At 41.9% G+C, this 246,444-nt stretch overlaps 7 protein-coding genes and 1 long non-coding RNA gene across 11 annotated transcripts; 6 read left to right on the forward strand and 2 right to left on the reverse strand.

Annotated features, from left to right (window-relative positions):
- Positions 1-13,989: 13,989 nt before the first annotated feature.
- On the forward strand, positions 13,990-32,532 carry LOC116318452 (sodium- and chloride-dependent transporter XTRP3A). The gene is made up of 11 exons (XM_031737458.2): positions 13,990-14,197; positions 16,174-16,314; positions 16,751-16,842; positions 16,955-17,182; positions 18,706-18,816; positions 18,917-19,158; positions 21,812-21,980; positions 26,707-26,908; positions 28,340-28,499; positions 28,630-28,795; positions 30,554-32,532. Exons 1-11 carry the CDS (start codon positions 14,074-14,076, stop codon positions 30,722-30,724), a joined length of 1,806 nt encoding a protein of 601 aa, XP_031593318.1. The 5' UTR covers positions 13,990-14,073; the 3' UTR covers positions 30,725-32,532.
- A 9,407-nt stretch (positions 32,533-41,939) lies between these two features.
- LOC116318448 (phosphatidylinositol-3-phosphatase SAC1-B) lies at positions 41,940-96,115 on the reverse strand. 2 transcript variants are annotated; one of them, XM_031737451.2, is made up of 21 exons: positions 95,736-96,115; positions 78,189-78,344; positions 77,662-77,759; positions 73,391-73,465; positions 73,166-73,248; positions 72,460-72,609; positions 64,648-64,707; positions 63,798-63,831; positions 63,304-63,405; positions 58,320-58,405; positions 56,443-56,529; positions 56,280-56,348; positions 56,029-56,108; positions 55,832-55,930; positions 55,610-55,748; positions 49,977-50,046; positions 49,375-49,447; positions 45,704-45,797; positions 43,986-44,078; positions 43,846-43,903; positions 41,940-43,768 (listed from the first exon to the last, which is right to left on the reverse strand). In XM_031737451.2, the coding sequence occupies exons 2-21, from the start codon at positions 78,215-78,217 to the stop codon at positions 43,632-43,634; spliced, it is 1,716 nt and encodes a 571-aa protein (XP_031593311.1). In that variant the 5' UTR covers positions 78,218-78,344; positions 95,736-96,115; the 3' UTR covers positions 41,940-43,631. The 2 variants fall into 2 exon arrangements, with proteins under 2 accessions (XP_031593311.1, XP_031593310.1); XM_031737450.2 differs by having other exon boundaries at positions 73,121-73,248.
- On the forward strand, positions 85,116-94,752 carry fbl (fibrillarin). The gene is made up of 9 exons (XM_031737465.2): positions 85,116-85,271; positions 86,935-87,051; positions 89,744-89,896; positions 90,069-90,163; positions 90,280-90,450; positions 90,934-91,066; positions 91,222-91,334; positions 92,179-92,324; positions 94,202-94,752. Exons 1-9 carry the CDS (start codon positions 85,262-85,264, stop codon positions 94,224-94,226), a joined length of 963 nt encoding a protein of 320 aa, XP_031593325.1. The 5' UTR covers positions 85,116-85,261; the 3' UTR covers positions 94,227-94,752.
- Positions 96,116-96,524: 409 nt separating the features above from the next.
- dyrk1b (dual-specificity tyrosine-(Y)-phosphorylation regulated kinase 1B) lies at positions 96,525-155,915 on the forward strand. Of its 2 annotated transcripts, none has more exons than XM_031737468.2 (13): positions 96,525-97,176; positions 141,676-141,842; positions 146,058-146,177; positions 146,969-147,157; positions 147,670-147,817; positions 148,505-148,654; positions 149,416-149,552; positions 150,240-150,386; positions 150,698-150,838; positions 152,325-152,445; positions 153,269-153,451; positions 154,114-154,217; positions 155,130-155,915. In XM_031737468.2, exons 2-13 carry the CDS (start codon positions 141,774-141,776, stop codon positions 155,643-155,645), a joined length of 2,025 nt encoding a protein of 674 aa, XP_031593328.1. In that variant the 5' UTR covers positions 96,525-97,176; positions 141,676-141,773; the 3' UTR covers positions 155,646-155,915. The 2 variants fall into 2 exon arrangements, with proteins under 2 accessions (XP_031593328.1, XP_031593327.1); XM_031737467.2 differs by lacking the exon at positions 96,525-97,176 and adding an exon at positions 127,484-129,542.
- Positions 155,916-166,404: 10,489 nt separating this feature from the next.
- On the forward strand, positions 166,405-199,538 carry ppox (protoporphyrinogen oxidase). Its single transcript, XM_031737459.2, has 13 exons — positions 166,405-166,489; positions 172,258-172,348; positions 175,106-175,240; positions 175,402-175,517; positions 175,694-175,826; positions 176,596-176,740; positions 177,561-177,754; positions 178,436-178,496; positions 195,339-195,457; positions 195,698-195,811; positions 196,651-196,800; positions 198,818-198,860; positions 198,942-199,538. The coding sequence occupies exons 2-13, from the start codon at positions 172,265-172,267 to the stop codon at positions 199,076-199,078; spliced, it is 1,431 nt and encodes a 476-aa protein (XP_031593319.1). The 5' UTR covers positions 166,405-166,489; positions 172,258-172,264; the 3' UTR covers positions 199,079-199,538.
- A 448-nt stretch (positions 199,539-199,986) lies between these two features.
- Positions 199,987-207,163, reverse strand: rbm42 (RNA binding motif protein 42). 2 transcript variants are annotated; one of them, XM_031737460.2, is made up of 12 exons: positions 206,905-207,163; positions 206,751-206,807; positions 205,215-205,350; positions 205,059-205,128; positions 204,561-204,629; positions 204,063-204,217; positions 203,785-203,955; positions 203,555-203,689; positions 201,903-202,020; positions 201,580-201,677; positions 200,370-200,466; positions 199,987-200,211 (listed from the first exon to the last, which is right to left on the reverse strand). In XM_031737460.2, exons 2-12 carry the CDS (start codon positions 206,804-206,806, stop codon positions 200,099-200,101), a joined length of 1,218 nt encoding a protein of 405 aa, XP_031593320.1. In that variant the 5' UTR covers position 206,807; positions 206,905-207,163; the 3' UTR covers positions 199,987-200,098. The 2 variants fall into 2 exon arrangements, with proteins under 2 accessions (XP_031593320.1, XP_031593321.1); XM_031737461.2 differs by lacking the exons at positions 206,751-206,807; positions 206,905-207,163 and adding an exon at positions 205,528-206,711.
- A 1,884-nt stretch (positions 207,164-209,047) lies between these two features.
- LOC116318447 (aldehyde dehydrogenase, mitochondrial-like) lies at positions 209,048-234,276 on the forward strand. The gene is made up of 13 exons (XM_031737449.2): positions 209,048-209,249; positions 211,669-211,773; positions 215,336-215,476; positions 216,595-216,674; positions 216,861-216,972; positions 218,081-218,209; positions 219,688-219,801; positions 228,863-228,965; positions 229,233-229,417; positions 229,510-229,674; positions 230,502-230,659; positions 231,027-231,141; positions 233,926-234,276. The coding sequence occupies exons 1-13, from the start codon at positions 209,133-209,135 to the stop codon at positions 233,956-233,958; spliced, it is 1,557 nt and encodes a 518-aa protein (XP_031593309.1). The 5' UTR covers positions 209,048-209,132; the 3' UTR covers positions 233,959-234,276.
- A 6,375-nt stretch (positions 234,277-240,651) lies between these two features.
- Positions 240,652-242,306, forward strand: LOC120442573. The gene is made up of 3 exons (XR_005614778.1): positions 240,652-240,833; positions 242,122-242,166; positions 242,259-242,306. It is a non-coding gene; the product is annotated as an uncharacterized LOC120442573 (long non-coding RNA).
- The last annotated feature ends 4,138 nt before the right edge of the window (positions 242,307-246,444 follow it).

Raw genomic sequence — 246,444 nt, forward strand, 5'->3', positions numbered from 1 at the left:
TTACACGTGTTTAATTAACCTTCAGCTTTTTTCTCCTCAACTTCTAGCCTTATAGAAATCTGTTTGTAGGAGGAATATTCTAGTTTAAATGAGTCAGTAATAATCTAAAGACATCGACAGAGTTTGAATACATTTGAATACCAGACTTAGCCTTTTATTTGTTGTTATTGATCATCTGTTTAGCCCTTACTCATAGTGTCTATTCAATTCAATTCAATTCAATTTTATTTATATAGCGCCAAATCACAACAAAAGTCGCCTCAAGGTGCTTTATATTGTACAGTAGATCGCACAATAATAAATACAGAGAAAAACCCAACAATCATATGACCCCCTATGAGCAAGCACTTTGGCGACAGTGGGAAGGAAAAACTCCCTTTTAACAGGAAGAAACCTCCGGCAGAACCAGGCTCAGGGAGGGGCGGGGCCATCTGCTGCGACTGGTTGGGGTGAGAGAAGGAAGACAGGATAAAGACATGCTGTGGGAGAGAGACAGAGATTAATAACAGATATGATTCTGTGCAGAGAGGTCTATTAACACATAGTGAGTGAGAAAGGTGACTGGAAAGGAAAAACTCAATGCATCATGGGAATCCATGAATCCTGATTTTTATGAGCTATAAACTTTAACAGTAAAGTATAAGTCTTGGAATATTTCACTTACATGTAAATGAATTTAGATTATTAAAGTTTACATTTTGAATGAACAAATAAAATGTTGTTTCATCTTATTCTTCAGACATGTCTCTTAGAAAATAGTAACATTGTAACAGAGATACTGAAATCATCACAATAAAATCACCTGAAGGATCATTACAATACCATATAATCATACACACACACACACACACACACTACAAACCTACACTGGAATGTTTTATATATGACGATCACTATGTTAAGCATGTAACCTATGCAGTTAAGTATTATTCACATGTATAGTATAAGATTATGCCACTCGCTGACTGCTTGTTGTAAGATTTAATAATTAGGAATAATGTGCGATGTTTGACCGTGTTGTGACTTATTGTGATAAGCAAAAGGAAAGGGTAGCCAGAGTCCTGATTGGCCCCTGACCAGGACCTTGGCCGGTACCTGAGCCTGTAGCTGCTGTTTTTGGTTGGAGGACCAGGGGAAAGTTACTCAGCAGCTGGGGGCGGGGCTACTGGTATTAGGGGACCAGAGGACACCTCAGCTTTTTTCCTGCTGCTTCTTTCTGTCTGTCTCTGTGTTGCCCTGCTGTCTGTGCTTAGGGCATGCATTTTCTTGCTGTTCGTATGATTCAGTGTATTCAACTCTTTTCCAAGAATTCTACTCTTTTCCAGAGGATCGTTTTGAGTGCATTGATTTTAACTGGATCTAAAAAAGTTGGATCTCCAAATCATTGGTCTGATAAGGTTATCATGATGGCCTCAAAATTTGCGACCAGAACAGACTTCTTAACAATGCATAGGTTGGTGAGAACTATGTGGGCTTTATTCATCTCTGTAGTAACATAACAAGCAAACTAGAGAAGAGGCTGGAATGTTACATTTTAGACACTTTATTAATCGTCACACATCCAGCACCAAAACCTATGAATTGGTGGACAGAACCAAAGAGCGTGGATGTAATTGTCAGGTGTATTGCCTTGACAGTGTGAGCAGTTGTTAGAAGATGTAAAACCCATCCTGAACATCCATTAACCTGTATGTGGGGAATTATAGTTTCCAAAACCAAAGGGAAAACCAAATTTATGTAAAGTTGCAAATAAAAATTTCCAGTTTACTCTGTCAAACACTTTTTCTGTATCTAGAGACAATTGTAGTTTGTAGAGACAATTATTGTAGTTTCAATGTTTTTACTACATAAGTAGTCTATTAAATTAAGTAATCTACGTGTGTTTGTTAATGAGTGCCTACCTTTGATGAAACCAGTTTGGTCAGGATGAATTAAAAGGGGGGTTATCTTCTCTAATCTCTTTGAGAGAGTTTTGCAGATTATTTTGAGGTCAACATTAACAAGGGATATTGGACGATAGCTTGAAGGATATACAGGGTCTTTGCCTGGCTTTAGCAGGAGAATAATGTTGGGAGAATTCATATTTGCTCATAGTCTGCCATTTTCCTTGATTTCCTGCCACACTCTGTGAAAAGCTGGTTCCAGAACTGTCCAGAATTCTGCTGGAAAGCCATCTGGACCTGGAGCCTTATTATTGGGCATACTTATCAGAGCTATCAGAGCTTTGGAAGAGTTATGTTGTCAAGAAACTGATTAATTTCATTTTTATATGGGGTTATCTGTGGGGAATATAAAGTTTCATAGAAATTCCTAAAAATGTTGTTTATTCTTTCAGGGTCATATATTGTGTTCCCAGATAAATCTTTAACAGCACATATAGTTGTTAATTAATTTATTTAATTTTAACTGGTTAGCTAGAAATCGACCAGATTTGTTCCCGGGTTCAAAATTCTGCAAGCGAAGTCTTTGTACTGAGAATTCATTTTTTTATATTATTAATTTCATTTAGTTCTGTTTTTTTTACTTATTTAATTCAGTATTTCCTGTTCCTGGGAGGACATGTAGGCATCTTCTAAGGATTTGATGGGGTTTTTTTACAATTCCTGAATATTTTTGTTTTTTCTTCTCTTTTTATGTGATGAGAAAGAAATTATTTTACCTCTCATCACAGCTTTCCTGCTTCCCAGAGAACAGACACTGATCCTGGTCATTACAGGCTAAATATAAAGTCCACTCTTTATTAAAATATTTAATTCTTCATCTTTAAGCAGTGATGTATTAAATCTCCAGTTTTTACTTGGTATAGTGTTCTTCTTATGTATTAGTAGTAGATCGCTGACAGCTATGGGGTGTGTCTCAGTGTCTGAAATATCACTCAGCAGTGAGCTGCTGATAGGAAATAATCCAGACAAGAGTAGGAGTGATGGACATGTGAGAAAAGGTATATTCCTTACGGCTGGTGTGAAGGAAGCGCCATGCGTGGCAAAGTCCAAAATTGCTCATGTACTGTTTAACTATATTTGTGGACTGCCAGTTGTGCTACATTCCTGCTGTACTGAGCCTGTCCATTTCTTCAATTAGTTCAAATTTGAGGTCGCCCACAAGAACAAGTGACCAATCTAGGTGTTCACTAAAGACAGAGCACAAAAAAACGTGGAAGAATGAGGGTTCATCAACATTTGGGCCATATACTTATAATACACTACTTAATGATTAGAAATCTACCCTCTGGATCTATAACTGCATTGAGTTCTGTGAAATTAATATTTTTATGTATTACAATTGCTCCTCCCCTTTGCCTAGAGATAGAGCAGGCTCAGGTGTTTCATCTGTAGCTGTGGCAGGTCTATGAGTGTCTTTGCCATGGTCTGGGCGGGTCTGAGTGACTTTCCACTGCATTGGCTCCCCTCCTCTGGGTGGAGTCGTTGTTGTTCCTCATTTGATGACAATCACACCAGCAGTATTTATGACCAGCACGCACAACTACTCTTCACCAGATTATTGGCATCTGGAGCTCACCTACCAAGCCGCCAGTAACTTCTTTCCTCCCAAAACTGCCAGCCTCTCCTGCCTGCAGCCCTGCATCGCACTCAGTACTCACCTGGACCTTTGCCTCATGCCTTCCCCTCCAAACAATCTCCACCTGCAAGCACGTAAGGTGGCTCAATGTTATAATTATCGGATTAACTTACAACTGTCTTTTGGACCCCTCTGATAGCTCTCTCCTCTGTTTCAGTGCCCTGGTCTACCATAGTTCCCCCCACCCAGCCGTCACAGTGATCTGTCATAGTCTTAGTCTCTCCTGTCTCAGAAGTCTAGTTTATGTTCCTCACCAAATATAGTCTGAGTTTTTAGTTTGCTTACCACTACAGACGTTGTGAATAAAGATTCTTTTTGTCACACCGCACTTCAAGCCTCCAGTTTTGATTCTGCGCTTGAGTACATCCCATTTTCACGAGCCACTGTGCCATGACATTCTTGTAATAAAACAACGCCTGCCTGCAGTTTGTTAAGCTGGTTAACAGTGTTGGGGAGGAATACATGTACCGGCGTTATGTATTTAAAATACAAACTGTATTCCGTTACTGATGTTTCCCCTGTTTGTGTCAGTACGCTAAGCAGGAGTTACACAGAGCCAGACAGATACACACATTAGCAGTCTTCTTTTTTATTATATAGCACTCAGGAAGTTACACACACACATGGTGTGGTGCCCACTACTGGCGATAGGTTGTATAACACACAATATGTCTCGGCTCATGCATAACATCTTCTCCCCACTAAGCTATGCGACCGTGGCACCACCCACAGAAATATTTCCCCTAACCTAAGTGGTGCTTCTTTCTTTTCTTCTTTCTTTTTTTTACAATATTCCTGAAAACTGGGAATTAATGTTGCTTACTTACTAATGTCTCACAGTCTGTGTAACCTGCATACACTCAGATGGTGGTGGTTTTACAGACTGGTGTGTTTCTGGAGGTGTTGTGGTTCCCAGAACTCGTTCAACAGTCTTTTCCCGATGAGATGTCCAAGTGTGAAGCATGGTGTCACTGGCACTCTGGGCTGGTGATGAAGCTTGTTGGAGGATCCACTGCAACCTGCTGAGACACTGGCTCAGGACGTGTCAGCATCTGATCTACATGACGTTTCCAAACTCCTTATGCTCCCACATTCACCTTGTATGACACTGGCCCGGTCTTTTCCAATACGACACCTACTTGTCCTCTCCTTTCCTATAATCACGCACCAGGACAGGCTCGCCAACAGTGAACCGACTGTCCATCGAGTGTTGTTGTTGGCACTGTTGTTGAGCGTCCTGTGACCGACGCACTGCTCCGGCCACACTGGGCTTCAGAAAATCCAGATGAACGTCCTATGAACAGCATAGCTGGCATTTCTCTGGTTGTTGCATGGGGGGTGTTGCAGTACATCAAGAGGAACGTGTCAAGGCATTTGTTGCACAGGTACTGTACCCCAGGAAGCTTTCAATGCATGCTTGAATGTCTGCACAAAACGCTCAGCCAAACCATTAGTGGCAGCATGATACAGCGCGGAGCGGATGTGTTTGACTCCATTTGCTTTCAGGAACACCCTGAATTCCTCAGAACAGAACTGCGGTCCGTTACCACTCACCAGGACATGAGGAATGCCATGGCAACTAAAAAAAACCCTGAGCACTTGTATGGTTTTACCAGCCGTGGTGCTATCCATAATATGCACCTCGGGCCACTTGGAATGTGCATATATATGGAATATGACCTTCAAATGGACCCGCAAAATCCACATGGATTCTTTCCCACAGACCGGAAGGCCACAGGTGCAAGGGTGCTAACTCTTTTTGCACATGCTGACAAGAGTGGCAGGCTTTAGCTTGATGCTCAATTTGCGAATCAATGCTAGGTCACCAAACATAACTGCAAGCTAAGCTCTTCATCCTCACCACCCCTGGATGTGCTGTGTGAGGTGGCACAACCACTCTCCTGCCCCACATAAGGCATCCCTGCAGTATCGTGAGATTCTGCTGCGCAGCAGATAGGGTGACAGCTCATGATCTGCATCCTTCGCAGCTGGTAAACATTGAGTTATGACAAAGGGACATCAGACATAGTGTGATGTCTGAGCTCGGCGACACTGACTGGTAACGTGTCCAGTTGTGATGCGTAGAACACCTCTACTGCTCCCCGTTTCTCCTTCTGTGCAAGAGGCAGAGGTAACCATGACAGTCCGTCAGCATTGGCAAGACACGCACCTTTCCGTTGCTGCAAGGTGTAATTATGTGCTGACAGAAGAAGCACCCAACGCTGCATTCGCGCTGCGGCCATTGACGGTACAACTTTCAATGGACTCAAAATGGAGGTCAGTGGGCAATGACCAGTGAGTAAGGTGAACTTCCTATTATGAAGATTCTGGTGAAACTTGCGTACTCGTATAAACTATTGCCAATGCGTCCTTCTCGATCTGCGCATAGTTTTGTTCTGCTTTGCTGAGAGTGGGTTCAAAAACATAAACAGCTGTGGGATACTGTTTGTCCGTGATTTGAACCGGGGGAACAAATTACGGCAGGATCAGCCTGATATTATTTGTATCCCACTGTAACTTTACTGCATAAAGAGCTAACATGTCCAAAATGTCAGGAGTAGTTAGTTATTACAAGAAGTGTTTGTGAACTAAAAATCAAGAATGTGGGATCCTGTTTGTCCGTGATTTGGAGAGCCCAGCGCTGCTCCTGACGCAGGGAAACTAATTTTGCAGGGGAGACCTACCTCGGCACTTGTGCAGGTGAAGCCAAAGGGAAGATATGCTTCACCATATTTTCTAGTCTTTGGCTTGGAAGGAAGTTGGTTTGGAAACATATTTGGCGATGCTTCATCTCCTGCTTTGCGTTTGTGTGGGAGCCCCGTCAAAAACCTGTCCACAGTGTCCAAGTCCAAGCTTTTTTTTTTTTTTTTTCTTTTCATACCGCGCCCCCTGCAATGGCTCTGCGCCCCCCCTAGGGGGCGGGCCCCACACTTTGGGAACCTCTGCACTACAGACTAGACACTTAGTTCAGTGTCTAGTCTGTGCTTGTCATGTTTCCTGTTTTACTTTGAAGGTCCGTGTGTTAGGGTCCTGTGTTGTCATTATGTTTCATTCGAGTCAGCTGTGTCCTCATGTGTCGCCACTTCTCCTGATCACCTCATGTATGATTTAAGTCCTCAGTCTTCCTCTGTTCAGCGTTGCATCATCTGTGTTACCTCGTTTCATGTATTCATAGTTTTCAGAATTCCTCTGTTGGCTCACTTATCTTAGTTTTTCCCAGTGTAGGTTTTCAGTTAGTTCTCTCCCATGTTTGCCTTCATTTGAGTTGTATTCATGTTATCAGCCACAATAAAGGCTCGTTTTTGGTTTGCAACTTCAGTCTCCTGTCCTCTGTCTGCTCCTGGGTCCACTTCACTCACTCCACTCAGTCTGCCCCGCGGACCGTGACATAATTACCTTTTGACCTAATCTATTTGCAGTGTTGGGAAAGTTACTTTTAAAATGTATTCCACTACAGATTACAGATTACATGCCCCAAAATGTATTTTGTAACGTATTTTGAATACTTTGGATTACTTAATATATTATCATGGTTTTTACAACTACATGAATGTACTATTGCTGTGTGTTTTATTACTATTACTGAAGGTTACTCGCCATACCAATACCAACTAGATGTTTAAATCTTAATATAAATGAGTAACAGTAGGTGGACATTAGGTAAGGCTGCACTTTTTGCAGCGATCTCGTATAGAAAACTATTCCGCGTGTATATAAAACAGGTCCGCAGCTCTGAACCATAGTAAAGGGACCTCTGACTAATACGTCGGGTTCGTGTCGGGCTCGTAGCAGAAAACTAGCTTTACTTTGTTGTCTGGATCAACTTTGCTAGCGAGAGACAGAGAGAGGCGTTGAAAGGCTCCAACGGAACTTATTGTTTCAGAGGAAAACACGAACACAGCGTACAGTCGAGTCTTAATAGCTTACTTACAGCTGGGCTCGTCAGGCACTGTTTTTGGCTGCTGTGGTTATTATTATATTTACATGCTTCCAGCTCCTGTTTCTGCTCGGTGACAGCTCGGACTTTTCCTTTCTCTCCCTCCCTCGCTCACAGACACATCACGGGTACAGCAGTCCATTCTCCCTGCAGCACGGACTACACTGCCCATGATGTTACATTCTTTAGGGCCATGCCTGTAAAACTCTGCCTGTTGCCTTCATATTAAATCATTTTTTGAACAATAATTTTTAAAAATATTTCTTCACGTCATTATGCGGCCGCAAGTAGAGGTGACATAGGCCGTGACATTGAGACACAGACATGAGAGCCTCATAATGTGTGTTTTGTTTGAGTTTCCACCGGCGTGGAATTACTAAAAATAGAGAGGGGACAGCCGAACATATGAAACAGGAAAAGACCACCGTGTAATCCCTTTATTACAACAAAGTAACTGTATTCTGAATACCACCTTTTTAAACGGTAACTGTAACGGAATACAGTTACTCATATTTTGTATTTTAAATATGTATGTATGTATGTATGTATGTATCCCGTTACTCCCCAACACTGGTGGTGAGAACCCACACAGACATGGGGAGAAAATCCAAACCCCACACAGCAAGGTCACAGCTCACCAGTGGGTTCACACCCAGGTCCTTCTCACTTTGAGGCAAAAATACTAACCGCTACATTCTGGCGCTGCCCGGCTACGCATCTGGGAATAGATTTTTTTGGGCACATTTTTCTGAAAATACAGTAAAAATAGGAGGCTTTGCATCACTTTACTAAAATTGATGGAACACATTAAAATGGACATGTATATTGCACTTTTCTACTAAAATGCTTACACAGTTGCATTACACAATTTCTTTTGACACCAGATGCTGCTAGTGTAGCACTGTTTGTGGACACAGACCCTGAAACCAAACCCATCACAATTAACCGACTGCCTCTGGGGGAATGGTCCATGTTTTGAGGCACCCTGTTGTCAGCAGTGTCAGTGTTTATCTGCATGCAGCCTATATGTTTGCTTAGTACTAAAGAGGTTCTGGTACTAAAAACTGAGGCTGCATAATTATCTACAGATACCCTTGTAGAGTTTATTTTTAAAAAAAAGCTAATACCAGAGTTCAACAGTGGTCTGCATTATTTTCAAGTTAAAATGGTCTCAGCTCTCTCTCTTTTCAAGATTAAGTGTGCATGAAAGGCACATGACAAACTGTTCAGGACAAAACACTGCTCTTTGTTTTCTTCTGTTCAGTTACCAAAACACGCTCCCTGAGTCCTGCTGGTCACACTGACCGGTCCCTTTTCAGAAAAAGTCTGAAACTACACATATTTGCACCATGACATACATATTGTTGTGAGGTGATGTTGAATTTAATTAAATAAACTGAATTTTCTGTTTGTTTGGCCTCATAAACACCCGAGAAGAGTTGTGAGGAAACAATAAATAAACAAAGTTTATTTACATAAAGCTGTGCTGTCTGTGGGGAACAGGCAAAACATATTCTTCTCTGGTTTGCAGCTGTAGTTTCTATTCACAGAATCACATGGCTTCTTTTCACGCAGACCTACAGTGAAGTCAGAGACCCTCGAGTGTGAAATTTACAAAGTACTTCTCAGAAACACATAATCAATATAATAAACAATCAAACTAGGAAGAAATTGTAAAAGCAGTTTTCATATCATTTAAAATTGGCCATGCCAGATTCAAGTTAATGTCAAATTAAGAAGATGATACCTTTATTCCATTCTTTATAATAGAATTACATGTAACATGAAAAATCCAAAACTTAGATAAAAAAGGATCGAGTTAAGGTAAGATTGTCAAACACATTAAAAGTATAGTAATATTTACAAAAAAGACATTACCAAAGCTGACTGTGTATATTCTGTATACTCTGAATATTCACAATATATAAACAATCTCAAAGTATTTTGCAGTGTAGATTCATTCAGACTGGAGTCATTTTTTCACTTTTCCTTGTTCTTGTAAGAAGCCTTGCTTCTTACTTCTTCCAACAGAAATAACAGATTTTTCTGATATCTGTAAAACGCCAACAATGATTGATTGATTACAACAATCAAACCAACAGGAAATAAAAGCATAAATCGTACTCAGAGTGTCACTAAAACTGAGTGACCTGCTCAGACCCGATACTGACACAGATCAGTGGGAACACAGAACCAAAACCTAAGAACTAACAGAGACGTTAAGAAATCAAAGATTAATAATACATAACAGAAAACACTGGATCACTGACCCAGGACGGTGACAGGATGAGTATGTTAGTTTAAATGAATCAACACCCCCGAGTCATTCTAACTACCAGAAATCCCGAAGCACAGGCCGAGGGGGCGGTGTGGCAGCAATTTTTCACACCAGCCTATTAATTAACGAAAGACCAAGACAGACTTTTAATTCATTTGAAAGCCTGATGCTTAGCCTCGTCCACCCCAGCTGTAAAACTCAGAAACCAGTCTTACTTGTTATCATCTATCGTCCACCTGGGCCTTACACAGAGTTTCTCTCTGATTTCTCAGACTTTTTATCTGATTTAGTGCTCAGCTCAGATAAAATAATTATTGTGGGTGATTTTAACATCCATGTAGATGCTAAAAATGACAGCCTCAACATGGCATTTAATCTGTTATTAGACTCAATTGGCTTCTCTCAAAATGTAAAAGAACCCACCCACCACTTTAATCACACTCTAGATCTTGTTTTAACATATGGAATAGAAACTGAACATTTAACAGTGTTTCCTGAAAACCCTCTGCTGTCTGATCATTTCCTGATAACATTTACATTTACAATAATTGATTACACAGCAGTGGAGAGTAGACTTTATCAAAGTAGATGTCTTTCTGAAAGTGCTGTAACTAAGTTTAAGAATATAATCCACCCACTGTTATCATCTTCAATGCCCTGTACCAACACAGAGCAGAGCAGCTATCTGAACGCTACTCCAACAGAGGTCGATTATCTTGTTAATAATTTTACCTCCTCACTACGTACGACTCTGGATACTGTAGCTCCTGTGAAAACTAAGGCCTCAAATCCAAAGTCCCTGACTCCGTGGTATAATTCTCAAACACGTAGCCTAAAGCAGATAACTCGTAAGCTGGAGGCGACTGTTGTTCTGATTTGGCGCTGTGTAAATAAAATTGAAAAAATCCATAGTAAACAAATAAAAGTAATTTTAAAAGTATGTTCTTTTACTAACATAATGTTGAATGAGAACTGAAGAAGCCTCTTGGATGAGAAGTGAAACGTCCTTATAAAACTTTCCAAGCTCATTAGACAATAATCTTGAATGAATTGAATAAATATGGCTGATATAGCTCCATCAGTTCATCCACCTTATGTTTTGTTTTTATAATTTTAAATGAAAATTAAACTCAGTGGATACACAAAATACTACATCTGGAAAATGTTCTTAAAAACTCACAAATGCAGTTAAATGTTGTGTAAATGTATACAATCACATAACTGCCCAATATTTGCAGAGCTGTTGGAATCTTTTGTAAAGCTGTCAAATCTATAGCGTTGGTTCTGAGCACCTGGTCCTCATAGTCATAATAGTCAAAACTGTGCCTGGCTGTCAAGATGTGTTTGTCCCAAATGGAATCAAACAGCAGAGTCTGTCAGCTGTTATTACTAAAACATAGACTAATTGAATTCTTTCAGAGCTGGCTCCTTATGGTCTTATTCACTGGCAGAGTCTGTGGACTCCAAAGTCACCTTTAATCTCTTGAACCCTGATTTCTTTTTCATAGATTATGTAAGAACTGTGTTGTCCATGGTGTATACAACATATTGTGCTTGTTCATGGAGTTGGTTTCATTATTTTGATGAGTATCCTGTTGTGTCACAGCCCATAGTCCTAAATGTCGAGTCCATTGTCACCCCACATTCCCTGACGCATATGCATGTGGGGTGGCCTCAAACAGTTAAGTGGGACACAGCAAGAAACTGCACGTGGGCCATTACACAATCAGCTGCATCACCATCTGATAATCATGGGGACCTGCAAGGAAAAGATTCACTTTTTTCTTTGGAGCAGCGTCTTTAAAAGAGAGCTCAAAGATCTCTTAAACAGTCGACAGAAGCTTTTGAGTTTAAAGCACTGGGGAGACAGTTTTCAAATAATGTGCAAAAGAACTAACAGCAGGCTTTGAAAATACTCAGATAAATAAAGATACTAAAGATACTTAAGCCATTTCGTACCAAGCTGCAAGTATGGTTTTTAATTTTGCAGAGCTGGAAATTTTTAACATGGGTGTCTATAGGGACCGACCTCCCTCTGAAACCAGCTTCAAGCAGCATTTATGGATCTGCAGTTTTTGATACTTCCTTGTTGGCCTCATTTTCCATCTACAGAGATTGTCACTCGGGGACTGCACAGCATTTTTAAACTTTTTCCATCAACTCACAAATTGAAACAATGCCCCCAAACTCGATCAGCTTTAGTTTACAAAAGTTCAAACAGCAGAAAAGATACTTTTCTATGCAACTGTCACTTTTATCAGTTGTGTTAGCAAACAAAAGAGCAGCTATAGCAAACATGGGCATGTACGACTAAGGATGTCCTTATTGAGGTAACTGAGAAAGTTACATTCAGATTAAAAGGTTTTCACTGACTTCCTTAATTTCTATTTTATGTCTGCTTATCTTTCTTTTAATTTAAAAATGTCAAACTCTCACAGGGGTGGTACGTGCCGATTGTTCCTGGGAAACAGACTCTTTCTGTGTCTTCATTGTTGTTCTTTGCTGAAAATAGTAACATTTTCTTTGTATCTATTAGTCTTTACATCAGCTGACAGCTGACAGGCATTTACTGCACACCGCCATTTTCACATTTTGTCGTGTTACAGCCTTATTCCAAAACATTAAATTAATTTTTCACCTCAAAATTCTGCACAATACTAAATGAAGAAAAGTTTGCTTCACATTCTTACAAATGTATTAACATTTTTACAAAATGTTACATGTTACAGAATGTTACATGTATTTACAGGCTTTGCTCAGTGGCACAATGATTAGCACTGTTGCCTCACAGCAAGAAGGTCCTGAGTTCAGTTCCACTATGTGGCTGGTCCATCTTGTGTGGAGTTTGCATGTTCTCTCTGTGTTTGTGTGGGTTCACTCCGGCTAAGAATTTACAAAAGCCTTGATATAAATATGGTCTTCTAAACCCCATGCCCCCCTTTGATTCATCACTGCAATAGAAAGTGGAAGGCTGCCTGCAGTTAGCTGCCTGATTCATTGCTTCCAGCTCTGCCTCCTGTTTTTTTGTTTGTTGGTTAGTTGTTAGCACCACCATCTACAATCCAGCATCTTGTAGACCTGCTAACCAGCCATCAACCCTGACACCCAGTTCCACCCACTCTACTCTGCCTGCACACTCTTCTTCACCTCTCTTATCTACTGTCAGTTGTTTTGAATGGTTGACCCCAGGTATTTAAACTCATCTGGTTTCACTAGCTCTACTTGCAGATTTGCTGTTACACCTCTCTCCCTCTCATTCACACACATTTATTCAGTCTTACTAGTATTGTGCTTCTTAAGGACTTTGTTTTTTCTTTGTCCCTGTCTCTGTGTGTCGCCCTCTTTCTGCAGTATGTACAGTTAAGCCCATAATTATTCATACCCCTCAAATTTTGACTTAAAGTTACTTTTGTTCAACTAGTTCTTTTTGAGCAGAAATACACAGGTGTCTCCCCAAAGATAATAAGACGATGTACAAGAGGCATCATTGTGGAAAAAAAATATTTCTCAGGTTTTATTTATACATCAATAGAAAAGTATCATGTCTCTCTCCCTCTCAATTCAACACATTGGCTATTATTCAGTCTTACTAGTATTGCATTTTTGCTTCTTAAGGACTTTGTTGGAGGGTTTTTCATTGTCCCTGTCTCTCAGTTTCATCTTAACACTGAAGAAACCACTGTGAAACCTTCTTCTTTGCAAAAGGCTGTGTCGCCCTCTTTTTTCATGGTGCTGTTTACTGTTCCATGGTCCATTGGCTAAAAACACCCCCAAAGCATTAGGTTCCCACCACCATGTTTGACAGTGGGGATGGTGTTCTTTGGGTTGCTTCTCCATTTTTATGCCAAATGAAGGCAACATTGTGACCAAATAATTCAATTTTTGTTTCATCTGACCATAACACTGAAGACCAGAAACCTTCTTCTTTGTCCAGATGAGCATTTGCAAAGGCCAAATGAAATCCATCCACCTGTCCGTTGGTTCTGCCTTGAGACATTTTCCATGCCCCATTCTCCTGGCCAGCACAGGTTTCACTTTTGGCCATCTTTATTTTTAATAATACTTTGCACTGTAGCCACTGGAACTTGAAAACATTTGGATATGGCCTTTTGGCGCAGCCACAGGTCCTCCTGAGTTCCTTTTCTTAGCCATGAATGTCCACAGTCGCAGAGGCTGCTGTTGAGTTGATTAAACCAGGCTCAGGTTGAGCACAACTTCATCCACACAGCAGACACTTATTCTTTTGCAGGCTCGCTGACACTACACACAGGACTGAGTCATGGAAAAAGATGGAAGACCCAACTGGGACAGCCCCATGCAATTTGTGCTGGCATGTGTATCATATGCAGTCGGACTGGGAAACGTATGGCGGTTTCCATACCTCTGTCAATTGCACGGTGGGGGTAAGTCCGTGTGAACCTCTTACAAGTCATGAGCAGCCCTTTCTTGTGCCTTTAACTACGGAGGTTATCAGGTTTACGGAGATTATGTTTTATCCGCACAGAGTGTATTTTGATTGAAATGAAAAATCATCCCAATACACACTCTCTCTCTCTTCAAAGATTCAGTTGAAAGCAGTGATGTTGTACATAACGGGTTTTACTCACCTCTTCACTCGAGAAATCATGTTACGGCATCAGTGCAGATGGTAAACGACAGTTATTACAGTCATGTGTCATGTAAACGTGCGTTTATAATTTCCTCAATACCATTGATTGAATTGTAAGCAAGTAACGTAATATTCTTTAATTGGTGTGAAGAGTTGTTCGAATAAACGGAAGATTTTATAAAGGGGGCGGGGCGTTCTCGTGGTAAATTTCCTATGGAATCCTTATCTGACTCATTGAGCTATTGTTAGCTGTCTCACTGCTGAAAACAACAATAAAAGTACATGACGGTCATTAACGAGCGAAAAGCAAATAATCCAAATAAATCAGAAGCGGTTTCGAAGTAGGCTTGTTTAAACAGACTCCTGTAGCACCGTTTAAGTGATGGAAGTGCGCAATTTAAAGACGAACTAAAATAAAATCAACGCAAACATTCAGACATTAAAAAAAGAAAAAATGTTGTCGCTTCTTCCCTGAATATGTTTCCAACATATGGCACTTTATGCCGGGGGTGTTTTTCCCGATGTTTCTCTCCCACTGCCAGAATTTGACTTTGTGCGTCACCCTTCATTTACTGTGTGGATGTGGAATTTTTCAGTGTACTTATACGTACGACAGTCCTGTGCTAGTGACCGACACCATAACACTTTTTTTCTTGACAACAAATCACCTTTGTGAGTGTAATTACAAACTCAGTGCACTGTGGATTATGAATGGCAGAAGGAACAGGGTGAAAAGATGTTTCGCACATACATTGTTCAAAGGTTGACCATAAGCAAGCACAGATAAATAATGGTCTTCTTCTAAGTAGGGAGACTGGTGGCAGTTGGGTCAGGGGTTTGTTGGCACACTGTAATTCTCCAGACTGCTAAGAAGGGTATCACTGTAAAAATCTAATTCAGAAATGCTTGTCCTCAGCCACTCATGCAAAACACCCGAAGGTCACAAGAGTGTGAGGTGAGGACAATTCAGTTTTGCTATGTGAAAACAAAAGCCCCCCCACCCCCCCCCTTCTAAAACGTTAAACTACAGACATAAATAAAGTTTATACATTTTTGGTTGATAGAGATAACATTCAGCTATATGTGGAAAATGATGCAGACTGATATATATCATTTTGGTACAGACGTTAAAGTGAGTCAGGCTGGTAGGTTAACTTTATGAATTAATTTATAGTAAATGAATATAACGTTTTCTTAGTGGTGGGTTCTATTTTAATAAATTGTGCTCTATTGTTCATTAAAATAAATATATACACTTATACAAATTTTGGTGTCCGTTAATCAATAAAGACATCCCAGAATATCTGTTTATATTTTATATACATTTCACATATGCAAATATATGTGCTCAAATATATTAATTGCCTCCCAGATGGAGCCATAAATATAGCAGTACAGGTGGGAATAGACAAGGACAGAAAGTGTTGTAAAACATGTCCACAGATTAGATATGGTGCAATAAGCACACATCAGCTCTAATTACTCTCTGATGTGGAAATTCAAAGCTAGAAACCAGAGCTAAAGGTAAGTTAGGGACCCTTAAACACATTTTTGGTTTAAAAACAGATCTTACAAAGTAATAATTTTGTAGTATTCAGCATCTTTAATGGCTCCTATCAGCTTAGAAAGTGTGCTTCTGGTTTACACTCATGGGAGTCTTAAAATGCTATGGTTGCATATTTTTTTAATAATTATAATTGTGGTGATGTTTATATAGCAAATGTGTCCACTGCATAACATCTGTACTGTATTCACCCTTTTTACTTTCAGGGGGGTTCTTAATCCCGTATCTCATCATGTTGCTTTTGGAGGGGTTGCCCTTATTCTACATGGAGCTCGCCATTGGTCAGAAGATGCGTTTAGGTAGCATCGGGGCATGGACTTCGATAAGCCCGTATTTGGGGGGATTGGGTAAGTGCTTGATTAAAATGAAGTCACAATGCAGTTACTCCACAGCTGTAGCTACTAGACACTACTAGAGGTGTTATAATAGCGTACCAAGGAGCACCAAGGAGAGGCTTTCTGGTGACAAAACAGTAAGCAGTTTAAATGTTGCATTAGAAGAAGCTAAAAAAGAGTCTGTGCAAAGGAGCTACAGACAGAACTTTGTAGAGTGCTGTTAATGGAAAACCCCTGGGCTTTGTTTAAGTTTTAATTTTTCAAATTAACAGTTTAATTTTATGTAGGCAATTTTATTTTATTTTATTTTATTTATATAGCATCAAATTACAATAACAGGTGCCTCAAGGTGCTTTATATGCAGGTACCCTACAATAATACAGCAGGTATAAGTAACAGGTGTCAATGTGAGATTGGTGATTTTATTTGCTGTTCTTCTCTGTTTTAGGGCTTGCTAGCGTTGTGACATCCTTGTATCTCTGTCTCTATTACAACGTCATCAATGCATGGAGTTTCTGGTACCTCTTTCATTCATTTCAAGTGAGCTGCTAATTTTCAAACTACTGCAGTTTTTTCAAACACATGCTACATTGTTGTAACTCATTTGAACATAACACATCTCTGCTGCTCTTCATGTTTATGTCAATTGCAGTCAGTCCTGCCCTGGGGGGTATGCCCCATAAATTCAAACCGAACGGGACCTACAGAGGAGTGTGAGGTGGCTACACCCACCCAATATTTCTTCTATAGGGAAACACTGAACATCTCTTCTTCTATTGAAGAGCATGGAGGCATTCATACAGGACAGGCACTGTGTCTCGTGCTTGCCTGGGCAATAACCTACCTGTTCATTGTGCGAGGAGTAAAGTCAACAGGAAAGGTAAGGAGACTAATGAGTTTGTGTGATACATATCAGAAGTGGATATGAGCCACTTCAAAAATTTGGATACCAAGTAACATATCCCGAAATGCATTGTCACATAATTAAATGGTAAGCAAACCGGTTCTTATATACCGCTTTTCAACTCTGCCTGAGAACTCAAAGTGCTTTATACAATATAACAAGTTAACAGTATAAATCTTAGGCTGCAGACCCACAGACTGACAAAATTCCCAATCCTAATGAGGACACACATCTTTTTTTTTTTTTTTTTTTTTTTTTAAGTCGTATCAACACAAAACCAAAAACAAGAAGCAAAAAGCTGAAAACCACTCAAAGCAGTCTTACATATTTGTTTAATATGTGCATTGAAGGACATGTCCTGGTCAAAAATGACTCCAAGGTTCCTCACAGCATTACTGGAGGCCAAGGTAATGCCATCCAGAGTAAGAATCTGCTTAGATACCATATTTCTAAGATTTTCAGGGCCGAGTACAATAACCTCAGTTTGATCTGAATTAAGAAGCAGAAAGTTAGCGGCCATCCAGGTCTTTATGTCTTTAAGACATTCCTGCAGTTTAACTAATTGGTGTGTGTTACCTGGCTTCATGGATAGATAGAGCTGCGTGTCGTCTGCATAGCAGTGAAAATGTATCCTATGTCTTCTAATAAGGGAAGCATGTATAATGTAAACAGAATTGGTCCTAGCACTGAACCCTGTGGAACTCCATAATTGACCTTAGTGTGTGAAGAGGACTCTCCATTTACATGCACAAATTGGAGTCTATTAGATAGATATGATACAAACCACTGCAGTGCAGTACCATTAGATGAGTCCACTGTCAGAGGCCATAAGAAGATCATTTGTAACCTTCACTAAAGCTGTTTCTGTGCTGTGATGAGCTCTGAAACCTGACTGAAACTCTTCAAATAAACCATTTGTCTTTTAAAATCACTCTTTCAAGATTTTTTGAGATAAAAGGAAGGTTGGAGATTGGCCCTATAATTGGCTAAGACTGATGGGTCAAGTGATGGATTTTTAAGTAACAGTAACCTGTTTTAAGTTTAATATCAGTGGTATAAAAAGTGGCTGTACAGAATGTTCCATCTGTGAGATGGTTATGAGTAATTTGTTCTCTCAGTTCACTGTACTTAATATGAATCTAGCACAGTTCTTTGAGGTGTGGTGGAAGTGGAGATGTTCCTAGATATGGACCAACAGCAGCAACTGTTTGATGTTATGTCAATATCCACCAAAATCTCTGAGCAATATTAACAGGCCTTCTATACCACACAGCATATGGGGGTATAACCCATTACTAGCAATGTGTAACTAATAGAGGTTTTGGTGAATGTAATTTACACATATTTTTTTAAACCAGCAGACCCTAGTGCCTAACTAAAAATGTTCATTAAAAATACTGTAACACAAAGTTACAAAGTTATGATAAAATTCATTAACATTCCATCATCACACTTTCACATTTGAACTTTTCTATAATCATGCTGTTTGGCTTCTACAGGTGGTGTATTTCACAGCTACATTTCCTTATCTGGTCCTGTTTATCTACTTGATTCGGGGTGTCACTCTTTATGGTGCCATCAATGGCCTCAAATACATGTTCACACCCAAGGTAAGAGCGTCTAGGAAATGTGCTACGCAGATAAGGCTCTTCAGGTTTCATACTTAGAATGGTTTATTTTTTATGTGTATGTGCATTTGTCTGCTTTTAGATGGCTGAACTTGCCAATCCTAGAGCGTGGATCAATGCAGCCACTCAGATCTTTTTCTCCCTTGGTTTGGGTTTTGGCTCACTAATAGCCTTTGCTAGCTACAACCAGTACAACAACAACTTTCAGAACCAGGCCATCGTTGTCTCACTTATCAACAGTGGAACCTCTATCTTTGCCAGCATCGTCACCTTTGCCATCTATGGCTTCAAGGCTACTCTCAACTACGAGGACTGCCTGGACAGGTATGTATGATTTGTGCTAATGCAGGGTTCCCGCTACACATGCAACCATGCCTGTAAATCTACAGGTGTGTCCCTATATATTATATTATATATAATAATATATTATACGGAATATATTTTATGGTTTAACAAGTTATTACAAATCCCAGCATGCATACTTCAATTTCCAAAATTCAGAATACCACACATGGTTTGTAACATGCTCTTATAGGTCATTTTTAAAGAGGCTCTTTGTGGCCTCAAATCCAACTGAGTAACAGAAAAAAATACCACAAACTTTATCTTTGAACCAGTATTTTATATGTAAAAACAGACAAACTTTGTATGTTGTGATATGATGTTACAATTATAAAATCAGGATTGTAACAATGTAAAACACTGGCATGGAAAATGACTTGTAAATGACTTCTGGTTAACAACACAGGCTGCAAAAGACAATATTTAAGGCAGAATGAGTAATGAGTTGGCCTTAATTGGCATCAAAATATCTTGAATAAATCTTTTTTCTGATCTTAGAGAAAATAAGACATGGGGAATTTTTTTTCTTTTATGATATTTGTGAAAATAACGTGTGTCAGCTATTATTCACCAAGCTAATCCCATATCAATACTATCCACATCAGCACAGTAGGGTCAGCAACACTCATTTTTTGTGCAGGAAAAGTTTTAAATTCAGCATAATTCAGCATTCCCGGACCATGAAACTGCCCACGCATTTGTATGGAGGTCAAACAAGGCAGTCCACATCAGCTTTTTGGACTAGCCGTGTACATTTTACATTAGCTTGTTGGAGATGATACCAAGGACGAGTTTGTTTTCAGGTTATATAAAAAATCAAAACATCTGGTGCCCCAAACCCGGAAGCATTTGAGGTTTTAGTTTTGTTTTTCTTGGGTTTTCTTTTCATTCAGAATGGTCTTAAATAAGTCATAGAAATGTTAAATCTGACTGACTTTAAGCCATAGAAACCCTGCATGAGCTTTATTAAAATGAAATAAAACAAAACAAACAGTATAAGTGAGCGTAGAGAGATATAAATCTGTTTGGTTTGTTTTTTCACTTGGACCCTAGACTACAGTTTAAACATAGCTCTGGCCTGTGGGCATAAAATCAAAGCTAACAGTCACATTAGCCACATTAGCCATTAGCCAAACACAATGGATTTTCCTATTGTTGTGGGGACATTGCATCAAAATAAAAGTAATCCACTGGGTCTTCAGTTCCTCAGATGCCGGGAGTGCGTGAAGACGTCTGTGTTTGCGCTCGCAGCCAACAACTGAACATTTGGTGAGTTTTGTTTGTCGCTGAGACATTTTAGTGTTAGTTAGCTAAAGCGACTCTAGCAAGAAGTTAATAGCAGTCGGTGATGCAGCTGCTCAGGGATGGAGAGTGGGTCCTGGTTGGCCAATGTCTGAGACCAGTGGCTGCAAAGTTGTGAGATCACAAGCTTATGGAAGTGCAACAAGGGCTCCAAATGAACAGTGTTTATTACTGTAATCTAAACATGTTCATGCAAGTGCTTCTGAAATGACATGTATTAGTGCTTTTACATTGAAACCATTTTAAGTCTTCTTTAGGATGAAAGTGAGGTGGTACAAACACATCAATCGTTCAACCAGGATGCTCGAGTAATGCCTGGACCAGTTGTTTGGGACCATTTTAAAACTGCGGTTTACTCATTGTTTGGTTAGGTTGATGAACCGAAACTACTTGGTTATGTTTAGATTTAGAGGTTAGCATAAGGCTTGGAGAACAAAAACTACCTGGTGAGGATGAGGAAAGAATATGGTTTTGATTCTGTTACATTATTAACAAAGTTACAGACAAGCTCAATAAAACGTATCTAAAAATGACGACACCAGTGTACATGTTGCACTTATTCAATAAAGATTACATTGAAATGAAGCTGTATGTTGTGATAACAGCTTACACCATGTTCATCGAGAGGATAGTCTCTTACAGGTGTAGTTTCTGAAAACAGGCTGTGTGCATTTCTCTGTCAGTTGAGTAATTTGGTACTTTAACAACATAGCATGTTGCTTTGAAGGAAGAAGAAAAACCCAGAAATGTTCTTTCTTTCACAGAATAGGACTTTGGACCTAGAATCTGGTATGCAGAACATGTGTCCAGTGTTAGATCACTTAATAACAAGACATAACGACTCAGAACAAATATGTGGGGTGTGGTGGAGGGTTGGGTGGATGGAGGGATTGGGGTTGGCAGTAGTTGGGGGTTGGTGGTGGGGTGGGGGGCTGGTATGTGGTAGGGGTCAAAGTACCATCCACATGAATGCCAAAACCCAACAGAACATTGTATTTCATTAACATAAGTGCCATTCACTACACCTGCCGGGGGTTGGTAGCAAAAAGTAAAATGACTGAATGCAATGATTTTACAAAAGTAATACAAAAAAGTAAGAACGAAATGGTTGGTTTGCAGTTGAAACAAATAAGAACAAAAACAGTTAAAACTGTCTCTCATCTGCCCCAAAAACAAAAGTGGACTGTAAACTTAGTTCAGTATCACATCAATTCCCAGTCTAATAAAGGAAACAATTTGTGGAATACGTCTAAGTTCAACAGGTTGCAAAATGGCCTGTGCAATTATTGTGGAAGGTCAGGGTTAATTTGTGCTCCTTTTTCTTCGTTTTCAGAATGCGCATTCTGCTGCTAAATACCTTTGATCTAGCAGAAGACGCCATCAGCATGGACAGCGTTCTTGAGTGGATTGAGAAGCTGAACACAACATATCCAGAGCAGTTTGCCCAAATTGCTGACAAAGTAAGAGAGGGAGAGTGCAACCTGGAAAAGGAACTAGACACAGTGAGTTACACTCATCTACATACAGTAACCACACTGGAAACACTATTCAGTTATAAAATAATGGAAAGTTGGAAGTTATTTAAATCGGGAAGAAAAAGAGAAACGATAGATGATCAACGTTTGTCATCCAGAGTCTGATCGTACAGTTAGGTCCTTATGTTTCTGGACCATGACACAATTTCTGTAATTGTGCCTGTGTACACAGTACATTTTAAATAAAACAGTCAAGATGTGATTGACATGCATATACCACTGCAATTTAAAAAAGCTTAAGATCATGAGCTGTTCCTTTTGTCTGTCCAAGAACAGCACGCGCTTTTTATATGATTCCTGACAAAATCTAATCTGCCCTTTCTGTTTTGAGGGTAACCACTACCGTATTTTCTGCACTATAAGGCGCATTTGAAATCCTTTAATTTTCTCAAAAATCGACAGTGTGCCCGTATAATCCGGTGCGCCTTATGTATGAATTCTGGTTGTGCTGACCTTGAACCGATTTTATGTGGTACACGGCGCTCAAAAATCTGTCAAAAATGTTTTAGTATGACTTTGGTAAGCTACGAAGCCGCACTGCTTGTTGGATTGTCGGAGCATTATGGCTACCATAGTCGGGAGCCTCGCGGAGTAATCTGGGTCCTAAACTCCGTCTTCTTCAGGTCCCAAAGTCAAACGAATACTGCGGCATCACTGAGAGTTACAAACTGTCTAAATTCTTTCATCTTTAATAAAATGATCAGCGTTGCTGCTTTACCAGGTGTAACAAATAAGTTTAACATCCAGGCATCCATGAAAACAGGATTTATTAAATTTAACAGAGTTAGAAGTTAGCAGGAAGTTAGCTCGCTAGCTTCCACCTAAACATGATATAGCATGTTCTGACTGAGAGATTTCTGAAACATTCAAACGTACAGCTCTGCTATCACTTCCAACATAAATGAAGACAGAAAACTAAACAGCAGTGACGTTTGTAGGGTTACTGAAGTTGGGCTAGCTGGTATATAATGATGTGCTATGTGATCGCTAGCGACACAGCTATGTTAGCATAACATAAACACAGTGAAGCTGGAGGATGAACGCTAACACTTTTCCACTCGATAAAAGTTAACGTGAGGGTTCCTGATGGTTAGGGACAAATGCAAGGAGAACAAGGAGAACAAGGAGAACAAGGAGAACAACTGATAATCCATCCACAATACGAGGTTAGTCATTCATATACTGCAACAACATGAGAACAGAGCAGCTGTCAGTGAGTTCAGTAAAGTTTGACTTATCTGACTGTTTTGTTTCGATTAATGCGCCTTATAATCCGGTGCGCCTTATGGTCTCAAAAATACGGTAGTTTGCACCTTGTTATAAAGCCTCTGTACATGCATTGATTAAGGCAGTGGTTCCCAAACTTTTTTTGCTGGGCCCCCCTTGTTTAACAAGAAAAATGTTCGCGCCCCCCCCCCTCACAGTGCACGCACAAGACGCACACGCACAAACACATCCTTTAACCACACACACCCATATTTTGCTCCATTGCGGTTTATTTCACACCTCAAACATTTATTAAACAATTAACAAATACAAATAATCTGCAATAAATTACAGGTAGTAAGAAAATAAACTACCAACTCTTTTACGCCCGTCCGCACCTACACGGGTATTTTTGAACGCCGCAGCTGTTTCGGGCAGATGTAAACGGCGATCGAATCACCGAGAACGGAGATTTTTAAAACTCCTTTTTTTGCATTTACGTGTGGACAAGGAATACAGAGTTTGTCACGCAATGTCAAAGGTATGTGCCTTTTTCACGCCACACTGTGCGCCACGTTATTGTTTACATGAGATGAATGGCAGATAGAGACAAAATACTGTTAATCTGACTGCAGGTTTTACAGGCTTACATATACAGGCCATTACTGTCCCTGCATTTAGAAAGGCAGAGGCATCACGGTGTAATTATTTTACATGTAGTTGTTTTTTTCCTGTGTAATAATGTTCAACATTGCTATCAATACATTTTTCAAAAAAACCCTCTACAAAATGGGTTCAAAAACATAAACAACTGTGGGATACTGTTTGTCCGTGATTTGAGAGCCCCAGCTGCTCCCGATGCAGGAAAACTAATTCTGCAGGGAGACCTACCTCAGCACTTGTGCAGGTGAAACCAAAGGAAGATATGCTTCACCATATTTTCTAGTCTTTGGCTTAGAATGAAGTTGGTTTGAAACATATTCAGCGATGCTTCATCTCCTGCTTTGCGTTTGTGTGGGCGCCTCGTGCTAGCAATGTCCAAGCGTTGTTTTTGTTTTTGTTTTTTTTCCCTTTTCATGCCGCGCCCCCCCTGCAATAGCTCTGCGCCCCCCCCCTAGGGGGCGGGCCCCACACTTTGGGAACCACTGGATTAAGGTAACCAGGTGTACCAGATTGCTGATTTGACCACTCCTAGGTTTTTGCTGTCTCTCTTACAGTTTTATTTTAGTTCTTCATCTTAATGATCGCCTCCTTTACTTTGGAGTTTAAGTTAAATCAAATAAAATTTGTTCTTGCAAGGTATTAACTACACTACAAAAACACTATGCACCCTCTAGTGTCCAGATGTGGAATAGCATTTTACTACCTGAAACTGCCACAATCCCACAAGAACATTTAAATGACAGATTAACAAATACAAACATAAACAAACAAACAAAAAACTTTAGGGTTGGCAGTTTTTCTGTTTGTTTTCAATGCCATGTTTTAACAGACAGCTATTTATAACTCTTTACATGGACACTAGGGAGAAATGCAAAAATAGAGCACACAACATGAAGGGATGTATGACAACGATGTGACACTGGACACTTAAAGACACGAGATAATTAGGGAGATTGAACACAGCAGGGAACACAGATGAACTAAAACTGAATAAAGAGACAGACATAAGTACAAATAAGGACATAGGGACAAATAACACGGGAAGCAACACACACTGAGACCCAGACTAAGACATGTGAACTAGACACTGGGACTAGGGATAAACAGATACATGACAGACTGGGGAGACAAAAGATGAAACAAGACAAGAGAGGAAACATAGACAGGTAGACAGAACACAGACCAGACAGAAACATGACTGAGCTGAGGGAGAGAGACAGACACAGAGACATGAAATAGATGGGTAAATAAACATGGAGACAAGACTGAATTTCACAGGAGACGCTGAGGACTAAAAAACAAAGGCGAGACAAAGACACAGAAGGAACCTAATAATATCAAACAAGAGACCATGAACCAGAAAGACCAATAAACCCAGAAAAGCTAAAATAACTAAACTCAAGACTAAACCATACGAAGCTTGAACTTCAATCATCTTCTGATTGTAAAGGAAAGAATCATGAATCCAAAATAAAACTCTAAACACTGTGTCAAAGACCCACGTCTGCCTGCAGAGTGACCAGCACGACCACACTGGCCCACTTGTGACAGATCCTGGTTGAAAGTTTGGATGCTATCCAACAGCAGTGTTCCACCAAGCTGATGGAAAGAATAATAATTTATAATAATTATAATAATAATAAAATAATAACATGCTACTGAGGCCCCTGTTTGTTAACTGTCAGTATGTGTTGTTTCTTTAATCATCCGTCCATCCAACAAACAACACCGAACAACTCAATTCAACGTGACTGCTTAAACCACAAATGTATTATTTTAGACTTGGTCTCTCTGTGGTATTATATCACTTCCTGTTTCTGTTACAATACGCAATGGTTTTTTGTGTAGCCCATTTAATTAAAAACCTGTAGCTAAGGACTAAAACATACCGCTTGTGCTGCCTGTCTGTACAACCCAATATCAAACACCCCGATCCAGTGTCCATTTCACGCTTTGCCTCCAAAACGTAAAATCTACACGTTGCATTAAGTTGCAGTAAGCTGCAGAACCAGCAGAGGGAAATATTTGATTTCAAGCCAACATGAAAATAATAACAGGAAAGCGTTTAAACAGATAATATTAACACATTCACATGTATATCCATACTAGCCGCTTAATCGGGACCCTGACGATGCTGGGATGTACTTTGTACGTTACGATTTTGTGGCTTTAAATATATTTTCTCCCCCTGCTGGTAATGCAATTTCTGCATGCAGTAATGCAACTCATGCATTTTTGTCCCTCTCACGTTTTAGAGAGGCAAAGTGTGAAGTGCACACGGTGGAACAGCGTGTCTATTACACGTTTTGCTATGATACCGGGTTGGTACTTTACATATTTACACTCCATCCTGGCTGAATTGTAAAATATTATTACTTATTTAGGTGAAAAAAATATTTACTATATTACCAAAAATTGTTTAATATTAGCTGAAAATGACAAGTGGTTGAAGAAATTTACAGACCAAGCAATAAAACACCAGAAAACACCTCAGTGTATTTTTGGAAAACTGTGCATAATATTTCTGCAGGAAATATGTTCCCCATCAGTATGATATATGATACAGTACATCGTCTCCATTTCCACAGACATGAAACCTCTTTACTGTAACTATAATTATTGAAATAAGGTTGTGGCATGTGCATCCATTTATAGGTATTTTATAAGAATGAATGATCTCTGTGAAATGTGTGTCTGTATAAATAATACTTCATAAAGAGAGATTTTGAAGTCATTTTATTTGACAAAGCTAATATGAATGTAAAACACTGACACTAAATTCACTTTGTATCTCAACTATAAACTCCCTTTATTTTTGTTTCAGGCAGTAGAGGGGACAGGCCTGGCCTTCATAGTGTACAGTGAGGCCATTAAGAACATGCCTTTGCCCCAGCTGTGGTCTGTACTGTACTTCTTCATGCTCCTGCTGTTAGGAATAGGCAGCATGTTGGGAAACGTTACAGCCATCATCACCCCGTTACGTGATTTGAAGATTATGTCCCGCATGAGCAACGAGTTGTTCAGTGGTAAGATCCGTACTCATGTTGGTGGAGAAAGTCTTCGTAGTTTCTGCTGCTATGTATTGTCACTTAACTATTGCCACACTTTTCCTTCTGTCTGGTTGGGTTACAAACAAACTGACTGTGGTAAAGATCAGCATTAATGTTTATTGCAGCCTATAAACTAGTTTTCAGCTGAGTGCACAAAGTTAAATAGAATTCAAAGTAGTAACTTGTGATGCTCCTACTTCCTACGAGAGAGAACAGACAGCCCTTGCAGATATTATCAAAGTCATTCTTTATGGTCCTACCATTCTGAGAAGGCAGATGTCCTGCTGTTTTTGTTTTTTGTTGTTTTTTGTTGTTGTTGTTGTTGTTGTTGTTGTTGTTGTTGTTGTTGGGTTTTGGGGGTTTTTTTTAAAGCAGGCAGAGTTTTCAACTTTAAGGCCTCTGTTGAACCAGGTCGCTCTCTAGGCTTAAATCCTTCCATTTCAATAAAATATATAGTTTGGGCTGCTGGACCGAGTGATCCTGAATCCCCTCTTAGTCTGCATTTAATCAGTAGACGTTATTGTTAGGGTGCCTGGGTCGTCAACCCAGTGTTTGTGTTCTAGGTTCTTTGATTTTCTTCATTTCATTATGTTCTAGCTTTCTTTGTCTAATGGGTTAGAGGAATGTTCTAAGTTTAGGTTCTCTGTGTGGTTTATGTTAGAGTTTTAGTCCCCAGCTGTGTTTCCCTCCTGTCTCACTTTCCCCGATTGCTTTCCCTGTGTATTTAATCCCTGTGTCTTCCTCTGTCTGTGTTGTGATCTCCCTAATTCCATGCTGTGTGTTCTGCCTGTCTGATTGGTTAAGTTGTTAGTTTTCTAGTATATTTAGCTTTTTCTTCTTTTTTGCCATCCAGCAATAAAAGCTGAGTTTTGTGTTCACGTTTGCCTCTGTGAGTCTGCACTTTGGCTCCACCGTTCCTGCCTGCACACAGCCTTCACTCGACAGTTATTAATCTTTGTCTCTCTTCTACAGTGTGTCCTTTGTCCTGTTTTTCTCCCTTCATCTTCAGTTGGTTTTGGTAGATGGCCCCGCCCCTCCCTGACCCTGGTTCTCCCAGAGGGTTCTTCCTGTTAAAAGGGAGTTTTTTCTTCCCACTGTATCCAAGTGCTTGCTCTTAAGAGGTCGTTAGACTGTTAGGATTTTCTCTATATTAGTGTAAGGTCTTTACCTTAGATACTATGTATTATCACCTAATATAAAGCTATGGAAGAGGATTAGGGCCACTGGGGGGGGAAAGTGGTCAGAATTCTGGAAAAGAAGGAAAAACAAAAAAAGACGTGCCCACTTTTTTTTTTTTTTTTTTTTTTTCCAGTGGCCCTAATCCTCTTCCGTATAAAGCAAATCATTGTGACTGGTGTTGTAATTTGGTGCCAACACCAGTGACTAAGGTGTGAGGATTTCTTGCAGGTTTGGTGTGTGTGTTTTGTCTGCTGCTGGGCCTGGGCTTCACCACCACGTCAGGGAATTACTGGTTTACCATATTCAACGACTACGCAGCCACTTTCTCTCTGCTGTTCATCGTCCTCATTGAGGTCATAGCTGTTAGTTACATCTATGGAATTAAGAGGTCTGTGTTGTCATTGTGATTTGTTACATTTCTTACTGTAGATGAAAACTTTTTTGTTCTCCATTAGAAGAGTTCTCATCTACTGCTATAAAATTCAATAATCGATACGAACATGTTTTGTACTCTTTAGGTTTGAAAAAGACATAGAAGACATGCTTGGTCATCGTCCCAACTGGTACTGGAAAATCATGTGGGCAGTAACCAGTCCCTTGCTCCTTATTGGCCTCTTTATATTTTACATCATTAGCTACATCCAAGGAGGGACACCCACTTACCAAGCATGGAATAAAGAGCTGGTGAGTTCTGGTTTCAATATTCCTGACGTGTAGACTTTTTTTTGTTTTTTGTTTCTGAAATTGTGTACAATGTAGTAAATCCTTCAACCAAGCATTACTTTTGTATGTATTTTAGTGAGCATTTAAATTCTCCTCAACAGACAGTATGGATTGGCATTATTGAGGTTTAGGGTTAGGATATGTTTAACAAAGTCTCCTGTAATACCGTGCACTCCAAAAAGGTAATGAGTGGAAAAATCTGGCAGAAAATGGCAAAAAAGATGGTGTAGTGCACTATTAAATAGGATCGTTTGGATTTAAATGATGCTGTGAATCGACGACTTCCAAATAGCTCTCAAATCAAGAAGCAAAAGTAAAGGAAACATTGTTTTCATTGGCTCATCCAGCCAAAGGACCGAAGTCCGTCTGCCATCCAACCAGAATCTGTACCCGCAGTATTGATCAGAAGTTTAAATTTGCACATAATTATCATGTAATAGGTTTTTTTACCCAAACTGGGCTCAAGATCAGGATCTGTTGTTTCATGAGCAAGAATGGATCGCTCTCAAGAGCTCTGTGAATTCCAGTGTGAAGTATTCCACAGTAAACTGTTTGTGCGATTATAACAAAGTGGAAGCGATTGGGAATGGCAGCAGCTTAACCACCAAGTGGTACGCAACGTAAAATCACAAAGCGCATGCTGAGGTGCAAAGTCAATCTCAACAGACCTCCAAATATCACATAGCCTTTAGACTAACTCAAGAACATTGAGAGAGCTTCATGGAAGGAGTTTCCACGGCCGAGCAGCTGCATCCAAGCGCAGTGCAAAGTGTCTGAAGCAGTGATCTCAAAGCTAGCTGCCACTGAACTCCAGAGGAGTGCAGACGTGTTCTCTTGAGTGACAGAATGTCTGGCAATCCAATGGACCAGTCTGGGTTTGGTGGTTGCTAGGAGAAAGGTACAGTGTAATGTTTGGATGGGGGGGTGGTTATGGTGTGGGGTTGTTTCTCAGGAGCTGGGCTCAGCCCCTTAGTTCCAGTGAAAGGAACCATTAATGCTTCAGCATACCAAGACAATTTTATGCTCCCAACTTTGTGGGAACAGTTTGGGGATTTTCAAATGAAGAACAAGTATCTATCAAAGACTGATCTTGAGTTTATCGTGGTACAAACAAGATTTGCAAAACTTTCTGAAGAGTTTCTTTCCGAGATGCTCCTCAGACGGAAGCAAATCTATCATTTAAGAGTTTGAATTCCACCAAAGTCATAATCAGACAGAATTCTTGGAAGCACGGAGATATTTTGACATAGGCAAGGAAGTTTGATGTCATCCATGTACACAGGGATCAAACTGAAAATTATAATTAAAAGATGAATTAGAAACAGGAGAAACACCCTTCTGACACGATGTTAGTGTTGACACTGGATACTACTCTGCTAGTAAAAACAAGATCAGTGCAGAGTTGGCTGCAGTGTAAATGAGTAATCCAGTGTAACAGCAAATGTATTTTTAAACTTGCACTGTCATATTATCTTTTATCTTCTAGACATGTGACAATACTGTACTATATACACTCATCAAACTGAACATCAGTGATGGCATTTTTATTTAGCCATGCATCACGTAGTTATGAGTCCTTACCAAGATTAGGATCTGGATATGTTTGCAACTGTACCGCTCTACAGACTGATGCCATTATAATCAGATTGAAAAGCAAAGTAAATATTGTGAGTTGATAACAATTTCTGCTAATGGTGAACTGTATGTGTGGTTTCCCAGGGTGAATCAGTGGTGACGGAGTACCCGGTCTTTGGTCAGGTTTTCATCGTGCTGCTGCTGGTGTCGTCAGTCAGCTGTGTTCCCCTCACAGCTCTGTATGCCTTCTGCAGGAAGAGGAAAGAGCGAGCCTATGAAAAGCGTCCATCTCCTGTGAGTACAGTATCAGTGTAGGGACCAAACCTCCTGGCATTTCCTGCTTCCTGGACCTCTCCATATCTGCTCTTCAGCTGAACAGCAGGACTACAGTATTTCGTACCTAACCCAGGGTGGGTCGGTGGTATTTGATGGTTTGAGTTTTGCCTTAGCGACAGCCCTTTTGAACTGTTTGTCTGCAAAAATGACATCACTTCAGTGTTGCTGTAGTAACAGAGTAGACGACATCAAACACAGGTGTTCTTTGTTCAGAATATTCTCCATATTTCCTTTGAATCGACTGTTGTATTATTTCTCTCACTATTAAAGTCAGACGTCTGTCAGTAATCAAGTCTACAACATTGAGAAGAATATCCTCTAAATTTCACCTGTGGAACACATTATTGCTCATATTATCAGATGAAGGTTGTCTGTCAGATATTTAAATATAGTTGTAATTTGGTATTTTGTTTGTCATTATTTTTCTAAATAGTAGTACGGTATTATGAATTTATGTACATAAGCTACTATGAGTTTTAAATGTATTGTTTTAATCATTTATTCCCATCTTACACACTGTAAACATGTTTTAAAGCAGTAGTGCACAGAAGTGAGCACTAAAATATCGTAGGCATCAAAAAAGGAAGTCCTGTCCTTTCACACTGTAACATCGCACTATAGTGGACTCGCCTGTTTCTGTCTAATAAGTTAAATTCTCACACACATGCTAGATTAGAGCCTGTGACAACAATCTCATTATAGAGGTTCACTTTCTGTTTTGAAGTATTTTTGAGCAAAGGGGCGTTTTTGTATCACTGCCAAAAATGACACTTGATTCAAGACTCGAGTTGGAGCTGTTTTCCTGTCATCTAATTATAGCTGGCACTGATGTGTCAGACAGAATTATATGTGTGTATGAATGATCTGCTTTCTACATAAGTATTTTTGATAACTAGTTTTTTATTCATTTTAAAAGGGCTGGCAGCTCATTATGAACCAAAATAGCTGTATGAGCCAATACTGCTGTGCCAAAACACAATTGTAATAAAAATATTTGCTTTGTAGATTCCCAAATATGTCAAATGTGTATATACTGTTGGGTATGTGTCATCGAATGACCAAATAATTGGACTAATGAAAAATGTGATTTTTGCTTTTTGTGCCAGTGAGTTAATAAACGATGAACTGTCAGTAAAAAGTAGTTTGTCAGTTTTCTTGAACATAAAGCATCTTGTAAGTCACTGTGTTGTCTTTCAGCTTCATCTGAATTTTATTTGGTTTTTTTTATTAAAGAAGTAAGACATTTATGTGCGTGTGTGTCTTTTAGAAGACAGGTGTCTTTTTTTCTTGATGGATTCTGTCCCTGTACATCTGTAAACACTGAGTTTGAAATCTTGAACTGCTTTTTATATAAAACCAGCTAACGTTTAACCATTACAAACATCAATGGAGTGATGTTTGTAATAATTTGGACACGGTTTTTGCATACTGCCACCTGCAGGTGTTCATAACTGACTGTAGGAGTCAAATGTAAATTCCATAATAAACTCCTGACCTTACATTAAAATGACTTGTGTGTTCCTGTGTCTTGTTTTTGTTGACCTTGTTGCATCTAAATGTTCATGCAGATTTCATATGCGTCCTTGTTATGGAATACATTTTTATGTACTTCAGTAACAGGTGGTTTCATAGGTCAGGGAGGCATTAACCTGTCAATGTTAAAAGGGAGTTTTTCCTTCCCACTGTAAGTGTTTGCTCTTGTGTGGTCGTCTGACTGTTGGAGTTTTCTTTGTACAATCTTTCACTTATAATGTAAAGTGCCTTCAGACAACTGTTGTACTGATTTTGCTCTATATAAATAAAACTGAGTTAAACCTTGACTTTGTAGTTCAATTCAGGCAAAGCTTTTTGGTAAAGTATTCACTGTGAGTAAAGGCTTGGCCAAAGTACTCACCTTACCTTTGCAAGACGTTAGAAATATGCTGAAAACTAAATATCAGCAGTTCTATGAAATGATGCTGACATTCTAAACAGATCACACCAGTTTTACTTACCAGAGACACGGGGCAGCTGTGGCTCATAAGCTGGGTTGTCTACCAGTTGGAAAGTTGGTAGTTTGCTTCTCGGTTGGACGTGCAGACTGGAATAGCTATCCTTGGGCAAGATACTAAAGCCTGAGCTGTTCCTGACACACAGTGAATTGTGTGAATGTGAAACAAGATGCATATACAGAAAAAAGCACTTGTTTGAAAACGAGATTGAGGCTTATAGAGAAGGCATGCCCAGCTAGAATAGAAAAGCACCATGTGAATATGCTTAGCAGTCAGTTTTACTTCATGAGTCCTTGTGATGCATTTGTCAAAGGATTTTTGTATTTTCTCTTACTTTCTTCTTTGGCAAACATGGATGTGATGATATACATTTGCTTTTCAATACTGCAGAATCACTGTACTATCATACCACCTGTAATATCTTGTACCATGACAGTATCATTGTGCAGAGTCACACTGCGTGGGGATGTGACAAATGCCAGCTGTAAAAACAAAGTGTGATCTGGCTCACTGAATCCCAATGTGTTTGTATTTATAACTGAAAACTGATTACACTGCTAATTATGTGGTTAGATTTCTAATTACAATTCACAGTGGCAGATGGACACATTTATTTTTTAATGTTTCACCTTGTCTCACCTTTCTCACTCACTATGTGTTAATAGACCTCTCTGCATTGAATCATATCTGTTATTAATCTCTGTCTCTCTTCCACAGCATGTCTTTCATCCTGTTTTCCTTCTTCACCCCAACCAATCACAGCAGATGGCCCCGCCTCCCTGAGCCTGGTTCTGCGGAGGTTTCTTCCTGTTAAAGGAGTTTTCCTTCCCACTCTCGCCAAAGTGCTTGTTCATAGGGGGTCATATGATTGTTGGGTTTTTCTCTGTATGTATTATTGTGCTATCTACTGTACAATATAAAGCACCTTGAGGCGACTGTTGTTGTGATTTGGCGCTATATAAATAAAACTGAATTGAATTGAATTGAATTGAATTGAATGTACTGTTTTTGGTGTGCTGAAACTATTTAGCAGCTACAATACTTTATACATACAATACTTAAAAGCTGTTTCTCTGAAGTGAAAAACTGTCTTTACCCATATAAAGACAGTGGGAAGCTGTATTTTGTTCTTGGTGTTTTGCAGGTTTGACCTGTGGGAAGTCGCCCAGCATGTTTCCCTTCTTGAACATTGAAGTTAATCTGATTTGGTATTTTAAGCTTCCTTGTTTCGTCATCAACTGATCCTCATCACAGCAAATGAGTCCTTGAGTACACTGAGGTAATTGTTGTTATGAAATGACACTGTATACAGAAACCAAAATTTAATTCAATGTAAACAGTATGGTATTGCTGTGACTCCTAAAATCATTTTGTTAAACAGAAGAGTGAAATCTTTGATTAATTAATAATTAATCAGAAATGTTCACAAATTAATTATTCCAGGTCAAACAGTATGAAATGGAATCTGACACGCGGACATCGACAGGAAGATTATTCCAGAGTTTGGGTGCTACAATTGCAAAAGCTCGGTCCGCTCTAGTCTTTCGTCGGGGCCTTTGTTGCACTAAGAGCAGTTGGTTAGAGGATTAGAGGATCTGAGCGCTCTCTTGGGGCTATACACATCGAGAAGGTCTGTTAGGTAACTGGGCACCAGGTTATTCAAATTTTTAAAAGTATACAAAAGGATTTTTAAAAACAATACGGTATTTAACAGGGAGCCAGTGTAGATTGGCTAGAACAGGGGTGATGTGATCATGCCCTCTGGTGTCAGTTAAGAGGCATGCTGCGGCATTGTGAACTAATTATCATTATTATTATTATTAATTGCAAACCCTGGAGGAGAGAGAATTGGAGGCCGATGTACAGAGAACTGCAATAGTCTAGTCTCGAAGTAAAGAAGGCATGGATAAGCTTTTCAAGCTCTTTATGTGGAATATAGGGCTTAGCCTTGGAGATTTGGCGTAGCTGGTAAAAACTCGTTTTCACAATTGAGGACACTTGTTTGTCTGAGTGAGCTGTCCAGGACCACTCCAAGATTTCTAACAGTATAAGAGAGATGGCTGGCATAGGATCCCAGTGTATTAGTTAGATGGTCCAGGGGAATGGGACTATCAAAAACAATAATTTCCGTTTTACTTTCATTTAGAGTTAGAGAGTTTTGTAATAGCCAGTCTTTAACTTCCCGCAGACAGTTGAACAAAGGCACTAATGGGGACTGGACATCCTGATTCAGGGGGAAGTAGATTTGGACGTCGTCAGCATAGCAATGAAACGAGATATTATGATTTTTGAAAATGAGTCCCAAGGGCGGACAGCACGGTGGTTAGCACTGTTGCTGCACAGCAAGAAGGTCCTGAGTTCAATTCCACCATCAGGCCGGGGTCTTTCTGTGTGGAGTTTGCATGTTCTCCCCGTGTTTGCGTGGGTTCCCTCTAGGTACCCTGGTTTCCTCCCACCGTCCAAAGACATGCAGCTTGTGGGGATAGGTTAATTGGATAATCAAAATTGTCACTAGGTGTGAATGTGAGTGCGAATGGTTGTCTGCCCCTGTGTGTTAGACTGGCGACCTGTCCAGGGTGTACCCCGCCTCTCGCCCTATGACAGCTGGGATAGGCTCCAGCACCCCCCGCGACCCTGAAAAGGATAAGCGGAAGCGAATGGATGGATGGATGGAGTCCCAAGGGCAGCACGTACAAAGAAATTAACGTAGGACACACCACAACGGAAAGGGGCGGAGGAGGAGTATTTCCCCATTGTGACAGAGAAAGATCTCTCAGATAAGTATGATTTAAACCATGAAACGCCATTACCTTTAAGTCCGACTACATGTTCTAGCCTTGCCAGAAGAATATTGTGATCAACCGTATGAAAAGCCGACGTTAAGTCTAATAAAACTAAGACCACTGAGCACCCTGAATCAGCAGTTAAAAGGAGGTCATTAAAAACTCTTAACAGTGCTGTCTGGGTACTGTGACGCGGTTTAAACCCAGACTGGAATTTTTCACTATTTTCTCCAAGATTTTGGCCATAAAAGGAAGTTTAGAGAACGGCCTATAGTTTGAAAGAACATTAGGATCAAGGTTACTTTTCTTGATAACAGGTTGCACAACAGCATGGTTGAAGGCAGTCAGAACGCAGCCTGATAACAGTGATGAGCTCATTAGGAGTAAGATACAGGGTCCAATGATGTTCAGAGCATCTTTAATAATACGGGAAGGAAGAATGTCGTGGCGGGAGTTAGAACTTTTCAACTGGTTTATTATTTCCTTAAGAGTTGGGAGAGTCACAGGCTCAAACTGTTGAAAGACTGTTGAGCATTCAGAAATTTGAGTTTGGTTTGCTGCTGATGGATTTGGGGCCCTTAGTGCTGAGATTTTATCTATAAAAAAATTTGGGAATTTTACACAGAGCCTGAGAGGCCTCCGTCAAAGTGGCAGAGGAAGGGTTAATCACTGAATTAAAAATCCTAAACAGGACTTGGGGTTTGTGGCTATTAGTCACAATGATTTCCGACAGGAAAGAAGCTGTTGCGATTTTAACAGCCTTCTGATATTTCAAATGGCAGTTCTGCAGAATGTCCAAGGAAATCTGGAGTTTGTCTTTTTTCCATCTCCTTTCGGCTCGGCGACATTCACGTCTGAGAGTGTGGTTAGAGTCATTCAGCCAGGGTTGGCGATTACGTTTAAAGCGTTTAGTCTTTATGGGAGCCACAGTGTCCAAGATAGAGGTACATGTAGCGATAAAGGAATTAGCGAGTTCATTTACCGGTGTAGCTGTCTTACAATTAGCATCATAAAAGGCAGAGTTAGTCAAGGCTGTGGAAAAATGGGCGATTGCTTCAGGATCAATCTTGCGTACTTGGTACAGAGAGTCCTCACAGTTCAACTCCACATTACATATTTCAACATTAAACATAACCAGGAAGTGGTCCGAAATCTCAGCATTGCTGATATCCGTAATGCAAATGTCCAAGCCATATGACAGTACCAGATCAAGCGTGTGGCCTTTAATGTGCGTTGCTTTGCTTACCCACTGAGTGAGACTAAAAGAGTCAATGAGGATTTATTCGCCAGTGACCTGGTGTTTAGCAGAGCCATCTGGATCGTGGTCTAATTGTTTCCCGGAGCACGCCTCAGCAGGCGTAGATTGCTGTGGTTCACGCCACCTCCACAGGCCCGCATCCAGGTCCGAGCAGGTGGAAACTCGACTGGTAAGTCCAAGTGAGCATGCTGTCCGACATGGTGGGTCCATTGATGGCGAAACACTCTGAAGGTAGACTGATCCTGGGAGGAAAGTAGGGGGCATAAGATATCCGAGATGCCGGAGTAGTTAATCACTTCGTATGATTTTAGGTTGGCCTTGATACCGGCATGGATGCTGCTCCGTTTACCCCGTCTTCTAGGTTGTTTCTTATATGGAGGGGAAAAAGGTAAGTAGCGTATGCAAACAGGAATGTCCGTGTGAAATGGGGGAGAGTTCTCTGGTTTCCAGTGTGGGTCCGATGTTAGATGATTCAGTGGACGGAGGCTCAGCAGAGTTTGACAGTCATAGGCAATTAGTGCAGTAACATCCAGAAAGCACACAGAAAACAAAATAGCAAACAATAAACAGAGTTCAGAGAGACAGAGACGGCTTGCTGTGCACACTGGCACCATCTTGGTTGATTACTGTTACTTATTAATTACTCTGTCATTAATATGCAACATGAACGCTACAAGAAAGGACATCAAGGCAACGATATAGCTGCTGCTCACTCTGTGGCTTTTCTTCACACTCGGGGGAACACAGAGTTGGTTCTTGTAGCCATTTCAAAGTTTCAGCGTTTCAAAAATGGCAGGTTTGACACTATTGTGACTAATCGAGTGCCAACGCTGACCAACCAATGGGTGGCACGCAGCCTGATGACGTCACATTTTAGTACTTTTTTTTTTTTTTTTTTTTTTTAACCTGTCCCGTTTGGTTCTTTTGCCATCAGAATTATTGTCTAAAGGTGAAGAAAGATGCCCAACGGATTTACTTTTACAAATGGACCATCCCAGCCTTGCCGTAATGGTCCATTTGATTCACCTTTATTGTTTATTTTATTTTCACTTGCTGAATACGGGACAGACTTGACTGGTGGAAAGAAAGGGGAGAAAGAAAGAGGAAAGAAAAACAGCTGAGAAGAGGGACGGGAAAAAGGGCAAAACCAAAACCAACAGAATAAGCAGACAAAAAATACATATATCGATCACCTGGATCACCTGTTGAGAAAGAAAGAAGAAAGCAAGCAGAAGAAAACGAGAGTAATAAACATCATCACAATGATCTATGGGAATATGACAGTAAATACTAAATATTAAACATTATTGTGCAGCACGTGAGATCGACAGCGCACAGTGTGCTTTGAGGTAGGAGCCAAAAGGGTGTAGTTTGTGTGTGTGATCACCCGTGTGTGCACCTGTGAGCATGAACGCCGCTTGTTTTTAAAAAGGTTCCTTCATGTAATGATCTGCTAGAGGGTGGGGGCCACTGCCCCATCCTCCAGGGCATGAAGCAGGTATGGAGGAGATCAAAACTCCAGACATCCAGAGGCCCCCAGAACACAAGAGACCAAGGAAGACCAACAGAGGGCAGCCGCGCCACTATCCCAGAAAGAGCTGAGGAGAGTCCCAGATGAGGGGTCACTCAGCAGCCGCAGGGGCAGAAGCCAGGGGGTTGCAGTGACGTGCCCGTGAGCTCCGCCCGGCAGCCAGCTGTGCCTGAGTGACCGAGCCCCGGGCCGAGAGGCCGAGGGCACCCCATCCCGGTGGCCCGAGCGAGCCCCAGGCTCCAGGCCCGATAAGCAGCCGCCAAGGAGTGAGCCGGTGGGTACCTGGGCGCCCACCCCGGACACAAAGAACCACCAATGCACCGAAGTCTGAGGGCGTCTGCCACCGGCAGGGGAAGTGGTGGGGAGATGGGCCTCAAACCTTGAGGGCCTGAGATCCCAGAGAGGTGGGGTCTGATACCCAACCTGACATATAGACACAGACAAACAGGCACACACAGATACAAACATCTATTCCCACCCTCATGCTCTCATATACAATTACTCAACACTCACCCAACGTGGAGACAGACATAGAGAGACACTGTACACACAATCACACTCCCCAAGCGTACTCTAAGCCCCGGGTCTAGGTAACCTTGCCCCTGGAGGGGGAAACTGCGCCCAGACCCAGGTGGTGTTACCCTTTTAGTACCTGCTCAGATCACTTGGAACCCCGGCCGAGAAGGTACTAAAAAGTACCTGGTACCTGTTTTGTCAGGTTACAGCCTTAATTCAAAACTGGATTAACTTCATTTTTCACTGCAGCATGGTGGCACAGTGGTTAGCGCAGTGGCACTGTTGCCTCACAGCAAAAAGGTCCTGAGTTCAAGTCCACCATCAGTTTCTGTGTGAATGTTCTCCCCATGTTTGCACGGGTTCTCCTGGGTACTCCGGCTTCCTCCCACAGTCTAAAGACACATCATTAGTGGGCTCAGGTTTAATTAATGTCTACCCATAGGTGTGAATGTGAGTTGTCTGTCTCTATCATGTGTTAGCTCTGCAACAGACTGGCAGCCTGTCCAGGGTGTACCCTGCCTCTTGCCCTAAGTTACTTGGGATAGGCTCCACTCTCCCCCCGTGACCCTGAATTGGATAAACGGAAGAGAATGCATGGACCTCAAAAATCTAGCCACAAGAGCAGTGGTTGAGCAGGTGAACATGTATCACGTGGCCCAGGTTTGAGTCTGACCTGTGGCTCTCTGCTCTGTGTCCCCCTTCTCTCTTCAAACTTCCCTCTCTGTCTTCAGTGCTCAATTATCCAACAAAGGCTCAAAAAAATCTACACACAATACCCAACAATGAAATTCTTATAATAAACACCTTCATTTAGAAACTGCATTTTGTGTTTACTTGTGTTATCTTTGTCTAATATTTAAATTTGTTTAATAATGTGTGTAATAAAGTGTAAATCTTAATAAGACATACAGCTGTCTTATTAAGGTCTGCAGCATCGAGGGTCCCCACAGTGGGCTCCATCATACATAAATGAAAGAAATTTAGTATCAGCATGATTCTTCCTGGAGCTGAGCACCTGTCCAATCTGAGCAATCAGGGCTGAAGGACCTTAGTCGGGGAGGTGAGCAAGAACCCGATGGTCACTCTGGCAGAGCCCCAGCATTGTTCTGTGGAGAGAACCTTCCAGAAGAACAAGCATTTCTGGAGCACTCGAGCAATCAGGCCTGTATGGTAGAGTGGCCATTTCGCAGTTTAAAGCATGTGGCAGAGCAGAGGCCTGGAGGAAACTGCCCAAATATGTGTGCCAAGCTTGTAGCATCATAGTCAAAATGACTTCAAGCTGTAATTGCTGCCAAACGCCTCAACAAAGTACTGAGTAAAGACTATAAATGCCCGTGTACGTTATATTTTTGTTTTAAAGTTTTAGTTGCAAAGATTTCAAGCAAACCTTTTTCACTTTGTCATTATGGGATATTGCGTGTAGTACTGTCCAGTACATTACATTGGTTTATTTACAAAACACACGTGTAATGCATTGTTATGCTTTTTAAATCTAAAGATCTAAACGTTTTTATTTCAATCATCTGTAACATGTAATTTGTGGTCCCAGTCACACGGCCAACCAATATGTTTAACATGATACCAGAGAACAAATGAAACTGCAAAAGCCCCATAAAACAATCAAGTCCCCAGCCTAGATATAAAAATGAAAACTCAGAAGCTAAAAACAATAAAACGATAAATGCGGAAACACTTTCGTGCATCAAATGCTATAAAATCAAAGTTCAAAGTAGTTCAGTCATTACTCTGATATATGACAGTAGTTAAGATCACATCTAATCAAACCTGATAAAGCCATCCTGAAATAGTCTTCAGCAGTAAACATGAGTCGCTGCGAGGAGGAAACAGATATTTTGCAGCATTCAAGGAGGTGAAGAAATATATAAAAATATTATTATGCTCTCACACACATTCTTAGTCAGCCACACTCATCACAGGAGAAAACCCTTCAGCTTAGACTGTCTAAACTGGAGCTGACAGGAGTGGAGCCTGCGGCTTAATTTGACCCAACACGGGAAACCTCACCCGGCCCGGACATGGAAAGGATTGACAGATTGATAGCTCTACAATTAACTAATTGTAGTATAATCTGAATTAGGCATAGGTGTCTTCACAGTAGATTTCCCCCAGCAGGTGCACAGGTTTTGCAGGCATCTATCTGACAAATACCACCAGCATCGAACTAAAGTTTACTTACAGACTGCACAACAATATGATTTCATTTGCCTGCAAACATGTGAGTGACACAGTTTTATGGGGTTCCACTTCTCAGCTGTTTTCTATAAACCTTTACATTAAATCAACAAATGATTTGCACTTCTTATTAACATAACCACAGACCAAATTCCAATCCCCTCTGAGATCCAAAGACGATAACAGCAATTCTTTGCTGCTGTGTTGGACGTTCCAGAGGTACAAATTAAATGTTGAAAACTCGGCGTTCTTGTTCATCTCTGAGCCGATTTTGAGAACAGAAGTACAAAAAGGCTCATCTGCATTGTTTGATACTGCGACTCTACGACAAATGTAAAGGAAGAATTCTTTTAGTAACAAAAAGATCATCAAAGACGGGCACACCTATAATTACATAGCTGCTTCAGGCAGTCTCAGTTCAGTAGAGTTCATCTTGACAATAAAGAAGAGATAAACAGTTAATGATTATGTACAGTTAGACAAGTAGGCCACCATTAAACACTACAGTAAGGTGTGACTTAATGATAAAGGGTAAAATCAAAGCTGAAGAGGCAGCAAGTGTTTGCACACACATACAGTTCCTTCTGCAGCAGTCACAGCTGAGCCCTGTCAAACTGATTCAGCTTTCTATAAATAAATCTCTATTTTTACCTTGTTTGGCTTTTCTACTTTCATGCTTGCTTTTTAAAAAAAATTTTACTCACCTTGTTTTTATTTTTTGTACTACTTTAAGATTACCTTGAGGGTCTTTAAAGGTGCCTATAAATAAAATGTATCATTATTATTATCCAAGTACATAGGGAGCACGAGCTCTGTGGCTATTGTTTCACCATTTAGTTTTACAGACTGGACTTCACGAAAACACTTCAACAACTTCGATAGTGTTTAAAAACGGGAAAAATGAATTTGAAACCAAACAAATAAATTTGAAGCTCAGAAAACCCAATTTATTCAAAATAAAATCATTCATTAGTTTAAACACATTTTTTTAAAAACTTTTAAATAGCAAAACTTAGAATTTCATTTTCAAATGACTTTTTCCAACCCCGACGTAGCTCCACACGCCGTCTGCCAGCTGAGCCCGCCTTTATCACAGCTCTGTCTGTTAAAAGGGAGTTTGTTCTTCACACGGTCACAACAGTGCTGATTTTTGGGATTTCATCTTTTATATTGTAGATATTTGTCTTAATAATAATAATGATGATAATATAAAGCACATATAAAGCATTTGAATTGAAATGAAGTGAAATTGAAGACTCCAGGCATGTTTTCCGAACACATGAAGATGCACAGACCTAGAGGAAGAACATTGTTATAAATGTAATTTTTAAATTCCTCTAACGTCAGTACACTGTCAGCCACGATGGTGTCCCTGTGAAGAGAATACTGTTTCACATAAACTTTGTAGATTTATCCTTTAGTACCACAGTAAAACAGATTTATTCAGATTAGGATTTCAAGTCAAAGGAGTATTTTTTCTCTGGTGAAGTGACATGCAAAAATAGTTCACTCAAGGTAATACAAGAAAACGAGTTAATGACACAACTTTCTTTCTCCAGGGTTTCCAGAATAAATCCCCTTCTTAAAAGGTCCTTTTGAGTAATCTTCATCAACGGACCATTTTTAACTCCACAACCATAAATCATGTTCTAGCTGACTGGATTCTGAAGGACGAGCACACTTGGATACCTCCTTGCAAAAAATCCAGAAAAGAAAACACTCTGCAGGCCTCCTGTGTATGCAACACTGAGATCCTCTGTGCAGCTGCTTTGTTCCCCAGCAGGCTGCTGAGGCTGTCCACAGATACAACCCGACTTCTTTGGAGGAACGTCTCCTGGAGACGGATGATGCCCAGGCGGTCACCAAGCTGTCTCTCGAATGAGGCCGTAGATACTTTAGCTGTTACTGCAGCTGCTACATCGTTATTATTATTAAGAGTCTGGAAATCTTTTTTCTTTTTTTTTAAATTGGGTTCATTTATGACTGATGACCTAATCACAAACACCTGTTGAGTATTACATGAAATGATAAAGACCCCTCATGCAGATTTATACAGCAAAAATAGTTGTTGGAGCAGGAGAGCCTTTAAAGCTAATGCTGATCTTAAAATGCAGAGTATGAAACACAGGCAGTGTCTAATCTAGGACACACCAGTTCTACATGAGAATGTGAATCGACATATGTACATCTGCAAAACTAAGAAAGGAGAATTGAGAGGAATATCTTCACAGCTATGCTGTTTGAAGTCTGATCCCCATGTTTTCATAAAAGGAATGAGGTGGAGAACAACAAGGAATACATTTAAACAGGTCCACAGCATTCCAGTTAAATGAGGAACAAAGACATCGGGTCAGAACAAACTCCTGAGGTTCAGTGTCAACTTCAACCTGTGGACAGACCGTCCAGTCACCTACAGTGTGGAGAGCAGCGGGCCTGTGCACTCTTCAGTCTCTCCTGCTGTCGGGCACAAAGCCACCCTCGCTGCCCACCGACCTCCTCACTCCAGCATGCGTTAGTAAAGGCTCCAGGCCTGCTGATGCAGATAAAGTGATGACGAGGTAGAGGATGAGGTGGTGAGTTCGCGAGGGCCCAGCTGCTTTCCACACACACACATTCAGTCCAGCTTCTCCTTCTGCACCAGCTTAGGAGCGTCTACAAAGTCCCGTCCATAGAAGAGGATAAGCCCACCGGTTACTGCACTGGCTGTTCCCCAGAACAGGACGTAAGCCAGCGTCTCGGTCCACGTGTCACCTGACAGGAGACAACAGGTCAAACTGCATCAGTGGAGGAAATTTATTTTACATTCAGTTTACTGCAGTTAGTCTTACCGGCCATTAGAAGGCAGATTATACACATGGAAAAGGCAACCACCATGATGATGGGCAACTAGAAGAAAGAAAAGCAGCGTCACATTAAAGACATCAGAAAAAGAAAATGTTCTGAGTCAAGCTTCTTAAACTCTTCTTACTGTCAGAAACTTCCAGTCCTTGGGGTCTTGCAGTGGAGTGGTCCAGTCAGCTTCATCAACAACATAGTTCCCCAGAAATAAATCGATGGAATCCTGCAGGAAAAACAGCCCACCTGAACTCTTCTTTGCAGTGACATCATTACAGGTACGCTCTTCTATATGAATTACAGTTTTCACTGCTGGATTGTGTTCTGTTGCAAAAGATTTTGCAGTGACTTTAAAATATTTTTGTATGCAGGTTTAATATTTTACTGATGTCATTGCTGATCTGTAGAATGCAGCAAAGCAATGAGGTGCACACTGAACACAGTTTAACAGTTTTTGTCTCTGCTTAAAAAAGAGCAGGTTTACAATCAGTGTAAAAGAGTGAGACTGGACTGGTTTGAAGACTTTTCACCTCTCATCCAAGAGGCTTCTACTTCATTCTGGACTGTTGTTAAAAGAAGAGGGAATGCTACACAGTGGGAAACACGGCCCTGTCGCTGAGCTTTTCTGAGCTCATAGCTCGTATTTTTCTCAGTTTAAACATTTTTCTATGTTTCATTTAGAATAAAAATATGGCTTAATGAGCAAATCACTGCATTCTGTTTTTATTTACATTTCACAGTCTTGTCTAAATCTCCACACCATCAGTGCTGAGCATGCTGCTCATGACCTGATTTTAAAAGAATACATGCCTGTAAAGAAAAGTCTACCTGCAACGGTCTGATTACTCATAACATAATAATTATGTAAGAGTCATTAGTAGCTTGTATTATTGTGATATTGTTGTAGTATCTGATGGAACAGATTCATTTCACTTTGCAATATGGCATTCATAGTATTCATAAGATTAATAACTGTAAAAAATCACAAGTCCACACTAATAAAGTAGCATATAAAGGATGACAACCTGAACCCACCAGTGACGTGGTCAGCAGAGGTCATCATAAAAAAATATAATAATCAAATAAATGAACTATTTTTTATTAAAAATTCTGATTGCACACACTCACACAAATGGTGCCCTGCCATGCAACAAGGCACTAATAGGGGGCGCTCGTGAGTCCATGGTGCAAAAAAGGGACAATCATTTTGGTCCAGAAGGATCGGCGTGTGGACTTCATTTATAAGTAAAGGTTAGGTTTTTTTAAACAGTTTGTATGTGTAAAGAACGCTGATATGAAACTGCTGCCAATCAAATGGGAGGAAGGACTGGCCCAATTTGTGGCAGCAGCAGGTAGCAGCGGCGCTTCTGGTCTGCAGCAACTCCTGCTGCTGTGATCATGTGTTTCTATTTGATGACGCAGTCGTCATTGCTGTGTTAGACTCCATGGAGCATTTCCATCTGGTCATTTCTGCAGCAATTTGCAAGGTTTTCATAATTAATCTCTCAACATCTGTCTCCAGCTGCCACTGTGTGGGGCACTGAGGCAACTACCACTGACTTCCCACTGTGTGTCCGTGAGGTAGACACCAGCAACTGAGAGATTAATGAAGAAAACCAAATGAATGCAGAAATCACGTAACAAAATGCAACTAAAAAATAATATCGAATGTCCAGAACAGCAGCAGCTGCCTCAGACACCGGCAACACGAATGGAAGGCAGGAACAGGAAGTGCCTCTACTAGCTGACTTGAGCCAAATGGTGAATAATTTACTCTGTTGGGTTCATATATTTGTAACTCTGATTCTGATGGATCAGCCATGAAGCTCAGCGCACGTCTCTGGTACCCACCTGTCTAAAGCCATCAGAGAAGTTGTTTTTGTAATATCGGATCATTGAGTTCCAGCCGTCCATCAGCAGTCCCCAGTGTGTTCTCTTTCCTGTCCTGAAATATGAACATGAAATTCAGCAGCAAGAAAAGCAGCAGCATTTACAACTACTTTACCATTTTAATAACTGCTAAAGTACAGAACTCAAAGTAAAATTAAGGAGCTCATGAACGGTCCGCAGAGGAGAACCTATCGCCATTTAGAAACTTTAAGAGTATTTCTTTAAGAGCAAGATCCAATTCGGGTTTTTGGTTTTGCCCTCGCAAACAAAAGTAACTAAAGTTTATTTATATAGCACCTTTCACAGACATGTGTCACAAAGTGCTTTACAAGGTAAAAACACAATACAGTCATAAATACATCATAAAAACGCTGGTCTAATTAAAAGCTTTTTGAAATAAAAATGTCTTTAGCTGCTTTTTGAAGGTCTCCACTGAGTCCAAACCCCGTAGAAATGGGGGAAGTGCATTCCACAGTCTGGGTGCAACAGCTTGGAAAGATCGGTCCCCTCAGGCTTTAAAACGAGTGTGGGGGACCACTAAAAGGTTTTGGTTTGATGACCTCAGGTTACGAGTGGGGGTATGTGTACGAATCAAATCGGCAACGTGGGGGGGGCCTTTCCCTGTAATGCTCTAAAAGTTAAAACTAGAATTTTAAAATGGAACCTAAATCTGACTGGTAGCCAGTGCAGCGACTTTAAAACAGGAGTCATATGAGCTCCCTTGTTCGAGCGGGTCAGTAGCCTCACTGCAGAGTTTTGAACAACCTGTAGACGAGCTAGCCCTTTCTTGTTTAGACAAGTAAACAGGCTGTTACAGTAATCGAGTCTTGTAGAGACAAAAGCATGTATTATCATCTCGAGTTCACTTGTTGACACGATGGATCTAAGTTTTGAAATGTTCCTCAAGTGAAAAAAGCAGGTTCTTACTATCGGATTTAAATGTCCCTCCAAAGAAAAAGCTTCATCAAAAATAACACCCAGGTTTCTAAGGTTATGTTTCTGTGAGGAACCGAAGTCACCCAGTCGCCGTTTAATATCGGGTATTGCACCGTCTGGTGCAATAATCAAAGTTTCTGTTTTGTTTTAGCTGTAAGCAATTATTGTTCAACCATTGTTTAATGTTGGTTAAACAGTCAAAGATCAGTCAATCAGACTTAAAAGAATAATATAGCTATATATTAAAAGATGATAAGATATATATTATATTTATATTAAAAACAGAATAGGTCCCAGCACAGAGCCCTGAGGAACTCCACACAACAACTCTGTGGATTCCGACATGATCTGGTTTGCAGACACACTAAAACTCCTTTCAGATATATAAAACAAACTGTAATATTCTGATGATGTGTGGCTGTAGTGATCTTTAAATATTAGACTTCTCAGCAGGCTAGAACCAGGTATAACCACCAACACTAATCAGCAACAGTTGCAAAGACCAGGCAGGACGCTCTTCCCAATCACATCGCTCTAGGTCTCGCTGTCACTGCCCTCGTGAGCACTGAAGTCTCCCAGCAGGACAACAGAGTCAGCAGAATGAACACCCTCGAGGACCCCGCCCAGTGACTCCAAGAAGACTGGATACTCTTAACCGCTGTTCAGGCTACTTCCCCACCAGAGAGGTGATATACCATGTCCCGGGAGCCAGCCTCGATAGCCGGGGATCAGTTCACACACAATGCACCCAACCCCTACGACATCTCCTGTGGGTGTTGAACCTACAAGGCGGCGGGTCATTTTCCTTCTTCAGGGAACAATGGCCCGGCCACCAGGCGTTCTCCTTCAAGCTCCCTCCCCAGGTCCCCTTCTGTCACTTATAAGAATCAGTACAATTTACTGTTCGACATATGTCTCTGCCCTCACCTATGGTGACAAGATCCGGTAGTAAATCACAGCAAAAAATCCTGGCACAACTTCACCTGCTTCAAGGTATGGAAGATGAAAAGAATTAAAAACAGGAAAGATCCCTGCTTTTTAGATCGGTAGTAACCAGAAGAATGAAATCACGGATACAAGCGGTGGAAATGAGCTTTCTCTGAAGGGTGGCTGGCCTCTCCCTTTGAGATAGGGTGAGGAGTTCAGCCCTCCCGGAGGGTCTCAGAGTACTGTTGCTTCCCCTCCACATTAAAAGAGCCAAATGAGGTGGTTTGGGCATCTTGCAAGGATGCCTCTGGGGTGAGATGTTTCAGGCATGTCCCACCAGGAGGAGGCCCCCTGGAGGAGGTGGCTGGAAAGAGGGAGGTCCTAGCATTCTTGCTTAGGCTGCTGCACCCACGACCCCGCCACGGATTACCAGAAAAAAATGGATGAATGGAAGGAACAGTTGTACAAGGCTAACTCACATATCATTACAAAGAGACCCACAGTACAATGTTTTTATTCTTCAAAGCCAGGGTTTTAAAAAAAAGAGGTGTCCCTGCAGGCACTCCCAGTGATGAAGCCATTACTTCATACCTGTGCAACACCCTCAGGTGTCTCTGTCACTTACTCCTCTGCATTTTTAGACACAGGCTACGGCGCTAAATTTGAATGAAAACATTAGTTTTAGAATTAACAAAATTTCTCCTTTATGACGAAAAACTGCACGTCAGTTTGACTGAACAGCCTCTCTGATATCTTTACTGTAAAATGTTTCGATACAGCTTCAGCAAAACACAGTTAAACTGCTCCACCTGTCTTGGTGCGCAGCGTTCATTCTACCCATGGCGCTAAAAGTTCAACACGCGTGAACCACAAAGCACTTTCAGAAAGATTTCCTGCCTTTGTGTTGCTCTTCCTTTAACATCAACACCGACTTACTCTGAGCTGAAATGCGACGAGTACAAAGAAGCTTCATGAATAACACCAACACATTTTATTTAATATTTCATCTCTCGGCCTCTTATCATTCATGATTGTCTTACTAACAAATGTTTTTTTGAAAAACACATTTGTTAGTAAGTAAGTAAGTAACATTACTTACTACTTACTTACTAGTTAGTAAGTAACATTTATATTTTTTAGTTAAATTTATTTTTTACATTTTATTTTTAAGTAGGAAAACAGCCTTTACGTTGGGTCTGATGTTGCTAGTGTCTTCCTCACAGTGAGACATAACATGTTCATTAATTACTGGTACTGTTCTCAATAATACTCAAACCAACATATTGGTATCGTATTGGAAGTGGAAAAGGTTTGATCTGTGCATCTCGATCTACAATCCATACTGCAAATCTCTGCAGTAGCTTTTGAAGACATCATTTAGTTTGGCTTTTCTGGGAGCTTTTACTCTGTGTGTTCAATGAAGACATGCACACCAAGACAGGTGGAGGTTTTTTTATTGCAACTCTAAAGACTGCTCATATTTTAGCTGAGTACAAGCGACTGGATACATCAGTCAATAGTGATCAGATTGATGATTGAAATGGACACGACTGTAGCACAAAAGTCAGAAACAAAACGCTAAAAAAGAAATAGCTACTCCAAAGTCATGGGTGTTTGGTTCCACCTCATTATGGAAGTGAAGGCTATCTGTTCTGATGGCAGAACTTGAAGACAGGTATGGATAAAAGGAAAACTTGGTCTGACAAATATGCAGGTAAGTTATCATGTATTGTAGATAAAATTGAGGTGTTTGCTGTGTGAACACTCACCTAGTGAAGTCAGTCTTTAAGGCACCAGTTCCAGCATACTGCTTGGCACATGCATCAGCATTGTCTGCCCAGGCTGTGTGTGAAACACAGAAGGGGAGGCAGAGCAGGTCATTTACTAATCAGAGAGTTCGTCGTTCAATCCCTGGCTACTCCAGTCTACACATCAAAGTATTCTTGAACGAGACACTGAACCCTGAGACGCTCTCTGATGCATTCATTGGAGTATGAATGTGTGGGAATGTTCTACAACTAAATGTTGTATAAAGTTGAATAGTTATTGTGTATCCATGAAGCAAACATGTAAAAGAGTGCAATAAGTGCTAAGTCTTCTGCTCAGTGTGTGTGTAGGGGTGTAAAACTGTGACACAGACTAAATCATGCAGGCCAGATAGTAGCTGGGACAGAGCATATCAAACTGAAGCAGTGTTGGTGCCGTTTACCACACAATGCCCTTTAGAAGTATTGTAAAAATCAATGGATCCAAAAGGTTTTGCGAGCATGCAAAGGACCAGTTGCATATTAGGCAGGATTTAGTTATAAAAAACAATAAACTCTGATTAGTTGTTACTACTCAGGCTACAGCTGTGTGAGGGAACACCCACCATTCTTGTACATCTTCTCAAAGTCTGTCTGCTCTTCAATCCGCTGGCCTATGTGGAGAACTCCCATCCTCTAAAGACACACACACACACCTTTTGTCAAAGGCTCTCAAGTCTAAATGTTTTCTAATACAGCCCTGTTTTAACTTGTTTATGCAAACTCTGAACATTTTCCTTGTTTACCTGCTGCCTTCATTTAGAAGAATTAAAGCAAATATAATCCCACTGCAAAATGGTATGGAGTTAATTTCAGTGCATTTGAAGACAGTAGTGGGACTATGCTTTTGACTGTAAGGTGCCAGGAGGACCACCCAGATCTGAAGAATAATCATAGACAAAACAGGGTTTCAAAAACCCACTCAGCAACAAGTCTGCTATTCTCAGAGGAACAGGTGACCTTGGAGTGATGTGGCTTCTGTCCCTGGGGACACAGCTGCAGATACTACAGTGCAAAGCAGTACAAATAGAACGTTTTGTTTTCATTGGTTGGCTTTAATGCACGAACTAAGGCCAAGAAGAATCGCAAACAGTCATACCTAGGGCAAATTAATCACATATCATGAGAGGAGATGTACTCCTGATCATGATCAATGACCAGTTTATTGACATCAACAGAATACTGCTCCATATAAGCTCAACAGTCCTTCAGCTAGATGAACTAACTGATGAACTATGTGCTCAGATACTTTTATTTGCTCTTTGATGTCATATTTATAATTTGGACAGAAGCAGATGTTCGCACGATGGTGAAAGTGTAAAGAAAAATACCAACATAAAGGCCTGGGACTGATTCAGTTCTATTTAATTTATTTATATAGCACCAACTGACAACAACAATCACCTCAAGGTGCTTTACAAAGTAAGACAACAACCCTACAATCACACGACCCCCATGAGCAATTACTTGGTGACAGTGGGAAGGAAAAACTCCCTTTTTACAGGAAGAAACCTGCAGCAGAACCAGGCTCAGGGAGGGGCGGGGCCATGTTGGGGGAGAGAGGAAAGAGACGAGAGTGACTGCTGCAAGCGGTAAGCAGAAAGGAGGGGGGCTTGCTGTTCTTGTAACAAACGGTTGTGTAACTCTGCTCATATAACAATCAAGGAGCAGATTTGTTGCCCAGACATTGAACTGTGCGCTGTTGGAGACAGGCTGTATTATTTTCCCAGGAAATGTACCCATGTGACTTTGGTGACTGTTAATGTTCCTCCCTCTGCTAACTTCACAGCTGCATGTGACATTATTCACTCTGCCATTGGCCGGTTACAGACTCAGCTTACAGCCTCTCGGGTGACTTCAACCATGTCACCTTGGACACTACACTGCCAACTTTCTCACAGTATGTGGTCTGTCCCACCAGGGGGGAGAGACTGTTAGACCTACTGTATGTTAATGTAAAGGACTCATACAGTTCCTCCTCTGTACCCCCACTGGGTGGGTCAGACCATAAGATGATTCAGGCTACGTCCACACGAGCCCGGATAGATTTGAAAACGGCGTTTTGGTCTGAAAACGCTCCGCGTCCACACTAGCGTTTTCAGTCATTTTCACGGAGTTGTGCGTCCACATTGAAACGGCCGAAAATGCTTACGTTCCAGTCCTGCACATGCGCAAAAGCGAGTGAGAGGCTGTCTGGAGCATGTACAAACTGATAATAATCGTTTTTAGGGCTGTCAAAATTGAGAGCCAACAAAACAACTGCTGTATAATGCCCTCCGCTATCTTTGTTTAAGTGGTCACATGACTGCATCACATGACTAAAATGCGTCATCGTTTTAGAAAGTCTGCGTTTTCGAGCGTCCACACTGCGACGGGACAGCTCTGTTTTGAAATGTATGCGTTTTCGAGAGCGGTTCCAAATCGCTGCGTTTTTCCTTGAGGAAAACGCCGTCTCAGTGTGGACGGGAGGCCAAAACGGAGAGAGAAAACGTAGCCTCAGTTCTCCACTATGTTTTCAAACATGAACGCAGTTAGTGTGGACGTCACTCATAGACCTCAGTTCACCACTATGTTTGCCAAACCTTTAAACAGTACATTTGCACAATGACTGAAACCAGCCCACTGAAGGAACAATAGGCTGGGAGGTCAGGTCAATGGTACTCATGGCCATTGATTAGTGGTTGTTGATCAATGGTCATGATAATTTGCATAATTATGATTAAGGAACTGACCTCACAGCCCATTGTTCCTTCAGTGGGCTGGTTTCAGTCATTATGCAAATGTACTGTTTATAAGATTGGGGAAACCTGCAGTCAGCTGAGACTGAAGAAGTCACTTGGATGAGTGACAAAACATTTCTCTCACTGAAAACGTTACGTCCAGATGAACAAAATCAATTTTTGGAGATTTACTTACCTGGATGATTGAGCATGCATCAAGACGTTATGTGCCTGTTGTGAAGAGGGAGCCTGTGACCACCGGTAGTATTAGGAGGTGATCTGAGGAGGCCTTAGTGGAACTACAGGGCTGTTTTGTGACAGACTGGGAGACTCTCTGTGAACCTCAAGGTGAGGATATCGATGGGCTTACTGAGTGTTTTACCAACTACACCTTCCACACCGACTCCATTGTCCCAGATCAGACATTGTTATCCAAATAACAAGCTGTGGGTGACAAGGACATCAAAACCTTCCTCAATGACAAGAAGAGGGCCTTCAGAGTGGACAATAGAGAGGAGGTGAGCATGGTTCAGGCGTTACTGAAAGGCAACATCAGAGAGGCTAATAATTACCGGAGAAAGCTGGAGTGGAAAACAGTATGAGAGAGGTGTGAAGTGGCATGGAGACAATCACCGGATTCAGGCCATCCAACAGCAAAGAGCTGGGGGGCGGTGAGGGCAGAGCCAATAGCCTCCTTTCTATTAGTTTAATTTCTATAGTTTTCCACTAGATCATAGTACTTGGTATCAGGTACTAAAATATTACCTAGTACACCGGGGTTCCAAGCGATCTAAGCAGGCGACATCGTCAGACTGCATCTCAGCGATTGGCTGGTCAGTAGCGTCACTCGATGAGTCATGAGAGCATCTCATTCATGAAAATCAAAACTGCCGTTCTTGTAACCCGGCAATGAGGGAAATACAAAACAAAGCCATGGTCCCTGAGTTTGACGAAAAGCCAGAGAGCGAGCAGCAGGTATATCGACGCCTCCACTTCCATCTTTTTTGTACCATTGTACCATTTTTGTACCATTTTGGATGCTAATTACGTTACAGGATGCTAGGCAGTGTTGCTATGACAACAGCTATGACAACAACCAGGCAGATTAGGTGGTACTCAATTGTAATGGAAAACCAGTTGTGGTGAGCCATGGCAAGCTGATCAAAGTAGGTACTAATGGAAAAGGGGCTAATGTGTTTAATGTGTTTTTCAACAGACTTGACACTGTCGTAAATGCCCAGCCCCTACAAGCAGAGTCTGAGTCTGCAGAGGTTCCCAGTGCTGAAGAAGACGTCATGCCTCGTTCTTCTACCAAAGTTGCCACATTCCAGTGACCCCAGGATTGCAGACGTGTGGCACTGACTTCCCACATCAGGATCCCCTTCAGTTTGCTTACTAGCCCAGCCGAGAAGCAGACGACGCCATCATCTACCTGCTCAATGGTGTCTATGCGAGCACTGTGAGGATCATACTTTTTGACTTTTCCAGTGCATTCAACACCATCAGGCCGACCCTCCTGGGTGATAAGCTGACAGCGATGCAGGTGGATGCCTCTCTGGTGTCCTGGATTGTTGATTACCTGACAGGAAGTCCACAAAATGCGCGTCTTCAACATTGTGTGTCAGGTGATCAGCAACACAGGGACTGTCCTCTTTCCTCTTCACCGTCTACACCACAGACTTCAGCCACTGCGCAGAAGCCTGCCATCAGAGGTTTTCTGATCACGAATGCATCAGTGAGAGTGAAGAGGCAGAGCACTGGGGGAAGTGGGTTGAAGTGGACATTGTAGAAGACTATAAATCCCTTGGAGTACATAGATAATAAACTGGACTGGATTAAAAACAACACTGCACTCTACAGGAAGAGTCGTCTCTATTTTCTGAAGCGGTTAAGGTCTTTTAACATCTGTCAGACGATGCTGTCTGTTGTGGCAGTGCCATCCTCTATGCTGCTGCATGCTGGGGGAGCAGATGCCAACAGACTCAATAAACTGATCCGTAAGGCCAGTAATGCTGTGGGGACGGAGCTGGACTCCCTTAAGGTGGTGTTGGAGAGGCGGATGTTGTCAAAGATGAGGCTGGATAATACCTCCATGACATGCTGGCCAGTCACAGGAGCCCGTTCACTGAGAGGCTGAGATTATCTATAATGCACCACTGAACGCCACAGGAAATCATTCCTGTCTGAGGCCATCTCCCTGTACAACTCCTCCATCAATACAATAGTACAATAGCGCACATCCTCTGCAGTGAAAGTAACAAAGTTTCATAGTTTACAGTTTAGAGTAAAATTTAGATGATATATATTTAATCTGTGTAATATTCTGGATATTTAGACTTGAGCTATTTCTTATATTTTGTAACTTTGTAATATATTGTATTATTTAATTAGTTCAGTCTGTTACTGTTCTTATTGTCTCTAACCACATAATGTTGTTAGAGATCAATGAAGTATTCTGATTTGAGGGGAAATCCCCAAAGCAGACCAACAACCTGAAAGCAGCATTAAAGCAGAAACTGCCCACGTCAAGGCTGTTCAGATTAAGGAAAGCACAGTGCAAACAGGTTACAGAGATCTGAAGCTTTACCTTTAAAAAAGTAAAGACTTTGTATCAAAGTGTAATGTGCACTATTAATCATCACCAGTTAAATAAAGCAGTATGAGGCTCTCTGTGCTAATGTCTCCATCTAAAATATGCTGTTTGTTTATTTGTGGATTCTCTCTGTTTAAACATGTTTGGACAATGAAAGCATTTTTGTAATTTGGCCTCGGCACACTTACCATGTTAGATTTTAAACCAAATAATGACTTTCAGCTTAGATGTAAGGAGTTTAGCAAAATTATTTCATGAACTGATTTGCAGTTAATGAAAAATGAATTATAGCAATCTAAAAGGAATTACGGTCCAAGGAGATTTCAATGAAAGCGAGGAGGCCACAAGGATAGGTCGAAAACCCAAAATACACCACAGAGCTAACCAAACCTTTAGGGTAAGTAGCTCAGCCATTAATAGGATTCATAATTTAGCTTGCAGGGGAAAAAAGTCCAACCCAGCTCAAGAGCACTATATGAAAAACATGGTTGTGCGTTGCTCTACCTAAAAAAATTTGGGGGTCTTTCCACTGCACCAGAAAAACTTCCTAAAACAGGCTGGGATTCCTGTTTTTTGTTAAACCCTTGAATTAAAGCTAAAAGGCTGCACTTTAGTCACATATTGACTGTTTGATTTAAAATCCACTGTGGTGGTGAACAGAAACAGAAAACATTTAAGACTCATAGGCCTAAATGTGTGTAAATGTTGCTCGCACTGTAAAGTACTTCAAGGTTTTTCGATGGTGTTGAATGATAAGCAAAGTCTTGCATGCGAGAACCATTACAGCTTTTTTTTTAGTTCAGCAGGCTGAGGCATCCCCAACAGTGCCCAGAGTTGAGTTATCCATTATTTTTAGTATTATTATATGTGACTATGCATTTAATACCTGCAGCTGTGACTGAAGAGAGCGTCGGGCCAGCAGGCTCTGGATGACATTTGTACGATCCAAACAGTCCATGCAGTTGCTCCGAAAAGTTCCCTCCTGATTTAACAGCACCTTTCCATCTGCATCCACTAGGAAATATCTGAATCCATATGCACACCATTACTTCTTATGAAGAGTGTATTGCTATTGGACAGACACCAGCTAGTACACTAACTCACTGACCCAAAGTCATCCTGCATTTCAGCAACCATGTCCAGTAAGATCTGAAGGCGGTGCCACCTCATGTGACTGCACTCCTTATGAAAGTCAAAAGCTATGTACCTAGACAAAAACAAGGCTTTAATTACCTGAGGAAAACTGGATGTCGAGTAAATGCCAGACACAGATGAAGCCTTAGGCTGAATTAGTGGTAATCTTACTTGATCATGCCATTACCCAAGTTTGTGACCATCTTGTCAAATGCCAGCTCCAATGGCTTTTCTGAGCCTTTTTGGTTTATCTGTGAAAAAAACAGAACAAGTAAAACAAAGAGGCTTTGGGGTTTTTTTTAATAAATCAAACGATTGCATATGGGTATTTGTGCTTCTACTGTTATTTCATTTGACTGTTAAGGTTATATCATGGTCTTGTAAATGTGCTATGTAGCAATCATCTAATGGATTTTTCTTACCAAGTTCAAAGTGACTTGTCTTCCATAGAGGATAATCTGGGAGTCAAAGTGTCTCTGAAATCCATCCAGCTACGACGAAAACAGGAACATTTCAGAAATGAAGATAAACACAACAGGCACAAGTATTTGTTGTGTCATTTGGATCTACATGTAAAAAACTTACATGGTTGACTGTTTTGCTGATCTGTGGTTTTGGTTTGTACCTGAGATTAGGCCTTTGGGACCAGTAGAAGGGGATGGAGCCTCTGGTCTGCAAACACACCATTAACAATGAGAATTTGAATAGAGAGATACATACATATACATACATATATACATATACACACACACACATACACATATATACATACATACAAAACACCCAGCACGCCCCTGCGGGCGGTTTATCCTTCAAGCTCGGGTCCTCTACCAGAGGCCTGGGAGCTTGAGGGTCCTGCGCAGTATCTTAGCTGTTCCCAGGACTGCGCTCTTCTGGACAGAGATCTCCGATGTTGTTCCCGGGATCTGCTGGAGCCACTCGCCTAGCTTGGGAGTCACCGCACCTAGTGCTCCGATTACCACACGGGACCACCGTTACCTTCACCCTCCACATCCTCTCGAGCTCTTCTCTGAGCCCTTGGTATTTCTCCAGCTTCTCGTGTTCCTTCTTCCTGATATTGCTGTCATTCGGAACCGCTACATCGATCACTACGGCCGTCTTCTTCTGTTTGTCTACCACCACTATGTCCGGTTGGTTAGCCACCACCATTTTGTCCGTCTGTATCTGGAAGTCCCACAGGATCTTAGCTCGGTCATTCTCCATCACCCTTGGGGCGTCTCCCATTTTGACCTCGGGACTTCCAGCCCATACTCGGCACAGATGTTTCTGTACACTATGCCGGCCACTTGGTTATGGCGTTCCATGTATGCCCTGCCTGCTAGCATCTTGCACCCTGCTGTTATGTGCTGGATTGTCTCTGGGGCATCTTTACACAGCCTGCACCTGGGGTCTTGCCTGGTGTGATAGACCCCAGCCTCTATGGATCTTGTACTCAGAGCTTGTTCTTGTGCTGCCATGATTAGTGCCTCTGTGCTGTCTTTCAGTCCACCTCTGTCCAGCCACTGGTAGGATTTCTGGATATCAGCCACCTCCTCTATCTGCCGGTGGTACATACCGTGCAGGGGCCTGTCCTTCCATGATGGTTCCTCGTCTCCCTCCTCTTTCTTAGGTTTCTGCTGCCTGAGGTATTCACTGAGCACGCTGTCAGTTGGGGCCATCTTCGTGATGTATTTGTGGATGTTTCTTGTCTCATCCTGGACTGTGGTGCTGACACTCACCAGTCCCCGGCCTCCTTCCTTCCGCTTAGCGTACAGCCTCAGGGTGCTGGACTTGGGGTGAAACCCTCCATGCATGGTAAGGAGCTTTCTTGTCTTTATGTCAGTGGTTTCTACCTCCTCCTTTGGCCAACTTATTACCCCAGCAGGGTACCTGATCACGGGCAGGGCGTAGGTGTTGATAGCCTGGATCTTGTTCTTACCGTTCAGCTGACTCCTCAGGACTTGCCTGACCCTCTGCAGGTACTTGGTGGTTGCAGCTTTCCTAGCGGCCTCTTCATGGTTCCCATTCGCCTGTGGGATCCCCAGGTACTTGTAGCTGTCCTCTATGTCTGCAATGTTGCCTTCTGGTAGTTCGATCCCCTCAGTTCTGACTACCTTCCCTCTCTTTGTTATCATCCGACTACACTTCTCCAGCCCGAATGACATCCCGATGTCATTGCTGTATAGCCTGGTGAAGTCACTTGGATGAGCGATGAAACGTTTCTTCCAGATGAACAGAATCAACTTTTTGGAATTTTTCTGTTTTTCTGTTTTTTCATCTTTTTACACTTTTTAGAGTAAACCTAATATTGTTTGCACCCTGAGAAGCCAACAGACTGAAGTTCTGAAGGAAGATTATGGACGTATGTTCCTTCACTTACTGACCATTTTCCTATTTGCTATCGTTGGTCTGAACAGCAGATTTCATTTAATCCCTGCTGGAGCATTACGTGTTTAGCTCACCTGAACAAATGAAGCCTTTGCACCGTTGTACTGCACTATCTGCTCTGTTTCCACATAGTTAGCAGCGTGTCCTTCTGAATCAATGCCTATGAACAAAAACACACAAACACACATAAAATTGTTGATATACTCGGATATCCAAATCCTTCAAAGTCATGAGGAGCTGATTAGCTTGTCACTGACTTGAGGTGCAAATGCACTGACTCACACCATGTTCAAATGACTCACTGCATCCTGTACCTACCTGCATTTAAGCAAAGTATGCGCTGGACCACTTGAACAGGTGGACCCAGGCTGTGCACGTCTGCTACACTGCTCAGGTGGATAGTACGTGTCAAACACAGCAGGATCCACATTCTCCCAGAACAACAATGTCATCAACTCACTTTCTCTGTAAATACTTTTAATCTTTTTAGTGTTGTTATAAAAACAGAACTAAATAAGACAAAAATGCATTTACTGAGAACACTTTTCATCATTCCAGCAGAAGACAGAAAGTGACCAGAACATTCAGGCTACGTCTACACTAATCCGGATAAATTTGAAAACGGCGTTTTCGTCTAAAAACGCTCCGCGTCCAAACTATTGTTTTCAAGTGTTTCCAACCAGTTGTTCATCCACACTGAAACGGCCGAAAACGCTTACGTTCCAGTCCTGCGCATGCGTGAAACACGAGACGATTCGTGCCGTTTATTTACTTTCCAGCTCTTTGAAACATCGCGGCAGAAAGTCGAGGAAAAGCACAGAGTTTTTTAAATGGACTAACAATGAGGTGGAGTTGTTGCTGCGAGTAACACAAAAGTCAGTGATTCCTGAGATTAGGGACAAAACAGGTTTTAATTTTCTAAAATATATTTTTTGATTTTTCAAAAACATATTTACATATAATTGTTACACAAAGTTTTGGCTGTCTCACCATGTTTTGGTACAATCTCCCAGGTGTAACATTTTTTAATAATTTATGTTTTTGCTGGAGAAGTGCAAGGTTTTTGTCAACACCGTCACAAAGACACAAAGAAATGCAAAAATATATATTTTAAATTAAGTTGTTTCAGCTATTTTGACTATTAGCAGCTTCTCTGTTCTACTGTTTATGCACATATGTTTTCAAACTAATTATACCACGTTTAAAAGTAAGATTGTTTTGGCTTTTTATTATTAGAGTTACAGTCATACATGTTTTCAGAAGCTTGTACTTAATCTCTATAAGAAACAATCATATTTAGCAGCATGCAAATTACACATTTATTGAGAAAATTACGTATTTTTGTTGGAAGATCACGAGGTAAGAAAATATATGGTTCTCCAAAAGAGAAAAATAAACAAAACTCCATATTATGGAGTTGACAAGGTGCTGACGGTGGTGACACACTAGTAGAAAACAAGATATTATTTCTTTCAAAATGACCATTAAACCTTAACAACCTTTGTAATATCACAAGACACATTATAACAATTCTGTTTTTGCTCATGTCAAGTTCTACATCTTAATAGTTCACCACCAAGTAGTTGCCTGCTCCTCCTTGATTCCTAAAGTTCTCTGTGGTTGCGTGATCCTGCTGTGCTTTCTCTCCTCATGTTTCTCTGTGCTTGTTTCCAAAACCTTCTCTTCTGCCTTTTTTCTCTTTCTTTCAGATCACTGATGTTCTTTATTTTTCCCTCTTTCACTCTGTTTCTCCATCTTTCCCTTTCCTTTATGAGAAACTCTTTCTTCAACTCAGGCTGGCTGTTAATTTTTTTTCTCCTTTTTTGATCCTCCCTGTTCCTTCTCTTTCATTCCTCTACTGACAGGTTCCACTTTGCCATTCTAGCCTGAAATGTGCCATTTTGTAATTACTATAATTTTTCTGAACCATATGCATTTATACAGATTAAGGATGAATATTCACAACACAATTATGTATTAAGCAATAGAGATGCTATCCGGTCTTTAAGTCTGATGTCCGTAGCCGTTTCCAGGTCCAAATTCCGCTGCAGATCCCAAAGTCAGAGGAACTCTGCAGCATCACTGAGAGTTACTGTCTAAATTCTTTCATCTTTAATAAAATGATCAGCGTGGCTGAGTTAGAAGTTAGCTCGCTGGTTTCCACCTACATTCCAACATAAATGAAGACAGAAAACTAAACAGCTGTGACTTTTTGTAGAGTAACTGAAGTTGGACTAGCATCATATAAGATGCTGGCTCTTGATGAAGGCAGTCGCACTTTTCTCCTCCTCTCCTCTCCCTTAGCTTCCCTGCTTAGCCTCTTGTGTCCTTGTCTAGTCTCGTGTTTTTTGTATTACTTTTCCCTGGAACACTCTCTCACAGTCTGTTCTCTAAAACCTAAAAGAGAATTATGGATTTGATCAACTGGTCCCTGAATGCTATTGACACCCTTTTCTCAACGAGAAGTTTGGGCTCGGGTGAGCCTGAGTGTTGAAGATATCTACCTATTCGGAACCATGGTAACGGGGTTCTTGCTGATCGGAGCTGGCTTGGCCCTGACTTATCGAAGAATTAAGGAAGCAGAACCGGCTGTTCAAACCCCCACAAGGCTGCCCGCTGGGATTGAAACGATGGGACAAGTGGTGAGTTCCATGCTGGGCTCATTGAGTGCAGCACGGATAAGATCTTGGAGAAGCTTACGGCTGCCATGAACACTCAGAATAAGATCTCTGAGCGAAAATTGGATCACATCTTGGAGAAGCTCACTGCGGTCGTGAATTCTCAGAATCGGCTCTTTGAGCACAAGAATGACAACATCACGTAGCGTACGTTTGATAACATCATGGAGAAGCTCACGGCTCTCCAACGGGAGATTGAGAGACCAGTGTCGGAGTGTTAGAGCAGCTTTAAAATTCATATGAGCTGTTCGCACTAAAGTTAAAACCACCATCACTCATGCGGATACCCCTTCGGCGCCAGCTGCGGTCTCAAGGCTGGAGCTGAACAACAACACCCTGATAACAGACTGTGCTTTGACTGTTCCTCCCCTATGCAAGGCCACCTGGGTTGGCTGGAAGACTGTTTACTTAGCCTGGCAGGGCGAAGGACACTGTCTCAGCTGAACTCTGGACACATACACACACACACACACACACACATCCCCCCTCCCTTTCCAAATGCCTTCGATGCTTGTCCCCTCCCGGGGAAGATGGCGGTCGACTGGACCAGCGCAGACATGCTGCAGGACCGGATGCGCTGTCTACACCGGCTCTCTATTGCCCTTTACCCACCCCTGTTGCTTGTCTTGTGTTTCTATGGTGTATTGATAGTCATGTGCTTTTTGTATGCGCTGAGGTGGGGTTTTTTGTTTCTGTTCTCAAACTGATCTCCCTGTTGGAGCTCAGTCTGGGGGGAGTTCTCTTTTCTCCTCGTCTTTCCTCATGTTGTGCTTTTCCATGTTACACCTCTCTGACCTGTCTTCCCCATGTGATGTTTGTGTAATGTATGTATGGTCGGACAGGTCGGACAACAGGCTTAATAAACACAGAGCAGTTTGGGCCCGGAAGCAGGATTCATACATCATCACCTAAAGACCAGCTGTCGGGGCAGAGATAGCTCAGTAGATGTCATATGATCGGAAGGTTGGGCGTTCAAATCCAACGAACAGCGGCTATCCTGGATTGGTAGCTGCCCATTGCATCACTGAGTGAACGGGTTAAATGCAGAGGACTAAGCATTTTCCTACAGGATTAATAATGTATACATAAACAATGAGATTCAAGATAAGGCAAATATTCGACACATCTGTAAAGCAGAAATATCAGTAAAATACAAAGGAAGTAATATGACTGAAATATTAATAAAAATAACTTAATATAATTGATGAATAGCAGACTTTTGTGGCATTTGGCAACACCATTAGAAAAAGGGTCAACACCGTCAGACAAAAATCCTGATGGTGTTGACAAAATGCCCTACTTTCTCTCATAACACATGTTTTTCTGACAGACGCCATCTTGTTTTTCATCAGATGCTTATGGCCTCTACAATCTACCTAAATGAAGCTCTGTTTACAAAAAAAAATAATTAAATCTTGCATTACATCGACTGTGGCGTTGACGCACTATGGTTGTGACAGAAAGGTATGCCATAAATGAAATAAAAATGAAAAAGATTATCACAGCAGTGACCTCATGGCATGTGTATCAAACAGGAAGTGGTAAAGGGGTCCTCAGAGTGTAAGCTACCCACAATAATTCCTGATTTTTTTGTACTTTAAAAAAAATCTGGTGGTGTTGACAAAAACTGGACACGATTTAAAACACTTAAAAAAATATGTAAAAATAAATTTTCAATTGCATATTTTGATTTTATATAAGGCATTGACTTAAATACTTGGTGACGAGAGCCATGATCTTTAATTTTACATTACTTTTAATTTTTTTTCTGTATTTTAATATTATCACACCTGCTTCTGGACAATGGATTTTTAAGGTACTGGTAATGTATTGTACCATTTAAAATAAATATATATGTATAAAAATGCAAAATCATACTTTTGTTGTATAAACATTGCCTTGGTTTGTCTTTTAGTCAGTTGGGTTAACACTTGTATGCATAAAACCCCAAAATTGGGTTTTATCTCGCGGACATGTTTTGTCCCTCAGCTCAAGAATCACTGAAGTACAAAGTTGCAAAAGCGAGTGAGAGTTAAAGATTTGAAGAAAAGCTGTCTGGAGCATCTACAGACTGATATTAATCTTTTTTAGGGCTGTCAAACAAAACAACTGCTGTGTGATGCCCTCCGCTATCTTAGTTTAATTGGTCACATGACTGCGAGACAAAAATAAAATACGTCATCGTTTTCGAAAAGGCTCCGGGTTCGCTGTCCACACTGCGACGCGAAAAGGGCGTTTTCAAAACGCTGCATTTTCCTTGTCCGAAAACGCTGTCTCGGTGTGGACGGGAGGCCAAAACGGAGAGAAAAAGATGCGTTTTCAAGCGAAAACGTATTAGTGTGGATGTAGCCTCAGTCAGGGCTAAAAGGACAAAAATTACCTCGGACATAGTAGCGGACGCCTGCTCTGAAACAGCTCCTCCTGGAGATAATGCTCCACTCAAACACCTTTCCACTGATGCAGCTTGACTTCACGGTGATGACTGATTAGCACGTGTTAAGGACACAACAGTGCTGACAGGAAACATTACCACATGTAGGGATATGATATTAAAGACTCATTGCCTTACACATAAAAAATAGAGTATGAAGAAACATTTACTCAAAGTGGAGAAGAGCTTTGTGTAGTGGTACGAAACATCTAAGCTGTGGTACATTTTTAAACAATGTACTGTATTATTCACCTGATAGTCTCATATCAAGAAGAAGAAAAAAGCACTCCAGTAATCACAACAATAAACCATTTAGAACACACAGACCAGTCTGCTTCAATGGTCATAAAATCTAAAAATAACACCATGAAGTTCCACTTTACACAGATAACATGTTGCCCAACATGAAAGACTCCATTCAATAAGGAAACAGAAAAGGATACAGCCGTGGACAACAGGAAACACAAACATGTGCAGCTGTAAAATGACAGCAGTGGTAAATTGCTAAATGTTATTCTCCTTTTATGTACAGCAGAAGTAGAATAGTGAAACATGCTGAAATAAAACTGTCTGCTACAGTCGGACCTTCTCCACAGTTACACATATTTTGGAAAATTAAAAATGGACAGTAAGCTCAGCAGCTTTGCTTTTGTATAGAACTGCAGGAGACAAGTTTATTATTAGGAGGTTCAGACACAGCTGAAGCCGTTTTGCAGCTACACATCTGCAGATGCTGTTTTTATTTTTCCTGATGACACGATTCACTGAAAACAGCATCAACTCCTCCTTAAGTCATCTCGCTGACTGACTTGGACATTTCAAAGCTTCTATGCCACAAGCTCTTTACTTTGGCTATATGTTTACCATCACTTTCCTGCTAAATCATAAAATGTTGCTGGAATGAATTCACATCTGCATTCACCCTGATGCTTCTGGCAGCAGTTAGTAATTAGTAAATGAGGAAGTTTCATGTCCATGTTTGTCAGATGAGAGGCTGCTGGAGCTCATTATCCTACCTTGTTTTCTGCCACTTTTCCTCACTCCGTCACTTTGATGGTTGTTGATGTTTTCCTCATCAAGTCGTATAAATACCTCTTCTAGTATGTTTTGGATTACTGCAGCTTTGCCTCTCCTTTTCTTAATTGCTCACAATGAAACAAACTCTATAGAGCCTTAAGGACTGAAGGGATTTTCTTCACCATACTAAATTTTTTCTTGTGTTTTTTATAAACTTGGAAGCATAAAAATAAATTGAAGTTATTTTTCCTTACTCACTAAATAATTGGATCTTACCTCTGGCTGTGCTATGAATTCTCTCAACAAGTGTCCGTTCCAAACAAATCGCTGATCTGCCTGAAACAAGAACAGTTACAGAATGGTAAATCAAGCCGAAGCTACTACTATTAAGTCAGATAACGTACAGTACTCTGTCCTAAACCACCCTGTTCTTTAGAAGAATAGAATAGAATAGAATAGAATAGAATAGAATAGAATAATCCTTTAATTGTCCCACAAGGGGAAATTTGGTTGTAACAGCAGCCAGAAAGACACATATACAAACAAACAGTACACAGGACACAGAACAGAAACATACACAATTTTTCTTACATATTTACATTAAGGACAATGGTTACTATAAACAGTACTGTACAGTTATTAAATTATATAAAAATAACTACAGATAAGAGGCAAACCCAGGTTGTAGTGCGAATCGGTTGATTAACTTATTGCAGTTACAGTGCTGATGTAAACATGTGATGTTGGGAGCAGTTCTGATTGTACAGTCTGACAGCTGCAGGGAGGAAGGACCTGCGGAAACACTCCTTCATGCATCGAGGATGCAGCAGTCTGTCACTGAAGGAGCTCTGCAGTTCAGCAACATTTACATGCATGGGGTGGGAGACTCTGTCCATCAGAGATGTTATTTTGGCCAGAGTCCTTCTGTCTCCCACCACCTGCACTGGGTCCAGGGTGCATCCCAGAACAGAGCTGGCCTTCCTGATGAGTTTATCCAACCTCTTCCTCTCAGCTGCCGATAAACTGCTGCTCCAACATACAACACTGTAAAAATGACAGATGCCACCACAGAGTCATAGAAGGTCTTTAAAAGCGCTCCCTGTACTCCCAAATGACCTCAGCCGCCTCAGCAGGTAGAGTCTGCTCTGACCCTTCCTGTAAAGAGCATCAGTGTTGTGGCTCCAGTCCAGTTTATTATTCAGGTGAACACCCAGGTACCTATAAGAGTCCACTATCTCAATGTCCACTCCCTGGATGTTCACCGGTGTCAGTGTGGTGGGTCTGCGTCTCCAGAAGTCCACCACCAACTCCTTGGTTTTCCCGGCGTTGATCAGCAGGTGGTTCTGCTGACACCAGTCCCAAGTCCAGAGTCCACTGTCTGTACTCTGAGTCGCCCTCACCTGTGATGAGGCCGACTATGGCAGAGTCGTCAGAAAACTTCTGCAGGTGGCAGCGTGGGGAGTTGATGGAGAAGTCTGCAGTGTAGAGGGTGAAGAGGAACGGTGCCAGCACAGTTCCCTGTGGGGCCCCCCTGCACTGCAGACCAGTGTGTCAGAGACACAGCCCTGTGACCTCACATACTGTGGGCGTTCTGTGAGGTAGTCCAGTATCCACTGGGACATGTGGTGGTCCACTCCCGATAGCTCCAGCTTGTCTCTCAGAAGTCGTGGCTGGATGGTGTTGAAAGCACTGGAGAAATCAAAGAACATGATCCTCACAGTGCTTCCAGGCTTCTCCAGGTGAGTCAGAGCTTGGTGCAGGAGGTAGATGATGGCGTCCTCCACCCCAATGCCAGGCTGGTAAGCAAACTGCAGCGGATCCAATGAAGACCTCACCAGGGGGCGCAGATGGTTTAGAACCAACCTCTCGAGGGTCTTCATCAGATGGGATGTCAGGGCTACCGACCTGTAGCTGCTGAGGTCCTTGGGATGGGAGGTCTTTGGTACCGGTACCACACAGGAGGTCTTCCACAGCTGTGGTACTTTCCCCAGTGACAGGCTCAGGTTGAACAGATATCCTAGGATGCCACACAGTTCATCTGCGCAGCATCTCAGGAGCCTGGAGCTGATGCCATCTGGACCTGCAGCCTTCCACACCTTGATCTTGCGAGCTCGTTCCTCACTTGAAGTGCTGAGATAGAAAGAGTGGATTTGGGGAGGGTGTATGTTGGAGTCCACAGAAGCCGGGGAGGTGTGATGACTGGGAGCTGGGAGGTGTGAAGCTGAGAGGTGTGAAGTCCTGAGATGAAGGACAGGCAGTCCCTGAAGATGAAGGAGATTGCAGCAGGGGGACGATGCTGGGGAGGGGTGGGTGGTTGATCAAACCTATTAAAATATTTATTTAGGTCATTCACCCACCCCAAGTCTCCTGCAGCCTGGGGGTTGGTTTTGTCCTGAGATTGTCTTCAGGCTGTTCCAAACCCCTCTGATGTTGTCCTGTTGCAGCTGCTCTTCCATCTTCCTCCTGTAGTTTTCCTTTCCTTGCCTTATCTTCCATTTCAGCTTCTTCTGAACAACTCTCAGCTCCTGTTTGTCTCCAGATCTAAAGACTCTCTTCTTCTCCTTGAGGAGAGCCTTAATTTCAGGATTTATCCATGGCTTGTTGTTAGAAAAACACCGTACCTTTTTGATGGGTACGGTGTTGTCCCACAGAAGTTCATGTAATCCGTAATGCAGTCTGTGATGCTGTTGAGGTCATCCTCCAGGGGCTGCAGAGGTTGTCCCACAGTAGAACAGAAACAGTCCCTCAGGGCCTCTTCAGTCTCTGCCAACCATTTCCTTACTGTGCGTTTCACTACTGGTTCTCTGTGTACTAGAGGTTTATACACAGGCTGGAGATGAACCAGATTGTGATCTGAGCCCCCCAGGGGAGGGAGAGGTGATGAGCTGTATGCCTCCTTGGTGTTGGCATACAATAAGTCCAATGTTTTATTGTCTCTGGTGTGGCAGGTAACATACTGGGTGAAGGTGGGGAGAGTGGAGGACAGGGAGATGTGATTAAAGTCCCCAGAGATCAGGAAAAGGGCCTGAGGGTGCTGTGTTTGGAGTCTGCTGGTTACAGTGTGCAGGACCTCACAGGCTGCTGCAGCGCTAGCAGAGGGCGGGACATACACATCTATCATAATCACGTGTGTAAACTCTCGCGGTAGATAGTACGGTCTCATGCTAACTGCTAGCAGCTCGATGTCCTTACAGCATAGCGTCTCTTTGATAGATAAATGCCCAGAGTTACACCATCTATCGTTCACAAACACAGCCAGACCCCCTCCTCTCTTCTTACCACTCTCTGTTGTTCTGTCGGCCCGGATCAGATGAAAACCATCCATGTTTACGTGAGTCCGGAGTTAGTGCAGTTAGCCACGACTCAGTGAAGCACATCAGGCTGCACTCGCTGTAGCTCCTCTGATGTCGGGTAAGAGCCGCCAGCTCGTCTACTTTATTGGGGAGAGATCTCACATTCCCCATAATAATAGATGGAATCGCTGGCCGGTACCTCCGAACTTTACTGCGACCAGGGGCGGATCTAGAAGGGTGGCATGGGGTGGCAAGTGCCACCCTAAAATGATCCCTTGCCACCCCAAGTGCCACCCCAGTTTTGCATATGACAGTGTTGTTTATTAAAACAAGATAGCATTAACAGTTTGAGCGTAGTTACAGTCAACAGTGAATATAAATGCTAAAACTGAATATATTGCATAGTGTTCCCCCCTGCACCATTAACAAATGGTTCAGCCCATAGCAGGACCGGCTTTTTTCTTGTTTTCAGTAGCAAGCGATGCTTCTGATTGTGCCAGAGCACATTTTGAACAACACCATGGGAATTTCAGATTTTACACAGGTGGTTGGATGTTACACTCTGGAAATGGAAGGAAGGTGAGTGTTATTAACCCTCTGTGGTCCACGGACACGCTGCACCTCCAAATCACATGACTATTTTAAGATGACATAGCAACAAGCTGCAGCCACGCTGAGTCTCTGTTTCAGCCCACATTGAAAGTTCGGACTTCAAAGTATATACATTTTAATTACAGGCCAGTAAATCCAGAGTTATGATAATATATATAAGCCACGCTTTTTTCTAAATACTGTCGTCACGTTTTTGTGTGTGTGTGTTTTAAGCGTTTTCTAAGGAAAGCGAAAACAGTAAAGAAAGAAAAAAAGCCACCTCTTTCCTATCGGTGGAAAAATGCACCATGTCGACCAATTAAAAAAAGTCAACATGTGGGATTTGGTTGTTTAGGAAGAGGGGAGAGAGTGACGGTAACGGCAGCGAGACAGAGCGAGCGAGTGAGAGAGAGAGAGAGAGAGAGAGAGAGAGAGTTTTTAGATGTGGGAGATTTGTGACGTTCAGTGTGGAGTGTATACTTAGTGTGTTGTGCTGTCTTGTGTAGTTGTTCTGTTGTGTAGTCGTTGTTTTGTTTTGTGTGTCAGTGAGGGCACTAACAAATGTGACAAAGGCACATTTGCAACGTAAACACTGTCACTAAGTAGAAAACCAGCGGAGTGATACACCTGCTGTTGTCAGGCCTGCAGGTTTATCCCTGTGCTCCTCTGTCTTTTGGTGGACAAACCTTTTTTTACTGGCACACATCATTTGTGGGGCATCTTATTGCGACACCTGATTGTTCTCTCATTAAAAAAATGGCAGGTGTATTGGCTGCATTTTTAGATAAATAGTTGTATATGTTTACAAAATGTACATTTTATATTTACTCAACATATCTATGGGTTGTTTTACAGTAAAAAATACTAAGATTTTAAGTTCTTTGTGTGATTTCAGATCAGTGATACTAATGCAGTATGTCAGTGAAAAAAACAACTAAATTCAGTTGAGCTGAAACGATACCAAACAAGGCAAGGGGGGAAAATAAAATGAAACAATGAGGGTGAAATACAAACGTAAACTCAAAAGGAGTCAAAAGTGGCTGTTTTATTTCAGACCTCTGAGGGTTAATCCAACAAATCATGAAAAATTAGGTTTAAATTTTTGTCCATGACAGTGCAGATTTCTGACATTTTGTATAATTTAAGCATCAAACAATCTGATTGTTTTCTAATAAAAAACAGTGAAACTTAAGTTAGACGTGTGTTTGTAAATGAACCGCCCCATGTTGTGTAGTTTTATGGATTTTATACTTATTGGGCTACATATTTATTTATTATACAGGCTATACAGTACATAACATCAAAACTCACATGTTTTATGTAACTAAAGTGTGTAATTATGTGGGCTACAGATAATAACTGAGTTATAGACTATATTTATATGAAAAACGTGTATACTTACTGCATTTGAATCATTTTAACCATATGTAACCACCTGCATATGTGTTTGGGGGGAAAAAAGGCTTTGATTTTGCCACCCTCATATCACCCAAAGAAAATCTCTCTAGATCCGCCCCTGACTGCGACACCCGATCCCGGCCCGAGTGCCGCGTCTCTTCCTCCTCACCTCGCGGGGGATGTTGGCTTGCTCGGCGGTAGGCAGGGCAGCGGAGGCTCTGAGGGCTAACAGCTGATCCCTGCTGTAAACAATTGGAGGTCGGACCTCCACGCGCTCTCCGGACACAGATGCCGTAAAAAATGTAATAAAGAACACGATTGTCCATAAAATTCTGAGCTCCATTGTGGGGGACAGCAGTCCACAATAGAAAAACAAGAACAAGAAACACAAAAACAACAGAGAAACATATATTAAAGAGAAAAAAGGACTCGGTCAGGTCGGAGCTGCTGATACTGGCTGCCAGCTCGGAGCAGCGCCGGTTTTGTTAAGAAAACAGGAAACAGGTGCAGCAATTTATTGAAACATAATCTAACATAAATGATAATACAGCTCATACTGAGTTCTTACAGTCCTAACAAACTTGACAGTTAATATTTGGTATGACCAGCTTTACTTATCAACACAGTCTTAATTCTCTTCAGCAGCTTCATTCCTCCTCAGTGTCCCAGCACGTGGGACAGGTATCTGCTCAGGACACGTTAGAGCAGATCCAGCACATTCCCTCAGTAAACTATTAATGTTTCATTTCAGGCCCCTCTTCTGTGGAACCAGCTTCCAGTTTGGATTCGGGAGACAGACACTATCTCTACTTTCAAGATTAGGCTTCAAACTTTCCTTTTTGCTAAAGCATATAGTTAGGGCTGGACCAGGTGACCCTGAATCCTCCCTTAGTTATGCTGCAATAGACGTGAGGCTGCCGGGGACTCCCATGATGCACTGGGTGTTTCCAGTCTTCTTCACTCACTGTGTGTTAATAGACCTCTCTGCATTCAATCATATCTGTTATTAATCTCTGTCTCTCTTCCACAGCATGTCTTTATCCTGTCTTCCTTCTCTCACCCCAACCAATCACAGCAGATGGCCCCGCCTCCTGAGCCTGGTTCTGCTGGAGGTTTCTTCCTGTTAAAGGGAGTTTTTCCTTCCCACTGTCGCCAAAGTGCTTGCTCATAGGGGTCATATGATTGTTGGGTTTTCTCTGTATGTATTATTGTAGGGTCTACCTTACAATATAAAGCACCTTGAGGCAACTGTTGTTGTGATTTTGGGCTGTATAAATAAAATTGAATTGAGTAGTTCTCCAGGCATCTGGGAGGACATTCAGAGATCTTCTTTGGATGTTTTGCTGTCTTTTACACTGCTCCAATAATGTTGAGGTCTGAGCTCTTCAAAGCCCAATCCATGACTGACAGTGTTTCGTGACGTTTTCAGGTATGATTCTCCTGGACTGGAATCATGTTTGGGGTCAAATGTAAAATGCTGCTGCCAATAAGATGCTTTCCAGATGTTTTTATATAGTGGACCAAAATCTGATGGAGCTTTTCCCCATTCATAATGCCATTAGTTTTGATAAGACTGCTGTAGACATTCACTGTGGGACCTCTCTTCTGACCTTCTTGTGCACAGAGAAGATAATATGAATCAAAAATTTGGATTCATCACTTGAGACTTGTTGCCACAGATTTTCAGTCCTGTTCTTGTGTAATTTGGCATACCTCAGCATTTTCTCCCTGCTTCCCTTCCTAACAATAAATTCTTAACTGCCACTCTGCTATCATTTCTGAGGAGGCTTTGATAAACAGGCTCAACGGAAGATCCAGATGCATCTCTCATGTCCTGTAGCTGTAGCTTTTACTCTTTCCTCTATTTGGCCTCTTATTTTTTAAAGACACACCAAACAGTATACCAAGATACGTTTAATAGCTCTTTGGCAATCAACTTGCTGGTGCAAAAACACTAAACTGTTATCTTTGCCATATTCAAGTAGAAATGGGAACAAATGATGTTGTTTTATGACAGGCTGCCTAAAGAGACTTTAATTTAAAACTGGTTCTCCGCTTAGTTGCCTTTTTGTGTGTAGACACAACACAGGTTCATCCCGTGAGTTAGGAGCCTGAACTATTGCTCAAGAGCACTTTTAACGCAAAAAAAAGAAAAGAAAAGAAAAACAGAGTCTGGCTCATTGGAAGCAAAATACATAGAATTTTGTTGGATTTCCATATTATGATCATTTATCACTTTATGTCCAACATGTTTAACCATGATTTGATGGTCTCTCATATATATATATATATCCTACTTTACTTCACAGGTCAGAGATACAAGCTCTTCCTCACTCTTTTTCCCCTCTCAGTTGGATTAATTAATCAAGTGCAGCATTAAAAAGCTTAACTTTTCTGGTCAACACCCTGTTAGTGATAACTGGCACATGTGGAGTTAGTGACTGAGACACTTGCATACTTTAACAAAAAAACAACCTCTAAACCAGGGGTGTCCAACTCCAGGCCTCGAGGGCTGGTGTCCTGCAGGTTTTAGATCTCACCCTGGGTCAGCACACCTGAATCACATGATTAGTTCATTACCAGGCCTCTGGAGAACTGCAAGACATGTTGAGGAGGTCATTTGGCATTTAAATCAGCTGTGTTGGATCAAGGACACATCTATAACCTGCAGGACACCGGCCCTCGTGGACAGATTGAGGACCCCTGCTCTAAACCATTATTTAAAAAAAGAAATGCTTCCAGCTAAGCCCTGAATTGTAGCCACACAGTCTTCCAAATACACAAGTTTACATTAGAAATATCTTACCCTCTCCAGAAGGCTCATCTCCTGAAACTCTGGGCTGGTGTTTGCCAGGCGCTGCAGAGTGTGTGTCAGATCATAGTCGGTTGCAAAGTAGAAACCGTCTGAATGAAGCATGCTGTTAATCATGGACAGGAAGGTCTTGTTGTCTTGCATCTGCAACAAGAAATAAATCCAGCAACAAAGCAAGAGATACACCCAAGACACACACATTAGCAAAATACTTCAGGAGTCATTTGGACTTGTTTTCTATCCACAGGACACGGGGACCTCGCAGTCACTGAGTGGACCATGAAGTCATGAGCATACCAAAGTATCTACCATCAAATGTGGGGCCAACACATATGCTCCACAGCAAAGCCTAGCTAAAACTGGGTCATGCAACAGCACATCGATCTCAAGCACAAATCTGTAACACAATGGCTGAAAAAAAGATAAAGAAGGTGATGCAGTTGTTGTATTTAAAGTTCAAAACTCTCTGGACTTTTAGCTATCTGTGTATAAACAGATGCCTGCAAACCTCAGTGAACTGAAGGAACTCTGTAAAGAAGACTTTACAAAAGTCCTCCACAATGATGTGTGAAAATGTTTACTTTGTGTTACTGCTGTTGAAGGTTGTTCTGATTCTACTAAGGCGCAGAATCAGAAGACATGCAGGAGACACTACCTGGTTGTCTGTGAGGTGCAGTATTGTTTTTTTATAGGAGATTACGTCAAAGTCCAGAGCCTTCCACACAGCATGACCCAGCAGATCTCCCACCTTCCTCTTCTTTGTGATGACAACCAGGTACATGCCTTCAAGAAAAAGAAAGGAGAAAGCAGAGCAACAATGCACTGGATTATCCAACTTCAACTAAATCACCATTCCAATATTTCACAGTGAAAAAAAAAAAAAAAAAAAAAATGTAACTACACACTGTGTGCATGCTGAACTTACCTGCCACTAAGCGTATAGTTCCCATCAGTCCACATATTGGCCTGGTCTCAGCTGATGCAGGGACATCCTTTCTCACTGAGAAGGGCAACAAGGACACAACAATGGTTTTTATGGACACAAGAAATATAGCTGTAACATCACTGAAACTGGGATTATAACTAAGGAGGGCATCTATTATTGTTTCATTATCTACTCTCCAGACTTATTGCAGCCCAACAGGTAATCTCAGTCTTTCACTGAATGTACTATTGTGACTGACCAGCATGTCACGGAGTGGGTGGGAGGACTTGTCTAGCATTGTCCTTATGTCGGACAACATCCACCTTTAGAGAATCCAACACCATCCCCACAACTGACCCTGTGGATCAGTTTATTGAGTCTGTTGGTCCTTAGGCTGCTGCCCCAGCATGCAAGAGCAGGCCTCGAGGGCCGGTGTCCTGCAGGTTTAGATATGGCCTTGATCCAACACAGCTGATTTAAATGAAAAATGACCTCCTCAACATGTCTTGACGTTCTCCAGAGGCCTGGTAATGAACTAATCATTTGATACAGGTGTGCTGACCCAGGGTGAGATCTAAAACCTGCAGCACACCGGCCCTCATGGACTGGGAATGCCCACCCCTAGCATAGAAGATGGTACTGGCCACAACAAAACCCTGAGCAATGTCTGACAGATGTGGTACAGCGCAGTAGTCTTTCTGTCAGGTAATCTATAATCAAGAAAACAAGAGAGGAGCATAGGCCTAATGGTACTAAATGCACTGGAAAACTCGCCGCCTTTTCCAGAGACACGATTGAACAGGAAGATGATGATGTCCTCAGCTCTGAGGCTGGTAAGTGAACTGAAGGGGGCCCAAATGTGGAAGAAACGCTTCGTCACTCATCCGACTGACTTCTTCAGTCTCAGCTGACTGCAGGTTTCCAACCTTGTAAAGACTACATTTGCATAATGACCGAAACTAGCACCACTGATTAACAATGGCTGTGAGATCTATTTCATAATCGTCAATATGCAAATTGTCATGACAATTGGTCAATGGCCATGAGTCCCATTCACAGAGAGTTGGGGGATGGCTGCAATCACAGCATTGTAAGATGGTGACAGATGTACCCTTAGGCCCCCTCCTCGATTCAGAGATGGTCTTTCCCTTTTCACGTAAATGGCCTCCTTGACTCCGCCCTCAAACCAGTGCTCCTCCCTGTCCAGGATGTGTACATCCTCATCATTGAAAGAGTGTCCACTGGCCTGTAGGTGTAAATAGACTGCACCAAGATATTTTGGACAATTCAATGTTCCCAACTTGGGAATGGCCCGCTTCTGTTGGTGTGGGAGAACTCAACTGTGAAAAGGTCTTGAGCAACCCATAATTTCTCTATATTTTACATAAGAGGACAGACTTTCACCTAGTTTCTCTTTTTTTAAATGCTCTCCGTGCTGTATGAAGTCATTTCAAAGTTGTTCTTCGGACACTGGCAGCTTTTACTCAAAATATTTTTATTGAGTGATTGTGGATACAGTTTAGGGCACTGGTTACACTGAATACAAAACAGAGCTTCTCATATTAGAACATAGGTAAAGAAAAAAAACACAACCCAGGAGGGGCGATTAATCCTAACAAACCCCACAGAAGTGAGCTGTGACACTGGCAGCTTTGACTGTTGGCTGTTTTTATAACAGTGTTCTGTAAATACTTTCTGTCAGTGAAATACTGTTTCCATGTATTAAAATCACAGCCGGCATACAGAGGATATTTGGGCTGGGGTCTGGAAGTCATTGGCCTCCCACTTTTGGAGAACTGTTTGAAGACGTCACCAATTGTCTAAAAGTGCTACTGACATGAAATTCACATCAGATGTTGGTAATAACCCAATCCATTCCACACATGCAAAGAAATCAAACCACAGATGTGGGTATGTTAAATTAAGTTATGTGTAATAATGAGAAATGAAATGACACAGGGAAAAAAGTATTTAAGACGTAAAGAAGAAAGGGAGGTGCAAAAAGGAACGTCGTCACAGCAGCTGTAATCTATCAGTAATTAGAAAATAATCCTGCCACGTAGTGCAAATTAATCTCAGCTGGTTCAGTCCCAACTGATGGCCCATAAATATGTGTGTAATTACCAAGAAACATCTAATGATGGATAAAACTAATAAGCTCTCTCAAGACCTTCACAACTGTTGGAAAGCGTACTGATGGCATTGGTTACAAAAGAATTTCTAAACTACTAAAGGTTCCAGTGAACACTGCTGAGGCAATCATCATCAAGTGGAAATAATTTCACCATAAACCGACCACGACCAGGTGCTCCCTGCAAGATTTCAGACAGAGGAGTAAGAAACAAGAGTTGTCTAAGAGCCAAGGACAACTTGTGGAGAGCAGAGAGACGAGGAATCAGCAGGTACAATAGTTTCAAAGAAAACAATTAGTAATGGGCTGTATGCACACTGACCACAGCAGATTCCATTGCTGAAGAAAAAACACACTGGGAGAATATACTCTGGCCACATGATATCAAAACTGAACTCTCTGGATACCACAGTACACACCATGTTTGGAGGTCAAAAGGCACTGCATGTAACCCCAAAACCACCATACCAACAGTGAGGTTTCAGCATATGGCACTGGCACATTTCATACAATTTAAAGAAAGATGAATGGAAAAATGTACAGAGACATTCTTGATAAAAATCTGCTGCCATCTGCCAGGATGATGAAGATGAAACGAGGGCAGACTTTTCACCAATGCGATGATCCCAAACTCACAGGATTGGTTGGTTACACAGAAAGAAAGTAAAGCTGCTAGAATGGCCCACACAATCACCTGACCTGAATCCAAATGAAAATCCATGGACAGCTCAGAGTCCATAGAAGAGGCCCACAGAGCCTTCGGGATTTAAGACTGTGATTGGGCCAAAATCACACCTGAGCCATGCATGTGACTGCTTTCTCCATACAAGAGATGGAGCTTGGAGCTGTCACACCAACAAAGGCTTTTGTACAAAGTATTAAATACATTTCAGTAAGCATGTTCAATACTATTTCCCTGTGTCATTTCTCATTATTACACATGATTTATGGTTTGATTTCTTTGCATGCATGGATTGGATGGCGTGTCACTGACATCTGGTGAGAATTTTATGTCATTAAATTTACTTATTTTACACACAGTAATTAAATACTCCTGTTTATTCTTTATTCTTCTAAATTTAAATGTTATTAAAAATGAAACAAAATATAGCTGTTATAACAATGTATACAGTTTGAATATCAAGGGGACGTAAGTAATGTTTGAAAACTGTTTCATAGTACTTCCAAACATATATACACACACAAGCTCCCAGGCCTCTGGTAGAGGACCCAAGTTTGAGGGGTAGACCGCCCACAGGGGGCGAGCAGGGAATTTTTTTAATATGATGCTTTTGTACCTTTACACAACATGCTTCATTCACCCATTTATACAAGCGCTTTTAACTAAAGGGAGGGTTTAAATCAAACATTCACACTCTAATTGATAGATCAGAGAGTAACTTGAGGTTAGTATAGTGCTCAAGGATATTTGGCATGCAGACGAGAGCAGCCAGGGATCAAACCACCAACCTTCCAGTTAGAAGATGACCTGCTCTACCTCCTGAGCTACACCCTAAATCTAAATCACTATCTGCCAAACCAACTAAAGACATAAAGTATTTAATTGAATTTAATGGGGGATTTTTTGTTTTGTTTTTTTAAAGGCTCTTGAAACACAATTTCCTATTTTAATGTTCAAACAAAATTCAATTTAGCTAGATATATGTAAACTGAAATGTTACTTAAAGTGTCTATCAACACTGGCAAAAAAAAAACCTCTCAAATTGTATATACTTTCTTTAATTCCATATTTAAATAATAATAAATTTAAATGCCATTTTGAGGTGTAGCTCAGCAAGTAGAGCCGATCATCTGCTAATCAGAAGGTCTGTGGTTCAATCCTTGGGCGCTTCAGTCTACATGCCAAATATCCTTAGGCAAGATACCGACCCCAAGTTGGAGTGTGAATGTTAGATAGAAAGCACTTACATGGAAGCAGCTGCTTATGTGAAATGGTGAATGAGTGCTTTGATTGCTCAGGCAGAGCAGAGAAGCTGTCCATTCACCAAAACGAGCAGAGATTTTCTTTGGGCTATTCACTGAAAGCTTTAAATGATCTCAGTCGTTTGTTTGAGGTTGTTTTCTTCTACATTTTTAGACAGCATCCCGACCTTTGGCAGGGGCGTGTCTATTTGCTTACCTGTTAGAGTCATCTCAGTTGACACCCTGTCAATAGCCAGGACATCCACGGAGCCATCATCACAAGCTTCTATGTAAAACTTCTCTGGTGTGATGTGCCTGATGCAAAAGACAAGACCAGGTTTAAAAGCCAACATGAGCCCATGGGCAGCTCACATTAACACCGACGGCGCTGAAGGAGCCGGTTACTGCTGGAGATTCTGAAACATGGCCTCATCACATCTTCTAACCTCGCTTAGAAGCTCAGTTACTAAGTGTTGCGTTTGCTCACATCCATATTTAAATGTGTTATTTAAATGTGATTATAAACAACTGAATGGAAATTGTTTAAAAAAACGAAACAAGTTGGGATAAAATGGACGTTAGCATCAGTTCCTCGACAATTAACGAGAAGCTAACGTTCACAGAATGTAACTCAAACGTGTGTCGTTGTAGTTACACGCCTACTAAAGCCTGGCACGCCTCTTCATTCAGCGTGGACGGTAAATAAGGCTGTGTGATGTTACTGTTTCATTCTGCAGCACTTACAAGCTGAAACTCTGGAAGGTGTTCGCCATCTTTGCTCCCGTAATCTCAGTGACGTGTCAGGCTACTTCCGTCGTCAGCTGTGAGCGCGCGAGCGTTTGTTCCACCAGCAGGGGTGAGCGAGCTCCACGCGCGGCCGGACACCGGAACAACACGGTTCTGTAGAAAAATAAGCAGCAGTGATTAAAATGCCATCTTTACATTTTCAGTAAGGCGTTAATGTAACGCATTGCCGTACTACATTTAGTTACATCGCAGGTACAATTATATGTGTAGTTGCGTTACAAAGGTTCTTCAGGCGGATAGAAAGAGAAAATTTCAAACGTTATTTTTCCTTCTGCACATCAGAGCAAAGCATAAGCAGATTTTAATTTCTTTGTAATATCTCGAGCATTAAGGAATAACAGAGACGGCTTCGACCTCACAGCCATCGCTTAATTTCCGAAACTGGACATAAACACAAACACCGGCACAGCAATCAAAACACTGCTGCCCCCTGGTGGTCAAAACCGTGTCCACCAACTGTTACTTCATTAACAATCCTCCCCCCTTAACTGAAACTACTGTGTAGTTTAATAGCTTAACTATTGAACTATTGAGTTCCTGTTTCTCTTTATTCTTTATACTTTATTCTTCAAGTTGCTCCGTTCTTTGTCCGTTAACTACTTCCACAATTTTTGTGCAATTTTCACCATTCAAATTTCACAATATTCTGCTATTTCTGCTCATTCCTGCTATATCTTTTTGTACTTTGAACTATTATACTTTTTAAAATATTAAGCTTTTTATGCAATATTTTCGCCCATTGAAATGAATGGAACACATTATCAATGTGGTCACTTATTTCTGGCCGGGCTGAGCTGTGTTTTAGCTCAGTGAGATGAGCAGCCGTTCTCAGACTGGGAGGCCTGGATTCAAATCCCGCTTATGGTAACATTTTTTTCAGTTAACAGTTAAACTTTTTTTTACTCTTTTCAACACAAATTTTATGTTCTTCACCCCTTTATAGCAGAATTTTCATTTTTTTTCACCCCTTTTCAGCAGAAATTCTGCTGATTCACCTCTTTTCTGCAGAATTTTCAGCTTTTTCACCTGTTTTCAGTGGAATTTTCAGTTTTTCACCTCTTTTTAGCAGAATTTTAAGCCTTTTCACCACTTATCAGCACAAATCTCAGCATCTTCTGCTCATTTCACCAGAATTGTCAGTCTCTCCATCTCTTTTTGTCTTGAGAACCAGTTTGGCTCACTGAGATGAGTAACTGCCTTGAGACCAGGAGGCCCAGATTCGAATTCTGCTCGTGGCAACAATTCTTTTCACCTCTTTTCAGTACAAATTTCAGCTTCTTTACCCCTTTTCAGTAGAATTTTTTGCTTTTCACAACTTTTCAGCAAAGATTTCTGCTTCTGCACCTTTTTTATAGCAGAATTTTCCATTTCTTCACCACCATACAATTTTTGCAACTTTTCATTTTTTTCAGCTAGTTTCAGCAGACAGCTTCAGCGTTACAGCATCCACACAGCATTTTCGCAGGAAATGCAAATTTTTCTAGTTACTAAATAAAATGCCCATATAAAAACTTAACCTTAAATTAAAATATAAAACAAACCCCACAAAATTTACTCAAATTTCACTCACTACTAATTAACCAGCAATCCGACAGACTTAGGTTCACTATAACAGTAAGATCCTGTCAGTGCCCCTTCTTGTTATCAGTCAGTGCACAAAGTCTCTCATATGCTCCAGAGGTCTCCTGCTTCTTTGTAATCGTCGCAACTCTGTGGCTGGCAACTCCTGTGAGGCACTATTCTCTGTTGTGGGCTCGTCCTGGCGGCCCTCAGGCATTCCTGCTGGTAAGTAAGGCTCAAGGTGGGCCAACAGCTGATCTATGTGCCGCTTCACCACCTTTCCATTGCCCAACATCACTGTGTAGAAAACAGGCCCGTCATCTCCTGTATAAGCCCTGGTATCCATTTGTATAGTTTCTGGTATACACTGCGTCTCCAATAACAAGTGCGCTTCTTGGCATGTCTGTCATGGAACCATCTTTGGATATCTTGTTTGATGCCACGTTCTGTTTCAAGTCGGGGTGCATAAGATCAAGTGTACACCTCAACTTCCTGCCCATCATCAACTCGGCGGGAGACCTACCTGTTGTTGATTGTGGTGTGATTCAGTAACTAAACAGACCCCTGTTTAACAGTGTGTGTCCGGTACTCGTTTTTTCCTTGAAAGTTTGCACCGCTCACCACTCTCAGGGGTGTAGCAGGCCTGTGTCTGTGTTCTTGACAAGTAATGCAGGACTGTACCTCATGCTCAATGTCAGTCTCCATGTGTGGCCACCACAGGTAACTTCTGGCCAGGCCCTTCATGTGGCTCATTCCCGACTGTGATGTAGCTGTTCCAGCATGGGGCATCAACCTCGTTCTGGTATCACCACCTTCATCTCGTGAAACAAACTTATCAGTGCCTTATGATCCATGATAATCATAAACTTCCTGCCGTACAAGTACTCATGAAAATACTGTACACCAAATATTACAGCTAATCCTTCTGTATCCAGTTCTAAGTAGTTCTTTTCTCCTACACTCAGTGTATGTGATACAAACACAGTGGGTTTCTCCTCACCATCTAGCATGCAGTGAGGACTCCAGTGCAGAAAGACACAATTTGTGTCCCAGTGGCCGTTCCTTATGGGAATAATTTATACTGGGACCTGGAGGGGAAGAGAATTTGACCTTTCCATCGAAATTCCTGTTAACCAACAAAGTAAAGAAAATATCTTTTAAAATCATTCATTGTTTTTACCCCACCAGAACTTTTCTTGTATGATATAAAAAAGACACTGATGTTAACGGTTCATTTTGTTACTGTCTCACTTATTTTGGTCCTGCTCCAGCTATAATCTTTTCTGGACAGATTTTTGTACTTTTGTTGTTTCTTTTATCTATTCTGACTTCTCTCTCTGTTATGGGAAATATTTTTTGATTAATCTGCAAATAGGGCAATTTGATTAATTAACTCATTTTACTGGCTAAAATTCATAGATATAAAACCAAATTTTCCAATGGAAAACCGTCTTTTCAATGCTGTATAAATGAAACCATACAATATTTTAAAACAATACAACATTTCCATAATGTAAAAGCAATTAAAATAAACCTATGCTCCTTCTGTGATATCGTGTGATTCAACCCCTTAGCCTGTGTCTAACTGTTATTACATGAAACTCCCTGAAAGTGTCTTTGGCTTATTTAACTCTGTAATGTTTGACTTGCTAAAAAGTGCCTGGGCCTCGACTGATGGCCATGAGACTGTAACCTTCTTCTTCTTTTCAGTTTAATGGCGGTTGGTAAACCAGCTTAGATGCGCATTACCGCCGCCTGCTGGACTGGAGTGTGGATCTGGAAAACATCACAGATTTCAACAGTTGGCCATAAACTTGAGACAGTGCCCTTCCGAGCAGGTTTTCTAATGTCAAATTTATCTTCAGCTCCTCAGAGATTGCTATTAATGCCTTCGTGTCCTAAACACAGACCAGCATCCTAACAGTACATGTTGAACACATCCCAGTTATTTGCAGTGCTCACACAGTTCCATTGGGTGCTTGACTATTAGCTGTAGTGTTTTATTACTACCGGTTGAAAGTTTGGACACACCTTCTCATTTAATGGTTTCTCATTATTTTCATGACTATTTACATTGTAGATTCTCACTCAAGGCATCAACACTATGGATGAACATGTATGGTTCAGTAAAAGGACTAGATGTTACTGTCCCTGATATCGCATTGCTTTAAATGGAGAGCATCTTGAGGGATGGCTGTTATGAGGAAAGACAGCCCAGAAACTTTACCAGCAGCACACATCGTAGTGTGCTGTATCAAACAAAAAAGTGTGAAATAACTCCAAACATGTTTTATAATTTAGATTCTTCCAAATATCCGCCCTTTGCTTTGATTACTGCTTTGCACCCTCTTGTCATTCTCTCCATGAGCTTCATGAGGTCGTCACCTGAAATGGTTTCCAACAGTCTTGAAGGCGTTCCCAGAGATGCTGAGCACTTGGCTTGTTTGCCTTCACTCTGCGCTCCATCTCATCCCAAACCATCTCATTTGGGTTTAGGTCAGGTGACTGTGGAGCCCAGGGTGTAGTCGTTGCAAGTGTCTTCAAGGTGCAGGTTTATTGAAATGGCCATAGTGAGTCCTTGAATATAGTAGGCTACTGTGAACTCTTAAGTGTTAGGTCATGTTTTTTGCACTGATCGCACTTCTATGTACACCCAAACACTAATGATAGCTAATTTCACCTCGTGTTTGTTTCATGATAGGTTTTCTTTTTCATTTAAATCAATGCTGCCAGCATCTCTGGATGGTCTCTGCCTCAGCAGCAACACAGATTTACATAAAATTGATCATTGATAAATTGTGTTAATTCATCCGTTTTTGTGTGTGTAAAAACTGTAAACTTATAATGAGTTTGTTCATTTTAACATTTTAAACTTGCATTAATGTGACACTGGAACTCACTGTTGTTGGAAATGGGCCTAATATTTGACTTGTTCAGTTTTATTTATAGATTTTTTATAGTTTAATCAAGGTGCCATCAATCAGAGATCCCCTCTGAACAGCTCTTTGAAAGAGTAACAAGGAGGAGAAACCAGGGTCATGAAAGGGCAGCCACTGTGAAAATACAAATATTGTACAGTTAAATTTGTACAGACTATATCACTGTGGGTCAACCGTATTTTTCATTGTTCACTCTTATATACAGTCTTGGATATACTATGTACTATATTTTATTTATTTATTTAGTTTATTTTTATTTTTGTATTGTTATTTATTGTATATATATTCTTCTTTTTTTTCTTAACGGTGTGCTCTTTTCACTTACACTGAGTGGCAGGGGCGATTTTAGCCCATTTTTGGGGGGTGCTTCAACCCTCAATTTATTCGTAATAACTTATTCTGTTTTGGGAGTATTTTTATGTATCTGTGTTATATTATACATACACATTAAAAGTGAATCTCTGTCCAAAAAATGCACTCAGTTTACTTTTTACTCACTATGATCATCATTCATTATTCTCCCCCAGTAATTAAGGTTAGGATATGTATTTTTTTATATTCCAATCCATTCTTCTTTTGTGGTATTTAAATAAACTTTATCAGATTTATGATTTTGTTACAGACTTTTCAAAAAAGTGTTTTGCTTTTCTTTCACAAATGTGGGGATTAAATTGTGTTAAAATGTACAAAACAGTGATGTCATGTTTTGTGACGAGGACCCAGGCACAGAGAGACTTGATGAATTTAAGAATCTTCTGATTTAAGAAAGAAATTTGCAGACTTGCACAGAGATGGTAAAATTCTGATGACTGATACGGAGATGAAGACAACAGATGACGAGGACAGGGAACAACAGGGTTTAAATGCACCAAGGAGACAGTCAGAGAGAACTCGGGACAACTGGAGACATTTAAGGATGCAGGGACTGACAGTCTCTGTCGTGACGTGTAAAGTTTATTTTGCCTGGATGGGCAGCTCTCTGGGTGCTCAGCACCCCCAAAGCTCTGATCCTAGAATCGCCCCTGCTGAGCGGGTTTGCATACAATTTCCGTTGTTCTTAAAGCACACTGACAATAAAGATTCTAATTCAGCCGTCTGCGTTCAGATGAGGGTGAAGAAAAGAGGAACTAAGATGTATGTTAATGACATGCAGTAGTGGCATATAAACACATGGGGAGTGAAAAGGGGTGTGGGGGATTCCCATGATGCTCTGAGCCTATATCAGAATGACAAATGACTCAGTAATTATTCACTGTGATTTCCAACATTTCTGCTCAATAGAAATGAATCTGAATCTGATTTCCTTTCAAAAACAGTTATACCCTGCTCCTCTGAGCAGCAGTGATGTGCTTGTACGGTCTGTGTGTTCTGATCATTTAGCTAACATCAGTACAAAGACTTTCTTGTTATTTTGAAGTGGTCTTTTAATAGTTGTCTCATCCAGGGAGCTTGGAGAAAAACAACTGGACTTCTTTAAGTTTCTTGAAGATGTTTCACCTCTCATCAAGCTTCTTCACTTCTAAAACCAAAGGGTGCAGAATCCTGGGTATGTAATCCCATGTGGGAGCTGGCCCTCAAGAGGACCAACAATATTGATCACATGTACCAAGGTGTGAAAAAGAGTGTGGGGTCATTATTAGCAGAGGTTTTGGGTGAAACTATTGTGAGACCTTATGCGACCCATTGAGATCACCTGACGCATGATATGAGTGGGGGTAAGGGTCTGTTAAGCGTCTGGGAAGGGATCTCAAACTGCCTTGTAGATGGCAGACAGATGGTGTCAAAGATGGCTGCTCACAGTGGACATAGGTGGTTCTCAAGTCAAGTCAAGTGGCTTTATTATCATTCCAACCATGTGCAGTGGTACAGTACACAGTGAAACGGAGCAACGTTCCTCTGAGACCACGCTGCTACATATAACAGACAATCAACACAGGATTACATAAAGTGCAACAAAACCAAAACAAAGCGAGTGCAACACCAGACAGAACAGAATAATGCAGACACAAGACAGTGCAATAGAAAAGTGCAACAACGACAGCGGGTTGTGCACAAGAGTGAGCATTGTGCAAAAAGTAACTTGGTGTGTGTGTATGAGATTGTGCAGATAAGTGCTGCTTTGACTCTCTTTCAAACCATGTGAAATGTGAACACTAGCATCCTCGAAAGAGTGACCGTTATCGTTTAGATGCAGATATCAATCAGAAATCAAAGACGGATTCCGGCTTCAACATTGTGACAGGAAGGTTGTTTTGGCACAACATCCGGCAGCTGAGAGCAGCTGTCGTCTGTTTGAAAACAAGATTTCCGTCTGTGTCCAGTTGGTGGCGGTAATGCGCCATTTTGCTTGCTAAGCAGCAGTAGATTAGATAGAAGAAGAAAGTTTGTGCTCGGTCTCACAGCTGCACGTGGGACGTGATCACACCGTGTCTGTTCACTGAGGATCAACACAGAAGAGAAGCGATTCGACTCCGCGGGCTGCGTTCATTTCAGTAGTTTACGCCAGAAACGATGAAGCCAGGTACAGTAAGATTACATGTGCTTATACTCGGTAATGCGGGCGGATGTCTGATCGTGTATTTAATGAGCCTGTACAGTTAGATACACTGCGTGGACGGCCTACACGGCCACGTTGTCCGTGAAAACTACAGCAGACTTGGGCGAACAGTGGCTGCCTGAGCGCGTGTTTTGTTCACGGTGAGACGTTCATGTGTCCGCGCAGTCTGAGTTGAACACGCGCTGTGTGCTCCCCGCACGTGTCTGGGACTCAGTGGGGCCCACACAGCGACCTCCGTTACAACCAGAGTTACGGTTTTACTCAAAGTCGGGTCGTGCCGTCTGTAACCCGCTCGAACTGTTTACAGCTCCACGAGACGTAGCTCGCGCTAACGTTAGCCCGGCCGGAACTTTGTGTGTTTGCGGTTCGGTGAAAGTGTCCAAACATCACGGCGACGGCCACGCTGAGCACGCCGACACAGAAGTCAGTGAGTCGAGTCTTAGCCCGTGTTCCTCCCTGTTACTTCTTATTAAGGATGTTTCTGAGTGTGGGGCGTGTTTGAAGAACCACGTTATGTGCGTGTTATGCTGCGTCCCTCAGCTAGTCGGAAGTCGGTGTTTAAATCCGGAGCGCCACCTCAAGTCGCGTTTCGCACTCGAAAATCCCGAGCAGCCCCAGCGACCCGGGTTAACGATCCAAGATGGCGGCACTGACGTAGGCAGCCATGTACTGTAAAAGGTTGCTTTGGCTCATCTGGGATTTGGGAAAAACGTCAGGTCCCACCTTCATGCTGGCACCAGCTGTCTGACCTGCAGGGGCCGTCTGTTTCACTAGTGCCTGCTTGGCTCTGCTTTTAGGGTTTCCAGTAGGTGTTTGTACCTGATACAGGGAACCTGCTCGTCTGGGGTTGTAAGTGAGCTGAGTGGGGTCAAAAATGTGACACCAGTGGAATGGTTGGCCCATCGGTGGCATCACTTAGTGAGTCTTGAGAGTAACTCATTCACAAAAATCTAAATTACCTTTTTAAAAAAAAAAAAAAAAAAAAAAAAACCCCCAAACACAGCTAGACAAAGAACAACACCGTGGTCTCTGAGCCCGACAAGAAGCCATACACCGAGCAACAGGGATACCATCATCTTGATTTCCTCCTCTGTTTGGTGTTTGTGGCATACAAATGAGATCACGGGTCTTTTAGCCACATCGCTATAACGCCCACACCCACATGGAGGTGTTACTCGGCCGTAATGGAAAACGACCAAAACAGAATCTTTTGAAGACGAGTAGCTATGAGCGTAAAAGCGGCACCATCGTCCCTGACTCTCAGTGGTCTGGTTGCCACGTTACTGTGGATAACTTCAAGTTTGAACGTGTTGTTCCAACATTGCTAGTTTTGAAGAGGTGGATATAGTGTGTGTTTGAAGTTTCTGTTGGTATTTCACAACCTCCAGATCCACATGTGGGGCAGCTGTGGCTCAGGCTCCTCTATCAAGGTTGATGGACTGACTCACACCGACTCCAGTCTGCATCTTTGTGCAACATATTGAACCCAGAGTTCCTCCAATGCACTCAATGTGATGTGTGTGTGAATGTCAATGGATAAAAGTGCTTAAGAGAAGATGATTGGGTGAATAAGTGTTATAGATGTGTCCGTCTATTTACACATATAATAAATGATTCATGGTTTCAGGTTTCAGTCCTCGCATGGACAGAGGAGGAAGAGGTGGAGGACGCGGTGGAGGCAGAGGAGGGTTTGGTGATCGCGGAGGACGAGGAGGATTCCGGGGAGGATTCCGGGGAGGAAGAGGTGAGACTGGAAACGTGTCGTTTGTATCATCACATCGTGGATGTCATCCTCAAATGCCAGGATGATGACTTGAAGCAGTTACAGAACAAAATATTTTTATTCAGGTATCTGCTAATAATATAATATTATAGGCTGTTAAGTTCAAATGGTAACAGTTTTGGTGTTTTGAACACACTTTCGGAGTTAAAGCAGCTTCCAAAACATTGGGTGCTCCACTTGATCACAAACAGCAGATGAAGTGTTGCTTTGTATTTCTGCTTCTCTAATTACCCGAGCAATCTTTAAACGCCGCCGCTTTCACCAGACCACCGCATTTTAACCAAGCATTGAGCGCTCCACTTGTTTCTTAACCCTTTAAGACCTACCATAGAACCAAGTCCGCCAGAGTTTCTTTACATTTTACATGCTGTAGTGCCATTTTTAGGAGCATTTCAAGTTGCTATACATCAATACAACTGTTATATCCCAAATTTTAATAATATGTATGCATTAAGTCCACAGTAACTACATAAATTGCAAAAAAGTGCAATAAACTACAAAAAAAGAAAATCGTTTTTGTTTTTTTAACATATATTTCTACTTAGAGAAATTTAAGAGGCTTATCCCTCAAAACTGTAAATACAAAAAAGTTGCACAAAATAGTTTCCAACAACAGGAAATTTATTTTGAGTGTCTTCAGTTTTATTTTTGAGATACACCAATTTTTATATACTGCAGGAAAAACGAAAATAAGTATTATAATCCAAATTTGCAAAGAAAACCGCATGTGCATCAAAATAAACTATTTCCAGCAGTGCAATTTGAGTTCTAAGCATCCCAGAAACTATTCAGAAAAGCATAGAGTCAAACATGACTTTTAAAAACACCAGTATAGGCTTATAAGGCCCCGAAGGTTAAAAAACCCCTACATTTTCCACGAATATGACGTCACTTCCGGCAAGTAATGGTGGACATGCGATAGTTCGCGCTGACGTCTATTCCAACGTAGGAAGTGTTTTGAACAGCTGATCGTATTTGCAAAGCGTGTTTCTGGAATAATGTTTTTCATGCTGCAAGTGCTTTTTATGCAATTTTACAAAGCTATATGTGGAAGGAAACCGTGACCTAGGACAAGCTGATGGCATAAGATTGAAGTACAACTCCTCCAGCTGCATATGCAAAAAACATTATTGCGCTAGCTTACGTGGTTCCGGTTCTACAGTGATTTAAAAATAATTATGCAAAACGGAGCGTGCCCGCTCCGACCGGCTTTAAAGGGTTAACATTATTGCAAATGTGTTGGTCTCGGCGCCAGAGCAGTTCCACCTACATTTATAAGTGTTAATGCCTGCTAACCCACAGCACTGTGGATTTATTTCCATAACTGTGAGAATCTGAGCTGAGACTGAGGGGGTCCTGGACTAAACGAACATGATGGCAAAAGAAACTCCTGAACACTCAGCATTCATAACTGTTTGTAACAGAGCCTTTCGAATGACCACAAAGTGGATTTCAGATACAAGGCCCACAGAGTTTCTGTCCTGCGTTCAAGTGCAACGCTTGTCCACAGAGGTGTGTGTTGGCTCACGGTTTTCCCGTGTAACTCATACATGCCCTGTAGTCTTACAGACAGCTGTGCAGCTGACATATGAAAGATTCAGTGGAAAAGAAAAATGAGACCATCAGACGGAGATGGTGATGAAGAGGTCCAGTTGCACTGGTTATGACTTGCACAGCTGGATCTCTGCTACAAAATCCACCTGTCCCCACCTTCAGCAAACACTGGAGGTTAGACCAAAGTCTTACAGTGCTGTGATTGCAGCCATTCCCCAACTCTGTCAATGGTACTCATGACCATTGATCAACACTGATCAATGGACATGAGAATTTGCATATCAGTGATCAAGGAACTGACCTCACAGCCCATTGTTCCTTCAGTGGGCTGGTTTCACTCATTGTGCAAATGTCCTGTTTATAAGGTTGTAGACCTGCAGTCAGCTGAGACTGAAGACGTCACCTGGTGATGATGAAACGTTTCTCCCACTGAAAACGTCCAGATGAACAGAATCAACCTTCTGGGTTTTACCTGCCTGGATGATTAAAAATGCTTCTAGACAAAAGTTGCTACTAATTATACAAACAGTGAACTAACAGTAGTTAGCAGTCTTCAGTTCGTCTGTCCTCATTTTGGGAAGAAAACGTCAGTTTTCATGTAAGTTTCACTTTGGCCATTACTGGACAAGTTGTTAAAAGCCATCATGGCAGTAGTGTGTACCAAGCTCGGACCGTCTGCAGCTGTTAGCAGTGCACCTGTGAAAGGACTTGGTTGGTAACACTGAGCAGCTGCTTTGCCTTTAAAATTATTCTGTATCTTTAATAAATAGTTATTTCTGTGTTAGTTGATTGGTACTTGTGGTCATTCTGAATGAATTGTTCTAGTCTAAAGCAGGGGTGGGGAACCTTTTTCATATGATGGGCCATGTAAAGTTTTAGCTCGCTCTCCGAGGGCCATGCTGTTATGAATGCACACCTGGGAGAGACAAAAAAAAGTGTATAACTACTTTTTTGTTCTTTAAACAAAACAGTTACTTGTGTATTTAATGTATCAACAAAAGCTGTCCAGCAAACATCCCAGTGAAGGACAGAAATGCATCACTCAGCGATGTGCTGATCGAGGTTTTGGAACTTTCTCTTGTGTGCGGCTGTTTTTCAGGTGGAGGCTTCCAGTCCCCAGACGGTGGAGGATTTCGGGGCCGTGGTGGTGGCAGAGGAACCCCAAGAGGGAGAGGGGGTAGAGGAGGGAGGGGTGGCCGAGGTGGTTTCGGAGGAGGGAAGAAGGTCCTGATTGAGCCTCACAGACATGAAGGTAATTGTTCGTATTTTAGAGGACTGAGGAATTTTCTGCACTGAAGGCTGGACTGTTCTGAGCCTCGGCTACAGTTTGTCACACATTTTACTCATCCTTTCAGCATTTGCCTTCATTTGGAAGCTTTTTCCACTTTGTAATTCTACTCTGTGTGTTTTTGTGTGTGTGTCAGGAGTGTTCATCTGCAGGGGAAAGGAGGATGCCCTGGTGACAAAAAACATGGTGGTAGGAGAGTCTGTGTATGGAGAGAAGAGGATCAGTGTGGAAGTGAGTCCAGCTTAGTTGTTCCAGTCTAGATCCTGCAGCTATGTCAAATATAAAAACATGTAGCTTCCTGCTGTTGTGACCAGACTTTGAGTCGATGTTTGCTTCGGTTTTGGTAGGAAGGAGAGACTAAGATTGAATACAGAGCATGGAATCCATTCCGCTCCAAGCTGGCTGCGGCCATCTTGGGAGGGGTTGACCAGATCCACATCAAGCCTGGAGCCAAGGTCATGTACCTGGGAGCTGCCTCTGGCACCACAGTGTCCCACGTTTCTGACATCGTTGGACCCGTGAGTACCGCACACTTTCTCTTTGCAGCTGCCAAACAGGCAGAGAAGTGGCGAGTGAGGAAACTAGCAGACTGCTGCCAGCCCGTAGTGTTTGACCACAAGGGAAATGTCAGGAGGTGGCAAAGCAATCAAATACACAATAATTAAAAATACAATCCTCATTCCTCCATCAAAAACTGGGGGAACTGAACGGTGGGAAATCCCTATGTCATGGGGATATTCCTAAAACGAAAGACTCTTACAAACACGGGTCACTGGAGTTTCTCTTCCAGTGGATTAAAAAATGGTGACAGAATTGGTTGGAAATGAAGTAATGAGTGGGCCAATGGGCTGCATCAGTGCAAGTTTTCTAAGGTGGTGTAGATCAAGTTAGGGCGTAGGGTCTCAGCAGAGTGTAGTGCTGTTAAAGTGTACATACAGCGTAGATTTAACACGGGAAACAAAAGAAGGTTGCATTGACATAATGGGTGTCTTGTGTGACAGGAAGGGCTGGTCTATGCAGTGGAGTTTTCCCATCGGTCGGGTCGGGACCTTCTCAACGTGGCGAAAAAACGCACCAACATCATTCCAATCATCGAAGACGCTCGGCACCCGCACAAATACAGAATGCTTGTTGGTAAGTAGTTGTGTCTGACGGAGCCAGAGCGGGTGAAATACTAACAGGTTTGTTTGTAATCTGCTCCTTGAAATGAAGGTCAGCCATCGTCTGGCCTCAGGAACCTGCACAGTAAACACATGGAGAGTACTCACATGCCTTCTGTCCCTCTGCAGGCATGGTGGATGTGATTTTTGCTGATGTTGCCCAGCCTGACCAGACGAGGATCGTTGCTTTGAACGCTCACAACTTTTTAAAGAACGGCGGCCACTTTGTTATCTCAATCAAGGTACGCTGATAACTGCCGTAACAGGTAACGGCTCCCTGAACTAATTGGTGTTTAAGGAGGAACGCTGGACTTCGCAGGTTTTAACGTTGTCTTATGCAAAAGTTCTCCAGGCTTTCTGAAGGTCTTTCACGGTCCCTCTTTGGCCAGTGGCTGCTGACCATTTTCACACAAATGTTTTAGCTTAAGCTTTGTTTAATCTCAAAACTAATAAAGGCATTTTATGAGTCAGTTATCTCAGGATAACGTGTTACTGAAGCACAAACATGAGTACATTTCTCACCATAGTGTGATTTCTAATAGGAAATGTTGCTAAAGCTAAACAGAATAAAAGGACTAACGTCTCCTGCTTTACTACAGAATGATGACTGTGGTGTTCATAGCAAACAGCTGTGATATAAACATTTAACTATGTCATGTTCTCCAGTGTCAGTTCAAATCTTTGTAAGTGCTCTTTGGCGATCACATCAGCACGTTGATCGTGTGTCAAGTACCAGTGCAGCCTTCACCTGACACGCTGTGAGTGTGGCTCCTGCACCAAAGACTGTTCGGAGTCACACCGGCAGTGATCCTGGGCAGGAAGCCTGGGTTGTCCCGGGTTTGTTTAACAGATTCTCACAGACTGTCACCACAGGGCTGCGTCTAAGCTCCCTGATGACACCATAAAGGCGTGTTAATGGTCAGATGGCTGCTAAATCAGGTCATTTGTGACTGAATCCTTGATTTAGACTAGTTTTAGTCGTATAATACTCGGTGTGATGGTGAGAAATGTCTAGCTGTTGGGGATTTGCAGGACTTGTTTTGGTTGTTCGTACGTCTGATTTCAGCTGTGCTCTTTTTCCTTAAGGCTAACTGTATAGACTCGACAGCAGCTCCAGAGGCAGTGTTTGCCTCAGAAGTGAAGAAGATGAGTGCAGAGAACATGAAACCACAGGAACAGCTCACACTGGAACCCTATGAGAGAGACCACGCTGTGGTGGTGGGCATCTACAGGTAAAGCGACCTCGGTCTACTCAGTCATGACCAGCTCAGTATTGGTGCTGCTTAGCAACTCACCAAGCTGGAAACCAGTGTTTCCTTTGCATGTTCACATGAAGGGTCAAGGGTCGTTACTGCCTGTATGGGTTATCAGACCTGACACGCTGCCCAGAGGGCAACAGGTAAAATAGGTGAAGGCTCACTCATCATTTTCATCCTCCTGCTGAGGTGGTGTTTCTCTGGGATTTTTTTTTTTTTTTTTTTAAACTGTGTTTGCAAAACACACTGTGACGTGACAGCAGGGAGGAGTGGTGAGACACCAGCAGCTCCGTCTACAACCCGTTTGTCCTCAGATCTCTCAGGAAGCGTAGGTGCTGCTGACCTTTCTTCACGGCGGCGGTGCTGTGGGCAGTCCACACAGTGTTTTCTGTGGGAAATCCTGGATCGTGTCCACACAGTCTGCTCTGCACTTCCCAAAACCCACGATGACTTCTTTTGTTTTCTTGCTGTTCAGGGCACCAGGTGAACCTCGTCTCCCGTTGAGATGAGTCCAGCTATGCCAACTGTAACATGATTATTTTTATTAAAGAGTTAGAGGGAATGAGTTTGTAGTGAGTGTAGAACCGGGATCAGTACAGTCTTGTGGGGAGCCGTTACAAAGTGTGAGTGTGGAGGAGAGATGTGGGCCAAGCTTTACTGTCTGTGAGCGATCTGTGAGGATGATTTTAATCCACATGCAGGTGTGATTAAGGAAGCCGAAGGCAGTTTGAGTATGTCTGGGGTTACTGTGTTAAAGGCAGAGCTGTAGTTGATGGGCAGCATTGGCAGGTAGTTTCCGCTGCACTGCCCAGATGTTGCAGGGCAGCATGAAGAGCCACACTGATGGTGTCCCTGCCTCTAAGTGAACTGGTGTGAATGAGGGGATGCTGGCTGAGTTTGAATACCAGAAAAACAAAAAAACCCACTTGATGACAGCAGGCAGGCGTGCGACCAGTCTGTCAGTCGGGCAGCCATGGCTGCAGCTGCTGAACCTCCAGGTCAAAGGTTACATTTTCTCAAAGCTTTCTTTGAAGTGGATCGAACCTAGTTGGACTCGAACAGTTGCCGAGTAACCTTTAACTGTTTATCAGAGTAACCATGTAATGTTTTAATTTTTAAAGAACACGCAGCCCTAACATTACCATTATTATCAGAAAGGCGGAGCTTATTCTGCTCAGTTGAAACTCAGTTAATCAGTTCAGAGTTTCCTGCTTCTGCATCAGGACTCAGACTAACAAGGCTTTTTAGCTCCTCAACCTCTGTGGTTCCTTAGGACAAACCTTTCAGCTCCTGTGCTGTGTCAGCGCCATCTGGTGGACTGTTTAAAAACAATAAAACCCAGCTTGCAGTAGCATAGTGTGCTTTGAAGAAACACAGCCTGCTGTCAGAGCTCCAGTCTGTAGAGTTTTATTTAAGGTTCATTGGAGGAGATGGAAGGAAAACTTCTCACTACTTCATTAAGAACTTGCTAAATTAACATTCAGAGTTTAGGTAATGAGCCACATGGATGCATACATGTATTTACAAATATGTATCTGTGTTTGTAACGAGATCAAGCTGCAGCTGAACTGCTTAAAGAATTGTTTCTGACCTTTTCTGGCTTTTACTGTAAGTGCAGAGGCTCACTGAAGGGTGAACATGAGAATCACATGACTTCAGTCACCAGATCAGAAACCACTTAAACACCTCAGCCATCTTACTAAGGAACCCCCCCCCATATTGATTTTCATTGAATTTGTCAGACACAGACCTGCACCAAAAATACTGCATTTGCCTGTAAACATAGCTACCTGTAAACATGCGTACCTGCTGTGTATCGTGTGGTAACCGTGTATTTTCTTTTTTGTTCTCAGACCTCCACCAAAACAGAAGAAATGATGTGTGCATGTAAGCTGGGCCAGAGGAAGAGAATGGATTTCCAACCATCATCTCCTTCTGGCGCGTCTGCCGTCTGTCACCCTCCTTTTCGGCTTCAGTCACCGGTCTGCAGCTTCCTCCAAGCACATTGAAGCAAACCTTCAGCTGGGGTTTCTCATCCAAAGTCCTTTAATCAACCATCCATCTCCTCTGGTGCTTCCATTTCTCACAGATAAGGTGGAGAACATTATGTGATACCTGTGTCCATCAGTGCAATCATTAGTGTGCACTGTAAAAAGGTTCCCTTGTTTGTAATGTACATGTATACAGTCGATGAGGTTACAAAGTAACACATACTGTATTGTGTGCTGTGAACCAGCCTTGTCCTGGGATTTTGGATCCACCAGACGTTCCTTTGTGTGCTGAGGAGCGTCCGACACACTGATGTGCTGTGGTCTGACTGCAGCGAGGTTGCTTGTATGCTCTGTGCTCTTGTTTTGTTTTTTGGCCTCTGTGATTATTTTCTTAATGAATGAGTCTTTTAGTAGTCTGTGACTGGCTCCATACTTTTAAGCATATTCCAAACATGCACCCACACTGCTGGTATTTTTAAATGGTTAACAGTGGACCGTGAATATTTTGTCTTTACTTCTGGACGTTCGGGTGACAAACGGCTTCCATTATACACACTTCCTGTTTTGTAGCAGTTTGTTTGAACCAGTTTAAGTATTTTTTTCTTTTTCCCCACATAGCTGGCAAATTTGTTTTAATAAATGTTTTTGGTTGGTTATAATTGAACTCGTTAGCTAAACGCACTGTCACTGACAAACGTTTCTCTGACTGCTCCTGTCTTGGTTTCTTCGGTGCAGATTCACAACAGTGAGGTGGTTTTAAAAATGGCATTACTCACTTTATTAGGTGCACACGGTCAACCGCCTGTTTGGGCAACCGTCTAATCATCCGGTCACCTGGCAGTACCCTGATGCATTTAGACAACACAACTCGCTGAAGTTCAAGCTGAGAAGAAAGGTAATGTTAATGACTGTGAATGTGGAGGGGCCCTGGACTGTAGCGCACAGCTGTCCCACAGGTTTGCAGAAACTGGTCCCCCAACTAGAGAATAATGCAGCAGTTCTGTGATACTTTGTTAGTGCCAGAGGTCAGAGACTGGTCAGACTGCTTGGAGCTGATACAAATGCAACAGTAACTCATATCTACTTGTTACAACAAAGGTATGCAGAGCAGCAGCTCACGACAACATGTCAAACCTTGAAGCAGAAGACCACACGGGCCACTCCTGCCGGCTAAGAACAGGAAACTGACTACAGTCCACACAGGCTCAAACTGGACATCAGTCCTGATTCCTGCTGGCAAACATGACCGCATGGATCCATAAATGTCCTGTCAACACTCAAGAGCCCCTGAGTACCAACGGAGCATCATTTAAACACCACAGCTTACCTGAGTATTGTTACCGTGTCATATCCACGCTGTAGCTATGTGATGGCTGTTTCCAGCACGATGACTCACCGTGTCACTAAGCTCACGTCACTTCAAACTGGTCAGCTGTGCAGCAGGAAAGTCTGCAGCAGGTGTGTCATGCTGTCACAACCCGAGAAACGTTCCCAGCACCTTATTGAAGACTTCAGGCAGCTTTGAACCAGCAAGTTTGTCCGTGGGGTGCAGCTCCACACTGACTTGACGCGTCACTCAAAGACATCCCTGAGTGACTGTGGAACACACAGGTGCTAAAGACCACAGCTCAGGTTTCACGCTGTATCAAGTCCGCGCAGTCCCCCCATCGACCAACGGCAGTCAGGTTTAACGTTATGATGCAGGTGACCAACTATTTCCAGATGTGAGTCACAGAGATCATCTGTAGACAGGCAGCGGGATCCCTCCGCACCGTTTAGCTCGTTGCTTTGCTACCTGTCCCCGTGCTGTCAGTGAAGATTTCAGCTCTCACATTAATCACTTTGTTTAATTACAGGAAACACGAACTACTCGTACCTGCAGACGTTAAACACAGCAGAGGAAATGGAGTGCTCTCCAAAGTGGTGACTCGTGCTAGTTTGTGACAACACTACCATCATCCTTTCGAAGCGTTACGCGATCTGCATCGGGCAGACCTTTAAAATGTTTGCTTTAGCACCATTACAGACTTAACTTTGGGAAGTTTGTATGAGAGTATGCGGTACGGTTTGTTTTGGCAGCCATTTTGTGGGAAATTTCTCTGGAACGCGCTGGGCCGTACTTGCCTAGTGTCGGGAGTGCGCTCTCAATGCAGCCCCTCTCCTTTGACCGATATTAACATCACAGAGGGGCTGGCCAGCATAGAGTTAGCTTTAGCCGTGTCTACTAAAATACGGTCTTTCTCATAGCGTCTGCAGGTTCGGTCTGTCGCCTGGCCGTTACCATCAAACAGCCTGCACTTTGCGGACTGTCTTCCTTCAAATTCCAATGGCAGTGTTTTATTAAGACAGCTAGCATGCTAGCTACTAGCTAGCTAGCTAATGTTAGCATCTTGCCTTTAAATTAATTGAGAAGAGGACGAGATCGCCTATTCAGTTGCCCCACGCTGTGGTTGCAAGGGAATTTGTTGTGCACCTGAGAATAAATATCGATCCAGTACATTAAGCTTGCTTAACAGAAAGAAGACTGAGTTCGAGGTGTCCGTGTTTGAAGCGGCGGGCTGCCCACCTCCCCTTAGGCACGGCTAGCTGTGCTGCGCCGGCAATCAGTCCCCATCGACAGCCCCGCTCCTCGAGCTCCGAAGAACATAGACTACCAAATTGTACTGGAAACGGGAAACCAGTTCCTGGCAAATAAATCAACACGACGTTATTTTGGATTTCTGCTTTGAACGAAGGACGACTGACCTGGGGGAGGGGGCTCGGTTCGTGTGGACGAAGGGAAATAGGGGTTCCGAACATGGCTGCTAGTCGGAACTTGGTTCGACACACCGCCTGAGGTAAGAACTAGCCGGCCGGCGTTGGTCTTATTTATGGAAGAGTTGCTGGTTATGGTGGAGGCTGACAGTGGGTTAGTGGTAACAGTGCTTGGTAGAAGAACGTTACCCTCTTTTCGCCCCTGTTACCGGCCTCGTGTTACCGCTTCTCCGGCGCGGCGGCTCAGATAGCTGATGAGGCAAAGAGGCAGGCTTCGACTGGAACAGGTTGGTCACCATTGCTGATGCACAGTGGTTGATGTTGAACAGCTTAAGCTGGGATGATGCGTCTCGGTGGCTGAGACGTGCCTTATGATAACTAGTCGTTACTCTGGCTTTTAATAATGTGCAGCGTTGCCAACCCCTGCTCTTCCACTTTACCCTGTGACTTACAAGTAACCATCTAACGAGTTGACATAGTTGTGCTGGTCATCAAGGGACTACTGGTTAATTCGAGCACAAGTGTCATACTGTGATATTGTGACCTGCCTCGAGTTAACGCGCGACACTGGGATGACTGGGATGGGATGCCGGCGGAGCAAAACGGGAAAAGCGATGGGAGCTGAATGAGTGTGCTATTACACGATTGCATTAGAGACGTGTTGATTATCCTCTAGCATATGTGCGAATATTCTGCTGTGCCGCGAGGACTCAGATGGGTTTAGGTGACATCGCAGCCGACCAGCAACCCCGGGCTGTCCTCAGCGGACCTGCAGCATTTCATCTGCTGTGGCAGCTAACATAGCCGCTAGCTTAGCTACCGCATCAGCCCCAGCCCCTACCCTACCCTACCCTACCCTCAAATAGAGGCACACAGGCATCCAGTTGCCTGGAGATAGCTATTCGTAGCCAAGAACAGAACGACAAATGGACGGTGCCGAAGCACATCTGGAACAGTCATAACTTGACACCTTTTTAATCTATTTCCGTGCTCCTTTTCTGTTCTTGGTTAACAGTCGGCTGATATTTATCACCATTTAAATGTCACAGAATGCCCTCACCACATACACACCCAATTTAACGCTCTGTGTAGGATTTTTTTTTTTTTTTTGGGTGGTGGTGGGTGGGGGGTCGGTCATAAAATGGGTGAAAGCCAATTTGCTTAATTGTTTTCATTCATTCTTTGTGACATCATGTTGATGCCTCAGTGAAGGTGTGCTTACTCAGTGTGTGAGCTTCCTGTGGAATTGAACCTGGCGTCTGGGCAGCTGCAGCCACAGTGCGCTACATGGCTTTTAGAGAAAATGTGTTTGTCTCGTTTCTCTATTCTGTGTGATCGGGAATTAGCCCGAATGTTTGATGGTCTGTGCTTCACAGTTGCACATCACAGAAGATGGATTCAAAACTGTTACAGCATCTTTCGACCTGTGATTTGCAAACTTCTCTGACGTGTTCTCATTCAAACATAATGTCATTTTGCATTAACAATGAGATGGAAGGCGGCAAATAAAAGAAGAATCCAAGCTGACTTTTAGTGAAATAAAGGAACGCATTCACATTCATTCAGCTCAGTTTCACTGAATATCTTTTCGCTGGGTCATCAGTACTTACCATGTAGTGGCTCAGTGTATGGGAAGCACTGTCCTACCCTGAGTAAAGTCAGTATGTTTAAAGATGCTGTGATGCTGATATCTTTCAAACTATCATGAACCAATACTTTGTGGTAAAACAAATCCTAAGATTAACTACAATAAAATAAAAGTCATCTGGATTTTTGGCAGGGTGCTCAGTGACATGGGAGCGCACGAGTCACTTTTATTAGTGTTCTGTCTTACTCCCAAGATAACGCCTCATCTCACTGATAAAATGTCAAGTAAATGTTCTGGTTTACTTTGACCACTGGAGTGGTGTGCAGCCTGTGTCAGCCAGAAATGGTCAATAGACTTGTTCCCAGCTGATAGCACAGCTGTGACAACAAGCTAAGTCTGTTTGTGTGACAGCTCTTGCAAACCAGTTTAAAATTAGTGTCGGCTCTTCACAGGTTCATTCCAAAAATTGATGGGGTCTTTTTGAACACACCTCCATGTTCAGTGATGACCGAGTCTCTGTACATACGTAGTGCTGGTACTGTTACTCAAGCTGAATGTTTTTTCACACATTTCGGGGTGGCTGTAGGTCAGGAGGTAGAGCAGGTCATATACTGATCGGAAGGTTGGTGGTTTGATCCCTGGCTCCCCCTAGTCTGCATGCCAAATATCCTTGGGCAAGATAGTAACCCCGATGCATCCATCAGAATATGAATGTGTGTGAATGCTAGTTAGAAAGCACTTAAATACATAGAAGATGATGCTTATGTGATTGGGTGAATGTGGCATGTTGTATAGAGCGCTTTGAGTACCCTGGGAGAGTAGAAAAGCCCTGTATAAGAATCAGAATCAGTCCATGTTGTGCAATTACATTATCTGTTGCTTCCTAGATAGAATTTGTTTTCTTTTCTTTACACTGGTCATATATTTGGACCAGGGGAAGGATGGATATATATGTATCCTCTGCAGCATTTCTTTTTTCCCTCGTGTTAAGGGTTTTCCTACATTTTTCTTTCCATAGAGGTTTAAGTCACTGCCAGAGGAGGAGCCAGTGTTTTTGTAGGTATTAATTGTATTTTCTTTTCTTTTTTTCTTTTTTTTTTTTTTATAATATCACCACTAATCCTGGTTAAAGAGTTTGGGTCTGCTTGTTAAAAGCTGATTTCTATTGGATGTGCTTCTTTTCAAAATAACTGAACACCTGGCCCATAGGAACTTAAGGCTATTTACCTCTAAAACACATTTATAGCTGGCTGCCTTGCATTTAAGTCTTGTAGACTTTAAACCATGTTCCAAAAGTAACCACAGCATAACTGTTATAGGTTTTTTTTATGATAGGTAAATTTAAATAAATATCCATTAATTTTAAAGGTGGCCTGACCTCCACAGCAAATCTTATGTGCTGCATCAACCTCCATCAGTTCAAATAACTGAATTATGCTGGGTGAAATAAAACCTTTATTTTTTTACACTATAATATTGTAACCTGCTGTCTTGTAGAAATTCATCTTCTTGAAGTCAGTGTGGGTTTTGTCTTAAAATGTTAAACTTTTCAACTTGCTGTTGAACATGGCAAGTATCAGTGGAGCTACTGAACACCACACTAGTATTGAGACATGTTGTTCAACAGCTAGCTGACTTTAATGGAAAAACGATCAGTTTAGGCCATTCTCTCTGTCTGTCTACCTGTGGTAAATTCATTTGATTTGACCTGATTTGTAAAGCCTGTCTATATAAAGTCCCATAGCTGACGGTGTATGTCAGAGCACAGACCAAGCCATGAAGTCTGGAGAGTTTGAGTTTGTAGATTGCTGAGCTAGGCACCGATCTGGGCAAGGGTATAGAAGTCTGCAGCATTGTAAGCACCCATGTTTTCTTATAGATTTCTTAGTATGGTATCAGCACAATAGAGAACTTTGCTCTCAGACTGATGGTATACTTGTGATCCCAAGGCTATTTTAAAGTAGGCAGAGCCTTCAGATTCAGGCCCCTCTTCTGTGGAACCACCTCCCAGTTTGGATTCAGGAGATGGACACACTCCATACTTTAAAGATTAGCCATAAAACTTGGGTAGGGCTGGATCAGGTGACCCTGAATTAGTTACACTGCTATAGGCCAACGCTGCTGGTGGCTCCCATGATGAGTGTTTCTCCTTCACTCACTGTGGGTCTGTGCACCCCTTTGAATTGAATTATTAGTTATTATTAATCCCCGGAGCTTCTCCAGTGTGTGAGCTCCTATTGTGGGGCAGTTTCTCTCTTTCTTCTTGACCCTGAGCCTGGTTCTGCTGGACTTTTCTTGCTCTTAAATGGGGGAGTTTTTCCTTCCCACTATTACCACGTGCTTCCTCATAGGGCATCATCTCATTGTTTGTTTGGATTTTCTCTGTATTTTATTTATCCTACTGCCTTTGGGTGATTGTTGTTGTGATTTGGTGCTATACACATAACAGTGAATTGAAAAGGGAGAACAATGACCTCCATCATCCAGAAATGGAAAAGTTTGGAATCACCAGGACTCTTCCTAGAGCTGGTCACAAGGCCAATCTAAGCATTCAGCTTGATGATACACTGCTCCGGATCTGGGAGTGGGGCAAGGTTCATCATCAAAAAGGAAAACAAAAATGGGTGTGGCAAGGTTGTAGCATCATACTCAAAAAGACTTCAGACAAGACAAGATGGCCTTAATTAGTCCCAGATTTGGGAAATTCACATTGTTGCAGCAGAAGAGTGGACAGAACAGAGATAAATAGACTATACAAACAGTAATAATACTATGCAAAAAAAGGAAACACCATGCAAGTCAGGAGGGAGGGGCATTGTCTATCAAATTTTGAGGTGAAAAATGAATTTAATCCATTTTTCAATAAGGCTGTAATATGACAAAATGTAGAACAAGTGAAGCACTGTGAAAGCAGTCACTTGTGACTGTAAGACCAGACTGATCAACCTTTGGACCACCTGGATTGACTGCAAGAAAGCATGTAACTCAGTGCTTCACACATGGATTCTGGATGGCCAACAGAACCATAAGAGCTGCAGCCTAAGGAGAGAAGCCCAGACCTCCATCTCCCCGGCCACCTTCTCTAGCCTTTCCGGTGGAACACCAAGGCGTTCCCCGGCCCACCAAGAGATATACCTTCTCCACTGTGGTCCTGGGTCTGCCCGGGGCCTCCTCTTAGTGGGACATGCCCAGAGGCATCCTAGTCAGATGCTGGAACCACCTCAACTGGTCGATGTGGTGGAGCAGCAGCTCTGTTCTTATTAATATAAACTGTGATATTTGATGTAAAGGAAGCAAAAAGACCTGAAGGGATAAAACTTTTTTTTTTTTTTTCTTATCATTTAACCCCAATTTCACAATAATTTAACCAAAAATCCTGGGGAATTCTCCCAGTGAATTCTCATTACCGATGAGTCTGGATTCATTTTCTGTTTTTGTTAATGTCATAAAAATTCCTTATCATACAAAATAAATAAAATTCTGCCAAGATATGTAAAAATGTCTATAATTGTGCCTAACATTAATTTATATGGTATTTAAATATAAAAAATAATTAATGAATTTATTAAAAATGACTGTCAGCACTAAATGTTTCTTATTACCATAATGTGACTTCACCTGCTCATATAGAGTGCTGTCTCCCTTTAAACTGACCAGCAGGCCAACACTGCATCTCTCAGATCAGCTGTTCTCTCACTTTGTCATATTCTTGTTAATGTCAGTGAATCTCCTGTCTGTTACACTGCCCATTATCATTACTGGTATGGGATTATACTCGATACTTTTTTAAATCTAAAGAAATATTTTTATAATGACAAAGAAAATGTAAGGCTTCAGCATGAAGCAGTGTTAAAGGTTGTGCAGTGTGCTAGCATTTCAGAGTGTCTGATTACTGTTACTCATGATTGTCATTAACACGCACTCAAAAAGATCTTAAAGGTGGCAAGCACCTTTGATGTGGAGATGAGATCCGGATATAAGATTCATTTTAAAAGCAGTTAAGAGATTTTGTGTTTAAAACTTTTCATACGTTTATTTCTAGATTAGATTCAGATCAAAGTTAAAAATTGTATATGAATCCTGACCTGCTCGAGGAGTACAGGAGAAATTTGGGCAAAGTACTCCAAAAACATGAATGATCATTTTGAACAGTAATAACAGTAACATTAGTCTTTCAACCAGTTGTTTTTACTTTCTTTTTGCTTGTATATTTTCTCAGTCAATTGGGTAAACTGAATTATTTTCATTACCATAATTCTTATCTCCACAAGGGACTTTTTATTACCGCTACGCATGAAAAAGCCTAGATTTTAATGTTTTATCTTTCAGAGACAAGAATTTGTCATTTTTATCAAAACATTTTCCTTAATCGTCCCCCTGCTGGTGTTTTTGTGAATAATTTTTGTGAACAATAAAATTAATTAAAAAATGAGCTCTACTTTACATGTTTGTGTGTCAGTAATGAGACTTGCTTGATTTGAAATATATAAATATATATAAATCATTAATTTTCATGGAGTGTGTTGTTCATTTATGTGCTTATTTGGGTCAGTCTAAGAACTCTTTAAAAATAATTTTTTAATGAATCATTTTAGCTTGTCGTTTACTATATTGGTAATGAGAATTGTTTTGGATCATCTGCCCTTAAATAAGATTACAGTTCCTTAAAACTGTGTTATAATAATACTTTTATCAAAATATAAATTAGTCATAAAAGTAGATCTCGCAGTCTTTGATGAAGGTGGGTGATTCTCACATTCTTTAATCTATTATCAAATATTATAGTCGACAGTATCGAACGCTGCACTGAGGTCTAGCAGGACAAGCACAGAGATGAGTCCACTGTCAGAGGCCATAAGAAGATCATTTGTAACTAGAGCTGGGCGATATAAGATTTTTTCATATCACGATATGTTTTTTTCATTTCAGGCGATAACGATATATATCACGATATAAGCCAAATAACTATATTTGTAAGATTTAAATGTGCCGTTGCTCACAAGTAAAATGTGAAATAATCAGCAGCTTGTTTTGATTTAAATATTTATTTCCCATAATAAGTTCAACAGGGTAGATGTACTTAAGGAACATGAGACTTCAGTTTCAGATAAATAAAGGCAAATATTACAAACTACACAAAAGGCAGCCGCTAAAGCGTTTAAGTTTCAAAACAGAAAAAACAAACAGACTAAATTGTCAATTCCACTTAGAAACAAAATATTAATTCTAAAAATAAATCTTAGGTTGTTTTACAGAAGAACAGACAAAATTGACAAACTTTTGTCAATATCAAATAAAGTGAGAACTAAAAGGAAATTCTCAATCTCTCCTTGTTGTATAGCTTAGCTTTTCAAACAGTTTTAACAGTTACTTTAGTCTGACAAAAGCCGAATGACGAATCAGCGCTTTCAGTCAGAGATTGAGCATGCACCGCTTTATTGTATTTCAGACTTGCTTTCGGCACAATTTACAGTGCGCGCTACTCTGTTTTTTGTCAGACTTGAAATAGCGAAATACCTTCACACTCACGAAACTTCTGTGGCCCTTCTGTTCGACAAGCTCTCCGGCATTGGAACCATCATCGGTTTTTTCTTGGTAACCTTCGCTCACGCTCTCGGTTGATTTTTCTCTAGTCGGCAAACTCATTTCCTTCATTACCGGGCTGCACGCTGCAAAAACAAATACACATGTGCCTTGGCGCTTGTGCTGCACGTAACAAGTCACGTGACGTGACGCTGTGGCTGTGATTGGTTCGGCTCTGCGCTACTTAATTTGGATTGGCTGTTCTTTTTTTTTTCTTTTAAGAGGGCAAGAGAGACGAGGTCTATCGCAATAGTTAAATTTTTCTGTTGAGAAAAAGTTATTTTGCAATACATATCGTTATCGTTCTATCGCCCAGCTCTAGTTGTAACCTTCACTAAAGCTGTTTCTGTGCTGTGATGAGCTCTGAAACCTGACTGAAACTCTTCAAATAAGCCATTCCTCTGCAGATGATCTGTTAGCTGTTTGACAACTACTCTTTCAAAACATAGAGATAAAAAGGATGTAAGAGATTTTTCTATGATGGGTTAAGACAGTTTTGTTTTTCGTTTTTAGTAACTGGTTAATTACTGCCATCCTAAAGGCTTGTGTGGGCCATAACTAGTTAATAATAATTTCAGTTTTTCTGATATAATTCTGTTATTGTGTTCAAATAGAAATAATTTATACTTTATAAAGAAAACTACTATGTTTATAGATGCCATGTTGTCCCTCTGTTAAGAGAAATGTTTGGGGCAAATTTTAAAGTTCATATTATCCAAAAGCATGTCATTGGCCATAATTCTTACAGCAACAGCTAAAGCACTTACATGATGCAACTGAAATTTAGACTTTTGTCTTTTCAAAGAAATTATGTGAAAATGATTTTATAAGTTTTGTCAAAAAGAGCAATTTCAAAGCTTGTGCTTCATCTGTGTTCAGCACCTTCATTTCAATTATTCAACAATAAAGGAAATTTGGCACTAAGCACGGGTGTAGTAGTGAGACCTTTGCCTCTGGTCTCTTGTTGTGTGGACACGAGTGCTGCTGAGCAGGAATGGATGTCTTTAAGACTTTATTGATAATATTAGTGTCAGTGGTACTACTTATCAGCACAATACACGTTTTTATTTGTTTGTTTTTTATTGTTAAGCACATGACTTTCAGATGCTGTTCATCTGCTGTAGAGAGATTTGTAGGCCTGAATTTGTCCAGTTTCCTCAAATTCTTTAAGGGCAGACTGGACACCATGCTGAGATATGGTAGTGATATATGTAGGGTGCATTTGCCATACTAACTGATGTCAGTGGTTATGGCACTGTTCAAGCATCCATAGTGAAGAAACTGGGAGTTACTGGTCTCACTGTTTTCCCCTAATATGCTTTTAGTGCATAGCTAGCAGCTAGTACCACCCATGAAATGAACCATCGTGATGCTCTGGAAATGAGGACAGGATTACTGATCAGTGGTGAAACCTTTATTATTTAAAAAATAAATGAATAAATAAAAACATTTGACTGTCTTGTATTTACGAGTACATGATATATAAAAGCTTATGTAGCTCATGTTTTATCAGCTTTGATACAATGTATATTATTCATAGATAACGAATGATAATGAATTATAATTTAACTGGCTGTGCTGGGGGTAACGTGTTTCTGTAATCACATTACATTTTTCAGAGATGGCGTTGCGCATGGATGCAGCGGCTCCTCTAGGGACAAGTACTACTAGTTGTGGTGTGTTTAAACGTTCTGGCTGTGAAACTTAAGAACGAGAGACCTCACTAATACTCAGGGCAAAGTATGTGGTTGGAACTGCAAAGCTCAGCTCTGACTTGGACATACGAAGTCAATACGGCATCCTATCGGAGACTACGGAGAGGAGAGAGCAAAAGTGCTGTGAATGCAAACAGAAGAGGGACAGCGGAGAGGAGAGAGCAAAAGTGCTGTGAATGCAAACAGAAGAGGGACAGCTATGACAGACAGCTGTGTAGTGATGGTGGGGGATTTTAACCATACCAGTTTAACGACTGTGCTTCCCAAGTTGAAGCAATGCATGGTGTGAACATGTTGGTGCCTGCTTGCAAACCACTCTTGAAGTGCAGCAGACCAGTGATAACACAGACCAGCCTCTGGCCAGAGGGTGGACTTCGAGACTGCTTTAGGCACACTGAGTGGTTTTCAAGACAGAAGCCTCACTGGGAGACCAGATAAACATCAAGGAGTACTGAGTTTTCCAAGTGCACAGAGAATATCACTGTAGCTAAGATCGTCATGCACGTGGCAACCAGAAACCCTGGATGACCACAGAAGTGCGCTCACTGCCGACAGCCTGGTGCAGCTTTCAGGGCGGGGGAAGAAACTGCCAGACTGGCCAGGTCGGCACTCTTAAAGGGACAAAAAATGGTGAAACTCACCTATGCAGAGAGAATCTCAGGACTGCTCTGCAAGACAAGAAATATCAGACCAATGTGGCGGGGAGTGCAGGCACTGACTCATTACAAAGTTGTTATCGTAAGCACAGCAGATACCCAGAGGACCCTAGTCATGGTCAACCCACGGAAAGCAGCAGGTCCAGATAAATAACCAGGACGTGTGCTCAGGGACTGTGCTGGCGTGCGTGCTGATGTCCGGACTGATATCTTTAAGCTCTCTCAGCCAGGCCACAGTAACAAAGAAACCAGTTGTATCCTGTCTAAGTGACTACTGTCCCGTCCCATTGACACCAACTGTAATGAAGTATTTTGAACTGCTTATCAAACCACACATCACAGCCAGCCTTCTTGCATCATTTGACCAATTTGCTTGTTGTCCCAACCGCTCCATAGAAGATGCATCCTTGCATTCCATATTAGGAAAATCTACAAAGCCATCAGGCTGAGCACTGGATCTTCTCAAGGTTGTTTAAACAACACTGTTGTTTATGCTGTTAACACACAACTGTGTATCTAGATATGAGGGGAACCTAATTACTAAGTTTGCAGATGATACCACAGTGGCGGGACTGATTTGTGGAAACGATGATTCAGTGTACAGTAAAGAAGTTGAACACCTTGTAGGCTGGTGTAGAGAAGACAATCTGGTGCTAAATGTAGCCAAAACAAAAGAGATAATCACAACTTCCAGAAGACGCAGATTGAGCAAACTCCTCTGGGTATCAGCGGCTGCCCAGTGGAAAGAGTGGAAGTCGTCAGGTTGCTGGGGCTGCAGATCTCGAAGGACCTCCGTGATCACAAAATGGGTCCAGCAGAGACCGCACTTCCTGAGGAGACTGAAACAGGCGTCTCTCCTCCAGCATCCTCAGGACTTTATACTGAGGCGTGGTGGAGAGTGTTCTGACTTACTGCACATCAGCGTGATATTCCAGCTGCAGTATGTCAGACAAAAAAGCACTTCAGAGGATAGCTAGAGCCGCTGAGAATCATCCCCTCCGTCCAGGACCTCTTTCAGAGCCTCTGCAGGATTAGGGCACTGATCATCATAAAGGACCTCTTACGCCCTCTCCACAGATTCTTTGAACTGCTGCCATCAGGCAAACGTTCTGCAGTATAAAAGGCAGTACCTCTAGACTGATCAGCAGCTTCCTCCCACAAGCTTTTCGAATGATTACAATATGTACAGTACTGTCCCCAGGAGTCCTGGTAATATTTCAGTGTAAAGTTTGAATTACCTGTAATTCTCATACAGTTATTTTATTATTATTATTATTATTCATTCCATTCATTCATGCGTTTCAGGTCAGTTTATGGAGTAACAAGTAGTGTAACATTACTTTCTCCAGCAAGTAACTACATAACTTATTGCATTGCTTTTAAGAAGAGTCATGAGTAATGTGCATTACATTCCAGTGGTGTGGAACTGGTTTTGGTTTGTTGATTAACAAACCAAACACTGCTGACTGGAAATAGTTGTTTAATTAGAAATAACTATTTAGTAAAGTGTGATCAATAAAAGTTCACAGTTGATGATTTTAAAGTGATACAGTTTCCAGAAAAATTGTCACAATGAATGATGGAGCTGCCCTGACTGTCTTTTAGAGTTTTAGCTTTTTAGTACTGTGGACTTTTAGTTTTAGCAATTGAATTGCGCTTATCGTCTCAAGTTGCAACTCCCAGCAACAGCACCTGCTGTACTGTTGTAACGCAGCTCTGCTTTGCGTTAGGATAATGGCTACACGCTGTGGGCAGCTGAGTCAAAGACTTTTGAACAGTCAAGGAGTCGTAGAGGGAAGCAGCTAAAACTGCAGTTAGCATCTAAGTACTGAAATCACAGAATGTTTCAGTTTAGAAAAGGCAGTTGAAATGTCACTTTAAGCATTGACATTGAATGCAGTTGAGTCTCACACTCACAAGGTGAAAAATCTTGGAAAGTGAACTCTGACTTAACCATCTGGAGGTGAAGTGATGAAACATTTCTAGTAAACTGGGTCAGCCTATGTTTAAATGACAGGTACTGAAGGTTCTCTTTTACGAGGTGTGTTCATCATGATAATATCCACTATGAATCTGTGGTCAGAAATATGATGTATGTACTAAGCTGCTGCTATCTCTATAGCTCTACACACATACAGGCTCTCACACTCTCAAAAGTAGTAGTTAAGAATGTAGAGGGGGTCATCCACTAGGAAAAAAGTTTGTGGTTTGATCCCCAGCTACTCCTGTGTGTGTGTGTGTTAATGTTGAAAGGCACAGAATAAAAAGAGCTATCAGTTTACCATCATGTCTTCATGCTCTGCGCTGTATTTCACACAAACATATGTGTGATTTTTCCCAGTAATCTGCAGCTAGGCAAATTTCTTAAAAATCAGCCGAGTTCCTTAACAGGTGTGTTAGACAGCTGCTGTCTGCTCAGCTCTCTGAGCTTCCTGTCAGTCGGTGTTCCTCAGTATATGTGGGGGTAATTTGGGCAAGCATGTTGTTGTTACGCGTGGTCCTTCCACCTGTCCTTTCTGGTACTCTATTTTTTCAAAAAGAGATGAAACATGTTGCAAATTGATGCTATGTTAGATCTGTAACTTTATATATTTGGCATATCCCTGGACAATATGATAAATGAGAAATTGATATATCTATTAAGAATTGTGCTTCTGACTGCAGAAAACGATTAAATAAAATCTCTGCCCTGTTTAAGATTTTGATATCTTTTCCATCTGACTTAAAACAGTTATGATATGGCTTCATTTTCTCAGCCAATCAAGGAATATTTAATATATCATTCTGCTTTTCATATTATCAGAAATCACAGTTTGTATATCGTCGTTTTACCCATATAAGTAAGCTTTCAGACAAATGTCATGGTGCCAATATATTGTCCATATATAGTCTCTAAGAGAGGTTTGTCTTTGAGATGAAGAGACAAAGTGAAATGAAAAAGAAATACATGCACCTTGAATTATTTTATTTTATTTTTTACTGATGCTCAATATTTGAATTGAATCTTTTAATTAATTTTCATATATTAATACATTAAATTTAATGTTGACCATTTTTACATTATATTACCAGCACTAGTCTCATGAACTACATTAGCCAACTGTTGTTCATCAGCTAATGTTAAAATTACTGCTGCACAGTCCCGTGGTCTCTCAGCCTCACATACATACCAGCGAAACATGTCAGTAGAAGTATAAAAAAAATTTAAAAAAATTAAGATTTTCACCTTCTTTTCTGTCAAGCAATGCTGTATAAAATGTTTCTACCCGCTAGTGTCACGGTTGCAGTTAACAGCCAGAGCTGCATCCTTCAAAGGGCCTGGCCTACTTAGAATGGCCTGGTCCTTTAAAGGATGTAGTCTCTAAATTGGGACACACCTCCTGACCACTCCAATCTGAAGACAGAATGTGCGTGCAGCTAACGTGTCTGGAAGTGCTGCACCAGTGCAGGGATAGTTTCAGGAAAAAAATGCAGACGGCTGTCATGCAGTGCTTGGTGTGGCCAATAGGGTGGCCAGGATTCTGCATGTGGTGGCCAGCCACCCCGACCCTCCACCATTGCTAGTCGGTACCAGAGGTACTAGTCATTTAATCTGATTGTTTTACATGTTAATTGATACCCAATGCTGGTAAGACCAGATGTTATGCAACCATCTGTCACCAAATGGAGCATCGTTGGTGAGAAATGCCATAAATCGCTATTATTGCTGGTACGCAAAAAATTAGATACAAGGGGACGAAAGAAGCTTTTCCTGGGGGGTTGATGAGGGCTTTCCCTTAGCGTTGGGGTGAGGAGGAGTCATTCGGGAGGGGCTCAGAGTGGAGCCGCCATTGGAAGGAAACAGCTGAGATACTCACCTCCTGTGTAAGATGTTCCAGTCAAGCATGTCGTACCAGGAGGAGGCCCGTCGTAGACCCAGTGTCCGCTGGAGAGATTCTATCTATCTGCTTGCCTGGGAACGTTTCCCCGGATAAGCTAGGAAAGCTGGCGAGAGGGAGGTCTGGGCTTCCCTGCTAGGCTGCTGCCACCGCGACCCAATTTCAGATAAGCAGAATAAAGTGAATGGTAGGGCTGGGCCATATCACACCATTCACGGTAATACCGGTATAATGTTAGGCAATGATAAGAAAATGAAATATTGCGATAGAATAAAGGGTAAAGTGGGCACGCACATGGTGGAAAAAGCACGGCGGCGACAGAGAATGAGAAGGGCGAAAGCGGATCGTTGAATGAAACAGATGAACCAGAATTGGTTTGTAAAAATGCTGCAACTTCAGTGGTGTGGAACTGGTTTAGCTTTCGTCCGTCAGATACACAACAAAGCACATTTTTTGGTAGAGCATGCTAGCGGGCCGTCGTTATTACCGAACAGATTTTATGTGGTACACGGCGCTCAGAAATCTGTCAAATGTTTTAGTACGACTTTGCTAAGCTACGAAGCCGCACCGCCTGATGGATTGTGGGAGCATTACGGCTATCGTAAGCAGGAGCCTCGCGGAGTCATACTACTGTGCTTCAACATAATATTACCGTTTAACCTCTTTTTAAGTTTTGTGGATATTCTACATGGTTATGCTGAGGATATGTCGGCCAGTTTCCACTGGAAATGCCTTTTGGTTAAACTGTCAGCGAGGAATTTGCATTTGCACTGTTAAATTTTTGTATAGTGTTAATGCACATAAAAAAACAGCTGCTTGTTTAAGTGAAAATACATTGATGGGTTATTTTACACTAATAAAGTTGTGGAGTTGTAAAGTATTTTGTCTCGCGTCAAATATATCATCAGTTATATCGTTATCGCAAAATTTCAAATATATATTGCGATATATATTTTTGGCCATATTGCCCTGTCCTAGTGGATGGATAATTTATTTTTCTGTTTTTTTAGATTTTAACTTTTATTGAACGTGTTCTCGTGAATTTTGAAACAGCCTGCGTCGTTCATAAAGTACAGCACAATACGCCACACTCAGTTTATTAGTTTTTTGGATGTAAATTTGTCACAGTACAAAACAGTGCACAAACATAGTTCATACAATTCTAATAAGATTTAAAAGTCAGTATTTGGTGTGAGTATATTTATGCTTGAACACAGTCTGAACTGTCTTCAGAAGCCTAATATAATTTCTTTTAGTCTATACACAGGGGTGCACATAAGTGGTCCGCAGGTGCGCATTTGCTGTCAAAATAAAAGACGCGCACCAGATAAGAAGTTGCAACACGCGTTTGCGTGCATATAAAAGGCTCTGTTTTTGTCCGCTAGAGTGGGATTTTCACGGCATATTCTGCACCACATCTCTGTGCGTTTATCATTTGTTTGAAGCCAGCTCACCTCCTGCAGCCACTTTTCCAGGAATACGTGCTTCTTTTGCGGTTTTAAGAGTGGTTCTTTAAGAGTTCTAAACAAATGTCTGTCCTCCTCCAGAAAATCTTATGTATGCAAACGCGGGTTGCAACTTCTTATCTGGTGCGCGTCTTTTATTTTGACAGCGAATGCGCACCTGCGGACCACTTATGTGCACCCCTGGCTATACAAATGATACTTTAGGCTTTTTAAATCACATTCAGACCTCTAATTTGGATGTTTCTGCATTTTGCTCTGTTCTCTGGCAAGATGATCCCCACTTCAGTAATGTTTATATCCAGGCTCTGGGGAGACAAATCCATGATTGATCGTTCCTTTGTAAGTTTGTCTGTCTAGGTATGCTTTTCTTGCATTGTCAGTGTGTTTAAGATCATTGTCATGCTGCATGGTGGATCTGCATTCATAATTCCATCAATTTTCACAAGATCCCCAACATCACTGACTGAGATCAACCCAAACCCTGACAGAGCCTCGGCTGTAATTCACACGCTCCTGACCTCTCCGTACACGGGTGATTCTCACGAAGACTGTCGCAGGAAGATCAAAATATAAATATTTTCTCTCTCATTTAAGCAATTTTTTTTAACTTGCCATGCGAAATTTTATATTTTGATAAAAGTATTATTATAAAACAGTTTCATGGACTTTTTATTCTTATTTAATGGCAGGATGATCCAAAAATAATTGTCATTACCGATAGGGTAAATGACAAAGTGAGACCATTAATTAGAAAAAGATTTTTAAAAGATCTTTTTAGATTTACCTAAATAAATGAAAATTAGTGATTTATATATTTCTTAATTATATTTCAAATCAAGCAAGTCTCATTACTGACACACAAACATGTAAAGTAGAGCTCATTTTTAAAATGTTATCGTTCACAAAAATTATTCACAAAAACACCAGCAGGGGGACGATTAAGGAAAATGTTTTGATAAAAATGACAAATTCTTGTCTCTGAAAGATAAAACATTAAAATCTAGGCTTTTTCATGCATAGCGGTAATAAAAAGTCCCTTGTGGAGATAAGAATTATGGTAATGAAAATAATTCAATTTACCCAATTGACTGAGAAAAATACAAGCAAAAAAGAAAGCAAAAACAACTGGTTGAAAGACTAATGTTACTGTTATTACTGTTCAAAATGATCATTCATGTTTTTGGAGTACTTTGCCCAAATTTCTCCTGTACTCCTCGAGCAGGTCAGGATTCATATACAATTTTTAACTTTGATCTGAATCTAATCTAGAAATAAACGTATGAAAAGTTTTAAACACAAAATCTCTTAACTGCTTTTAAAATGAATCTTATATCCGGATCTCATCTCCACATCAAAGGTGCTTGCCACCTTTAAGATCTTTTTGAGTGCGTGTTAATGACAATCATGAGTAACAGTAATCAGACACTCTGAAATGCTAGCACACTGCACAACCTTTAACACTGCTTCATGCTGAAGCCTTACATTTTCTTTGTCATTATAAAAATATTTCTTTAGATTTAAAAAAGTATCGAGTATAATCCCATACCAGTAATGATAATGGGCAGTGTAACAGACAGGAGATTCACTGACAAAAATATCAAGATATCAAAAATATTTAAGCAAGAGAAGAGCGAACAGCTGGTACAGTGTCCATTTTGAATCTTCTATGTGAAAGATGCAGTGTTGGCCTGGTTCAATTCAATTCAATTCCATTTTATTTATATAGCGCCAAATCACAACAACAGTCACCTCAAGGCGCTTTATACTGTAAGGTAGACCCTACAATAATAGATACAGAGAAAAACCCAACAATCATATGACCCCCTATGAGCAAGCACTTTTAACAGGAAGAAACCTCCGGCAGAACCAGGCTCAGGGAGGGGCGGGGCCATCTGCTGCGACCGGTTGGGGTGAGAGAAGGAAAACGGGATAAAGACATGCTGTGGAAGAGCAGGGAAAGTCACATTATGCTAATAAGAAACATTTAGTGCAGACACAGTCATTTTTAATAAATTCAATCATAATTATACACATTTTTACATATCTTGGCAGAATTTTATTTATTTTAGATAATAAGGAATTTTTATGACATTAACAAAAATGTTAGAAAAATGGATCCAGGCGTATATCTGTAATGAGAATTCACTGAGGGAATTCACCAGGAATTTTGGCTGGACAGCCCTGATCTCCAAGGACCCCCAGAAGGGACCAGTCCCATCCACCTATCGGCCAATAACCTGCCTCAGTAGCACATGGAAGCTCCCGTCAGGCATCATAGCGGCTAAGATGAACAGGCACATGACTCAATACATGAGTGGGACACAGAAAGGAATTAGCAAGAATACCAGAGGAACAAAACACCAGATACTCGTAGACCGAGCAGTCACCCGAGACTGCAAGACCAGACTGACCAACCTGTGCACTGCCTGGATTGACTACAAGAAGGCCTATGACTCAATGCCCCACACCTGGATCCTGGAATGCCTAGACCCATACAAGACCTACAGGACCCTAAGAGCCTTCATCAGGAACTCAATGGGGGATGTGATGGACAACACTAGAGGCCAACTTCAAGCCCATAGCACAGATCAGCATCAAGTGTGGGAGCTACCAAGGAGATGCTCTGTCCTCACTGCTGTTCTACATAGGCCTGAACCCCCTCAGTGAGATCATTGAGAAGACTGGCTACAGATACGGACTACGGAATAGCAGTTGTCAGCCACATCCTCTACATGGATGACATCAAGCTGTATGCCAAGAGTGAACGAGACATGGATTCACTGATTCACACCACCAGGATTATACAGCAACAACATTGGCATGTCGTTCGCATTGGAGAAGTGTAATTGGATGGTAATGAAGAGAGCGGAGGTAGTCAGAACTGAGGGGATTGAACTACCAGAAAGCAACATTGGAGATATAGAGGACAGTTACAAGTACCTGAGAATCCCACAGGCAAATGGAAACCACGAAGACCCTGCTAGGAAAACTGCAACCACTATGTACCTGCAGAGGGTCAGGCAAGTCCTGAGGTGTCAGCTGAACCGTAAGAACAATATCCGGGCTATCAACACCCACGCCCTGCCCATAATCAGGTTCCCTGCTGGGATAATAAGCTGGCCAAAGGAGTAGATAGAAGCCACTGACATCAACACAAGGAAGCTCCTGACTAGTGGAAAAAATATTTATCACGATATGAATTATTTTATATCACGATAACGATATATATCACGATATACCACCTGACCTGTGGTCATCTGGAAAGTATGCAGTCTGTAAACAGCGAGTGGAGAGGGTGCAGTCTTTGTTTTGAGTTACCGTAAAGCATGTCACAAATCTGGGTGCACGTAAAGCAGCACCATGTCGCAAAACCACAAGACAGAGTTTCTTTGCGAAAAATATCATTTTTTATACTTTATTTTCTCTTGCATAAAGTTAAGAGTATGTATAGTGAGAAGACAACACTAATATATTTGCCATAGGCTATTTAACCCTTTAAGACCTACCATAGAACCAAGTCCGCCAGAGCTTATCTTTACATTTTACATGCTGTAGTGCCATTTGTGGGAGCATTTCAAGATGCTATACATCAATACAACCGTTATAGCCCAAATTTCAATAATATGTATGCATTAAGTGCATAGTAACTACATAAATTGCAAAAAAGTGCAATAAACTACAAAAAAATTGAAAATCGTTTTTGTTTTGTTCTTTTGCCTCTTGATATTTAAGAGGCTTATCCCTCAAAACTGTAAATACAAAAAAGTTGCACAAAATAGTTTCCAACCACGAGAAATTTATTTTGAATGTCTTCATAGTTTTATGTTTGAGATACACTAATTTTTATATACTACAGGAAAAATGAAAATAAATATTATTATGCAAATTTGCAAAAAACAGCATGTGCATCAAAATAAACTATTTCCAGCAGTGCAATTTGAGTTCTAAGCATCCCAGAAAGATACAGAAAAGCATAAAGTCAAACATGACTTTTAAAAACACCAACATAGGCTTTGAAGGTAAAAAAAAACTACATTTTCCGCGAAATGACATCACTTCCGGTTTCGGACGGGTAATGGCGGACATGCGATAGTTCGCGCTGACTTATATTCCAAGGTAGGAAGTGTTATGAACAGCTGATCGGATCGGCAAAGCGCGTTTCTGGAATATTATGTTTTTGTTGCTGGAAATGCTTTTTATGCAATTTTTGCAAAGCTATATGTGGAAGGAAACCGTGACCTAGGGCAAGCTAATGGAATAAGATGTAAGTACAACTCCTACGGTTTCATATGCAAAAAAAATTATTGCGCTAGCTTACGTGGTTCCAGTTCTACAGGGATTTAAAAATAGGCAAAACGGAGCGTGCCTGCTCCGACCAGTTGTAAAGGGTTAATGATATATTTTATGTAATAATTTATAAAATTAGGGTTACAAACGATAGAAGACAAATGGCACGATAGACACTTTTCTATCGTCCACACGATATATATCGTCATATCGCCCAGCACTACTCCTGAGCATGCAGGCTGTACGCTAAGCAAAAGGAAGGAGGCCGGGAACTGGTGAGTGTCAGCACCACAGTCCAGGATGAGACAACAAACACCTGCTCAGTGAATACCTCAGGCAGCAGAAACCCAAGAAAGAGGAGCAAGAGGAGGAACAATCATGGACAGATAGGCCCCTGCACGGTATGTACCACCAGCAGATAGAGGAGGTGGCTGACATCCAGAAATCCTACCAGTGGCTGGACAGAAAGACAGCACAGAGGCACTAATCATGGCAGCACAGGGACAAGCTCTGTTACGTATGAATATTTTAAAAAAATCTGTGTGTAGGGGATGCTCCCCCACATCAGTGCCTCCTGGGTAAGGCGTTCTGTCCTATTGGGGGAAGGCACTGGGGTACACCCAAGACATGCTGGAAAGATTATATCGGATAGCCTGGGAACATGTTTCCTTCAAGGTAGTGGAGGTAGCGGGCAAGAGGGAGGCTTCCCTGCTTAGGCTGGTGTCCCTGCAACCTGTTTTCAGATGGTAAATGGTAAATGGCCTGTATTTGTACAGCGCTTTTACTTAGTCCCTAAGGACCCCAAAGCGCTTTACACTACATCCAGTCATCCACCCATTCGCACACACATTCACACACTGGTGATGGCAAGCTACACTGTAGCCACAGCTGCCCTGGGGCGCACTGACAGAGGCGATAAGCGCAAGAAAATTGATCAGTCTCAATTTATTCGTTTTTTGGATATTTTAAATATCCAAAAAACGAATACATTTGTAATAGTTTCTTTTGTCATAACGTGTTTTCATGTCATATTTAACATTGGTGCTGCACAGTTAAAAAAAAAAAAAAAGTGGTGGCATCAGGGAAAGCAATCCAAAAGCACTGTCCACATTAAAATCAAATGGTTTGACTTATTTTTTTTTCTTTTGGCAAGGATGGGACAAAGTAGGTGGATATGACATGAGATTTGCAAGTTGTGTGATATTATAAGTAAAATAGTCTGGGAATACTATTAGTATGAGAGCTCATCTCAAGCACCACCGTCCTGAGATAATGTTAGCTTAGGACACCAAAGCTAATGTTGATTCAGCTCAGTTGAAAAACCAAGCCTCGCAAAGCTACCTCCCAATTAAGAGTGAGCTACACAATCCATCATCTACTTTTTGTGCAAACACCTGTGTTTGACGTTGTTGAAAATGAAGGCTTTTTACTGGTTTCTTTCTCATGACACTGGGACCCAGGTACTGACACTGTTTAAATGTTTTTTCTCACAGACACAGCTGTCATAATCCTCTACACAGAAGTGAATGGTAAAGTTGATTTATAGTACAGCTACAACTGGTTGTATGATCCATTGAAGAAAAGTGTTTAAATGAACTGATTCTTATATAGCACTTTTTTACTCTTTCCTTGGGATTATGAAACTATTCTGATTCTGATACTCTCTCGTTCACCCATTCATACAAGCACTTTATCGATAGAAGTGCCTTCTATCTACCATTCACGCACGATCTGATATCGTCGTGTTGGTGTTGTTTCCAGATCAATATAGTAAATGTTGTTCCAGGATCAACATTGTAAGTGACCAATCAGAATGTTGTGATGTCATACTTTTGCGACTTCGGGAAAAACCGACGTAAAACAAAAAACGGTACTTAAGCTGCGAGAAACCGCCTCTGTCCGCCGATCAACGGACCCTGACCCTAACCCTTTAATAAACGCTAAGCAGAACTGATATTGTCCTTGCAACATTGGAATTTCATAAATGCACGAATGGCTTGGCGCACCAAAGAATAACGTCACAACATTCTGATTGGTCACTTACAATGTTGATCCTGGAACAACATTTACTATGTATGGGAACAACACCAACACGACAATATCAGATCATCCACCATTCACACACGCTAATACTCCGATGGATGCATCAGAGAGCAACTTGGGGTTAGTATTTAGCATGCAGACTTGGATTAGCCAAGGATTGAACCAACCAATTAGTAGAAGACCCGCTCTACCTCCTGAGCTACAGCCACCCCAATATATGTTACTGCAGTACTTAGCAATAGCAAAGTGTTTAAATTTGCAACACATCATGAGTGAAGTACTATAATAAGTTTTTATCTTGATGCATGCTCAATCATCCAGGTAAGGGTATCCCAAAAAGTCGATTCTGTTCATCTGGTTGTAGCGTTTTCAGTGGGAGAAACATTTCATCACTCATCCAAGTGACCTCTTCAGCTAGTCACCCATTCTTGCATCCCTTCACTGGTGAAATTTAGAATCCTGTTATTAATAAATATGACTCCAATATGTGCCCCTGCATATGTAGCAGAGTTTCTGAGACCTTATCACTGCAGCCAGCCTCGCCGATCTTCTAATCAGTCTCCTCTCTCCCTCACTCTGGTTTTACAAACAGAGGTGATCATGCTTTTGAGGTTGTGGTGCCCAAACTGTGGAGCAGCCTTCCTCAGCCAATCAGGTCTTCAGATTTTGAGATTTGTTTGAAACAGCTGCTGAAAATTACTTTTTCTAGGTTAACGTTCCCTTAATCTTTCTCTCTTATTTTCAGCCATAGTTTTTGACTGTTTGCATGTGTGTTGGAATGAATGTCTGACTCAATGGTTTATTATGTGTCTGTATGTTTGAACCACCGATGGTGATGATGGCTGTAGCTCAGGAGGTCGAGCAGGCCATCTACTAATCAGAAGGTTAGTGGTTCGAACTCTGGCTATTCCAGTCTGCTTGGGCGAAATACTAACTCCAAGTTGTACATTTCTCTGAGTTCTCCAGAGAAAGGAATTTTCCCAAAGACGTTTTCAGCCATTATTATTATTATTATTATTATTATTATTATTATTATTATTATTATTTGTGTTGAGGGGGGTCTCCTTTCTCATAAATTTGATTTAATTTGTTGCTGTAAAATTTAGGTGCAACGTCATCATGACATCATGACTTTGACTGGCAGCTGCAGTCGCAGAGAAACTTGCGTATATTTGTTTGGTAATAGCAGATAAAGCAGGGACACTGAGACGTCCAGCTTTGACAGAAAGTCAAAGGGATTTATCATCCATGTAACAGGTGTCAGTATACGGGAGCATAAAATACTTCAGAGTCATTCATATCAGAAAAATCAGAGAGTAATGTACATATTTTATATGTGTAACTTTGTAAGGACTGAATATAACATTTTTAAAAGTTGAGAGCCTCTTTGCATTATATGAGGATGATGTGAGTATTTCTAACATTACAAAAAGCAAAGGTCAGTATCACACTGTTCATGAGGTGCTGGGTTTGTCCATGTTATGGGGTGAGCCTATGGTTGAGGTCTGAAGTTGCTGGTAAAGTTTATGAGCCCTCCTTGATCCTTGCGGTGAGCTTCAGTCTTCCTGAGGTTTCTGAAATGATGTCTGTCAGTGAGTCAACACAACATCTGGCACGGGACAGCTGTGATGAAGGAAACCTCTGCACCCAGGAAACACAGCTTGGTCCTGATGGTCTCCCTCATTAGTTTTTCTCCAGGATAATTGTTAATAATAATGTAGACTCTGGATCCTGGTATTAAATTAATAGAACAAATTACACTTGTATGAAACCTCCTGCTGCTGTGTTTTCAATCTAACATTTTATTTAAAGTTTCCATGTTACCCGGCTGTAGAGCGCTCTGTGGGTGTAAAATCTTCAGTTTTATATCCTCGTCCAGCTTACGTCTCCAATCTCAACATTTAATTTCCAGATAATTCTGATATTAACTGCAACCTCTGTCTAAAATATAACAACAAAAACTAAGGAGTGCCCAGTTATTCAAACATATAGACATGCTAATGGCTGATCTAGCTAAAGAATTAACAACAGGAACTAGAGAGACGTTAGACAAGAACTATAACAAATTAAGATGTGTGTCTTTTCAATTATGGTGACGACGTGCTTGTACTTATCCTAATTTACCGATGTGCCAGTCGTGAAAACCCCTTCAGCAGATGTCCTCAAAACTGGAGCAGCCGGGCTACGTAAAAAGTGTAGAGGGGGCATATTTGCATGCAAGTCCAGCGGGCGTGTGGGCGGGGGTGCGACAACGCAACCCCACCTCAAGTCGATACTGCGCAGATTCTGGCTCCTAAAGTGGAACATGGCAGCCCCCACAAACAAGTCATCCATCTTTTCTACAGTTATTGGTTCACACATGTATACTTATCTTTAGTGTGTGGCTTATTTACTAGTTATTATTATTAATAACAAATAGTTATTATTACTAAAACAATAGCCAACTAGTCAGTTTCTTTTTTCCTAACATTTCTAACTAAATGAAATCAAGATGCTGTTAGAGGGCATGTCATACAGAAACTTTCTAACCCTGAGCTTGGTGGAACCCTACGTGACCACATAATAATAAAGTATTCTGATGCTGATGATGTGAGATGACTGGATATGTACATGGGTGACTGTTTGGTAGAAAAATAATGAGGTCATGTGCAGTTCAGGTTGTACAGTTGAAAGAGAAAGTTCAGTAACTTTTGGTCTGGCTAAGAGCCTGTCTGTAATTCCTTTATTCCAGGTATCATTTAACAGCTGAACTCAGCGTTTGAAGTAGATCACAGCTGTTCATACGTGCATCATCTATGCAATATACCGTGTGTCCTGATCTGCTAGTAAGTACTGTAGGCTTATAGTAATGTCACTACCTGATTGTTTTAACTATTATGCTAAAGCACTATGTATTTTACTCTGTTACTGTATTCATTAACATTAATCTGTTAGCATGTGTTACCCACATTTGCCGAGTTGTACTTAGGCAGCTTTTTTTCTCCTATGGAAATGGACATGTTCATTAAATCAGTAATATTTGCTTTGACACACACACACAAAAACCTGGAAAACGTTACTGTTTTAAATTTTTCTAAGGAAGCTCTCCCTATGGCAGTGCCATCCTCACCAGTCTAATATTTATCTCTTTTTTCACTGTGTCATTCCTGCTTCGTCTTCTCTTTGTCTCTATGGCACCGCCAAGTGCTGAGAAAGAGAAGGGTATCTCCGACTGTAAAGTGCTCTTCCATTCCTTGCTTAAAGCACCCTGCAGTAGCAGCATGGTAATTCTGCTCCTCTATCTTTCCTCTGCATCATGTTTACCTAGCAACAAGCATCACCCGCGGCTGGCCATCCCATTGGTCATTTGAAAACGCACCGGGGACCAATAGCAGGGCTGTTGCCATGGTACAGTGTATAGTTGCCGGGTGGAATTTTGCTGCAAGGCACGTGAGACTCAAAGTCTGCTTGCCTCCGTGCACTGCTGCTGTAATCTCCGCTGTCTGGTCGTTAGTACAGCTGAACGTGATTTAGTGGAAGACAGTAAGTCCATGAAGGGAAATACTAAAGTTTATTCACATATTCGGTAATATAGCCACAGCAGTAAAGAAATGAAACACACACACACACACACACACACACACAAAAAGAACAGTTCAGCAGGAAATGGATGCACATAATTATAGTGTACTGAGCTGGATTTTAGTTTTAGAATTAATTATTTTACGTCAAAGTCAAAATCAAAAGTACTAAGAGAGAAGATCTATATTAAAGCCAATTGTTCCAGGTTACTACAGGTCAGGATACATTTTAAACTGCTGTTCATCAAGTACCCTTTAAAATCAAGCAGAAAAAATGTGAAAAAGCAAGACTGAGAAAACACCATCTATGTTCAAAACTCCCTGTACAAAGGAACTTAAATGAAACTAGTGCTTAATATAAACCAGTATCCACGTAGTAATGAAGTTTTGGGTGTACAGTACTGTGCAAAAGTCATGAGCCACTCCACGTTTCTTTATATTTTGTTAGGAAAATGGGAAATATTGCTGCACTTACATGGAGATATAGTATGTACATACAGTTCTAACTAGCTTGAGCATCAATATTTGCTATGACAGGTTTCACTCTTCAAAACAACCTCTCTTTACTTTCCCTCGCTGCTCTCTTCAGCAGCTTTCCGTAACTTCTTTAAATAGTTTTCAGGAATAGTTCTCCGGGCATCTTGAAGGACATTCAAATCTCGTTGGATGTTTCTGTATTTGCTCTGTTATCTGTCAAGAAGAGCCCACACTGCTTCAATAATTCATTGTATGTTTCCAATTTCATTGTATGCTCATGCTTACAATTACAATAAAGCTCATCTTAGCGTATCTTATCTTATCCTATCTTAATGATGAGGTCTGAGGGAACCCAATCCATGACTGATAGTGTTTCATTGTGATGTTTTCTATCCAACTATGCTTTTACTGCAATGGCAGTGTGTTGTGGATCATTGTCATGCTGAAAAACCAAACCATTGCCAATCAGATCCTTTCCAGACTGAATCTGAATACTTTTCTACATTTATACTTTCATCAGTTTTGACAGGATCTATAAAACCACTGAGTGACATGCACCCCTGACCCGTGACAGAGCTCACATTCGGACCTTTCCCTTGACCTCCTCATACATACTGATCTCAATTTGAACTGATTATTACATTTGGATTCACCACTCCATCAGACCTGTTCCACTGATTTTTCAGTCCAGTTCTTGTATAATTTGGCATACCTCAGTCTTTTCTTCCTGTTTTTCTTCCTTAAAAATGGCTTCTTTACAGCAACCCTTCTACTGAGACCATTTCTGATGAGGCTTCAGTGGATAGTAGATGCATCTCGCAGTCAAGGTTTATGTGTTTACTGGACTCCTTCCTTTCTTTTGTCCTTCCCTGGTCCACCTTCAGTTTTTTAAGGACACACTGCAAATACTCTCTTAAGATATGCTAGTTTTCAGCTAATATAATCTCTTTGGGAATCGCATTGTTACTTCAAAAATACCGTTTAATGCCTATATTTGTAATTTTTAATTGAGTCAAAAAAATGAGAACAAATGATGTTTTTTGCAAAAGGCTGCTATTATAAAATTGCCTAAAGAGAACAATTAAAACTGGTTCTTTGCTAAACTGTCTGTTATGTGTAGATACAACATTAGTACATGCCTAAAAGTTAAGTACTTTTTTATGGTTCATTGGCCAGATATCAAGATGTAATGTTGAAAGTAGTCAGGTACAAGCATTGGACTAAAAATAAGTGAAAAAGAAGCCATTGCCAAAATAAAAACTCTGAAAGACCTTCAGAAAGTCAGAAGAAGTTTTGCTTAAGACCACTGTGAAAAAAATGGCAAGTAACTCTGGCTCCTTGGACGATAAATATAAAGAAATGTGAGTCAAGACTTGTTGTATATAAATGTTATAGCTTAGATATTTGTATTAAATGTTTTTGTTTTGTTTTGATAGTTTTGAGGGGTGGTGGACAGCATCATGAGAGTAGAAATGTTATAAGCTCTGGGTTGTGCAATTCATTCTCCCAAAGGGCCACATAAAAAACTAGGACTGTTGTGGAGCACCAATTAGATAAACTTGTTTATACTCAGTATTAATTTTTATCATTGTATAAACCTACTGGTAAGAGTAGAGGTTACAATAAAAGTGTCACCACATTATTTGCCGTTAACATCATCACAGAACAATGGGCGTCAGCAGATGTAACATCAATTTGACGTCAACTTTGTCATAGTGCTGTTTGTCCTTGGCCAATGAAAATGTGAAATCAGCACAGCAAAAAAAAACACACCAACATATCAATATCATATCAATTTAAAAAAAAAAAAAAAAAAAATCAATTATGAACAAAATGTGCATGTGACTTTTCACTTTATATAACGTGTTACTGCTATTTTAATTGTAATTCCGTCACTTCAGCTCTCATTTTTTCCAGCTCTTTCTCCTTATTCCCTGAGAGAAATCTTGGTTTTGGGCTTGAACTAGTGCATTAAAGTCAGGTTCAGTGTCTGAGCAAATGCACCATTGCCCTTGCACTCTTCATCTGACAGATCTGGAATGTCCTTGCCTTTTTTAACAAAAAACTCTTGAATTTCTTTTTATCACTTTGGCTGAGCCACCAGATGTGTGGTAGCCTATGTCACCGTCGACTGTATCATGCTCAATAAATTGTCTATGATCATTGCTCTTGCATAATGAAGTTAACTATTTTGATTTTAACACCAACACTATGGTATAAAACATCTGCTGGTGTATAATAAATGCAAAAATGCCTGTTTCAGTTCTGGCTTCATTTCAGTCATTTTTTTTCTTGCACCTGCTTCAAACGTGTTTTGTTTTGTTTTTATCAGATTTGGACAGCCATCGTCGTACCTGCCAGCTTGATCCATTTCAGCCCCAGCCTATCCGTAATATTAAAAACTCTTGTTATCCCACATACAAAAATGAGAACCTGGGCTGTGTCACAAATCTGAAAGTTCTCGTCCAGTGTCAAGGAGATGGTCAAAACTGAAGCTTCAGATTTCCCACCTTCTCTGTCCATTTTGTTATGGTTCAGCTGGAGAGGGGCACTTTGTCTAATACTTCTTTTTTTCCTCAGGGTTTATTTAACAGGACAGAGTCACACAGTCTTTGATAAACTCCGCATCAGGAGTTTTTTCTTCTTCTTTTTTTTTTTTTTTTTTTACTTTTATGGAAATTACAATACACCTTTGTTGCTTTTGTTTTGAAGGTCACATATAAGCAGAAACCATTTTCTGATGAGGAGTTTATCAAAGAGTGTTTGGTGGCTTAAAATGGAATGTATTCTGACTTTACATTTGAATTCTTATTTCCCATTTACCTCACATGGGCTGGTCAGGGACAAGCAAGGGGCTGTACAATGCCCAGGTCTGCACTGTGGTAGGACGGTGAAAAGCTGGCTTTTTAATTGTTATGGATACATCTTTCTGTAAGGTATAAACCTTCCTTACACATCTGTCTTTATTATAAATCCTGATCTGCCTCTTTTATTCACTGTTGTTTTTACAGCTTAGTTTGGGGCTTTTCTTATTTTTATTTCCAGCTCTAGATCCAGTGGGATTTCTGGCATTTGCACCCAAATATCAGATTAATCATTGTTCAGGAGAAATTCAGTTTAGGCTAAATCATATTTACTAAAACCGTCATACCTGCCAAACTACTGTCTTCCTGTAGAACTTTGTGGGCCTGCACTTTTCCCTTTGTAGCATGCTTTACATTGCACTGGTTCCTACACAGGCCCAGTCACCCTAAGCTGGGCATGAGTCATTTTTGAAGTAGAGCACCTGTAGCAATAAATCTTCATGTAATACCCTGTTGCCCCTGTCTTGCATTTGTCTGTAATGTTATCCCTCTTATTTTCATAGATTTTTTTTTAAATGCAAATTTTATATTTATAACATATTATTTGGCTAGGCTGTCTTAATTTAACTGTGATTGCTCCGCTGTTTTTCATCATGTAATTGTGAGGGGAATTGGACCCCAAGTGTTTTGGAGATGGCTGCAGTCAGAGGAACATTGCAAAGGCATAAATTGGGGACTTTCTGATACATTTGGTGTGAAATTTAGCTTGGTGTTCAAAACTAGACTATTCAGGAGATTTGTCTGTTGTTGCAGCATGCCCTTCATAGGACTGTATTAACAGCATTTGCCCATAAATGAATTACATGATGGAGCTAATAAGCTGTGTCATCTCAAAATAACAGAAATATAACACCAATACAACAATCAGGATGTAAAGTCCAACAGTAACCAGTAGACGTGACAGAAGATTCTGCCCTTTTGAAAGGGCACTACATTTAGAATGATGAACCACTGGGAGGTGATTACACAAAGCTATTGTGGATTAGTTAGGCTGTTACTTTTTAAAACCATATATGACTTAGCATTCAACACCAGTTCGAGAGTCAGCCTGTATTTAAAACAAATCCTAAAAACTGATGAGCACTGACACATTTGTTGAGGCAGTTGAGTTTGAGGGTGATTTTAATGCAAAGAGCAATCAGTTGGTTTCTAACACTGTGCTGAGCTGTTCCCAGGCAGCATTGTGCTTGATTTAGCCAGAATGCTCGGATAGCAACAGGAACAACTTTTAGCTTTGGCTGGTTTGTAAAGACAAGTCAAATCTCTCAGCTGTAAAGTCACTCAGTGACCATGTGCTTATTGGAACCTTTTGCCCCTTTCTCTCCCCCGCTGTATTTCCACCCCCACCATTTCGGTCTGCCTGTCCTTCTTTCCATTTCTACCTGACATCTTCAAACTATTTCCGCGTCACCACTGCTTCGCGCCGCGCCGTTAGAAGACACCCAGGGAAACTAAGCCGACCGCCCCGCCCACAGACCCGTTGCTACCCAATTACAGCAGGGGATGGGACTTTATGTAGCCAATTGAATTGCAGCTGCCATGGCGTCGGGTAGCAACAGAGAGTGTGCGTGCAGAGTGAGGGTAGAGGCTACGACTGCCAGAGTACAGAGAAGTTAGAACATTTTGAAAGCCTGAACAAAAAGAGCCTTTGTGTGTTACACGGTAGCAACATATACGTGGCAGTTCGCTCATTTGGTTCATTTCTGACAACCGAATAAAGCATTAATTACACTGTCATTTTAACTGCTCGTTTTTACGGTCTCACAGGCTGCTGTCCACCGAGAACTAACTAAGGTTGTTGTGGTTTTAAGTAAAACAGAGGTGTAGAGGTTATCTGTTTTACTCATTTTAACACTGTTAACACGGACTGTTATGTCAGCGAAGTAGCGCTTATGTAAAACAGTCGTTAGTCAAAGCTGTCCCATGTATACAATGTTCAATCGTTTTTCGATTTTCAGTGAACGTTGTCCATGTAAGCCTGTGTATAAACTTCCAGTATATATATCCCGCTGTTACTATAAATGGACAGGACGGGAGAGGTTTGCTTGGAGCAAACTACTGCTGTCAGAGGGAAGACAGCTGTACCGCTAACTCACTTGATTTGTTGATGCTGTTTCGTATAGTTATTTGAAATACTTTTGGTAGTTGATATTAAAGTCTGTGTGAAACGTCGACAATGCCACGTGTTTAACCTGTGTTCGCATCTCTGCTGGTATTAATAGTACTCGGTGTGGCTGTGCCAGACACACCAGCCCCGACCCCTGCCACCGGCACATGGTACAGTCCCTATCGCAGGGTGGGGGAGCGTGTGGGAGAGGCGCACAGATTCTGTCTAACGGAGAAGGAAACGGGCGAAAAACATGACTCACAATCGCCCCAGAGAAGGTTTCCACCTTGAAGGAATAAAACTATTTTTCCCGTTCTGAGAAGGACGAGTTTACGAGGACAGTAAGTGTGAGAGAAGAAAGCGGAAGCAGACTGACGAGTGGGCCCGTCAAGAAGCGAAAGGCAGCAAGCTCAGGAACTCTGGAATTGGTTTCTTTTGTTTACTCCGAGGCGACTCTGAAGTTTTGGATTGTTGCAGTTCAGTCGTTGTTTGCGATATTACTAGCGAGTAATTACCTCAGAGACTCGACCTCTTCCTGGACCGTGTTATTGTGCCGGTGTTTCGGAGTGTAACGCGGCCCGTCGTCGGCTTTTGTCTAACGCGGGGAACATTGGGCCCCAGCGCACAGACCCTGGAGCTATACTGCCTCTCAATATTTCCTCCGCTTCTGAGCCGGAGCTGAAGTTCCTCGGCTGAGGTGAAGTGTTCCCGTGCTGGTGGTTCGTCACTTTGCGCCAGCCGGCGGTCCCGTTGACTCGTGAATGCTCAAGTACAGTTAGAGTAACTTTGTGTGGAGCTACACACCTCTGAAGCAACAAGGCGCACTGGATTGCGCAAAAAAGTGCTTCTTATTAAAGCTGAGTGTATACTAATATTGTTTGTCTAATAAAAGGGCGCCTTTTTAGCCTGACAGAGGGCAGCCACCTCTTGCTGTAGGCTTTGAAGGGAAACGGCACAGAACTCCGTGGAGCTCAGGCTGAATATACTGTGTGACTTTCTCGGTGCAGGCTGTTTGTGTCACTTGATTAATCTGAGTGATCACATCACTCTGCGCTGTCCTACTCTGTCTGGCAACGAGTCCCCCAGAAAGCACCAGTAATTGGGGCTATTTTTAGTGTCAGGGATGGGGTAAAAGCAGGCAGCTGGAAACCCAACTCCCCTCCATCTCCTTCTCTTCCATCCCATCTATCATCCTACCTCGCTCGTCCACCTGGCAGTATGCTTGGCGAGCCTGGTTAGCACAGGTTCCACTTACAGCTAGTTGAGGTGGCTTATAAGTAGTCTGAAAAAAAGACACAGCAACAAGTGGACATATTCTGCTTCATAATAAAAAAGATGTGCTAGAACCATACTGACCATGTAGTCTAAGGAACCTGGCAAAACTAGCAGTCCTGTGTTCCACTAGTCAAATCTGCAGCAGACACAAAGCCCGTTCTGGATTACTCCTGAAATGGCTGAAGAACTAGCTACTTACTTTTGGTTTATTCTGGCCAGGACTTACTGAACGTATCAAAGAGACTCTATGCGTTTATCCCTGGGACGTTTGGCCTAAACGCGTAATCACAGTAGACACTAGATTCGATAAAACGCTTGCTTTTGACTACCTGAAAGATCAGTCACCAGCGACCTGGAGTGATATACACCTCCAGCGCACAGAAAGAATGCATGAAACTGCCAAAACCAACCTAACAAAAAACTGACCTAACTAACCAAATATTCTTTCCCTTCCACTCCCATGTCTGCAGAGAGACAGAATATATATCTATATGTACCATGAGAGATCTATATATAGTGTAACACCACAAAAGACAGAAATTACATCCTTTATATTTTTACTTCCGAGAGACAAGCTGCCTGTACACCATTTGGTTGCCTTAGAAACCACAGTCACAAAAGATTAAAAAAATTTTTTTAAAAACAAGCCAGAGAAGACGGTGCCTTTTGATTGGTTGGTTGGTTGGTTTCCCACCACGTCAAGATTCCTTTTTTAGTTGGATGTAAACTTTTGAAGCAAACTCTGGGATTGATGACAGTTACCTGACCCGCACGAGTTCTGCTCGTCTGTCACAGCGTTTTGATTGACACTGTTTCCCTGCTGCATTGGACATTTCCAAGCATTTCCATGGTTGTCACGTCATCATCTGTGGAAGACCAGACTGTGCCCACTTGCAGGATGGTCCAGTCAGAACCTTGGATCACCTCAGCCCTGCTCCGCAAGAACAAGAGTTAGTACACACCAGAATACACACAATCCCACTGATTTCAAAACAGTGGAAACTCTTCTTTACTCACAGTATAGTAACCTGTGTGTGTGGGTGGGTGGTAGATCATTTATACATACACAATTTTAGGAGCATGTGTTGACTTTAAATTGTGCGTTGACTGTGATAGGGTCCTGGCGTGTGACCTGAGCGTTCTAAAAGTGGCCACATGTCTGTCTACAGTCGGACCGTTAGCGTTTCGATGGGCTTAAAAAAGCAAATAAACAAAAAGAATGGCTTTGATGTGCCGTAACTTTTCAGTTTCTTTTTAGTAGTGTTCAAAAAGTGCAACAAATGGCTTTTGTTTTCTAGCACATGAATTATAATTACTCTGAGGTCTGTCTGTGCTTCTCGCTCAAACTAGTTAGACACATTAATGAACACAACTGTGAGGACTAGACCAGAGGGCCGGCTGATGTAGTGAATACTTGCTTTCACTTGCATGAAGATTTCAGATGGTTCAGTGCTAAAGCATCTTAATGCTTCTCACTGCTGTTTCTCCAGTCAGTGAGTTTATAGCATTTTATTCACCAGCAAGTGCAAGTTGTTTCATATTGTTGTTTCCTGTGTTTGATGCACCGTTCCACTCCTGCCAAATACTCTGCACCTGAGTTATGTGTTCACACAGCTCAGTGTTTCTCTCAGTGGGTTTGTTGTTGTTGTTGTTGTTTTTGTAGAACCAGACTGTGCCCACTTGCAGGATGGTCCAGTCAGAACCTTGGATCTGACTGGACCATCAGAACAACATCTATATCACACGTGTTTGATGGTAAATCTATAACAGAGTCCTTGCAGTGTATTACCTCTGGGTTGAGGTTAAACATGCCAAAGTTTGGCCTTGATGTTCTTCTGCTCCATAAATAGTCCATGTATGCCTGATGTTTAGCAAAGATTGGTTAGTCTTTTAATAGTAATCAGCAACACCATGTGAGGCAGTCTGGATCTAGCACCAGAAGTGTGCCTTTAGGACTTTGTTAAACCAAATGACAATGAAAGGTTACCTGGTTCAAATGCAATTGTGTAATCACACACACACACACACACACACACACACACACACACACACACACACACACACACACACACACACAAGCAAATGCTTCTACTTAGGTTCACTGCACAAGCATAGATTATGTATAGCCTTTAATGCTTTTAGTTGTTATATATATATATATGTGTGTGTGTGTGTGTATATGCATAATTTAGCATCACAGTGTAAACTTGAGCTAATACGCTCACATTTCTTCGTTGTAGCCTGACGTACTCTTTTAAAATCAGTCATTCACGAATACACTTCAACATGCAGACACACACAGATGCAGACAAACACTTACACATGAAACCTACCTCATCTACAGGATACAATGCTATCATTAAAGGGTTTGGTGGGTTTTTGACAGATATGCATTAAACCATTAAAACATGTCCATGTCTGAAATGGAAATCCATGAGCAGTTTGTTTTGAAAGACCAGTGGTTTTTGCTTATCCCATTACTCAGTGAATTGATGGAATAATCAATAGAAGTCTTGATTACTAAATTATTAGTAGCTTCAATGCAGCTGGTTAAAAAAAACTACAACATCCTAGCTAGAAATGATTTTTCACTTTTATTGTATTATGTATGATTGTGTATTTTGTAACAATACTGAAGCGTTACAAGGTGAAGTTACTTTATTGGTAAAGTCTTAATCAGTAATTTAATGTGTTTGCTGGAAATTTCCAGGCAGAAATCCATCTAAGCTACTTTTGTGCTTACATTCAGCTTAGACTGTGTCACTATCATGCTGGTGATGCTGCTGCTGCTCCTTATTTCCGTAGATTCACAATTCAAACCTGGCAGTGTGTCATCAGTGACAGTAACTCATTACAAAATGAGTTACATTTACGTACACTTGTAAATGCAAGCTGCACGCATCAATAAAACAAGTTGTTGCAAATTTTTCCTGAAATCTCGTGATGTTATTTTGAGGCCATATGGCCCACACCTAATGTCCAGTGTCTTAATCAGGATTCAAGGTTGCTCGTTAGTGTCTGTTTGTGTTGCTATTTGGCTGCACAGAGTGAAAGATTCTGAGTATGCAGAGTACCATTCCAAGGGACTGACAGCAAAGTTGACAGTGTAGATGGACAAGTGTGGGGAAAAGGACAGAATGTGGCTGCAGTAGACACAGCTTTGTGTGTGTTAGAACTTCAGTCTTCTCCAGCCAGCTGAAGGACCAACAAGAGCAAAAGCAAGAGGAGCCCACAGAGTGTGTTTGTGACAGAAAACAACCTGTAGACGAGGCGTCTGTCGTTTCTCCATAGGACTGACAACCATGCAGGTCCCTTCACTAAACTGCTGGGCCATCATTTAATGTGTTGCATGTTCACATTGATTCATAGTCTCTGAAAACTACCAGAGGAGTGCAACACTATCCTTTCTAAACATACTCTTTCATTTGTTTTCTTTTTTTTGTTTTTGTATGTTTTTTGCGGATGGAGCTAAAAAGCATCATCCAACACATGGATCCAAAATGAAAGACTAGGGTGCTCTGCCTTTCAAATTTAATCCCCATTTAACTAATGTTGTCATAGTTTTGGTTTCTGTGTACGAATTCCTTGTTTGAAATTGTTAAAAAATATTTTCTTGTCAATATCTTTTGATTGAAAAATGATCATTGGACTGGTGCTTAAGTAGTGCTTTCATGAAAGCCTCACTGACCCAGTCACATTCATACATGCACTTTTCTGTCTAATGTTCACAAACGCACTCATGTTCCAGCTGATGCATCTCAGGTCATCAGCTACCTTTTCATACTTCAAACTCATTAGATGCTGGTGCTTCTTGACTACAGTGCACTGTTGTCCCAAACAACAGGTGCAGAGCGACTGTATGGAAAATTCCAAGGATTTCACGGACCTGTTTGCTCAGAGCAGTAGTTGTGTTTCTTTGTAATTATCTGTTGTGTATGGTGTGCCTGTAGGATTACTTTAGGAACCAGCTGTGTCACTTATGTAAAGCATTCACAAAATTGAAATCCATAACTGTTGTTGTGCTAGTGGCACACACAGTTGATGTAACAGATTCTGCCATCTGCTGGCATGTTATGGCAGCATTCGTGGGCTGCTGCAAAACCCCTGCCCACTTGATAGTCCGGAGGTTTGTACTAGAGAATTCATGTTACCGTCGAACATTTAAAAAGACACACAGACATTTGTTTGCTTTGTTGCTGCTGCTGCGCTTACTCTTAAATGAAAGAACTTGTGGCTACAGACAGAACGGCTTGAGTTGGGTGTTGTCACATTACTGAGGACCAGTAGTAAATTTGCTTCAGAGTGGTCATGACCACAGTACAGGTAAGGGCCAAGTATCGATATTTATCCAAAGATTCTAATTCCTCATCGACATCAGATAATGATGAAGCTGTCACTGTCAGGTCATCATGTCTGATGCTGCAGAGCATCAACCTACAAATATGACATTCCTAATAAACTCTAATGCATGTCTGACTGCTTTAGAAAAGCACATGAGATTTATCACACTAAAACATGACAGACTCAACTTCAAGTCAGAGCAACACTCAGGTTTTTTTAATTAAAATGAGTCCATGTTAAAAGCTTGGGACAGAGTGGATAGCAGACACAAGAATTAACCCCATTTTCAAGTACAAAATAAGTCTGTACAGACAATGAGAGGTTCTTATACCAGAATAATGCATTAGCATTATTAGAGTGAACATTGGTGGTTAGAAAAGAATCCCAGCGATATTGATGTATAGTCATCCACCTCAGACTTTTTCATCTTTGTTCAGATGTGTGTGGCAGGTAGAAGACATTTCCTGGGTTTATTTGTCATTTAGTTTCATCATAATTATTGCCATGTTTTAGAGGGTTTTTTGGGGGGGGCGGGGGCTGTAGCTCAGGAGGTAGAGCTCATCATCTGCTAATCAGAAGGTTGGTGGTTTGATCCCTGGCTGCTCCAGTCTGCATCCCAAATATACTTGGACAGGATACTAAATCCAAGTTGCTGTCTGATGCATCCATCAGAGTATGAATGTGTGTGAATGGTAGATTGAAGGCACTTGCATAGAAAAAAGTTTTTGTGGGAATGTCTGAAGGAGGCAAGTTGACTAAAGCAAATGCTCAGAGTAGAAAAGCATCATTTGTAGTCCATTTACCAGATTTTTACACAAGCCTACACATAAGTCCAGTTGCTGTCAATTTAGTTGCTTAGGATTTCTGTAGGTTGAAGCTCTGTGTCGTATTGCACTGGTGCAAAGTAGTGTTCTGGTTTGGATTCATTCATTATATGATGAACTAGTGCTATGAGTTGCATGTCAGTCTTTACAGGTTTTGTACCTGTACAGTAAAGACTGTAGTGTTTTTGGTGTTGGATGTCATGTCAGCGTACAGTAGAGTTAATTAGATCTGACTCTACTCTGATCGCTGGTTTGTGTGTATACACATTAATGGTAAAAACTACACTTTCTGTTAAAGGTTTTACATCAAGACATCATAAAAATAATCCGGTCCTTGCTCATCAACATCAGCACTGATCTCAGAGAAGCAGCTGTTGCTGCCCATCAATCTGAAGGTGATGCAATGGCTCATTCAAAGCTCACAAGTTTCAATGAACTGAAGCAAAGCTGTAATGAAGAGTAGACCACAATTCCTCCACAATAATGTGAGAGACTGAAATCATACAGAAAACAACTACTTTGTTATTGCTACTGAAAGAGATTCTACAACCTACTTAATCATAGGCTGGGATCCTTGATTTTATTTGGTTTTTTGTAAACATTTTAACATTTTAAGCCATTCAACACCATCGGGCCTGCAGCTGAAAGAATAAAAACTAAAGCTGTGTTGTGCAACATGAATTTAATGGAACCCATCAGATTCTCCCATATCTTAATGATAAAGTTGTAATAATATTAATAAGTCTGTTAATTCACACAAGTGACCTTTTTGCAGGCTTTCTTTGCTGCCTTATATTAGGCCACACTTTATTTATATATTTATTTTTTTTCCAGTCTTACTGACCAAAGCGATTCAAACATGCACACATTCATACAGCGCTTTGAACACTAAACTCCTGTACATGCCATTCCTCGTACACAGCTGTGTTAGCTGCATTCTGTATTATGTTTGTAAAAGTACAGTTCACTGTAAAATCATTCGCTCAGCTGAGCTGGTCAGATGTTGCCAATCCCAGCCCATTTAACATCACCTGTGCGTTGACTTTAGGTGCCACAATTCATCGAGTAACACAAACAAGTTCATTATAAAAACGTTTTGCTTCAATGCTTTTTTCAAAACACTGTTTTGGTTTTTTGTTTTGTTTTGTTTTTTTAAGATTTAAAGTGAAATAAAATAAAATATTATATTAATAAAACTTTTTAGAATACAAAAATAACAGTTCTTTTTAAGGCCAGTGAAACTGAGCCGCTGACCTGAAGCTGTGAGGATGAACATTTAATTACTATGAATTATTAACATGTTCACCTTCAGAACATATTGTTTTCAGCAGCAGAAAATTTAGCATCAAAGCTCAGAGTAATCTTCAGGATTCGGATGTGCTCGCCTTTGTTCATTGCAGCCAGGTGTACAGACACTCAAACACAAGCCCTGCTAAGGACCAGATTATTTTCTATTATTATATCAAACCTTAGAAGGTGAAAGGTGGTGTCTTTGTGTTTACCGTAATGACGAGGCCTTTCTTCACTGGGCTGTAGTGGGCACAGTATTTGCTTTACACGACCAACTTGTTGTGAGCATGTAGCCTTTGCTTCTGACTGTGCTGTGTGTTGCTGAGCTGTCTGAGGTAACTCCTCTTTGTTTCTCTCATTACTGCTCAGTTGTTGTACAGCAACACAACACCTATAAAGACATGAAACAGTGGTCAGGAAGGGAATAGAAAAGATGACTCTGTTTGAGATGCACTGAAGTCATGAAGCGAGAAAGTGAGGGATGAATGAATGATGGATGGATAAGTAGGACAGAAGGCATATTCAGAGGGAGTGAGATTTGAGAAAGTAGGAAAGATGACGAGGAGAAGAGGGGGAGGAGAAAGCGGCTGGTAGGGTGGGTTGAGTTGCTAGGGGAGAGTATGTCAGAGTGTTGCTGAGAGCCAGGACTGCTATTGGAAGCTACTTGCTTAGCAGGGGAGAAGGAGAAGAGGAGAGAGAAGTAGCTAATGAGTATTGTAGCCTGGCTGCTGAGACAGCACTGGGTTTATTTATAGAGTGCTGGCCAGCCAGCCCTTAGATACCAACAGCGAATCAGCTGAGAGAGAAAGAAGGCGCTTCAACCAATGGCAGAACAGGCGCGAGGGGGGGGCGAGTGAGGAAGTGCTGTGACTGCCTCTCAGTCTCTTAAAGAGACTGTGCAGGTTTCTCAGTACTAGGCAGATATTCTCTCTCTCTCTCCCTCCATGAGTGTCATGTTTGTAAGCAGGCCAGGACCTGGACCACAACAGTCCCACACTGAATCACTGTTTCTACCTTATCACACAAGCAAGCACACACAGTTCAGCACAGAGGTTCGGAGCTACTCACACCTTTCTAGGCCCTTCATTCAGCTGCACAGCTTCGTTTACATTCTCATTGAGCCATTTAGAAAACAATGAACAGAAGAGCTCTTCATATTGTGGATGGAAGGTGATAGTGGGGGCAAACCTAGAATTACAAGTTGTTTTTCCATGTTGACTGAGAATGCTTGCCCTGATGGATATACTTGACCCATGAAGCCATGAAATCTCTTTTACTTTGATGTAGTGAACGCTGGACTTTTAGCAGAGGGTGGGCCACTCGACACTGGGCGCCTCCACTAACAACACGTTTCTTAAACTGATTGGCTGCATTCCTGTAGTTGCATGATCAGCTCTCAGTACTTCCTGTGATTTGGAGTTAAAACTTTGCTTTCATCAGGTTCAGTTGAGTCCTAATCATCTTCTGATATGTTAGCCACCTGTCATCATTTCTGGTGCACTGCCTACTGTGTCTAATGCCTCACAGTATATACTTTGTAGAGAGGGATACAGATCCAGGCTCCATATTGAGATAAGTAATTCCAGTTGCATTCCCAAACAGTATTTCCATTTCTTACTTGTGGTAGCTTACTATCACTGCACGCTTACTAGAATTGTGAAAGAATAGTCACTAGAGATTACTATTGAATCTCTAAAACCGCTGTTTTTGGGGCATCCCTGTGATGCACCTACTCACTCTGGGTGAGTGAGAGAAGAGCCCAGACATCAGGGACACACACTATCCAAACAAGTGACACTAAACTGTGTGAATGCCTAATATTTGCCTGGTCCTATTTTAAAGTTCAAGTTTTTCCTCCAGCTGACACACAACTTCACACAGCATTCAACACCATAATCCCAGACATCCTCATCACCAAACTACACCACCGTCAGTTCCCCCTGCCACCTGCTCCTGGATCAAAGACTTCCTCATAAACCGGCCTCATTCAGTCAGACTCAGCCCCCCCCCCCGTCACTGAGCACCAGATCCCCACGGGGCTGCATTCTCAGCCCCCCACTCTACATCCTGTACACCTATGACTGTACACTGACCCATCCAACCAACATCATCGTCAAGTATGCCGATGACACCGCTGTGCTCGGGCACATGTCTGATGGAGATGAGTCAGAGTACATGGCAGAGGTAGAGAATTTTTCCCACTGGTGCTCAGAAAATAACCTGAAACTTTCTTAAAACCTCTCTTGTTTTGTACATATCTCTCTTGATTCTGCATATTCCTGCTGTCTGCTATTGTTCCAGCACAGTTGGTGTGGAGCACCCACAATTTTGTTGTACATGTACAATTCCAGTAAAGAGCTATTCTATTCTACATTACAAGTCCGGCCCATCAATAACATTAGCTGACAGTGGTAACGTAACATGATGTCACAGTTGTATCTAAAAGGTGTTACGTGTGTCAGATTGAAGCTCAGAAAACTACCAGCACCTAAACCTAAACGGTGGCAGCACACTGTACCAACTCCAGTGTTTTAGCCAACAAATACCACATATATTTGTTCTCTGCTCTTTATTAATAACCACTTTACTGTAGTCATAGCACATGTACACGCATGACCACGGCTAGCAGCCTTTACTTGTCTGTGGGTGTGGCAGCTCATTCCTACAGCTGCTCTTGTTATTCTGTGAAACAGAGAATTAAAGTCCGCTGAGGAATAAACTCTGTTCCTTCCTCTGCTCCGTTCTCCTGTACTCGTAAACATTTGAGCTCATGTTAGCTCCTCTGTTTTTGTCGCTGGTGTGATTACGTCACTGCAGTTTTCTGCTCTGTTTTACTTTCATGGAATTTTTTGTAACAAGTACTTTTTTTCATTTGTATCTTAAGTAACAATATCTAATTATTATATTTAAGTAAATAAAATAAATACAGCAAAGGATGATTTTGACAATCAGTATTATTATATTCTCTTACGTAAAAATCAGATGTTTTATACGCTATGTCAGATTCTGGCCAGCAGACCAGTCTTAGCTGTGCTGTCTGAATAATGAAGACACTAGTGCAGGTCCCTTAATTATTTTCCATTTCATGTTAAAATCATTGTTACACTTCTCATTGCAGAGCTTGACAAGGCTGTCAAAATGCCTTCTGTATATAACGTATTTTTTCTACTTTAGTTTGTTATGTGTAGGTATATCATTTAAAAGACGTGCTTGTGATGAAGATGATGGCAGTAGTTACATCTCTGTTGGTTTGGCCTCTTGTTGACCTAATGTGAAAATTCGATCTTTGAATGGTTTTGACCTGTGTGCCTGATTATCTACAGAGTACCGTGTGGAGTTGCGTGTCACCTGGAGGAGGCAAAGACCCAAGAAATTCTAATTTGATCCCATTTTTAGTGACTCTGCGTAGTGAGCTGCCTTATTTTTAACCACATATCTAAATAACACTTTTCTATTTTGGTTTTGGTATTTGCCAGCTGGCAGAAGGGAGACATGTTGGAGCGCTTCTTATTGCATCTCTCATCCTGAGAATAGTAAGAAGAGCAACCTTTATCACTCTTCTCATTCTTGTAACTTAGCTGGAGGAAGAAACATGGTCAGCAGCTAGGCCGCTCCCTGTTTATTCTAAAACCGTCATTAATTATGTAAAAGGACTGGGAGTATTATAAGTCACACGTCCTGTTTTGGTAGCTAGCTGACTTACTGTGCTATGTTGAGTAGGTTCATAGCCTAGCTGAAGACACTTAAACTGTGATATTTAAATAAAAGGGTCGCTCAGCAAATGTTTTTTTACCTGGCCTTTCTATGAGGCTAATGGGGTTAGACACAAGACACAGCATCCTGATAGATCTATTGTTCTATCAGGCCCAACCTAGAGCCTTAAATGCATAACTAGATGGATGAACAGAAATTAAATGAATGTGAAAATGGCACCAGTGCACTTGGTTTGCACTTCCAAACACCTGTTTGTTGCTTGGCCAGAGAAACAGACTTACTTTGCATGCTGTTGGCGACACCTACAATAACTGTTCAAAAGGACTGAGCCACCCCGGTTTATGTTTTGCTAGGAAAATGCAAAAGGGGTGCAGAAATTATTTATTATTATTAAGGAGAGAGATTGAGGGGGGAAAGATGTGTAGCAGGTTAGGGTGACCAAGGACAGAAATGGAAAAGTCCAAAAAAGTTCAGAAGTGTGCTGAGAAGATGGACAGAGTAGACAGAGGAGCTGATGAATGTAGAAAATCAGAGGAAAGGGGAAGCCAGGGCAGCTATGAAATGTGGAAATGTGATTGGTCCAAATTACATACCTGTGGAGGTGTTTGGGATAAATATTGCTTAACACAATCCTGGAGAGCGAGAGGATGCCTAAGGAAGTGTACTGGTGCCAGTCTTCAAGAACAACCATGATGTCCGGAGCTTTTAAGAAAAGAGGTGATGATCAGTGAGCAGCAGCATGGCTTGATGCTGAGAAAGAGCACTACAGATGTGATGTTTGCATTGAGAATATTACTAGAGAGCTACAGAAGAGGTCAGAAGGAGCTTCACAGTGTCTTTGTGGATGTAGAGAAACAGATGATCGGGTGCCAGGTGAGGAACTGTTGTACTGCATGAGTAAGTCAGGAGTGGCAGAGAAGATTGTGAGGGTGGTGCAGGACATGTATGAGGACAGTGAGACAGTGGTGAGGTGTGCAAAAAGAGTGACATATGGGTTTGAGGTGGGGGTGGAATTACATCAGCATCAACATCCTCTAAGCCTCTTCTAGTTTGCAGTGGTCATGGACTGGATGGACTGATGGCTGAGATGCTTTGTGCAGTGGAAGGATAGTGGGTATACTGGACAAAGGATGTTGAAGATACTGTTTGTTTGTGCACCATTTCACGTGTCTGAGTAGCTCATTAGAACATGTGCAGCATTTGTGCATTTTTCAAGTTTCATGATGTGCACGCAAGGGAGGATCTTCCCTTGAACCTGGATTAAGTGACAACATTAGGCTTGTAGCTATTGACTATTTCAGTAATTGAGTATTCTATTGATTATTCCATTGTTTAACTGAGTAACTGGGTAAGAAATATTTTTTGGAGCATGTCAGAGAACAAACTAAGCCATCGAGTCCGAGGAATCGTCTGTAGGCCTCCGAGACAGGATGGTGTTGAGGCACAGATCTGAGGGTAGAGACAGATTTCTGCAGCACTGAAGCTCCCAGTGAGCACAGAGGGCTCCAGCTTTGTTACATGGAAGAAGTTTAACCATGATCACGTTGAGCTCTTCATTATGTGTGTCATCTCTGTGGATGCTTGCAACGAGCTAAAGTTGTGTTTGTCATGCAGATAATCAAAGAACCTTGTAATGCAAGTAACAACATAATTGTAACTGTAATCTCTGCTTCCTGTGGGTGAACCTCCTGTTGTAGGCTGCCCCCCTGTATTAAATTGAATTATTGCCATATATAGCAAATTAATTATTAGGTAATACAAATCAAAGAGCGAGTAGTACTTAAACAAAAATAGTGTGCAAATAGGAAACTAAAGATGGCTGTCCTTAAGTTCAAATAAAGCTTCAAATTAAAAAAAAAATTCCAGTTCAAAATAACACGTTTCCAAAGTTTACAGATGATTCCGTTCATGAATTCACGACTGCAGCGTTCCCAGCTGCTGATAACCATGTGAAAGATGACTTGGTGCATGAGCCTCTTTACAGGACAAACCCATCTGTACGCCTCCAGAAGGTGTCGTGTTCAATACCAATGAAACTGCTTAACTGATTATATATATAAGTAATTATTGATATAGTCCGGCCCACAGATTAACAAGCTAACGTTAGGTGGAAGAGGTTTACTATTCAGAATCGATGTTAAAATTAATGTGAGAAGAAAAAAACTCAGATAAAAATGACCGTACACAAACATAAAGGTGTCAGCGTGACACACTAAAACTGACCGTTCAGAGCTGATGTCACAGCGCCAGCATGCCGGTGTTTTAAATGCTCGTGCACTGCAGCAGCGTGCACAGGCTGCATGTAACGTAGGTTTTTTGGGAAATCCTTTTACTTCCTCCTGTTTTGCGGTTCACAGACGATGTAGGCGATACTGCCCCACGGCTTCCTGTAGTGTAACTGCAGTTAGAAAAACACATTTACCTGGTTTTAAATATGACATCATCGATTATGGCGATGGATCATAGCAGCCTACTGTAGACATAGTCTTGTGAGGTTTTTTTCATTGGTTCAGATAAACGTCCTTATCTGATGGTGTGAAGAGTTCTAGTTTTAACACATCTGTCTATTTTGAGCTGTGAAACTGCGGATTCAGTACTGATTCATCTTCTTTACTCAACGAAAAGTGAAAAAAAATATTAGCTTTGAAATGTGAGAAAGTAAAAACTAGCTGCTTGAAAGTTATTTTTCTGCAAAGGTAGCTGAACCTTGTGTTATATCAATATGATAATAAAATAATATCAAGTCCACACGTCATAGTAGACCTGTGGGATGAATGATACAGTGTTGGTGTGGATGGTGATGAGCGTGGTGCATGGGGATGCAGGAACAAAACAATAGTAGTTCAGATGTACCCATAATGCAAACAAAGGTGTCGGGGTTCCCCTGTCTAATCATCTCTCTCTGTCTTCTTAGGTGTAAGCAGCTCAGGATGTCCGCCCACCTCCTCCTCCTCCTCCTCCTCCTCCTCCTCCTCCTCCACTGCCCAGGGCTTCTCCCTCGCTGAGCCAGCCATGACCAGCCAGCACTCACATACACACCCCTCCTTCAGCTCCATCCACTCCATGGCCGAGCAGCAGCAGGTACCACACGCAGCAGCAGTCCCACCACACATCCCTCTGGCACAGTACCACAGTCCCAGTGGGATGCTTTAACATTTTGTATTCATTTTAATGTTCAAACATTGTTGCTTTGTAGAGCTGCTGAACATGAAATGTCTGTCATGAGGTCATGAAGGTTTAATGACAAGTGCTATTCAGAAGGATCCATTCCTAAGCTGGACACTTTCTGAGGCACTGCCCCCACAACCAAAGTCTGCAGTAGCTAATGTTACCATCAGCTGTGATACGGGTACTCGGTGAAGTTTTACAGTCACTCTGAGGTCAACGCGTATTCTGCAACTTTAAACATCTGGATCTGCTCCATACGTGGCGTTCCTCCTTTGCACATACTGCAAGCTACAGGGAGGAGGCATGGCGTTGATGCGGCATTCTCACCCACTATTTTCACAGTGGGGATGTGTATATATGTGTGCGGATGTACAAGTATGTTTATATAAGTATATGTTTTGACGTGTTACTGGGGTTATTAAAAAAAATCACGTAGCAAATTGTAATGAAGAATTGCTGATGGATGCATAAACAGGAAGAGAACGTGTAGACCAGAGGTTCCCAAAGTGTGGGGCCCGCCCCCTAGAGGGGGCGCAGAGCCATTGCAGGAGGGGCGCGGTATGAAAAGAAAAAAAAAAGAACGCTTGGACACTGCTAGCATAATGGACAGGTTTTTGACGGGGCTCCCACACAAACGCAAAGCAGGAGATGAAGCATCGCCAAATATGTTTCCAAACCAACTTCCTTCCAAGCCAAAGACTAGAAAATATGGTGAAGCATATCTTCCCTTTGGCTTCACCTAGCGGGTGAGGGGGGGGGACTAGCAAAAGAAGTTTGGGAACCACTGGTGTAGACTATGAGTTACTCAATAGTGGAAAGAGGGTGGGATTAAATAAGCTTATGCTTCCTCCTCCTTTTTTAATATGTAAATTATTTATAATGATTCTTATTTTATTTTCTTTGTCTAAGTTGTTATTGTTGTTATACTATTTTAACATGTTCAGAAATACATCACCAAGTTTCACCAAAGTAAACCTATTTATGCCTAACGCTAACCCTACTGCTATATAAGAACCAGAACCATTAAAACTGAAAGCAGGTTAACCTTTAAGTGAAGATAACACGAGTGCTCTAAATATCTCTAAATGCAGCCAGTATTTTTCTAAGCTGACTAGAACGATTTCAGAGGCATTTTGAATTTGATGATTAAAATATGTTTCCTGGCTCAGTGGGTTTCTGTCATTGAAATATAGTTTGAGATGTCTCCACTTTATGTGTTACAGATTTACCCATTACAGCTAAAGTTAGAAGATAGACGTTTGCTTCGTGGTCACTGTAATCGAGACTGACATTTGTATGCCAGGTCTCCACCCACATCTTATCCCTCAAAATGTGAACACTTAAAGTGTTTTCATAGCAAACAGCTACTGCTTTGTGGGGCTTCTGTAAACTGAAGCAGCAGCAGAACACATCATAATCATCTCCCGGCTGTCTCATACACAATTTGCTTCACATTCTGATCTCAGGTCCTACCAGCCTGTATGCCAAAGGTCTCCTCACACAGCTAAATAGAACATTTGTGCATCTCAAAAATAAAAAATGAAGACACTCAAAATAAATAAATGTAAAGATAAGCTCTAGTAGGACTTGGTTCTATGGTAGGTCTTAAAGGGTTAAATCTGTGCAAATATATTAGTGTGCTGTAGTTTACATTAGTGAACGTGATAAACATGGTAATAATGAATGAATAAAGATCGCTAACTAGTATGAGCAAAGTTGGAATCTGCAGTCGATCCAGTAGTGGCTACTAACTGCTCGTGGATTCCTCAGGAAAGCTTATGCCATGGGTCAAAAAATAATGATATTATACCTTATCTAGGAGAAAATGATGGGTTGATCTAGCTGAACCAAAGAATTTTTAGCAACTACAGATCCCAAACACATTCTCAGAACCAGTTTGTGATGAGCACCTACGCATCAAACAAGTTAAAGTTTAGAAATGGCTTTCAGCACACATTCATGAGTGTGGGGCTCAGTCGACTGAGCTCTGTAATGTATGCAGACAAACCTGCAGGAGCTTGTAGTTCTCTGGTCAGAGGCTGCCACAACAACTTGTCCAAGGTATTGGTGGTACCCGGTATTTTAAAAACAAAAGCATAGAGAGTTTCTTTGATGCTGCCATGTAGCAACCACCAAGCTAACAGCCACATCTAAGGTGTGTAACCATTGGTGGTACCGGTATTTTAAAAACAAAAGCATAGAGAGTTTCTTTGATGCTGCCATGTAGCAACCACCAAGCTAACAGCCACATCTAAGGTGTGTAACCACATGAAAACTACAAGAGGTAAATGGCTTAAAGTTGTAACAATACTGTGATTTTCCCAAATGTTGTTTTAGGTAATGTTTTTCCTGCTTCCAGCTGTTGCCCAAGCTGTTGTTGATCTGCAACCTTAGCTCTTTGCTGCTACTTCCAAACTGGAAAGAGCAACAAATTTTACTCCAGTCTGTAAAGAACTTCCATTCCATTCAAATGGTGATGTCACAGTCCCAAGCTCTTTTACATATTACAGCCTGACATTATCTTTTTGTAAATGTATCAGCATTGCAATTTATAGTTGACAATAAAAGAAAGTTCAGAAAAGTCCAAATGGCAAAGAAGCAATCAAGCGACGTGGCTACCCCAGTGTGGTTCTTCTGGCCTCAGTGTGACTTTCAGCATGTACTAAGGCTAGGATGAGCAGTGTTGGTACTAATGCATTACAATGTTCTTGGGTGATCTGCACTCTGGGTTAATAGAAGAAACATCAAAGATGCTGCTTTTTCTTCCTGCACTCTCCTGTTAAAGGTCAGCTGATTTCAGTTCATGTACAGTGGGAGGAAAATGGTGGAGCAGTCTACAGCAGATTGCTTTGATTACACTAAAGGACACCAGCGCTATGGTAAAGTGCAAGCTGCACTGTGCTGCTAACACAACTTCAGCTCTCTGCAAACATCTGCACAGACCTCATGCTAACGCTAGGCTAGCCAAGAACCCAGAGTGACGTTAAAGCTGAGTGTTTGCAAACTTCTGATCTTCAACAGGTGACAAACAAATGAGCAGTCAGGTTACCTGTTCATGTTTCTAAACTAGAACCTTTGTGGCGATCACTTGCATTACGTTTAAGAAAAGTACCGAATAATGTGTAATAGAGTCCTTTTTTGACTAACGATCCAACACCAATACCTGCTGACACCAACAGCTGCTGATTACCAACAGGCGGTTGGACGGGTGGACTGGTGTGGCGTCTGTCAGTTGTGGTGAAGAGAGTTGAGTGTAAAAGCAGAGCTGTGGATTTACCAGCTGAGCTATGTTCCAAGCCTGGATATAGTCCTGCCCTCTGGGTCACTAACCAGAACTAGTCTCATTTCTACAGGTAGTGGCTGGACACTCGCTTAGAGAGCTCAGACATTTCAGAGGGGCTCAAAATATGAGTTGTTACACCTCTAATTAGTAAAGGAGCAGGTTTAGGTGGTTCAGCTGTCTGACTAGGATGCCTTCCCTCTGCCTCCTATGTGAGGTGATTCAGGCATGTCCTAGACAGTCATTGCTTCCCAAACCCAGGCGAGCAGCAGAAGACAGACAGATAAAAAAAAAAAAACAGCAAAGAAAAGATGAGACTAACTCTTCAACTGTGTTATGAGTGTTGCTGTTGCATAGTTTGTCCACCAGAGGTCACTTTGCAGTTTTCCAGCTGGCAACATGTTTAAAATGCCACAAACACAACAACACCTGATCCAAGCAGAACATCAATTAGTAATCCTGCTCTTTCTATATTTCTGAGGTGGGGTGAGGAATCTGTCAAAAAAAATCATTAAATATTAAAATCTTAATCTTAAAAATCCTCGATCAGTCAGAAAAACGAGTGTGTGCTTTGCCTGATGGTCTGTGTTCCCCTCAGGCTACCAGTAATTTAGAGTTTGTATTAAGTTCTTTTTTGTTAAAAGTTGGTGCAATGGAACGACTTATTATGTATTAGTTGTAATAGCAAACTAATAAAGGTGGTACAAACTGCAAAGGTAAACTGTGTGCACTTACACAGAATGAACACATTTGTTTTTAGTGTGAAGCTGTCCTGATACACACATCAGGAACATCTGCATCAAACCTGAGACGAGTTTGTGAAACGTTGTTGTTGTTGTTGTCTGTAGGTGCTGTCTGATATGACCATACTCCAGCGGAGAATTCCCCCTAGTTTCAGAGACCCTGCCAGCGCTCCATTGAGAAAACTCTCTGTTGACCTCATCAAAACTTATAAGCACATCAATGAGGTATGAAACAGTAATGTTACACACACGGACCCTTTTGTTTTGTACTTTAAATTGTCTCGCCATGATTTCCTGGAGATTACCGTGAATCTTACATGTGATTTACCTAAAAATGGAAAATGTAACTGTCTGAACAGACTCTAGTCCCACTGCATTTGTAAAAGCTGGACTACACACACAGTTACAGTCCAAATGTTAGAGGACATCACTTTAAATTTCCTGGAGACTGACTGTGTAAAGAGATTGCTATCTTGATGGCTAACCAACTGGAGGAAGAAAGCTGTTGTGATAGATGTAGCTATACCAAGTGATAGCAGCATCACAAGAAGGTTGAGAAATGCCAACAGCTGGGAGAGGATGGCAGGAAGACGTGGAAGGTGAAGGCAACAGTGGTCCCTGTGGTAACTGGGCCACTGACCCCCAAACTGGGCCAGTGGCTACACCAGATTCCAAGAAACGACATGTGAGATATCTGTCCAGAAGAGCACAGACCTCGAAACAGAACAAGCTTTTATAGCAAGGAAACAAAATATTCTGTGAAGCAAGGAAACCTTCAGCAGTGCTGATCTATAATTTTTCATCTGTGTAAAAGCGTTAGTTATAGTTGTGCGCCACAGGTCATTGATGTGAACGTCATTTTTTGCATCCCCTGATGTAGTCAGTTTGTTCTACTGTTACACACCAAGAAGACCAGAGCAATAACAGCGCAGTGGTTGCTGGTGCACAGGTGATTTGGGGTTTGTTGCTTTCAGACGTACTGTGAAGCAGAGCCTGAGCTGTGTTTGTGTCCACAGGTGTACTATACTAAGAAGAAGCGGCGGGCCCAGCAGGTCCCTCCTGAGGACAGCAGCACGAAGAAGGAGAGAAAAATCTATAACGATGGCTATGACGATGACAATTATGACTACATTGTGAAAAATGGAGAAAAGTGGCTGGACCGCTACGAGATAGACTCACTGATTGGGAAAGGCTCTTTTGGACAGGTGAGGTCTCCACAAGAAACATTCTCCACCTTTATTATTACTGCGGCATAGATAGACTCAAAGTTGTCGAAAATGTCTAAACTGAGAAAATTGTTGAGCTATTTGACGTCTCGGGTGGCTTCTGCAGTTATTGAAATTTGGTCGTGTCTCTGTGAAAAGTTGAAAGTAAACTCGTTTCTGTGTGAAGGATTAGTAACAGTCTGCTGTCATGTACAGAGCTAAAGTCTCGATATGGCTAACCCAGCAACAGCCCAGCAACACATCTGAAGGTCACTGATTACAGCAAACAAACCAATGTGCTTTTACAGCGAGCTGCACTTAGTAATTGTAATTAGTAGATTGCGTTACATCAACATACCACTGGTTGAAATCAAAGGCAAAGCCATTCTTATTATGACACAGGCTACATGTATTGTGTACATGACAGGACAAAATCAGACAGGAAGTGTTTGGCTGTCCTTCAGCTGAGTCATTCACTGCATGTGATGTAACGTGTGTTCATGTGTCCACAGGTGGTAAAGGCCTACGACCACCATGAGCAGGAGTGGGTTGCCATTAAGATCATTAAGAACAAAAAGGCATTTTTGAACCAGGCACAGATAGAACTACGCCTGCTGGAGCTCATGAACAAGCATGACACTGAGATGAAATATTACATAGGTAAGATACACAGTCTGTACACTGCTGTACAACACAGCTTCTCTTGGTTCATTACACACAGGGGGACCTTTAGTACATTTGTTCTCTCTTCGCACAAATCTGTTAGTGTGTGTCTGTTAGTGTGCACACGCACTATTGCTAACACTGGCATGTAACAGACTGCTGAAAGTCAGAATTGAATGGTTTGGATTTACTGAATTCAAAGGAAATCAAACATACGAGGTATTTAGAGTGTGAGCTCTCCTATCATGGTGTTGTGTTTATACTGAGGCTGTTTAAATACAAAGATCTGTCTATACAAGCACCTTTACGTCTCCACTTACTACCTGCATTTGAAATGACAAATAACAACTTCAAAAATTAAAAAATGAACTCCAAATTTCCTGTTCTGCACAAAACTGCCAGCACCTAGCACTGAAATACGATCGAACAAAACGATGCAATAAGACTAAACGAAGGGTGTGTGAAGGGCTTCTTCAAGAGAATCTGTCTCGTTAATGTTCACATAGATGGGAATGACAAATAATCAAAAAACATATTTAATATTTCATCCCACCTTTGACATCTGAAACTGAAATGTCTGAAACTCAAAACTGTGGTATTTTTAAACGATTCAGTCGATTAACTTTTCCCCATGTTTCCCATTTGTCTCTTTGTGTGTCTGTCTGTCAATCTGTCTCTGTGCAGTCCACCTGAAGCGTCACTTTATGTTTAGGAACCATCTCTGTTTGGTGTTTGAGTTGTTGAGCTACAACCTGTACGATCTGCTGAGGAACACCAATTTCAGAGGAGTTTCCCTCAACCTCACCAGGAAATTTGCACAGCAGCTCTGTACAGGTGGGTGCATAGAGATGCAAGTAAACCTGGGATGGTACATGCAGCTGCAACACTGTGGCTGAGCGTTTGTACTTGTGATACACAAAAGGTGCTGGAAGGGTGTGTGATAGCCGTAGTCTGTAGTGGTATTAGTTAAGCATAAACAGAGATCGAAAAAACAAAGACTGTGAACGGCTGAACCGATCACTGCGAGCATTTTAAAACTGAGCACACAGCTGGCACAACAAAGTAACAATAACACATTTTAATAAATGGTTGTAATTGTTGTATGGTGGGGCAGCACGGCAGAGCGGTGACTAGCCTCACAAGGAGAACGTCCTCGGTTCGATTCTACTGTGTGGAGTTTGCATGTTTGCGTGGGTTCTCTCCGGGTGCTCCAGCTTCCCCCCACAGTCCAAACACATGCAGTTAGTGGGGTTGGGTTAATTGTGTAACCCTGCAGCCTCTCTCATCCAACGTTCACTCTTTGCATCTTCAGCTCTGCTCTTAAGGGTGGACACAGGGAGTACAGCAATCCCTGCTACTGTTTACATGTTTAGTCATACATGGAATAAAAAGATGTTAAAACAGTTCAGTTATTCATGTGTAGTGAAGGCTTGTCTGAACACATTTACTGATCAAATTGATATGTAAACAGTGGTAATAATTCTAGAAATGTCTGCAGTAAATGCAGGTTTAATGCTGATGATGTGCACTTATTTAGACTATATGTGTATTCGGTTAGTATTGTTGACATACACATGTTGTTGTTTTGTCTACAGCACTATTATTCCTGGCCACTCCGGAGCTGTCAATCATCCACTGCGACCTGAAACCAGAGAATATACTGCTGTGTAACCCCAAGAGATCAGCCATCAAAATAGTCGATTTTGGATCCTCCTGCCAGCTTGGACAGAGAGTGAGCACACTTATTCCAAATATGCCTGTTTAAAAGTTTAGACTATGATCCTTTATAAACGGTGCTCACCTACCGTCTACTAGGATTACGCCCCGTTACTCACAACGTTCAGATTTGGAAAATATACCAAGTAGCATGGCTAGCACGTTGGCAGAACTGTTGGCTCATAATAAGAGGTTTCCTAGTTTTTCCATGTTTTCCTTCTGCTTGTGTGGGTTTCCTCCCACTGCCCAAAGACAGGTTAGGTTAGCTTTAGTGGGAATGGCTAAGAGACACAGCTGGTGGAATAATTGTACAATACTGCATCTTTAATGGGCTTGGAAAACAAAACTGAGTGCACAAGTTTGATCCACACAAGGCTCAAAGGTTTACATACAGGGACAAAAATAAACATAGATTCATTTAAATCTTTAAGAAGTGCTACTCTACACTGTCTTCTTGTTAATCATGAACAACAGTTAGCTTCTTTCTGTATTATTGGAAAAATGTTGAAAAAATAAAAAATCAAGTTACCATGACATCCATGCCTGTTATGACCACAACTCTTGATAATGTGCTTAAAGTGTATAGAATAAAGCAAGGTATGAATGTATGGTCAAATGTGATTGCATTGCATGTTTAGTTAAATAGCTACGTAGTAAAGTCAGGACCTTTTCTTCAGATTGCTAAACTCCACTTCCTTCTTAGATCTATCAGTACATCCAGAGCAGGTTTTACCGCTCTCCCGAGGTTCTGTTGGGAATGCCGTATGACCTGGCTATCGACATGTGGTCTCTGGGATGCATCCTAGTGGAGATGCACACAGGGGAGCCTCTCTTCAGCGGCTCCAATGAGGTAACAGCAACACCAGTGTAAACACATGTCGAGTAGGGTTGGGGTTGAATCGGTAATATCCTTCATCTGTGTTCAGTGTTTTATACTACATCCATTTAGATGTGTTATGAAGATAGCGCAGAGATGTCACATTGTAGACATCATTGTTAGAGTCTGTCTCTTCCAGTCTACTCTTAATTCCTTTGAGATTGTACTGAGAAGCTTTAATTTAAAGACTGCGTGTGTTTGCAACAGCATATTTGTGGTACGCTCTTACTTTGGTCCACATTAAAAATGTGTGTGTGTGTGTGTGTGTGTGTGTGTGTGTGTAGGTTGACCAGATGAATAAAATTGTGGAGGTTCTGGGAGTTCCACCCAGCCACATGCTGGATGCAGCTCCTAAAGCCAGGAAGTATTTTGACAAGCTGTCAGATGGTCTGTGGACAGTGAAGAAGAACAAGGATGTCAAGAAGGTAAAGTTTGCTTCTATTTTGACTTTACATGTGGAAAAAGTCAACTTTAACTTGTGTATTTAGTTCCGTCTCCTTCAGTTTACTTCATTAGGTCTACCTTTCCAAATGTTGACTAATACAGGATATCCCTTCTGCTCTACCTGAGCACTCGAAGCACTTATGCAACTTGCCTCATTCACATGCAAGTCCTTTCTGTCTATCTGCTGTCACACACACATTCATACTGCAGTGGGCTAGTATCTATATCTTAGTATTTATTTGGCATACAGACCGGAGCAGCCAGGAATCAAACCACCAACCTTCCAGTTGGTGGTTTGATTCATAGATGACCTGCTCTACCTGCTGAGCTATGGTCAAGATAACCTGCTGAAGTTCAAGCTGAGCATCAGACTGGGGAAGGAAGGTGACTCTAAACACGCCACGGCTTCTGGTGTGTTTTGTTTCTACCCGAGGATCCACGGGGATGTTCTTGTCTAACCATCAGGTTTACCTGAAAAAGAGAAAATGTGCAGTGAGCAGCAGTTCTGAAAATGGTTTCTTAATGCCAGACATCAGAGGATAATGAGGAAGGCGACAGTAACTATAAATAACACATTCACACCTGTTACGGCGATGGTATAACAGGGGCAGGAGAGTGTTTTTGAGTGCACAACACTTGGAATCATGAAGCAGATGAGCTACAGCAGCAGAACCACACTGACAAAAGAAAATGGAAAATGTTTCATTATCTGATGAACCTCAGTTTGTTCTGTGACATTTGGATGGTCGGGTGTAAACATAACATCACCCTTCCTTGTATCAACAATTTAGGCTGGTGGTAGTTTAATGGGTGCAGAATATTTTCTTGGTACACTTTGTATCCTTTGTATTGATTCAGCACCATAACAACACCACATGGTACCTGAGATTGGTGCTACTGCATGTCCCTCCCTTTATGAGCACATTATAGCCATTTCTGATGATTTGCCTGTCACAAAGCTCAAAGCATCTCAGACTGGGTTCTTGAATGTGACCGTTGTTCACGGTACCCAAAAGGCCTCCACATGGACTAGATCACAAACTAATACAGCACTTCTGAGATGTGGTGTAATTGGAAAATTGCATCATGAATACACAGCCTGTTATGCCAGTATGGATCAGAATCGCTGAGGCATGTTTCCAGCACCTTTTTGAATCTATGCCATTAAAAATTAAGACAAAAACAGAGCCAACCCAGAGCAAAGTGAAAAGCACTGAAAAAGGTGAGGACTCCTTACAGGCTTTCTGTGAAAAAGGATTCATACATTTTATAGACCATCAAGGCCTTTGTTTCCTGGAGTTCAATTTCAGGTTCTAAGTCTAGAGTACTGTGTCTCCAAGACGACAGATTTTGTGAAATGGAGCTAAATGAATGAAGTTTTTTTTAAATTAGAATACGAGTCTCAGTGTGTGACAGAAACTGTTCCTCACTTCATGTTGTTATTGGAACTGTGTTTGTGTTTTCCAGGAGTATAAGCCCCCAGCCACACGTCGTCTACATGAGATTTTGGGTGTTGAGACTGGGGGTCCAGGGGGCCGGCGGGCAGGAGAACCAGGACACGCCCCTTGTGACTACCTGAAGTTTAAAGGTAGGGATTTGCATGATTACTGCAGGACTGAGGATGACACAGGAGAGTATTAATATTCATGTAAACGAGTTCCATGGAGATGGAAATTCTGCTGAACACTTAGGAAATCTATATTTATTCTTAAGCATGGCATATAAAGTAGCAGCATGTAGGCCAGTATGCAGCCGTCAAAGGTGAAGAACTCGGCAGTTTATCCCTGGTTGATCAAAATGGCTGTGGAAATATAAAAAAGTCTCCTTTCTGGTGTGAAAGGAGCCTGAGCTGTTGAGTGAGGTTGAGAGACACCAGAAAGCTATAGCTGGGCTCACCTCAGGGCACAGCTTGCATGCTGGAAGCACTGTCCTGGAGATGGGGCTGGATTCTGTTCCACTCTGCAGTGATCATCAGTAAGAGACAGGGGTCGGTATACTTGTGTCCTCACAGTTTGGTGTGTTGGGTTTTCCCCACTGGACGAAAGGGATGCTTCCCCACACCTTTGGCTCAAGGAGTGGGTCCTGGCTATCATTCTCTCTTATTGCTGAGAGTGTTAAGTGTGAAAGCAAAGCTGTCAGTGTTTGGTTTATGTTCCTCCCCTTGTCTTTGGCCTTAAGCTGTGGGTGTTGACTGAAATTAAATGGTTGTGGATTAAAGCGCTGGAAATGAACCTCCTATCTATGTGGAGTTAGCATGAGGAGCGTGATCACTTGGCAGATATCAAGTGAGGGTGAGGGACACAAAAAACACCACGAGGGTTGGCACTACAATTGTAGCTGGCTCCTTAGTTCTCTGTGGGTGCCAAAATGTCATCATCACCATCATTATGTCAATGTTTGTCCTCTTCCAGACCTGATCCTGCGCATGCTGGACTACGACCCTAAAAGCCGTATCACGCCATTCTATGCCCTGCAGCACAATTTCTTCAAGAAAACAACAGATGAAGGAACCAATACTAGTTCATCTACATCCACCTCTCCTGCCATGGACCACTCTCATTCTGCCTCCACTACTAGCTCTGTTTCTAGCTCTGGTAATGTAGACTCTTCTCTTTCTGTTAGGGCTTAGAAAGGTCTTAGATAAAGTAGACAGGGACAGGAGTGTAGTGAAACAGCTGAGAGGTGAAGTCAGTGCTTAAACTTCTGCCTGACCAATGAGGATGCTGTTTCCTGGGCATGTGTGTGAGATGCTTATTGCAAATTAGTGCTTCATAATCCAGATTTGATGTGACCAAGTGATACTCTGTGGAGGGTCTATATACTTAAACACTGCAGCATGGTCGCCCTCACTGTCCCCGTCAGCCCATTACTTTATTTCTCAGTCAGATTTTCATAATTTTCATAATGAACTGACGAGACAGGTGAGTTCATTCTTGGTGACAGGAAAAAGCAGACAAATGCACATTTAGTCTTCTTCAGGGTCGGGCAAACACGCTATGAGTCAGAACTGAATTCCAGGCCTGGGTGGCAAACGCCCAGCGTTCGTGGCGGGGTACAAACCCGACAGAGGCGCTGGACCTTCTAACCACCCTACTGAAGCCACGCCCTTCCTCTTCTTCTTTTTTAAAATTTTGATTTTTTTTCTTTTAGTTCACACAAAATGAATACATCGTGGCTTGTTTTAGCTAAAAATATAAATCCATAAAGTAAAGCTCTGCACAAGTGTGAGTTTAATGTTGGTGTCAATTATTTCCAGGTGGCTCCAGTGGTTCTTCCAATGACAACCGCAACTACCGCTACAGTAATCGTTACTACAACTCTGCTGTTACACATTCAGACTATGAGATGACCAGCCCTCAGGTACCACTGTCAGTGTTTGCATACACAATAACAGAGACAATATGAGGACCTTTGTCATTGCATCAGACACTCTCTGCTGCAGGAATGTTTATTCCGGCTCAGATTACTTTATCAGCTTCATTCCTGTTGGCAGTGATGAAATATTTTGGCCACACTAGTTTTTTCTGACCATAATCTTTTTTGAGTAGTTTTATTTTCAAAATCTGCGTATTGATTTTAAAAATTGTGAAAGACAACAGTACAAGCATAGCAAACTCTTCACTTCCATCCATGAAAGTCAGTATTCATCATGATATAGATGATATAGATTAAACGCTCGTCCTCCGGCCTGTTTCTACTAAAGGAGTTTTCTGTGACCTGGAACTGAACCTGGTCTTATTGAACCTTTTGATGTTTTCATCCCAATCTCTTACTGGTGTTCCCATAATATTCATCCGATAAGCCTCTTTTCCAGTAGCACCATTTGACTTCTCTACTCAACTCTACTCTTGGTTTCAATTGTTTTCATTACAGTTAAGCACCACCTGAGTGTGGGTGGGGTTGTTATAGCAAGGCGACCTGAAAGTCCTGTGATCTCATTTGTATGTAAAACAGTCGACTTTGGCTCGCTCTGTCTGGATGCTGTCGTCAGCCACCGGGCACAAAAACGTCTGCGCCTCATCGTCGGAGCACACGGTGTTTGTGGTTTGTGTGTCCTGGCCAATCAGTGGCATTTAGTCTCTTCACGTCACACTTTCATCTCTACACGGCTCGATGGGAACCCTGGCCGAGTAGGTGCTTGAAAAAAGTATCTGGTACCGGGTACTCCCACAAAAACAGAGTTGAGTCGGTGCTTGTGGAAAAGAGACGGTGCTGTCACTGGTCCCATTATAATCCCAACCACTGACCATGTCTCTCCTCTTTTCTACCTAGGCTCCCTCACAGCAGCAGATGAGAATGTGGCCAGGCAGTGATGGCGGAGGTGGAGGTCAGGATCCAGGATACACCCAGTTGCTGCTCCATAAGCCAGCTGCCTCCCAACAACACCAGCGCCACTTCTTGGACCCGCCCCACCACCCACACCCAACTTACTCCCACCATGGGAATGGTGGCCGTGGCCTGAGGCAGGGTGGACAGACAGGCATCGGCGGAGGTGGGGGCCCACAGGGATCCTCGCCCCAGATGAGTGACAGCATGGATGTGAGTGTATCCCTGGGGCTGCACCACCTGGGGGCGGTGTCTTCCATGGAGGCCTCTCAGTTTGGCTCTGCATCTCTGCCCCTCGCTCTGCCAATCGGACTGTCTGCCTTCCGGACTCGGACGGCTCCCACCGCCCCAGGGCCACAAGCCCAGCCCCCTGAAGACTACTACCCTGCCTCCAACAACAATAACCCCACTGGGGGAGGCAGAGGGAGGCCGGACTCAGACGAGGGGCCAGCCAACTCTTGATAAAACCTGAACCATGCCCTAAAGCCATACAATTTTAACTACAACTACTACAACTACACACATACAGCCAGAGTTCAGAGACAAAGAGGTGAACTTTGTGCTGAAGGAGACTTTGTACTGCATGAGAGGAGGAGGAAGAAGGAGGAGGATGCTGGGAAAACTCCTTTTTCCTGTTTTAGTTTGTCTTTGTCGCGCCTGTAACTGGAAAGGAATGATTGTGACGAGTTTGTTTTTATTAATTTTAGTGTTGATTAATATCATTTGATTTTTCTCGGGTTTGAGGAGTTGTGTGTTCTGTGTGGTTGTTGTTTGAGTCTGGAGAGGAGGAGGAGGAGGATGAAGGGGAAAGAGAGAGAAGTTCTGTTTTTCCATTTTATTCCATACAGTAGCTGTAAGCTGAAGGAGGGCTCATGCTCACATTAGTCTGTTCATGTGTGCACACGTGCGTGCGTGCATGTGTGTTTGTAAGATGTGAGATCAGATTTGTAGCAGGCCCCCCTCGCTCTCACGCTGATCTGGGACGGACGGTGTCTATTGATCAGTCTGACATGTTGAATTCAGGTCACAGTTGATGTAGGTAGGTATAGGTGTAAATGCAGGCAGGATTATGTGTATATATATATATATATATATATATATATATGTATATGTGTGTACAGCTACACGAAGAACACAGAGCTGATTTGAAAGGTTGTGATTCAGGACTGGCGGATTCTCTCTCGTTTTTTCTTTGCATTCGTGTTCTTCCTCTGATGTTCTCTTGGTGGCAACAGCACGGACAGCGAGAGGGAGACGGAGGGAGAAGGTGGTCACGGGACACTGATGCCTTGCTGACACTCACAGGGATCTCCTCCTCCTCCTTCTCCGCCTCACGCTCTCCCTGCTTTCCTCTTCCTCTCCTTCTCCTGTTGTGTTTCTCCTCCAGACAGCTCCTCCTCTCTGTGCTGCTAATCACCATGACAACTGGTCCGGATTGCTGCTAAAGATCCAACACAGATCAATAAAAAAATAAAAAGAAATAGAAACAGAAATTTAAAAAAAACTTTTTAACCCTTCTGCTTAAGAGAAAAGGATAAAGTAAGAACCACTGCATCTCAATGTATTTATTACTATTTAACAAGAAAAAAACAAACTGAAAGTAACCCTTTTTTCTGCTCTTCTTTGTTTGGTTGCCTTCTTTCTGCAGGTGAGCTCTGATTGGCTATTGTAACAGTGACAGTAACTGGTGACATGGGAATGCCACTGGTTGTGGGGCTGGGTGGAGGGTAAGGGTTGGGGCAAAATAAAGTTGGATATATAATAAGAATAAAGAGTATACTTTTGCACACCAAAGTCAAACAAACACCAGCTTTCTGCTTTTCTTCCTCCTGATCTGATCATCACGCCCTGTCAGGTTGAATGCTGCACTTTTCATTTTCCATCCTTGCATTACTCCTCGTACAGCCGCCGCACTTTATAAAGAGGTGTGGATATCCACTGAATTAATGAAACATGGAAAATGTCATCATAACTATTACACATAAAACATTCAGGCTACAATAAGGGTTTTGTCTTAATTAAAGGACAAATGATGAAGTAGACCAGAAACATGTGAAAATGAGCTATGGTACACTTGTAGTTGTTAGCTCAGTGCTAATACTACCACAAACTAAACAGGAGAAAGGAACTGGGCATCAGGAGACTTCCTACAGTATGTCAACCATTGCCTGGTCACTGTCCTTACAAAGGTGAGTTGTGTGTTGTTCTTTGACCTTGTTAAATTGTAGCTATGCACTGGCTCTGATGTCTGCAGCATCCTGCACTTATGAAGGTCATTGCCAGAGAAATTGGATGTACAGTATGTCTGCTCTGCAAGTAATGGATCTGCTGTGATGGCCTGATGGGCAGAAGCAGCCACACTTCTGAGTAAAAAGCTCAACCCTAACCCGACTCATTCATACGTTAGAACTTGGGAACAAAGATTCTGTAGATCACGCTGCCGGGCTGAGTGATTTCCTCAAGACTGCTGCTGACTTTAAATCTCACAGACTTGCCTCCTTCCTGATTGGAGATTTTCAGCTGTGAGTAAAAGAGAGCCAACATTCTGCAGAAAAAGTTCATCATCAAAGCAGACGCTTTTCCAAGTCTGATATTTAGGAATCTACTGGAAGTTTTTTTTTTTTCTTTAATTGACAGTTCTTCAAAAGTACTGTCAATTTAAAAAATTTTCCCCCTATGAGTAGAAGATTGAGGGAACAGTTCACCCAGCCAGGCCTTAGCCCATGGGGCCTGGCTTGGCACAGCCCGAAAAAGGGACATGGGTCCACCACAGGGAAGAGGCGCCGTAGGGGTTGGGTGCAATGTGTGTTGGGCAGCGGGCAGGAGTGGTGACCCTGACCAGGAGCGGCCTGATCCCCAGCTAACGAGACAAGTGATTGGGACATGGAATGTCACCTCTCTGGTGGGGAAGGAGCTTGACTTAGTGCATGAGGTTGAGAGGTGCTAGCTGGATATAGTCAGGCTCACTTCAACACATGGCTTGGGCTCTGGAACTAGTTTCCTGGAGAGGGGCTGGACTCTTAGTCTGGAGTTGCCCTTAGTGAGAGGTGACGGGCTGGGGTGGGTATCTTAGTATACCCTTGGCTTGCTGCCTGTAGATTGGGGTTTCTCCCGGTGGACAAGAGGGTTTGCTCCCTGCACCTTCAGGTCAGGGAATGGGTCCTGATTGTCGTCTGCGCTTACAGGTCCCTCGGATTGTCCTGTAGGAGGTGCTTCGGGAGTATGAGGTGTCTGGCCCATTGCTACAGGCCATTCGATTCTTATACAACCATTGAAAGAGCTTGGTCCTCATGCCTGGCAATAAGTCGGACTTGTTTCTGGTGGGTGTTGGACTCTACCAGGGCTGCCCTTTGCCACCGATTCTGTTCCCCTCTACACTTGCACTAGAACGGTTTGCAGCCAAGTGGGAAACAGTGGGAATGAGAATCAGCATTTCCAAATCTGAGGCCATGGGTGGAGCGCCCACTGTGGATCAGGGACGACATCCTGCCCCAAGTGGAGAAGTTTAAGTATCTCGGGGTCTAGTTCATGAGTGATGTGAGAAGGGAGCGAGAGATCAACTGGCAGGACGCTGTTGTCGTGGTGACAAGAGAGCTGAATGTAAAAGCAAAGCTCTAAATTTACCTGTGGATCTACATTCCTCCCTCACCTGCTGTCACGAGCTTTGGGTAGTAAACAAAAGAATGAGATTGTGTATACAAGCGGCAGAAGTGAGCTTCCTTCCTGGCTGACCCTCTTCGATTAGAGATAGGTTGAGGAGTTCGGCCATCCAGGAAAGGCTCAGAGTAGAGCTGCTGCTCCTCCACATCAAAAGGAGCCAAAGGAGGTGGTTTGGGTAGCTGACAAGGATGCCTCCTGGGTGCCTCCTGGACGAGTGTTCCGGGCATGTCCCACTGGGAGGAGGCCCCGGGGCAGACCCAGGACACGCTGGAGGGATTATATCTCTTAGCTGACCTGGGAACATCTTGGTGATCCCCGGACAAGCTGGAGGAGGTGGCTGGGGGTCTGAGCTTCTCTGCTTAGGCTGCTGCCCCTGCAACCCGGCCCCAGATAAGCATAAAAAGATGGATGGATGGACTGACAGTACTTTGTGCTGTTGAAATTTGAGATATCGAAGTTAAAAGACACAGCTGGCCAAAAGGCATTAAGTGGAAGAGAAGTTAAACTTTAGCATGTTAAAATGTTTGTATTATATTTGATTGGATTGCCAATGTTGGAAGAGGCAAACAGGAGGCTGATAATATCGTGCATATTAATTTATTTAAAAAATTACACTATTCTTAAAAAAATGTGACTATATTTTTATTCAGAAGTTCATAATTATTCTAAAGACATCACATTGACAGGAGTACAGTGATAAATAACAGCCTTCGGGGTGTATATGACCACTCTGGTTCAACTGTTTTTGTTGGGAAACATCACCCATCTGGTTTTACAGTAAATCAAACTTTGGTTAGAATAAAAATTTGTTTAGACAAAGTCTTTGAACTAAATCTTGCCACTGACAGCCATTTTGAAATGCACAAGTACTCTTATTTGGGTAGTTATTTTTAATCAAAATTTACTTTCAGTAGTTCCCTGAATATAAATGGGCTCATACTTGTGTGGTGCTTTCAGCACTTTCTTCCTTCAAGCTGCGTTCACACAAACACTCATACCAGCACTTTGTAGCTAACATTCAAACAAACAAAATGGAGATTATACCCTTTATATACTACAACTGTCAGATGATTGGTTTAAAAGAATCACATGTCAACCTATGCTTTTAAGATGATGGTTAACAATAATAACAACAGTTTTAAACCTTAAAACAGGGTGGTGTGATTACAATGGAGGTTACAAGTTTTGCCATAAACATTCTGTCTTTTTGTGTAAGTTTTAAAAGCTTGTTCACAAAAAACAGGGTAAAAATGATCATTGAGTCCAGCAGGTGACGAATGCTGAAATCCAACACATCTGTCAACACACAGCACATTGGAGTTACCGGCGCCCTGTCCTACAGGAGTGGGTGCAGGGATCACGGGCAGTCAAAAGCTACTTGGTGAGCCAATAAACAACTGCTGAAACATTCTTGGGAACACAGAATGTCAGCTTTCTGATTGGAAGGTATCTGAACTGCCATTTGAGATTGAGAGATATTGGCTTTATATCCACGTGCACCTCAAAGCAGAGTTTGGGTTCTGGAATCCAGTCTCCTGGAGAGGGAAGGAATTCTGCTGTACTTGGGAGTTCCTCTCAGTGAATATGTGCTGTGGTGAGTATCCAATGTTCCCTCTAAGCTGCGCACGTGCGCAATTGCGCACTGCTGGCACGGTCTCTGCGCACAGAAAATCTGCGTTGCGCACAAAAAAATCTAACCTGAATTGAAATTAAAACTTTAACAATTCTGTTTTGCAGTGTTAGTCAGTGAGTGACTGGCTGCTCCTGTATGGGATTAGAACGATGCCACCTTATCCTGTAGTCCAGCCAATAATGCGATTCACATTCGTATATACGCAGCCAATCAGCGTCGCTGACAGGCTATGACAGCGTCCTTATGTGCCGACACCGGTGTTTTAGCTAGCAAAGCGGCGTGGCTGATGTGCAGTGAAGCCACGTTAGTGACAACGTGTCCAACCATTGGAGATGTGAGCAGGACAGACGGAACAACTGACGGAAAAAGTGTGGACTTTATACCAGTTTTTAAATTGTGTTGATCGCCACGTAAAACCAGAGTTATGATGAAAATATCTGCAATGTTTGGTTTTCTTCCTGAATACTGTCGTTGTTTATATTTACTGCGGAAGAAACGGTAAAAACGGCGTTTTATAAGGAAAACGCTCGAAAGCCTGTGAGCAAAATAAAACCAAAAACCCCCACCCTTTCCTATTGGTGAAAAAAGTACCGTGTCGACCAATCAAAAATGATATGGCAACGTGGCATCTAGTTGTTAAGAAACGGGGAAGTTTTAGGAGTGACGGCGGTGTTCTGAGATGTGAGAGATTTGAGACGTTTAGCGCAAAGTCTTGTGTAGTTAGTGTGTAGTTAGTGTAGTTAGTGTAGTTAGTGTAGTGTAGTCAATAGTTTTGTTGTGTGTGTCAGAACAATGAGGCGGCTGCTGAGTGTTACAGGTGTTACAGCAGTGATACATCTCCTGTTGTCAGGCCTGCAGGTATCAGGCTGTTGTTCTCCTTTATCTCATAGTGGACAGAAATTATTTTTGCAGTGGCACAAATAATTTGTGTGGCATCAGATTTGATGCAGAACAGCTGATTGTTCTGTAAATAGTTTGAAATGTTTATTTAAAAACGCCTTGGCTGCATAAAAAAATAAATAGCTGCAAAAAACGTTGTTGTTTGCCAAACTGAGTTACTTTTTTGAAGAATTAACTATATAATTAATTGCCCAACATTGGTCATTATATACTGTATTTGGCAGACAGAGAGTTACAGACTCATAATACAAGTCAGAGCTTTATGAAAAAAAAGAAAAGAAAGAAAGTTTTGTTTTCAAAATTGGAGTTCAAGTTATTTTTACTTCCAATAGTGTTAACATACTACACAGGTCATGAACAGGATTTTTTACATTTTCATTGTAAGTGAGCTAAAGCAGTTAATTAAAAGTAGTCTAACATAAATGTAAATGCTGTAATTTGATTATTTTAATAAACCATGTAACTTGGATGGATTAGATGCTGGCGTGACCACAGTGCACACGTCTGATGTCGCTCACAGTGGTCCAAGGGACGCTCAGGGAGTTTGTGTGTTCGCTCAGACACATGAAAAATTAGAGGGAACATTGTGAGTATCCCTATATCCACTGGCTTGAATCCTGCATGTTTGGGTTTTCTAAAGTGGATAAGAGAGTTACTTCCCTGCATATTCGGGTTTGGTCCTGAAGATTTTATTATTATTTTTTATTAGTCCTTTATTTATTTAGGTGGAAATCTCATTTCTAAGAGAGACCTGGCATCATGGCAGCAAAAGTCAAAAATACATGTACCACATAACTACATAACAATGAAAACAAATACAATATCCCATACAAGCGTGAAAAATTTACGTTTTTAATGTTGCTCTTAATAACAGATCATTAAGAGCAACATTAAAAACAATCACACAGTAAAACCGTTATTCTCTTGTTCCTTTAAGACTGACTTAAACTCCCCTGAGGTAACCATTTCTGACTATTTCAGTTCCTTCTGCAGATTATTCCAGGAAACAGGGGCAGCGTATTTAAAAGCCCTTTTTCCTAATTCTGTTCTGACTTTTGGGACAATCAATTGTATCATATTGTGAGAATGAAGCCTGTATTGGTTGCACATATAAACACAGAGATAAGAGGGAAACAGCCCGAGGAGAGATTTATAGATAAAAACAAACCAATGGGAAGGTCTGTGAATATACAGACATGGACATTTAGCAGCAGCATACAAAGAACAATGATGTACAAGATTTCTATAGCCAGTAATAAAAGATAAAGCACAATGGTAGACAGTATCCAACATCTTTAGGTAGTGGGCAGGTGTGTTCATAAAAAGCAGGTCACCATAATCCAATAAAGGTATAAAAAAAATAAATAAATAGTTGCATGAATAAAGTATTTTCTCACTTGGAGGGAGAAACAGGATCGATTTCTAAAAAAAGTAGCTTAGTTTTAGTTTTAACTTAGACACAAGCCTTTGAATGTGAATTTTAAAATCATAAATTCTGATCTATAATGATCCCTAGATACTTGTAAGACCATTACAATTTCAGTTCCTTGAATGGTTTTAATCTTGGGAGATGTAGCTAACTCTTTGCCATTTGAGAATAACATGAACTTGGATTTCTCTGCATTTAACACCAACTTAAGTTGAGTTAAAGGCAGGCATCAAAGGCAGGTGGCAGAAATTGCAGGGTTTGTGCAACTGAAGGAGATGAACAATAGATAATTTATCATCTGCATGGAATGCAGCATTTGATAAGTTATCACAAAGGTTGTTTATGTAAAGAGAAAAGACCAATGGTCCTAACATGGAGCCCTGAGGAACTCCTTTGGATACTGGGAGAAAGGAGGAAGAAGATCCAGCAGCATGGACACACTGTTTTCTTGCTGATAAGTAATATGAAAACCAGCTTACAGCATTTACAGATAGAACAATATTGTTTAGTCTATTTACTGAAATAACATGGTCAACTGTATCAAAAGCCTTTGACAAGTCCAGAAAAAGAGCAGTGGCCCATTGTATCAATAATGTCATTAACCACTTTAATGCAGCAGTTATTGTGCTGTGTTGTGTCTGATGTTGGGAAAGAACTGAAGTTTGGTCCAGAAAGTCTTTCAGTTGTTCACTAATAAGCTTTTCTAGAACTTTTGCTAAAACACCCTCTTTAGATATGGACCTGTAGTTATTAACATCTGAAGGATCACCTCTCAACAAAGACAGATTTCTATATTACAGGGATCTTTCTGTCTGAGAGGCTGAGATTAAAAATGTAAGTTGGTGGTTCTGCTATAAAATCTGCAGCCAACTTAAGAAGAGGATCAAGCTGATCTGGTGCAGACTTATTTAGAGCCAACAGATTTATGGATCTCATAAACATTTAGAAAAGAAAAACTGACCACAGATTCAGTTTGGTTGGTTGCAGAGACCGCCTCCTGTTGATTAAGCTGTTTAAAATGTCACATTTTTCAAAGACTGGCATCTCATTATGTCCCCATAGGAAGATTTTATTATTTTCCATTTTTAGGATCATTCAGATATCTAGTAGTTTTTGAAAGGTAGAATTCTGATTTTGTTGTTTTTGTTTTTGCCTGTCCCATTCGCACTGTAGCATCAGAATTATTGACTGAAGGCCAATAAATGTCCAACAGATTTATTTTCCCAAGTGGATCATTACAGCTTTGCCACACTGGTCCACTTGATTGATCTTTGGTAAATGGTAAATGGCCTGTATTTGTATAGCGCTTTACTTAGTCCCTAAGGACCCCAAAGCGCTTTACACATTCAGTCATCCACCCACTGGTGATGGCAGCTACATTGTAGCCACAGCTGCCCTGGGGCACACTGACAGAGGCGAGGCTGCCGGACACTGGCGCCACCGGGCCCTCTGACCACCACCAGTAGGAAACAGGTGAAGTGTCTTGCCCAAGGACACAACGACCGAGACTGTCAGAGCCGGGGCTCGAACCGGCAATCTTCCGATTACAAGGCAAACTCCCAACTCTTGAGCCACAGTCGCTCGAATAAATAACGTATTCATTTATTTTTAACTTTTAACTTATTACAAACAGAACAGACATGACTGGGGTTAGGAAAGGGAAAGACATAGACAAGAGAAGTTCGAGAAAAGGAGAGAGGGAAAAAAAACAGAGGGGAAGCTGGACAGTGAGAAAAGAGAGTAAAGATCTGCCGGATCACCTGCTGGGAAAAAAAGAAAACAAGCAAAAAGAGAACAACACGGTGGGGAAACCACAGTAACAACCTAGATAAGAATAAGTAACAGTAAATAATAAATACTGAATGTTGCTGAGCAGCACACAAGACCGACAACGCACAAACTGTTTTTCTACATGATAAAGAAAACGATGCTGTGACAAAGAAACAAATCTGTCAGGACTTAAATTGTAAGAACCAAATGTGTGCAATGTGTACTCATTGCACAAACTGTCTGGTTGTTGTTGTTGTTTTTTTAAACTTTAGTGGTCCTGTAGGGGCAAATCAGAATTTTGGGGGTGATTCTACCTCACTACAAAGCTGAAGCATGCACACTGACTGTGCTCTAACCCTAAAACTCAAAGCCTTAAAGCCCAAGGAGTCCTAACTGTCAGTACTTCTCTTCACCTCATGCCCACTGAGCATTTCTGATGAAACCTGAAACCTGCTATAACATGAGTGATCATGTTTGAACAAACAGCTTCATGGAGCTGTCATTAAAGCATAAATGGTGCACATAAATAAAGCAAATACTGACCTTTTCACCTGCACTGTTAAACTGTGCTGCTGTTATTTGTGAGCCAGAGTCACACCTGAACCAGTTGGCAGCAGTAAAGTCATAAACCGGAAACTCTTTTCTATCAGGATGTGCTTTTATTCTGAAGGAGTCCATAAGTCGGAAGCATTCCAACACAAGAAGTAATCAAACCTTGCTGGGAGAAAGAAAGACAAGAAACAAAGAGCTTTGGATGGATTGTGGGAAGGCGAGCAACAGAATTTAAACTGGATCAGTCAAAGAGTGCCGTTACCAGCTATAACTCCATGGATACTTCCTGATGCCACAGTAGATTTCACATTATTGGACAAGAAGAATAAGGATAAGGCATTTTTTTAAACTCTCATACAGTACAGGCTAACATTGACCAGTATAATTATGTTCCAACACATCAAAGAACACTGGTCAAACTGGTGTAGCAGTTGTGGTCCCGGAGTTTAGGGTTGAATCGGGAAAAGGATTACTGATGGACTTTCAGTATACAGTGTAGAAATGCTCACAATACTATTAGCTGTTCAGTTGGTAGAAGACATAAGGCCATTACATGCAGTCATTTGTTCAGATTCAAGCTCATCATTGGTCAGTTTACACCATAGTCACTCAGAAGGTAGAGCAGAGGGTCAGCAAACACTTTTCAGAACATACGTGATGGGACTTACAGTTGTGTTTTTATGGATTCCGGTGCACTATGGAGCAAGGGCGAATGAAATGACAGAGCTGCAAAGGAGGGCACAAAACATGGGGTGGTTGACATAGCTGTTAGCTTTGGCCAAGCAGAGATAAACAGTATTGTCAGGCAAGAAACGAGGAAAAGATGTCAAAAACAGTGGGAGGAAGAAAGGAAGGGATGGTGGCTGTGTAAAATTCAAAGGAGGGTGGGAGGAATGAGAACAACAGGACGGAGTAGGAGAGAGGAGGTGGTCATATCAAGAATGAGATTTGGACTTACTGGTTTGAACACTACATTATTCATGATAGGGAAACATAATACAGGGGAGTGTGACTACTGTGGAGAAGAGGAAACTATAGAATCAGGTCGACAGGAGACAATTGATCCAAAACCTGAGTAACATAAAAATCAAACGAGATCTTATTGATTTATTGCAAAAGGAATCAGGAAGTAAAAATCATCAGGACTTATTTCAGTTTTTAAAAGAGGGGAAACTGTTTGGAAGGATTTGAGTTTTTTTTGTTTTGTTCCAGACCACACTCCATACCAGTTGGTGGCGGTAATGCACCACTCAGGTGTTTGCCAACCGCCAATAAAAATGTAAAAAGAAGAAGTCGGACACCTTATTGTGGTCGTGAATGGAAGCTGCGGAGCGCGGACTCGTTTCCGTGCCTCATCTACAGGTAAGCCTGAGCTCGGCAGCAGGACGCTGACTGTGAAGCGGCTCTGTTCGCTGTTTGCGCAGACTCTGTAACAGCCCGTGTGTTTGTTTCTCGGTATTGGTGTGGGACACTGTCCTCCAGCCAAAGTAAAGACGCTCGTTCACACTTTCCACTGTGACCTATCGTTTCGTTGTTTGGAAATGTCAGCAGCGTGCCACAGTTCTTGTGACTCAGAGCTGCGTAGAGCCAGCCGCCTCTTATCCGCCGCATAAACTTTCTTGCGCTTCTACACAGGCTTTGCGGCAGCGTCTGTAGACTGGCGCACGCATAAAAACACGCACACATTGTGCGTGGGTGGCAGTAGCTCAGGTGGTAGAACGCGTCGCCTACTGGCAGAGCAGGTGGTTCGATCCTAGTCTGCATGTAAGATACTAATCCCGTGTTGCTCTCCGATGCATCCATCGGACTATGATGTGTGTAGATGTTAGTTAGCTAACCTGCAGTTACTTAGGAACAATAGACAAACGTGCTGGTGTGAATGGGTGAATGCACAAGTTGTGTGAAGCGCTATATTAGAATCAGTCCGTTTACACAGTGCATTGGGACAGCCTGATAGTTCATGTGAAACTTTCTACACATTCTGCCTGTGGTCCAATAACTCTACATCTGGTTTCATGTCTATCAGCTGCAGTATTTCAACAAAATTAAAGGGCAGTTATGCTCAAATTCCATCTATGTCTGTGCTGAATCATCATTAAAAAAAATCTCACAGATGAGTTTTAATAAAATGTTAACATGACGTTATCACATTCCTTTAAAGTTTTTAAATTTGAGCAGACTTGTCCTTTAATTTCTTGGTAGAACGAAAGCAGTTTGAGATGAAACTCGGCACAGATGTAGAGTGATGAGAGAAAAAATGTGTTGAAAGTTTCACGTCAACTATTAAGGATGATTTTATATGAAGTTTTGAATATGATGCAATCAGACTCATCAAATGCAATGTGTGCACGTGCATAAGTGTGTGTGAGTCTGATGTTTGCGATCATCAATGAAGGAGACGAGGCGCTGGCCTAAAGCTTATGCGTCAGATAAGAGGCGGCTGGCTTCACCGTGGCTCACATATGATGGCTCACTTGATGGCGGTGCTTCCTAATCCACTGAGGATAAAGGCGAGACACTAAGAACAGAACATTCCGTTGGAATTCTTTCCTTTATTTCTGCTCTTTTAAGTATCAACTATACAAAAAGCCTGCTGTCAGGCTGCAGGGCTCTTTGTGTGAAGACGGGCAGTTGGACAGACTGCTGACAGGGTGTGGAGGGTGACAGAGTGAGAGGCCTGATAAACCAACTGTCGTCCATATCTTTACCAGCTATCAGCTATCAGCTACACTCAGGTCCAGGGCTGGATATTAAACATTTTCAAACAAACCTTATAAATTGTATCATTTATTCTTAACTCTGTTACATTTCTGTACAGTACATTTTTTCTTGCAGTGTATCATACATGTGTACCTATACAAAGTGATGTAACACAATGCATTATGAACACCTTAACAGTGGTGCAGTGTAATAAGCTATAATTACTACCATCAAACAGGCTACACAACCCTGACATTCACAGTCCTGTCCTTACTTTGTGGCTTCTGCATCAGATTCTGACAGTGTCTTTACTTTCTCTCCCTCCCTTCCTACAGCCAGCTACACCCATGCTGGGCTGTTTTCAGGCTGCACAGTGCCCTCATCGTTCAAGGAATTTTCTCTGGAGCCACAGTTCCATTTAGACGATTCATGGTCCTCGGTGGTCTCTAATTTCACATTTTTTGTGCCTACAATAAAACTATTAGTCTTGCTGCTGGAAGGCGCGTGCTGCCCACAGCTGGAACAAAACATTGACTGGCTGCTCTCATCAAAAACGAACCAGTCACGTAATTCACTGTTGTCAGTTCTCAAACACCGCAGTTTAACTCTGCATTCCAGGGTATCTGTCCACTTTTGACTACTTCTGATTTTACCTCTATATTCAAACTTTTAAATACTGATTACCTTGTCTTGTTTGGTATCATTCTTTTCAGCATAACCTCACATGTCTGAATTTAGCTATTTTTACATTTGGTCATACTGTATTAACACAGTTGATCTAAATACAGACAAAAAACATAAAATCAGAGTAGAAAAAAGTTTTTTTTTTGTTTTTTTTTTACTGTAAAAACCACAAACATGTTTAAAGAATCATTTTCATAACTTGAAATTCAAATATAAACTGTAAATTTTAAAAACCTATGCCAGAGGTTCCCAAAGTGTGGGGCCCGCCCCAGAGGGGGGGCGCAGAGCCATTGCAGGGGGCGCGGTATGAAAAGGGGAAAAAAAAAAAAAAGAAGAGAGCTTGGACACTGTGGACAGGTTTTTGACGGGGCTCCCACATAAACGCAAAGCAGGAGATGAAGCATCGCCAAAAATGTCTCCAAACCAACTTCCTTCCAAGCTAAAGACTAGAAAATATGGTGAAGCATATCTTCCCTTTGGCTTCACCTGCACAAGTGCCGAGGTAGGTCTCCCCTGCAAAATTGGGGTGGCTGTAGCTCAGGTGGCAGAGCAGGTCAGCCACTAATCAGAAGGTCGGTGGTTCGATCCCAGGCTGCATCCTGGCTGCATGCCAAATATCCTGGGCAAGATACTAACCCCATGTTTGCCTACTGGTGGTGGTCAGAGGGCCCGGTGGTGCCAGTGTCCGGCAGCCTCGCCTCTGTCAGTGCGCCCCAGGGCAGCTGTGGCTACAATGTAGCTTGCTATCGCCAGTGTGTGAATGTGTGTGTGAATGACTGAATGTAGTGTAAAGCGCTTTGGGGTCCTATGGACTAGAAAAGCGCTATACAAATGCAGGCCATTTACCAATTAGTTTCCCTGCGTCGGGAGCAGCGCTGGGCTCTCCAAATCACGGACAAACAGTATCCAACAATGTTGATTTTTAGTTCACAAACACTTCTTGTAATAACTAACTACTCCTGACATTTTGGACATGTTAGCTCTTTATGCAGTAAAGTTACAGCGGGATACAAATAATATCAGGCTGATCCTGCCGTAATTTGTTCCCCCGGTTCAAATCACGGACAAACAGTATCCCACAGCTGTTTTTGTTTTTGAACCCATTTTGCTCAGAGAGACATTTTTGAAAAATGTATTGACAGCAATGTTGAATATTATTACACAGGAAAAACAACAACATCGTAAAATAATTACACCGTGACGCCCTGCCTTTCTAAATGCAGGGACAGTAACTGCATGTGTATATGTAACGTGTAAAACCTGCAGATAGAGACAAAATACTGTTACTGTTAATCTGACTATCTGCCATTCTGCAATTCATCTCATGTAAACACAACGTGGCGCACAGCGTGACGTGAAAAGAGGCACATACCTTTGTCGTCGCGTGACGAACTCTGTAATCCTCGTCCACACGTAAACGCAAAAAGGAGTTTTAAATAATCTCCGTTTTGGTGAATCGCAACGCCGTTTACGTGTTGACGAAAGAGCCCAAACGCACAGAAACAGCTGAGTTTTCAAAAATACCCGTGTAGGTGTGGACGCAGCGTAAAACGAGTTAGTAGTATATTTTATTACTACCTGTAATTTATTGCCGTTTACTTGTATTTGCTTAATTGTTTACTAAATGTTTGAGGTGTGAAATAAACCGCAATGGAGCAAAATATATGTGTGTGTGTTTGTTTGGGGGAGGTGGTGGGGGTTAGGTGGTGGGGGGCGCGAACATTTTCCTTGTAAAAAGGGGGCCTGGCAAAAAAAGTTTGGGAACCACTGACCTATGCAGAGTTTTGCAAACAACAAAGTTACATACAACTATTTACCTAAATTAGCCAACGCCTCCGGTGTTTGGTATTAGAAAGTAAAACTATTTACAGAACAGTCAGGCGTTGTGCATTAAATAAGATGTCACACAAATTATTTGTGCCTGTCCAAAAAATAGTTTCTGTCCACTATAAGATAAAGGAGCACATCACAGCCTGGCACCTGCAGGCCTGAGAGCAGGTGTATCACTCCACCTGGCAACAGTGTTCAGTCTGCCTTTGGTGGCTATTTAAGCAGCACCGGTGACATTCAGCAGTCACCTCATTGTTCTGACACGCAAAACAGAACAATCGACTATACCACACACCGACTGCACAAGACCACACACCAACTGTCTTTAGAAAACGCAGCTTTTAGTGTTTCTTCCCGCAGTAAGTAAAAATTTTTTACTAGCACCTTTCAAGATAAAATCACAAAGTGCTTCACAGAAGCTAAATCACAAAAACAAAAATCAACCAAAAGAAAACGCCGATTTTATTCAGGAAAAACCACCGCGTATATTGTTCATCGTAACTCTGGTTTTACGCGGCTATCAACTAGGGCTGCCACAAACGATTATTTGATAGTCGACTAGTCACCGATTATTTTTGCGATTAGTCGACTAATCAGATCCTGCATCCATTGGACGTAAAACGTCCAGCTTATTGTGCTAACTAAAAATAAAGACAAGATGATAGTTTATTAAATTTTAATAAAATTTGCAGATTGTTTCGGTGGAGTTTAATAAACTCAGCCGTCTGCTCCTTGCTATCTAAAATATAACAGGACACCGGAGTATGTTCTCAAGCATCTCACACTTCTGATGATCAGCTGTCTGCTTGACCTTTATTCAGCTGTGTAAAAACCATAACTTTAATCTCAGCCAAACCGATTTACTCAGGAACAAATAAAATACTAAAAAAAGCCAAACAATAACATTTTTAAGTTATCTAAGTGACTTATATATCACGTTTAACCTGAGTAGCAAAAGACGGCGGTGGGTTTGAAAACGATTTGCCGGGAGTCCGGTGTTCTCACCGGCTCTAGTGAGCCGTCAATCCCAGCTAGTTATCGAGCTGGTGGGTAACAGACGTCTCCGAAAACGTCGGAGCAGTTTTGAAAATATGTGATGTCTTGATAAACTGAGCAGATATTTGAGGTTTACACAGTTACATTCTCACCTGAAAATATGTTAAACGTTTATTTTGTGACCCAGAAAGAATAATAAGAGTAATATTAAAACTAACTAGCTGCCGCCATTGTTGGAAACTGAGCAGGGCCGCGATGGGTCGCGCTATGAATTCTGGGATACAGCTTCTTCTTCTTCTTCGGGGTTTAACGGCAGCTGGCATCCTTGTACATGCAGTGCTGCCATCTTCTGTTTCAGTCTGTCATTACACTCTTAAATCCTACTACTTATTCCTGCGTCTTTGGGATCTTACAAAGCTTCAAACGACGCGTCGACTATTAAATTAGTTGTCAACAATTTTGATAGTCGACGTAATCGTGACTAGTCGACTAATCGCCCTACTATCAACAGAGTTTAAAAACTGGTATACAGTTTGAAGTCAGCACACCATCAGTATTTGGACAGCAACAGTATCTTTCACAGCTTGCCTATCCTACAGTCTGTTTGCCATGAAGCAGATGTTCAGCTTTAATCTGTAATATTGGATTAAACATTTAGGAATGTTAGCCATTTTCCCCAGACTCTCATGGGCAGGTGTTCCATTTCCTCTCAAAATCTCACAACAGATGAAAGAGTTAAGAGGTCTGGAGATGGTTAATCCAGTCATTTTTAATGTTAAACCTTTAAGTTAAGTTCACTTCAGTTCTTCATTTCACGTCCACCATGGTGGTGTAAAAAAACTCCAAAACAAATGTGTGTCCAAAAACTGGACAAGCATATTAACTCTACTCACTGTTCTTAATGTTATTTGTGTTTGCAGTTGGCCAATGAGAACAGTTGCTGTCCTTGGAGGAGGGATTGGGGGTTTGGCTGCATCCTACTACCTGTGCAAGAGCCCCCAGGTTACCAAGGTAACACATGCTTTGTTTGATTAGGAGAAAAAAGATGGAAAAAACACCCTTCATGTATGAAACAAGTTTCTCGAGCACCCTTATTACATCTGGCAGATGTTAAAATTAGAAACAGCCTGTGATAGTGTGAGCTGAAAACCTACTTGTTACTGGTTGAAGTTCATTATTATCGAGCTGTTTGAAAAGTACGCTTGAAACGGAGTCAGTGGATCCCACATGCTGCAGTGTAAGTACTGACAGGAACAAAGGGACGTCGTGTTTACCCCATACTAGCTTCTTTTACTGGCTCCCTGTTAAGTCCAGAATTGGATTTAAAACCCTCCCCCTCATTTTTCTAACCCTTATCAAACCAGGAAGTGAAACACTTTGAGATTTGATTCGGAATTTCATTTGTAAAATGTCCTCAGCTAAGACGGGCAGGAATGTGTTTTTCCCAAAGTCCTGCGTGCTCAGTTCTGTTCAGTTTTATTTACAGCTTAAAGCACCAATTAGGGACAGCACTTGTATCAAGACACTTTATATAAAAAGGGGAAAGATATTAGAGAGAAAAGCACCTACAATCAGACCATCTGACATGAGTAATCCCTCGGTAACAGGGTCGATCTTTAGGGTCGAGTCTAATTAATATCAGTTTTGTCTGAATTTAGAAGTAGAAAACGAGAAAACTAGACAATATTAAAGAACATTCAGGCCGTTTAATAAAAACACGTATCGCTCATTCTTTAACACGAAAGCTTTGTAGCTGTGCCGACCAGTGAAGAGTGTGTCGTTTCCACAATACTCCCCCCGAGGTCCACAGAGCCGTTGAAAGGACTCTGGAGTTCCCTGTATGTGAAAAAGTTCACAGGACTCTGTTCTGCAGGCTTTGTTTCTATTGGTCGCGGGAAAGTGCGCCACCACGCACCGCAGGCGAAGCAAGAGTACTCCACGCTCCGCGTTTGGGCTTGTGATGCTCTTTCCTTAGTGCAGCAGGAAACTTAATGTGTGGCGAAACCTGTAGACATGAATGGGTTTCAGGGCGCAGTGCTGCGTGTGCTGCGTCCAATGTGAAAGGGCTTATTAAAGATGAAAGAATTTAGCCAGTTTGTAGGGCTCACTGATGTTCTGTGTTCGTAATTGACTTTGGGACGATAAGAAAATGAAATATCGGAGTTTAGGACCCAGATTACGCCCAGATGCGCGAGCACCCTTTGTTACAAATACATGGCCGAAAAAGCACAGCTTGCAATGGAGAATGATAAAAAGTGGATCTTTGTTGTGTATCTGACGGACAAACACCAAACCAGTTCCACATCACTAAAGTGGCACCATTTTTACAATGTGGAACTGGTTCATCCGTTTCACACAACAATCCACTTTCCCCTTCTCATTCTCCGCGGGCCGCCGTGCTTTTTGCGCCATTTGCGATTAAAACAAAGGTGCTGCATCTGCGTTTTACCCATATTCTATCGTGATATTTCATTTTCTTAGGTCCCAACATTGTACGAACACTGCAGCATCACTGGAGAGTTAATAGGAAGGCTAAAGGAAATGTCCTTTAATAAAACGATCATAGTTACACCTGGTAAAGCAGCAATGCTGAAGTTTAACATCCAGGCATCCATGAAAACTGAATTTATTACATTTGAGGGAGTTAGAAGTCAGCACCAAGTTAGCAGGAAGTTAGCTCGCTAGTTTAGTTACCTAAACATGATATAGCATGTTCTGACTGAGAGATTTCTGAAACATTCAAACGTACAGCTCTGCTATCACTTCCAACATAAATGAAGACAGAAAACTAAACAGCAGTGACGTTTGTAGGGTTACTGAAGTTGGGCTAGCTGGTATATAATGATGTGCTACGTGATCGCTAGCGACACAGCTACGTTAGCATAGCATAAACACAGTGAAGCTGGAGGATGAACGCTAAACTTTTTCCACTGATAAAAGTTAACGTGAGGGTTCACAGTGGTTAGAGACAAATGCAATCGCATGGCAGGATGCTGTAAACGGACCAAACTTCAGTCAGGAGAACAAGTGAGATAATCCATCCACAATACCAGGTTAGTCATTAATATACTGCAACAACATGGGAATAGAGCAGCTGTGATGGAATACAGCATTAATGAATCAATGGTACAGAAGTGGAGGAAGCAAGAAGAATGAGTTGAATAAAGTTTGATTTATCTGACTGCTTTGCTTAATCTGCCTTATGGTCCCGCAACCTTATGGTATTTGACATATTTTTTTTTATTTGGCACACTGCAGTTTAATGTTGCAAAGCATCTCTTTTTAACTTCAGTGGATATTATACATGGTTATGCTCAGGATATGTCAGCCCATTTCTACTGGAAATGCCTTTTGGTTAAACTGTCAGCAAGGAATTTGCATTTGCACTGTTAAATTTTTATATAGCTTTAATGCACATAAAAAACAGCTGCTTGTTTATGTGAAAATAAATGGATGGGGGTTTTTTTGCGCTAGTAAAGTTGTGGAGTTTTGTCTCGCAAAAATTATATAGTCAGTTAAATCGTTATCGTAAATTTTCAAATATATATCGTGATATATATTTTTGGCCATATCGCCCTGCTCTACTTCCTGTACGCTTTATGTCCTGCAGGAACATCTAAAACATGAGATATGCAAATAAAGATGCAGGAAGGTTATTAAGATGTTTATATGAAATGTTGTGCCTCTTACTACCGTGTAATTTGTCTTTCATTTCTTGGCCATTGCTGCGTACATCTTGAGATGATTTAAACCTAAATATCCAAACAGGTCATTCTTTTAGAGGCAAGCAGTCGTTTTGGAGGTTGGCTGTGGTCCACTCGGAGATCAGACGGAGCGGTGTTTGAGCATGGACCCAGAGGGATTCGACCTGCAGGAGCAGTGGGATCCAACACGCTCAATATGGTGAGTTCCATCATTACAGCAACACTGTGACCACAGGCTCAGGTCACTTCCCTTTTATTTATATCACACCAAAACACAACAGCTGTTGATAAGAGCTGAACTGACCACAACAGACTGAAACCTGTGTGTGTGCGTGTGCGTGCGTGTGTGTGTGTTTGCAGGTGGATGATTTGGGTCTGGGAGAGGAGATTCTGCCGGTCAGCTTCAGCCACATTGCCTCCAGAAACAGATACCTGTATGTTAATGGACAGCTGCACAAGATGCCGTCAGGAATCAGGTGAGAGTTTAGAAACATTTACTGTTTGAATCAATTCAAACATGTTTGATTTTGCATTATGTTCTGCTGAATGTCGACCGGCTGTATATTTACTCATTTCAAATGAAATCATGAAGTGTAACCTCTAACTTTCCGTTGAGCGTTTTCCTCTCCGTCTCTGTGCATTTTTCCTCCAGTGGGATTGTGCGGACAGTCCCACCTTTCTCTCGGCCGCTGCTGCTGAGCATCGCTGCTGAGATACTGGTGAATAAAACCAAGAATGACGACGAGTCAGTCCATTCGTTCGTTTCTAGGAGGCTAGGAAAGGAGGTGAGAAGAATTTTGTGTCAGTAAAGATGATTGTTGTGAAATCATAAAACCAGAATGAGGACAGAAGAGAGTCTCTGTGAAAAGAGAGAGACTATTTTCTCTGACGTTCTGTTGAACAGAGCAAGAAATGTAACGCAGCCTTTCCAAACATTCTATTTTTTGGGGGGCGGGGGGACTTACATGACTTTACTTTACACACAAAAAACATTTTTTTTTCACACAAACTAAAACCTACCAAGGTCAAAATTATGAGCCCTTCTGATGCTGATAGTCAATAGTGTATCTTTTTTCCTGGATAACAGCCTAGAGTCATTTATTGCAGCTTTCAACAAGTCCCATGCATCTCCTGAGCTGTCCCAGCCCATCCTCCTTTGGTGAACCTCTCAAGATGGACCTTGGTCTTTAGTTTAGCCCACAGATTTTCAGGGCATTGTGTCATCTCAACCACCAGCAACCTTGTTTACGTGAGGAAACATTGTAGGGGAAAGCTGGACAGACAAGATGGAGAGGCTAGGCCACTACACTGGATTTTAGCCTTGGCTAGTCAAACAATCCCCACACACACAATTGTTGCAGTCACTTGGAAGTAGATACCCGAAAGCTGTTTATCTAGTTTTTTTATGTGTGACACAGTCATTATGGACGGGAGCAATGATTTTAATTTTATACTGGAAACATGTGAAGCTAGTCTCTAACAGTGTTTAACTAAGATTCAAATGTAACTGTGTGTGTGTGTGTGTGTGTGTGTGTGTGTGTGTGTGTGTGTTAGTTAGCAGACATAGCTGTGGACAGTTTGTGTCGGGGTGTATTTGCAGGGGACTGCAGGAAGTTGAGTGTGCGCTCTTGTTTTCCTGTCCTCTACAACGCAGAGCAGCACAGAGGTTCCATCGTCCTGGGAATGCTGCTGGGCTCAGGTACACTCATCACTTCCACTGTGTGGACCATTTATTAGCATCATTGCAGGCTGTTGATCATCAGCAAAACAAATTGACAGAAAAATAGCCAGTAAAGAGCCAGTTTGCAGAAAAAAGTAAAATGCTCTTTAAAATCAATCTAATCATATTTGATTAATTGTCCCAGTTTTATAAAATTCAAATACGACTGGAAGCTGTTCTTCCTGAGTCCAGAGGATGGGGTTTCCAATAAGAGCGTCATATTTTGACTTGTCAGACCACACGATGAGTCAAAGAGCGTCATTAGAAACGACAGCAGCAGTTCATTTCTTCCTTTCTCCTCATGTTGTGTAGTAAAGATAGTAAAGGTAAGGTAAAGCTGGTTTGGTAATTAGGCACCTCTATCAGGTGTTGTGTGCAGGAGGTCAGGGTACATGGATGAACAACTTTGTCCAACGTAACAGAAATGTGTGGCATCAGTAAACTTTACATCCTGTAACACGTTTCAGCCTTTTTGAAAACCATAAACATGGTGTGGCTGTATTAAGCTGTTCGGCTGATTCCACTTCTAGTTTATCTTAAAATAACTTCCAGGACTTTCTGACTCACATGTTTGTCAGGACTCATTAAATGTCTGTGTTTAGCCTTATAAATCAAATAATTGATTTGAACTCATTCTGAGCCCTGGTTGTACACGCTGGCTCTTTGGTGGCTTGATGCTAACAGATGGTTGTGTTTGGCTTGGATTCAGCATTTTCAGGCTGTCTCACTTTCCTCCGTGCTAAAAGTGAAGTGTGCTGTCTTTATTGCAGGACTAAGGTTGTATGCTTGAAACCTGCAGGTGAGGCTCAGGTGATTACCCGCGGCCCTCTGGCTAAAAGATCTAAGAAGGAGTCGTGGGCCCAGTGGTCGTTGAAGAGGGGCATGCAGTCGTTTCCAGAAGCCATTGCGGAGTATCTACAACAGAGTGGGAGAGTGCAACTTCACAAAGAGGCTGTTGTTAAACAGATTGATCCTTCAGCCTCTGGTTGGCAGGTTAGTGCGGAGGCTAAAGACGTTTAACTAAACCTTAGGTGGTTTGCAGTGGTGTGTTATGTTGGTACCAGGGTAGTGTCGGGGGAATGGCAGTTTGTTTGCACTTTGGCATCATTTGGCTTTTTGCAAGGTTTCACATTTGCTGAAGAGAATGTTTAATGCCTGCAATGTTCTGATTTCCTCTCTACTGCTAGCACCAGGAAGTAACGACAGTGAGAAAGAAGAGTGTAAACTTTGACTGTACCAGGAGGTTTTGTCAGGGAGCTCAGATAAATCTCTTCTCTTCAGTTTTCTGCCAGCATCACCAGCAGGTTGAAAATCAGAGAAATGGTTTGTTAGTTGGTCTACACATGTTAACTTCATTGAAAATACAGTGAGGTCCATAAACAGTGAAACTGTTGTTTTTAAGCCTCTGTACATCACCAAGACGTCATTGAACTGCAAAGTTTGAGCTTTAATTCAAGCATTTAACACAAGTATTGCTTTGATTGTTACAGTTACAGTTTAAATTTTCAGAGGCCGTAGAGTCTAAGATGACTTTGATAAGCTGTGTGTCCGTGTGTGTGTCCGTGTGTGTGTCTGTGTGTGTGTCCGTGTGTGTGTCCGTGTGTGTGTCTGTGTGTGTGTGTCCGTGTGTGTGTCCGTGTGTGTGTCTGTGTGTGTGTCTGTCTGTGTCTGTAGGTCCATTTGGAGGATGGAGTCATATCAGCCGACCACATCATCTCTGCACTGCCTGCTAAAGGCAAGTATGATTGTAAAGCCCGCCATCAATAGCAGCTTCACTCTGAGCTTCCCTGAATGGCTGTAAGGGATTTCCACTGCTTTGTGTAACATCATTCTTTCTCCCACTACCCACAGCTTGTGACTGTACAGTGGGTCAAATAATTTCCTACGTGTATTTTTAAAGGTGCTCTTGAAATTGTCGCTCTGTGGGACCAGCACCCAACACAGGAAGTCTGGATCGACCGTCAGTTTATAGTCCTATTTCTGCTCTTCGGTTCTTCCTCAGTAGCCGCTGCAAAACTTAGATGCAGTCGATGGGCGGGGGAACTCGACCAGTTCAGACTACCGCTCTCCTCCAGGTGTCTACCCCGCTCCCTTTGACAACAACCAGGGTCCTGAGTAGCCTCGCAGACCCGTCAGCGACAGCTCTGCTCTGGCAGTATGACTAGGTTTAGTTTAGTGGCTTGGGAAGCTGACCCACAAGAGTCTGTTACTGTCTGTTACTTTTAGAGACTGGAGTAAACTGTAAGAGCCATTTATACAAATGTAGTTTAATACTCATTGTTACCTTTATTGTTTTACAAAGGGTTAAAAGGGAATGTCCACAATTTAGACTTTTTGAATGCAAATATTTTATTAAAGCATTTTAATAAGATCAAAGCAAACAGTGAATCAAAAAGTACGAATCACAGAAGCAATTACTTAGATGATTTAAATCATACTTATTTAATGAGCTTGCTGTGAACTAATGCTGACTTTGTTCTGATGTCTGGGAGGACGGAGGTAGAAAAAGAGGACACACCACATCTATGTGGATATAATTCAGTAGAAGGAGTCGAGCTCTTGGAAGTTGTTTTCTAGACACAAACAAAGGAAATCCAAATCCTCTTGAATTTCTACGCTAACATGGCAAAAATCATAAGTCCAGTTATACGTCCACAGTGCTGGGCAGTGCTTGCTAGAAACGGTAGAGTCTCAGAGCCCAGTCACTGTTGTTGGCCAACAGTTGCCCGACGTCCAGCCACACCGTTCATCTGACTGCTTACACATGTGTGAGTCAAAACTAGTTTTAAAATAACTTCATGACATTTTCTTTTTGTTTGTGTTATTCTTAGTATAGAAAATCCAATTAAAATTGAACATTCAGTCACATATGAACACACTTCACTTAGTTTCATTCAGTTTATGTCATTTCATCTATCATCACATCCATTTTAACATCATCTCCTTTAACTTCAGATACATAAGAATATTTCCTCTCACCTTTTCTCTTCAAAACTATGTGCGGTCCAATCACAGTATTATAAGGTTGGGTCATGTCTACACACACATTACTCATTTTCATTTAACTGCATTTATCATTCATCATTTAACTGCACTTTTTTATTCAATTCAATCAATTTTATTTATATTAACAAATCACAACAAAAGACTCATACTTTTATTACATCTTGGATTAAGAATAAAGATGATTTACTCTGAGCAAGATCAATAGATAAACTCTGTTATAGCGCTCTGTGTAATGTTAAACATAAGGCCGGATGATGTTAAGTCCTGTGATGTAATGAGAGGTAAGCTGGGGGGGGACTTAAATTTTCCTTTAGCTCACTTCTCCCAACAACATGAAATTCTCACCAAATTCAATTCAGTTCATTTAAACTTTATTAATATAGCGCCAAATCACAGTTGCCTCAAGGTGACTTACACTATTGTAAGATAAATACAACCCAGAGAAACCCCAGCGATCAGACGACCCCCTCTGAGCAAACATGTTGGCGACAGTGGGAAGGAAAAACTCTCTTTTTACAGCTTCTTGGTCAGCTCTGAAAAAACTCTCTTGTACAGCTTCTTGGTCAGCTCATGAAAATTAGTTTCACGGTACAGTGAAATTCTTGTGTGCAAGCTTCTGTGTGAAGTCTTGCAGCAAGCAAAATATAAAAATGGTTAATCTAAAAAGCAGCTGGTCATTATGGTGTGGTTTATGGTGAGATGATGTTTGCTGTCATGGCCCCAACACTGGAACCTTTAGTAGGTTAAAGTCCTGCTGTAACTGATGTCGTCAGTATCAACAACGAGGCTGTGATGGTTGAGGGAGCTCGCTGGTTTTACCCATCATGAGATGTTTCTTGTGTGACATGTTGGTAATGACACACTGTTTTTCAGGCCACCAGCTGTGTGTGAACGAGCTCAGTTAGCACTAAATAGCAGGATTGTTTTCTAACTGTTGCTCGATTTTATGAACATTTAAGCATTCAAGTTCTTCAGTAAGATGACGGCGGCCCCATTTCAAAAACCTGCCTATTGTTGCGAAATCGATCAATGTAGAGCAGTGAAACAAATCACGGAGGCCCCAGAAAAGTGCAATCAAACGGTGAGTTTATTAACACAGGAGAAGAAATGTGAGTCTCCTCAGTTAGCAAAATACACTGGATGTTGGATTTTTATAGCACTTGAGGATCACACCCCCTGCCGCGAAATCGATCAATTACAGGTGAAAAAATACATTGTGTGCAATCATTTTTTACAGACAATAGTACATCTGGTTTTATACATCTTTAATGGCAGAGACACAGACATATAACTTCATATAACTTCTTTTCTATAACACCTACCAAATAAGGCAATAAACTTTAAGCCCCCAGGGTCTCTGAGGCTGGTCACTAACTCTGATCATCAGTCACCAAGTAGACTAAAGGGCAACAGGTTACAAAAGAAGCAGAAGACACTTGGGCCTTTGCTCAGGCCTGTCACTAAATTTATGTGTATTGTAAGCATGCATGCAGTCAACCTTCTATGTTCTACAGTGAAACTTAAGACCCTTTTGGATGGAACACCAACTCCAAATCAGCACAGATATGCAATGTGTATAAAATGATCATAACTAAGCCTGTAAATAAAAAAGGTCAATGTGATGACAAACATCTTCAAAGCAACATGAACCCTGTAAGAAATATTACCAATAAAATAATGCTGTAAAACATGTTATTAATGCAATTATAATAATGCAGGTTATATGGCAGCAATAAAAGAATTTCTGAATCTCCACATTCCCTCTTTTGACATTCCAACAAGGAATGTCACCACACCTCGTGTTGTATCACTCCCTGCCCCACTCTATGGGTTCTAAGTCCATCATGTAGATGGACTCCACCCGTCCGGGGTTCACAACCCTCGCCATTAACATTACCAACAATCCTCTGACACAAGGCATGATACAACAACCACCGATGACCAGTATTCCCAAAAGTACGGCCAAGGAAAACATCACTGACATAGCCACACCTTTCCATCGTCCAAACACGGAGGTCATCCAGGACACCAGCGGGTTTTCGATACCTGAGTGCTCATGCATGGTTTTAGACAAAGTTTTCAGGCCCTCCAGAGCTCGGGTTACTGAGCCATCTGGGGCAGTATTATTGGGGATAAAGGTGCAGCACATGTCTCCGAACATGGCACACACACCTCCCTTCTCTGCCAACAACATGTCAAGAGCCATTTGATTCTGCACGCCCATCAGCGAACTCGGACCCAATTGTTCTACGAACCCCACCATGGCGTCCCTGGTTAGGTTAGAGAGTCTCAGCAAGTTGTAATGAGCATAGTTAATGTGGTCAACATTCTTATTAGGCGTTACCCAAAGGAATACACTTTCAAATCCTGAAGCTACCGGGTCTGCCAGCTTGTACTCGTCTGGAACTCCCCTGGGCACTCCTATGGAGTCTGTCCAAGTCAGTGAGTTCAGGCGAGGATCATAAGCATGTGTACCCTGGGTCCCTCTTTTGGCCAGAATATGTCTCTTACGTCTGGCGGCTAAGGTACGTGTGTTGTGTTCTGGAATAGTCTTTACCCGGTTCCCAATAAGCATGAGTGGAGCTCCCAGTCGCACCATCGCACATGTCCCTACGCTTCCTACAGGAACACGAGCCAAGAGAGTGCTTTCCCCACAATAATAATACAACCCACTTCTCGCCCATGTTCCAATTACCGTGCTTGGGTCGCTTACATTATTGGTGGTTCTTCCCGTGAGTGTGACGGCACACCAAGTTACATTATTGGTGGTTCTTCCCGTGAGTGTGACGGCACACCAAGTTGGGTCGATTTCTCCCACCTTGTACTTCTCATTATCTGTAGAGAACTTGAAACATGTATAGTTATCTTGTTTTGGCATAAATGGTCCCACTGTTGTCTGTTTTGGAATGGGAGGGAAAAGGCTGGATAACAGAGTACAGTTGCCAGTACTCACTGCACCTTTAGTTAGCTGCAACATACAATCATAGCCCCACTTATCCTCTGGATGCAGTGGTGCGGGCTCCGTAAACAAACGTGGCCTGGCTGAAGCACAGGCAACACAGTCAGCTACATGTTGTTCTTTAGCATTTTGAGCCACCCAATCAAGCCAAAGATTACTGTCCTTGAAACCGGTGGCACGCTCGATCAAATCCTGAGGCTTCAATCTAGTGTAATCTGTTGTCAGAAGTGGTCTCTCTTTTGGCTCCTGCTCCTTTTGAGCTACCGAGGTTAACGTTTGATCAGTCAGAGTGGTGATTGAGCTTTGTGCGAGTGGCTTAGACTGTGGGTCAACTAAGTTTACTCTAATTACCCCAAATGGATCTATTCCTGTCACATCCACCCCGATTACCAGATAGAACATGCCTCCCGGGATCTCGGCTTTGGGGAGCGTTTCCCACTGTCCTAGGGAAAGGGTGACAGGGTTATGAGAAACAGAATAATCTCTTTGAATAGCTATTCCTTTCAGGCCCTTTGGCACATATGGCTGCCATCCTACTCCTGTCCAACTCACCACATTTTCCCAGGCGCACCACTGACCTGCTACGTATGTGTGAATGTGTTTGCCCCACGAGGGGCTCCGGGAGCATATCATGGGGTGATTGCAGACCCACACATCATACGCTCTCCAGCTACTACTAGCTCCTGTAGACTTAATGACGTCGCACAAATCAAACGTGAATGAGCTGGTAGACCCTTTAACATAATTCAACTCTATGCCATTATTCATGCTGAGACACTCATCACCTTTACCTGACACCTTGCGCTTTTGTCTTTCCACCGATCCCGTTTTAGCAACTACAGTCTCAGGAAGTGCTGGGCTGGACTGGCCTCCGTGTTCGGACGAGTGGCCCGGAGTGCCCTGCGAAATATAAACAATAAACAACACAGCCATGGTTAATATTACTGCATATAATAGACGTGTAGTTGTAAGGAACATTTTAATAAGTTTTTTCTCATTACGTATCTCTGATTCGTGTGTTTGCATCATGTTATATAAATTTTGTATTCTGGAATGAAACTCCCCTCCTTTTTGGAGTTCTCAACTTGTCACCGCTCCTTTCTGCTGGCGTGGTGACCTTCTGCACTGCTCCTCTTCTTTCTTCGGCCTTCCAGGTGGACTGCTGGTTGGCCCGTTGCACAGGTGAGAGAATTTATTCTGCCTCTGTTGGTTGACACCTGTGTTGGTTGAAGACGAGCTTTCTTCTACCAAACTCTCATGTGCTGGCGCACACTGCGACCAATGATACCAGGTATCGCCCTTCCCTTTTAGTTGAACTGCTGTAGTTGTTCTGGCAATGACCTCGTAAGGACCCGTCCAGCGTGGCTCCTTCCACTTGCGTTTGATAACCTTCAGCCACACCACCTTTGCCTCTGGGGTCACCTGGTCCACCTTATGCAGTCCAGAGGTAACCTGTTTTGTGAAACTGGAGACAAGACATTTTAATTCATCCCAATATTCTGCATGAGACCTGTTACTCCTGGTGGTGTGTTCCGCCAGGACCTCTGTCCAAGGTGCTGGGAATGGCCTTCCCGTCTGCAACTCATGTGGAGTGAACCCTGTGGACTTATTAACAGAACATCTTATAGTCATTAGCAGGGGCATCCCAGTTCTCGAGAGCTACTGCCCTGCAGCTTTTAGATGCGTCCTTGTTCCAGCACACCTGAATCAAATGAATGGCTCGTTATCAGGCCTTTGCCAGACTGGATGGCATGCCGAATTGGTAATCCAACTATTTGATTCAGCTGTGTTGGAGTAGGGATGCATCTAAAAGCTGCAGGACAGTAGCTTCTCGAGGACTGGGATTGGGCACCCCTGCATTAGAGCAATCGGTAGAGCTGAAACCCAGTTTAGCCCCGTCGCTGCGCAGATTTTAGATAATTTGTTTTTCAAATTTAAGTTCATTCTCTCTACCTTCCCTTGAGATTGAGGATGGTACACTGTCCCAAACCTGTGCTTTACTCCCAACATCCTCTCTACTTCCTCCAGGTCTCGATTTTTAAAGTGGGTTCCATTATCTGATCTAATGCGCCTTGGAAACCCATGCCTGGGGATATAATGATTGATTAAGCGCTTAATCACGCTTTTGGCATCTTCTTTTCGAGTGGCCCACGCTTCGGGCCAACCGGTCAGAGCATCTACACACACTAACAAATACCTGACTCCCCCTGGGCCCACATCAATCATGTCAGTGAAATCGATCACAATTTCTACTCCTGGCCTCTCTGGCAGGAGAAACTTACCTGCTTCCGGTTTTACCACTGGTTTTGGATTGTGAGCTCCACAAATTAGACACGTTCGGGCTTTTCCTTTATCATGGCTGTTAAATCTGGGTGCCACCAGTGACACAAATTTCTCTCCATCTGTGCCACTCCCACGTGGCCAAGCCCATGTGCCTCGGTTATCTTCTGTCTGGCCAGTTTGTCGGTTAAGACTGGTCATCCATCGGCTCCTCTCCAAAGACCACCCTCTTTCCGGGCTCCTTTGCTCTGCCACACCTCTTTCTTCTCAAAAGAAGCCTCCTCTTGAGCCTGTCTGGCTTCCTCCAACATATTGATGCCTGCTTCCTCTTCAGCAGTTACCTGCACCATTTGTTGTCGTCCTTTATAGCCTGCTGCTTCCTTTGCGGCTTCATCCGCTTTCTGATTTCCTTTTGCAACCATGGTGTTTGCCTGAGAGTGTCCTTTACATTTAATAATGCTCACCTCGCTTGGGTCATGGAGGGCCCTCTCCAGTTCCTCCATTTCCTTCCTATGGCAAATAGGAGCATTTGTCGCCATTCTGAACCCCGCTCTCTTCCACTGCGAGAGTTCCACGTGGGCTGCTCCAAAGGCATAGGCCAGGGGTCTGCAACCTTTAACACCCAAAGAGCCACTTGGACCCGGTTTCCACACAAAAGAAAACACTGGGAGCTGCAAATACTTTTTGAAATCTAAAATGAAGATAACACTGTATATATTGTTTTTTTTTACCTTTATGCTTTGTGTGAACATCTAAAGTAAGTAAGTAAAGTTTATTTATTAAGCGCTTTTCACAGACAGGCAGTCACAAAGCACTGTACACAAATATTAAAATAAACAATACAATCAATAGACATTATACACAATGTAAAAGATCAAATGTAAATAATGTAAAGAATATAAAATACGTAGATCAACAAAAGGCTTGTTTGAACAGAAAGTTTTTAACTGCTTTTTAAAAGAATCCACAGAGAAACTAAGGTGTGTTGCTTATGTAATCCATGAAGTGCTACAGAGAAAATTACATTTTATTTATGTAATTAACACATTTTGAACTCTCAAAGAAATATAACAAAAGGAAAGACAGCCAGCTGAACTAAAATGATCCATGTAGCAAACAAAAACCATTGTGAGCCGCCACTCTTTTCAGGTCAAGGCTTTTGGAGCCTTGACCTGACTTTTAAAAAGTAATTGGGAAAAAAAGCTCTATGCTGCTTTAAAAAAAAAAAAGATATTTGCAAAATTCTGCCTAAATATGTATTTTACCTTGTTAATGTGTGTGGCGGGCGTGGTCTGCAGTGCCGCTGCAGGGGAGTCGGAGGCACCTGAGCGGCACCTGCAATCGCGCCTTCGCCGCCTTAAAGTCTGTGCTCTCTGCTGTTGTGTTGTCGGGCTGTGAGCTGAAACGCTACAGCCGGCTGTATGCGTACAGCAACCGTGTGTGAAAAGTGGTCAATAAAGAGATGCTGAAAAGCGCTGCTCATGCAAACATCGCCGGGTCTGCCGTGATATATTTACAATGAGACTTATGGTCCCAAACCTCTGCGCACAGCGTCTGCTAATCGAGGCTGTCATCTTTACGCAGGACTGTAAGCTGTCATCTGTGAGGCGTGAGCGGTGTTTGTTTTAACATAGTTCACGGTGGAGAACAGCTGCCGACATAATGTGGATCCGAAGATCCATAATTGGCCTACCTGGGGTTGAAAGTCTCGATAAATGCATGGTGTTTCGGCAGGTACACCGGCTTCTCGAGTGTGACGCTTATTTTGAGCGATGAAAAAAATAATAAGATATAATTTTATTTTTATATTTCAAAATCACAATTATCTTCCAATTTAGAACTACAAGTTAAAAAAAAAGAAAGAACTAAACACAAATAAAATACACTTCAGCGAAATACTTCTTCTATTTTCCCAAACCACCCGGAGCCGCAAAATAAGGACTAAAGAGCCGCGGGTTGCCGACCCCTGGCATAGGCTGAATCAGTGTAAATATTCACTCTTTTGTCTTTGGCCAGTCTCAAGGCCCTACTCAGTGCAATCACTTCTGCTCTCTGAGCAGACTGTTGTCCTTCAATTCTTCCTGGTTCTTTTACTTCAAATTCAGTTCCTTGTTTGCAGACTATAGCATAGCCTGCTTTCAGTCCTTCTTCATCACGATGACAGCAGCCATCTGTGAACCATTCCTCAGCTCCAGAAATAGGTTCTGCTTTTAAGTCTTCCCTGACTTTCCCTTCAACTTCTGCTTTCTTAGTACAATCATGAGGTTCTCCTGATCCCATTAAATCTGCCATATTGATTCCTTCATGTGTAAATGTCAGATTTGGAGCATCTAGAACTTTACTCAACCTCTGCTGTGCTAATGATGTCATAGTAAACGCTTGCGATGCCACCACACTGTGTGTAGTCAGAACTTTTAATGGGTGCTCTCTCACTACATGTGCTGTTTTCTGTATTATTTTGGCAACCCCTGCTGAATGCTGTGTGCATGTAGGATGCCTTGCTTCTGTTGGGCTCAACCTTATGCTAACATACATGAGTACCTGTCTTCCTCCCTCTTTTTTCTGAAACAACACACCATTTATTATTCCAAGTGTTTCAGAAACATCCAAGTAAAATGGCTCATCATAATTGGGTGTAGCCAGATCTGAGGCTCTTGACAAGTCTTGTTTTAATGAAATGAACGCGGCTTCAGTGTCGAGCGTCCATGGCAGTTCAGCCTTAAGGTTTCGAACGCCCACCTGTTTAATCAGATCCCGTAAGGGAGCCGTCCTTCCTGCATAGTTTGGAATGAACTGTCTGCTGTAGCCCGTCAGGCCAAGAAAAGAAAGGAGTTCTTTCACCGTTCTTGGTTTTGGATGTGTCAAAATTTGGTCTCTGTGTGCATTCATTAGTCCCAATGATTTATGTGCTATTACACGGCCCAGAAATGTGACTTCTGGTCGAACCAACTGCAGTTTTTCAGACAGTCTTTTGAGCACTGTGAGTGATGCTGCCGTACAGGCCGCTGCCGAAGGAGCCGCAATGAGTAAGTCATCTACGTACTGTATTAGTGTACACTCCTCAGGCAACTGACAAGGTGACAGGGCTTCTTTGAGCACCTGATTAAAAATGCCAGGGGACAGGGCAAAGCCTTGTGGCAAGCGTGTGTATCTAAACTGACGACCTCTGTATGTAAACGACCTCTGTATGTTACACCCCAGCCCAGGGAAACCCGGCGTGCAACATAAGGAAAATAAAAATAAGGAGAACTGCCCCCACACTCCCTGCTCTCAAGGAAGACGAACCAAAAGACAACTGCCACGGATTTCACAACAGCCAGTCAGTTTATTAAGGCCCAAAAGGTAGCGGGCGCCAGGGTGAGCATGGCCAAAACAACAAACCAAAAAACTCTAGAAATGAAATGCAGCTGGCTTACCTTCACCGAAAACCCCAAAAGAAAATTACAGGTGTCTTACCTGCCTCCCTAACCAAAAACAGGAGAAAAGGTTCCAAAGAAAAATGGCTTCTCACCCCTACAGCTACCGAGTAAAATTAAATATTGACAACTATTTACATCTATATACAACACTATTTACAACACGGAAAAAGCTTCCAGAATACAAATTCACACGCAACCACATGCACAGTTCGTTGGGAACAGGAAGTAGGCGGGGGCGTGTCAGTTGAGAAGGGTCCTCATTTATAGCCGGCCTCTCCCAGTCCTCCACCAATGGTAAGCCTCCACCTGGAACTCACATAGCAGCAATAACACAGGACACAAACTATGCCACCCTCTGGTGTGGCAGACCAAAAAAACACAGTACAAAAAATATCCATAACACTGAATCATAACAGAGTGAATCATGTAAGGCAGGGGTGTCGGACTCCAGGCCTTGAGGGCCGGTGTCCTGCAGGTTTTAGATGTGTCCTTGATCCAACACAGCTGATTTAAATGATTAGCTCATTACCAGGCTTCTGCAGAACTTCAAGACATGTTGAGGAGGTCATTTAGCCATTTAAATCAGCTGTGTTGGATCAAGGACACATCTAAAACCTGCAGGACACCGGCCCTCGAGGCCTGGAGTTCGACACATGTGATGTAAGGGGAGACAAAAGAACGCGTTTGCTAGATCAATGCATGTAAACCACTTTTGGTCCCAAGTTATTGCCGTTAAAGCTGTGTATGGATTAAGTACAGGCACCGTATCAGTATGTAGTATGGCATTAATCGCTCTTAAATCATGTGCCATATGGTACTTCCCTGGCCCATGTTTCTCCACCGGCAAAATTGGTGTGTTCCAAAGGGATTGCGAGGGCTCAAGCACTCCTGCTCTTAACAACCCTTCAATTGTCTCAGCGATCCCTTCTTCTGCTTCAGGTTTGTGCTTATACTGTGGTCGTGAGATTGGCGTTTCTGGCTTTAGCTGGAACAAAACCGGCGAACAATTGACTAGGCCGACATCGGTGGGTCCTGTAGACCACAGTGTGTCAGGCAATTTTGAAAGTTCTGCCACTGCGTCTGGATGATCCGTTCTTTCACTACCATGTGTTCTTGATATTTGCTGATGCTCTAGTATCACTGCGTCACTGGACACACATGTGATACGGTATATTTTACATTTTGGTGCATAACAAACATCTGGAATTTGGGTGGGTTGCCACCAAGCGTTATCCAGCGCTCGCTTCACCATCGTCCCCAGCTCCTTAGCCTGATGACCTTCATGAACTGCCAATGTAATGTGTGGGGCCGAATCTGGTCCCATATTGTACCAAGGCAATTGTTCATCTGTTAATTTAACAACCGCTGCTACACCTTCCGGCCCCGCATAGATATTTTGTGTTTGGACATTCCAGGTCTGACCCTCAAGTTCAGACTGGAAGGCTTCTCGGTAAACATCATCATCATCCCTATCGTAAAAGAGAGTGACGTGGTGTGGATCTCTGGGCGAGGAGTACACCGCAAGACTCATAATCCAGGGTTTCCACTGTTGATATTGTTCCAGAATCCCTTCTTCTACCAGGCGCCCCCAGTAGATATCAGCAGGGGGTGGTTCACAGTTTTGCATCAGTTTCCAAGCACGGGAGCGACATTCCACCTGGCAGAGTCACAGTTAATCCATCTGGAGAACACATGATTGTGGCTCCCAGTTTGATGAGTAAATCTCGACCCATCAGATTCACAGGCACTTGTGGGGAGACCACATATCGGTGCTTCAAAGTTTGTTTGCCCAGCTTGGTCAGAGCTGGGTCTGTAAGTGGCAGAGTCATTGGTACCCCAGAAAAACCCACCACACTAACAGTGTGGTTTGAGATGGTTGCACTATTTGGTATCGTTCTCAGAGTCGAGTATGTTGCCCCAGTGTCCACCAGGAAGGGCAATTCTGCACCTTCCACTGTCATTGACAGCATAGGATCTGCCATTCCCCTGCTGCAGGATTTCTGTGGGCTCCGTCAGTACTGGTCATCCCAGCTCCAGTCCCCCACTGGATACTGAGAGCGTGGCGCAGCGCTTGGGTTAGGCGCTTGATGTCTGTCTCGGTAACCGCCTCTGCCTCTCTGGCCTCCCCATGCCTGGTAATCTCTCTGTTCATAGCTTCGGGGCAACTCACGGCATTCTCGAGCCCAGTGCCCCTCTCTTCCACATTGGTAGCAGACATTCCATGAGTTCGTTCTGGGATTCCCTGAACCACGAGCTCTAGGCTCTGGTCGCCAGAATCCACCACGTCCTCTCTGTGAACGGTCGGTCCCCCAATTTCTCCCTAAGCGTCTTTGCCTTGGTATTTCACGGTCACCAGGATAAGAACCGGGAGCAGGTTCTGGTCGACCGGGCGCTGGATCAGCCTGGGGCTGAACAACCATCATAGGTTTACTAGCCTCTTTCTCCTTTTTCTTAGAATTGTGCTTCTCACGAGCTTCACTCAGCTGTAATTTTAGCAGTTGCGCCTGTGCGTCTTCTAAGTCCTTCTTTTGTTTGTTTGCCGCATCTTGTTCCAACTGTAACCGATGTGTCACATGCCGCTCCCACTGTATGGAATCTGCTACTGCAAAATCTGGGTTCTTTTCTAAATCAGTTGTTACTTTCTCTGGCAGCCCCTTCAAGACAGCGGCACGGAACCAAGCTCTGTTTTCCCCTTCCTGACCTGGATGTATGCCAGTTTGTGACATCCACTGTTCTTTAGCTTTTTCTAGAAATTCTCTTGGAGTGTATTTTGGATCCCAAGTTATTTTTGGTATTGAACCTACATTTGGAGTCATGTATTTTTCACGAACTGCGTCAGCTAGCTTATCTTCTACTCTGTTATATGGCACGTCATTTGGAAGAGTTGTGGTTTTAGCAATTTCTTCCACGTCTGCTAATCCTCCAGCTATCATAGTCCTGCCTGCGATCGTGCGAAAATCGCCAATAGCTAGCTCTTCCCCTTCTGTTAAGGTCCTTAACTTCCTTAACCAAGCTGCTCCTCCCTCTGTTATAGGGGGCAGCTGCTGAACTAGGGCCTCCAAATCCCTCATCTTGTATGAACAATACACTGGTTCCTGCTTTGCCCCACACATTAAGGGCATCTCCCATTCTAGGTTATCTAAGCTATTCTTGAAGTGCACTTCCTTTTCTTCAGGCTTCAGCTGATCATATTTTCTGAACACAGACTGCCGTTTTTCTCGCCCTGATATAGTCTTGTCCTGGTTGACCAGCTTTTGTTTCGGTTTTTCCATCCGATACACAGTTTTCTGTGATCGCAACTTCATTCCTGCCATTTTGGTGTCCGGTCAAGCTTCACGACCTTCCACACAGTCTGGCTCATTCTCTTCCTCCATCTCATCTTCTTCGTCAAGAGCAGCCAAGTTTTCTTTTTTTACTCTGTCTTCTACTTTGATTACTCTTCGCAGAATGTCTGCCAGAGCATCTTTGTCAGCTTGCACTTCTCCATAAACTTCTCCTATCCACTGAGGCTTCCCCATCCCAGCTGTCTTTATTGGCTGGGGCTGTTCTTTTCTACCTGGGTTAGGCAATGGCGTAAACTCTAGCCTCCGGACCTCGTCCGCTGGTGAGCCCCTCTCACCTGTTGAGGGGGTATCAGAGGTTCCTTTTTTCGGCCCCTCATGACTGGTAGCTGAGTTCACACTCGGGTGGTCCTCAGCTCCAGGTTTCCCTGTGTTTTTAATGGATCAAACTCCATGAAATCTACAGACTTGGGAGATGAAATTGGGCCTCCAGCTTTAGCTGCGGCTGTTCCTCCCTCACCCATAGGCTGTAACGCCCTGGGCAGTGCACTGGGTGGCTGACTTACTGCTGCAGGGGTGATATGTGCTACATCTGCAAATCCCCCAATTACTGTGCCCTTTTGTCCTTGTGGCCCTCTGATCTCTCCTCCTGCTAGAGACATTACAGGGAAGGCGTAAGGAGGAGGCGGAGCAGATGGCGCCTAGGTGACCCAAGGGTAGAGCAGTTGCCAAGAGTCTACTGGTGATGGAGGTGGGGGTGGCGGCACTGTGTCTCCTAGTAATTCAGAAGAGGTGGGGAGAGCATTGAAAGGCAGTGCTAGCTTCGCATGCGCATGCTCCAGTTTCTCTTTCGCTGTGTTCAGCAAATGTACTTGTCCTTCCAGTTTCTTGATGTTTTCCTGCTGCAAATCCTGGAGAGATTTCAACATGGTGCGCACCTGTTCTACTGTCTCTGGTTTCTCTTCCTCTTGTGGGGGAGGTGAACTTACCTCCTCATCTTTCATCCAAGTGGAAATCCCTTTACACATTATTACCCATTTGCAGAGTTTTGCGTGAGTTTCCTTCAAGAGTTTTATTTCTGCTTTGGTTTGTCTGTTCATTGCATGAGTTAATGTTTCCTGCTGCAATTGCTGTAATCTTTTTGCACACTTCTCCCTTTCCTCTTCGAAAATCAGGTGAAGAGGTTGTCTGTCTTGCAAGGTTCTTTGTTGAGCAGCACATAATTTCTCCACGTTTCCTTACAGCTTTAAATTCTTTGTCTGCTACTTTAGTTGTTCTTGAACAAGACATGTGGATGGCTTTATTTAGCTCTTCAAGCTGATCATTCAGTGGCTTATATACTTTTTGTCCACTAGATGTCCCAGTTGAACTTTCCGCCATCTTGTTCCCCTAAACTTTTTCACAAAATGGCTGCTGTATGTCTCCGCCTCGCAAGTTCCTGGGCGTGACTTCTATTTCTTTGTCAGAAGCCCTGATGGCCGGAGAACAAACACTTCCTCCTTCCGTCAGAAGTGCTGTGACAGGCCACGCAGACACTTCCTCTTTTTGTACCTGTTTGATATAAGACACTGACCAACACGGGCCCAGACAGCGCAGCTTTTATTTCACAAACTTCTTAAAACAGCCACAATTATCAACACTTCAAATAAACGCACCAAACCAGCTGCAATTCTTGCTCTAAAAACCAAGCACGCTTAATCACACCACTCTCTGTATGTGGTTTTCTATAGTCCGTGCAGTTTATAGACAAGGCCTCAGTAAAAGTAGGAAGTGCAGGCCAACCAAGATACTGCGCAGTTCTATATTTCAGTTGTTTTAGACATGCACTATGTCAAAAAACAATTCTTTTCTTTCTGCTAAAGTCAAAATCACTCCGTTCAGCAAGGCGTGCTATTTTAAATCAATGAGAGACAAACAACGTTATTTCTTACTCTTACAGAGGCCTACAGTGCGTATTTCTTTTCTTGTAAAAGTAAAAAGAGGAAGTTGGCCGCACCCAGTAGCTTCTTGACTGATTGAATCGCTCAAAGAAGGCTGATGAGGCATTGAACTAGGTCTAAACAACCCTGCAGAAACGAGGAAATCTGTGGCTCCGTTAAATCTGCCCGTGCAACAAACTGATAATATGAGTCCTCTGTCTCACAGTACATATACAGCTCCAAATAAGTCACCTCAGCAACAAATGTTAGATTCGCCGTTAATGACATATAGGTGAGCATAACCCTCCAATAAAAAAGAAAGTGGGCCGCTCCCTGTTAAGTGCATCTAAGGAGGGATGAACAATAACTGCTTATGTGATCCTAATAAGGGCCACCATTTATTTTATATGCACCAGTCTAACCACCACTAACCTCCAGCTCACTCCCCACACAAAACTCAAGCTTCTTCGTTTGAGGGCCGTCCTGCCTCAGCAATCTCAACCATCTCTACAAACCTTCTCCAACAAATAACGAGAAACTCAGGGAGCTGTGCTAAATCTGTTAAGTCTGCCGATTGAGTAAACACATAATAATCAGTCTCGGTCTCTCCGTGAACTAAAGCCACCACATGAATCCCACTGCCTGTCTGGATTAATTCAAGCCTCACAGACGAACAACGAACCATACTTCTCTGAACAAAAGAGACCTGTGGCTCGCGCAGCAAATAGGCCTATGGCCTAAAACCCAAGGCAAAGTCACATGAATTATTCCATATACTCTCTCGGTTTCCGCCGAGACCAAGAGAATATGGCACAGCAACATTTATTGCTAACACTCTCTCCTCTCTTCGCTGTTCTGTTTCACTAGTTGGTCTAAGGCTTCTACTAGGCGCAAACAATCATCCAGGAAGCTGGGAAACTAATTCAGTTAGAATCACTGTTCTTTGAAAGCCATACTCTATGTCCTCTGTCTCACAGCAGACAAACACCTCCACCTGCACCTCTACTGGCTCGCCATGAATTACTGGCGTCAGCAGAATAGTGAAAGTAAAGCCAGTTACGTCTCTCTGATCCAATCTAAAAATGGAGGGTCTGCCTCGCCCATTCAATGCACAGATTCCTTCAAAACGAGGAAAGCCCTTAAATCTTTCAAAAATAGTACACCACCATTTATCACTGAGTTTCTGTTTTCATCAAAATAACCCTTGTATTAAAACTACGTGTCCAGTTATTGGTACTCTATTTCAAACTCATCAAATGCACGCTCACAAAAGCCGGAAAATTCATGAGCAGCCTCACGGGGATCCCCTTGCAGCCTCTCACTGTATATTTCCAAGCACCTAAATATAAAGCTATATAGATCTGACCGTCTTATTTCTGCAGTTACTGTAAAACCATAATGGGTCTCTGGCGTTTCAGCACAACATATGCATTTCATATAAATAAGATCCCCTGTACGTGAATATTCTATTTGGCACGACCCCGTGATGAGCATGCCCTTTACCCAAAATGAAACTTTAATTACTACTCCTCGTTTAATCAACGTGCTTGTTACATTGAACCTAAAAGGAGAAGTAACCGCACCCAAGTTTTTTAACTGCGCACTTTGGCCAGTAACACCAAATGTTCTGGATCGTTTGAACACAATACAATTGACATGAAGGATAACATTAAAAGTTTCCTTTTTTGAACCCTTGTTTCTCTGCGTTCACAGCTCTTTCTTCAGTCCTGCCCCGCTCCTGCCAGCCTCTTACCCAGCAGCTGCAGGACATCTCCTCAGTAACAGTAGCTGTGGTCAATCTGGAGTATGACGGTTCCATCTTGCCTGTAATGGTGAGAATACAGGAGAGCACAAAAAACACTTCTTTGAATTTTGAGAGTACCAGATACATGAAGAGTTTCACTTTGTTGTAAAAACAAACTATGTTGAACCATCACTTTCATTCTGTGGTCAGACAGACTGAACACACGCTTTTTCAAACCTGGGACTCTTGATGAGGACCACTGTGTCTGCATACAAACATCTGTGTGTGTGTGTGTGTGTGTGTGTGTGTGTGTGTGTGTGTGTGTCAGGGTTTTGGTCACCTCGTCCCGTCATCAGAGGATCGAGGGTTGCTCGGGGTGGTCTATGACTCTGTTCCCTTCCCTCAGCACAACAGACCAGATGGACAGACTACTAGACTGACGGTACAGACAAACGACACCCTTCATCACTCTCACAGTGTGTTTCTGTGTATAACAATTGGTTGATGCAGCCTTGTGGAAGATTTGTTGCCTGCCAACATCTTTACTGTGGCTGATACTGGTTTTGTGATCATGGACATCTTTTCTTGTTACGCTACTTTTTCTTTTCAGATATTTATCTGTTGCTATTACGTCTCACAGCATGACTATTATGTCATTTTTCTTCGTCTTCTGTTTTACTGGCAGTTGGCAACCCATTTAATTAGAGCAGGTATTTGTACTGCCCTCTAGTGCCATAAAATGTAACTGCCTGTTACTCACACTGATTGCATACAGTACTAATCAGGTGGAACCAGATGATCTTCCATGGCACAGTAGTTGGGAAACACTGCTCTAATGGATGCATCAGAGATAATTTGGTGTTCAGTATCTTTCCCAAAAACACCGAGGGGTGGACTGGATGCCTGGTTACATGTTTATAAGTATAACTGTGTAGGTTCTCATCCAGGTCATGGTAATCTAAGGAACGTGGAAGATTGAGTGGACTTCTTTAACCTAGAATGAGAATATCAATTTACATGAACTGTCGCTGTTATTTGTGTTGACTTGTTCTGCACACCACACTGCTTTGGATTATGTGACAGCCTTATCTTTATATAAGTGATGCTGGGCTGTATCCTCTGCTAGTGGAGGGTACGATAGGAAGCACTGAAGCATATCTCCATAGTATTTGAAGAACTCAGCCAGCTTTTATAATTTTTATAATGACAACAACACTTCAGGGTCCCTCCACTCATTTCACATGTGATTATCTGTCCATATCTTTTCATCATGTTTTCTAGGTAATGATGGGTGGGGCCTGGTTTCAGGAGGAGTTTGGGGTCCCAGAAGCTGCAACAGCAGAGCATCTCCTATCAAGAGCCACTGAGGCGGTGCGCTGCCACCTCGGAGTCACTGCGGCACCCAGGTGGAGTCGAGTGATTCTACACAGGGTATGACCCCACTCCTGTATATTATATAGGACACACACACACAGGACTGTGCAAAAGTCTCCAGTCACCTCTTCTTTCTTTCTGTTTAACTATGAAAATGAGAAGTAGGTGCAGGAATTCATTGAACTGTGTAAAGTAACAATGAAAACCTGTTTATATGACAAAAACAGAGTTTTACAGTTCTACAAGCTTGAAAGTTAATATTAGGTATAAAAACAAACACAGCGGGACTTTTCTTCAGCAGCCTTTTTGTAATTCTTCCCATTCTGCAGTAGGTTCTGTTTGTTTGCAGTCTAGCATCCATATGTGGTGTATTTATACAGCATTTTAGTATGTAATCGTTCAGGGTCGAGGGTCAACATCAGCGTGTTGTAATAAAAGCAGGCTGATGTCAGGACTTTGTATTAAAAGCAATTTTGACTTAAAATGTCACATTTGATCACTATTCAGCTGATTTTTTTTTTTCCAGTTCAGTTCTTGTGTAATTCGGCGTAGCTTTCCCTTTTCTTCCCTTTTCCCTTCCTTAAGAATGGTTTCTGGACTGCCACTCTTCCACGAGGAGTCAGATGGATCTCTCAAGTCGGATTTCATCATGGCGGGATCTCTTCCTATTTCTGAAGGACAATAACTTTCAGTCCTTCTTTTTGCATGTGGTCACGTATACATGTTTCAGACAAACCCAAACAAATACAAACTGCAGTTTTGAAATAATGATTTCATTTATTATTGGAATAAGGCCATCCAAACATTCCTGCCTTTGACTGGAAGAAGTCCTTGCACCTGAAACCTAATGACTGTTTGTGCCACCTTTGGCAGCAAAAGCTGCAATCAGCTGTTTGCAGCATAACTGGGATGAGTCTTTTCACATCGTTGTGGGGTACTTTGTCCCACTCTCCTTCACAGTTTACACACACTTTAATTGGGCTTTTTCCATCATGGAACAATGTTCTGTTTAAGTGAGTTCTTAAGTGTTTGGCACAACAAGCTGTTAGTAAAGTTGAACTCAGCTTCACAGTTAATTCACGAGGTTTCAGGGGCAACTACTTTTTCACATAGGGAAATAATTTAAAAACTTTGCTCAATATTAAAATGTGATGATCTGAAACGTGTGAAAAATATATAATATGTAAAATGTACAAATATGTTAAAAAAATGAAATTGGAAATTTGGGGGTCCTGCGCAGTATCTTAGCTGTTCGTAGGACTGCACTCGTCTGGACACAAACCTCTGATGCTGTGTCTGAAGATTGGCTCCAGCAGCCAATCTTCCAGTTCAGGGTTGCATCTCCTAATGCATCTGTTACCATTGGGGCCACTTTGAGGTTTACCTTCCACATCTGATCCAGCTGTTCCTTTAGACCCTATCACTTCTGTCTTGTTCTTTCACAACTTGTGCCTGGTTGGTTGGCCAGGAGCTGCCTTTTATTCTGGAACTGCAAGGAAATACCTTTGGTGGTATTTCCCATCAGGACTTGGGACTTCTAAATCCATGTGCAGTACAGATTTTCCTGTACATTATCACAGTGGTTTGTAGTGCATCTTAGTGCTGTCCCAGTTTACAGCTTATGTCCTGCTAATATGTGTTGGATAGTCTTTGAACCTTTGCGTATGGGTTCATAGCATAGAGGTTCTGTCAGCTGTGGTAGACTCCTGATTAGATGTAGCTATACCGAATGGTAGCAACATCAGGAAAAATGAACACAAAAACCTCAAGAAGTACCAAGGACTGAGAGAAGAGATGGAGAAGATGTGGAGGGTGAAGGTAACGGTGGTCCCCGTGGTAATCGGAGCACTAGGTGCGGTGACTCCCAAGCTAGGCGAGTGGCTCCAGCAGATCCCGGGAACAACATCGGAGATCTCTGTCCAGAAGAGCGCAGTCCTGGGAACAGCTAAGATACTGCGCAGGACCCTCAAGCTCCCAGGCCTCTGGTTGTGTGTGTATATGAGAGAGAGATACCAATACTGCACTGTGAGTTGCTTTAATAGAGATAAATTATATTTGATAATCTTTTCAACAGGACTGCATACCTCAGTATTATGAAGGACACTTTCAGAGAGTTGGTAAGTATAAATCTGTTTAAATATTGTACATTAACAAGGTGTGATGACAAATCCTTTAATGGTCTTTTGTCTACTTTCCAGAGTCCATGCGCGGCTTCATAAAGAACAATAACCTAGCCCTGTCTTTGACTGGTTCCTGTTACGATGGTGTGTCAGTGAATGATGTCATCTTCAGTGGACGGACAGCTGTGGAGGAGTTGTTGGGAACTGTAGTATGATGAAGCTGGTTGCTATGAATCATGGGATTCATGTGGGCGTTCCTACAGCTTTAATCTTCTACCACCTGTAATGCCTTGAATGATCTGACATTGATTTGTTTCGAACTTGTGTAGAAAGTACGCTCACTAATGTAGCTGCAGGGGTTTGAATCTAAGATGTACCTTAAACTTTAGATTTTTGCCTCAATGTCACTGCTGAGCTGCTTCAGATTGTGCAGTCTTTGTTCCCATTGTTTTGTTTTTATAGGATGGTCTGTGGCGACACAGATCAGAGAAAGTTTCACTTTAAATGGCCAACTTGCCTACTGACATGATTTGCAGTTTGAGAATTTCTTTGTTTCTGTTTCATTGCATTTATTTTGAATGTAATTGCTGATAAAGTTAAGCTGATATAACCTGCACATACTGGCATCAGTCGAGTTGTTACTGCAGCGCTGTCATAAAGCTGTCCCCTCAGAAATCAGTGTGTGCATCCAGCCTTTAAACTCCTGCCATCTTTTGACAGTAAGCAAAGGCTTTTACTTCTCCCTGTAGATACTGACAGTTGACCATATCACATGCTGAAGCCTTTTTATTCAGCCAATTTTGTTAATTTTTAACAATATTCACATGTAGGCCTGTGTTTCTGAGGTTATGGAGTGATTTTCTTTACTTCTCCAGCCCTTAATTGTTAAAATGAGGATCATTCCCTCTTTAGCTTTTGAGTTGTTGTGGTCTGCAGAGCCTTTTTTCTAATGGCTTCCAGTTCAATTGTATTTATATTGTGCCAAATCATAACAGTCCCTTTGTAATAAAGTCTCTACAATAATTTTCCAAGCCAAAAGGAGACTGAACCACTGCCTTGTTCAAAATAAACTGATTACAGTGGCAGTCAGTGTGGATACAATGTAAGCATATCAAGTAAAATGAACAGCTTAAAAATATTGGTTTTATTTTAGAAGGAAAAAAAAAAAATTAATGACCGGATCCAGTCCATGGACCGGGTCATGATCTCACGCACAAACACACACTCTCTGGAAACTATCTGAGGCCCAGTTTCTTCTTCTCTTTTTGTTTCTTGCGAACCACTTCAATGTTGCGGTCCTTCCACATGCTCTTCCTCAGTTTGATGGGACGGCTACCAACGTACTTCCCTGGACAAACACACAGAGGGATACAAACAGGCTGCTGTCAGAGAAACAACTGTAACAGTGCCAGGATGGGACCAAATCAGAGCATCCAGCAGCAAAATGCAACAAATCCCCTGTAACAACAGCTGTAGCGAGAGTTCGGCTCGTGTGAGGAGACTCACCGTTCATCTCTCTCATGGCTCTCACGTAATCATTTGGATCTTTGAAGCTCACAAAACCGTAGCCTTTGGTTTTTCCAGTCCGTTTGTCTCTGACCACCTGGTGACACACACAATGATGATGTCATGTTACCCACCAACCGGTGACACGCGACACTTCCACAGAGAAGTGGACTAGTATTTTTAATAGTACTTTATACCCTCACTATTGCTCACCCAAGGCACCTTAATAATTGCTAAATAACATGCCTTTGGGCTGTGGGAGGAAACCAGCATACTCAGAGCGGGCAGGTGCAGCTGCTCCTTACACCAACAGTAGGAGTTTGTTGCAGATGACGGTAAAATATTTGGGGTTCTGCAAACTCCTCGCAGAATCCCAGTCAGAGGTCAAACCAGTGCACCTGCCCTTAAAATCCACTGCTTGATAGATCAGCGGTTTCCTCTGAGCTAACATTGAGTTCAGATGTTGGTTACATTTGAGGCACAAACAAACACATGAAGGTTTTTACTGCCTCTTGAACAGCGTTCCTTTTATAGAAGCTGACATAAAGAGTAACTTTTTCATATGAACCATATTTAAAGGGTTAGGGTTAGCGAAGCTGTTACCAGATATTAATAAATCCAGATGAAAGACATTGTTTTACTACAGCGTATGTGTTAAATGTTCAGGGAATTGATATCCTAGCAAACTGAATTTGACAGCATAAGATTTCATTTGAGTGTCTTTTGACTAAAATCTAATTTAGTTTCAATCATAATTTAGAAACTTACATTCAAACTTATATTCATTTAGTTTTAGTCGACTAAATGTATATTTTAGTTGATGAAATCTAAAGTTTATTCAGTCGTTTGTGTTTACTGGTCAGAGTAGCTCCAGTTTACAGAGCTTCTCATTTTCCTTCACCTGAGCCGTCTCTGCTCATCTCTTCCTTCCAAGCACTTTGTTGCTTATTTCTCATGAAAATACAACTAAATGTCAGTCAGTGGTCACGGCCCACAGAGGATTACTTCTGACTGGATCATTTCCATATTCGTCCTGCCATTCTACACAACTTAAATTGTCCTAATTTGATCTCATCTATCCAAAATATTTTAATCTTCTTTTTATTCACTGACAAAAGCATCAATACATGTGCATTAGTTTTTAAACTTAGTTATCGTCTTTTTTTCTTTTTGTCAGGAAAACAAAAGATGAACAGACAAATGACCCGACCTTAGCTTTGAGGAAAGATGGGTATCTGCTGAAGGCTCTGGCCAGTATGTCATCATTAACCTCGTTACCAAGATCACCACAGAAAATACGGAAGTCGTCTGCAACAAGGAGACAATTCTGATGTTACACACAAAAAACTAAAATCACCATGGCTACTTAAACACACCTTGTTTTTTTATTTATTTACTTTAGCTGCATTCAACTGATGTAAAAGCATCACTCTGCCAAAGATCAACTAAAAAACCCAAAGAAACAATGAAACGCTCTGAGATCGAGCTTCCCCTGTTCTGTTATTATTGTTAGTAAAGTTGGTGGAGCTGTACCTGATTCCCATTCCAGCAGACTCTGGTCCTCCCAGGTCGTCCCTGCTGCTGTGCGGATACACTTCTTCACCTTCTCCGTTTTTGCCTTTTTTTTGTCTTCAGTAGTAGTTTCCACATGCTGCAATACACACACACACACACACACAGACAGACACACACACACACACACACACACACACACACACACACACAGACACACACACACACACACAGACAGACAGACAGACAGACACACACACACACACACACATGGTACATTTGGACACACACAATCTTGCAAAGAATACAACATTAAAGACAGACAGATCAATTTTATTTTTACCAAACACACAACAGCAGGTACATTTGGTTTAATCTTGCAAAGAATAAATATTAAATACCCCAGCAATACTTCATATTGTACCCCAGCAATCCCCCAGTGTTACTGTAGGGTTTTTACTGGGGATTGGAATCCCAGTAGTTGTTAGCGTGCTTTTCTCGACTGTCCTCTCACAGCTGTGCTCATGCCTGTTGCTTGGGAACTTTTTTTAATCACTTTTTCTTTTCCGCCAACTTTCTATAAACATGTTTGACAGAGAACTCAGAAAAAGTCAGCTTTTAGCAGTGACCTTCTGTGACTTACCCACACTGTGGAGGATCTTCATGATCATCATCTGGATAACTCAAGTCAGCAGCATTAAAAATGAAATATTCTAATAATCTGATATTGTTTCTGATAAACAACAGTCAACAAAAATAAAAATCTTTAAATATTTTACTTTACATTTAATGAATATATGAAAGTTTACTTTTTAAATAAAATTATTAAAAAAAAAGACATTTACTTTTTTTTTTAAACACTGTTCAGTCTGAGATGAGCACTCAGTCATCAGCAGTACCAGGGACAGCTCCAGACTGGAGAGCCTGGTTCCAGAGCACAAGCTGTATGCCATAACAATAAACTAATGCTGTGCTATGTGGTAGCTAGCATTATCACTAACAGCATGCCGTTCAGCAAAGCATGGGCCTCCTGTTAAATTCCAGCTAGCATCCAGGTGTTTTGACAATTTGTTTTGCTTTGATAATTAGCGATTATTTCACTTCTCATATACTGGATTATTCAAAATATTTTCATTGGCATGTATTCTGATTGTATGCATTTTGATTTTAGATGAATAATTACCTTATAAACATTTGTTTTTATATTGTATACCATTCTACTTTAACTGTTTATTATTTGTAACAGCACCTAAAACACTAAAATGTGAAGTTAAACAAAAAAGAAATTCCCAGATCTGGGACAGATACTTATTTACACAATATTTAATATTAATAAATATCTCATTTGTAAATGTGCAAATTCATAAGTGCCATCACATATTGTTGCAGGTCACGGTGTTAGATGTTGAAGGCAGTTAGCTGTAGAATAATATTTATAATTCTATGAGTTTAAAAAGTACAACGTGTCCCCTCAAAATACGCCCACAGCACTAAACTTTATGATAAGTTTTCCATTCACCAGTATTTTAAAAATGCATGTAACACCTGAAATAGCGGTGCATGCAGTGTTACTGCCCAGCACGTCCCCTGCTGTGCGGCTTCACAGTCTAAATATTTACGGGCTGTCTCTCCTCGTTACGAAGTAAAGAGCAAAGTGTTTTGCAGAAATCCACCTCAGTTTGGGGGGGTTCAGGCTCCGGCATACTTGGTCCAATCACCGTGCTGCTGTCCTCGCTCTCCTTCTTGCTGAGCAGACCTGCAGCCATCACTGCAGCCTGCTGCTCGGCCACCCGCGCTGCCAGTTCTTCCTGCAACACCCAGATCACAAGGCCTCAGAAACTACAAGTTCTGTACATCTGAAAGAATCCAGTGTGTGTTCATGCACGGATCAAAATGAAACTACCATTCGGGCCTGTCTCTGAGCGTGAACTTCATTTCTTTTTAGTCCAACATGGGCAGGAGGAGCAACATACACAGTTGGTGCTGCCTGGATGATTGATGGTGTTGGTTTGACAGGAAGTGAGGCTACTTGTCGTGTAGGTGGGCCTGACACCATCGAAACCATATCACCAACCTGAAAGAGACAAATGTGGACAGGGAGGGTTCGAGATGACGCTCATGATCTACATGATCTCAGTAAGACATGAAGCATTCTGCACACACAGACTCATGTTTGTGAACCTGAGGTGGAGCAGCCATGGGTTGGATGGGCTGAGAGGGTCCCTGAGGCATTGGGCCCTGCAGGGAAGGAGGGAGCATCATGGGTGGAGGTGGAGGAGGTCGAGGCAAAGGAGGTGCTACTGGAGGACCACGCATCATCTGTAACCTCTGACCACCTGACAACACAGAGTCAAACCCACAATCCAAGTTCAGCTGGGACAAACTTCATCTACACTGGTTTTTGAAACCATTTCAATGCTTCCCAACACTCTGCAAACCCAACTGATTGGTTTGGGTCTTAGAGAGTTTTCAGCAGATTCCTTTAAACTCCATCTTCGGGTGGAGTTAAAGTGATAAGCCTGTGCTGTATCAATACCCTGTCCTGAAACACTGACCATCAGGTCTGCATGTTCTGTTTGCTTGTTATAACTCCAAATAAGGCAGATTTCATACACTATATGCTACATGTAATGTTCAGACACATCCACAAGGCAAAAACACCAAGTCTTCAAAAATTACCTGGTCTTTGCAGAATATGTGGAACAAAAGCCGGTCTCATCATGGGAGGAGGAGGACGTACTGGAGGAACTGACACAGACACAGAGTGAGCACAGCGTGGCGGCATCTGAAATACTGCTTAAGCCTCTAAACTTTGCTCAGTCCACACATAAATGAGTCTTAGCCAACATGAACCAAAAACAATCACAATAATGTAGATATACAAAAAGCTGGATGGCGTTTAAAAGAAATGGACCCACGTCTCTGCCTCCGCCTGTATATTCACTGTTTTTGCTGTGGGCGGGTAACTGGGGGGTCTTTTTTGAGGAAACAGCTGATATCGTTATCCATTCCAGCTACAGCCTACAGCTTTCATCAGCTTTGGTTTCCATCCAAATTTGTTGAAACACAAACCAAACCACTGAACCACGAGCTGGCAGCAACTGTCAGCGTGCGTCGAGGTGAGGAAGAGTTTTTACTGGATGGTGACACTCTTGTCATGTGAGCATTTGTCTTTACCTGGTCCCACAAAGGCTTGTGGTGGAGGTCCAACAAAAGTTGCAGCTCTGGCTTCTAATGTCTGCTGGACCTGAGAAAGACCACAGAGTGTGTGAGCGAGAGAGGGTGCTGTTTTTATTAATCGCATCAAGATCAATACTTCTATAACACACAAACCTGTCTGTACGTGTTGGTTCCTATAATGGGTCGCACCACTGGAACTGTTGGGACAGCCAGAGCTACAGGTACTGCCTCCATGACAGGTGGACTTCCTGATACTGGTACTGGACCACCGAGAACCTCCTGCTCAAAGCTAGAGAAGCAGAGTGATGTTTGTATTGGATTTCATTTTTAACAGTGTTCTAGCATTCTTCCTCCACCAAACACTCAATTTTGGTCTCATCTGACCACAACACTTCAAACGGGCCTGTATGTGGGCTTTCCTGAGCATGGAGACCTCGCGAGCATAGGAGGATTTCAGTCCTGTCACCTTCTCAGCCAGCAGCTTGGTGATGGTCTTGTAGCCCATTTCTTGTGTAGGTCCACAATCTTCACCCTTACATCCTTGGAAACTTCTTGGTCTTAGCCATGGTGCAGAGTTTGGAATCTGGATAGATTGATTACTTCTATGGACAGCGGTCTTTTATACAGGTAACGAGTTGAGAAGGCTCCTAATGTCAGCTCGTTACCTGTATAAAATACACCTGGGAGGCAGAAATCTTGCTGATTGACAGGGGATCAAATATTTATTTCATTCATCAAAATACTAATTTATTTATAACTTTTCTGAAATGCATTGTTTTGGTTATTGTTCTGTCTCTCACTGTTCAAATAAACCTACCACTAAAATTATAGACTGATCATTTCTTTGTTTGTGAGCAAACTTACAAAATCAGCTAGGGTTCAAATGTTTCCCTGACTGCATCTATCAAACTCAGCCCTTCACTTCATTTTATGTGCAAACAAGCTTTTCCACCAGAAAGTTCCATTCAGCACAGCACACATTTGTGTAAATGCAGCAAATGCACATGGCCACACTAACAGATGGCCGATACACAAAGCTGTGGAAATAAACTGGAATAAAAGTCATGAAACATCCTTCAGGTGTAACAGTGAAGAGCAAAGTGAGTAATCTGTGGATCACAGATAAACTAGTAAAGAGAAAGGGCAGCAGCTCTATACGCTCACTGGCCGTTTTGTTAGGTACAAGTGTTCACCTGATTTTTAATACAATTATCTATTGACATGGCTGCAACTCAATACATTTAGTTTTGTAAAGACTATCAAGATGACTGCTGATTCAAAGCAAACACCAGAATGAGGAAAACTGGAGATTTCACTGAGTTTGAATGTGGCTGGATGCGGATGTCAGCTGGGATTTTCCTGCACAGCTGCCTGAGGGGTTACCTGCACACTGGATGCATCTGTGTCTCTTCCCAGAGGCAAACTGGGATATTTAAAGTGAAGTGTTTCGACTGCAATAGTTTGATCATGTGCAGCGAAACCTGCTGTTGGCATGACCTGAATACTGTCTGAGTGAAGCACCTTGCTAATACTGAAAGGCCTGAGGACACACTCATGCATCCTCGCGTCGACATGCAAACAATCACGGAGTTCACATCAAAAACCTGCGACGTAATCTAAGAGGTGCTAGTACAGCTCTGCGGCGTGTATGTGCAGTGAGGAGGTTCCGGGCTGACTGGTTGTACTTACAGCGCCATCTCAGCCTCCATCTCCTTCAGACGCTCCTCGCCGGACTTGAGCGCCATGCTGTGACACAAACACAGCAGACATGAGCTCAGCGGTACAACAGCTGCATTCAGAAAAGTGCCTCCGTCTCCACACGGCTGACCAGTGTAACTCTTACCTTCAGCTGGAGTTTGTACGCTGCCTACGATCACAGACTGGGCTACAAGCTAACAAGTAATGTTTAGCTTATTAGGCTCGAGCTAAACCAGCAACGAGCCCGTTTCTGCTGCTGTTCTCAGCCCACTCACTTACCGCACTAACCCACTTCCACACTAACAGTAGTAACCAACTAAAGAGGAATGGGATTATGCACTAACAAATACACATTCACGGGCTACTGAGCCACCGTCCTAACGCTCTTCTGCTTTGCCTTCTTCTTCGTCTTCTTGATGTTGAGCGATTGACAAACAGCGAAACGGTGCATTAGCGCCACCAACTGGTAGGGCGTGTGAATCACGTTGCTAAACCGAAACAAACGAGTCTTAAATAACTTTAAGTCAGCTTTCATTCTTCTAACCCTTCTCTCAGCTTCACAGTGTAATACAACTTGCTCTATGGTTTCCTCTTCTGTACAGCACTCACATTTGTCTGAATCACGTTTGGCTGTTATGAATAATGTTTAAAACTGTGTGATATAAATTGTGACATGACTGTCTCCTCTCTCCTGTTCCTTCCTGTGCTTCTCATTCTCCAGTTTTCCTTTGGCATTTGGAAATCTGGTGTCCTCTCCTTTCATCGTCTCATGTTTCCTTTACTTCATAAAGTGCTGGAAAAATAACTGTATATCCCATTATATGAACCCTGTAGTTTTTAAACAAAGGTCAGACAGAAATCTTGTGTGAGATATAATTACATTTTTTTAGTTTACACTCAAAGCTGTTCCAGTTAAATTAAGTCAAAATTAGACTTTTGATTTTTAATACAGCACAATAATAAAATAACTAAGTTGCTTAGACTACCCCTCCCGATTTCACCTGGATGATCAGCTAATCCTGTGGATATTGGACTTTTTGACCAACAGGGCAGAAAGTTCGGGTCAACAACTCTCTTTCTGGTCTCCGTTCCACCTCCACTGGCTCCCCCCAGGGCTGTGTGCTCTCCCCCCTGCTCTTCATCCTCTACACCGATGACTGCACATCCACACTGCCCAACTGTCACCTGGTGAAATATGCTGACGACACAGTTCTCCTGTTGTAGCTGTCAGGCCCCTCACAACACCACGGGCCTGCTCTTCAGGAGTTTGTAGAGCAGTGTGACAGCTCCAAACTTGAACTGAACGTGAGCAAAACCAAAGAGATGGTGGTGACCTTCTCCAGTAGGCAGAGGGATCTGGCTGCTTCAGTCACCACCACCATCCATGGGAAGCCAGTGGAGGTAGTTGAGGAGTACAAATACCTGGGAACCATCTTTGACAACCTCCTGAAATTCTCTGCTAACACAGAGGAGATTCTCAGGAGGTGCCACCAACGGCTATATCTCCCTAGGAAACTCAACTCCTTTGGAGTCAGCACACCCATCATGATGACTTTCTACTATGCCTTCCTGGAAAGCATCATGACCTTCTCCATCACCTGCTGGTTCCACTCTCTCAGCCTTCAGAACAGGAACAGACTGCAGCACACTGCATCAGTGGGCTCTAAAATCATTGGCCTGCCTGTCAGAACTCTGGCACAGGTTTTCAGCCAACAGGCCCTTAGACAGGCAGCCAAAATCATCCATGACCCCTCTCACATTCTTCACCCCGCATTTCAATGGCTCCCCTCTGGGCGACGCCTCCGCTGCATTTCCTGCAGGACTGAGAGGAGGAGAGCCACCTTTGTCCCCAAAGCCACTCTGCTTTTTAACTCCAGCCGATAAGAACATTTCCCGCACCCATAAACATAAACTACTCTATGATCTTTATGTAATGGCGTGAGCCCATCAGAGATCTGGTGGGTGTGAAAGACACCACGGGTGATCCTCCAGCATGACTAAGATTCACAAACAGACTGAAGTTTTGGTTCAACATGACCTGATCGATGTCTGAGCCTACAAACTCAGAGGAAAGTGTTCATAGGGGTCAATACAAAAAGCAGTTTTCACAGACTTCTACAGGACCGGAAGTCTTTTTGCAGCAGTCGCTAACTGGCTGTCTTCTGGTAGAGCGCAGGCTGAAGGCTCTTTTGCTTTTCCTTTACTTTTCCCACCCTCGTATGTCTTAATCCGTTTCCACGTGACAGGGCGTCACGAAAGTGGGCGGCCCTGGTGGTGCTGCTCAGCCCCCGCCGCTGCGACCTCCACCCACATCTCCCGTGTTTGCGCACACTCGTTTGCAGGTCGCTGTCTCGGTGTTCAGCAGCAGGAATCATGCTTCGCGCTGTGCTTTCTCGGAGCCTTCCAACAGTAAGACGACTGCCGGTCTGTCACTACTCTGCAGCCGCCATCCCAGCACCCAGCACCCAGCCGGAGGTCCACTACAACAAGGTAGAGTCGCTCCAGCGGTTGTTGCTGCGCTGACGAGATGTTGGATGTTAGCCAACTGCGTAATCAACAAGTGCGCGCACAGTGTGACAGGAACGCTATTAAAGCGCTATAAAAGTGTATAAACTGTGTCGTGCTGTGCCGTGCCGTGCCGTGCCGTGCTGTGCTTCCAGGGCAGCCTGCATGCGGAGCTATGATCGGAGGGACGAGCTGCTCACAGAGCAAACAGTGAAGCAGCAACAGGTCACACTCAGCTTTCACTTGGAGCTTATATAACTGAGCGCTGCACCACGCTGACTCTGAGTCCGTGGGATTTCACAACATGATCGTTGATGAAGATTTAATCTCTGCAGGACAGAAACAGCCAGTATGGGACATCTCATATTTGTTATGATTATCGTTTCTCCAGAATTTGCGATAATAACTTGTTGTGAAAACTCACTCTTCACTCAGCTGAGCTCTTCTCCCTCAAATCCTCTTTAGAAACTGAGACCTCCTTCTGCGTGGTGTACTGTGACTGAGCTCACAGTCAAAAGGAGTCCTCTCTTTAAATGTTGTCCTTGTGCTCATTGAGACTCTCTCTGATGATCCAGAGGTCAGACATGTTTCTTGTATCAGAATGGTCCCTGTAACCTTTAAATTAAATCAAAGAGAAGAAGATGAAATCAATGATATATTCTTATTAACAGGAAAGGTAGGCAACTAAGGCCCGTAAGGTAACATTACTTGTAACTTGTCTTTTGCCTTATAACACAATGCTCAGGCCTGTTACACGGGTCATTGGCTGATTCAGTACAAAGCACAGCTGCAGCTGTCGATTATTTTAGTAAACAAGTATTATATCAAATATTTCATCGATTAATCAGATAAGAAACACTTTTGTCTTAGTAATGAGCAATACTAAATATTCCACTGTTTTTCACAATAAAAGCCTGCTCCTAACTATTGGTTTCCATTTTAGAAACTGCAATGTTTTAATAGTTCAACTGCCAAACAAACAAACAAAAAACTGAACTTTTTAAATATTTTATGAAGAAGAATTTTCTTGAATGCAAATAAACAATCTCCATTACAGTAATTTCAAATCAAATACACAAACTCAAAGTGCTTTACACAGAGGTTTACTGGCCCAAATGCATTTTTATTGGTCTGCAGAAAAAACACTTTTATTTATTTTTTATTTATTTTTTAAAAAAGTATTAATAAAATATTTCAGTTTAATTCTCTTGAAATCTAAAACACAACTTTACAAAAGTTGATAAATGTGGTGTAGTACACCCCATGCCCCCATGTAGGCTCCCCCCTGCTTGCTGTATCACTGCGATAGAAAGTGACGGCTGCTGTCAGCCTTCAGCGAGCAGCTGCCTGGTTTGAACACGGTGTCAGATTAAGATTTCTCTGTAGATTTTATTTTAATGTCTGTTTTCTCTCTATGTGTCAAACAAACGTCGGAGGATTGGAGCACGTGCTCCTAATGGATCCATATGAACTCTGACATCATCATCATCATCAATGCTGCTGTTGTGTTATCGGTCTGTTTGTTGAACTTAATGTTGTCATACTTTTTATTCACATGCCTGCTCCTAGTCGTTATCGTTTTCTGATCGAAATTGCGATTTCAGGCAACGCGATCATGGATGGCCAGCCTCTGTAGTGTTGTTCATTCATTTATTTTACACACACATTGTCTCTCTATCGTCCTGCCAAGCTCACCAATCAGAAGCTACTGGAGAGGTTGCGTTAACCAATCAAGATTAACCAGCCGCTTTGAAATGTTTACATGTTCAGCGGAACCAGAAGCGCAGTTTGAGATTTAATCCCCAAGAAAAGCAGCACGTCGGTAATTTGGGAGTATTCCGGGTTTGAGGCTGCAGACGTGCACCAGAAACAGGCTTCAACATCCAGCGGAAACAACCAGCTCGTACCGACGCTTGAACAATCACCGCAGGCATTTGTGTTCAGCTCTGTATGACACGAGCAGCTGAAGACATCGGGAGATAACGAATGCCATAACACGCTACACTGCCAGGGACGTGCTGTCTGTTAACACGGTCACTAAATACAAACCTCCAGTGTCACTGTTTCTATTAGACACCAGTAAATAACAGTTCTGACTTTATGTAAGCTCTTTAAGAACACAATAAAAAGTCAAGCATGAAAACAAAATTCATTTTTAAAAATCACAGAAGTGGAAGTTCCTCCTTATTCTGCTACAAGGAAAATGTCTTCATTGACTTCATATGCAAATAGATATTCAGGTCTGACAGAAGTTTGCAAGACTTTTGTCTTTATTTCGTTAAAAAAATCTATTGGCTGTCTTGAAATCAGTGTTTTACGGTCATTACAGGAAATGGTATTGAGTGCCTTATTTTATCAGAGTCGCTGCACTCGTAATGATGTACTGACCTTTTTAATGTTTCAGCTCTTTATCAACAATGAGTGGCAGGATGCAGTGAGTGGGAAAACGTTTCCTACGATAAATCCAGCAAGTGGTGAAGTCATCTGTCAGGTTGCAGAAGCTGATGAGGTAAGAGTCTGTAAAGGTAAAAACACAAACATGTCCTGCAGTTTGGTTGTTAACCATCTAAAGTCTACATTCTTCTACTAACCCATAACCTGTGAGACTGTTACTGTAGCAAAGTGATGTGTCTGTGTGTAACCAGATGTAGAATACATTTGTGAGTGGACACTAAAAATACAGACAAGTTACCCGTTGCAGTCAGCTGCCTTTTTGCCCAGCTGTTTTTAAGTGATGAACCTTTGACTTACACTGTCTTTCAGGGTTCATCAACCCTCAGCTCAGACTTACAGGCTCAGGCTGTACCATCACCAGTACTCAGCAATTTAACTGTGACACTGAGCAGCTGGTTAGTGCTGGCTGTACTGTTGAAAGGCAGGCTCAGATGGACAGACCATAATGAATTTACCATATGCTTACTGTAGGTACATGTTTATGTGTGTTCATATGTAGCTAGTATTGGAGCTTTGTAAAAACCAAAATGATATGTGTAACTGGGAGCAGCAGTGATTGCTGATCAACCAGATGAAGAGCAAACTCTCAGATCCAGGCAGAAAGGACCTAACTGAAGCAGATGACTAAAAAAACATACATTATAATAGTCTGAAGCATAGCTACAGTTGCGTGTCAGAAGGCCGTGTGACTTGTAGCTGATGACTTGTCTGTATTTTTTAAACTTTTAGGCTTTTCTGTGATTAAAATCAGTACATGCTTACAGATATGCAGAAATCCAGAAAGTATTCACAGCGCTTCACTTGTTCCACTGAGTGCAAAAAGTCTGCTTGAAATACTTGCACATTTATTTAAAATGAAAAACAGGAATATAATAGAAGTATTCACGGCCTTTATCACGAGACTCAAGCTTGAGCTCAGGTGCTTTCTGTTTCCACTGATCATCTGTCAGATGTTTCGACAATGATTTGATTGGAGTTCACAGGACGCTGGACTTTCCTAGGCCTGACCGTCCAGCCAATCTGAACAATAGAAGTGTCTCAGTCAGTGAGGTGACCAAGAATGTGATGGTCGCTCTGACAGAGCACCAGTGTTGCTAACTGGAGAGAGGTGAATCATCTAGAAAGAGCCATTTCTACAGCACTCCCCCAGCCACATGGAAGCCACTCCTCAGTAAAAGTCACGCAACAGAAACAAAAATCTCCGGTCTGATGAAACAAAGATTGAACTCTTTGGCCTGAATGCTAACATCTTGTTAAAGACGTCTGCTAGGACATCAGTCAGCTGGTCAGCACAGACTCTGAGCACACGTCCAGGTGTATTGTCCGGTCCAGCAGCTTTGTGTGGGTCGGCCCTAGCGAGAGTCCTTCTCACACTGGCTGCAGTCAGGGACAGCACTTGGTTGTCTGGCGAGGGGATGGTTTTCCGTGCTGGCTCGTTGTTTGCCACCTTCGCCTCTTTAACATGCATGCAGACTGGTACACTACTCAGGGTTAAGGATTTTGTTGAATTTAAAATAAAATTCTATTCTTGTTCTTATGAAATAACACATCCCATCCATGTAAACTTATTTTATCATACAGTGTTCATAGTTTTCAGTCATGTGACTTAGTTGCTACCCTGGTGGATAAAACATTACTCCATTATGACAGCCAGTACTGGACAGTGAGTAGTACTACTTGGATCCTGTATCCATGAAGGAAACGTTAAGATATGAAGAGAAACTAGTAATTTTGGGGGCTTGTGGTCCATAATTTGTCCCAGCAGCTTTATAAAAATCCCTGAAAGTGGTCACATCTCTGCCAGAGCTCCACTGCTCAGATCCAATTGTAAGAAACCCAAGAATACATGTCAGTCTCTACAGATGTCAGTTAGCATGTTAAATATTAAAGTTCATGGCAGTGCATTTAGAAAAAGGGCTCGTCTGGAAGGCTTTCCAGGAGAAACCCTCTTCTCTGATAAAAAAAGAACATGGCAGCATGGATGAGGTTTGCAAAGTTGCATCTGAACAAACAAACAAGCTGCTGAGTCATGGGGTGTGCTTATGACTTTACATTTATGTGTACATTTGACATGGTTCCCTGAAAACTTATGTCTGATCATCTACTTCCAAATAAGTTGATTATCTGGTTAACAGTGTTACATCCTCACGGCATACCTGTTTGGATACTATGGTCCTCTGGAAAGAGAGCCTAAAATCAGAAGTACTTGACTCCCTGCTCAAAAACACTCCTTAAAGCAAATTTCCTGTAAGGTTGAGAGGAAATGGCATCTCACTCGTTTAGATTATCAGTTAGCCTGGAACGGAGTTTATTGTTGTAAAAAGAAGCCCTCTGTAAATATAGGACATCTTACTATTCACCACTTATTGAAAAAAAAAAGAGTAACCCCAGGTTTGTCTTCAGCACTGTATCCAGGCAGAGTCAGAGTCGAGCTGTGGTGAGCGGAGTATTCATTTAATCTTAATTAGAAACAACTTCACAAATTTCTTCACAAATACAATTTTAACAATTGGAGAAAAAATATTCATAACCATCTCACAGACATGTCATTACTTACAGCTACTTTCAATACTATTGATCTTTAAATAGAGTCTCTCTTTCATTGATCCTCCTGAGTTAGCGTCAATAATCACTTCCTCCAAACGTGTCTATTAGATCCCATTTCTTCAAAGAAGCTGCTGTTAATTAATGTTGCTTAAATTTGATCAGTCTGTCTCTATGAATGGGGTATGTACAACATGCCTTCATTTAATTAAACCGTTACTGATTGCATAAAGCACGAATGAAAACCAGCACAAGAAAGTGATCGCCACGGTGATTCTGCTGTAGAAGTGTGATCAGGTAGGATGGGAGGCTACAGCCCAACTGCTCATCTGCTTGTTACCTGTTGAAGTTGAGGGTCAGGGTGCTTTGGTCGCCATTCACGCAGCTTTGACTCTGGCTTCTTGGCTAGCTTAGAGTTAGTATGCTGTCTTAGCAGATGCTTGCAAAGAACTGAAGTTGTGTTGGCAGCACAGTGTGGTTGTTTCTGTCCTGGAACCTGTTTATCTCGTCCTCTTCTGCAATAGAAGTAAATGTCCATATCCCTGCTCTAAACTGCGTCGCTATTTTTGTCCTCTGACACGCAGTCTGAATCAGCTGATGTGGGTCTTGGTCCTGTCTTACTCCCCACACTCCCACCCATGGCTGCCCCTCCCTGAGCCTGGTTCTGCCAAAAGTTTGCTCAAAGGGGGTCGTTTGATGGTTGTTGTTTCTGTGTGTTATTGTGGGGTCTTTACTTTACAACATAAAGCGTCCTGAGACTTTTGTTGTTGTGATTTGGCACTATATGAATATGTATTAGTCTCAATTTTGTCTTTTCTATTTGATTGTAAATGTTTTTTCTTTTGTTATGGATATTTACAGTATCATATGAATATTGACCGATCAATCAAAAGAGGACTGGTGAATTATACTTTGTACCTTAATTGAAGGTCTTTGGTTATTGACCACAGTTTGAATGCACATGAATTCCTTCATTTGACTTTTCTTAGCCCTAACCAGTGTCTGATGCTGTATTACTTTATAAACACCTCCTAACTAACTGCTCAGCTAATCCTGCACTGCTGTCTTTCCAGGCAGATGTGGAGAAGGCAGTGAAAGCAGCAAGTAATGCCTTCAGGTTGGGATCGCCATGGCGACGGATGGATGCCTCTCATCGTGGCTTGCTGCTGAACAGACTGGCTGATGCTATAGAGAGAGATGCTGCCTACCTCGCTGTGAGTGATTGTTAATGGCTAAAACTCTAAAAGCAGCTTTTCTTTTACTTCTCTGTGTTCATCGTTACCACAGTCATGTGAAAAAGTATCTGATGGAAATATTTGGCTTTTTCTGAGATAATCATGCATGAGCAGACTTTTTAAAATATATCCTTTGGCATTTTGCAGCTTTATTTGATAGACACAGTGAAGAAAGTACAGGAAAGCGGGGGCAGAGCGAGAAGGGGCCGTGGGCCGGCCGCCGTCAGCCGTATGGCATGTGGCCGCCCGCTCAGCGCGCTGAGCTAAACCGGCGACCGCACGAGCAGACATTTAATCCTCTTTGATACATTACCTATATTTGCAATCATAAAAATTTCAATGTTCTTGTGAGAAGAGCTGGTAGCACCTTGATCTTCAGAAATAACTTTTAGACGTCTTCCAGATCTTGGGACTGCTTTTTCTGTCACTTCGAACGTAGCACACACTTGCATTGATTACATCCACTGCTATGCTGTGTTAGTGTCAGGCATCATAATGAGAGGATTTAAAGACCTGTCGTTCTGAATGAAGTTTGTGAATGCCTGTGACTCAACCCTGTCCAAACTAATCGAAATAAATGATCGGATTACTGGGAGAGTATTCTACAAGCCAGTGTGACAACAGTTTCTCTCCAACCATCTGGCCACGAGAGCAAAGTCTATGTTCTTTATTTTTCACTTCAGTTATGAAAAAGTGTCATTTTTTTCTGTGCACTCTCATTTCTGAAATACTTCCTTAAAAAGCCCATGTTCCCATGGGAAATTAGACTTTTTCACAGGACTGTTTTATCGTTTACTGTGATCTGTTTAGTTGTTTTGATTCCATTTTTTTGTTTAGACAGAACTTCAGCTGTGTTTGGTTCAAGGGAACCAAAGTTACTCACATTCATCAGGGTTTGATGATTCACTGTGGACCTTAGATAACATTGCTGTTATCTACAGCCTCTCCCTGCAGCCTGTAAAGATAGCGCAAACACAGCATTAGTCATTGTTCCTTTATTAAGTAAGACATTTGCAGTACATGGAGCCACATGATGTTGTACTTTTGTTATTTCAATGTTTTTTATACCACATGAAACTGTTGTGTTGTTTCCACAGGAGCTTGAGACCCTTGACAATGGGAAGCCCTATGCTGTGGCCTATGCAGTGGATCTGCCCACAGTGGTGAAATGTCTCAGGTAACAAATACACAACAAAGTTTTAGAGCATTTCAAAGCGTCACTGGCCTCAGTGAAGCAGAACATTTCTGAAATGATGTTACAAAGTGCAATCTTGTCACAGCATTTCCTTGTTATTTCTTACTGAAGCATTCAGCTGCCTTCTTACCCAACCCCACAGTGTTTAAATCCACTTTTATTGTGTAGATATTATGCAGGCTGGGCCGACAAATGGGAGGGAAAGACCATCCCCATCGATGGAGATTATTTCTGCTACACTAGACATGAACCCGTTGGAGTTTGTGGGCAGATCATACCGGTAAGGAAGTAGGCAGGAAGAAGAAAGTTAAAGAAGAAAAATGCTTCACTTATTCTCTTTACACCTGCAGAGTGAAGGCGTGATTGCAGAATCACCTGTGACCTCTGTGTACATACAGTACGGCATGAAATGAATGTCTCAGCGGGCATGTGAAATGCTAAGTTAATGACAGCATTATTAAGAGACGAAGGAGCAAGTATCACCTGTTTGGAAGGGTTACCATGGCAACGTGTCTTAGGTTTAAAAAGTTGCATCTGAAAAAACTTCAAGACTTGCCTGAAGAAAAGTCCAATGATGTGAGATACTGATGAAATAATTTTCTGTATCACTTTAAGTTATTGCTGATAAAACAGCTTCTGCACTTGGTTCGTCACATTTTGGGGGTGTTGTGCAGAATGATGTGCACCAACATACATGAAGAGTTTCAAAACCTGAAAAGGAACAGGTCATTTTTGTATTCCGTCCTGATAAGAACAATCTGAGCGCTGGCAGAGGGTGTGCTACTTTTTTACATGATTGTATGTTTGTAACAGCTTTTGCTACAGAATTGTAATAAAGTAAATGTCACCTGGTTATCCTGTGATTGAAAGACACAAAGTAGATTGTAATTTATCCTCAGCTGAGCTCTACATATACGCACACCGATCCATGTTTTATTTATAATCTGCCCTTTCCAGGCTGTAGTTGCTGCTAGGTCACAGACTGCTGTTTGGCTCTGTTTGGTCGTTCTGACAGTCTGGACAGCAGACAGTCCAGCTCCTCTCTCTCCCAGGTCCCAGCATGCTACTGAAATAGGGGAGGCCTGCCAGCCCCCCCGGCACTCCCGCCTGAACCCAGTGTACCACCCCTCCCCTGCAGCTGAGCCACAGACCACGCTACGCCAGATATAGCTATACAGATATAAAGCATTATTGGATATTAATACTGAAACAACAGTTACTGCACTGGTTCATGGCCATTTAAAGCTTGCAAAGTCCATATAATAGTAGTAGAAACGGTATGGATGATTTCCTTTGTCACAGAAGCGTTAATAGAAGCAGGATGTGGATATTTTATAGGTGAAGTGTCACCTTATCTTTACTTAGGATTGTCTCCTTTCCTCCTGCAGTGGAACTTCCCTCTGCTGATGCAGGCGTGGAAACTTGGTCCTGCACTAGCAACTGGTAACACTGTGGTGATGAAGGTCGCAGAGCAGACGCCGCTCACTGCGCTTTATGTAGCCAGCCTAATCAAAGAGGTATGTTTCAGTTTGTAATCCCAAAGTATTAGTCATCAGAAATGTAGTACAGAGGAACGTCGACGTCAGTATTTCAGTCTTTTTCTTTGTTATGAACTTAAATTGTGAAATCTTGTTACATAATGTAGAGGAATGTGTTGTTGTAAAATCAAAAGAGGTCCTCAAAATATCCATAAATATTTGTGTGCGTCTTAACCTGGTCTGAGCCCGGGAACACTGCAACATAGACCTCGTCACCCAGCCACCTCCTCTGGGGGACAGCAGGTGCTCCAAAGCCAGCACAGAGATGCAGCGCTGCAAACAACCCCACTGCAAGCTGTGTGCTGTAGCTTGATGAAACCAAAGGAATCGCATCATAAGCAAAAAGCAGAGATAAGATCCTGGGCTCGCTGAACCTGAAGCCCTCTGCCCCCTGGCTGTTGCCTTGAAATTCAAATCAAATCAAAATTTATTTCTATAGCACATAATAATACAACAAAGTTGCCCAAAGTACTTCACAGTCGGTCAGAGCAATAGCATAAGACAGAATAAAAAAGAAACAGTTAAAAGGAGGGCAGGAAACAATATGAACAATATGGGTAAAAAAACCAACATAACTAGCCACAAAATAACAAACTAGTTTGAATCAAAAGCCAGACTAAAATAATACGTTTTAAGGCGCAATTTAAAGGACTGGATGGACTCGGAGGAACGAATATAAGGAGGGAGGTCATTCCAGAGTCTGGGTGCTACGACAGCAAAGGCCCGATAACCTCTGGACTTCAGACGAGACCTCGGTTGTGTCAGGAGCATTTGATTGGAAGATCTAAGTGCCTTATTAGGGATATACAAATGGAGGAGTTCGCATAGGTAGCTGGGAGCCAAATTGTTTAAAATTTTAAAGGTAAGCAAAAGAATTTTGAAATTGATACGATATTCAACAGGGAGCCAGTGTAGGTTGGCTAAAACTGGTGTGATGTGGGCATCATTTCTAGTACCAGTTAAGAGACACGCAGCTGCGTTTTGATCTAACTGGAGCCGGTGAAGAGAGGAAGATGGGAGGCCCGAGTAGAGGGAATTACAGTAGTCTAATTTGGAAGTGATAAGAGTGTGAATAAGCTTTTCACGGTCCTTCAAAGGGAGGTACGGCTTTCCTTTAGATACCTGACCCAGCTGGTAGAAACAGTTTTTTTACCACAGAGGAGATCTGTTTCTCGAGTTTGAAAGAGCTGTCCAGGAAAACACCAAGGTTTCTACATACTGCTGCTGCATTTTGGTTTCAGTTTTGGGAGATAAATAATGACATGGTTTAACACATTGTGTATTGTTATTCATCTGAAGTTGTATTTAAATCGTATAGGACCTGGTAAGGACTACATGATTTAAAAAAATGTCCTGATGTGTTAAATTTTAGAATTGAAAGAGAGAGTAATGTATTTTTCATGTGACTGTATGCACAAAAAAAGCCAGGTTTTACTAAGCTTTGGTTCTGTTTCCAGGTGGGTTTTCCTGAAGGTGTTGTGAACATCCTGCCTGGGATGGGACCAACAGCTGGTGCTGCCATTGCAAGGCACATGGATGTCGACAAGGTGGCTTTTACTGGATCCACAGAGGTATGACAGTTAATGCCTTTTGTGCCATGAGTTGTTGGTTGGACAGTAACATGCTGTATGTTTGCTAAAACTGATAAATAATTACTGGCATGGCCAAAAGAACGAGCGGCAGAAATGAGCTTCCTCTGAAGGGTGGCTGGCCTCTCCCTCAGAGATAGGGTGAGGAGTTCAGCCAATCCAGGAGGAGTTCAGAGTAGAGCTGCTGCTCCTCCACATCGAAAGGAGCCAGTTGAGGTTATTCAGGCATCTGATAAAGATGCCTCCTGGGCGCCTCCTGAGTGAGGTGTTCTGGGCATGTCCCACCGGGAGGAGGGCCCGGGGCAGACCTAGGATTATATCTCTCAGCTGGCCTGGGAAGGCCTTGGTGATCCCCTGGATAAGGTGGAGCTGGGGAGAGAGGGGTCTGGGTTTCCTTCCTTAGGCTGCTGCCCCCGCGACCCAGCCCCAGATAAGCGGAAGAAGCTGGATGGAGGGAATTATTGGCATGAGGGGCCAGAAAACTAAAAACAAGTCAAAAAATTCAAACCCTCTTATTCTGCACCAGCTGTCGAGCTATGTGATTGAAGCCAAACATGACATGGAGCAGAAAGTGACCCAACAATGTGCTGCAGGCCGGCTTTTAGTTTAGTTTGTTTCTGCAGCAACATAAAAAGGAGAGGTTTAAATGAGTGCACCACAGAATCATAATGCTGAACCTCTCTATAAAACACTGATATACATAATTAGAAGACATGAGTCTTCTAGAGTGCAAGCTTCACTCTTAGTTTGTGAAACATTAAAGCATAAAACAATTATTCCATTGTTCTTACACAAACGCTAAAAATGAAATATTTGCTGGGTCCTGTCAGAGAGAGGTGCATTTTAGATGGACTGCAAATGGACAGTTCAGGCAGAGAGCATTCAGACTGCATAACAAATGAACATGTGTGTAAATGCCAGGAACACGTGGAGCTCTGTTCTAAATATTTCAGGTGATATAAAACGATGAAAATAAGGTCAAAAGCTGCTGTAGGAGAGGAAACCGAAGCTTTGCCATTGTGTGTACAACTATTGGTAATCCTCATCATTTACACTCATTTTCCAAATGATTTAGCAGTCGTAGCAGCAGTGATCACACGCAGCACACTTTCTGCATTACCTGATCAGACAGCATTCAGCCTCAAAGTTTTGTCCCCTGAAAGGGAGAATGCAACCGCAGACACATGTCCTGCAAAAACACACTGCAGTAGTCAGTTAGTTACAGGTGCAAAAACTCCATTTGATGACAGGTAGGGAGAATCAGCCCATTTAAACTGGTCTTAATGAGGGACCATGCAAACCACAGACTACAGCTGTAAAAGGCTGATGGGATGCTGCGAGCGGGCACGTGGTGTGGACACCCACATCTGTGGATGAGAGAACTCGAGAATGAAGCAACGTGGGATTGAGATTAACACTAGGGCAGCAATTATTGATGAAGAATTTTTTTAATGAGCAATAATAAAATATTCAAAAGAGGAAAAAAAACGCAGGTCTTTGAAACCAAGCTGCTCCTGGGTTTCCATTTCAGACATTACAATGTTTAATGGTTTAAATGAGCATCTGTCACATCTGTCAGCGCCTCACAGTTCTACTAGTTCATGTACATTTTTATTGGTCTGTAAAAAACCCTTTTATTTGTATATCTTACAAAAGCCTTGACCTTTGGTCTGCTCCACCACCAACAGTAAAGTTTTTACTGGGAAAAACATGTTCTTTGTCTCTCCCTGAGGTCAATGTGTCGGTAACAGCTCCAGCTCTTTGCTCTTTGCTGTGCAGACTCTAAACTGTAACAACATCATCACTGCTGCTGTTGTGTCACGAGTCTGCTTGGGCTTAATGTTGTCATACTTTATATTCACACGCTGCTCGTAGATACATTTCTATTGCTCCTCTATTTTTAGTCGGAAATGTGGTTAAACATCATCATCATCATATGACCGCTCCTAGGCCTGAATGTAGAAACCAGGCAAAATTTATGGGAAACTATGTCGGAAAATTGCCCGTTGTAGTGGCCTGAAGCCTTTCCCGGCTTTCTTAAGACTGCTGATGAATAAATAAATAAACACATTAATAACATGATTAGTAAATTACGTTATGTAGATGTCTTAATGATAGTTTTACTAATAATTTGTGGATAATATTTGTTTTTGACTCTCCTTCCACACTCTGAAAAATGTCAAACAACACTACTACTACTAAATGGTAAATGGCCTGTATTTGTATAGCGCTTTACTAGTCCCTAAGGACCCCAAAGCGCTTTACACATTCAGTCATCCACCCAATCACACACTGGTGATGGCAGCTACATTGTAGCCACAGCTGCCCTGGGGCGCACTGACAGAGGCACCCCAGGGCCATTGTGTGTACTACTACTACTGATGATAATAATAATGATGATAATAATAATAATACTAATAATAATATCATCATCATCATCATCAAGGGGCGATTGTGGCTCAAGAGTTGGCAGTTTGTCTTGTAATCAGAAGGTTGCCGGTTCGAGCCCCGGCTCGGACAGTCTCAGTCGTTGTGTCCTTGGGCAAGACACTTCACCCGTTACCTACTGGTGGTGGTCAGAGGGCCCGGTGGCGCCAGTGTCCGGCAGCCTCGCCTCTGTCAGTGCGCCCCAGGGTGGCTGTGGCTGAAATGTAGCTGCCATCACCAGTGTGCGAATGGGTGGATGACTGGATGTGTAAAGCGCTTTGGGGTCCTTAGGGACTAGTAAAGTGCTATACAAATACAGGCCATTTACCATTTAATAATAATCATAATGAGGCCTGACTGTCAAATGTGGGTTCTTTTGTCACAGTGTAATAAACACTGATAAATAAGACAAATGACAAATAAACTCAAATATTGTGTCTATGCCTGGTTGTGATTTTAACACAGTACATGTTCTTCTGTGGAGGAATCACTGACACAAAGTATTTACAGAACATTATTATAAAATTATTCCTCTTCTTTGTGTTTCGCTGAACTTTATGACAATGTTAAAATGAGGAATTTTTGCTTTTGCTTGTCGTTCACCATCATTTGCATCACATTGAAACTATTACTGCTATTACTATTATTTTTATTACTGTTGAAATCCCAAAAGTATGCAGTCTGGAATACATTACTGAAGCTGGTGTTAAGACATCTACAGACTTTGGGATATCATGTTGAATTTATAATAAAGTATAACTTAAAAATGTGGAGAAGTCACTTCCACTTGATGGAATGATCTAAAAAGTCAGAATATACCTATGTATAAGCAACAAACTTATATACAACTATTTACACAAAATGCAGCTAATGCCTCAGGCAATGTTTGTGCAACTATTTAAAACTATTTACAGAAAACTCTGATTCAAAATTCATCATTTCCTCTGGGAAGCGTTCTGATTCTGTGCTGTGTTGATCTGGTGGTGCTCTGATCTCTGATCCTGATCCCTTTGAGTATTACCCAGCAGGCAATGCAGAGTTTACATGGAGCTGATGGGTGAGGGGACTCACCTAATTCTGCAGTAGCTTTACCAGCCACACCTGTTCCAGCAGCTCCCCTCCACATCTGAACCAAAGAGTAAAACAGTGAAATGTGGATTATTAAATATTAGGTCTCTCTCCTCCAAGTCTCTGTTAGTACATGACTTAATAATTGATCAACAAATCGATTTACTCTGCCTTACAGAAACCTGGTTGCAGCAGGATGAGTATGTTAGTTTAAATGAATCAACACCCCGAGTCATTCTAACTACCAGAAACCTCGAAGCATTCGAGGGGGCGGTGTGGCAGCAATTTTTCACACCAGCCTATTAATCAACCAAAGACCCAGACAGACTTTTAATTCATTTGAAAGCCTGATGCTTAGCCTCGTCCACCCCAGCTGTAAAACTCAGAAACCAGTCTTACTTGTTATCATCTATGTCCACCTGGGCCTTACACAGAGTTTCTCTCTGATTTCTCAGACTTTTTATCTGATTTAGTGCTCAGCTCAGATTGTGGGTGATTTTAACATCCATGTAGATGCTAAAAATGACAGCCTCAACATGGCATTTAATCTGTTATTAGACTCAACTGGCTTCTCTCAAAATGTAAAAGAACCCACCCACCACTTTAATCACACTCTAGATCTTGTTTTAACATATGGCATAGAAACTGAACATTTAACAGTGTTTCCTGAAAACCCTCTGCTGTCTGATCATTTCCTGATAACAGTTACATTTACAATAATTGATTACACAGCAGCTGGGCGATATAAGATTTTTCATATCACGATATGTTTTTTTCATTTCAGGCGATAACGATATATATCACGATATAAGCCAAATAACTATATTTGTAAGATTTAAATGTGCTGTTGCTCACAATTAAAATGTGAAATAATTAGCAGCTTGTTTTAATTAAAATATTTATTTCCCATAATAAGTTCAACAGGGTAGATGTACTTAAGGAACATGAGACTTCAGTTTCAGATAAATAAAGGCAAATATTGCAAACTACACAAAAGGCAGCCGCTAAAGTGTTTAAGTTTCAAAACAGAAAAAACAAACAGACTAAATTGTCAATTCCACTTAGAAACAAAATATTAATTCTAAAAATAAATCTTAGGTCGTTTTACAGAAGAACAGACAAAATTGACTAACTTTTGTCAATATCAAATAAACTGAGAACTAAAAGGAAATTCTCAATCTCTCCTTGTTGTATAGCTTAGCTTTTCAAACAGTTTTAACAGTGACTTTAGTCTGACAAAAGCCGAATGACAAATTAGCGCTTTCAGTCAGAGATTGAGCATGCACCGCTTTATTGTATTTCAGACTTGCTTTTCGGCACAATTTACAGTGCGGCGCTACTCTGTTTTTGTCAGACTTGAAATAGCTGAAATACCTTCACACTACGGAACTTCTGTGGCCCTTCCGTTCGACAAGCTCTCCAGCATTGGAACCATCATCTGTTCTTTCTTGGTAACCTTCGCTCACGCTCTCGGTTGATTTTTTCTCTAGTCGGCAAACTCCTTTCCTTCATTACCGGGCTGCACGGCTGCAAAAACAAATACACAAGTGCACCTTGGCGCTTGTGCTGTACGTAACAAGTCACGTGACGTGACGCTGCGGCTGTGATTGGTTCGGCTCTGCGCTACTTAATTTGGATTGGCTGTTCTTTTTCTTTTTTTAAGAGGACAAGAGAGATGAGGCCTATCGCAATAGTTTAATTTTTCTATTGAGAAAAAGTTATTTCGCAATACATATCGTTATCGTTTTATCGCCCAGCTCTAGTGGAGAGTAGACTTTATCACAGTAGATGTCTTTCTGAAAGTGCTGTAACTAAGTTTAAGAATATAATCCACCCACTGTTATCATCTTCAATGCTCTGTACCAACATAGAGCAGAGCAGCTATCTGAACGCTACTCCAACAGAGGTCGATTATCTTGTTAATAATTTTACCTCCTCACTACGCATGCGACTCTGGATACTGTAGCTCCTGTGAAAACTAAGGCCTCAAATCAGAAGTACCTGACTCCGTGGTATAATTCTCAAACACGTAGCCTAAAGCAGATAACTCGTAAGCTGGAGAGGAAATGGCGTGTCACAAATTTAGAGGATCATCATTTAGCCTGGAGAAATAGTTTGCTGCTTTATAAGAAAGCCCTCCATAAAGCCAGAACATCTTACTATTCGTCACTGATTGAAGAAAATAAGAACAACCCCAGGTTTCTCTTCAGCACTGTAGCCAGGCTGACAAACAGTCAGAGCTCTACTGAGCCAACAATCCCTTTAACGTTAACTAGTAATGACTTCATGAACTTCTTCACAAATAAAATTTTTATCATTAGAGAAAAATTACCAATAATCATCCCACAGATGTAATATTATCTACAGCTACTTTTAGTACCATCAATGTTAAGTTAGACTCTTTTTCTCCAATTGATCTTTCTGAGTTAACTTCAATAATTAAAACCAAACGTGTCTTTTAGACCCCATTCCTACAAAACTGCTCAAAGAAGTCCTGCCATTAATTAATGCTTCAATCTTAAATATGATCAACCTATCTCTAATAATCGGCTATGTACCACAGGCCTTCAAGCTGGCTGTAGTTAAACCTTTACTTAAAAAGCATCTCTAGACCCAGCTGTCTTAGCTCAGCAGTCCCCAACCCCGGGCCATGGACCGGTACTGGTCCATGAGTCATTTGGTACCGGCCGCGAGAGTTGAGACTCTGGTGTGAAATGTATGGTTTTAGGGTTTTTATCGTTTTTTAGCGTTATTTTGTTTTCCTGGGTCTTTTCACGTGTGTTATGAATAAATCTTCTTTTTATAGGTACCGGTACTAGTTTTATTTTGTTGTATTTATCAACACCTTCCGGTCCATGAAAATATTGTTGTCAAACAGTCCTGAGGCAAAAAGGTTCATCTGTCAGCTAATTATAGGCCAATATTCCAACCTTCCTTTCATATCAAACATCCTTGAAAGAGTAGTTGTCAAACAGCTAACAGATCAACATTTGAAGAGTTTCAGTCAGGTTTCAGAGCTCATCACAGCACAGAAACAGCTTTAGTGAAGGTTACAAATGATCTTCTTATGGCCTCTGACAGTGGACTCATCTCTGTGCTTGTCCTGCTAGACCTCAGTGCAGCGTTCGATACTGTTGATCATAATATCCTATTAGAGCGATTAGAACATGCTGTAGGTATTACAGGTACTGTGCTGCAGTGGTTTGTATCATATCTATCTAATAGACTCCAATTTGTGCATGTAAATGGAGAGTCCTCTTCACACACTAAAGTCAATTATGGTGTTCCACAGGGTTCAGTGCTAGGACCAATTCTGTTTACATTATACATGCTTCCCTTAGGCAGCATCATTAGAAGACATAGCATACATTTTCACTGCTATGCAGATGACACCCAGCTCTATCTGTCCATGAAGCCAGGTATCACAGACCAATTAGTTAAACTGCAGGAATGTCTTAAAGACATAAAGACCTGGATGGCCGCTAACTTTCTGCTTCTTAATTCAGATCAAACTGAGGTTATTGTATTGTTTCTCTCATTCAGGATTATGCATAATGTTGGGTTGGCCACACATTTCTTATTCTTCACATTCATACAGCCACACACAGACAAAGCTGGATCATGTCTGTGCACACAAAATCTGCATAATAGAATCATTTTCACTACTCAAACTGCATTTTTCATTCAATATTTTAATCAAACTTATATTTTGAATAATCTTATAATATAATAATAATAATAATAATAATAATCTTAATAATCTTTTTTTCAAATAAAGAGGGTTTACTACTAGCAAATATGGATTTACTCAAAGCTCACAGCTGGTAGCAGCAGTTCTAAGTAGCTGTATCTGTATTCCATGGGAAATATTCTCTGCTAACTAGCATTTTACAGGAGGTAGAGCCTCTCGTCAGGAGCCAGAAATTGTATTGGGAGAGCAGCCTGTTATGCTTGACAGAGACATGGCTGACAAACATCATTACCGACTCTGTGATGAGTTTTAGTGGCTTCAGAATTAGCAGACAGAGCCAGAGTGAGTGGTAAGCAGTAGGGCTGGGTATCGTCACTGATTTCTAGAATCGATTCGATCCACGATTCGATTCAATTTGAATCGGGGAAATTTTGCCTCAGACAGTCAGAAATATTATAATTCAGATCATGCATCAGTACATTTCCATATTTTCATATCTATAAAAAGAAATCTGACACTTGTGAGACTTTATCAAAGGTGTGAGTATCACAGCAGATGCCTTTGTGTCAAAGTAGCTGAGGATAAAACACAGAAAAACATGAAGGCGACTTTCCTGTCCTGGGATTTTATAAAAATATTCTGCAGTCGATCAAAAACGAAAGAAAACCATTAATCAACATATGAACGTTACCTGATGCTGCTGAAGTGAAGCAGAGCAAAGTTACAGAGGTTTTATTAGAGACACGGCTGAGCGTTTTGCAATTTTGCATAATTTGAACAGGTTTACATTGAACAGCAGAAATGAGGCTTTGTTTTCAGAAGTAAGTAAAAGAAAAAAAACAGCGGCCGACAGCGCTGTAAACAACGGTAGACCTGTGCGTAACAAGCAAGCGAATAATGCAGAAAACAGATTTTTAGACAGGAAACTGTTCTTGAAGTACTGAGAGAGATAAAAGCCTGCAGCTTCAGAATCAGCGCAAAAAGGGTGTAAACATAAAGCGCGGACCCGCCGAAACATCAGAATCAGCAGCTGTCGGCTTTCAGCCCCGACCGTGTCCGTGCCGTCGGGTGAGAAAGGCGACATCTCACTGATTCTGATCCGCGGGTCCGCGCTTTGTGTTTACGTCTTTGTGCAGAATCCGTGTTCCTGCTCTCATTTACTGTTTTAGCTGTTTGGTGGTTGTTGAAATTTTGTGAGGTTTCACCTGAGATTCTGGCATTTCGGGCAAAATAAATTTATATTAAAAGATCGATTCAGGATTTTAATGAGTCCATATCACGTTATCCAAGCCAGAATCAATTTTAATCGATAAATCGATAATCAAAACCCACCCCTAGTAATCGATCACTGACCAGATATGCAACAAGGGCACTGAGCTGTTGGTGACTGGCTGTATTACCTACCAAGGGAGGTACTTGAGTTGATGGCCTGAAGAGGGATAGCACCAGGATGTCATGTGGCGATGTGAAGCAGGCAGGATGAGGAACAAAAATGCAGACTCATAGGCAGGACTTCACTCAAACACAGCTTTGTTGATGGAGTGCCAGAAATACAAAGCTAGACTTGGATACACAGGAAAACGAAACTGTTTCATTTGGTCATTTTTTAAAGTATTGTTTAGATGTTTCTGTGATATTCTAGAATAGAATAGTCCTTTATTGTCATCGTACATATACTCCACGCTAACTCAAAGCAGCCTACACAATACATTACCTGCTTTATGTGCAAAGACATGCATCCATACTGTGGATGGATGCCTGGTGAATTTTAATGCTAACATCATAATTAGCAGTGTTGAATAGCAATCATCAAAAAGCAAAGGTATCACTGTCTCTGCCTTTCCTTCTGTCTGTCAGGTGGGTCATCTAATCCAACAGGCTTCAGGCAGCAGCAACCTGAAGAAAGTCACTTTGGAGCTGGGAGGAAAGAGCCCCAACATCATCCTGTCTGATGCTGACAGTACGTCCTCTGACTTACTTTGCAGTACACACTGTATATAGTATGTTTAGAAATCTGAATCCTATTGTTGACACTTTTCCCATCTTTGTGTAAACTTTGTTCAGGCCTTATTAGGACTGAGCAGTTGGATACATAAAAGTCTTCTCCTGCTTTGTGGCAGTGATTGCTATATTGTTACAGCTGGACAGTCTAAGAATCTTAGTGTTGCTTCTGTTTTAAGATTGTCTCCAGTGAATGTAAAGTTTTTCTGTTTCTTCCCTGATTCAGTGGAGTACGCTGTGGAGCAGTCCCACTTTGCTCTGTTTTTCAACCAAGGCCAGTGTTGCTGTGCTGGCTCTCGAACGTATGTCCAAGCTGATGTCTACGATGAGTTTGTGGAGCGCAGTGTGGAGCGAGCCAAGAAACGAGTTGTAGGAGATCCTTTTGACCTAAAGACAGAGCAGGGACCTCAGGTACACATATATAAAGTCTGTGTTGCTCTCAGAGTCGAGTACTTTGCACCGTCACAAACAATCGATGCCCTTTCTTCCAATAAACTCTCCAGATAGATCAGGAGCAATTCAACAAGATTCTGGGGTACATCAGCAGTGGCAAGAGAGAAGGAGCCAAGCTGATGTGTGGAGGAGGAATAGCTGCAGACAGAGGATACTTCATCCAGCCTACTGTGTTTGGAGATGTCCAGGACAACATGACCATTGCCAGAGAGGAGGTAGGATAGTTCTGTAAATAACCATTGTAACTGTTTTATATCAGTGTACTCTAGTAGTCCAGACAAAATCATGTAGACCTACACTGTGAGGACAAACACACTGACCCACACCACTTAATTTGCAACAGGGCTTAGGCTGCTGCGAATTTCCCATGATGCACCGAGTGTTTCTTTTTCACTCAGCATGTGTTTATACACCACTTTGGATTTAATCCTTTGTTATTATTCACGTCTGTCTCTCTTCCACAGCATGTCTTTATCCTGTCTTCCTTCTCTCACCCCAACCAATCACAGCAGATGGCCCCGCCCCTCCCTGAGCCTGGTTCTGCCGGAGGTTTCTTCCTGTTAAAAGGGAGTTTTTCCTTCCCACTGTCGCCAAAGTGCTTGCTCATAGGGGGTCATCTGAGATTTCGCTGTTATCTTTGTATCATTGTAGGGTCTACCTTACAATATAAAGCACCTTGAGGCGACTGTTGTTGTGATCTGACTGGATTATTTACATAAATAGACTCTAATTGAATTGGATTGAATTCAGGTGTCAGTCTGTTGCCACTGGTGCAGTCTGGCTTCGCAAACATCTGAGGATCATTGTCGAGTGCTCACAGGATTAAAGTGTGGTACCATTGCAAAGCTCCAGACGTGGCTGCTGAGAGCGTAAAAGTTGCCTTCCTGGGGCTTTTACATCGTGCAATTAGCTCAGTCATGGATCCATCTTTGTTAGTGTTTCCTTTCAGATACTGAACACACGCACACACCTGGTAATTTCTTACTGTTGATGTTTCTAAATTACTTTTTTGCTTTCGTGTCTCTCTTGTTTTGACTTGCAGATTTTTGGTCCAGTGATGCAAATCTTGAAGTTTAAGACCCTCGAGGAGGTAGTGACAAGAGCCAATGACACAAAGTATGGGCTTGCAGCCGCCGTGTTTACTAAGGACATCGATAAAGCCAACTATGTGTCCAGTGGACTTCGTGCTGGCACAGTCTGGTAAGGAGAGATTAATAGGATCACTAATGTGCAAACCTTCACAGAGGAGGGAAAAGTTGTGTGTTTGAGTGTGTGCACTGAGAGCCTGTCAGAGTACGGCTTTTCATTTCTCACCTCTTGGATGGACTCTCGAACTCTCTGTCCTGAAATATGAGGGGGAATACTGACTCTCCTAATAAGGTCAGGTTTTTCAGTTATCTGTGTAGCTGCACTTTATTTTCCAAACACCTACAAATCCAGCTGCTGAAGGACATCACACAGCAATGCGTCATCACTGTTTGGATGTCCACAATATGTTGCTGTAGCTCAATATTCATTCAGTCTATCTTTAACATCAGTGTTTGTTCCTGTGTGTGTTCTTTTGCAGGATTAATTGCTATGACGTGTTTGGGGCTCAGGCTCCGTTTGGAGGCTACAAGGCTTCAGGTGTCGGCAGAGAGCTGGGCCAGTACGGCTTGGACAACTATACAGAAGTTAAAACGGTAAACACTGCTGCCATTTGGTGCTTACAGGCTTTGAACAGGTGGCTCCGTGTCAGCATGTATGCGTGCCCAAAATCTCATATCTTTAAGCTGGGAATCGTAGGTGAGGTTATCATTAGCTTTTGCCTTTATTCTGAGCCTTAGAGCACATGTGTCAAACTCAAGGCCTGCCAGCCAAATGTGGCCCGCCACATCATTTTATGTGACCTGCGAGTGATTGTGCAAGATTGTCTTAAAATAAGTTTACTGTATGCTGCTTAAAAGCACACAGTGACCGTAAACTACATCTCCCACAATGCATGTCAATTATTTGAACCTCAGTGCCCCCAGGACCAGGGGTGAGAGGCAGAAGATAAAAGGAATAAAAGACACACAGATATATGCAGTTGTAAACAAGTTATACCTGCTGTAAGGTGCAATATAAAGGATGCAGGTGTGATGTAATTAGCAAGTTATCAGTGCAGTATAAGGTGCCGTGTAATCAGTGGTGTAGTGCACACTGAGTAAGAGGTAGGGACCAGAGGTAGGAATGTTGGTTGCATCATACTATAATAAATATGGTTTATAAATAGAGAGAATGTTATTTATAACTACGGTATAAAAATGTCCATCTAGTTTATCGTGATGTCCTGCCACGTGTGGTATCCACAGAAACGTCAGAGTCTCAGCTAAAAGCTCGTCAAACCATTTCAGCGACCAACAAAAAGCCAAAACGGCAAACGATTAAAGAGCAGGTAAACAGATTCCGTAAAAAACATGTAAACACAAAGCGTGGATCCCACGCACAGGACAAGCCCACTGGGTGCAGGAAGCCGACATCTCACATCGTCACCCTCCAACCAAAATTCACTGAACCAGCAGCAAAAGAAGACCACAACACTACACATCTGAAAAACATTGAATTCCCTCTTACTTTGGATGCCACCACGATAAAATCGCACAGCTCTATCTGTCAGTGTGCTTCGAGACCAGGTTCCCATCAAAAATCTGTTTTCTGCCTTGTTTGTTTGCTTATTACACACCAGTCTACCGTTGTGTACAGTGCTGTCAGCTGCAGTTTTTCCCCCCAAAAATGACAAAAAAGACAAATTTCTGCTATTTAGTACCAAAAAATTCAACTTGCAAAATGCTTAATTATGTCTCTAATAAAACCTCTGCAACTACTATAGAAATCTGTTCTTTATGACTACAACAAACTACAACAGCCAAAAAATGGGCAGTCTGAGCAATGAGCTAACAGAACTACTTCTATACATGCACCTTACAGCATATGTAACTTGTATTTTATACATTTAGTTCTTCCAATTAAGTCCAAAGAGTCAAGCTGACAGATTTCTTTCTTTTTCACAGCAGTTTTTTCTTTATTATGTAGAAAAACGGTTAAATATGTCCAGCTGTTTAAGATCAAAGTGAGCTATGGCTTAGAGGCTGATACAGGAGGGAGAGCGTGTGAGTCTCAGGAAATAGATATTGCGATTTCGGTTCAATTCATGATTTTCTTCAAAGCTTTAGCACAAAATTCACAGCGTACAGTAACATTGATGAAAACTAAAGTGGTTTCAAATGTATTTATTAATAAGAAACACGCATGTACATTCTTTAAAGTTTTTGACCAATAACAGTTCTTACAAATGAAGAACCGTTTTTGACTGTCTTAACCTAAAAAAGTAGCGCAAAAAATCCTTTATAATGTGAAGTTACAGTTAAGTAAAATACTAAAAAAAATCATATTTGGTGACCCTGTTAGCAGACACCATGTCACAGTGTGTTATGGCACCTCCTAACTGTCTTTTGGTTCTGCTAAATAAATAACACTACAGATCCTGGGTCAGTCAGGAGCGCTGCAAAAAACTGCAGCTTTGGCCGTCACATGATCGATCTGTCTGAAATCGCAGTTTTGATCAGAAAACGATCGATCGTTCAACCGTCTGTGATTACAGAGGAAAGGCTTGGCCTTGGATATCTTAAACTCGGTCTTCTAATCAGGGTCGTAATATCAGCCGAGCGTTTAATTAGGCTCAGTTATTATTAGTTGTTATTATGCAGTATGTTAGAAAGGATTTAAGTTATATAAAACAGATTGTTGTCAAACCCATAAAGAATAATTTTATTGTGTTCAATCAGCCTGAGTTACTAATATTTGTGTCAAAGATTTGATAACTGGGAATAATGTTTCTGCACCATGTACAAAAACATGAGATAACAGAGTCATCCTTTAATATTATATATAATATTAGGTCACAGTATGGATGGGACTTTTTGAAAACACTTAGTGCAGCGATGCGCTCCTCAAACACGACTCTGATATTTGCAGACGACACAAACGTAGTGGATTTTATACCAAACAATGAGAGGAGATCCAGCACTTCTCCCTGTTTGTTGAACAATCTGCTGCTTAACATCAGCAAGACCAAGGAGGTCACAGTCGACTCCAGGAGGCCAGAGCACCCACCTCTCCTCATCCGAGGGCAGTGAGGGGATAACATCAAATTCCCAGGCCTCCACAAAGCCTCTTCTTCCTCAGGAAACTGAAACATTCAGTCGCTGTACTCTCGAGACTTCTGCCTTTATGTTTTTGATTTTTTTGCCCTTTTTTAAAATCTTATTTATGTATTTATTTATCTTTTGTTTTCTTTATCACCAAGGGCATCACAGTACTTTATTGTAGCGTTTTAGTAAAATAATGACAATAAATGAATGAATAAATGTAAATATGTGATGTACCCCGTGATGCAGTGTACATTAGACATTTCTTACATGCTGAAACCCTGCTCGTGCTTTCAGGTGACCATCAAGGTACCGCAAAAGAACTCTTAGACGTGTGCAGTGAGACGGGACGACAGCTGACTGAAAAAGATGCTGAGAAACTGCCCTCTGGTACACAAACAGTGCAAACCTGCTGAAGCGAGGTGGAATCTGTGCTGTGGATTCAAAAAAATCATCTACCCACGTAAAAGTTGATCTCAGTGAAATATGTTAGTGAATGGAATCACCAAACTCGATTACAGCATTCAGTCATGGCTAAGATCAAATACTAGAATCAGAATTTGATCGTATTACTGCAATTGTATGTAAAGACCAAGGTCTGTGGACTTTTCTCTCATTTTTCATAATAAATTGATTTGAGTCACTCTGCTTTATGTGTGTATGTACAAACTCACAGACGACCAATTACACTGTTAAAAAATGAAAAGAACACATTTTAATCCGTGTAGCATCAATCAGATAAACATCTGTGTAGAGGTGAGTGTTAAATAGTTTCAGCTGCTTTGCTGTTAATGAAATTAACAACAGGTGCAACAATGAGACAAACTCTAAAGCAGGAGCGGTTTAACAGGACACTCATGTTTTTCTCTGCTCATCTTTTTAACTTTTTTTAAAACTAGTTCTGAATTTGGCTCAGGCCTGTTTCTCTACTGGTATGACTGCTTCAGCTCTAGCTCTGGTTCGGCTTTTACATTTAAATATCGGGGGCTCCATGTGAGCCTTCGACTGAAACCTTGCACTGCAAAAAAGAAAAGAAGAAAAACCCGCCAAAAAGCCCTGAGTCAGATGTTACAGTCATGTAATCCAAGTGCAATAAAGTCCTGAGAAGAGTGGCTGCTAGTCAGAAACTGCTTTTTATGTCAGTGCTTTACAGTCCTCTCTGTAAAGCCCCACTTGTGCCCAGCTTCAGCTTCTGTTTATGTGTATAGGTGTTTGGACGTAAGTGTGTCCGGTTTCCGAGCATCATCTGACCGGGAAATGTTCCCGTACTGGAGTCAGCCACACTTGCTGCTCATCAGCAGTCGCCAGCTGAAGCTGATTACCTTCGGTGGCGGCTTTCCTATTTAACTATGTGGCTGAGCTTCAATCGACGCCGGATCGTTGCGTTCACTCTGTCACTGTACAGATTGGGAGTTGCTCTTCCTGGACTCACGCCACAGACACAAGCACTGTGTGGGATATTTGGGAAAATCCCCATGGGAGCCACAGTGTCACATTAGTGTTCCATATTTCTCACTGTAAATAAACTCACTGTCTTTATTTGGAAGATCTATGTGTTTGGGTGCGCTCATTACCTCAGACCTGCCATGTTTTTGATCTGATGGTGGGAAATTCAGGAAGAAAACTGCTACAACAGTTCCAAATCATCTGATCAGCTGATAGTTCAGACAAAGGAAAGTCTTAAGCTGAATCTTCAAAGTAGAGAGGGTGTCCGTCTTCCAGTTCCAAACTGGGAGCTGGTTTCGTAGATGAATGGCCTGATAGCTGAAGGCTCTGCCTCCCAACCTATTTTTAGAAACTGCAGGAAACACAAATCACCAACCAACACTGAGGTTTGAGGTGGGATCATGGTGCAGGCCTGGTTTTCAGTATATGGTAGCAGCAATTGAATTATTTATATAGTGCTAAATCACAACATGTTGTAGATAAAGACCCTACAAAATACAAAAAAATCATAAAACCCCAACAATTAGATGACCCCATTTCAGCACACACTTTGGCAGCAGGCTCAGGGAGGGGCTGCCTTCTCCCATGACCGGTTGGGGGTGAAGGGAGGGAGGCAGGACAAAGATACACCATGAAAGAGAGCCAGAGGCTAAAAAAGCAGCATCAAATAACTGGGATTGTACTTATTCAAGCTAGACATACAGCACTATAACTAAAGGAGGATTAAGGGTCACCTGCCCTAAGTATATGTTTTGGTTCCACAGAAGAGGGGCCTGGAAGATGAAGGCTCTATTTCTACTTTTAAGTACTCTAGGAGCCACCAGTAAGCCCATAGCCTGAGAGCGAAGTGCTCCAATGGGGTGATACAGTAGTATAAGGTCATTAAGATCAGATGGGGCCTGATTATTCAAGACCTTCAAAATCTTTCAAATTTTGGAGATACTGCACAAATGGAATTCAGCAGTAAAGGTTAATAAGCATACAATAGTCATTCAGTATTGCCCTGACCTTATATATGCATCGCACTCCTTTAGTCCATAGTGGAAAGAGAGAAAATGGGTGGTGATCCTACTGGCTTCACATGACCCCAGTCAAAATGCGGTTGGAACGGTCCAAATGGGCAGTTGGAAGCAGTTCAGGCTCACATGGATCATATCTGTATCGCACCAGACCTCCATGACTTCCGCGCCTGTCCATTGGACAGTGTGGTGTGGTCTTGTTGGAGTTAAGAGCAATCCAGTCAGTCCAGTGGGAAGCATACTTTTATGAGGAACTGGCCAAAACAGATTGGGTATGAATGGTTCTGGTGCATGTAGGAACACTGGCAGGCAGTAGACTGATGGGACAGTTGAGTCATCCTGTTTTACCTTTACTGAGAGATTAGAATGCTTATCAAATAAATAAATGGAAAAAAAATACTGGATTTACCTCCTCTGACCATTAAGTAGCTCTGAGTAATTCTATTTATCATAACATAACACATAAAATCTTAAGTCACTGCAATAGTAACCTTAAGTCATGTGTGCTTTTGCTGCATTGGCAGTGTGCTCCCATCACAATCATGCTGGAAAATGAAGCTGCTGCAAATCACAAGCTTTCCAGTTGGTATTCCATCGTGGATCAAAATCTGGTGGGATTTTTTTTCTTAATATTTCCAACAATTTTGACAAGATTCCAAACCCCACTAACTGAAATGCAGCATCAAACTAAGATAAACCCTTCACTGTGTCTCCCAGATGGAAAACACGGTTGTTGTCGGTTGCAGCTGCCTGCACCTGAGATGACAGACCTAGTCAACCATACATACAATATACAAACTTTACATTGGGGAGACAGGTCAGGCTAAGTAGTAGGTACACCGTGGACAGGTCGCCAGTCTAACACACAGAGACAGACAACCAGTTAACTGCATGTCTTTGGACTGTGGGAGGAAGCTGGAGTACCCGGAAGAACCCACACCCACACACACAACACTGAAGAGGACCTTCTTGCATGCAGCAACAGTGCCACAGCGTGCTATATGGATACTGAATCAATCAGTGACCATTTTTCTTGCTGCAGCTCAGGTTGTAGAGCAGGTCACCTACTAATAGAAACCAATCATGGTTTCACTTGTTTCTTTATTCCCATCTGCAATTCCTCTAAATGTCCTCTGTGTGTGTGTTCCTTGTTTGCTGGATTTTATCTGTGGTTGTTCTCTTCACTGGCTTTTGGACATTGGGCTGTTATCTAATCACCAGTAAAATAAATAAGACCTTCCTCTGGAGCTTTTTGGTCCCTTTACCTACTTGTGACATAAATGTCCGACCAGACTATGGACACTTCAGTCCTGTGTGTAATGATATATTTGCTAGTGTTGGTAAATAGGCTGTATTTATGAAGAAGTTACATATAAAATATGTGATGACCTTCTTTTGCTAGTATCTTTCAGATCACCTGCTTGTGTTCAGACTTACTGTAGCTACATTATAATCAATACAGTCAGTTTTGGCCACTTCAAATATTCTTACTGCATACATGACAGGAGTTTGACACATTATAGGAAAACAGTTTAAATACCAAAAGTTACTGTGGCATTCTCCTGAAAAATATGTGTGTCACCTCTCAGACAGCAGGGCCTTACTCCAGGAACTAGGCTTGGCCGATAACTCTAAAATGAGGCCCTCTGGGTTAACTTGAACTCTGATTCAATTACTGGAGTAACAGATTTGTGTGAACTAAACCTGCTCACTGGCTGGTTTTCTTTGACAAACTCTCTGACTCCTCCCCTTTTGCTGCACTTGAACAGGATGACTGACAGCCAGATTGATTTCCTTGCCGATAATCCTCACTAAGTCATGTCAAAGTACATAAAGGAGTTTGAGTTTTTACAAAAACGGATATGCGTGTTTGTTTGTTTTTTAAGTTTGCTATTTTGTGTACTTCAGATGAAGACTTTTACATTCATTCAGTTGTCAGTATTTATGGATGGAGACAGCGATTATGTGACATAAAATCTGTGTAGTCTCCATCTTTCTAACTCTGAGGCTGTGGAGATTAATGCAGCAGTCAGTTCACTGGTTCTGCAAACATATACTGTATGTTACATACTGATCAATCACAAATCATGTGTCTGGATTTAATCAGAAAAACGTCTGTCACTGTTCTTGGAAATATTGTGAACATTTGGGTACAGATGAGGCTCAAATGACTTTAAGACTCTAAAACTGAACCTAATGTATTGAAAGTGACATTTTAAAAGCAGCTTGAGACAGCTGGGTCCTTATCTGATTACATTTCATGTTGAAATGTGTTCAGTCAGTCACCACAGGATGTCAGCCAACATTTAAGAGGTTCAGAGTCTGAACCTCAACATGTTTTTCACTGAAAATATCTTCAGGTGGGTCAGGGTCGACCCACTGAGCATGATTTAAGCTACAGAACAGATCATCAAATTGATCGGCATATAAACAGCTCTACAAAATAAGAGACATTTGTAACAGGTTTGCCTTTTATGATAACTTTACATCCATTAAAGACTTGGAAAGCATTTTTTAGTTATGTTATGTTTTTAGATCAAAATGTAAATACTTACAATAGGAACAAAGTTAAGAATAAAATAGTCATAAACTGCTGGAGAAGACATTTCTTAGTAAAAACTGAGCTGAGGGTCGATGCACACAGAGCTATCTGGGTAACTGTCACAGCTTCAGTAAAGCTGTTTTTGATCATTCAGCAGATTTGATCTTCACTTTCTCTTACATTTTCTCCTCTCAGGTAATTAGATTTAAAATTAAATGTTAAATTAGGATTCAGCTTCATCTGCTCAAGCTTGCTAACTGATGAGCATTGAGATTTAAAAAATATAAACTTTATTCAGTCTATGATGATGACAAATAGGACAAGCTGATTAAATTTAGTCTTTCCTTCTGTTCTGTTTTTTCAAATAAATATAATCAGCACTGACTCGTTTTCTTATTCCTTGGTCCGCTAATGATGGTTTTCTTTCTCTACTCGTGGATGTGCTTAACTAAGGGTGAGCATAGACTGAACTAACTAATCAGCTGTTCTGGAACAGGATAATCAGAGCTGCTGAGTTTATTTTTAAATTCAGTTTGTTGAACATGCTTCCTGTTATAGAGCTTGATGTGACTTTTGCTGTGCACTGGTTTCACTTGGGTGCCAGTATTGCTTGGAGGACTGGTGGACAGCTTTTGTCAGTTACATACTCCTTTCATGGTACCACATTTACATCAGTTTCTGTCAGTATTTGCCTTTCGATAGCCTCCACAAACAAGCATTTAGGGTGTAATTTGATGCAGTGGTTGCTAGTGAAAATTCCAGGCTCCGGTTGGCTAGGTAACTCTCTGTGTTTACCACATGCATGTCAGCAGTATTAGGCACGGTCATCAGTCAGTGCTTCACATGCTCACCTCCGAGTTGCAAAGTTTATTTTAGGACTATTATTATCTTTTATCATCAACTTTCTATGTTCTGCTCACATTACATTAATACTATTGTTTGAAGGTGGGTGCATTCTTCAATGTGAGCGATTGAAGTGACTGACGGAGAGAGAGTGCAGAAATGCTGGTGCCGATGATTGGCTTTAAACCATGTGTGAATAATGACTGATGTCAGGTGACGTGAGTTCGAGAGAGGCTCTTTTTCTTCGTTCTCAGGAGGATGTAACCAGGGGCGGATCTAGAGAAATTTTCCTAGGGTGGCATGAGGGTGGCAAAGAAATCAAATGGGGTATACCTCTCATAAAAACAGTTCAAAGTACCAAATAGCACAGCTTGGACCAGGCACTCACAGCTTCAGGTTTGCTGGAGAGAATCCCTGCCTGCACCTGTGCTTATAAAAGGGACAAAACCCAGCCCCGCCTACCAGGGGCAGGTCCCAGTCTCAGGTCTCACCTGTCACAACAGGTTATTAAGAGAATCTGCTAAGCTACACTGAAGTCCATTCGGGACATAAATTCTCCATTATCACTTTTGCAAAAACACGAGTTTTTATCAGACCGGTCTCATATGTGCCAAGTTGTGTCTATGTGCATTTTCCACTTTCAGAAGGCTGACTTGTAATCGTCAGGAGTGGATTGTTTCATCTTGCCACTCACACCAGAATCCCAGGTTGTGCACATCAACATCACACATTTGTACAAACAAAGTTTATAACAAAGACATGTTAAATATTAAGCACTGAAAACAGCTTGGTTGTTGTTGTTTGAAACGTCATTTAATGCTTGTTGTTTTGTTGCCATAGTGATGCCTCCAGGGAAAATTAGGGAGCAGAGCAAGAATGAGACCATATTAGTGGATATATGTTTTGATAACTTTGGGTTCTCTTTGTTTTGCCTAACAATCATAAAGAAATGTATTATATTTTGTGTGTGTGCTCATTATTGAGCCTTAATCCTGCATGAAGGCCAAGATGAAGCTCTTAGAGGAGAACTTTACAGTAACTAGAATAAATAAAAAAAAATGACACACTGACTGATTTAGTTTTTTAGATTCACTTCTGTCTTGAGTATTTTCTGTCTCCATATAAAAGATATGAAAATCTGAGCAAACAAGTTGATGTAAAAAGAATCTGTGTACATTCTGCAGTCTTTGATGCTAAAATGACATCACAGCATTTAAACATGTTTTGAATGAAAACATCAGCATATGAACACAAAACTGAAGAGACACTGCAAGCGTATGAAAGCAGACGACTATTTAGTGACATTTCTACGTTTCCCTGAGGATTAACTGCTCTGTAATTTACCAAGAACTAAAGTAAGCTCAAATTTCAGTTTATAAACTTAAGATCATTTACTTAAATATAAAGCCCGATTTTCCTGCCTGCCAGGACAGTATTTATGTACTTTACATTGTGCAAGTCTAGACTATATTTTCCATCATAGAGAGGATGATGTGGATCTGTTATTCAGGGAAACAAATGAAGACTTAACTATTTGTCAGCTGTTGTAATATTTGACAAATTATACATAAATTAGAAAATGTTCTTAATCATATCTTAGAGTGACAGAAGCTCTTTTTAACATGATTATTTCTGAGATTATCTTGTTCATTTAGGAAAATAGAGAACACTTAAGTTTTGTCTCAAACAAACAGAATTTCTGAGAGCATTTTTGAGAAACTGAGGCTACGTCCACGTGTACGCAGGTATTTTTGAAAACACAGCTTTTTCTATGCATTTGGGCCTTTCGTCCACACCTAAACAGCATATTGAGTCACTGAAAGGTGAGATTTTTAAAAAGTCTGCCAGGGTGGAGATTTTTGAAAACTAGGTTTTTTTGTTTAGGTGTGGACGAGGAAAACAGAGATTTACTCAGGCAATGTCAAAAGTGTGCGCTGTGTGCGTTATTGTTTATGTGAGATCAGTTTCTACAATGGCAGATGTAGACAAAATACTGTTGCTGTTAATCTTAGTATCTGCAGTTTTACACACTTACATATATACACAGTTACACTCCATTTAGAAAGACAGAGGCATCAGAGTGAGCATCAGACGTGGCTTCTACATTCAACACAGACGCTCTCTCACAACCCAAATCCTGGCGTCGGTTTGGAATAAATGTAATTTAAAAAATTACATTTATGTATGCTGTATGCATTTTGTCCATTCCAAAGTTGTGAGTCTGTTCCAGCCAAAATGCTGTCTTTAGTTATTAACATTGGAAATGATGAAGGCACTTGAAAGTAACACAAAATGAGCTGCCTTTCCAGAGAAAGACAAAAACTTTTCAGAAGTGCGTAAGGTTTTGTGAGGTTTCCTCCCAGGCTTCTAGACTTCTGATTGGCCAGCATTTCTACACGGTTAGGATTTGGCATGTTCTTGACAGCGTTTGACTTTGTTTTTAGCGTTTACATGTGGAAGGAGATATTTTTCAAAACTGCACACGTGGATGGATTTTTTTTTTTTAAGCGAAAAAGGAAAATTTCCGTTTTCAAAAATAACCGTGTGCGTGTGGACGCAGCCCAAAGTTATCACAAAAAAAGCAAATTAAGCTGAACATTCTGAGTTGAGGTTGTGATCATTGTTGTTTTGTGTTCCTTGTAGTCAAAATGAGTGGAAGAGGAGATGAATCACAAAATAACCGTAATGGTAAGCACATGTACTCAGTCTTGAAATTGATGAAAAACTGATTTTCAGCAGATAGTTATGAATGCTAATTAAAAGATAAAATGATCTTGCAGGCCGACAGGTTAACCCAGAAATCTTTCAAGTGGAGATCAGGAACCAGCTTATGAACCAGCTACTGAACCTATTGGTGGACTCCGGGGCTTCCTGAACAATCTTTATCTTGGTCTCTATAATATTTTTGGAGGATGGATGAGCTAATAGATGAATTAGAGGAACGATATGATGACATTCACAATATTATTGTGAGGGACAATAATGCCAATGCTGACAACAATGAACAGCACGATGATCACAATGCTGCTGTTGTTGTTGGCATTGAAAATGATGATTCTGATGAGGCATTTGAAGAGTGTGTGGATGTTCACCAGTACATCCCAGAAGAGGACCCTCAGCCAGGTGTATCCAGGAGGAGGTGTAGAGAGATGGATGAAGAAGATGTGGAATCAAACAAAAGAATCAGATGGAGCGAGGAGTTTTCTGATGATGACTCTGACTTCTTCTCTGCTTGTGACACTGATAGCGAGGGCTGTCCTCATGTTGGTAATATTGCTGATGAGGACAGCCCTCAGCAGGTAACAGAAGAAGAACTGCTGCCTGGTGGATCCACGAAAAGGTCCAGAGAGGAAGATGTAGATGAAGAAGAGCGTAATAGCAAAAAAATCCAGGCTTGCAAACTCTGATTCGGGGACTAGCTCAGCTGTGTATGATCACTCTGAGAGCAGGAGTGATGAACTTTTGAAGATGCACTTGAAGAGCTTGACAACCATGAAACTGGAGGCTCGAGGAAGCGGTCCGAGAGGATTTTGAGGAAGAAGAGGAATTCTGGCGTGTTTGCAAATTTCAGAGGTGTTCAAATGAGTCCACCAGCAGCAGTGATGACGACTAACACTATTTCGACAGGTTTTTCAGTATCCTTTTTCGTAGGCTGATGGCCTACTCAGGTGACCCTGAATCCTCCCTTGGTTATGCTGCAATAAGCTGGACATACACTGTGCGATGTTTCAGTCGCGTTATTCAGCTCCTGCTCAAACTGCACGATTGAAGTTTGTAGGTACGATGCAGAGTCTCACACTATACTGCCCGATGCTCTGTGTGACCTGAGTGCTCACACTGTGCGTCCATAGCATGAAGATTATAACACAAAATTTTACACTCTTTTCATGGTTGTTGCGGTCGTGATAATTTCGTGAAGCCACATCGAAGAGGCTCGGATGAGCTTGCCAAAGTCCTACAAGTTGTGCCTCCATTGCTTCCAGATCACACGCTGCACTGCTGTGCTGCTCCGTCTTTTCACTTTCATTTGTGTTTGCGCGTGCGCAGTGTGAGACGCTGCGTTGACACCCTCACGACGGTCGACAGGATTTCAAACAGGTTTGATTTTCTTACGACCAAACGATTGATGATCGGGAGCTGGTCGTGAGGTGTTAATCGCTTCTCGTTATCCCATGTATACGATGCACCGCACACGATTAAGCCCAAACTCGGGCTGATCCCCAAAACGGTCGCACGACTGAAAAATCGGCTCAAAATGGGCCAAAAATCGCACAGTGTATGCCCAGCATTAGGCTGCGGGGATTCCCATCATGCACTGGGTGTTTCTTCTTCACCACTATGTGTTAACAGACCTCTCTGCTGAATTGTACTTGTTATTATTCATGTCTGTCTCTCTTCCACAGCATGTCTTTATCCTGTTTTCCTTGCTCTCTCCCCAACCGGTCGCAGCAGATGGCCGCCTCCCTGAGCCTGGTTCTGCTGGAGGTTTCTTCCTGTTAAAGGAGTTTTTCCTTCCACACTGTCGCCAAAGTGCTTGCTCATAGGGGTCATATGATTGTTGGGTTTTTCTCTGTAAGTATACCTTACAATATAAAGCGCCTTGAGGTGACTGTTGCTGTCAGTTGGTGCTCTATAAATAAAATTGAATTGAATTGAAAATTGAATAGATGTCACTGTGAAGAGATATTCCCTCCATAGAAGGCTTAGACCCAAATGCAGATTCAATGCACATGGTTAAACTATTTATAAGACTTTGTTTAAAGAGAGGGAATGGAGAATGTGGCTCGAGCTAGGAGTGTCAGCAGAGAGCAGGAACCAGAGGAAAAGCTATCGAGACTGATCACCTGGGTCCTGATGGGAACAATCCAACGGGAATTCTGCAACAGAGGAGAAGAAGTTGCTGGACGGGTAGGGGAGTTTGAGGGTAGGATGAGTATGTCGGCAGATCTAAACACAGGGAAAACAAGGTTAAACACAAGGAAGGAGCAAGCCAGAACTGGAGCAGAGGTGAAGCCTAGTTACCACTGGAGATGGCAGAACAAACTGGCGAGGAGTAGCAGGCAGCGCTGGTTTAAGAAGCCCTCCTGCTGATTGTTTGCAGGCCCAGGTGAGATGCTGGAAACTCCACCTCTGAAGTGTGGACACAGAATCCCGATTCCAAGTGGAAAAGCCCCTCAGACACTTCCAAGAAGGATGAGAAAGCATTCATGCAGTCCATCCATCAGTCAGCGTAATGCCTGAAAGTTTATTCAGATGACATTTTTAAATAAAGATCACTGAAGAATATGAAAAAAATCATCAGTGTTTTTAATGACACTGCATTTCATTCATGTGTCTCTATTGAACAGTGTTGTAGAAGTTACAGAAGATGGGAATCAGTTCCAGCTTGGCCTGACGTGTGATCACGTTTGGTTGTACTGGCTTTGAGCCTGCTTGTGATACGCTACAGCCACATGATACAGCTACTCGAGCTTCTTTTGTAGTGTCTTGAAATATTTTTGCTTAAATGTTCTGCAGAACTGATGCAGCGCACTTATAGTACAGGTATGATCTGAAACGGCATTATACAGTGTTACACGTATTTATAGTTTCACCACAGTGCAACGTCTCTCAGTATTGTTGACATGTGTTATATTATTATGTCCAGTATCAAATTTATGCTGTATGCAAATCTTTCTCTCTTTTTCTTCTATGTGAGGGATTCCTGCATTAATCATGCAGCCTACAAACTTCATATGCACGCTGTGAAAACACCTCCAAATAAATTCAGTGACTCCCAACAGCCCCACCTCTAACATCTGTGTGTGCTAATGGCAGAAGTGTGTTTGTGTGTGTGTCGGCAGGATTGTTGTGACGTTGTTTTCTGCACCATCCCTCCACTCTAATGGAGCGCTTATTTTTACCAGTAAAGTGAAGGAGTTACTCAGGGCAGACATCAATGCTGTTTGTCATTGCTCTCCCTGCACTGTACATTGTGACACCTGTGTGGTAGGTGTATGTGTTTGTGTAGTGACACACAAAAAGTTGAGGCAGTCACCATGGAAGCCCCCTGCCCAGGAACTCTTTCACATTTAGCAAGCAGCTGCCTGGGTGTGGGGTAGTCCTTAAAATGCTAAGGAATAAAAGAGTTTCCAAGGTGAAGCATCAGTCACCCAACAGGCTTGAATTACCATGTTAAAGTTATATGGCTAATCTGTTCACTGCACAAGTTATGTAGACTGTGTCAGAAGCCTTCTTATTTAAAACTCTAGGACTGTGTCCAAATTCAAGGGTATCATTTAAAGCGACATGGTTACAATGAATACTGTCCAGATTCAAAGAATCCTCCAAATGCATCCCGAAAAAATGTGTCCTTTGTTTCTTGGGATTTGAAGGAACCATAAAGGAGTCTGATATGAATGGTAAATGGCCTGTATTTGTATAGCGCTTTACTTAGTCCCTAAGGACCCCAAAGCGCTTTACACTACATTCAGTCATCCACCCATCCACACACACATTCACACACTGGTGATGGCAAGCTACATTGCAGCCACAGCTGCCCACTGACAGAGGCGAGGCTGCCAGACACTGGCGCCACCGGGCCCTCTGACCACCACCAGTAGGAAACAGGTGAAGTGTCTTGCCCAAAGACACAACGACCGAGACTGTCAGAGCCGGGGCTCGAACCGGCAACCCTCCGATTACAAGACGAACTGCCAACTCTTGAGCCACGATCACCCCACGAGTCAGTGACACTCACTTCTGTCCACTGGCAACAATACTGAGGTCAGCTGTTATTATGCACTGGACTTTTCTGTTGCTGCCCACGTAGGTGAAACTTTCTTTGAAGTGGCTCATCGAAGTTGTAATTGAAAATAAATTCCCACACAATGCGAGAATGCAATCAATTTGTTTATCGGGGCAAAGTGTGATTTTTAGGACACTGGAGCCTAACATTAACTGGTTTAATCTTAGCTTATTTCCAAG

This window comes from Oreochromis aureus, linkage group 11 (assembly GCF_013358895.1).
Source record: "Oreochromis aureus strain Israel breed Guangdong linkage group 11, ZZ_aureus, whole genome shotgun sequence".
Lineage (NCBI taxonomy): Eukaryota > Metazoa > Chordata > Actinopteri > Cichliformes > Cichlidae > Oreochromis > Oreochromis aureus.

Bases quoted from the DNA above. Each gene is read 5' to 3' on its own strand.
- ppox (XM_031737459.2), top strand. From the start codon at position 172,265: ATGAGAACAGTTGCTGTCCTTGGAGGAGGGATTGGGGGTTTGGCTGCA. The intron at 175,827-176,595 runs GTGAGAAGAATT...TGTGTGTGTTAG, and splicing joins CTAGGAGGCTAGGAAAGGAG to TTAGCAGACATAGCTGTGGA. The intron at 176,741-177,560 runs GTACACTCATCA...TGAAACCTGCAG, and splicing joins GGGAATGCTGCTGGGCTCAG to GTGAGGCTCAGGTGATTACC.
- dyrk1b (XM_031737467.2), top strand. From the start codon at position 129,440: ATGGTTGTCACGTCATCATCTGTGGAAGACCAGACTGTGCCCACTTGC. The intron at 149,553-150,239 runs GTGAGCACACTT...CTTCCTTCTTAG, and splicing joins CCTGCCAGCTTGGACAGAGA to ATCTATCAGTACATCCAGAG. The intron at 152,446-153,268 runs GTAGGGATTTGC...GTCCTCTTCCAG, and splicing joins TGACTACCTGAAGTTTAAAG to ACCTGATCCTGCGCATGCTG.
- LOC116318448 (XM_031737450.2), bottom strand. From the start codon at position 78,217: ATGGCGAACACCTTCCAGAGTTTCAGCTT. The intron at 56,349-56,442 runs GTAAGTTTTTTA...TTTTCGTCGTAG, and splicing joins TCAGCAAAACAGTCAACCAT to CTGGATGGATTTCAGAGACA. The intron at 43,769-43,845 runs GTAAGACTAACT...GTCTCCTGTCAG, and splicing joins AATCTGCCTTCTAATGGCCG to GTGACACGTGGACCGAGACG.
- fbl (XM_031737465.2), top strand. The intron at 90,164-90,279 runs GTGAGTCCAGCT...CGGTTTTGGTAG, and splicing joins AGAAGAGGATCAGTGTGGAA to GAAGGAGAGACTAAGATTGA. The intron at 91,067-91,221 runs GTAAGTAGTTGT...GTCCCTCTGCAG, and splicing joins CAAATACAGAATGCTTGTTG to GCATGGTGGATGTGATTTTT.
- rbm42 (XM_031737460.2), bottom strand. From the start codon at position 206,806: ATGGCGCTCAAGTCCGGCGAGGAGCGTCTGAAGGAGATGGAGGCTGAG. The intron at 204,218-204,560 runs GTAATTTTTGAA...CTGTGTTGTCAG, and splicing joins ACATATTCTGCAAAGACCAG to GTGGTCAGAGGTTACAGATG. The intron at 202,021-203,554 runs GTGGATTTCTGC...TGTGTATTGCAG, and splicing joins CTGAACCCCCCCAAACTGAG to CATGTGGAAACTACTACTGA.
- LOC116318447 (XM_031737449.2), top strand. From the start codon at position 209,133: ATGCTTCGCGCTGTGCTTTCTCGGAGCCTTCCAACAGTAAGACGACTG. The intron at 211,774-215,335 runs GTAAGAGTCTGT...CTGTCTTTCCAG, and splicing joins AGGTTGCAGAAGCTGATGAG to GCAGATGTGGAGAAGGCAGT. The intron at 229,675-230,501 runs GTAGGATAGTTC...TTTGACTTGCAG, and splicing joins TGACCATTGCCAGAGAGGAG to ATTTTTGGTCCAGTGATGCA.
- LOC116318452 (XM_031737458.2), top strand. From the start codon at position 14,074: ATGGAAAAAGATGGAAGACCCAACTGGGACAGCCCCATGCAATTTGTG. The intron at 18,817-18,916 runs GTAAGAGCGTCT...GTCTGCTTTTAG, and splicing joins AATACATGTTCACACCCAAG to ATGGCTGAACTTGCCAATCC. The intron at 19,159-21,811 runs GTATGTATGATT...CTTCGTTTTCAG, and splicing joins TACGAGGACTGCCTGGACAG to AATGCGCATTCTGCTGCTAA.